General features: G+C 47.9%; 2 protein-coding genes across 2 annotated transcripts; both read left to right on the forward strand.

Annotated features, from left to right (window-relative positions):
* Positions 1-530: 530 nt before the first annotated feature.
* Positions 531-53,012, forward strand: SMS (spermine synthase). Its single transcript, XM_054166005.1, has 11 exons — positions 531-681; positions 20,013-20,133; positions 27,743-27,836; positions 29,107-29,171; positions 33,705-33,880; positions 37,268-37,422; positions 39,278-39,367; positions 41,160-41,274; positions 42,323-42,402; positions 49,785-49,900; positions 52,839-53,012. The coding sequence occupies exons 1-11, from the start codon at positions 627-629 to the stop codon at positions 52,879-52,881; spliced, it is 1,110 nt and encodes a 369-aa protein (XP_054021980.1). The 5' UTR covers positions 531-626; the 3' UTR covers positions 52,882-53,012.
* Positions 53,013-69,515: 16,503 nt separating this feature from the next.
* PHEX (phosphate regulating endopeptidase X-linked) lies at positions 69,516-174,864 on the forward strand. The gene is made up of 22 exons (XM_009900775.2): positions 69,516-70,114; positions 73,610-73,678; positions 76,981-77,142; positions 93,594-93,680; positions 95,812-96,038; positions 102,447-102,515; positions 103,455-103,571; positions 106,188-106,271; positions 107,978-108,123; positions 112,989-113,082; positions 120,020-120,148; positions 123,331-123,432; positions 141,931-142,008; positions 143,596-143,699; positions 150,372-150,430; positions 155,156-155,210; positions 160,479-160,546; positions 163,477-163,607; positions 168,902-168,967; positions 169,090-169,194; positions 171,193-171,269; positions 174,523-174,864. Exons 1-22 carry the CDS (start codon positions 70,003-70,005, stop codon positions 174,623-174,625), a joined length of 2,244 nt encoding a protein of 747 aa, XP_009899077.2. The 5' UTR covers positions 69,516-70,002; the 3' UTR covers positions 174,626-174,864.
* The last annotated feature ends 111,189 nt before the right edge of the window (positions 174,865-286,053 follow it).

Genomic DNA, 286,053 nt, shown 5'->3' on the forward strand with positions numbered 1-286,053 from the left:
CAACCCTGCGTCTGCCCAGCAGCCCCCAGGCTGAGGCCACCCTCGCTGCGGGAAGGTGCAGCGATGCAGCCTCAGCGCTGGGACAGCACAGCACGCAGAGACTTCACCGGGGTGTGTGTGTGCATGTGAACTGAATCCTAATGAACATCTCGCCTCCGCAGGATATTGTCGGACTTACAGGCCAGCCCCAGGTCCAAGGATTTGAGGCGGGAGCCGCCGGCCCGGCAGAAGCAAGCACTACTCGCCGGGCTGAAGGCGCCGTAGCCACCGGGGAGGGGCAGCCGCGCCGCAGCGGCCACGCTCCCGGCTCGGCGGCGCTCTGGCTGGCGGCGCACCGAAACGGGACGGCACCAAGCCCCTACCCCCCCAAACACCCCCCGCATAGCGCCCGTTCTTCTGGCAGACACCGGTCTCGCTCCCGTGCCGCCAGCCGCCAACCCTCCCGCTGGCCCACAAGCCCCTAACGGCCGCTGCCCTCCCGCCCTGGCCGCCATTGCCCCGCCCCTGCCGGCCGGGCCCCGCCCCGCGGCGCCGCTGCAGCCCCCGCGTACATATAGGCTCCTGGCCGCACTCCCCGCGTCGCCGCCGCCGCCTCCTCCAGGCATGGCACAGGGCTCTACCTCACTATGGCAGCAGCAGCAGCGCGGCACAGCACCCTCGACTTCCTGCTTGGCGCCACAGGTAACCGGCGGGGGAGGGAGGGAGAGAGAGAGAGGAGGGCAGAGGGTGCACCCGTTCTACCCTCATCCCCCCGCCGAGGCTTAGCGGTGTGTCGCGCTCCGCCTGCCTCCTTCTTGCCCCTGCCGTCGCCGAGGAAGTGGCGCGGCCGGCCGCCTGGCTCAGTGTGGGCGCCCCCTCCACCGGGACCTCCGTCTGTCGCCCCTGCCCGGCTGTGTGCCCCGTGTGTTTCCCCGCCGGCATCCGCCTCTGCCGGCGAGCAGATGCTCCCCGGGGCCATCGTGCCGCTGTACCCGCCCTGGGCGGGCGGCCCGCTGCGGCCTCCTGCCCTGCGCCGGCCGTGCCGTGCGGCCGCCCCTCCGCTGGGGGCAGCCCGGCCTGAGGCGCGGCAGTGGTGCCGGGCGGTAGACGGACGGGGGCGGGCAGCGGTGCGTCCAGGCTCCCCTGCCCCGGGTGGGCTTTCCCCTTTGGCGGCGGCCGGGGAGCGTTGGCGCGGGCGGTGGCGCGCCGCGGGCCTGGCTTGGGGGGGAGGGATGCCCTGGCTGTTTTCGAGCGGCCGGGCCGGGGCTCTCCGCGCAGCCCGCTTCGGTTGGTGGATCCTTTGCGCCGCCCTCCAGGCGATGGCGATGGAACGGGCTGGCGGCTCCCGCCCAGCGGGGTGCGGGTACAATGCACGAGTGTTTCTTCGCTTCGGTGTTTGCTCTAACCTCGTTGCAAAAGCGCGAAGGAAGTGATCGGTGATGAAACTGCGCTTTGGATGAGCTGCCCGCTGGTTTCGAAGCTTTACCCCCTAGTTATCTGCAGAGGGCATGTTCGAGCCAGGAAACGACGAAACCGCTGCGCTCCTCAACGGCCAAGAAGGGTGAAAAGGTTTAATCGTGGGGGACCTAGCGTGGGCTGCAAAGCTGGGTGGTGAAGTCGGTGAACGCTGAGCAAGGCAGGCAGTTAGGGCTGGCCTTCCCTTTCCCCTGGGGCCGGTGTCCCTCCAGGGATCTGACCTTCTGTGTTGTCCCTCTTTCTTTTTATTTCCTTCTCTGAAGAGAGGGAGGTATGAAAGCAATTCCACGCATTTGCAGATAAAACCTACAAACAGCTTGATTTGAGAGGGAGGTTCCTGACCCCGGCGGCTCTGCTGCGTGCTGTGCCCTTCGTAGCATTGCTGTGTTTGCACTTTGAAGAGCCAGGAGCAGGGTGGGGGGAGGGCGGGGGGAAGGTATTAGTGGAGTTTTTTCAGCGTGCTTTAGAATATTCTACTATGTTTCATGTGGAAGTATTCCTGTTATCCAGTGAGATTTTTGCAGTGCAGCTTTAGCCACTCCAGTGATGACTTAATAGTGAAGGAGGTAGTCCTACCATTGGCCATGCACCCTCTGCTTGATGAGTCTAGCATGAGCAAAACTGGGCAGCTAAACCAGTCTAAAAGCAGTTTTCACAGATACCACCCAACCCCCACAGTGAACTCTCTGCCTGTTTAGATGCCTGAACTGTTGTGGGGTCAAACATGACATCAGTAAGTGGCTTCTGCAGAAGAGCTAGGATTGTCAAGGGAAAGGCCAGGACTAGGTGTATTGAAAACAATCCATAGTTGCATCAGCTGCTATGAATTTAATAGTGTGTGATAGTGGTCTTAAGTGTTTGATCCTCTCTACAACTACCTGAAGGGAGGTTGTAGCCAGATGGGGGTTGGTCTCTTCTCCCAGGCAAGCAGTACCAGAACAAGAGGACACAGTCTCAGGCTGCGCCAGGGGAGGTTCAGGCTGGATGTTAGAAAAAAGTTCTATACAGAAAGAGTGATTGCCCATTGGAATGGGCTGCCTGGGGAGGTGGTGGAGTCGCCATCACTGGAGGTTTTTAGGAGAAGACTTGACGGGGTGCTTGGTGCCGTGGGTTAGTTGTTTGGGCGGTGTTGGATTGGTTGATGGGTTGGACGCGATGATCTTGAAGGTCTCTTCCAACCTGGTTTATTCTATGTATCCTGCTTTGGCAGGGGGGATTGGACTAGATGATACTTTGAGGTCCCTTCTAACCCTTAACTCTCTGTTATTCTGTGATCCTGCCTTCCTTTCAGGTAGGTTTTCTATTCACTTTCCCTTTGAAGGCAGTATTTGGATCCTTCTCCCATCAAGAAGGATGTCTAGATGGAGGTGTGGGGAGTGACCAGGGATGCTTTGTAGATCAAAGAAGGGAAGAAGCTTTTCTTTTAGTGTGTTCCTCACATCTCACTAAGGAAGTCTGTGCTACTGGACTTGATAGGACAGTTTCAAAGTTGGCTTGAACTTTTCAGGTGGAGTTTCTCCTCTAGTGCTTGTGGCTGAAAGTATAGAGAGTTATCTGTAGAGGAGAAAATGTTGAATGTAAAGCTGTATTTTATGTCAAAGTTACAATTTAATGCCGAATCATGGATTGTCAAATAGTTGAGTTTTGTTGTCCCATGTACCTTACAGAAAAAACAAACAAACCACTTTTAAAAGTTCTGGAATAAAATGACCTAGGCTGGGACAATCATTTCTTACTAGTACAGTACATGATGAAATTGACAGCAGCCCTGCAGAAATGGACTTGGGGGTGATGGTAGACAAGAGGCTGGATGTGATCCAACAGTGTGCACTTGCAACCCAGAAGGCTGATGGCATCCTGGGCTGTATCAGGAGAAATGTGGCCAGCAAGTCAAGAGAGGTGATTCTGCCACTTGGCTCTGCTCTAGCATGACCTCACCTGGAATACTGCATCAGGCTCTGGAGCCCTCAACACAGGAAGCACATGGACCTGATGGAGCAGGTCCAGAGGAGGGCTGCAAAAACGATCAGGGGGTTTGAGCGCTTCTGCTATGAGGACAGGCTGAGGGAGCTGGGGGTGTTCAGCCTGGAGAGCCCCAAGAGTAGCCTTCCAGTAGCTGAAGGGGGCTGCAAGAAAGCTGCAGAGGGACTGTTTGCAGAGGCCTGCAGTGATAGGACAAGGGGCAGTGGTTTGAAATGAGAGAATTAGATTGTTAGGAACAAGTACTGCAACAGGTTGTTCAGGGAGGTAGCTGAGGCCCCATCCCTAGAGCCCTTCAAGGTCAGTCTTGATAAGTCTCAGAAGAAGCTCATCTAGTGGAGGATGTCCCTGCTGACTGCAGGGGAGTTGGCCCAGATGACCTTTGGAGGCCCCTTCCAGCCCAAACCTGTTCTATGATTCTGTGTTAATGATTTGGGGGGATTCATTTGTTTCTTTGTCTCGTGTGGCTTGTCTTCATCCTTGGCCTTTAGAGTTTCTTGGAGAAAGAAGGGAGGCTGTCTTTGCACCTTAGTGAAAGGGTCTGAAGGACACTGCTGCATTTGAAGATGGGATTTTGTCATGTGTTACATACTTTGCAGCTAGCAACTGCTTGTGGTGCAGAGTAGCCTAGATGGTGGTGGGTTGTTCTCACTGGCAGGCTGAACTGGCATGTGCCAAAACCCTTCAGTATCAGCCCTGTTTTCTTCAGGCCGCCCTGTTCAGGCCAGGCTGGATGTGGCTCTGAGCAGCCTGATCTAGTTTGAGGTGTCCCTGCCCATGGTGGGGGGTTGGAATTGGCTGATCCTTGGGGTCCCTTCCAACTCTAACAATTATATGATTCTGGGATGGTAATTGTTTGAGGCATTGAGAGATGCCAGCAATGTCAGTGAAATCATGGGTGTAGGGAGTTGAAAGGAGAAAAAGCCACCTTATGTAGGTTTAAGATGGGGGTTTGGCAGGGGGAATGCAGCACTGTCTTGGGAATGGGGCTGTATGGGATGGGTGACACAGTGTAGCTCTTCCAATAGCTGTCAGCTTTCTCCAGGGTTTTCAGTATCTTTTTAATGCACTACAAAAATCTACAAATTAGTCAAAAAAAGACACTTTTATATTCATAACTCTTATGTCTATAATCAATTTTAAAAATGAGATGATATAATAATTAGATATAAGCAGAGCTGAATCTTTTGAGAGCTGGATAATACAACCTGACTTCTGTGGTGGCCTTGTCAAGAGCTGATAAAAGTAGTAACTGTAGAGTAACTGTAGAGTTCAGAGTTGCAGAGGAGTATCTTGCTTATCAGTAGCCCCTGAGATAAGCAGACAGCTTCAGCAGGCAAGCAGCTTAGTGTTCCCTGTTCTAAAACACAAAAGGAATAGGAAAATGGACATGGATCTAATTGAGGCATAGAAGGATTTAGTCATAATTTTCACTTCTAGGCTAATGACATTTCTGTCAGTCAAGTGGCAATGAGGAATTTAAGGTTCCTCAAGGTAGTTAGCTAAAGTCCTTTTTTATGAAGTATGTAGATGCCCTATACCTTCCCAGAATTCATTTGAGATTACTGTTTGATATAAATCTGATCATCCATATATGAATGTGTCATACAAGCATCGCTTTCTTGGTTAGGCAATACAGAAAGAGCAAAACCAGAGCATGGTGGGAATTGGAAGGGACCTCTGGGGGTCATCTAGTCCAATGCCACTGCTAAAGCAGGTTCACCCAGGGCAGGTTGCACAGGATCACATCCGGGCAGGTTTTGAATATCCAGAGAAGGAGACTCCACAACCTCTCTGGGCAGCCTGTTCCAGGGCTCTGGCACCTTCACAGGAAAGAATTCTTCCTCATATTCAGGTGGAACTTCTGTGTTTCAGTTTGTGCCTGTTGCCCCTTGCCCTGTTGCATGGCGCTGCTGAAAAGGGTCTGGTCTCTTTCTCTTGCCACCTGCCTTTCAGATATTTATAAGCATTGATAAGATCCACTCTGTCTTCTGCAGACTAAACAGTCCCAGCTCTCTCAGCCTTTCCTGGTAAGAGAAATGCTCCAGTGCCCTAATCCTCTTCATAACCTTCCATTGGACTCTACAGTAGTTCCTTCTCTCTCTTGAATTGGAGTCCAGAACTAGATATAGTAGTCCAGATGTTGCCTTGTTAGGGCAGAGTAGAAGGGGGAGGATAAGCTCCTTTGACTTGCTGGCCACACTCTCCTTTAATACGCCCCAAGATAATCATTGGGCCTCTTGGCCACAAGGTCAAATTGCTGTCTTAGCTTGTTATCCAGCAGGATCCCCTAGCCTGTACTGGTGGATGGGGTTATTCCTCCCTAGGTATAGAGCAGCCATACACTGAACCTTGCTGAGCTTCAGTACGTTCCTCTCTACTCAGCTTTCCAAGTGAAAGGCAACACAACCTTCTGGTGTATCAGCCACTCCTCCCAGTTCTGTATCAGCAAGCCTGCTGCGGGGGTACAGTGTGTTCCCTCATCCAGGTCACTGATGAAGATTTTTCTGTATGGTGGAGGGAGGAAATGGTATGGAGGCTTTTGAGATTTGGTTTATTTGCTTTTGAGATTTTTGGGTTATTTGGTGAAGTTGCTCTGAAAGGGTAAGCACTTGTTGGAAAATGAGGTTTTTGACTGTCTAGGAGCTTACTATTTCCAACTGGATGTGTATGCACATGACCCTTTTTATTCAGGTAGGAAGGATAAATCATAACTGAGGGAAAAACATGGTGAGAAAATCAAGCCTCTCATCAATAGGATTCCATGTAGATAAAACAATGTAGCAGCTGGCTACAGTAATTATGTTCCAGTGTTGTTGGATGTGGACAATATAGGAATCATGGAATTGTTAGGGTTGGAAGGGACCTCAAGGCTCATCCGGTTCCAACCCCCCTGCCGTGGGCAGGGACACCTCACACTACAGCAGGTTGCTGACAGCCACATCCAGCCTGGCTGCAAACACCTCCAGGGATGAGGCTTCCACCACCTCCCTGGGCAACCTGTGCCAGTGTCTCACCACCCTCATGGGGAACAACTTCTTCCTAACATCCAGTCTCAAGCTACCCATTTCTAGTTTTGCTCCATTCTCCCCAGTCCTATCACTCCCTCCCCAGCTTTCTTGTAGCCCCCTTGACATACTGGAAGGCCACAATTGGGTCTCCTTGGAACCTTCCCTTCTCCAGACTGAACAACCCCAACTCCCTCAGAGCAGCTCCAGCCCTCTGCTTATCCTCATGGTCCTTCTCTGGACACCTTCCAGCACCTCCAGATCCTTCCTGTAACAGAGGCTCCAGAACTGGACACAGTGCTCCATGTGTGGTGTCTCATCAGAGTGGAGCAGAGGGGGAGAATCACCTCCCTCGACCTGCTGGCTATGCTTCTCTTGCTGCAGCCCAGGATGTGATTGGCTTTCTGGGCTGCAAGTGCACACTGGGAAGAGAGAATCCTTCACTAATAAATTGTGGACAAATTCTATCTGGAATCATGTTTATTGGATTCAACTTGAAAGAGAGCTATTTTCTGCTTTGGCTAGTGTTTTGCATGTTACTGGAGACTGCCTTGAACTACAAGACTCACTTGTGGAGTTCTTTTGGTTTTTTTGTTGTTTGGTTTTTTTCAGGTGGAGGTACTAACTGCTTCTAAAGTTAGTTAAAAACAAGTCATGTGTCTGGTGATGTAAGGAAGTGCCTTTCTGTATCTTAGACTTTTGGCCTATTTTTAAATAGACAGGAATGCTGTCAGGTGAAGCTTTAGCATGCAGTCAGGGCTATAAAAATTTAAAGAACCCCCACATCCTTTTTTTTGGTGTGGTTTGTTTTACAGTTGTTTAGTCATACTGCATGATACAGAGTCATCATAGAATCGATAAGGTTGGAAGAGACCTCAAAGATCATTAAATCCAACCTGTCATGAAAGACCTCATGACTATTAAACCATGGCATCAAGTGCCACATCCAGTCCTCTCTTGAACACCTCCAGGGACAGTGACTCCACCACCTCCCTGGGCAGCACATTCCAATGGCCAATTACTCTTTCTGGGAAGAACTTTCTCCTCACCTCCAGCCTAAACCTCCCCTGGCACAGCTTGAGACTGTGTCCTCTTGTTCTCGTGCTGGTTGCCTGGAAGAAGAGACCAACTCCCAGCTGGCTACAGCCTCCCTTCAGGGAGTTGTAGACAGCAAATAAGGTCTCCCCTGAGCCTCCTCCAGGCTAAACACCCCTAGCTCCCTCAGCCTCTCCTTACAGGGCTATGTTCAAGGCCTCTCCCCAGCCTTGTTGCCCTTCTCTGGACACATTCAAGTGTCTCAATGTCCTTCATAAACTGAGGGGCCCAGAACTGGACACAGGACTCAAGGTGTGGCCTAACCAGTGCAGAGTACAGGGCAGAATGACTTCCCTGCTCCTCCTGGCCACACTATTCCTAATGCAGGCCAGGATGCCATTGGCCTTCTTGGCCACCTGGGCACACTGCTGGCTCATGTTTAGCCATCTGTCAATCAGTACCCCCTTATAACTGTAATAAATGGTCATACATGTGTTCTGGAAGAATCCTGATTACAAAACATAAGTTTCTCAGCTAAGTATGATTTCAGTATTGAATTTGTTACCTAGGCTATTGAATCTGTTAAATATTTGAATTGCATGCAGTTCAGCTGGCATTTTTGCCTGCAGTCCAAATACTTAGCAGTGAAGTTGGTATGTTTTTAGCTGCATGCCATTCAAATATTGAACTTAGCCTTTTAATTCTTATCTGTGTTTTGACTGGAAATCTTTAATGCTCTTCATAGAGCATGGGTGCAGTTTTATGTGCTTGTTACTTGATCTGAACCTTCTGGAGGGGAGGGAAACGTTGACAGAGCTTTTAATTCTGCATTTCTTTGGAGCTTTATGGCTTAGTTTTCTCGTTTTAAAGACCAATTGAAAACCAAAGGCCTTCCAGAGTGGGCAGTCTCCCAGGAATAGTGTTTTAAGAGAACTGGGTGAGAAGTGGTGCTTTACTGGCTCTTACTCTCTGGCATCTGGCACAGGTTGCCCAGGGAGGTGGTGGAAGCCTCATCCCTGGAGGTTTTTTGCAGCCAGGCTGGATGTGGTTGTGAGCAGCCTGCTGCAGTGTGAGGTGTCCCTGGCCATGGCAGGGGGGGTTGGAACTGGATGATCCTTGAGGTCCCTTCCAACCCTTACAATTTTATGATTCTATGATCTCTGAAACCTCTACCTGAACTTCCACCTGTGAAAAGTCTTCACGAGTTCAGCTCTTTGCATGTGTTGAGCTGTAATAAAGGCAACTTGGAATTGGTGCAGGTTCGGTTTAAGAAGTAGGTAGTCAGCAGTTCTAGCTGCTGAGTTGTGCTGTATCTTGCACTTAGTGTGGAAATCCTGGAGGAAGCAGGAAGAGGTGACTGGCATTGGAAATTCAGTATCTCCTGCAGGGTTATTTTCCCCCCAAGTAAGTTGAAATCGTGTGTATGAAGGAGAAGAGGCTTAACCTAATGCTAAGTACTCAACAGTTTCTGTGATTGTAAGTGGAGGATTCCTCAATACCCCCTGAGCACTTGGCTGTATAGGGAGTTCTTCCATTTCCTCTGTAATGGGCGCTTTTGTTGCCTAAGGTGCTGGAGATGCTGGGGCTTTGTTTTTCTGGGGAGGCAGCTTGTGCTTCTGTGACTGGAGCTGGCTGCAGTTTAGCACTAAAAGCACATTGAGGTGTATTCGACCATACGGTGAGGGGAGTGTCAGCTCTGAGCCTCGCAGCTGAATTGGACTGGTTCTGTCAAGTGCTGGATTGTCTGAAGTGCTGAAACACCTGATGACAGTGATAACATGCAGGTGATAGGCTTATCTCATTTCTTTACCATACTGATTTATGGTATGTTACCAGAATTTGCTGACTCCTTGGCTATGGCTTGGATACGAGGACCCTTTAAATAAAGATTAAACAAGACTCTAATAATTGCCTCTGAGGCTTGCAACATTCCTGGCTAAAGGTGTGTTTGCAGCTGACTTGCAGCTGCACTTCAGAAATAGGTCTGTGTTGGTTATACCCTTGTAGCAGCCTCCACCAGTACCTTACAGAAAAAAGACAAACCACTTTTAAGCATTCTGGAGTGAAATGACCTAGGGTGGGACAATCCTTACTTACCAGTACAGTCTGGGGGATGATGAAATTGACAGCAGCCCTGCAGAAAAGGACTTGGGGGTGATGGTAGACAAGAGGCTGGATGTGAGCCAACAGTGTGCACTTGCAACCCAGAAGGCTGATGGCATCCTGGGCTTTATCAGGAGAAATGTGGCCAGCAAGTCAAGAGAGGTGATTCTGCCACTTGGCTCTGCTCTAGCATGACCTCACCTGGAATACTGCATCAGGCTCTGGAGCCCTCAACACAGGAAGCACATGGACCTGATGGAGCAGGTCCAGAGGAGGGCTGCAAAAACGATCAGGGGGTTTGAGCGCTTCTGCTATGAGGACAGGCTGAGGGAGCTGGGGGTGTTCAGCCTGGAGAGCCCCAAGAGCAGCCTTCCAGTAGCTGAAGGGGGCTGCAAGAAAGCTGCAGAGGGACTGTTTGCAGAGGCCTGCAGTGATAGGACAAGGGGCAGTGGTTTGAAATGAGAGGAGAATTAGACTGTATGTTAGGAGCAAGTACTGCACAATGAGGGTGGTAGAATGCTGCAACAGGTTGTCCAGGGAGGTAGCTGAGGCCCCATCCCTAGAGCCCTTCAAGGTCAGTCTTGATAAGTCTCAGAAGAAGCTCATCTAGTGGAGGATGTCCCTGCTGGCTGCAGGGGAGTTGGCCCAGATGACCTTTGGAGGCCCCTTCCAGCCCAAATCCGTTCTATGATTCTGTTAACAGAAGTGATGTGGACTCAGCCTGTGTGCTTGGCTGAGCCCTGCAGGACTCCACAGTCTAGTTTTGACAGGCCTGGACCAAGAGCTGGCCTGCTGTGTCAGAGCGCAAGTGGAGCTTGTCAGGAGGTGTTAATACAAGAATTAATAGCTTTCCATTTTTAGCTGTGAACTCATTGCCCTGCTTCTGCTGGTTTCCACCTCTGAAGATTAAAATTCTTTATGAATGGAAGTCTGAAAAGATAATGATCTGATACTCCAGCCTGATGCCAGGTACTCAGGGGCTGCTTGCTCAGACATGAAGGAGCTGTCACCCACAAAGGTGAAGGTTAGCAGCATGGGAGGCGTTTCCATCTTGAGGCTGCAGGAGATAGACTACTTTTGACACCTCAGTATTTCCCATTTCAGGTACACTTCTGACCATTCCTTTTCAGTGGCAAAACCCTTGGAAGGAGAGAAAAGTACTCATCACTCTGCTTAGGTTTCTGGAAGATGGTCAGGTGCCAGCTGATGAAAGTGGCTTGAGAGATGTAAGTGAACAGGAGAGCTTGGTATCATCTAGGCATGCTGAAATTCTGTTACCAACTTCCCCTTGTCTAACTGGTTTTATGGATGGAAGGCCTACAGATACTTCAGCAAATGATAGCATTTAAAAGGTGAATAGTCTTTGTCAACTAATGGGCTTCAGTTTAGTGAAGGGCCACAAGGATGATCAGGGGGCTGGAGCTCTTCTCCTGTGAAGACAGGCTGAGAGAGTTGGGGTTGTTCAGTCTGGAGAAGAGAAGGCTGTGGGGAGACCTTACTGTGGCCTTCCAGTATCTGAAAGGGGCTACAAGGAAGCTGGGGAGGGACTTCTTAGGATGTTGGTTAGTGATAGGACTGGAGGAATGGAGGGGAGGGGAGATTTAGGTTAGATGTTGGGCAACCTGTTCCAGTGAAGAACTTTTTCCTAAAGAAGTGGTGGAAGCCTCCTCCCTGGATGTGTTTAAAGCCAGACTGGATATGGCTCTAGGCAACCTGCTGTAGTGTGAGGTGTCCCTGCCCATGGCAGGGGGGTTGGAACTGGATGATCCTTGAGGTGCCTTCCAACCCTGACAATTCCATGATTACTGGGAGAAAGGAAAGAAGTTAGTGGAGCTGAGGCATTGAAGCCACATTTGATGTTAAGGCTTAAGCTACACATCTCATGAAGTGAATGTTCCAAGTGCGAAAATACTCTGTGCAAAGCTGGCCTGAGGAACTTATGTATGAGATGGTGGCTTGCAAATGTCCCTTTGTCTGCTGCTCAGCTCTGATGATCTCTTGGGGGTGAATTGTTCCCAGAAATTTAATGAGATCTGTAGCAAAATTAAAATTGACCAAGCAGTAAGTCTGGAAGAGTCTGGTTTGGGACCTGGGTGTACTGGTTGACAGTAGCTGAACATGAGACAGCAGTGTGCCCAGGTGGCCAAGAAGGCCAATGGCATCCTGGCCTGCATCAGGAATAGTGTGGCCAGAGGAGCAGGGAAGTCATTCTGCCCTGTACTCAGCACTGGTTAGGCCACACCTTGAGCCCTGTGTCCAGCTCTGGGCTCCTCAATTCAAGAAAGATGTTGAGCTGCTGGAAGGTGTCCAGAGAAGGGCAACAAGGCTGGGGAGGGGTCTGGAGCACAGCCCTGTGAGGAGAGGCTGAGGGAGATGGGGTTGCTTAGCCTGCAGAAGAGGAGACTCAGGGGAGACCTTCTTGCTGTCTACCACTGCCTGAAGGGAGGTTGCAGCCAGGTGGGGGTTGGTCTCTTCTCCCAGGCACCCAGCACCAGAACAAGAGGGCACAGTCTCAAGCTGTGCCGGGGAGGTTTAGGCTAGATGTTAGGAAAAAGTTCTTCACAGAGAGTAATTGGCCATTGAAATGTGCTGCCCAGGGAGGTGGTGGAGTCACCATCCCTGGAGGTGTTTAAGAAGAGCCTGGATGAGGCACTTGGTGCCATGGTTTAGTTGATTAGATGGTGTTGGGTGACAGGTTGGACTCAATGATCTTGAAGGTGTTTTCCTACCCGCTTGATTCTGTGTTCTGTAAAGGGGAAAGGAGTCTGTTTATGGGCTGTTCAGGACAGTGTGACAAGCATTTCACAGCTGTGTGTGTGGCTGTGTAACATTATGCTGAGGTAATCAATTCTTCTAACTGCATTGTCTGTCCTGGTAGCAGAAGTTTCACTATTTAACCTTTTCAAACAAGTTTTTCTCCTGAACACTAGATGGAGTGGAATGTTGCCTTTGTAAGTGCTGCCAACAAGTGTGTTCTGCCACATCACTCTACTCAAATGTGGAGCCAAACTTGCTGTTCTCAGGTGTTGAGTTTGAAATGGTAAGATACCTTGCCAAGCTGTAGTTAGGATTGTAGCTACTGTGTGTAACACAGAGTCGATTAGTCTTACTCTGGATGTGCTTATTGGTGGTACTCTGAGATGTAACACTACCATTATTCCACAGTTTGGTAATGGATGTTTTTAGTACTGCAATATCATTTCACAGTATCACAGTAACTAAGGTTGGAAGAGACCCCAAGGATCATCAAGTCCAACCTGTTCCAACAGACCTCCACTGCTGCCCTCTTAAAGCACAAACAGTAAGGCTTAAACCTCACTCATGTTGGGGTTGCAGTTTTATTGAGGCTGAGCCATGAAGATGTTGAAGGCAGTGGAGCATCTTCCTGTTGAGGAGAGGCTGAGGGAGCTGTAGCTCTTTAGCTTGGGAAAGAGGAGACTGAGAAGTGACCTCATTCATGTTGATAAAGATGTAAAGGAAGGAGCCAGGCCCTCCTCAGGGATGTCCAATGACAGGACAAGGGGCACTGGGTGCAAGCTGGAGCAGAGGAGGTGCCACATGAACAGAAGGAAAAACTTTTTCCCTGTGAGGGTGCCAGAGCCTTGGAGCAGGCTGCCCAGAGAGGCTGTGGAGTCTCCTGCTCTGGAGACTTTCCAAACCCACCTGGATGTGTTCCTGTGTAACCTGCCCTAGGTGCTTTTGCTCTGGCAGGAGGGTTGGACTCTCAGTGATCTCTGGAGGTCCCTTCCAACCCCTGACATTCTGTGGGATTACAGAAAACTTCAGGAGCTTCATCCTGACAAACAATCATGAGGTATTCAGTACAGAAGACCACTTTGGGTTTTGTGTGTGCAGTAAATTAACTTTTTAGTTGTCCCAGACCAAGAAATTGAGTGGAGGAAGATTGAAGGAGTAACTTCTTCAGTGTGTTTGGGTTTTTTTTTCCCTTTTTGTGGAAGTGGATGGAGCTCAGAAATGTGTAGTGGTTGCTGTTGATCTAGACTTCTGCAGGGCTGTCCACACTGCTCAGGTAAAGTTCCTGCACTTGCTGTTGTGGCACAGCATGGCTTTGTTTGCCTGTATTTGCTAGGAAGCTAGAGGTCCTCACAGTAGGAGTGTGGTGGATGTTATATGGAAGCCCTTTAGGAAAGGGCAGCTTCCACTCTTGACCTTCTGTAATACAGAGCAATGAAATGGAGAAAGTACGGTGGGGAAGTTTTTGGTCTGCTTTCTCCTGGATGGGTGAACTGTTCATAGAATCATAGAATGGTTGGGGATGGAAGGGACCTCCAAAGGTCATCCAGTCCAACCTCCCCAACTAGATCAGGTTTCCTGGGCAACCTGTTCCAGTCTTCCACCACAGTAAAGACCTTGTTCCTAACATCCAGTCTAAATCTGCTCTTCTCTAGCTTAAAGCTATTGCCCTGGTCCTGTCACTGCAGGCCTTTGTAAGCAGACCCTTCCCACCCTTGTAGCCCCCTTCAGATACTGTAAGGTTGCTGTTAGGTCTACCTAAAGCCTTCTCTTCTCCAGGCTGAACACCCCCAGCTCCCTCAGCCTGTCCTCATAGCAGAGGTGCTTCAACCCCTTGATCATTTTTGTGGCCCTCCTCTGGACCTGCTCCATCAGCTCCATGTCCTTCCTATTGCCTTCTTTAAACCTAATGCTGAGTATTTATGCAGACTTCTGTGTGCATCAACATCACGAGCTTGGTTCTCACAGTTGTAAATTGATTGAAAGGAGCAATTTTAGTATAGATTTCAGATTGCTACTGAATCTGCTTCCACGGAGCTAGCAAAGACAGATTCTTCTTGAGGGGAAGAGGGTATGAAGGAGGAAGGTGTCCTGATTTCCAAAGTTAATACCTGGGAGGTGCTAAGCCAGCTGTTTTCTATTTGCATCTGCTGCCTTTGTGCTGGGGAGTAATGGAAAGAGGGGCTTTGAGGTGTGCTTGAATGGGGTCCTTGCATTCTTGTGAGGCCTGAGTTTTTGTAGTAGCAGTTGAAGGAAAAGGGCCATTTTAGGCAACCAAGCACTGATACAAGCTGGGCAGGGACTGGCTTGAGAGCAGCCCTGTAGAAAAGGACTTGGGGGTTGTAGTAGTTCATTTGCTTCTGGCTGAAAAGCTAATGCTGGGGGAAACTTCAACCCACCACAGGGTTGCTGGTGGGTGAGAAGCTCAACAGGAGCCAGCAGTGTGCACTTGCAGCCCAGAAAGCCGACCAGAGCCTGGGCTGCAGCAAGAGAAGCATTAGCCAGCAGGTCGAGGGAGGTGATTCTCCCCCTCTGCTCCACTCTGGTGAGACCCCACCTGGAGCACTGTGTCCAGTTCTGGAGCCTCTGTTACAGGAAGGATCTGGAAGTGCTGGAAGGTGCTCATCCTCATGGCCCTCCTCTGGACAGAGGGCGTTGGGGCTGCTCAGTCTGGAGTAGGAAAGGTTCCAGGGAGACCTTCTTGTGGCCTTCCAGGATCTGAAGGGGGCTCCAAGAAAGCTGGGGAGGGACTTCTGAGGGTGTCAGGGAGTGATAGGACTGGGGGGGATGGAGCAAAACTAGAAATGGGTAGCTTGAGATTGAACGTTAGGAAGAAGTTGTTCCCCATGAGGGTGGTGAGAGCCTGGCACAGGTTGCCCAGGGAGGTGGTGGAAGCCTCATCCCTGGAGGTCTTTGCAGCCAGGCTGGATGTGGCTGTGAGCAACCTGCTGTAGTGTGAGGTGTCCCTGGCCATGGCAGGGGGGTTGGAACTGGCTGATCCTTGAGGTCCCTTCCAACCCTGACCATTCTATAATAACTGTTGTCATTCTGAACTTTCATTTGAGCCTGTGGTGTTTCTGTGGACAAACACTAGTGTGCTCTCCACACATGCAGGCAGATGCTTTTAACCAGGACTAAGTCTTCTGAAGTTTTCAGCTTTTTTTTTTTAAGGAGGAAAAAACCCAAACTTCTGTGTAAGAGTTAGTGAATAAATGATAACCAGTTACCTGCAGTTTGATGTTCTGCTCTCTAGTATGCATGGGGAGGGAGGGAACTAGCAGGATGAGGCTGTTGGTTGTCTACAAATTGTAGTGCCTTTATCTTTTTGCTGCTCAGAGTGCCTGTTTTAGTGCCTAGAGGAAATGTAGCACTCCTGAAGTACAGACACACTGGAGCCTAAAGTCTCTCTCCTCAGGTCTGACTATTGAACATGCTAAACATTTTACTTGCTAGCACACCCCTAATTCTTTAGTCCTTTCATGATTAAGACTGAGATACCATATTGACATTGGAAAAATGCCTTCTGTTGGTGAGAGGAGCCCATGCACACCTATAACCCTGGTTACTGTATTACTAGTGGCTGGTGGTGAGGGGAGGTATTGAGTGGCCTGCCTTGACTCATGTGAGCTTAGTGCCAGAGCAGTCAGGTGTGCTCCTGCAGCAGGCTGAAGGCCCAGGCTCTTGCTGCTCTCACCTTGAACTGCCCCTGGGACCTCACCTGGATAGAAATTGTAGAATGGTTTAGATTGGAAAGGACCTCCAAAGGTCCAGTCCCCTTGCAGTCAGCAGAGACAGCCTCCACTGTGTCTGGTTGCACAGAGCTTTGTACAGCCTGACCTTGAATATGAATATCTTCAGTGCTGGGGCCTCAACTACCTGCCTGGGCAACCTGTTGCAGTGTTCCACCACCCTCATGGTGCAGAATTTGTTCCTAACATCCAGTCTAAATCTGCTCTTCTCTCATTTCAAACCACTGTCCCTTGTCCTATCACTCCAGGCCTTTGGAAACAGGCCCCCTGGAAGGCTGCTCTTAGTTCTTCTTGGAACCTTCTCTTCTCCACACTGAACAACCCCACTTCCCTCAACCTGTCCTTATAGCAGAGGTGCTCCTGATCATCTTCATAGCCCTCCCCTAGACCTGCTCCATCAGGTCCTCTAGAGCTGGATGCAAAATTAATCTGTCTTCCCAGGTGTGTTCCCTTCATTTCTTATGTCTGACACACTCCTACTTTGTCTTTGCACTTTTCCTGTGAGGTTCTTGGAAGATCTGGAGTGAAGAGGTAGTGTGCGCTTGTGTGAGGATTTCAGACTTGCCCAATGCATTGACTTAATATATTGAAAGGATTAATTTATGCACCTCTGAACCAAACCAATATGCCAGTCATTCAGTTTGCTAGGCTGCAGTTTGCATCTTAATAGACACTAATCCTTTAATGTACTCTTAGTCCACTTTTTATTCCCCCTCCTTGAGGGTGTAGCTACCAAGGGAACAATTCAGCAGAGATCTAGAGGCATAAGTGCTTTGTGTTGTCTTGTTTTGGTTGTGACACTCTGGCTTGCTAGAGGAAATGGTTCCAAATCAGGGTAGGAAATATTTGAAGTCAGGAAAGGGGTAAATATTTTTTGATGAGGGCTGATCTGTTCCCATAGTTTAAGAAGATCTTGTCAAGCCTCTGGTATGAGGTCTTAAACTAGAGTATTTTTAGAAGTAGTCTGTAGCTCAATAGCAAATCACTGGGCTGAGCCCAGTGAAACTAACCAGTGCTGTGCATGAGGACAGACTAAATGCTCTCAGTAGGTCTGGCTTTTGAGCTGTGCTCCTGTTCACAGATCACTGTCAAACGTTGTCTTTCAGAGATGTATTTTCAACTGCTGCAAGTCATCTGTTCAAGTGTGCTGGGATTGCCAAACTGCCTGGCTTAAAGGGGCATTAACTCTCTTGAGGAAATGTCTCAAATCCTGTCTTGCACTGGTTTTGTTTCGGAGCTTTAGAGTTGGAACTTTGGACCTTTTCATTCCTTCTAGCAAGTGATTATCAAATAGCTACAGCAGTGCTTCATGCTTGGCAACCACAGTTTTGTTTCTTTTGCTCCTGAACAGGAGAATAGATGGAGTACTTGAATTAACATTTTGGGGATTCAAACCTGTTCCTACTGTTCTAATCACCATCGTCCTTTCTGCTTATCAGGGCTTGGTTATAGCCTATCTGAGCTTGGGACACAAATGGATTTGGGTGAGAGATGGTGGGATTGCTGTCACTTCCTGATGCCCTCAGGCAACCACTGGAGCCTGAAACATTTTAAAATGAAAATCAAACTTGGGAGAACTAATTAGCCCTCCAAGGCAAGTCCTGTGTGGTACAACCGAAAGGAGACCTGGTGAAAGAGCCTGTTCCTGTTGTTTATTTCCTCAAGTTAATTGCCTAATAGGAAGAATTCAAGCTTGTGCCTGGCTTCTTAGCCAAGAAGTCTGCTACTGAATATACCAAACCCACCTTGATGCATTCCAGCGTGACCTGCTCTAGAGGCTCCTGCTCTCTGGCAGGGGGGTTTGGACTGCATGATCTTTTGAGGTTCCTTCCAACCCCCCCATTCAGTGATTCAGCAGCTTGAGGGTTTAATATGTTCATAGAGCAGAACAGAAGTCAGTGATGAGTTGTCCTGCAGCCTCTGCTAAGATGCACCTAGTACAAATCCTTGAAGCTGTCAAAAGGAGATAGAGAAAACCTCTAAAATAACTTGTGTTCACACTGCATTTAACCTGTCTTGCTACTTCAGTATCTTGGAGCTGCAGAAGTGGTCTGGGGACTAGTTGCCTTTTAGTTGAGTTTGGGTTTCATGCTGATATTGTGGCCTTCCAGTATCTGAAGGGGGCTATAAGAAAGCTGGGGAGGGACTGTTGAGGGTGTCAGGGAGTGATAGGACTGGGGGGAATGGAGCAAAACTAGAAATTGGTAGATTGAGATTGGATATTAGGAAGAAGTTGTTCCCCATGAGGGTGGTGAGACACTGGCACAGGTTGCTCAGGGAGGTGGTAGAAGCCTCCTGCCTGGAGGTTTTTGCAGCCAGGCTGGATGTGGCTGTGAGCAACCTGCTGTAGTGTGAGGTGTCCCTGCCCATGGCAGGGGAGTTGGAAGTGGCTGATCTTTGAGGTCCCTTCCAGCCCTGACAGTTGTATGCTATGTTGTGAAAGGGTATGGCATGCATTTAGTGATGCTGTGATGGTAACATAAATGTGTGAGGGAAGGAAAGGAGCAGGAGTTCTGTAAAAGCTGAGGCAGAAGGTAAAGCAGTGTGAGCCAAGGAAGCCAGTGCCAAGCCAGAGGAGGTGACCACATTACCTGAAGTGACAAAGATTGGTGTGAATGTGCAGGCTTGGGAACAGCTGCTCCTACCTTCCCCGAGCAAGTGTCGATGCATGCCCCAAAGCCGTGTGTTTAAAGCCAGCCATGCAAAGTTCCTCTCCCAGTGCAAAGCCGCAGAGGCTGGAATCTGTTCAACAACTGTGGCTCTAATTATGATCCCATCTCTTTTTGATCTTCCAAAACCATGTTGGCTTGATTTGTCAGCCCACTAACTAACCACTGTGACCAGAGTTAGCTACTAAGCAGAGATGTTTTGAGCCTCAATTACTGCCTGTGCTGTGGTGGTTGGTACCTAACTGATGCTGGATAGCAGGTAGAAAAACTTCCTGTCTTCATAATTTGAACAAATAGGGAAGGGAGAGACTACTGTGGGGTTTAGTGATGGTAGAAGAACTGATCTTTGGTATAGATTTTTTGGGGGGTTCATTTCTTTGAAGCTTGTACAAATGGCCTGGAAACCATTGCTCATTATGCCTGCAGGCTACACTTAACTGCTTTCCAAACTATATGAATTCAGGGGCAAGGAGGAGAACAAAATGCCCTTGGGAATAACTCCTTAAGAGGTCAAGGCAGGGGAAATTACCAAATACTTCAGCACTGAGGTTATAAACTGTTCATAATGTGGCTGTGCCAGGTGATTCCCCTGACAGGCTCTAAACCTTGCTTATGTTATTGACATATAAACAAAGCCACCACAGGCATTCAGTATGGGAAGCAAAACTACTTTTCAGCCTGGGGAAGAAGAGGCTCAGCTGCCTACAGCTACCTGAAGGGAGGTTGTAGCCAGGCAACCAGCACCCGAACAAGAAGACACAGTCTCAAGCTGTGCCAGGGGAGGTTTAGGCTGGATGTTAGGAAGAAATTCTTCCCAGAAAGAGTGATTGGCCTTTGGAATGTGCTGCCCAGGGAGGTGGTAGAGTCACCATCGCTGGAGGTGTTTAAGAGCCTGGATGAGGCACTTGGTGCCAAGGTATGGTTGATTAGATGGTGTTGGGTGATAGGTTGGACTTGATGATCTCAAAGGTCTTTTCCTGCATGGTTAATTCTGTGTTCTGTACTCCAGGCTGCCAGCAAAAACTGTTCAGCCTTTTGGTAAGAAAGAAACAAAACCTAAAAAAAACTCAACCAAGCAAACTCCCAAAGAAAAAAAATAATAACCAAACCTCCACCCCCCCAACCTAAAAACCCAACAGCACATGTTCCCTCTGACACCCCCCAGAACCTCCCACCCAAAGAACCTCACCCAAGCCAGAACTGATTTGAGTGGAAGATGCTTACTAATGATTTTTTTTGTCTCTCTCTGAATCTCACAGCTGATTGCAATGCCGTTCTTAAAGCTCTACAGCCCATTTTTCAGGAGCAGGGAATGACAGAAACGGTTCATAACTGGGAAGATCATGGCTATCTAGCAACCTACATTCAAAAAAATGGCAGGTGAGTGGTTTTTCCTTCTCCTCCCTGTTGGATTGTGTCCCCTCTGTCCTCCCTTACAATTATTTCTTTCTCCCCATATCAGATCTCCTTCGAAGGTGTTAATGTATTAGCCTGTGTCTGAAGTGGCTAGGTTCAGAATGCTGGTAATCTTGTCTGTACCATCTTGCATTGTGGGTGTCTGAGAGTTGCATTGCTCACTCTAGACTGTATTGATGCAGTAACACTGTGAGGTGTCTTATCAGGGCTAACCCTTCCAGATTTGACTGGGAGCATCCATGACCTCCCTGGGCAACCTGTGCCAGTGTCTCACCACCCTCATGGGGAACAACTTCTTCCTAGCATCCAATCTGAATCTACACATTTCTAATTTACTTTCCATTCCCCCCAGTCCTGTCACTCCCTGACACCCTCAAAAGTCCCTCCCCGGCTTTCTTGTAGCCCCCTTCAGATACTGGAAGGCCACAATTAGGTCTCCTCGGAGTCTTCTCTTCTCCAGACTGAACAACCCCAACTCCCTCAGTCTGTCCTCATAGGAGAGAAGCTCCAGCCCCCTAATCTTCAGTGCTCCATCTTAGAGAATGATTTAGGCTGCAAGGCACCTCAAGGATCATCCAGTACCAACCCCCCTGCCATGGGCAGGGACACCTCACACTAGATCAGGTTGCTCAAGATCCTATCCAACCTGGCCTTGAACATCTCCAGGGAAGGGGCAACCACCACCTCCCTGGGCAACCTCTTCCAGTGTCTCACCACCCTCATGGGGAAGAACTTCTTCCTGATCTCCAATCTAAATCAGCCCTTCTCAAGCTTCAATCCATTCCCTCTTGTCCTATCATGCTGTGTGAGTTGGTGCTGTTCCTGAGCAGGGGTTTTGTGAATATGAGCAAACACATTTTTAACCAGCCAAAGGTGACTGAGCCAGTACAAGACAAAGATGCACAAGAGATGTAACAAGCTGGGTACTAATCCCATGAAAAATGTTTGAGATGAGATAGTGACAGGTTGCTAAACTGTCTACACTCCAAAGTCTGCAGAGCTAATCCCAGTAGCTTGCAGTGTGCCCCATGCTACAGATTGTTTGAAATCTGAGTGCTGTTGATGATGCAAGGCCCTGCATCTTGCTTGGGGCAGTCCCAAGCACTGATACAGGCTAGCAGGGACTGGCTTAAGAGCAGCCCTGAAGAATAGGACTTGGGGTGCTGGTGGATGAGAAGCTCAACAGGAGCCAGCAGTGTGCACTTGCAGCCCTGAGAGCCAACCAGAGCCTGGGCTGCATCAAGAGAAGCATAGCCAGCAGGGCCTGGGAGGTGATTCTCCCCCTCTACTCTGCCCTGGTGAGACCACACCTGGAGTACTGTCCAGTACTGGAGCCTCTATTACAGGAAGGATCTGGAGGTGCTGGAAGGTGTCCAGAGAAGGGCCATGAGGATGAGCAGAGAGCTGGAGCTGCTCTGCTATGGAGACAGATTGAGAGAGTTGGGACTGTGGATGTTAGGAAGAAGCTCTTCCCCATGGGGGTGGTGAGACACTGGCACAGGTTGCCCAGGGAGGTGGTGGAAGCCTCATCCCAGGAGGTTTTTGCAGCCAGGCTGGATGTGGCTGTGAGCAACCTACTGCAGTGTGAGGTGTCCCTGCCCATGGCAGGGGGTTGGAACTGGCTGATCCTTGGGGTCTCTTCCAACCCTAACAGTTTTGTGATACTGTGAACAGCCCAGTGTGTGGCTGTTGAAGGAATTGGAGCTGATCTGGGGATTAAACCATGCTTTTCTGTTGTCATTACCAAAGCACCAGAGCCCTCTTCTCCTTTGTCTGAAGCTAAGCAAGCAAAAGTCACATGAGTCCACTCTACCTGGTCCATTTACTTTGTGATTCACTCTGACAAAAGACCTAATTGAGGGAAGTTCATCTGGAAACGTTTAATAATGGGGTTGTCAACACAAGACTCTAGAACTGGGTGGGAAGTAGCTCCCTTGAGCCACTCAAGTCTTGCTGTAGTGGTGGGGATGGATACACTTCTCTGCCTTTCCAGCCTCCTTACCCAAATGCTGTATGAGTCAGTAGCACATGCAGGACAAGAGCCCTTCCTCTGAATTTTGGGGCTCCAGCTGTCATTGTTTTTATGAGCTTTGTGTTTTCAGTTCTTCCCCATGAGGGTGATGAGACACTGGCACAGGTTGCCCAGGGAGGTGGTGGAAGCCTCATGCCTGGAGATGTTTGCAGCCAGGCTGGATGTGGCTGTGAGCAACCTGCTGTAGTGTGAGGTTGATCCTTGAGGTCCTTTCCAGCCCCAACCGTTCTATGATTCTATTTCAGAATGCTTTCAAGGGTCACCTGAAGCAGCATGCTTTTACTGAAGCATCAGTTGCTCTGGCTAAGACTGGACAGTTAATTTTAGGAATAGGAAGTCTTTATCTCTTTTAATGTGTATGATCCTTTGTGCAGAGTCATAGGGCCCAGTATATCTTAACAGGTTTCAAGTCAGTGAGTCGAGGGTGGGGAGAAATTTCAAGCTAACCTTTGGAAATTGAGCATCTCCTCAACTAATGCTGAATTTCAATAGCAGCACTGCTTGTGATCAAGTACTCTTCTGATCCTGCCTACAGCCACCAGGGTTTTTCTGGTTCTCTGTGCATCCCTGCTCCCCCTGTTTGTAGGGTGCTCTCTGAGAAGGCTTTAGAAACCCACAAAACCTGGAGCTTGGAGTCATTCTCTCGACAGCAGAAGACTGTCTGTTGGAAAAAGCTTTCTCCTCCCTTACACACCTCCATTTTTAGCTTGTGTCTGAAGCCTTGTTTAGAGAAGTGTAATCCTGCTGGCATTTGACTTCACTGTTCAGCACAGTGCCAGATTTCCCCAGCTGAAGTTGGTGTGTGTGTCACTGAGGTGGTGAGGAGCGCTAACAGCGCGAAGGGAGGGGTGTGTTTGCTTTGTTAGGCTTTTACCAGCCACACTATGTGCTAGTCAGCATATTTTAGAGGAGGAGGATGAGCATTCCTCAGCTCTTTTGTTGCAGGCTGAAATGCTTATTCATGTAGCTTACCTAGAAGACAAAAAAATGGGATGGAGGTTTGGAAGCAGTTGCTAAGAACCACCAACAGTTTAGAGCCCTGATAGCTTTCATTGGCTTAATTACCTTGTGGTAGAAAAGAGAACAGCAGTAATGGTGTGGTGGATAAACTGTGTCTGCTTATTACTTAAGGTCCCTTAAATACTCTAATTAAGATGAAGAGCATTTAAAAGAGAGAGTATTCTGCATTTTGGGATTTCCTACTATAAGCAGGCCTTTGTTTCCTCCCTCCTGAGTAATTGGGCAGCTGTCTTTGTTGGCAGGCTGGCTCTTAAACACTTGAATTATTTTCTGGTGACTCAGTTTGTCAGCAGATGAAAGCTTTGGTGGGTGAAGAGAGGTTTGCATGCACCTGGCTGTTTAATTGTGGGGGTGCAGCAGTGGGAAATGCCTTCTCTCATGTGTGGGGTTGCAGGGTTTCTTACTTAGCACAGGTAACTAAGGTAAGATACCCATTTTTGGTTTAGAATGTGTTGATCTCTCTGCTTCTGGTTCCCTCTAAGTAAAGAGGATGCTCATCCAGACCCTCTGTTTCAAACAGTTAACGTCTTCATTTGTGCACATGGGATTTATTTCCTGACATTTGGTCTTCCCAGTTGTTTAAGTGGCAAGATGGATGACAGGGAATGGATTGAAGCTTGAGGAGGGCAGATTTAGACTGGAGATGAGGAAGAAATTGATTCCAGTGAGGGTGGTGAGACACTGGAAGATGTTGTCCAGGGAGGTGGTGGTTGCCCCCTCCCTGAAGGTGTTTGAGGCCAGGTTGGATGAGGCCTTGAGCAAGCTGTTCTAGTGTGAGGTGTCCCTGCCCATGGCAGAGGGGTTGGAACTGGCTGATCCTTGAGGTTCCTTCCAACCCTAACAATTGTATGTGCCATTCTGAATTGGGACTAGGTATCTTCAAATTCTATTCCAGCCTAAACCATTCCATAAGATGCAGCACTCAAAACACAATTAGAGGGCTGGAGCACCTCTCCTGTGAGGACAGACTGAGGGAGTTGGAGTCTGGAGAAGAGGACACTCTGAGGAAACCTTATTGGGGCCTTCAAGAGAGCTGGGGAGGGACTTTTGAGGGTGTCAGGGAGTGATAGGACTGGGGGGAATGGAACAAAACTAGAAATAGGTAGATTGAGATTGGATGTTAGGAAGAAGTTGTTCCCCATGAGGGTGGTGAGACCCTGGCACAGGTTGCCCAGGGAGGTGGTAGAAGCCTCATGCCTGGAGGTTTTTGCAGCCAGGCTGGATGTGGCTGTGAGCAAACTGCTGTAGTGTGAGGTGTCCCTGGGCATGGCAGGGGGTTTGGAACTGGCTGATCCTTGAGGTCCCTTTCAACCCTGACAATTCTGATTCTGTGCTGCATTCTGAATTATTTCTGCAGTTGAGACTTGTTTTCATGCACCCACAAAAAGCTTTGAGCACTGCCCTGGAAGATCTGGCAGGTACACAACAGGTAAAACAACAAAGTGGAGCCTTGTTAGCAGGGAGCTGCTTTTCACATGCAGATTTTGTTTCCTAAGGAAAAGGATCCCTCACTGAGCTCTTGCTGCTTTTATCAAAGGGCATGCAAGCACACCCCCTAAAGGTGTGCCAAATGTTTCATTTTGAAAACTGGGATTAAATGTTTCAGTAAGACAAGATGCAGGAGGGGGAACTTCTTGGAGAAAACTTCATTTCCATATGTGGTGTGGGTTTTTTTGCTTCCTCCTCATTTGGATTTTGAAGTAAACTTCTGGATGCATTTTCATAGATGTAAAAACTCAGGGAGTCCCCATCCCTGGAGGTGTTCAAGGTGAGGCTGAAGGCTCTGAGCAATCTGCTCTGGTTGCGGATGCCCCTGCTGACTGCAGAGGAGGTTGGGCTGGTTGACCTTTGGAGGTCCCTTCCAACCCAGACCATTCTATGATTCTCTTCATTTTTTAACAGTCTTCTCAGTGATGTCCAGTGAAAGGACAAGGGGCAATGGGTGCAAGCTGGAGTAGAGGAGGTTCCATGTGAACATGAGGAAAAACTATCCCTGTGAGGGTGCTAGAGCCCTAGAGCAGGCTGCCCAGGGGGGTTGTGGAGTCTCCTCTGGAGACACTCAAAACCCACCTGGATGTGCTCCTGTCTGAGCTGCTGTAGGTGCTCCTGCCCAAGCAGGGGAGTTGGTCTGAGTGATCTTTCAACATCCCTTCCAACCTCTAACATTCTGTGAGAAATGAATTTCTCTGTGGTTTCTTTGTCAGTCCTTCCTTAACTCTTCACCACCACAAATCACTGCTGTCCAGAGCCAGTAGACTGTTAATACTCTGGAATAACTTCAGTGAGTTTCATTTGATCTTTTTACTGTTAAATATTTTTACAGTTTTCAGATAACACTTGCAGAATATTTGGGTTTTGCTGAGTACAGCTAAGGATTGGCCAGAGCTGTTCCCACCGTGAAGAGGCGGAGTTCCTTTTGAGGCTGATAGTTTAGGAAAGGAGCTCAGGGACAAAAAGAAAAGGTAGGAGCAGTGGGAAGATGAGAGGTCAGCTAAACTTTGTTTCAACAAGAGTTGCTTTGTGTTTTGCCTTTGAGGCTGAGTGGGATAAGAGCAGAGAAGGAAAGAAAGGGACATTCACAGAACTGTATCTCACTGGAGATTCTCAGTGTTGTAGTAAGACATCCACTCCTGTATACTCTTATCTTTGCTTGATTCTTCCGTTCCCATTCCCTCCTCTGCCCTCTACTTCGAGTATATACTTCTCCTCCCTTCTTTTATGTAATCCCCTTGTAGCTTTTCTGTTTGTTGTTTCTTCTCCCTTCCCCAGTGTGGGAAAGGTATCACCACTGCTACTCTCTTTTGATTTCATTTTGGCCTTCTTTCTAGTCTTTATCTTTTCTTTTGCTTCTTGCAAGGGCTGGAAGGTCCTTTGTTCTACCCAAGACCTAGCATGCTGAAGCCTTGCTCTTTGTTCTTGAACTGTTCCTTGCAATAAATACAGCATCCAGCTGAAGCTTTGTCTGCCTTGCATCTATGTTCATCAACAAGAATTTGCTGCTGTGATTTCTTTGCCAAAGATGTGATTTGCTCTGGGGCAGTTATTGTTTCTTTCTCCTAAATTTTTGTTCAGCTTTGAATGGGCCCTCTGTGAGTAGTTGCTATAAAGATTTATTGTGTTTTAAGATACAGAGGAAGGAGAGTGTCCAGTTCTCTTGAGGCTTGCTTTCAGTTAAAACCAAGTCAACACAGCACAACTATTCAAGCAGGCCTTCTTTAAAGAGCTGTGACCATGAGGATGAGCAGAGGGCTGGAGCACCTCTCCTGGGAGGACAGGCTGAGAGAGTTGGGGATGTTCAGTCTGGAGGGGAGAAGGCTCCAAGGAGACCACCTTATGGCCTTCTAGTATCTGAAGGGGGCTACAAGAGAGTTGGGGAGGGCCTTCTCAGCGTGTTGGGTAGTGATAGGACTTGGGGGAATGGATCCAAGCTAGAGGAGGGGAGATTTAGATTGGATGTTAGGAAGAAGTTGTTTCCCTGTGAAGGTGGTGAGACCCTGGCACAGGTTGCCCAGGGAGGTGGTGGAAGCCTCATCCCTGGAGGCTTTTGCTGCCAGGCTGGCTGTGACTGTGAGCAGCCTGCTGTAGTGTGAGGTGTCCCTGGCCATGGCAGGGGGATTGGAACTGGATGAAACTTGAGGTCCCTTCTAACCCTGACAGTCATGTGAGTCTGTGACTAGTAGGGAGTAAGTTTTCCCCTCATACCACAGTTCCTCTGGTTTAAACATCTTGTTTCACTGCCATGCTGATTTTATTAGCTATGTAGTGACTGCCATGCTCTTGCAACACTGCTGCTTGGTGACTTGCTGGGGAAGACTGGAGCTGGCACTGGTAACAGTTACAGATGGCTGGAAAAGAAGCTCGTGTTCCAAGTTTAATGTAACTTGTTTCAGACTTTGCTTTCTTCACGCTGTATTTTTTTTTTTTTTTTCCTTGAGTGTCCAGCCAATCCAGGGAGGTTCTCCTCCCCCTCTACTCTGCCCTGCTGAGACCTTATCTTGAGTACTGCATTCAGGTCTGGGCTCCCCAGTTCAAGAGGAACAGGGATGTGCTGGAGAGGGTCCAGCAAAGGGCTACAGGGATGCTGAATGGACTGGAGACTGCCTGAGGAGGAGAGGCTGTGAGAGCCCTGGGGCTCTTTAGTCTGGAAAAGAGAAGACTGAGAGGGGTTTTAATAAATGTTTATAAATATCTGAGGCCTGGAGGTCAGGAGGGAGGGCACAGGCTCTGCTCACTTGCTCCCTGTGCAATGGATGTAAGCTGCAGCACAGGAGGTTCCACCTCAACACAAGGGGAACTTCTTCACTGTAAGGGTCACAGAGCACTGGAGCAGGCTGCCCAGAGAGGTTGTGGAGTCTCCTTCTCTGGAGACTTTCCAGCCCTGTCTGGCTGTGTTCCTGTGTGACCTGTGCTGGATTCTATGGTCCTGCTCTGCCAGGGGGGTTGGACTCAATCTCTTAGAGTCCCTTCCAACCCCTGACATCCTGTGATCATAAAGTCCCTGTCTGTCTCTTCACTTTGTAGCTTTGCCAATTTGAGAATTCACCCTCATGGATTGGTGTTGGTGGACCTGCAGAGCTACAATGACCACGTGAAAGGAAGAGAAGAAGTCGATAAGGTATGGCTGGTGCTCACCACGCTGCATGAGGAGTCCCAGTTCTGCAGGCTTATCCAAGTATAGCTTGGCAAAAGATTTTTGAAGTAGTTCTAAGTATTTGAGACTCTCTTGAAGTATCAAACCTGAATTCTTGCACATGAGGAGTAGTAACACTTGTAGTAGTTACATAGCTGTAGGTGTGCACCCTCTTTTGCATACTCTGGTCCAATGTTCTCTGCTGTGAAAACATAGCTGCCTTGGTTAGTGCTTAGATATCTTCCAGGTACCCAGGGCAGTGAGAACTGGTGTTTAGCACACAACCTTGTGTATTAGTGTGTGACTGTTACTTTTTTCTCTCTTGATGTGAGAGATGGGGAGCCTCAGTACTCAAACTTCTGCCCCACAGAGAAAAATAATTTCTTCCCCTGTGTGAAGGCTACAGGAATTGTTTTCCTGCCATTTAAGGTCCCTAATGCCTAATGCAGTTGGGCAAGGCTGGTGATGGTCCCAAGGGTCCCCTCCTACAGCTGTGCCCTGGATAAAATGAAATTCTCTTGGTGCAGCAGTAACTTTACTGGGGTGCTCAGGCAGTTTCGGTTGCTCTTTAGCTTTTGGCGGTCTTAGCAGTCATCTCCAGCCCAGTGAGAGGTTGAGGAGAAGCCCATGAGCCCCTAAGGGATGAGATGTGGTTCCTGGTTCCCTTTTAGTGTGCCAAGTTGGTGACAGTAGTTTTGAACTGAAGCAGGGTGGATTTAGATTGGGCATTAGGAGAATGAAGTACTGGAACAGGGTGTCCAGGGGTGTGGTTGAGGCCTTGACCCCGGAGACATGCAAGACCAGACTCAGTGTGACCCTGACAGCCTGATCTAGTTGGAGGTGTCCCTGCTTGACTGCAGGGGGTTTGGACAAGATGACCTTTGAGGGTTCCTTCCAAGCCAGTGCAATGTGTGAACTGGATATTGCAGGGAAATAGGCCACTCTATTGGCAGGAATTAAACCTTACAGGGTTCTCATCTTCCCTCTTTGGCTGTGCCTGAAAGGTCTGGTTGTGTTACCCTGCAGGACAGCAAAAGGCAGTGATGACAGCTGCTCCAGTACACTCATTCTTGCTAGTAATGGGGGTAAGGCAAGCAGCTAATTATTCATAGGCTTCTAATGTTACACTTCAAAGCCTTTCAGTGCAGATGCTGTACTTTATTGCCTTGCAAGTAGCCTAATCTAACAGAAATTTCACATGAAGTGATCACCTATAAATTCCACCTCCTGACTGCTATTTTGTTTTTTCTTTCAGCTTCTAAACAAAGTAGAAGAAAGAATGAAAGAGTTGTTCCATGGTAACATAAAAAGAGTGAAAAGGTAAGTTTGCACATCTGGTTCTGCCTGTGGCTTGTCTGTGTGGCTGCTGGAGAGAATAAGCAAATGATGCTTTGCTCTACTGCAGGGAATAGCCCTGGAGTATGACTTTATGCATGTGAAATATCCCCTATCTTGTCAAATTGTTTTTATTGAGGATCCCAGGAGGTTTTTAACATCATAGAATCATAGAAATCCTCCAGGAGCTGTGTTTTTATGACAAATTACTCTTATTTTTGTTTTCCTTTTGGTGTCATACCATCTAGGACATTTTCACCACCTAATTGAATGTCACAGTTGTAACTCAAAATCAAGAAAAAAAGAGAGAGAAAGCTAAAGAATTGTCATTCTCTTCCCTTTTTTCCTTGAGAGATCAAAAACTGCAATAAGATAATCCTGAGTTTCATGAGATTTGGGATAAGATAGGGAAATCATCTTCTTTGAACTCTATGGTTCTTAGAAGTGTGTCATTCTACAACTGAGCATAAGTCCCTTACAACATGAAATCCAGGCTTCTGAAACTGGAGCGTCTGCCTCTCTGATATTTCCATGACATTATGTCCAAATCCTAACTCTATGGGATCTAAGTTGTTCATAGCTTTTACCACAGGGCAGTCTTAGCATGTGAGTTTCTGGAAGGGACCTCAGATCATCTACTCCAACCCCTCACCTAGATTTGGCTGCTTAAGGCCTTATCCAGCCTGGCCTTGGAACATCCCCAGAGAGGAGAGGCATCCACAGCATCCCTGGGCAGCCTATTCCAGAGTCTCACCACCCTTGCACTGAAGAACTTCTTGCTAAGATCCACTCTAAACGTACTCTCCCTCAGCTTCAAACCAATTTTCACACAATAACTTAACTTCAAAGTTTAGCTCTTTCCAGAAGAGCAGTGTTTCTAAGAAAACCCCCAGTTTGTCATGATGCTACCCAGATGGCAGGCAAAAGGTGCCCAAGCTCCTGCCCTACCCCACTCCCAGTCTGGACCCCAGTACCAATATCAGTAACTTTCATTTTTCAGTATTGTTACTTTGGGCAAGGGTTATTGCTTTAGCTTGCTGCAGTGGTGGGAGAAAATGCAACCAGGAAGCAAAGAGATACTGCCCTGGAAGGAATGGGGGTGGCAGGTGGATAGGCCAGGGCATGATTCATACCCTCTGGGCCACATCCCACAGCTTGTAGACAAGGTGAGCAGGGATGATGATGGTGGCTGGTGTCAGTATCAGCCTTATGATTGCTTGGCTGGGCTGTAGTACTGAGACAGCTCCAGGACCAAGCTGAGTGTTGGGAATCAGTGAAAGACTTGGGCAAGCATAGACTCATAGAATGGTTTGGGTGAAAGGGACCTCCAAATGTCATCTAGTCCAACCTCGCTATGGTCAGCAGGGACATCCTTCACTAGATCAGGTTGCTCAGAGCCTTGTTGAGGCTGACCTTGAAGATCTTCAGGGATCAACTATCTCCCTGGGCAACCTCTTGGAGTGTTCCAGCACCCTCATGGTAAGCATGGGCAGGGCTGCATCATAGCCTAGGATGAGGGGCAGTGGTTTGAAATTGGAGAAGAGAAGGTTTAGATTGGATGTTAGGAACAAGTTCTGCACCACAAGGCTGGTAGTGATCTAGATTAATTAGTTTAGTATAGAATCAGTAAGGTTGGAAAATACCTCAGAGGTCATCAAGTCCAACCTGTCACCCAACACCTCATGACTACTAAACCATGGCACCAAGTGCCACATCCGATCTCCTCTTGAACGCCTCCAGGGACGGTGACTCCACCACCTCCCTGGGCAGCACATTCCAACAGCCAACAACTCTTTCTGAACTCCCTAGAACAGTAGCTCTGGCATGGATCTTGTCACACACCCCTCATGCTTTTTACTTCTTGTTTTAAATCTGCTTTGCATCCTTCTGTTAGCTTCACACATGCACCTCCACTGAATGCTGCTGGCAAAGTTGTTCCTGCCTGGTTTGTTCTCGACTGCTGTGTAGCTGATCACCCTGTGCTGCCCTCCTGTGGCTCTCTGAAAGCAGAGAGTATTTTTGTCATCTTCCTGGAGAATCACTGGTGAATTTAGAAGCTGCTCTGCCTTCTGCATCACCCATAGAATAGAATTAACCAGGTTGGAAGAGACCTCTGAGATCATCAAGTCCAACCTATCACCCAACACCATCTAATCAACTAAACCATGGCACCAAGCACCCCATCCAGTCTCTTCCTAAACACCTCCAGGGATGGTGACTCCACCACCTCCCTGGGCAGCACATTCCAATGGCCAATCTCTCTGGGAAGAACTTTCTCCTCACCTCCAGCCTAAACCTCCCCTGGTGTGGCTTGAGACTGTGTCCTCTTGTTGTGGTGCTGCTTGCCTGGGAGAAGAGACCGTTATCTGATGTGGATGGGGGAAATCTGAAGTCTGTGCCTGCAAGTTTTGATCATTTACTGCCCTATCAAATACAGTTTGACTTTACAGGTGAAGCACTGATTTGAACCAAGATACTTTCACATGGAATGAAAACTAGCCAACCCCCCTCCCCCCCCCCCCCCCCCCCCAAACAAGAAGACCACCACCAAAACCAAACCACAAAGACACACAAAACCAACCAACCAAAGCCCAAACAAACCAACCCCCACCAAATGCATCCTACAGGAAAAAACCAAACAAACCAAAATCCACCAAACCAACCCCAAAGCTCTCAACCAACCAAAGAAAATCCAAACAAACCCCCAAGAAAATCCTCCAACAAGAAGGTAAGACCCCAAACAACCCAACCCCACAAAACAATCTAAGCAGACCATGCAGATGCTGGAAGCACTTCTTCAAGGCATATGAGAAGTGTCAGCTGCTACCAAGGGTTATGCTTCTCTTACTGAAGGGTGACCTGACTCAGTTTGAAACATTACCGTTGTTCACTTTTCATAGAAGCTTAGGATGGTTTGGGTTGGAAGGGACTTTCAAAAGTCATCTAGTCCAAACCCCTCCTAATGTCAGCAGGGATATCAACTAAATCAGGTTACTCAGAGCTTTGTTGAGGCTGACCTTGAAAGCCTTCAGGCATGGGGCCTCAGCTACCTCCCTGGGCAACCTGTTGCAGTGTTCCAGCACTCTCATGGTGCAGAAGTCATTCCTAGCATCCAATCTAAATCCGCTCTTCTTCAGTTTCAAATCATTGCCTCTCATCTTGTCACTGCTGCCTTTGTAAACAGTCCCTCTGCAGTCTTCTTGTAGCCCCCTTCAGGTACTGAAAGGCCACTATTGGGTTTTTGTGGAGCCTTCTCTTCTCCAGTGAGCAACCCCAGCTCCCTCAGCCTGTCCTTGTAGCACAGGTGTTCCAGCTCCCCCAGTCATCTTTGTAGTCCTCCTCTGGCTCTGCTCCATTAGGTCTATGTCTTTCCTGTCTGTATTATAAAACATCTCTCAGTACAACTTCATCAGTGTGAGATCCACTGCTCTCAAAGCCAATGGCATTCTTAGAGGAGCTGAAGGTGGTTTTCTGTTTGTTTTCTGTGTCTCTACTGTATCCGTTCCTAGTCACAAGCAGTTCTTCTGCAGGGCCTGGTATGTTACTATGATTCTGTTGTGATTCTGTGAATCTACATAGTACATTAGAGGTTGGAGGGGACCTCGAGAGATCATCCAGCCCAATCCCCGTGCCAGAGCAGGAGTACCCAGGGTAGTCTGCACAGGAATGCATCCAGGTGGGTTTGGAAAGTCTCCACAGAAAGAGACTCCACAACCTCTCTGGGCAGCCTGTTCCAGGGCTCTGGCACCCTCACTGTAAAGAAGTTTCTCCTCATGTTGAGCTGAAACCTTCTGTGTTCCAGTTTGTCTCCATTGTTCTTGGCTTATTACTGTGCCCCACCCAAAAGAGCTTGTCGCCCTCCACTTGACACCCACCCCTCAGCTATTGACAGACATTGATCAGATGCCCTCTCAGCCTTCTCTTCTCCAGACTAAACAGCCCCAGGGCTCTCAGTCTCTCTTCACAGGGGAGATGCTCAAGTCCCCTAATCATCTTCCTCGCTCTCTGTTGGACTCTCTGCAGCAGGTCTCTGTCTCTCTTGAACTGGGGAGCCCCAAACTGGACACAGCATTGTGGGTGAGGTCTCAGCAGGGCAGAGCAGAGGGGGAGGACAGCTCCCTAGCCCTGTTGGCCACACTTTTCTTGCTGCCCCCCAGGATCCCAGTGGCTCTCTTGGCCACCAGGGCACACTGCTGTCCCATGCAGAACTTGCTGTCCACTAGGACTCCAAGATCTTTCTCTATGGAGCTGCATTGCAGCAGGGCAGCCCCTAACCTGGTGCATGCTGTAGAAGTTGTCCATAAGGAAAATCCGTTGATACTTAATTTGTGCTTCAGCAAGCTAGATTGAACATGCATGGATAATGGGTTTCTTATCTTTTGAGTGTTAAGTCTTGCAAGTTGTTCTATATCACTCTTATTGGTGCTGTGTATTGATTCCAGTGAATCCCCAGGATGCCTAGGAGGGATTAAAAGAAATAAACCTGAATGCTTTTGTTATCTTTTCCTGTCTTTCTAGGCTGCCAGCCATTTTGAGAGGAGGTGTGATAGACAGGTACTGGCCCACAGCTGACGGGCGCCTCGTGGAGTACGACATAGATGAAGTTGTTTATGATGAGGATTCACCTTTCCAGAACATCAAAATCCTGCATTCAAAACAGTTTGGGAATATTCTTATCCTCAGTGGGGATGTTAGTAAGTATGATCTCGTTTTAGAGTCATAGAATCAATAAGGTTGGAAAAGACCTCAAGGATCATCAAGTCCAACCTCTCAGCCAAGACCTCATGACTACTAAACCATGGCACCAAGTGCCACGTCCAGTCCCCTCTTGAACACCTCCAGGGGTGGTGCCTCCACCACCTCCCTGGGCAGCACATCCCAATGGCTAACAACTCTCTCTGTGAAGAACTTTCTGCTCACCTCCAGCCTAAATCTCCCCTGGCACAGCTTGAGACTATGTCCTCTTGTTTCAGTTGCCTGGGAGAAGAGACCAACCCCCTCCTGGCTACAACCTCCCCTCAGGTAGTTGTAGAGAGCAATAAGGTCTCCCTTGAGCCTCCTCTTCTCCAGGCTAAACACCCTCAGCCTCCCCTCATAGGGCTGTGCTTGAGGCTTTTCCCCAGCCTTGTTGCCCTTCTCTGGACATATTCAAGTGTCTCAATGTCCTTAAATTGAGGGGCCCAGAACTGGATACAGGGCTCAAGGTGTGGTAGGAAGTGTTGGTTGGCTTTCTTTCTGTGGTAGAACCCCTATGCTGAGGGTTGTGGTTGTGATGTTGGAAGCTACATACATGTAAGCTGTTCTTGTATGTAAAGTATTTTAATCAGAAAGGGTGACCAATGGGTTATTGAAAGTAAAAGAGATTTATTAGTTTTCTAAGGTCATCTTTGCTGTGCAAGCTGACACAGGAGAATAGAAATCAAAGTGTAACTAGCAGAGCTACTCTTTCATGTGAGCATTTACATAGAATCACAGAATTGTTATGGTTGGAAGGGACCTCAAGGATCATCCAGTTCCAACCCCCCTGCCATGGCCAGGGACACCTCACACTGCATCAGGTTGCTCACAGCCACATCCAGCCTGGCCTTAAAAAGCTCCAGGGGTGAGAATTCCACCATCTCCTTGGGCTACCTGTGCCAGTGTCTCACCACCCTTCTGGGGAAGAATTTCTTCCTAACATCCAGTTTTAATCATTTCGATTTTTTTTTGACATTCCCCCTAGTCCTGTCATTGCCTGACACCCTAAAAAGTCCCTCCCCAGCTTTCTTGAAGGTTCCAGCTTCCTGAAGGTTTGTGTTTAATAATAGAACAAGCTACTCTATCACTCTTCAAAATGAAATGATGTTCTAAAAAAGAATCACAGATTGTTAGGGGTTGGAAGGATCTCTGGCGTTCAAGTCCAAGCCCTCTGCCAGAGCAGGATCACCTAGGGCAGGTCACACAGGAATGCATCCAGGCAGGTTGTGAAAGTCTCCAGAGAAGGAGACTCCACAACCTCTCTGGAGAGCCTGTTCCAGGCCTCTGGCACCCTCACAAAGGAGAAGTTTCTCCTCAAGTTGAGGTGCAGCCTCTTGTCTTCGAACTTGTCCTTGGTTTTCCTTGTCCTATCAGGAACAGAAACTGGTGTGTGGGGGATAACTCTGCTGCTGCCCCTCCTTGGATTCTCTTAAGGGCATTACCTGCTTGGTGAGATACAGGGCAGCTGTGTCTTACACTGTGTAGCTGCTTGGCTGGTGGGCATCTTCTGACTCAAACTGCTCGGCTGAACTCTGACTTAATCAGAAGAGTGACCCAACCTTTATAGGATGGTCTTTGTGTGGTACTCTGTTCCTGCTGGTCTTTTTCTTGTTGAAAGTGAACTTAGGAGAGGATGGCGTGCTGCTTTTTCAGTGGAATCCCTGGAGGTGTTCAAGAGGGGATTGGATATAGCCCTTGGTGCCATGGTTTAGTAGTCATGAGGTGTTGGGTGACAGGTTGGACTTGATGATCTTTTCAGGTCTTTTCAACCTTTATTGATTCTATGAAATGTGGGTCAAGGAATACACTTTGTAACATCTCCCAGTGCTTAAGTTCAAAAGTACTGACTGTGGTAAGTGAGGGATGTTGCTCTTTATGGCTTGAATTCCTAATCTCAGTCTAATGGCAGAGTAATTGAGGCATTTGACTGTGGCTTCCTGAAATCTCTAGAAATATCTCATAGTCCCTCTAGTTGCAGAAAGCTTCAGTGTAAGTGGCAGCTGAAAATTGTTACTGAATTTGTTAGCAAGGTACTTTCTAATTCAGTTAGGATTGTATTTGAAAATCCCCAAATGAGGTATTCTATGCTCCTAGCCAGAAATTTTCATCAGAGCTTCATCTGAAGATGAGATTTTGAGTGTTGTCACAATTAGCTTCATATAAAGGGAAGTATGCTATTACTTACTTGGCTTCTGGGGGATTTTTAAAGTACTGCTTTGTGTCATTTTGTAACTATCCACTGAAGCAGATTGCCAGGCAGGTGTTAGGAGGTCACAGAAAACATCCAGTTGGAAGAGATCACCAAGCTCATCCAGTCCAACCCTTGACCCAGCACTGAAGGGTCAACACTAAACCATGTCCCTAAGTGCCAGCTCCACACACTGCTTGAACACCCCCAGGGATGGTGACTCCAGCACTGCCCTGGGCAGAACATTACAATGTTTGACAAATCTTTCACTGAGGAAATATTTCCTAACATCCATCCTGCTGCAGCTTGAACCATTTCCTCTGGTCCTGTCACTTGTCACCGAGGAGCAGAGCTGCTCCCCCCTTCTTCCAACCTCCCTTCAGGTGGTTGCAGAGAGAAATCCCCTGAGCCTCCTCTTCTTCAGGCTAAACAACACATTCAAGTGTCTCAATGTCCTTCTTAAACTGGGGGGCCCAGAACTGGACACAGAACTCAAGGTGCAGCCTAACCAATGCAGAGTACAGGGGCACAATGACCTCCCTGCTCCCGCTGGCCACACTATTCCTAATGCAGGCCAGGATGCCATTGGCCTTCTTGGCCACCTGGGCACACTGCTGGCTCATGTTTAGGTGGCTGTCGATCAGCACCCCCAGGTCCCTCTCTGTTTGGGAGCTCTCCAGCCACTCTGACCCCAGCCTGTAGCTCTGCATGGGGTTGCTGTGGCCAAAGTGCAGCACCTGGCACTTGGACTTGTTGAATGCCATCCCATTGGACCCTGTCCAGTCAGTCGAGGTCCCTCTGCAGAACCCTTCTACCCTCTAACTGACCAACATCTGCTCCCAAGTATGGACATCCTGTCCTGGGTACTAACAGTTCTGGTGCTCTTGGCATGCAGTACTTGCTAATGCTGAGGTAACCATTGCTGGGTTTGCATTGAGAACTAAGAAACCCTTTGTGGGATTCTGAGGAGGCTCTGATCCTCATAGCTTTGGTAACTGCCCAGCTTCCTGTTAGCTAGCCTGTCTCTGAGAGCTAGGCTGTTTCTGCAGATGCTCTTGCTTGGGTCTGTATTTTATCAGCTTTTGGATTACTATCAAGTTAATACCAGTTAAGAACTGAATTGCAATGTTTCTGTCCAACTCTTCCTTCCTTTCAGATCTGGCAGAGAGTGACCTGGCATACACTCAAGCCATAATGGGCAGTGGGAAGGAAGACTACTCTGGGAAAGAAGTGCTCATCCTCGGAGGTGGTGATGGAGGTATACTGTATGAGATAGTCAAACTGAAGCCAAAGATGGTTACTATGGTAGAGATATCCTTTGACAAATGACTGACTTTTCCTTTCAGCTTTTTTTCATCTTGTGTTTTCTGCTAGTGCCTTTGCCTTGAGCACAAGGAACTGTCACATTCTCATTTGTGGGGGAATATGAGGGCTAAAATGACATTTTTATGTCAGCCAAGAGAGACCCGGTGACTATCTATTGGCACATCATCATGTAGCATACACTTTCAAGTTCCTAGTCCATACTAGAGCTCTGGAGTAGCAACAAAGGAACACTTCTGTCATAAGACTGTCTCCACTGCTAATACAAGACAGGTCCATCAAGTCTGCAGTTTAAGTTCTACTTTCTTGGGTAGTTTTCATTTTCTGAAGAAAAGCATAAAACCCAAAAGATGTAGTCTTGAAGTCAAGACTTAGTGGATTGTGTTACAGAATACAGAATTAACCAGGCTGGAAAAGATCTTTGAGATCATGGAGCCTAACCTATCACCCAACACCATCTAATCAACTAAACCATGTGCCTCATACAATCTCTTTTTAAACACTTCCAGTGATGGTGTTGGTGAGAAAATGACAGGATGTCAGGGGTTGGAAAAGACTTTTGGAGATGATCAAGTCCAACCCCCCTGCCAGAGCAGGACCATGGAATCCAGCACAGGCCACACAGAAACACATCCAGACAGGACTGGAAAGTCTCCAGAGAAGGAGACTCCACAACCTCTCTGGGCAGCCTGTTCCAGTGCTCTGTGACCTTCACAGTGAAGAAGTTCCTCCTCATGTCGAGGTGGAACCTCCTGTACTGGAGTTCCTATCCATTGTCCCTTGTCCTGTCACAGGGCACAAGAATGACCAACTCTTGTTCTGTTTTAAAAATACTGATTAACAGATCAAGTTTCTAAACTACTTGAACTACAGAATGTTGAAATGTAAAGCAGTCAGCCATCTGAAGTGCTGGTCATATGAGGGTTTAGATTCCCCTTGCTACTAGAAATAGAATCATAGAATGGCTTAGGTTGGAAGGGGCCTCAGATCATCTACTCCAACCCCACCTCCATGGGCAATAGTCTTTGACATGCAGGTTAGTGTCTTAATTTAGCTTTATGGGATTTTTTGGATACATCATGCTAGTGTTCACATTTCACAATAATGGGAGCCTCAGGTACCAGAAGCACTGACTGAAAGCAAAAATAAGCACTTTTTAATTCTCTAGCAATCCAGAAGTGAGTACATACTGCAACAGCCAACCTTCCCTATACTGAGGTACACATAGAACTGTTAGGGTTGGAAGGGACTTCAAGGATCATCCAGTTCCAACCCCCCTGCCATGGCCAGGGACACCTCACACCACAGCAGGTTGCTCACAGCCACATCCAGCCTGGCTGCAAAGACCTCCAAGGATGAGGCTTCCACCACCTCCCCGGGCAACCTGTGCCAGTGTCTCACCACCCTCCTGGGGAACAACTTCTTCCTCACATCCAATCTGAATCTACCCATTTCTAGTTTTGTTCCATTCTCCCCAGTCCTATCACTCCCTGACACCCTCAAAGGTCCCTCCCCAGCTTTCTTGTAGGTCTACTTCAGATACTGGAAGGCCACAATAAGGTCACCTCAGAGCCTTCTCTTCTCCAGCCCAAACAACCCCAACTCCCTCAGTCTGTCCTCAGAGGATCTCCAGCTCTCTGCTCATCCTTGTGGCTCTTCTGTGGACACCTTTCAACCTCTCACCGTTCCTTTGTGAACGTCACCTCGATGAGAACTTCTGAGGAAGCAGAATTGTTCTTTTTGAAGGAATAGAGGTTTTTTTTTTCCCTTTCTGAAGAAGAAACAGAAGGTGTTAGCTGGGTGTGCTTTCCTGGCCTGTAGAATGCCTTAACCAGCTTCCAACATCGACCAGATGGTGATCGACGGGTGTAAAAAATACATGCGGAAAACCTGTGGAGATGTCTTGGACAATCTGAAAGGAGAATGCTATCAGGTAAGGGATTTCTTTTCTCTTACATGAAAAGCAGCATTTGAAATGTTATACCTAGCCTGGAAGAATGCCATGGCCAAGTTTCTGGCAAGTCTTCTGATTTTTTTTTTTCTTCAGTTTGGAAAAGATGTTGGAGTTTTTTATCTTAATGAGGCTTCTGTATTTGATTAGCTGGCAGTGGGATTTGTTTTGGGAGAGTAAATTAGTGGCAAAATGCTTTTAACTATCCCTTTTCAAACCCCTTTTTATGTTCCTTAAAAGCTTTGTCTGGCTAGTTTGACTGTTTCTTAGGACAAATATTCAAAGCTCCCAAAGCTGAAGTACCAGCTATGCCTGTATTGAAGTCCAAAGCTGGACAATGAATTGTAAAAGAAGGGCACCAGCATAGAATCAGCCAGGTTGGAAAAGACCTCAGAGATCATCAAGTCCAACCTATTACCTAACACCTCTTGACAACTAAATTATGCCTTCAAGTGCCCCATCCAAGCCTTTCTTGAACACCTCCAGGGACTCCACCACCTCCCTGGGCAGAACTCTTTCTGGGAAGAACTTTCTCCTCGCCTCCAGCTTAACCCTCCCCTGGCACAGCTTGAGACTGTGTTCTCCTGTTCTGGTGCTGGTTGCCTGGGAGAAGAGACCAACCCCCACCTGGCTACAACCTCCCTTCAGGTAGTTGTAGACAGCAAGGTGGTCTCCCCTGAGCCTTCTCTTCTACAGGCTAAGCAACCCCAGCTCCCTCAGCCTCTCCTCACAGGGCTGTGCTCCAGACCTCTCACTAGCCTTGTTGCCCTTCTCTGGACACATTCAAGTGCCTTAATGTCCTTCATAAACTGAGGAGCCCAGAACTGGACACAGGGCTCAAGGTGAGAGGGGCTAATCTTGGTCCTGATAAATTACTCTGGTCATTGACTTTTCCCTGTTCCATGCAGGTCACTATAATTGTTCTTGGGGTTTTTTTACCCCTCCCTGCCATTTTTAAACTCTTAGGCTTCACTTCTTAATCAAAAAACTCCACCCAAAATAACAAACCTCCAGAAGCTTAGATGCATCACAGAATGTCAGGGGTTGGAAGGGACCCAAAGAGATTATCAGGTCCAACCCCTCTGCCAGAGCAGGACCATACAATCTAGCTCAGGTCACAGAGGAACACATCCAGACAGGTCTTGAAAGTCTCTAGAGAAGGAGACTCCACAACCTCTCTGGGCAGCCTGCTCCAGGGCTCTGGCACCCTCACAGGGAAAAAGTTTTTCCTTCTGTTCACATGGCACCTCCTCTGCTCCAGCTTGCACCCAGTGCCCCTTGTCCTGTCATTGGACATCCCTGAGGAGGGCCTGGCTCCTTCCTTTACATCTTTATCAACATGAATGAGGTCACTTCTCAGTCTCACAGTAAAGTTGTTCCCCGTTGCATTGATGTGGAACCTCCTGTGCTGCAGCTTACATCTATTGATCCTTGTCCTATCACAGGGAGCAAGTGAGCAGAGCCTGTCCCCTTCCTCCTGACCCCTAGCCCTCAGATATTTATAAACATTTATTAAATCCCTTCTAAGTCTTCTCCTTTCCAGACCAAAAAGCCTCAGGTCCCTCAGCCTCTCCTCACCAGGCAGTTTCCAGTCCCCTAAACACCCTTGTAACCATCACAGCACTCGGGCAATGACAGAAGGCCATGTGAGGTGGTAGATCAATGGTTGGACTTGGTAATCTTGGAGGGTTTTTTCTCAGCCAAAATCACTCTTATGATTCAGAGTCAGTTTTAGAGCATTTTGAGGACTAGCTCAAGAATTTCATTCTTACAGGTTCTCATTGAAGACTGTATTCCTGTACTGAAGAGGTATGCCAAAGAAGGGAGGATGTTTGATTATGTCATCAATGATCTGACAGCTGTTCCAATCTCCACGTCTCCAGAAGAAGGTTAATCTCTTACGTGTTTTTTCCTCAATAGGAGTTTATTTGGGATGATTCTGCCTCCTCTGATGCATGATAGTTAGCAGTTTGCAACAAAAGGAGATTGGACGTGGCACTCAGTGCCATGGTCTAGTCATGAGGTCTGTGGAGCCAGGTTGGACTCAATGATCCTCAAGATCTCTTCCAACCTTGGTGATACTGTGATCCAATTCCCTCTTGAACACCTCCAGGGATGGTGACTCCACCACCTCCCTGGGCAGCACATTCCAATGACGAATGACTCTCTCGGTGAAGAACTTTCTCCTCACACCTTGAGCCTAAACTTGCCCTGGCACAGCTTGAGACTGTGTCCTCTTGTTCTGGTGCTGGTTGCTTGAGAGAAGAGACCAACCCCTACCTGGCTACAACCTCCTTCAGGGAGTTGTAGAGGGCAATGAGGTCTCCCCTGAGCCTCCTGTTCTCCAGGCTAAGCAACCCCAGCTCCCTCAGCCTCTCCTCACAGGGCTGTGCTCAAGGCCTCTCCCCAGCCTTGTTGCCCTTCTCTGGACACGTTCAAGTGTCTCAATGTCCTTCTTAAACTGAGGAGCCCAGAACTGGACACAGGACTCAAGGTGTGGCCTAACCACTGCAGAGAACAGGGGCACAATGACTTCCCTGCTCCTCCTGGCCACACTATTCCTAATGCAGGCCATCCCGTTGGACTCTGCCCATCTGTCCAGTCAGTCGAGGTCCCTCTGCAGAGCCCTTCTGCCCTCTGACAGATGTAGTTGAGAAAGTATTTGGAGCTCATACTGCAGTAAAATTTTATCCACTCTAACTTCTTGGGAATTAGAGAGAGGAAAATTTTAGTGGGGGAAAGAAAACAAGAGAGATTTCTGTTATTGCCACTGGGTATGGGTTGTGTGGGGTTCTATTTTTTTTCTTGTTGGCTTTTCTTTTACCTTTAAAAGGTATAGGATAGGTCCCCTCTAAGTAGTAGGTGTGTTGAATACATACTAGGGACCGAGGCAGTCATGTGCTGTTCTGGTTTGAAATGAAAGCTTTCTCCCTGCAGATTCTACATGGGAATTTCTGCGCTTGATTCTTGACCTCTCAATGAAAGTCCTGAAGCAGGATGGAAAATACTTCACACAGGTATGGTGTTTGGCTTAAAAAATAAGAGTCAAGTGTTGTATATGTACTGCAATTAGCATTTTTCAGGTTAAAAAGAATCATAGAATCAGCCAGGCTGGAAAAGACCTCAGAGATCATCAAGTCCAACCTATTATCTGACACCTAACACCTCCTGACAACTAAACCATGGCTCCAAGTGCCACATCCAAGCCTTTCTTGAACACCTCCAGGGATGGTGACTCCACCACCTCCCTGGGCAGCACATTCCAATGGCCAATTACTCTTTCTGGGAAGAACTTTCTCCTCACCTCCAGCCTAAACTCCCCCCTGCACAGCTTGAGACTGTGTCCTCTTGTTCTGGTGCTGGTTGCCTGGGAGAAGAGACCAACCCCCACCTGGCTGCAATAAGGTCTCCTGTGAGCCTCCTTCTCCAGGCTAAACACCTCCAGCTCCCTCAGTTGCTCCTTACAAGGGTGTGCTCCAGACCCCTTCCCAGCCTTCTTGCCCTTCTCTGGACATGTTCAAGTATCTCAGTGTCCCTCTTAAACCGAGGAGCAATGAAGGAGACTAACTCTAAAGCAGCTGAGAAAAATCAACTAGCAGGCTGATTCTTTGCTTTCAACAACTGGTTAGGGTTTTCTGTGTTGCAAACTGACCTCTTTCTTGTTGTTTTAGTGCCATTCATAGTCTTTGACTTAAAAAGCATGGTTTCAAGCGTCAGCTAGACATGCTTCAGAATGTTTTTAGCTGCAAGCTGTTTTTAGCTGAACAAGCAGAACAGATGTGATGTATAAGCAGATGTGTGGTTTTTCAGAATCACAGAATGTTAGGGGTTGGAAGGGACCTTGACCAGAGCACCAGAACAAGAGCACCTATAGGAGGTCACACAGAAATGCATCCAGGTGGCTTTGGCATGTCTCCTGAGAAGGAGACTCCCCACCCTCTCTGAGCAGCCTGCTCCAGGGCTCTGGCACCCTCACAGGGAAAGGTTTTTTTTCATGATGTTCACATGGAACCTCCTCTGCTCCAGCTTGCACCCACTGAGCAGAGCCTGGCTCCATCCTCCTGACACTGCTCTTTGCATCTTTATCAACTTGAATGAGGTCACCCCTCAGGCTCCTCTGCTCCAAGCTAAAGAGGCCCAGTTCCCTCAGCCTCTCTTCAGCAGGGAGATGTTCCATGCCCTCATGTCATTGTGACTCTGTGAAGGACTCCAGCAAGCAGTTCCCTGAGGCTCTGCTTGAGGTGAGGGGCCCAGAACCGGACACAATATTCCAGGTGCAGCCTCACCAAGGCAGAGTAGAGGGGGAGGAGAACCTTTCTCAACCAGCTAATCACACCCTTTCTAATCCACCCCAGGATATCATTGCCTCATGTTCATGCTTATCACCTCTTCACTGAGCTCTGTTGGAGTTTTCAGAACATTAGGGTTAAAATGGACGTCCAGAGATCATTGAGCCCCACCCCTCCTGGAAAATGTTCCCCTCGATTCAGAAACTGTCAGCAGGCAGTCTGGAGCTGTCTAACTCAAATAATTTACCTGAGATCCTACAGAGAATTATGTTTTGACAGACTGCCTTTATCAAACCTTGACGATCGCCTCATGGTAATGCTCTGAGCAGTCTCAAAGTGCTGCTGCAGGATCTCCTTTGACCGCCAGGTGGCGCCCGCTAGCCACCATTGCCTAGCGGTTGCTTAGCCCGGAGAGAGATTCTGCTTGTCAGAGGTTTTGCAGAGTCTTTATTTATATTCCTAGGGGATGCATGAACGTAATTGGCCAATTTTAGGATGAAGGAGGGGATCTTCTGTTTGTTTCAGCTCTGGGAAGATAGAAAGGGTGGTTTATGGATCTCTCTCTCTGCTGTTTTAAGTCAGTGCTTATTGACAGGGGCATGGAATGCTTCCATACTTGCTCTGTGCAATCCCAAATGGTCATCACAGAACAGAAACTGACTTGTATGGGTAGCAGTCTTGCTTTTCATGTCCTTGGTTTTTCAGCTGCCTCTTCCATACTGAGAGGCTTTCAGCCTACAAAGGGAGCTGTGCAGGTCAAGGGCTCTATAGCTCAACTTGCAGCCCTCTCCAAGTTTAACACTTGAGACTTGTTTGAAAAGGGAGACCTCATTCCTGTCTACAACTACCTGAAAGGACCTTGTGGAGAGGCTGGTGCTGGTCTCTTCTCACAGCTAATTAGTGACAGAACAAGAGGGAATGGCCTCAAGCTGTGACTGAGTAGGTTTAGACTGGACATTAGGAAAACACTTTTCCCAGCAAGAGTGGTCAGGCATCGGCAGAGGCTGCCCAGGCAGGTAGTGGAGTACCCAAGCCTGGATGTGTTTAAAGGTGGTTTGGAAGTGGTGCTTGGGGCTCTGGTTTAGGGGTGACCCTTGCAGAGTAGGGTTAATGGTTGGACTTGGTGATCCTGAGGCTCTTTTCCAACCTGTGATTCTGTAAAAACTTACTGTTGAATATAACTCCACTACTCTGATGCTTAAGGATCGTATGGCTTCCTGTATTTGTGTTCTTCCTCTTTCTGAAGCTGCTGCTTGGAAGTGTTTAGTGATGCAATGTGGGTCTGCGTCTGAGAGGTGCTTGGAGTTGCTTTCTGCAAGGCAAACACCTACTTATTAGGTTCCTAGCTATCACAGGGAGAGATGTGAGTGTGAATGATGATAGCCATCAGGTCAAGGAGGTGATTCTCCCCCTCTACTCCTCTCTGGTGAGACCCCACATGGAGTACTGCATCCATTTCTGGAGCCCCTATTACAGGAAAGATCTGGAGGTGCTGGAAGGTGTCTAGAGAAGGGCCACGAGCATGAGCAGAGGGCTGGAGCTGCTCTGCTATGAGGACAGACTGAGGGAGTTGGGGCTGTTCGGTCTGGAGAAGGCTCCAAGGAGACCTAATTGTGGCCTTCCAGTATCTTAAGGGGCCCTACAAGAAAGCTGGGGAGGGACTTTTGAGGGTGTCAGGGACTGGGGGGAATGGAAGAGAACTAGAAATGGGTAGATTCAGCTTGGATGTTAGGAAGAAGTTGTTCCCCACAAGGGTGGTGAGACACTGGCACAGGTTGCCCAGGGATGTGGTGGAAGCTTCATCCCTGGAGCTTTTTAAGGCCAGGTTGGATGTGGCTCTGAGCAGTCTTACCCCTTCCAACCCTAAAAATTCTATGATGCTAGGATTCTATGCTGTAAGAACTTGACACATCCCACACTGTGGCTTTATCACTATTGGACTTTCCCAGTGACTAGTTCCTGAAGAGGTTAAGTGGTTTTTATGCTCTTGGACCTTCTAAAGGCCAGTATGATTTTTAGATTGCCCAAGGGATTTTTATTTTGCCCTTTTGTATCACAATTTGTTCAACTTCAGTGTACTTGCAGATACTAATGTGATGTGGGGTGGCTTTATTTTCTGACCATCACCAACTTGGACCTTCCCAACAGCATGTAAGGCTTGTCCCAACAGCTGTGAGACCATACTCTGTAAGATGTGGAGGCTACTGGTTGTGAGGTTGTCCCTTTGTGTCTGGGAATTACTTGAAGCTGAGAAAAGTGTTTGGCTTTTTGGTTGTCCATTGTTTTTGTTTTCTGTTGAGGTTGAGCAGGCTGTCACTGTCATCCTGTTTATGAAGTGGAACCTTTAAAAATACCTCTCACCAGGAATTTGCTTCTTCATAGTCTGGGTCATTTCAGCCCAGGCATGGCAGAAGCTGTCTTGGACCACTCACAGGTTTGGGTTCTGGCAAACAGCACTAACCACTGGGGCAAGAGCTCAGATGTTTCCCACAGGCACAGGCAGCCCTTCAGCAAGCTTCCACTTCCTGGCTGCTCTCTAATACAGAGGGGCCCTGCCCTCTAAATGTCCAGACCACTGGGATGTTGCTCCATAGTTACACTCCTTTTTTTGGCCACTGTGTGGGTTTTCTAATTAGCACTTCCAAAGAGGGGAGCAGGTTTCTTCCTTCAGTGTTGAAAGGAGGCTGGAAGAACGGATGCAGAACAGCCTCTGTGTGAGCCTGTGTGATTTCTTGGCAGTTTAGGAGACTTGAAAGGACAGACATTTCATTTCCTCATCTTACCAAGAGTTCAGTTTTAGTTTAATGAGTAATTTGGCCACTGGATATACTTTCAGTGAGATTGGCCTCCATTATGTCCTTAAAAGCCATCCCTATCACCCAAAAATCGTAGAATTGATAGGGCTGGAAGGGACCTCAAGGATCAGCCAGTTCCAACCCCCCTGCCATGGCCAGGGACACCTCACACTACAGCAGGTTGCTCACAGCTACATCCAGCCTGGCTGCAAAAGCCTCCAGGGATGAGGCTTCCACCACCTCCCTGGGCAACCTGTGCCAGTGTCTCACCACCCTCCTGGGGAACAACTTCTTCCTCACATCCAATCTGAATCTACCCATTTCTAGTTTTGTTCCTTTCCCCCCAGTCCTATCACTCCTTGACACTCTACAAAGTCCCTCCCTAGCTTCCTTGTAGCCCCCTTCAGATACTGGAAGGCCACCATTAGGTCTCCTCAGAGCCTTCTCTTCTCCAGACTGAACAGCCCCAACTCTCAGTCTGTCTCTGTAGCAGAGCAGCTCCAGCCCTCTGCTCATCCTCATGGCCCTTCTCTGGACGCCTTCCAGCAGCTCAACATCTTTCTTGAATCAAGGAGCCCAGAACTGGACACAGGACTCAAGGTGTGGCCTAACCAGTGCTGAGTACAGGGCAGAATGAGCAGGGAGGTTTCATCCTATGAAACTTCCTCTGTGACAGTGGTGTGCTCCAGAAATTACCTAGCAGTGTTTTCTATTTCTGTCTTAAATTGCACACAGGTTGGTTTTTAGTTTGCTTTTGCATTCCATCTGCTGTCAAAACAAAATGATATGTTTGGTAAAGGGTGGCTGCTAGTGTCCCCTGGATAATAGCAGGTTACTAAACAAGTGCTACAGTAGTCTGTTCATTGTTGGCCTTTGTGCTGTTGGGGCTCAATTTGGGTTCATCTCTTCCCTTTTTTTACAAGTCCCTCCTGTTTTATGCTGCCCCAATCCAAATGTGATTGGGACATATAAGTCTGCAGAAGAGGAGACTGAGGGGGCATTTAATCAATGTTTATAAATATCTGAGGCCTGGGGGTCAAGAGGGAGGGGACAGGCTCTGCTCAGTTGTGCCCTGTGATAGGACAATTGTTGATAAATAGCATTTATAAAATTGATGTAAACTACAGCAAAAAGGGACCTGGGGGTTCTAATGGACAAGCAGCTGAAGAGGAGCCAGCAGTGTGCCCAGGGGGCCAAGAAAGCCCATGGCATCCTGGCTGGGATCAGCAATGGTGTGAGCAGAAGGAGCAGGGAGGGGATTGTCCCCTGGTACTCAGCTCTGGTGAGGCCACACCTCGAGTGTTGTGCTCAGTTTGGGGCACCTCAATACAAGAAGGACACCGAGGGGCTGCGCAGAGTGCAGAGAAGAGCAACTAAGCTGGGGAAGGGCCTGGAGAATGAGGAGCAGCTGAGGGAACTGGGACTGCTTAGTGTGAGGAAGAGGAGGCTGAGGGGAGACCATAGCACCCTCTACAACTACCTGAAAGGACCTTGTGGGGAGGCTGATGCTGGTCTTTTCTCACAGGTACATAGTGATAGACCAGAAAGGAGTGGCCTCAAGCTGCACCAGGGGAGGTTTAGGCTGAACATTTTTCCTAACATTTTCCCAGCAAGAGTGGTCAGGCATTGGAATGCTGCCCAGGGAGGTGGTGGAGTCCCCAAGCCTGAATGTGTTTAAAGGTGGTTTGGATGTGGTGCTTGGGGCCCTGGTTTAGTGGTGATCTTGACAGAGTAGGGCTGATGGTTGGACCTGATCTCAAGGGCTTGTTGTGGTAGGAGCAAGAGGGAATGTACTGGAGCTTGAGGAGGGCAGGTTTAGACTGGAGATTAGGAAGGCATTCTTTCCAGTGAGGGTGGTGAGACACTGGAACAGGTTGCCCAGGGAGGTGCCAGATGCCCCTTTCCCTGGAGATGTTCAAGGCCAGGCTGGCTGAGGCCTTGAGCAACCTGGTGTGCTGAAAAGTTTTCCTGCCTGTGGCAGGGGTTTGAAACTAGGTGATCTTGAAGATCCCTTCCAACTTAAACCACTCTGAAAATCTGTTTTAAAAATCAGTGCTAGTATACTTAAGCAGCCCTGAAGAGAGCAGTTACTGAGTGGATGTTACAGGTAAAGAACACATAGTGGTCTGGTTTTAACTTGAAGCTCTAATGTAATGGTTGCTGCTGCTAATGAGAGGAGAGCTGATCCAACCCTTTCTGGGAAAGATACTCACATTATTGCTTCCTGTAGGCAGCATGCAGACAAGCTGTTCAGTATCTGCCCTGGAAATATTAAATACTAGGAACAGTCTCCTTCTCTGGAGACTTTCCAGCCCTGCCTGGATGTGTTCCTGTGCAACCTGTGCTGGATTCTATCGTCCTGCTCTGGCATGGGGGCTTGGAGTGGATGATCTCCAGAGGTCCCTTCCAACCCCTAACATCCTGTGAACCTGTGAACAGCATGGTTCAAGTTCTGAATTGCTGCAGGAGCCTTGCATTAATGTCAATCATAGAATGAACCAGGTTGGAAAAGACCTCAGAGAACATCAAGTCCAACCTATTACCTAATACCCAACACCTCCTGACAACTAAACCATGGCTCCAAGTGCCACAGCCAATCCTTTTATGAACATCGACAGGGACTCTACCACCTCCCTGGGCAGCACATTCCAGTGGCCAGTTATTCTTCCTGGTAAGAACTTTCTCCTCACCTTGAGTCTAAACCTCCCCTGTCACAGCTTGAGACTGTGTCCTCTTGTTCTGGTGCTGGTTGCTTGGGAGAAGAGACCAAACCCCACCTGGCTACAGCCTCCCTTCAGGTCTCCCCTGAGCTTCCTCTTCTCCAGGATAAACACCCCCAGCTCCCTCAGCCTCTCCTTACAGGGCTGTGTTCCAGACCCCTCCCCAGCTTTGTTGCCCTTCTCTGGACGCCTTCCAGCAGCTCAACATCTTTCTTGAATCGAGGAGCCCAGAACTGGACACAGGACTCAAGGTGTGGCCTAACCAGTGCTGAGTACAGGGCAGAATGAGCAGGGAGGTTTCATCCTATGAAACTTCCTCTGTGACAGTGGTGTGCTCCAGAAATTACTTCACAGTGTTACCCAGCAATGTTCAGGGCCAGGTTGGTTGAGGCCTTGAGCAGCTGAGTCTAGTAGAGAGGTGTCCCTGCCCACGACAGGGAGATTGGAGTAGATGATCTCTAAGGTCCCTCCCAACCTAAGCCATTGTGTGTTTTTATCCTAAGCCATTGTGTTTTTATAGATTTATCTGCAGTTCTGCTTGTTCCTCTGTGTGATCCTAACTGGGACTTCTCCCATTTGTTTTTGTCTCTTGCAGGGAAACTGTATCAATCTGACGGATGCCTTGACTCTGTATGAAGAACAGCTTAGCAGGCTTTATTGTCCTGTGGAGTTCTCAAAAGAAACTGTTTGTGTTCCCTCCTACATGGAATTGTATCCTTAAAGACTGAGGGGTGGGGGGAAAAAAGAGTGAAGAATGTTGTGTTAATAAATCAAGCAAGCCTAGGCTGCTTGGAGGTAATGAGCTCAAGTACAAGGAGGCAATTCTAACTTAAGCACTATTTATGGTTCTCTCTTTTTTTTTTTTTCCTCATAGTAAATGAAGTTCTGCAGTTTCATTTTGAAGGTTATTGCAGGAGTTATTATTGTTAAATGCCATAAATTCACAGCTGGTGAAAATGATCAGCACCTTACAAGACCAGGCTGTGTTTTCAATCACGTTTTTTGAGTGTTTCCATAGGCACTGTTTGTGTGATGTAGGATGGGGGTAATGCTGCCTGGGAGTTTTGGCAAGTTCTTTCTTTCAACACAGAATCATGGAGTGGCCTGGGCTGGAAGGGACCTCCAAAGGTCATTCAGTCCAACCTCCTCTGTGCTCAGCAGGGACATCCTCCACCAGATCAGGCTGCCCAGAGTCCTGTTGAGCCTCACCTTGAGTATCTCCAGGGATGGGAAACCGAAGGAGTTGTGGCTGTTCAGTCTGGAGAAGAGAAGGCTCTGAGGAGACCTTCTTGTGGCCTTCCAGTAGCTGAAGGGGGCTACAGGAAAGCTGAGGAGGGACTTTTGCGGGTGTCAGGGAGTGATAGGAATAGGGGAAAAGGAACAAAACTAGAAATGGGTAGATTCAGCTTGGGTGTTAGGAAGAAGTTGTTGCCCAAGGAGGTGGTGGAAGCCTCATCCCTGGAGGTTTCTGCAGCCAGGCTGGATGTGGCTGTGAGCAACCTGCTGTAGTGTGAGGTGTCCCTGCCCATGGCCAGGGGGGTTGGAACTGGATGATCCTTGAGGTCCCTTCCAGCCCTATCAATTCTACGATTTTTGGGTGACAGGGATGGCTTTTAAGGACATAATGGAGGCCAGTCTCACTGAAAGATATCCAGTGGCCAAATTACTCATTAAACTAAAACTGAACTCTTGGTAACATGAGGAAATGAAATGCCTGTCCTAATAGTTCTATGGGGCCCCAATGATCTCCCTGGGCAACCCATTCCAGTGTTCCATTACCATCATGGTGCAGAACTTGTTCCTAACATCCAATCGAAATCTCCTCTAGTTTGAAGCCACTGCTGTAGTTTGGAGTTTGTTAGCTTACTGGAAATGTTTCTCAAGGCAATGAAGTAAAATTTGCAACTCAATTAATTTAGAAGCCTTCTGCTCAGTTCAAAACACACAATGCAGAGAGTATTCAGTGGGCCTTCTGAAGATGCATATTTTAAAGCACATGCATATTGCATTAAGGCCTGACAGCTGTGAAGGCATAAATAACTACTGTCTCTGACACTCCAAGCTACAAGGGCAAATACCTTCATGTCTTCTCTTTTTTGTCTTGAAAATGTTAAGATTCAATCTGAGATTGAGTGGTGAGCTGACAGCAGTTAGAAGCAGGAGGTCTTTGTTAGTCAGTGAGGGGCCCAGAACGCTATCGAGATTAGAGACAGGAGGGAAGCAAAGTGAACACACAGAGCAGAGGAAAGGCTGTGGCAGCTTCCCCACACTTAACATAGCATGAACAAGAAGATCCTTTAAAGATCTCATCTGTCAAGAAAGACACAGCTACAGCAGCCATTACCCTGCAGAAACATTTCCTGGCAGATCACACAAGAGTGGTAAGCACTCAAAGCAAATACAGCCAGCACAACATCAGATTAAAATGCCCTGCCTGAGCTGCTGGCTTGAGGCTGAAACTTCCAGCTCCATGTGTAATTTGCCTGCAACCCAGAAAAGTGCAGAAATTCTGGATTTTTAGGTATGGGATGTTGCTGAGAAGTGTGTGTACCCCTCCACTTGGAATGGAAGTGACAGGAAGAGCAATTTGAGGGCTTGTAGTGGTAGTCCCAGGGGCAATGGTTTGAAACTGGACCATGGCAGATTTAGGCTGGACTTAAGGAACAAGTTCTTTACAATGAGAGTGGTGAAATACTGGAACAGGCTGCCTAGGGATGTGGTTGAAGCCCTGTCCACGGAGATGTTCAAGACCAGACTTGATGTGGCCCTGGGCAGCCTGCTCTAGTTGGTGGTCCCCTTGCTCACTGCAGGACGGGTGGACAAGATGACTTCTGAGGGTCCCTTCCAACCTGATGCAAGCTGTGAATATTTTTTCACTAACTAATAATGACCATTAGGAATCACTTTTTTACCCATTCAAAATCCAGTCTGAGCTCTCTGTTCAAGAATCTGTTAAAAGTGGCCAGCAAATAGGACAACGTGTGGTACTGGTCTCTTCTCACAGGTAATTAGTGATAGAACAAGAGGGAATGGCCTCAAGATGCACCAGGGGAGGTTAGGAAATGTTTTTTTCACTTCAAGAGTGAATGTTAGGATGTTAGGAAATGCTTTTTTCACTTCACACTGTTGTGCCCCAAGTGCAGGACCTGGCACTTGGCCTTGTTGGAGCTCATCCCATTGACCTCAGCCCATTGATGCAATCTAAGCCTCTCTGCAGAGCCTCCCTACTCTCAAACAGATCAACACTCCCCCCCTGATTTGGTGTCATCTACAGATTTACTAATGGTGCACTCTAACTCCTCATCAAGATCACAGACCGCTGCTAAACAGAAGTGGTCCTAATCCTGAGGAACACGACTGGTGACCTGCTGCCAGCTGGACTTCACTCCATTGTCTGCACTGTGCTCATGTTTAGGAGTGGAAAAGAACACTCCCAATGCTCCACTCACATTCAGCCCCTTGCTCAAACTAGATGAGCTTTAAAGCCCCTTCCAGCCTGAACCCTTGTATGAATCTCTGAGCTACTCCCAAGTCATCAGATTTGCAGTCTAGAGTGAAAAGAGCTATCTTAAAATCAGTTGTCTGTTACAAACTCTGCTTTTACTCCTTTTTCTTGTTTTCCTTAACTGCTCGTTGTTTTTCCCTCCAGATGGGTATTCTACACTATTTGGAAGAAACAAACCAACACCTGACCAGGAAGATGATTTGATAACTCTTCCTACATGTACATGCTGCATGGAGCATATATAGGCCTGCCACTTGCTGCATCTATTTGTCATCTTGAACCTTTTAAATTATATGCTGTAGATGATCCTGAACCTTAGTCATGCTATTGATTGTGAATTCTTTAAATGTTTGGTTTTGGTTTGGTTTTTTTTTTCCTCTTTTTCTATTATTAATTTAAAAGCAAATGGGGAGGGGGGAGAAAAAAAAATGTATATTTTGATGAGCTCTAGGGTGTTATTTTTTTGAAAGTCAACTTAAAAGATAAATAAGCAGCAAACCTTTATGGCTGCTGAATGCACTGAACCTTTAGAATGTGATCCTTTTTGTTCTGTTGGGGGTTTTTTTTTGTGTGTGTGTAGATCTTCTCAAAGTGATTAAAACAAACAAACAAAAAAAAAGATAAAACCAGACATCTTTAGCATTTCATCCCTGAAAGGGTGGTCCATGGAGTTTGCTGGTTTGGTTTTTGTGTTCTTGTTTGGTTTTTCCCCACCAGATTTTATCTGTGATGCTTTTGAGGAGGGTTTTGGTTTGGGTTTTTTTGAGTTTGGTTTTGTTTAATCAACACTGCAGTGCTTCCGTAGAGAAGGGCATCATAAAATTGGGGGGGTGGGAATAGGGAGGGGGGAGAAATAATAATAAACCCTTCTGAAAGGCTACCCAAAGTCCCTTCAGTGTGGAGAGGGAAGACAGCTAGTCTGGAGTTTTCTCTCTTCATTCTAATTTCCTTCATTGTTGCTGTAATCCCTTCTGCAGGAGAAGAATCTTTGTCCTTTCACCTGCTGGAATTCTATAGCTGCAGCCATATTGATTATTTGGATTTTTGGTATGGATTTCACAGCAGGGTAGAGAGGCACTTTGAACTCTCATCAGCGTGGAAATGAAAGCTGCCTTTCCACCCCACCCACTGCAAGAAATGGAGATTCCTGTGGACATACCTTATGGGCAGCACTAGTGGAGGAAACATCACTTCAGAGGGCCAAGAAATGTGGGCATGGTCTAGATTGGTGTGCACTGAGACTGAATGCTTGAGGCAGGGTAAATCCTGGTTGGATTGTTGCAGGTTGACCAGGTTGTGTGGGGCCCTTGCTGAACTGGATTTGCTTGCTGCATAAAAATCAGTGGAAAACAGGTTGTGTGGCAGTTTTGTTCTACAAGGCTTTCCTTTCTCTCCTGTGGTCTGGAAAGTGATATTTTGGTCAGGATGTCCCATGTGTTGACTAAAACTTTGCTTTCAGTGTTAAAAATCCCACTTAAAAGGAGGTAGGAAGGGTATAACCATTCTCTGTATTGCTCTGCATTTCCAGGGTAGACTAAAAAGTGCACTCTTTTGCCTAAACAGGTTCTCATCCTGAACCAAAATCATGTTTGGGGTTTTCAGCTGTTTAATTCTTAATCCTAATATCAACATTTGGGGTTTTCCCCCAGTATCAGCCTTTGGTTGGTTGTTTGGTTGTGTTGGTTTTTCTTCCCCCCAAATATCAGCATTTTCTTAGTTTTTCTCCCCGAGATTCTCTTAATGGAAACAAAGCAAACTTAAGAAGCACTTTGGAGAGCTGTGTTTCTGGAGATCTGTATTCTTAAGTCATACATAAAGGGTAATTTCCCTGTAGCCTCATGAAATTCCAGTTGCCTATGTAGAATTCCAGAGGGAGATTGGGAACACTTGCAAAAAACCAATAGTTTGGGAGTGTCATTTTTGTTCTGTGAAGTTGTGCTGTTAAGATGCTTCCAGTTTGGCCAGTCAAGAGAAGTGTTCTTCACTCTTCTTTTTCATTTACTGCACTTACTCCCTTTAATCTACATGGGGCCCAGTTCTTCTGTGGCCTATGGCTTGTGCATTCCCCCGCCCCAGATACTCCCAAAGAGCAGAACCTCCCTCGAAAAAGGAGGGGGAGAAGGCTGTCTTGCATTTTCCTGAGTGTTTTAGCTCTGTGTACATCCCAGAAGCTGCCTTGATATTGCCTAGAGCCTAGCAGCAGCCCTTCATTTATGATACAGGGCTGCAATCAGTATATTTGTGGTAGCTGCAAATGAAATCCATGTCCTCCTATAACCAGTTCTGTGTATCCTTAACTTGGCAAGCATGAATATTCCCACTGATTCTAACTATGATTCCTTACAGAGGTGAACTGAAGCACACACTGGGATGGAGCTTACAGCATAAGTGTTCCCAAGTGAGGTTGTAGATGTAGAAATCAGTCCCAAGAAGTAAGTGGGGGTGGATGGTTTGCAAGCAAAGGAACTTGTGACCTGGAAGATCCACACCTCATATGCTTGCTGGCTTGCTGTCCCAAGCCTAGCACTGCTCTTCAGCATAGCAGAGAGATCTTGGGAGTACAAGAGATGCTGTGATCAGCTCCAGGGGACCTGACTTACACATTGAGAGGTGAGAAGGAGCAGTGCTTGCAATTTCTTTTTCCTTAAGCGATGCAGTCCAAAGAGTTGGAGGAGTTATTTTTGTTTCTTTAAACCTTCTTTTTTTTTTAAGCATACTGTTTATTTTTTAAGTGATAGATGCAGTCTGAAGCAATTCAGCAAACACTGAATGTTATATATGTTTGGGGTTTTTTTTCTTGTAAGTTGCTGGGTTGATTCTGAGCAATTCTATCCAAGCTGTCAGTTGTCGTTGTTGCTGTAGTGTAGATTACTTTACTTCTTTATTTTCTGAAAGGAAACCAAACCTTTGTGTTAGAAACTTCACATGCAAAGGGCTACAGGTAATCAGTTTTTAGCCCTGTCAGTTCTCCACGTTTAAGGCCAGTAGGGAAATAGCTATGGCTGCTGCACTAAAAACAGCTCCCCAGGTATGGTTTAATGTTAGGGGTTTCTTTTTTTTCTTTAATTATTCTTTGCACTAAATGCTGCTTCCACCTAGAAATGTGACCTAAAAGTCTCTTTTAGAAACTGGAGTGATAGTAGTTTGTGCAAAGACAAGACTGCTGGCGTTGTATCGGCTGCACCAGTGCAGTGCACGTGTTACAATAAAGCTACACTCTCGCTGCTTGTGTGTTTGGAATTGTTAAGTAGAATCATAGAGCTGTTAGGGTTGGAAGGGACCTCAAGGATCATGCAGGTCCAACCCCCCTGCTGTGGCTAGGGACACCTCACACTACAGCAGGTTGCTCACAGCCACATCCAGCCTGGCTGCAAAAACCTCCAGGGATGAGGCTTCCACCACCTCCCTGGGCAACCTGTGCCAGTGTCTTGCCACCCTCCTGGTGAGACATAGAATGGTCCAGGCCAGAAAGGGACTTCCAAAGGTCATCCAGTCCAACCCCCTCTGCAGTCAGCAGGGACATTCCCAATCAGGTCAGGTTGCCCAGGGCCTTGTTGAGCCTCTTTTAATATCTCCAGGGATGGGCCTACAACCATCTCCCTGAGCAACTTGTTCCAGTGTTCCATCAACCTCATGGTAAAGAACCTGTTCCTAACATCCAATCTAAATCTGCTCTTCTCTAGTTGGAAGCTATTTCCCCTTGTGCTGTCACTGCAGGCTTTAGTAAACAGCCTCTCTCCATCCTTCCTATAGCCCCTTCAGGTCCTGGAAGGCTGCTATTAGGTCTCCCCAGAGCCTCCTCTTCTCCAGGCTGCCAAACCCCAGTTCCCTCAGCCTGTCCTTATCATAGAATCAATAAGGTTGGGAAAGACCTTAGAGGTCATGATGTCCAACCTATTGCCTAATTCTAACACCTCATGACTAACTAAACCATGGCTTCAAGTGCTCCCAACCCCCTGAATATTTTTGTGGCCCATTCCATCAGGTCCCTATCCTTCTTATATTGAGAGTTCTACTAATTACCTTGTGGGTCCAGTGTTAAAATGACACAACTGATGGGTATGATGCTTACCATTGTACCTAGGTTGTTTTTCTTTTCCTTCTCACCTACCAAAAGGTGGTACTTAATCATCCTTTTATCTTTTCTCCCAGGTAAATAAAATCAGTTATTTTCCATATAGTACCTGCTCAGATAAGATACAGCACACTGCAGTGGGAAGCATCACTTGAGACTTCAGTGATCTTTGCATAGAAAGTTAATTTTGCTGTAGTGTAGATGTGAATGTTTTTGGAGGTAAGTGTTATGTTTTGGGGTTTGTTTCTGCTGAGGGGGCAAGTTGGCTTTGGGTGATAGCATGACTCATTGCATGGCATAGAGAAAAGATAGACTTGGGGGAGGGGGGAAAGGGAGACATTGAGAATGATGCAAGCTTTGGCAGTTTAGGGAAGAGGGAGGAGGGCAAGATGAAAAGGATGGGCATGTTGGAAAAAGCTGCCTTGAGGTGTAACTGAGGAAGATGAGTAATGGCAGACAATTTGAGGTGTTCAGGAGGAGACTTGATGGGGTGCTTGGTGCCACGGTTTAGTTGTTTAGGTGGTGTTGAATTGGTTGATGGGTTGGATGCGATGATCTTGAAGGTCTCTTCCAACCTGGTTTTATCCTATTCTATTCTAATAGGAGTGTGGCCTCTAAAGAGACTGCAGGGAGATGTGCGTAAACTTTAGCTAACTAAAAAGGAGAAGTGTTCAGAATCACAGAATGGTCAGGGCTGGGAGGGATCTCTGAAGGTCATCTCTCTGCAGTCAGCAGGGACATCCTCAACTAGATCAGGTTGCCCAGAGCACTGTCAAACCTCACCTAGACTGTCTCCAGGGATGGGACCACAACCGTGTCCTTGAGCAACTTGTTTAGGTGTTTCACCATCCTCCTGGTAAAGAAGTTGTTCCTAATATCCAATCTCAATCTACCTTTCTCTAGTTTGAAGCCATTGCCCTTGTCCTGTCACTGCAGGCTTTTGTGAACAGTCTCCATCCTTCTTGCAGCCCCCTTCAGGTACTGGAAGGCTGCTCTTAGGTCACCCTGGAGCCTTGAACACCCCCAGCTGCCTCAGCCTGTCGTTGTAGCAGAGGTGCTCCAACCCCCTGATCATTTTTGTGGCCCACTTCTGCACCCTCTCCATCAGGTCAGGTCCTTGTCCTTACTATATTGAGGGCTCCAGACCTGTACACAGCACTCCAGGTGAGGTCTCCCCAGAGCAGTGTGTCAGAATCACCTCTCTGGATCTGCTGGCAGTGCTGCTTTTGATGCAGCCCAGGATGTGACTTGCATTCTGTGCTGCAAACTGACACTGCCTGCTCCTGTCCAGCTTCTCATCCATCAGCACCCCCAAGTGTAGTCATAGTAAGGGTGTTATGAAAAAGGAGGAAGGCTGAATGTTATGAGGGGTAAAAGCTTCCTGGAGGGTAGGATAAAGAGTGATTTTTAGAGTGCTTACATGCAGGATGGGGAAAGTTTCCCTTGTTTTCACCCTTCAGAATTTAAGGTGTTGACAGCTTGCTAGAGGCAAGAGGACAAGTGAGGAGTACTCAATTTCTTATTTTAATTTAAGAATAAGAGGCTGTGGATGATGTTGCCTGAGGGTAATAGGAGGACACTGACAAACTTTGCCCCAAGAGAAGACAGCAGGGGTTGGAATCATTAAAGGAGTAGCAAAGGAAATAAGTAAAGAAGTGATCACTATTAGCACTGAGCAACACAAAAGCTCCTGTCAGAAATGTTGGATGCTTTAGGAAGCAAGGAGTTACAAATGTGGGATGGGAATGGTGGAAGAATGCTAAGAAGGTCAGATAGTGGTCATAGGTTTTGGTGGACTTGAGCTTCAGAGGTAGAAATGGAGTTGGGGGTGTTCAGTCTGGAGAAGAGAAGGCTCCAAGGAGACCTAATTGTGGCCTTCCAGTAGTGTGAGGTGTCCCTGCCCATGGCAGGGGGGTTGGAACTGGCTGCTCCTTGAGGTCACTTCCAACCCTGACAATTCTATGACTCTATGAAATAGGAAGGAGAGTGTGTGAAATGCACATCATAAATGAAAGCATGGGATGTACTCCTGTGCAGTGTCAAGGGAAGAAAGGATTCAGGAGCAAGAGCAGGTGAGATGAGGCAATGAGTCAGGGGAAGGAACCAGAAACTGAACAAGCAAATAAATATGAGGAGAACATCTGGACAGACAAAACCAGTGCTGCTCAAACTGCTTTAGCTTGTTGCCTGTGGTTTTGGAGGGAGAAGGAAGAGGGTTTGGAAATGGTACAGAAGTTTGGGTTTAGGGTTGGTTTTGGGTTGGCTGTGTTTGGTTTGGGTTTTTTGGTTGTTGTTTTCCCCAAATGAGTAATGATTATAAGATAGCTCCTAAATATTGTAGGAGGACAACTTAAAATGCTAGAAATGAAATGATGGTGAAAGACAAAGCTAGGTGCTGGAGCCAGTGCAGAGGAGGGCAAGGAAGCTGGGGAAGGGCCTGGACAATAAATCTGATGGAGAGCAACTGAAGGAGCTGGGGATGGCTAGTCTGAAAAAGAGGCTGAGGGGAGACCTTATCACCCTCTACAACTACCTGAAAGGACAATGTAGAGAGGTTGGTGCTGGTCTCTTCTCCCAGGTAATTAGTGATAGAACAAGAGGGAAGGAATGGCCTCAAGCTGCCACTGGATAGGTTCAGGCAGGACAGTAGGAAAACTGTTTTCCCCGCAAGAGTGGTCAGGCACTGGCACAGGCTGCCCAGGGAGGTGGTGGAGTCCCCAAGCCTGGATGTGTTTAAAGGTGGTTTGGATGTAGTGCTTGGGGCTCTGGTTTAGAGGTGACCTTTGTAGGGTTAATGGTTGGACTTGGTGATCCTGAGGGTCTTTTCCACCTATGGCTTAGGGGGTGAACTTTGTAATAGTAATGGTTGGGCTTGGTGGTCCTGAGGGTCTTTTCCAAGCTGAATGTTTCTGTGATGAGCAAAAGGAAACTTCAGATTAAGGAGTATTTAAGGTAGGTCACCCAAGCAATGAAATACAAACTTCCTGAAGCCCAGAGGAAAGGGAAGTGTGGGATGTCCCTGTTCTGGGTTGTCACTGAGCCTGGAAGGATGGAAAGCAGTGACCTGGAATTGTGAGAACCTGATCAGAAGTGGTAACTACATGAAAAGCAAAAGGGGTTTCCATCTGACTTCAGAAGTGCTGTGACCACTTCCTTGGGTGTTCCCTGAAAGGATAATTAAGTTTCATGACCTCGGCTGTGTGCCACATCACCTGTGCAGCACTGTTGGTGTGATTGGCTTTGAAAGACTCATGAGAAATTTTGTTGCTGTGGAATGGAAGCATTTTAGTGAGAGTAGTCTTAATAAAGACAAAAGCAAGCAGCAATGGAACTTCTAAAACTGGATGAAAATAACAAAAAAAGAGAATTTACAACTATCTGCAGTGGGGGTTTTGCTTTTTTCTGGTAGCTCCTAATGTTATCTAACATTTCTTTATCAAAACTGCTGGGCTTGCTGGTTTTGAATTATTTTATTCCATCTGTTGTCCAAATTCTGCTGCTCTTGAGCTTCACACTGATACATCCTGGGAAATGGCTGGTATCTCCTGTAATGCTTAGGTGGTGTTGATGATGCTTTATAATCACTGGTTAGTTATATGAAGTGGAAGGATGAGTAGGTTGGGGACTGACCTGTTGGAAGGCAGTGAAGGGAAAAGGGACCGGGGGGTCCTAGTGGACAGAAGGTTGACCATGAGCCAGCAATGTGCTCTTGTGGCCAAGAAGGCCAAGGGCATTCTGGGGTGGATTAGAAGGGCTGTGGTTAATAGGTTGAGAGGGGTTCTCCTCCCCCTCTACTCTGCCCTGCTGAGTCCACATCTAGAATATTGTGTTCAGTTCTGGGCTGCTCAGTTCAAGAAGGATCTCGGGGAACTGCTTGAAAGAGTCCAGCACAGAGCCCCAAAAATGCTGAAGGCAGTGGAACATCTCCCTGCTGAGGGGAGACTGAGGGAGCTGAGGCTCTTTACCTTGAAGAGGAGCCTGAGGGGTGACCTCATTCATGTTGATAAGGATGTGCAGGGTCAGTGCCAAGAGGATGGAGCCAGGCTCTGCTTGGTGATGCCCAAAGCTTCACCCTGTCTCTGCTGGTGAGAGACCTTCCTCACATTCAGTCTCAGCCTCCCAAGGGAGCTGGTTCCACCTGGCCTGTAATTCTGCCTGTTCAGTTGCACTACAGAGCATCTTCATAACCAGGACCTCCAGCCTGTCATCACTGTTCCCATGATACTCGGAATCCAGTTTTAATAAGCAGATGAAGCTGAGGAGCTATCTTACGTCCCTGCTTAGAATCACAGAATGGTCTGGGTTGGAAGGGACCTCCAAAAGTCATGCAGTCTAATCGCCTCTGCAATCACCAGGGACACCCTCCACTAGATCAGGTTGCCCAGAGCCCTGTTGAGCCTCACCTTGAATATCTCCAGAGATGAGTTTTGCTTCTTCCACTCCAGCCCTGGGCTAATGCCAAGCCACTTTCCCAGCAATCAGCTTCTGCTCTTTAGCCATCCTATTGAATCTGAAATGGCATCTGAGTTCCCCCTGCCCCAACTCAGCCAGCTCTGTCCGCAGCTTTTCCTCCCCACTGCAAGCACTGCTTAGCTGGCTCTGTAGACCATCTGCAACCAGCTTGACTTGCAGACAGTTTTAAGCTTCACCTGCAAGTTCTCAAACAATTCCTGGAATATTCTGTTAGATGTGTTGTAGATCACTTTTATTCTGTGCTGCCATCAGCACTGCCCTTAAACCTGCAGAGATCACTGCTGTCAACATCTGTCAGGAAGGGGTCATTGAAATCAAATTGGAACAGGGTGGTCATTCCCAAGTGCCAGGCAAGAGAGACTCAGCAGATCAAACTGCCTTGCTCAACGCCCCCAGGAGAGCCACAAAGAAACCAACCCAAAAGCTGCCCAACAGCAGCCTTGCATGGAAGGTGGAGGAGGCTTTTCTCTTTTCCCATCTTGCTTTGCCCTGGGAAAAACCTCTGAGGCCTAGTCTCAGAATCACAGAATGTATCCTCAAAGATCATCCAGTCCAACCCTCAACACAGCACTGAAGACTTGACACTAAACCCTGTCCCAAAGCACCAGACCCATACAGCTGCTTTACTCTAGCAAGGGAACCCTACAGACTACACCAACTGGAATGTCACAGCCTGGTCTCCTGAGCCAGCCCTGGGCAGCAGGGCAGGTCCTGCTGAGATTGAAAACTTCCCTTGGAGTAAATTACAGCAAAGCAACACCTAATGGCTGATGAGCTGGGTTTGTTAGAGCCAGGGAAAACTCTGGGTAATGGACTGGAGCAGAGGGAAAATAGGAAGAAAGAGAAGATCACAGAAACATTCAGGTTGGAGAAGACCCTCAGGATCACCAAATCCAACCCAGAATCCTACTCTACAAGGGTCACCCCTAAACCAGAGCCCCAAGCACCACATCCAGACCACCTTTAAACACATCCAGGCTTGGGGACTCCACCACCTCCCTGGGCAGCCTGTGCCAATGCCTGACCACTCTTGCTGGGAAAAAATGTTTCCTGATATCCATTCTAAACCTGCCCAGTGGCAGCTTGAGGCCATTCCCTCTTGTTCTATCACTAATCACCTGTGAGAAGAGACCAGCAGCAGCCTCTCTACATTGTCCTTTCAGGTAGTTGTAGAGAGCAATGAGTTCTCCCCTCAGCCTCCTCTTCTCCAAACTAACCATCCCCAGCTCCTTCAGTTGCTCTCCATCAGATTTATTCTCCAGGCCCTTCACAGCTTCCTTGCCCTCCTCTGCACTGGCTCCAGTTGGTTCCACTTCCTCCACAGGAGGTTCCACTTCAACACCAGGAAGCGTGAGGGGGCATCTAATCAATGTCTATAAATACTTGAGGGCTGGGGGTCAAGAGGGAGGGGGACAGGCTCTGCTCAGTTGCACCCTGGGATAGGACAAGGGGCAATGGATATAAACTACAGCACAGGAGGTTCCACCTCAGCATGAGAAGGAACTTCTTCCCTGTGAGAGTCACAGAGCACTGGAACAGGCTGCCCAGAGAGGTTGTGGGTGATTACAAGGGTGATTAGAGTGCTGGAGCTGCTCTGCTGTGAGGACAGACTGAGGGAGTTGTTCAGTCTGGAGAAGTCTCTGAGGAGACCTTATTGTGGCCTTCCGGTATCTGAACGGGGCCTGCAAGGGAGCTGGGGAGGGACTTTTGAGGGTGTCAGGGAGTGACAGGACTGGGGGGAATGGAACAAAACTAGAAATGGGGAGATTCAGATGTGAGGAAGAAGTTCTCCATGAGTGTCCTCTGGAGACTTTCAAGGCCTGTCTGGATGTGTTCCTGTGTGACCTGTGCTGGAGTCTGTGGTCGGGGGGGCAGAGGTTCCTTCCAACCTCTAACATCCTCTGATCCTGTGATATCACCAGTCTTTGCACCCAGTGGTGATTTCACAGGCATAGTCCAAGTTCTTGGTGGTGGGTGTGCATTCCAGCAGGGTCTCCTGTGGTAAATGTAACCTATGCACTCCAGAAGAGGTGATCCTTTTGCACCCTTCTGTGGTGGTGGTGTGGATGATCTCTGCAAATGCCAAAGGGAGGTGTTCCCCAGGCCCCTGCACTGCAATGTCTGTCACCTGGTGCTGTCACAGATGATTTTAAAGAAGGAATTTCCACCTCTGCAGGAATTATCATCCAGCAGCTTTCCTGGAGAGCTGTCTGTTCCAGACCAGGTATGTCACACCTTGTTTGAGACAGTAGAGTTATGGGCCCGGTCTTGCCACCGTGCATTGTGGTGAGGCAAACAGAGGCCTGGGCTATCGCCCACTGCCAGGGGCCAGTTCCTCTAATGCCTCACAGCTCTATAGAACAAATACTTAACATCCAACCTGCTGGTTGGGGATGAGTGAAACTTTCAGAGCTCTGAAGCAACACAGGTTGGAAAGGAGAAGGCTCTGAGAGAAGCCAGAGAAGGGCTGCAAGGGTGATTAGAGGGCTGGAGCTGCTCTGCTATCAGGACAGACTGAGGGAGTTGGGGCTCTTCAGTCTGGAGAAGAGAAGGCTCTGAGGAGACCTAATGGTGGCCTTCCAGTATCTGAACAGGGCCTGTAAGAGAGCTGGAGAGGGACTTTTGAGGGTGTCAGGGAGTGATAGGACTGGGAGGAATAGAACAAAACTAGAAATAGGTAGATTGAGATTGGATGTTAGGAAGTTGTTCCCCATGAGGGTGGTGAGAGACTGGCACAGGTTGCCAGGGGAGGTGGTGGAGGCCTCATCCCTGGAGGTTTTTGCAGCCAGGCTGGCTGTGGCTGTGAGCAACCTGCTGTAGTGTGAGGTGTCCCTGCCCATGGCAGGGGGCTTGGAACTGGATGATCCTTGAGGTCCCTTTTAATCCTGACAATTCTGTGATTCCATGCTGGTCACCAGGATTTTTCTGGAGAACTATATGCAGGAATAGTTTTGAATACTTCAATGCCACTTGCTAGTTTCTTGGGAGAAGAGGCCAACACCAGCCTCACTCCAACCTTCTGTCAGGTACCTGCAGAGACCAGTGAGTGACAAAAGCTTGGACTTCTTCAAGCCCTCAGTTGTGAGCAAATTGAACTCAGGTGTGCCTGAGGTTCATCTGTACATGAGTCTGATTTGTAGCACACAAGTCAAAACACATTTTAATAGTTTTAAATGCTTTGGAGTGCTTCCAGATTTACACAACCATAGATGCATTTCATTCAGTGTTTTATGTAGCTTTAAATAGTGCATTAGAGTTGCTTTTATCTCCAGAAGGAAAAAAAAAAAAAGGTTGAAATAAAACTAACAAGCTAGAAATTACTTTATGAAATGAAGCTGAAAACGTGGTGGTCCTTAAGAGGATGTTTTCCAAAGGCTGCAGTGCCTTCTCTGGAGACTTTCAAAACCCACCTGGGGGGGGGGTGGTTCCTGTGGGGCCTGCCCCAGGTGATCCTGCTTTGGGGGTGGGGGGTGGGGGGTGGTGTAGGTGGGCTCTATTCAAATGCATCCCGGGCTTCAGGAAGAGAAGTGTGGCCAGCAGGCCGAGGGAGGTGATTCTTCCCCTCTGCACCACTCTGGTGAGACCCCACTGTGTCCAGTTCTGGAGTCTCTGTTACAGGAAAGTGCTGGAAGGTGTCCAGAGAAGGGCCATGAGGATGAGCAGAGGGCTGGAACTGCTCTGCTATGAGGACAGACTGAGGGAGTTGGGGTTGTTCAGTCTGGAGAAGAAAAGGCTCCAAGGAGACCTAATTGTGGCCTTCCAGTATCTGAACGGGGCCTGAAAGAGAGCTGGGGAGGGACAGAGCCCTGTTGAGCCTCAACTTGAATATCTCCAGGGACGGGGCCTCAGCTACCTCCCTGGGCAACCTGTTCCAGTGTTCCTCTACCCTCCTGGTAAAACCTTGTTCCTAATATCCAGTCAGCAGCACTGACTTTGAGACATATCTCTGAGTACTGCAAAGAGTCCAGAAGTTTTTCTTAAATCTCTGAGTTGTTTTTCAGTCAAGTTTGGTTATAAATGTGTGCAAATGTAAGGCAGTGAGACAGCTGAGTGTGTTGTGTAGCCTTGTGTCAATAGGAAAGAAACCAGCAAAGCTTTGTTTGAAATAGAGATGTTGGAAACTTCAGGGCAGGGCTGTCAGAGGCATAGCAATTTGGGTTTTAAAGATTATTGTGTTTAGTGCCTAACTTTGGTTCCTGAGGGTTTCTTTGACTTGAGGACAGCAAAATGTTGGTCTTGATGGTCCTGTCCCCTGAGGCCTCATGCTGTGGTTTCATCCTGATCTTCCTTCGGCTTCCCCTTTCCCAAGAAGTGGTGACTAAAGGCATTTAAAGGCTCCTGAGGGACTGCTGTGTGGCATTATTAGCTGTGGGCATCATCACTGAAGACTGGGATGAAAGCAGATGCAGCTGGAAATACCTCCACCGGAGGACAGGCACAAAAACTCAGGCTGTCCTGGGGCTTTTTATTTAGAACATCATATTTCATGTGGGATTCTTCTGGCTTTTAAGCTGTGTGCAGAGTTAATTGTACCCACATCTTTGAGCTGGAGGAGAATAAAAAGAATCAGAGAATTGTCAGGGTTGGAAGGGACCTCAAGGATCATCCAGTTCCAACTCCCCTGCCATGGGCAGGGACCCCTCACACTACATCAGGTTGCTCACAGCCACATCCAGCCTGGCTGTAAAAACCTCCAGAGATGAGGCTTCCACCACCTCCCTGGGCAACCTGTGACAGTGTCTCACCACCCTCACTGGAAAGAATTTCTTCCTAATCTCCAGTCTAAATCTGCCCTCCTCAAGCTGCAATGAATTGCCCCTCAATCACTACACTGCCTTGTAAGAAGTCCCTTCCTGGCTTTCTTGTAGGCCCCTTTCCAGCGCCAACATTGTTCCAAGTGTCAGAAGGATCCCATTCCTCTAGTAAGATCTTGGTCAGAGGAAATTTTGAGTGAATGGAGAGTGATTTAGAGCATGTTGCATCTAATTATTACTTCCCCCTCCTCCACCCCCCCCCCACCCCCCCCTTGTCTATTCAGTGTTTAATGAATGTTTAACAGAGTCTTTGCACAGCCTCATTAAGTGCCTTATTGGGCTGTAATAGGCAGGAGTGCTGTTAGCAGTTCCAGCAGTTAAGTGTGGCCCTGTATGATGTACCTGCCAAAGAGCTGCTGGAATTGGGATGAGCCAGGCAGCAAAATCCTAACACACACACACACACCAGAAACAAATAGTAAATGCCACAGACTTCTGCTAGAGACATGCAGGAGCAGAAGCTGCTTCACAAGTGCTCTGTGCACCTTTTCAGCTGCTGCCAGAAATAAACAGAGGTCCATTTCCATTTGGATCAGGTTGGGAATGGAACAAAACTAGAAATGGGGTGATCCAGATTGGATATTAGGAAGTTGTTCCCCGTGAGGGTGGTGAGGCACTGGCACAGGTTGCCCAGGAAGCCTCCTGCCTTGGAGGTTTTTGCAGCCAGGCTGGATGTGGCTGTGAGCAGCCTGCTGTAGTGTGAGGTGTCCCTGGCCATTGCAGGGGGGTTGGAACTAGATGGTCCTTGAGGTCCCTTCCAACCCTAACAATTCTATGATTCCATGCAGCTGCCCTCATTTCATCATTCTGTGCATGCTGCAGGAACCAAGCTCGGTCACGGACTACAAGTGAGCTCTGCAGCTAGAGAGAAGGATGCTTGTGCTATGCCACATTGTAAATAAGCTCCCAAAACCAAGCTAAGAGAAGTCACTCTGTTGCTGACTGCTGACTTGTGATTTTCTCACCTGAAGGCCCTTATGCTGCTTGAAGTCGCAGCCTCACAGGATGTTAGGGTTTGGTTGGCACCTCTGCAGATCAAGTCCAACCCCCCTGCCAGAGCAGGACCATAGAATCCAGCCCAGGCCACACAGGAACACATCCAGACAGGGCTGGGAAACTTCCAGAGAAGGAGACTCCACAACCTCTCTGGGCAGCCTGCTCCAGGGCTCTGTGATCCTCACAGTGAAGAAGTTCCTCCGCATGTTGAGGTGGAACCTCCTGTGCTTCCTTCTTTACCGTGAAGGTGCCAGAGCCCTGGAGCAGGCTGCCCAGAGAGGTTGTGGAGTCTCCTTCTCTGGAGACTTTCCAAAGCCACCTGAATGCATTCCTGTGCAGACTACCCTGGGTGCTCCTGCTTTGGCAGGGACTTGGAGTAGATGGTCTCTGGAGGTCCCTTCCAACCTCTAATATACTGTGACACTGTGATGTCCTGCTTGCTGCAGTGGGGTCGGACTAGATGACCTTTAAAAGTCCTTCCCAACCAAAACCTTTCTATGATTCCATAAAACTGTTGCTGGGAACATGAGCATGGCACTGCCTCTCCCTACAGCCGTATGTTTGGTGTGAGAATTAGACCTGCAGGAAGTGAGGGTTCCTCAGAGGACTGGACAGCAGTCAGCAAAGAGACATTTCACCTTGAAATGATTTCATTCTGGTGTAGAATCACAGAATCAACCAGGTTGGAAAAGACCTCAGAGATCATCAAGTCCAACGTATTACCTAACACCTCCTGACAGCTAAACCATGGCTCCAAGTGCCACATCCAAGCCTTTCTTGAACACCTCCAGGGTCGGGGACTCCACCACCTCCGAGGGGCCCTCGATCATGGGGCAAACCTTGCCAGCAAGAGAGAGAATTAGCAAGTCTAAGCAAGAAACTGAGGCAGCCATGGAAATAAGGCCTCACTAATTGTTGTGGTGCTTATTTCATTGTAATGAATTTGTGTTGCTATTCTTCTTAGTTTCAAAGGATTGGGTTTGTTTAGCTTTAAATTATCTTTGTTCCTTTTGTTCTCGGTTTTATTTTAACAGCCGTTTAGGTTTCATTACTTCATTGGATTGCCTTTTTTTTTTTTAGTTATTAATTTTATGTTGAATGTTGGGTTTTTATTGGACTTCTGGTTTACTTTTCAGATTGAATTTGACATTTAGGGTGGGTTTTTTGTTGTGTGGGGTGTTATTCGTGATTTTAAAAGGCCTTTTTTTAGTTACTTGGGGGCTTCAGTTGTTTCTAAAGGTGCTTTTTAGTTATTTGGGATTTTCAGTTATTTGGGGGGATTTTTAGGGTTGGGGGGGTTAGTTGAAGGTGGGTTTTTAGTTGTTTGGGGGGGCTTTAGTTATTTGGGGGGCTTTAGGTATTTTTTGGGTTTTTTTGTTATTTTGGGGGTCTTTCTTTATTTTGGGGTTTTTTTAATAGTTAATTTGGGGGGTTTAGTTGGTTTGAGGTTTTTTAAGTTATTTTTGGGGTGGGGTTTTTTGGTTAATTTGGGAGGGTTTAGTTATGGGGGTAATTTATTTTACTCTTTTGGGGAGGGTTTTTAGCTTTTATTTTGGGGAGGGTTTTTAGCTTTTATTTTGGGGGGTTTGGGGTTTTTTGGTTTGTTTTTCTTTTTTTGGGGGGTTAGTTATTTTGGGTTTTTTTGTTATTTTGATTTTTTTAAATTTGGGGTTTTTTAAAGTTATTTTTGGGGGGTAGTTTTTGGGGGTGTGGGGTTTTTTAGCTATTTTTTGGGGGGTAGTTATTTTTGGGTTTTTTTGGTGGTTTTAGTTATTTTATTTCGGGGGCTTAGTTATTTTGGGGGATTTTTTTAGTTTTTGTTGTTTTAGGGTTTTTTTGCTTTTTAGGTTTTTTAGTTATTTTGGGGGGGGCTTTTTATTTATTTTGGGGTTTTTTAGTTATTTTTAAAGTTTTGGGTTTTTTTATTGGGGGAGTTATTTTTAAAGGGAGTCTTAGTTATTTTTAGAGGTTTATTTAAGTTATTTTTAAAGGGGTTTTAAGTTATTTTTGAAAGGTTTTTCTAGTTATTTGGGGGGGAGGGGGTTAGTTGTTGTTCATTTTTTTTCAGTCATCCAATTTTGATTCATTGATTAATCCTCCTCCCCTTAAAGTGCCAAATGGATACTCCCCATGAAGCTTCTACTAGTGCTCAACTTGGAAGCGTTAGGAATCATCTCCTAAGACTCACTGTGAATCAACAAGGGCTTGAAATATCTTGCCTGGGAGGGGGATGAAAAAAAAAAAAACCCAACCCACCCCAAAACCCATAAAAAAGGCAAATCTATCTTTTTCCAGCAGCACTGTTCTGTAGGTTGTGCTGATTATTGGTTTGTGCTGTGATTTTTGGCACAGGGTGTCCCGTACCACATACCCCAAATCAAAAGCTACGTGGTACTCGAAGAGCTCTTGGGAAGCTTTAAAAAGGGATTTGTCCACTGGGTGAAGCCAAATGATGCAGCAAGAATGGTTTCAGAGCTGGGGGAAAACTTCAGTCAGCAGATAATTAGTCTTTTAAAATAAGCACAAGAAGGGAAAACCACAAAGAAAACCTTCCAGTAGTCTCCTGCTTGTGAAGGTTGCCAGCAGCCCTGCTCTGATTCTAAAGGGGTCGCAGCTATATGCCGGCATAGCTGAAACATCTGTTGTGAAATCCTTCTGTTTGGAACTCCTGATAAGAGGGACTGCTGGAGGATTGGCTGGGAGAGGCTCTACAGGCAGCCTTTCCCTCCTCCTAGTCAGAGGAGAACTTAGGAGACAGCTACTGTTTTATTCTCCAAGAGGGAGCGAGCAGGAAGTGCTGGGATATGCTTCACGCCAGAAACCTGGAGTTATAGAGAGGAGGAGGAGGAGAGCTCATGGGTGCAGTTTGTGAGCAGTTGAAACACTGATAGCAGAGCAGCAGAGGAAAACCAGACCTCTGCCAGAGCGAGTAGGTCCCCAAGCCATCCTGATGGAAGGAGAAGCAGCTCCCGAAGCCAGGAGAGGAGCCGGCAGAGCCACACGAATCGCCCTCGGTGTCTTCCTGAGTGCTACTGTTGTGCTTGGCACCACACTTTTCTTGGGTAAGTGAAGAAAGGTCAAAGGCAATCCTGAATGCAGCCCTCCTCAGCCTGCCTGCTTGCTGCCAGTGGTTGAGCTCCACGAGGTGTTTTGGTGGAAAAACCCCTTCTTTTTCCCTCCCATTTCATATTTAACCCGCCATGGAAATGAGTCGGGGAAAGGGATTTGTTGTGGGAGCACTGGAGCTGGGAAATGCAGTGTGAGCTCGTGTGGAAATGTTGGTTGATGAATTTTTCATTTGGGTGCTCAGTTGGATGGCTTCTAGCTAGATTGGGATTCGTGTTTGCAGGACAGGGAGAAACTGGTGAGACTCTGCACGTCGAATTGTGACCGCTGTGGACTAATACTCTGTTTCCTGAGAAGGGATCTGTAGTGCACACATTTTATGGATTCTTTTGGGTTTTCCTTCATTTGGTTCTCATTTAGGGCTTGACTACAATTTCTGTAGGAAGGTTTCCATAGTGCAGAAGTTTGCACATTTTTTAGATTACTTTTTTCCCCCCCACCCTCCCCCTCTGTTCTTCTAGGATGAGTTGCAAAGTTGCCTTTGCAAAAACCCTAAGGAGTGCATCCTGGGATGAAATTGAAGTGTTTCGGTCAGATTTATAAGCTGTAATTGGACACAGTAGAGAAAGAATTAGGTTTTTTACCCTCTCTTCAGTATTTGGAATTATCTGGAGACTGCTTTTGGTTAAAATATGACAACCTCATGGGGTTTAACAAGACCAAATGCAAGGGCCTGTGTCTGGCTCAGGGCAATCCCAAGCACCAGTATGGGTTGGGCAGCAAGCCCTGAAGAAAAGGACCTGGGGGTGCTGGTGGATGAGAAGCTCAACATGAGCCGGCGGTGAGCACTTGCAGCCCAGACAGCTCAGAGCCTGGAATGCATCAAGAGAAGCATAGCCAGCAGGGCAAGGGAGGTGATTCTCCCGCTCTGCTCCACTCTGGTGAGACCCCACCTGGAGCACTGTGTCCAGTTCTGGAGCCTCTACTACAGGAAGGATCTGGAGGTGCTGGAACATGTCCAGAGAAGGGCCACAAGGATGAGCAGAGGGCTGGAGCTGCTCTGCTATGGAGACAGGCTGAGAGAGTTGGGGCTGTTCAGTCTGGAGAAGAGAAGGCTCCAAGGAGACCTTCTTGTGGCCTTCCAGTAACTGAAGGGTGCTACAAGAAATCTGGGGAGAGACTTTTGAGGGTGTCAGGGAGAGATAGGGTTGGGAGGAATGGAGCAAAACTAGAAATGGGTAGATTCAGTTTGGATGTTAGGAAGAAGTTGTTCCCCATGAGGGTGGTGAGAGACTGGCACAGGTTGCCCAGGGAGGTGGTGGAAGCCTCCTGCCTGGAGGTTTTTGCCGCCAGGCTGGATGTGGCTGTGAGCAACCTGCTGTAGTGTGAGGTGTCCCTGGCCATGGCAGTGGGGTTGGAACTGGCTGATCCTTGAAGTCTCTTCCAAACCTAACAATTCTATGATTCTCTGATTTCACATTTTCCTGCCCCTTTGTGGCCATGCAGAACTACCACTACTGCTAAAGCTACTACACCTTCCTCTTTTTCTTCTGTCTGGGTTGTCTTATTTTTGTTTTTACTTTTATGTGTAATTTTTGCCATGGAGTGAGTTGATAACAGATAGATAATGAGACATTTCTTTATGTCTGCAGAGCACATCTAACTGAGCCCTATTTCATCTGTCCCTTGGGACTTTCCCATCCTCATTGCAAGTAACAATTAGCTGCATATTTGCTGCCTGACAGCAGTGTCTGAAATTTGCATTTTCTGTGCTGAAGGTTCAGTGGCAGCTGTAATAAACATTTTTTAAAGAGATGAGCAAAGCTAATTGACAATTTCATAGTTCTTGTCAGCAAGGATTTTTGGAAAGCAAATATAACACTGTTGGGACTCAGTTCAGACATGAACTCCATTGCTATCTACTTTATTCCAGACCGGAATAACAGGACCCTGAAAGGGTCCTGTTGGTGCTGGGTCATGCCTGTGGGGTCAGGCAGTGCAGTGGTGCTGCAGGAGAAGGTACAGCAGGGCAGTGTGAGCTCCTCAGCTCAGCTGGAACTGAGAGAACCCTGCAGGAGGAGGTATAGCAGGGCAGTGTGAGCCCCTCAGCTCAGCTGGAACTCAGAGAACGCTGCAGGAGAAGGTATAGCAGGGCAGTGTGAGCCCCTCAGCTCAGCTGGAACTCAGAGAACCCTGCAGGAGGAGGTATAGCAGGGCAGTGTGAGCCCCTCAGCTCAGCTGGAACTGAGAGAACCCTGCAGGAGAAGGTATAGCAGGGCAGTGTGAGCCCCTCAGCTCAGCTGGAACTCAGAGAACCCTGCAGGTGGCGGCTGGGTAGCTCCATGTCACATTGCCAGCTGCAAAAGGAGGATGATAGCAGCAATGATTAATTGTTTTTATCATGGTGGTGCTTGCTGTCAGCACACAGAACTGAAGTGGTGCTACTCCAGGCACTGTGCAAATGTACGCTGAGAGCCAGCCCTTGCTCCATGCTGCCTGTGGGCAAAGGCAGAGGAAGGAGAAGGCAGGCACAGGAAGGGAAAATGCTTTGTTATGAGCTAAAGTATTTACTGAATGTACATAGTACCTCTTCTAAATCACTGTAGTTGGAGATGCATTAGGGCCAGAGCTTGCAGTGACATTTCACTCATAGAATAATAGAATTGTCAGGATTGGAAGGGACCTTGAAGATCAGCCAGTTCCAATCCCCCTGCCATGGCCAGGGACACCTCACACTACATCAGGTTGCTCACAGCCACATCCAGTCTGGCTGCAAAAACCTCCAGGGATGAGGCTTCCACCACCTCCCTGGGTAACCTGTGCCAGTGTCTCATCACCCTCATGGGGAACAACTTCTTCCTGACTTCTAATCTAAATCTCATCTTCTCTAGCTTGGATCCACTCCCCCAGTCCTATCACTCCCTGACATCCTAAACAGTCCCTCCCCAGCTTTCTTGTAGCACCCTTCAGTTACTGGAAGGCCACAAGAAGGTCTCCTTGGAGCCTTCTCCAGAGAACCCCAACTCCCTCAGTCTGTCCTCATAGCAGAGCAGCTCCAGCCCTCTGCTCACCCTCGTGGCCCTTCTCTGGACACCTTCCAGCTCCTCCAGATCCTTCCTGTAACACAGGCTCCAGAGCTGGACACAGTGCTCCAGGTGGGATCTCACCAGAGAGGAGTAGAGGGGGGAGAATCACCTCCCAGGCCCTGCTGGCTATGCTTCTCTTGCTGCAGCCCAGGCTCTGCTTGGCTCTCTGGGCTGCAAGTGCTCACTGCTGGCTCATGTTGAGCTTCTCATCCACCAGCACCCCCAAGACCATTTTTCAGGGCTGCTTTCAAGCCAGTATTTACTGAATGTACATTCTACCTCTTCTAAATCAGTGTAGTTGGAGATGCATTGGGGCCAGAGCTTGCAGTGACATTTGATCAACTCTGGGTTGCAGTGGTCAAAACTAATTCCCAATGATCTCATCATGGTTTTCCATTTTTGCAGTGAGCCAAGGCCTGATAAAGTTTCATTCGAAGCAGCAGTACTGTTTGACCTCAGAATGCATTGAAGCTGGTAAGCAACTGTTTTATCCTCTATTACATGTTAACAGGATCTTTATTCTCTTTGAAATGTCTTTCCATGCTACATTTTACTCAGTTAATAATCAAGGGGGAAAAAACCCCAACCAAACCCCCAAGCAAGCAAAACTTTTAAAGTCACTGTTTAAGGTACTGTGGATCTGTTTATTTTCTACAATTAATATTCATGGTTTAAATTGCTTGCAGAGATAGATGTGGGTAACCCTTCTAAAACTGAGACCTCTAGTAGTCTTAAATGTGTGTGGCTCGACCTGTGTGTGTAGATTTATGTCACAATCACTGTAATGCATGAAAGGGGCAATGGTTTTGAGCTAAAAGAGGGTTGATTTAGACTAGGAGAAGAATTAGGTTTAGACTAGAAGATGGCTTTTGTTATGAGGGTGGTGAAATACTGGAACTGGTTGCCCACAAAGATGATGGATGTTTCATCCCTGAAAACATTCAAGTTCAGGTTGAGTGGGGCTCTGATCTAGTAGGTGTTGTCACAGAACCACAGAAAACATCCAGCTGGAAGTGACCTCCAAGCTCATCCAGTCCAACCCTTGACCCAGCACTGAAGGGTCAATGCTAAACCATGTCCCTAAGAGCCAGGACCCCACACTGCTTGAACACCCCCAGGGATGGTGACTCCAGCACTGCCCTGGGCAGAACATTCCAACATTTGACAACCCTTTCACTGAAGAAATATTTCCTAACACCCAGCCTGTACCTCCCCTGATGCAGCTTGTGACCATTTCCTCTGGTCCTGTCTCTTGCCACCAAGGAGCAGAGGCTGCCCCCTCCTCACTCCAACCTCCCTTCAGGTAGTTGTAGAGAGCAATAAGGTCTCCCTCAGCCTCTTCTCCACACTGAACACCCCCAGCTCTCTCAGATGCTCCTCACAGGCCATGTGCTCCAGGCCTTTCTCCAGCCTCATTGCCCTTCTCTGGACAGATTCCAGCCCCTCAATGTCCTTCCTGTAGTGTGGGGACCACAGCTGAGGTGTGGCCTCAGCAGTTCTGAGCACAGGGTGATGATCACCTCCTGTCCCTGCTGGCCACAGTGTTTCTAATCCAAGCCAGGATGCCAGTGGATGCTCACAAGCTATTAAGTCTCTTCCTTGTCAGACTGATCTCGCTCTTCCCTTTCTCACCTGCAATAGCAACTGGTGGGAATGAAGTCACAGAGTGGAGCTGGAAATGCTGCAATTATCTCTTTCAATCAATGATAGATCAGAACTTGATTTGTTTTCTAGTGTAGCTATTCAGCTAAAGGTAAACAGTGCATAATTTCTGCAATGCTAATTACAGTCTGCTTGATGTGGATTGCTGCTGAAATTCCTCAGGCATTTATTTCTGTCCTGGTGACAATGCAGAGCCTGTGTTCAGCAGTTCACATTTCTTGTAGTGCTAATTTCAGTGGTCACTGTTGTACAGCACTCAAATATTCACTGAAGGCATCCTGGCTGGGATCAGAAATGCTGTGTCCAGCAGGAGCAGGGAAGGGATTGTCCCTTGGGACTCAGCTCTGGTGAGGCCACACCTTGAGTATTGTGTCCAGTTTTGGGCGCCTCAATATGAGCGAGATGTGGAGGTGCTGGAGCCAGGGCAGAGGAGGGCAAGGAAGCTGTGAAGGGCCTGGAGAATAAATCTGAAGAGCAACTGAAGGAGCTGGGGATGGTTAGTTTGGAAAAGAGGAGGCTGAGAGGAGACCTCATTGCTGTCTACAGCTCCCTGAGAGGACCTTGTGGAGAGGCTGGTGCTGGTCTCTTCTCCCAGGTAATTAGTGATAGAACAAGAGGGAATGGCCTCAAGCTGTGACTGGTTAGGGTTAGACTGGGCAGTAGGAAAAAAAATTTCCCTGCAGGACTGGTTACAGGCTCACAGGATGTTTGGGGTTGGAAGAGACTCAAAGAGATTGTTGAGTCTACCCCCCCTGCCGGGCAGGACATAGAAGCAGCACAGGTCACACAGGAACACATCCAGACAGGCCTTGAAAGTCTCCACACACAGAAATGCATCCAGGTGGCTTTGGCATGTCTCCAGAGAAGGAGACTCCACAACCTCTCTGGGCAGCCTGCTCCAGGGCTCTGTGACCCTCACAGTAAAGTTCCCTCCCTTCCACAGGAGGTGGAACCTCCTGTGCTGCAGCTTACATCCGTTGCTCTGCTCCTTGTCCTATCACAGGGAGCAAGTGAGCAGAGCCTGCCCCATCCCTCCTGACCCTCAGCCTTTAGATATTTCTAAACATTTATTAAAGCCCCTCTCAGTCTTCTCCTCTCCAGACTAAAGAGCCCCAGGGCTCTCAGCCTCTCCTCATCAGGGAGTGCTCCAGTCCCTTCAGCATCCTTGCAGCCTTGCCTTGGACCCTCTCCAGCAGAACCCTGTCCCTCTTGAACTGGGGAGCCCAAAACCTTGTAGAGTAGGGTTAATGGTTAGACTTGGTGATCCTGAGGGTCCTTTCCAACCTGAATGTTTCTGTGATTTTTGCCCTCTTTTTTTGCTTCACTGCTGGATGCTGGAGAAGCTATGTGGCAATCTTGCTGCTCTTTAAAAGATAGCAGAGGTCAGGGCACACATCAGCCCTAGGACAGCAAGACTTAGCTTGCAGCTGGGGTCAGCATCATGTTGGAGAGACTGGTAAATGTTAATTGTCACTTCTGTACCGTGGCTTGGCCTGCATCAAAACCACTGTGGCCAGCAGGAGTAGGGCAGTGATGATGCCCCTGGACTCAGCCCTTGAGTACTTTGTTCAGTTCTGGGTGCTACAGTGTGGGAAAGACATTGAGGGGCTGGAGAGTGTCCAGAGAAGAGCAACGAGGTTGGGGAGGGGTTTGGAGAGCTTCATATGAGGAGCAACTGATGGAGCTGGGGGTGTTTAGTCTGGAGAAGAGAAGGCTGAGGGGAGAGCTTATTGCTCTCTACAGCTCCCTGAAAGGAGGCTGGAGTGAGGCTGGGGTTGGTCTCTTCTCCCAGGTAACCAGCAATAGGAGAGGGAATGTGTTGTAGCTGTTCCAGGGGTGGGTTAGGTTGGACATGAGGGAAAACTTCTTTAGTGTGAGAGTGGTGAGGGGTTGGAACATGGAGGTGGTGGAGTCACCATCCCTGGAGGTGTTCAAGCAGCTGTAGCTGTGGTGCTTCAGGTTGTGGTTTAGTGGTCATGGAAGTTGGTTATGGTTGGACTTTAAAGATCTTTTCCAGCTTTAAGGGTTCTGTGACACTAAGAATCTCTGTTGAGGAAAAAGTCACGCACAAAAACAAACCCAAAACCCAACCTGTGTGGTGTCTTCCCTTCCAGCTGCTGGCATCCTGAGCAAGGTAAACCTCTCGGTGGATCCGTGTGAGGACTTCTACCGCTTCGCCTGCGACGGCTGGGTCTCCAACCACCCCATTCCCGAGGACATGTCCAACTACGGCGTCTACCCTTGGCTGCGCCACAACGTGGACCTCAAACTGAAGGGTGAGTAGGCAGCTTATGAAAGCCTCTGCTCAGTTGGCTTCTCGCTGTTGCTTCTTACCTGGCTGGTTATGGAACCAATAGAATCATAGAATCAACAAGGTTGGAAAAGACCTCAGAGATCATCAAGTCCAACCTGTCACCCAACACCATCGAATCAACTAAACCATGGCACCAAGTGCCACCTCCCTGGGCAGCACATTCCAATGGCCAGTTACTCTTTCTGGGTAGAACTTTCTCCTCACCTCCAGCCTAAACTGCCCCTGGTGCAGCTTGAGACTATGTCCTCTTGTTCTGGTGCTGGTTGCCTGGGAGAAGAGACCAACCTCCACCTGGCTACAGCCTCCTTTCAGGTAGTTGTAGGCAGCAATAAGGTCTCCCCTGAGCCTCCTCTTCTCCAGGCTAAACACCCCCAGCTCCCTCAGCCTCTCCTCACAGGGCTGTGCTCCAGACCCCTCCCCAGCCTTGTTGCCCTTCTCTGGACACATTCAAGAGTCTCAATGTCCTTCTTAAATTGAGGGCCCCAGAACTGGACACAGGACTCAAGGTGTGGCCTAAAAAGCACTGAGTACAGGGCAGAATGACTTCCCTGCTCCTGCTGGCCACACTATTCTTGATGCCTTTGGTCTTCTTTGCCACCCAGGCACACTGCTGGCTCGTGTTCAGCTGCTATCAACCAGTACCCCCAGGTCCCTTTCTGCCTGGCTGCTTTCCAGCCACTCTGTCCCCAGCCTATAGCACTGCGTGGGGTTGTTGTGGCAAATGTGCAGCACCTGACACTTGGACTTGTTAAATTACATGTTCATAGAATTCAACCAGGGTGGAATCCAGTCCAACCTATCACCCAGCCCTATCCAATCAACCAGACCATGGCACTAAGTGCCTCATCCAGGCTTTTCTTGAAGATCTCCAGGGATGGTGACTCCACCACCTCCCTGGGCAGCACATACCAATGGCCAGTCTCTCTTTGTGAAGAACTTCTTCCTAACGTCCAGCCTGAACTCCATGTTTCCTTCTAACCACATGTGGTGGGTTGAAATTTCCCGCCTCCTGCCAACATTAACTTTGCCAGAGCAGCTCAGTTGGAAGCAAATGGAAGCTGTAATCTACTGGCAAAACTGCAATCTACAGCGGAATGCAATGAATATGTACAAAATCTACAGGATTTACAATCAACAAACAACACACCTTCCCCCTGGTCAGAGACCAGGGAAACTGTCCCTCTACCCTCCCATCCCCTGTCCAAAAGGGAGAAAGGAGCAGAGCAAAAGTAGCTGTTAGACTTAACCTGAAGGGAGGTTGTAGACAGACGGATGTTGGTCTCTTCTCCCAGGTGGCCAGTACCAGAACAAGAGGACACAGTCTCAGGCTGTGCCAGGGGAGGTTCAGGCTGGATGTTAGGAAAAAGTTCTATACAGAAAGAGTGATTGCACATTGGAATGGGCTGCCTGGGGAGGTGGTGGAGTCGCCATCACTGGAGGTTTTTAGGAGAAGACTTGACAGGGTGCTTGGTGCCGTGGGTTAGTTGTTTGGGCGGTGTTGGATTGGTTGATGGGTTGGACGCGATGACCTTGAAGGTCTCTTCCAACCTGGTTTATTCTATGTATATTCTATTCTAATGCAGCCAAGGTCAGCAGAAAGCAGATTAATCTCAGAATCACAAAATCACCAAGGTTGGAAGAGACCTCAAAGATCGAGTCCAACCTGTCACCACAGTCCTCATGACTAGACCATGGCTCCAAGTGCCACATCCAGTCCCCTCTTGAACACCTCCAGGGATGGTGACTCCACCACCTCCCTGGGCTAAGCCAGCAGAGAAGAGATCAGAAAAGATAAAATTGTTTTGGTACAGCCAGTCTTACAGCAGATATTTCTCCAATGAAATTGTTTAGAATTGTCTTTAGCTTTCCTTTTTACACCCAATAGTGATTTACTTATATTTTTCTGCTCAAAATCTGTAACAAAATTTTAAAGGCATAGCCTAAAACTACCACATCACAGAATGGCTCAGCTTGGAAGGGACCTCAGAGATCTACTCCAACCTCCCCACCAGAGGCAGGGACACCTCTCACTAAGACTCAGCTGCTCAAGGCCTCACTTAGCCTGGCCTTGAACAAACCCTGGGAGGAGGCATCCACAACCTTCCTGGGCAGCCTATTCCAGAGTCTCACCACCCTCACACTGAAGAACTTCTCCCTAAGATCCAGCCTAATGTTCCTCTCCCTCAGCTTCAAACCATTTCTCCTTGTTGTGTTGCTGGACACCCTGATGAAATGTCCCTCTGCAGCCTTCCTGTACGATCCCTTCAGGTATTGGAAGGGCAGCTCTAAGGTCGCCCTAGAAATATTCCCCCCCAGGTGCTGCAGCTGCACTGGGTGATGTCTTTCCACTTAGCTGAGAGTTGCTCTTCACTTCCAGCAGTTGCTGGAATCATTGGATAATGTTCAACAGCCTGATCTGAAATTGTCTTTTAAGTCTAGTCTTGTTGGGTTTAGTTGAAAGTAACTTTGAGGGATGGTGAATCATAACAGAAGCAGAATTTGGGACAGAAGAATACAGCTGTTGGAAACTCTGCCAGTTAAGGATGGGGGGATGAGCCTTATACCAAAGGAAAAGGTGTAGGGATTTGAACTCTTTTCCCCTTGCAGTAGAGCAGAGTGCAGGGGCACATGACTCACATTTAAGAATGTCTCAGATCCAGACAACCACCAGACTAGGACAGCACTCTGTTTCTAACAGTGGCAAATAGCAGGGAAGGGATCTAAGACAAAAGCAGAGTTATATTTTCCTGTATAGTTACCTAGATCTTGGCAGGAGGCAATTTACTGACCTCCCCAGGTGGAGGTTGTTTGGGTGTTGTGTTTCCTCAAGCTGCCATTGAAGCACCTGAGCTGTCATCAGCAAAACAGAAGGCTAGTTAAGAATGTGTCTGGAGTCAGAAATAGCCCCAGAGTGGAAATGTGTGGGAAGAGAGGTATTTTAATCTGTGTGTGACTCTACAGCAGGGACACCTGATCAGGAAGCTGTGCAGACTAGCTGGGGGGGAAGGGTGATGGTTATTGTTAGGTAGGAAAGCTCTGCCAGATTCTCATGCTCTTCACTAAAGGTGAGTCATGCAAAGTAAGGGTGTCCAAGATTTATTGTGGTTGGCATGCCTGAGCATTGCACACATTGAGCATGTTGGTGTCCTATTAGTTGGCATGAGAGCCTGCTTTGAGCTCAGAATCACAGAATATATCTGCTTGGAAGAGATCCAAGTCACCTGGTCCATCCCTTGACCCAGCACTGAAGGGTCAACACTAAACCATGTTCCCAAGTGCCAGGTCCACACAGCACTTGCACACCTCCAGGGATGGTGACTCCAGTATTGCCCTGGGCAGAACATTTCAATGTTTGACAGCCCTTTCACTGAAGAAATATTTCCTATCATCCAGCCTGAACTGCCCCTGGCACAGCTTGGAACCATTTCCTCTGGTCCTGCCACTTGTCACCAAGGAGCAGAGGCTGCCCCCTCCTCACTCCAACCTCCCTTCAGGTGGTTGTAGAGAGCAAGGAAGTCTCCCCTCAGCCTCCTCTTCTCCAGCCTGAACACCCCCAGCTCCCTCAGGTGCTCCTCACAGCCCAGGTGCTCCAGGCCCTTCTCCAGCCTCATTGCCCTTCTCTGGACATGCTTCAGCCCCTCAATGTCCTTCCTGTAGTGAGGGGCCCAGAACTGAACACAGCATTTGAGGTGTGGCCTCAGCAGTGCTGAGCACAGGGGGATGGTCACCTCCCTGTCCCTGCTGCCCACAGTGTCTCTAACCCAAGCCAGGATGGCCTTAGCTTGCTTGGCCTCCTGGGCACACTGCTGACTCATATTCAGTTGACCATCAACCAATACCCCCAGGCACCCTTTCCAAATTGGAGCTTTTCAGCCACACCTCCCCAAGTCTGTAACTTAACCAGGGGCTTGCTGTGACCCAGTTGCAGCTTGCCACAAAAGAGAGGTCAGTTTTGTGGTGGTGTGCTTCATTTAAATGCAGCATCTGTTCTATTCTGTTCTGTTCTTTATTCTCTTAGGGTTTGTACATAGGTCCATGTGTAGGCATCAAAGCCCTTCTCCACTTGCTTTCTTCAGTCATTTGTGGTCATGAGGATGAGCAGAGGGCTGGAGCTCCTCTCCTGTGAGGACAGACTGAGGGAGTTGGGGCTGTTCAGTCTGGAGAAGAGAAGGCTCCCAGGAGACCTAATTGTGGCCTTCCAGTATCTGAAGAGGGCTACAAGAAAGCTGGGGAGGGACTTTGGAGGGTGTCAGGGAGTGACAGGACTGGGGGGAATGGAACAAAACTAGAAATGGGTAGATTGAGATTGGATGTTAGGAAGAAGTTGTTCCCCATGAGGGTGGTGAGACACTGGCACAGGTTGCCCAGGGAGGTGGTGGAAGCCTCCTGCCTGGCGGTGTTTGCCGCCAGGCTGGCTGTGGCTGTGAGCAACCTGCTGTAGTGTGAGGTGTCCCTGGCCATGGCAGGGGGCTTGGAACTGGATGATCCTTGAGGTCCCTTCCAACCTTAGGAATTCTATGATTCTATATTGCTTTCAATTTTCACATTAAGTGTTTTAAAACTGCATTTGGTTTCAGAATATGAGCTTGAAACTTCTGCACTGGCTTACCTGGTTTGAGCCTGCTGGAACATGGCACAACCAAAAGGAAAAAAGTATCACCAGGGCCTGGTTTAAGTTAAGCTTTACATTCTAATTGGTCTGCAGCCAGAATCAGGCTGTATTGGATAACTACACATCCTGCATCACACACAGCCACAAAGTCCTAATTGAATATAGAGTAGCAAGCTGTGCCTCTTATCCTTAATTTCCTCTTTTGATAGAGACTAATTAAGGACATCATGCTAAGCCATGTTTTTTTTTATATGATCTTCTTACTGAAGTCTCTTTAGAAGCTAGGAAAATACAAGACAAGGAGGGGAACATCTAAGTGAGGAGTGTTTGCTTGTTGGAAACCCTGTAATAGAACAGGAGTGTGATTGTCTGGATGAGGGCACCGAGGGCACTGCCAGCAAGTTTGCTGGTGACACCAAACTGGGAGGAGTGGCTGAGATACCTAAAGACTGTGCTGCCTTTCAGCCAGACCTGGAAAGGCTGGGAGAGGAGAAATGAAATGAAATCCAGCAAGGACAAGGGTGGAGTCTGGCATCTGGGAAAGAGCAATGACATGGAGCAGGATAGGTTGGGGTCTGACCTGCTGGAGAGCAGCTCAGGAGAAAAGGACCTGGGATTATTGGTAGGCAACTGGATGCCCATGAGCCAGCAATGTGCTCTTGTGGCCAAGAAGGCCAATGGCATCCTGGACTGGATTAGAAGGCTGTGGTTAGTAGGTTGAGAGAGGTTCTCTTCTCCCTCTACTCTGCCCTGGTGAGGACACATCTGGAGTATTGTGTCCAGTTCTGGGCTCCTCAGTTCAAGAAGGACCTCAGGGAACTGCTTGAGAGATTCCAGCACTGAGCCACCAAGATGATGGAGTGGAAGTTCTCCCTGCTGAGGACAGGCTGAGAGAGCTGAGGCTCTTCACCTTGGAGCAGAGGAGCCTGAGGGGTGACCGCATTAATGTTGGTTAAGATGTGCAGGGCAGTGTCAGGAGGACAGAGCCAGGCTCTGCTCAGGGATGTCCAATGACAGGACAAGGGGTGCTGGGTGCAAGCTGGAGCAGAGGAGATTCCATGTGAACAGAAAGAAAAACTTTTTCCCTGTGAGGGTGCCAGAGCCCTGGAACAGGCTGCCCAGAGAGGTTGTGGAGTCTCCTTTGGATGTGTTACTGTGTGATCTGCTCTAGGTGCTCCTGCTCTGGCAGGGGGCTTGGCCTGCATGATCTTTTGAGGTCCCTTCCAACCCCTAACAAGGCCTTTCCTTCTCCTTTTCCTGAAGTCTACAGGACATTGACACACAGATGGGGCTTTAAAATGGTTTTGGCTGTGTTTTTGGGTTTTTTTTTTTGAAGTGACCATGCAGGAAGCAATAAATTAAGACCCACAAAACTATGCAAACATTCCTGAACCTCAGCAATGCAAAGGAGCTGATTTAAATGATGTGAATGATTTTTCAATGTGCCTTCCAGGCCTTGTAAATTTAATTTGCCTGTGGAAACCAGGTTGAAAGTCTCCACACTGAACCTGGCCCAGTGTGACACATCCTTCAGGCTACTTTAAGTGTGCTGGGCTTCCTGAGTGACTATTTTCTGAATGCCAACTCAAAATGAGGAAGTCCCAGTGTGGCAAAGAGAGTGAAATATTTGCCTTTGAGGTGTGTGGCTTTGAAAAGAATATGAGAGTCAGCAAAAAAATAAACCAAATTAGCTTGGCAATGTAGTCAACTTTTTCCTGCAATGCATTTCTTTAGAAAATATATTCTTTGAGGGTAAAATAAAATCACAGAGTCAACCATGTTGGAAAAGACCTCAGAGATCATCAAGACCAACCTATAACCTACTACCTAACACCTCCTGACAACAACCCATGGCACCAAGTGCCACAACCAAGCCTTTTTTGAACACCTCTAGGGATGGTGACTCCACCACCTCCCTGGGCAGCACATTCCAATGGCCAATTACTCTTTCTGGGAAGAAGCTTCCCCTCACCTCCAGCCTAAACCTCCCCTGGCACAGCTTGAGACTGTGTCCTCTTGTTCTGGTGCTGGTTGCCTGGGAGAAGAGACCAAAACCCCACCTGGCTACAACCACCCTTCACGTAGTTGTAGACAGCCATAAGGTCTCCCCTGAGCTGCTTTTTCTCCAGGCTAAACAACCCCAGCTCCCTCAGCCTCTCCTCACAGGGCTGTGCTCCAGACCCCTCCCCAGCTTTGTTGCCCTTCTCTGGACACCTTCCAGCAACTCAACATCTTTTCTAAACTGAGGGCCCCAGAACTGGACACAGGACTCAAGGTGTGGCCTAACCAGTGCTGAGTACAGGGCACAATGACTTCCCTGCTCCTGCTGGCCACACTGTTCCTGATGCATGCCAGGATGCCATTGGCCTTCTTGGCCACCTGGGCACACTGCTGGCTCATGTTCAGCCAGCTGTCAACTACCACACGCAGGTCCCTTTCTGCCTGGCTGCTCTCCAGCCACTCTGACCCAGTAAGGTCAAAATAGCTCAGTATGGAGATGTAGAGTATTTGACCATAAGATAGATCTTTCAGACAAGTCCCAGAAGGTGGCTGCTGGCTGGCTGCTGGTGGTGCTGGGTGGCTGCTGTCCTGCTTGGATGAGGCCCACAAAGTCTGTAATATAGCTGCTAACACTCACCCCTGGATTTCTGTATTAGCTGACTCACCTTTTGTGATTTGTTCCTTCAGAGGTAGATGGCTGAGAGCTGTCCCATGTAAGAGGGAATGGCAGCAGTAGTTCCAGTACCTGAAGGAGGCCTGCAAGAAAGCCAGGAAGGGACTTTTGACAAGGACTTGTAGTGGTAGGATGAGAGGGAATGGACTGAAGCTTGAGGAACACAGATTTAAACTGGATATTAGGAAGGAATTCTTTCCAGTGAGGGTGGTGAGACACTGGAACAGGTTGCCCAGGCAGGTTGTGGATGCCCCCTTGCTGAAGGTGTTCAAGGCCAGGTTGGATGAGACCTGAGTCAAAGGTGGAGAAGCCAGGATTATTTGTTTTTCTCAGGCTTTGTGGCTGCTCAGAATGAAAGTTTTATCTGCAATGGGTGATTTGGGGAAACCACCAGTAGGGAAAGGAGATCATTTTGGTTCCTAAATGAGGTTTTAAAGCAGCTCAGTAACTGAGCCACAGGATTCCCACAGCACCTCCCTGGTTGGGAGACATCCTTCTACAAGCCCTGCACTGCAGAAGGAGCTGGGGCTTCCAGGGTGCTGCCATTCCACAGGCAGAAAAGAGCTGTAGGTAGGCTTTTGCACCCTTCACCAAAGTTGCTTTGTGGTGTTTTCCAGGTAGGGGAGGACTTGCCCTGTTCTTCTCCTAAGACTTCCAGATTCAAAACAGCTCTGAAAGAGAAGCCAGACATGTGCAGTAGTGTGGGAGTTTGACCTGCGCTCATAAGGGCACAATCCTCCAGGTGTGGCCTCACCAGAGCTGAGTCCCAGGGGACAATCCCCTCCCTGCTCCTGCTGGACACAGCATTTCTAGCCCCAGCCAGGATGCCATTGGCTTCCTTGGCCCCCTGGGCACACTGCTGGCTCCTCCTCAGCTGCTTGTTCACAAGCACCCCCAGCTCCCTTTCCGTTGGACAACTTTCCAGCCACACTGCCCCAAGCCTGTAGCATTGCTTGGGGCTGTTGTGGCCCAGTGCTACCATTCAGTATGGAGCTCCACCTATATGGTAAGAAATCAGCATCTTGCAGTGTTTTGCTTTCAATGCACGTAAACTTTAGTACATAGTATTATAATGATGTGTGTTGTCCCCTACAGCATATGCTGGGAGGCTTCAGGGGCAGGGTTTGGGGGGGAATATTGCTCAAAAGCTTGATTGTTGGAATTTAGATTCATGAGCAGAGGCTCTCTCATCCCCATCAGGTGCCTTTTGGTTTTCTGTACAGTTCTGTTTGTTGACTTCTGGAGGAACTCACAGTGATGTGATTATCTTCACATATACAAACCCAGAGGGTTTACAAAATGCTGAACCTAGAAACAAACAGCACTGGCAGTTAGGAAATGTGCTTTGCATTAGGGCACTGAGCAGCATTAGGAAGCATTTATATAAGCAGAGCTGTTTGAATGCCATTTCTGTGATCACTTCCATATTGCCACAGTGGATGCTCAAGAAAAGGATTAGGGTATTTCTTCTCAAGAGGTCAGAGAAGAGGATATTTAGATTGGATGTTAGGAACCAGTTCTTTGCCATGAGGGTGGTGCAACACTGCAACAGGTAGCCCAGGGAGGTGGTTGAGGCCCCATCCCTTGGAGATCTTCAAGATGAGGCTCACCAAGGCAACCTGATCTAGTAGAGTATGTCCCTGCTGACTGTAGGGGGGATTGGACTGGATGACCTCTGGAGGACCCTTCCTAACCCAAACCCTTCTATGGTCTTGCAACCTGGACTGTGTGTGTTGCAGTCTATTAAATTTATCCTTCCACAGAGCAAGACAGGGAAGTTACCACTGGTTGAGAGATAACAACAGCCTTGGGTTTAATTTTAGATGTTTTTATTTTGAGGTAGAACACTGTGCCCCTCAGAGGCCTTTACCCATAAAACTTAACCACTGCCAACACTCCTTCATGCTCTGGGAAAAAAAAAGGAAAAGAAGTTGGAAACTCTGTACTCTAAATGAACATCAGCTGACCCCAAACTGTTCTGAAATAAGCACTCTTGGAACATGGAAGATCACATTACTGTAATTAAGAGTGCAGATTTGGCTGTGATTTCCATAACAGCAGTGTGGTTCTGAAGTCTCTCATCTGTGTGCCCCTTTCACATCCTGCCCAACTTGGCACTGAAAGTGACTGCTTAAATTCTTAGTAGGTCAAGAGAGGTTCTCCTCCCCGTCTGCTCTGCCCTGGTGAGGCCTCATCTGGAATTTTGTGTCCAGTTCTGAGCCCCTCAGTTCAACAGGGGCAGGGAGCTACAAGCATTGCCTTAATTTTTCACTTAAGCTTTTGAAAAGGAATGGGGTTTTTTGACTCTTTTAATCAATATTATTCCAATCAGTGCAAAAGTTTCTCCAAGCAGCCATTCCTGTTGTCTATGTGCAGGGTAGTGAATGATCTACTCTGCCCTGCTGAGGCTGCATCTGGAGTACTGTGTCCAGTTCTGGGACCCTCAGTACAAGAAGGACTCAGGGAACTGCTTGAAAGAGTCCAGCACAGAGCCACAAAAATGCTGAAGGGAGTGGAAGATCTTCCTTAGGAGGAGAGACTGAAGGAGCTGAGGACTCTTTAGCTTGGAGCAGAGGAGCCTGAGGGGTGGCTTCATTCATGTTGATAAAGATGTGCAGGGTGAATACCAAGAGGATGAAGCCAGACTCTGCTCAGTGATGCCCAATGGCAGCACAAGAGGCAGTGGGAGAAGTTGAAGCATAGGAGGTTCCATGGAAACATGAGGGAAAATTATTTCAGTGTGAGGGTGACAGAACACTGGAACAGGCTGCCCAGGGGGTTGTGGAGTCTCCCTCTTTGGAGATATTCACAACCCACCTGGATGTGTTCCTGTGTGATCTGTTCTAGGTGCTCCTGCTCTGTCAGAGGGTTGGACTGGATGATCTTTGGAGGTCTCTTCCAACCCCTAACATTCTGTGCTTCTGTGAAATTCAGTGCACTTAGAGTTGGAAGATAGGGCAGTGCCTCCATGACAGAGTTGGGCACCTTAGGACCTCTTAGTGGCCCAAGTGCAGCTGGATACTAATAATTTTCAGGGTTGGAAGGAACCTCAAGGATCAGCCAGTTCCAAGCCCTCTGCTGTGGGCAGGGACACCTCACACTACAGCAGGTTGCTCACAGCCAGCCTGGCCTGAAAAACTTCCAGGGATGAGGCTGCCACCGCCTCCCTGGGCAACCTGTGTCTCACCACCCTCATGGGGAACAACTTCTTCCTAACATCCAAGCTGAACCTCCACATTTCTAGTTTTGTTCCATTGCCTCCAGTTCTGTCACTCCCTGACACCCTCCATAGTCCCTCCACAGCTTTCTTGTAGCTCCCTTCAGATACTGGAAGGCCACAATTAGGTCTCCTGGGAACCTTCTCTTCTCCAGACTGAACAGCCCCAAACTCCCTCTGTCTGTCTTCATAGCAGAGGAGCTTCTGCCCTCTGCTCATCCTTGTGGCCCTTCTCTGGACACCTTCCAGTACTTTCTTGTAATAGGGTCTCCAGAACTGGACACAGTGCTCCAGGTGGGGTCTCACCAGAGTGGAGCAGAGAGGGAGAATCACCTCCTCTGCTTCTAGCTTTCCACTCCTTCAGGGTTACAGCTTTCCAGGAAATGGGCTGTCCCTTTGGGCTTCTTGGATAGCTTTTTATAGTTTGGTTTGGTTTGTTTGTTTCAAATCTGAGCATGTTCCCACTGGGGGATTTGTACCTGCACTTGTTTTCCTTCAAGATGCAAGGCATCCTCATGCAACCCAGCACACCAGCAGATCTCAACGCTGCAAACACTTCAGCTTTGCATTTTGCACAGACAGCAAACGCTTGGAAAAGGATAAGGGCAGAGATGAACAGGGAAAAATAGCTACTGGCTTCACTAGCACAGTGTATTCTCCATATCTAGGGATTGGAAAGGGCAAAGAAAACTTTTTTTTCTCTCTAGGATAACAAATAAGCTTAGCAAATCACATAGTGTCCCTCAGGAATGCAGCTCGACAGCAAACTGCCTGATAGCTTACAGAATAGGACTGGGAATGGGGATGGAATTCTGCCCCTGTACCACAGCACTGGAGAGGACTCACCTTGAGCACTCTCTGCAGTCCTGGGCCCCTTACTGCAAGAAAGATATTGAGGTGCTGGAATGGGTCCAGAGGAGAACAATAAGAATGGGGAAGGGACTGGAGGGCAAGTCTGATGAGGAGAGGCTGAGGGAGCTGGGAGTGTTCAGCCTGGAGAAGAGGAGGCTCAGAGGGGACCTTATCACATTCTACAAGTTAATTCTGTATTCTGTATAACTACCTGAAGGGAAGTTGTAGTAAGGTGGGGGTCAGGCTCTTCTCCCAGGCAGCTTGTGACAGGATGAGAGGGCAGGGCCTGAAGCTGCACCAGGGGAGGTTTAGGTTGGATGTTAGGAAGCACTTCCTCATGGAAAGGGGAATTAGACACTGGGATGAACTGCCCAGGGAGGTGGTGGAGTTGCCATCCCTGGAGGTGTTTTAGGAAAGATTGGATGTGGCACTTAGTGCCATGGTCTGGTCAGTGTGGTGGTGGTGGGTCACAGGCTGGACTTGATGATCTCAGAGGTCTATTCCTGCCTCAGTAATTATGTGAATATTGTACAACCTGCAGATCAAGACATTGCTAAATCAGATCAACCTTCCTAACCTGAATAAGTGGCATGCATGATTCTTTTCCATGTAAATCTGGCTGGACAAACCCTTTATCCTCCAAGTCAGGAGAAGGAAAGGTGCAGAATTTCTCAGGGCTGTTAATAAAACACAGTGGCTGGAAACCAAAGTGAAGCTGTCTAAGGCAGCAGGCTGGGAAATCAACAAGGGCTAGGAATGGAAAGCAAGATTAAAGGTAACACTTGGGCACAAGACTATCCTTAGGAGCTTCAGAATAGCATGCAGTTAAATAAACACACAGGCAGGCTAGCAGAGCTGGCTCTGTGAAGTGCCTGGCTCTCACTTTTAACAGCAGATGATTACTATTTACTGGAGGGTAGGGAACCACAGGAAGTTGGCCTTTTTTTCAGCCCTCTTGCCCTGGATAAAAGCTGTCTGAAGGCAACTCAATATAAACTTCCTTCCTTCCCTTCCCACCCCCATCTCCCTACCCGCTCTCCCCAGCTGTGGCTTATTATTTCCTTGACTGCCTAGCTGAGCAACAACAATTCAGACAACTAAGGATCATTGGCAGCTGTGGAGCCTTGGTTTTGTTTATGGTTTTGGTGGGGTTTTTTTGCTGATGCTGAGTCTTTGTGTTTTCTACAGGAGTCAGGGAGAGCAATGATGCTCTCCTGCCTGACTTGGGCTGCCAAAAGTAAAAGAAGCTCTCCACTCTCTGTCCCTCAGTAGAAGAAAATGAATGATGAAAAAAACTTGCAGCCTCAAAGTTTAGGATAACAGAGATTTCATAGAATGGTTTAGGTTGGAAGGAACCTTAATGATCATCTAGTTTGTTCCTCAAGGTCTCATCCAACCTGGCCTTGAACACCTCCAGGTAGGGGCCATCCATGACCTCCCTGGGCAACCTGTTCCAGTGTCTCACCACCCTCACTGGAAAGAATTTCTTCCTGATCTCCAGTCTAAATCTGCCCTCCTCAAGCTTCAATCCATTCCCTCTCATCCTGTGACTCCAAGCCCTTGTAAAAAGTCCCTTCCTGGCTTTCTTGTAGACCCCTTTCAGTTACTGGAAGGCTGCTTTAAGGTCTCCATGGAGCCGCCTTGTCTCCAGCTGAACAGCCCAAACTCTCTCAGCCTGTCCCTATGGAGGAGGTTCTCCATCCCTCTGATCATCTTTGTGGTCCTCCTCTGACAGCTCCAAGTCCCTCTTATGCTGGGGGCACTAGAACTGGGCTCAGTACTCCAGCTGGGGTCTCACCAGAGCAGAGCACAGGGGCAGAATTCCCTCCCTGTCCTGCTGCTCTCACTGCTTTGGATGCAGCCAAAGACATGCTTGGCCTTCTGGGCTGGCAGTGTACATCTTGAACACCTTTAGCCAGTTTCTGACTGTGCAAGTGGTAGTAGCTTAATGAGTTTTGTCATCTCAGAGCTGTGGAGCAGAATTGTCAACAGGTTTTGACATTTGCCATGGCTGAGTAGAATTATCAATAGGTTTGACATTTGCCATAGCTGAGGGAAGCATAAATCTTGCATCTGGCTATCATGGGTGTCCAGGCACATGGACAATGGGGTGCTGAGATCAGTAATGCAGGCCAAGATCCCTTTTGTTCCAAAGAGAATGAGTTTGGAATTCACTTGAAAGCAAAGGAAGTAAAAGGTGTGACTGGAAAGCTGCTTTGCCAGAACAGCCATTCAGATGTGTGCTTTGTACTTGGCCAGGGGAAAAAACGATTGCAGACTCAATAAGCAAGGTGGCTTAAGCTATGCTGGTTTGCATAGTTCAGTATCTTTCTGTTCAATATCTGTATTGATCATCCTGAAGAGGGCATTGAGTCCATCATCAGTAAGTTTGCAGATGACACCAAGCTGGGGGCAGGTATTGATCTGTTAGAGGGTAGGAGAGCTCTGCAGAGGGACCTTGCCATGCTGGACAGATGGGCAGAGTCCAAGGGCATGAGATTGAACACATCTAAGTGCTGGGTTCTACACATTGGCCACAACAACCCCATGCAGTGCTACAGGCTGGGGAGAGAGTGGCTGGAGAGCTGCTAGGCAGAAAGGGACCTGGGTGTACTGGTTGACAGTAGCTGAACATGACACAGCAGTGTGCTTGGGTGGCCAAGAAGGCCAATGGCATCCTGGCCTGGATCAGCAATAGTGTGGCCAGCAGGAGCAGAGAAGTCATTGTGCCCTGTGCTCAGCACTGGTTAGGCCACACCTTGAGTCCTGTGTCCAGTTCTGGGCTTCTCAATTCAAGAAAGATGTTGAGATGCTGGGAGGTGTCCAGAGAAGGGCAACAAGGCTGGGGAGGGGTCTGGAGCACTGCCCTGTGAGGAGAGGCTGAAGGAGCTGGTGTTGCTTAGCCTGGAGAAGAGGAGGCTCAGGGGAGACCTCCATGCTCTCTACAACTCCCTGAAGGGAGGTTGCAGCCAGGTGGGGTTTGGTCTCTTCTCCCAGGCACCCAGCACCAGAACAAGAGGACACAGTCTCAAGCAGGGGAGGTTTAGGCTGGAGGTGAGGAGAAGCTTCTTCCCAGAAAGAGTAATTGGCCATTGGAATGTGCTGCCCAGGGAGGTGGTGGAGATGTTTAAGAAGAGGCTGGGTGAGGCATTTAGTGCCATGGTCTGGTTGATTAGATAGGGTTGGGTGATTTGGATTTGGTGATCTTGGAGGTCTCTTCCAACCTGGCTGATTGGTTCTGATTCTGCTTAGCTTGCCCTGGTGATTTTTGGCTATGGTACTGAAGCTGACATTTGCAGCAGGTTAGTGTTGGAAGTCAGTAGCAGCAATAAGTTGTTATGTTGTGGGTTGTTGTTGATAACTACTCTGCTCTCTTTCTGAGGGTTGTAAATCAGCTTAGGTTGTGGGATGGTTTTGATTCCTGCAGCTAGATTGCTGTTCCATCTCCAGCACTGTAACAAATGGAGAGCAATGACAAGTGGTGTCCCTCAGGGCTTGGTACTGGGACCACTGCTGTTTGTCAGTGATCTGGGCAGTGGGATTGAAGCACCTCCAGCAAGTGTGCAGATGATACCAAGCTGTGTGGTTCAGCTCACTTGATAGAGGGAAGGGATCCATCCAGGAGGACTTGGATGGGCTTCAGAGGTGGGCCCAAGTCAACCTCATGAAATTCAACAAGGCCAAGTGTAAGGTCCTACACCTGGGTTGAGGCAAACCCAAGCACAGAGGCCGGATGAGGAGTGACTCAAGAGCAGCGTCAAGGAGGACTTGGTGGTGTCAGATGATGACAAACTCAACATGAGCCAGCAATGGTCACTGGCAGCCCAGCAGGGCTGTATGCTGGGCTGCATCCAAAGCAGGGAGAGCAGCAGCACAGGGAGGGGATTCTGCCCCTCTGCTTTGCTCTGGTAAGACCCCACCTGGAATACTGCCTCAGTACAGGAGGGGGGGGCCTGTTGCAGCCTGAGGCTATGACCAGGCTAATTACAGGACCTGACATAGTTAATTTAAAGTTAACTTGATGTGTCTACATTGATTTCAATCACACTAGTGGCTGACTTTCCATGGATACAACAACCTGCAGATAAACTCATTGATTATCTATATTTTTCATTAGCTGGCATTGCCTCTTGCTCTTCTTCTTTAAGAGGAGCTTAGATATTCAAGGGCATGTAAACTCTGCATGTATTTGTGTGCTCAAGAAGAAAGACATTTCTAAGCCTTGTATGTTGGATTTTTATATTAGCTAATGCAGAAAGCAAATGCTCCAGGTTCGAGCTGCTAAGTCATTCTAGAAGCTTGAGGCTAAGGCAGAGGAATATCTACAGCCTCAACAGGAGCCACCAGTATGCACTTGCAGCCCAGGAAGCCAGTCAGATGCTGGGCTGCATCAGGAGATGCACAGCCAGCAGGTCGAGGGAGGTGATTCTCCCCCTCTACTCTGCTCTGGTGAGACCCCACCTGGAGCACTGTGTCCAGTTCTGGAGCCTCTACTGCAAGAAAGTGCTGCAGGTGCTGGAAGGTGTTCAGAGAAGGACCACGAGGATGAGCAGAGGGCTGGAGCTGCTCTGCTATGAGGACAGACTGAGGGAGTTGGGGTTGTTCAGTCTTGAGAAGGGAAGGCTCCAAGGAGACCTCTTTGTGACCTTCCAGTATCTGAAGGGGGCTCCAAGAAAGCTGGGGAGGGACTACTTAGGGTGTCAGGGAGTGATAGGACTGGGGGGTATGGAACAAAACCAGAAGTGGGTAGATTGAGATTGGATGTTAGGAAGAAGTTGTTCCCCATGAGGGTGGTGAGACACTGGAAGTGTTTAAAAATAGACTGGCTGAGGCACTTGGTGCCATGGGTTAGTTGATGAGATGATGTTGGGTGATAGGTTGGACTCAATGAACTCGAAGGTCTTTTCCAACCTGGTTAATTCTGTATTCTGCCCTGCATGTGGAACTTCATCTTTAATTAAACAAATGCTGTGATGAAAGCAGCTGCTGAGGCAGTCAGGTAGTTCCTCCATTTGCCAGCACAATGAAAACCAAAATACCATTTCTTTTTTTTTGCAGCCTTGCTTGAGAAGCCCATCAGCAAGAGACGAGACAGTGAAGCTGTCCAGAAGGCCAAGATCCTGTATGCCTCTTGCATGAATGAGAGTAAGTAATGGCCCCTGATTTGAAAGGAACACCTTTGCTTCCTGTAGTTTTCACCACAAGTTCTCTTTCTCTCTCTTGAGCTCTGGGAAGCTTTGTGCAGAGGCACAAGCTTGGATGACTTGGATTCCATTGAGTGCAAAGTCTTTTATGTGTTTCTGAAGCTGGCTATGGAAGCTGAGATACAACAAGGCACAGAAGTTTGTTTTTTCAAGACCTCTGCTTCTCAGGGAATTGTGAAGGATCTTTATCCATCTCCCTCTCTACTCCCCTCTGGGGAGAGCCCACCTGGAGCACTGTGTCCAGTTCTGGAGCCCTGATTACAGGAAGGATCTGGAGGTGCTGGAAGGTGTCCAGGGAAGGGCCATGAGGATGAGCAGAGTGCTGGAGCTCCTCTGCTATGAGGACAGACTGAGAGAGTTGGGGTTGCTCAGTCTGGAGAAGAGAAGGCTCTGAGGAGACCTTCTTGTGGCCTTCTAGTATCTGAAGGGGGCTACAAGAAAGCTGTGGAGGGACTTTTGAGCATGTCAGGGAGTGATAGAACTGTAGGCAATGGAACAAAACTAGAAATGTGTAGGTTCAGCTTGGATGTTAGGAAGTTGTTTCCCATGAGGGTGGTGAGACACTGGCACAGGTTGCCCAGGGAGGTGGTGGCAGCCTCATCCCTGGAAGTTTTTCAGGCCAGGCTGGATGTGGCTGTGAGCAACCTGCTGTAGTGTGAGGTGTCCTTGCCCATGGCAGGGGGGTTGGACCTAGCTGATCCTTGAAGTCCCTTCCAACCCTAACAATTCTATGATTCTATAATCCATGCAAAGGGATTCCAAAACCATGCCCCAGGGATGTGTGGGGTAGTGCCTGGTGAATCAAAGGAGTCTTCCAATGAAATTCTCATCCTAATCTTTCAAGAGCCTGTGGCTCAGTACCTTCTACCTTTCTCAAAGTCCATTTAATCTAAACACCTCCACAGGGCTGTATATAGACAGCCCTGGAGTCTTTACCTTTGAGATATCTGCATGTCAAGCAAGTTTGGGCTGGGAACTCCATAGCTTTTTTCATCTTGTAAATGTAAGGTGATGTGCAGTAGGTCTTTCTGTAGCTGTATGAGTGAAAAATGAGCTGGGAGGGAATGGACTTTGCCCTTCAAAGTGTCCTCTGTCCTTCTGATTCTTTCCACCTTGATTCCCTGCATACTTTTCTTCCAGCACAGCCTGAAACTGTCTGTCTGCAAGTGAAGACATCAGGCTCTGGAGTCTTGGTGCCAAGATGCTGAGCTCTCTAGCTTTGATTAGGTACAATAACTCCCTCTTGGGAGCAGTGAAGTTGCTGTGCTGGTTCATAAGCAAGGAATGTTTATTGTTTTAATTGACTTAATTCCAGCCACTGCATTTTTTGGAAGGCATTGATTTGCCTCTCATGTTCCTGATGCAGACAAACTGAGTTGTACCCCTGTGCTTCTGTGCTCACAAGCAGAGCAGAGGCTTGGAATTTCAGCTATTGCTTTGTCTTCCCTAGAGGTCATAAGAATCATAGAATGGTTTGGGTTGGAAGGGACCTCCAAAGGTCATCTAGTCCAGATCCCCTGCAGTCAGCAGGGACATCCTCAACCAGATCAGGTTGCCCAGAACCCTGTTGAGCCTCACCTTGAATATCTGCAAGGATGGGGCCTCAACTACCTCCCTGGGCAACTTGTTGCAGTGTTCCACCACCCTCATGGTGCAGAACTTGTTCCTAAAACCAATCTGGATCTTCTCTTCTCTAATTTCTAACCACTGCCCCTCGGTCTATCACTGCTGCCTTTGGAAGCAGTTCCTCTACAGCCTCCTTGTAGCCCACTTCAGGTACTGGAAGGTTGCTCTTAGGTCTCTCTGGAGCCTCCTCTCCTCCAGGCTGAACACCCCCAGCTCCCTCAACCTGTCCTCACAGCAGAGGTGTTCCAGCCCCTGATAAATTTCATAGCCCTCCCCTGGACCTACTCCGTCAGGTCCGTGTCCTTTGTGTGTTGAGGCCAGCAGAGCTGGACACAGTAGTCCAGGTGAGGTCATCAGCCCATGCCAACAAGTGCGTGTGTTTGAAGTGGCTGCTGCTGGATTCTGGATGCCTGGGCTGTAATGGTTGTCACACTTTGATGTTTCAGATAAAATTGAGAAAGCTGATGTGAAACCCCTGCTGAGTTTACTGAGGCATTCCCCCTTCCGCTGGCCTGTGCTGGAGTCCAACATTGGAGCTGAAGGGCTGTGGTCAGAAAGGAGGTTCAGCTTAGTCCAAGCCTTGGCAACGCTTCGCGGTCAGCACAGCACCTCGGTCTTCCTCCGTCTGTACGTGGCTGCTGATGACAAAGCCTCCAGTCGCTACATCCTGAAGGTACAGCGTGGCACACCCTGTGGGCCGCTCTGCGTGGCAGGGAGCGTGCTCCTCTTTCACAAAACACTTTCACATGCCAAATGTTCACCCTTGATTGTCGTTGCTTGTGGCCAAAGAGCCAATGGGATCCTGGGGTGCAGCAAGAAAAGGTGGCCAGCAGGGCTAGGGAGGTTCTCCTGTCCCTCTGCTCTGCCCTGCTGAGACCTCACCTGCAATCCTGTGTCCAGTTTGGGGCTCCCCAGTTCAAGAGAGAGAGAGAATCCAACAGAGAGCTAGGAGGATGATTAGGGGACTTGAGCATCTCCCCTGTGAAGAGAGACTGAGAGCCCTGGGGCTGCTTAGTGTAGAGAAGAGAAGGCTGAGAGGGGATCTGATCAATGTCTATCAATCTCTGAGGGGTGGGGGTCAAGTGGAGGGCGATAAGCTCTTTTCAGTGGTGCACAGTAATAAGCCAAGGAACAGTGGATACAAACTTGAACACAGAATTTTTCAGCTCAACATGAGGAGAAACTTCTTTACAGTGAGGGTGCCAGAGCCCTGGAGCAGGCTGCCCAGAGAGGTTGTGGAGTCTCCTTCTCTGAGACTTTCCAAACCCACCTGGATGGATTCCTGTGCAGACTGCCCTGGGTGCTCCTGCTCTGGCAGGGGGTCTGGACTGGATGATCTCTGGAGGTCCCTTCCAACCTCTAATGTACTGTGGTACTGTGATGTACATAGGTGCCAATTTATGGGAATGTAGAAGCTGCTAGGAGCCCCATGCATTGAAAAATATTGCTGTACAGGATATTTTTTATCTTTCAGATGGAAAAAAAAAGAGTAAAATATGTACCAAGTAGGCCAACATTCAGGGTCTGTGTGTGTGAAAACCACAGAGGTGAATGTCTACTGCTGAGGGGTGTTCTAGGTACTCCTGGGATGCTCCATATGACTCATCAGTTGCATGAAGAGTGTTTTGTACCTGTAAGATGAAGAATGGTGCATCTGTAGTAGATATTTTGAACTTGGACTATTTTTCTTGAGATGAAAACACATTGTCTCGTGCTTATGCAACACCTTATACCACAGATCTACCCCAAACACTTCTAAACCCGAAGTACAGAATTGATCTCCTTACTGAAATGCTTTTGTTTTTCATAGAATCAATAAAGTTGAAAAGACCTAAGAGATCATCAAGTCCAACCTGTTACCCAACACCTCCTGACAACTAAACCATGGCTTCAAGTGCCACATCCAGTCCTTTTTTGAACACCTCCAGGGATGGTGACTCTACCACCTCCCTGGGCAGCACATTCTAATGGCCAATCTCTCTCTCTTTGAAGAACTTCTTTCTAAGATGAAGCTTAAACTTCCCCTGGCACAGCTTGAGATTGTGTCCTCTTGTTCTGCTGCTGGTTGCCTGGGAGAAGAGACCAACTCCCACCTGGCCTTCAGGGAGTTGTAGACAGCAAGGTGGTCTCCCCTGAGCCTCCTATTCTCCCGGCTAAGCAACACCAGCTTCCTCAATCTCTCCTCACAGGGCTGTGCTCCAGACCCCTCCCCAGCCTCGTTGCCCTTCTCTGGACACCTTCAAGTGTCTCAATGTCCTTCTTAAATTGAGAAGCCCTGAACTGGACACAGGTCTCAAGGTGTGGTCTAACCAGTGCTGAGTACAGGGCAGAATGACTTCCCTGCTCCTGCTGGCCACACTATTGCTGATCCAGGCCAAGATGCCATTAGCCTTCTTGGCCACCTGGGCACACTGCTGGCTCATGTTCAGCCAGCTATCACCCAGTACCCCCAGGTCCCTTTCTGACTGGCTGCTCTCCAGCCACTCTGACCCCAACCTGTAGCACTGCATGGGGTGGTTGTGGCCAATGTGTAAACCCTGCACTTAGGATGTGTTAAATCTCATGCCCTTGGACTCTGCCCATCTGTCCAGCCTGGCAAGGTCCCTCTGCAGAGCCCTCCTACCCTCTAACAGATCCACAGCTGCCCCCAGCTTGGTTTCATCTGCAAACTTACTGATGATGGACTCAGTCCATCAGATCATCAATAAAGATACTGAATAGGATTGGGCCCAGCACTGATCCCTGGGGGACACCAACAGTGGAATGAAGCATTACCACTTGAACAGTGCCCAGCATTGCACAACAGTTTAGGCTGTTGAAGAAAGAAAGACTCAAGAAATGTTGCCTTGTTATAGTCTGCCAAAGCTCCAGAGAGAATTGTGTTACTGTGGGATGTAAGCAGGGCAAGGCTGAGTGCCTGGGCCAAAGGCTCTGTTGTTTAAATAGCAGAGAGGAGTAGAGAGAGCAAACCAGCCCTCCACTGCTACCAGAAAAGGGTTTATGAAGGCAAGAGAGAAGGGAAAAAGAAAGTTACGGTGCTATTCATCACAGCAAAATGGAATCTAGATAGGTGCCTCTCCCTGTTGAGGAAATGCTGAGGGAACTTGGAGGAGAGGAGACTGAGGGGTGCCCTCATTCATGTTGATGTGCCAAGAGTCCAGCAGAGAGCCACAAAGATGCTGAAGACAGTTGAACTTCTCCCTGCTGAGGACAGGCTGGAGGAGCTGGGGCTCTTTAGCTTGGAGCTGAACTTCTCCCTGCTGAGGACAGGCTGGAGGAGCTGGGGCTCTTTAGCTTGGAGCAGAGGAGCCTGAGGGGTGACCTCATTAAAGTTGTGAAAGGCAGTGTCAAGAGGACAGAGTCAGGTTCTGTTCAGTGGTGTTCAATGATAGGACAAGGGGCAGTGGGTGCAGGCTGGAGCAGGGGAGGTTCCATGTGAACAGAACCCTGTGAGGGTGCCAGAGCCTTGGAACAGGCTGCCCAGAGAGGTTGTGGAGTCTCCTCTGGAGACATTCCAAACCAGGATGCATTCCTGTGTGACCTGCTCTAGGTGCTCCTGCTCTGGCAGGGGGTTGGGCTTGGATGATCTTTGGAGGTCCCTTCCAACCACCAACATTCTGTGATCTATGAACCTTACATTGCTAACATCTGGTCTAGCTGTAGGGCTGCAGCCAGGAATGCACTGTGTTTGGGGATCAAACCCCAGTTGACTGCAGGCACTGGAGTGGATGGCAGTGTAGAGTTCTTTAAAATGCCTTTTAATTGAATCATTTAACTGCTGTCAAATGGAAAGGCAACTTTTCCCCATCTCCAGGACATTTCCCTGAATAGACAACAGCAGATCAACAGTTCTCTGTATTCAAGATGTCATCCTGCTCAGATGCTGTTCAGATCCTGTCAGGATTGCTTTGGCTGGAGATTTATTTAACAGAATCGAAGCAGTAGAATCAGGAGAGAGATTTAGGTATCTCCTGTCATAAAACTTTACTCCAAGTCATCTGTCAGTGAAGGGCTGGACAAGTTGTGTCCTTATTGCTGATCTCTTGGAAAGGATTTCTTGCCTAATCTACCTGGCAGTATCTTAATTCAGTATACTTAGTGGCACCTTAGAGTTAGGTCTGTGAGTAGCTGAAGCACTGTGTGCTGTGAATACTGCATTACTCCACAGGCTATTCTGTTGTTAATTTAGTGGTTAACTTATCATAACTTATCATAATAATAAGGTTGGAAAAGACCTCAAAGATCAACCTGTCACCCAAGACCTCATGACTACTAAATCATGGCACCAAGTGCCACATCCAGTCCCCTCTTGAACATCTCCAGGGACGGTGACTCCACCACCTCCCTGGGCAGCCCATTCCAATGGCTAACAACTCTCTCTGTGAAGAACTTTCTCCTCACCTCAAGCCTAGACTTCCCCTGGCACAGCTTGAGACTGTGTCCTCTTATTCTGGTGCTGGTTGCCTGGGAGAAGAGACCAACCCCTACCTGGCTACAACCTCCCTTCAGGGAGTTGTAGAGGGCAATGAGGTCTCCCCTGAGCTTTCTCTTCTCTAGGCTAAACACCCCCAGCTCACTCAGCCTCTCCTTGTAGGGCTTGTGCTCAAGGATTCTCCCCAGCCTTGTTGCCCTTCTCTGGACACATTCAAGTGTTTCAATGTCCTTCTTAAATTGAGGGGCCCAGAACTGGACACAGTACTCAAGGTGTGGCCTAACCAGTGCTGAGTACTTGGTCTGCAGAATGCCTCAGCCTCTCTTCTGCTTTGCCTGTGGTTTAGCAAAGTCCTAGGGGGTGCAGATGTACCGTGGAGGATTTCAGTCTGCTTGTGAAAATGGCTCTGTTGCAAAAGCCTCTTTGGTCAGTGTTGCAAAATCATGAATGGCTAAGAGAAGTTAGAAACTCCAAAGAAAACTTTGGTCAGCATTCAACATGGTCTTTATTTATTCATGTATTCTCCTTAAGGGCTGAAGGATTCAGTTCACTTTTGTTTGTTTCCCATATTTTTGCGTTCTTGGTTCCAATGGGGTTGGCAAACCTAGCCAGGAAAATTTGGATGAGCATTTCAGGAATCTGTCATGTAATAGAATCATAGAATGGTCTGAGCTGGAAGGGACCTCCAAAGGTCATCTAGTCCAACCCCCTCTAGAGTAAGCAGGGACATCCTCAACTAGATCAGGTTGCTCAGAGCTTTGTCCAGCTCTCCAACTGCTTATGCAATCTCCCTGGGCAACATGTTACAGTGTTCCACCACCTTGAGGGTAAAGAACTTGTTCCTAACATCCAACCTCAATCTGCTCTTCCCTAATTTGAAACCTCTAAGCATATGCAGATTTAACCAATTAATAAAACCAGGCTTTGCCCAGGCTGTCATGGATGCAGAACTGCCATGAGCATGCACACAAGTGCTAGCTCCTGCTCAGCTGGAGCAGCTTAGAGGGACATCCAAATCCAGCAGCACTAGAGCCTGTTTCAGGGCTCTGGCAGCCTCACACTGAGAAAGTTTTAACTTGTGCTCATGTGGAACCTCCTCTGCTCCAGCTTGCAATCACAGCCCCTTGTCCTGTCACTGGACATCACTGAGAAGAGCCTGGCTCCATTCTCCTGACACTGCCCTGCACATCTTTAATGAGGTCACCCGTCAAGCTCCTCTTCTCCAAGCTCCAAACCCCAGCTCCCTCAGCCTTTGCTCACAGGTAGATGTTCCACTGCCTTCAGCATCTTTGTGGCTCTGTGCTGGACTCTCTCAAGCAGTTCTCTGAGGTCCTTATTGAACTGAGAGGCCCAGAACTGGACACAATATTCCAGATGTGGCCTCACCAGGGCAGAGTAGAGGGGGAGGAAACATAATTCATGCAGGTGATTCTTTACTGTAGTAGGTGGCTCAGGTATTGCAGGGGGTATCTGTGGCTCCCCAGATCACAGTGATTTGATTTAGGTAATGTCTGTCAGGACAGTGTTTTTCTGTTGCTTTGTCAACCCTGGGGAGCTTAGGCTGGTGTAGTGTATTATGTCTTAGACATTTACATACAGCTTCCACAACTCCCAGAAAATGTTGGACTCTTCTGAGGTAGCTTATGGGGCTACCTTTGAACTTGGATTAATTTCACACACAGATCACACAGGATGTTAGGGATTGGAAGGGACTTCTGGAGATTATTGTGTGCAACCCCCCTGCCAGAGCAGGACCATGGAATCCAGCACAGGTCACACAGGAACACATCCAGAGGGCTTGAAAGTCTCCAGAGAAGGAGACTCCATAACCTCTCTGCAGAGCCTGTTGCAGTGCTCTGTGACCCCCACAGTAAAGAAGTTCCTCCTCACATTGAGGTGGAACCTCCTGTGCTGGAGTTTATATCCAGTGTCCCTTGTCCTATCACAGGGTGTAACTGAGCAGAGCCTGTGCCCTCCCTCTGGATCTCCAGCCCTCAGATATTTATAAACATTGATTAAATTCTCTCTCAGTCTTCTCCTCTCCAGACTAACCAGCTCCAGGGCTCTCAGCCTTTCCTCATCAGGCAGTGCTCCAGTTCCTTCAGCATCCTTGTAGCCCTCTGTTGGACTCTCTCCAGCAGATCCCTGTCCCTCTTGAACTGGGGAGCCCAGTACTGGATGCAATATTCCAGGTGAGGCCTCAGCAGGGCAGAGTAGAGGGGGAGGAGAACCTCCCTGGATCTGCTGGACACACTCCTCTGAATGCACCCCAGGATCCCATTGGCCTTCTTGGCCACCAGGGCACATTGCTGTCCCATGCAGAACTTGCTGTCCACCAGCACTCCCAGGTCCTTCTCCCCAGGGCTGCTCTCCAGCAGATCACCTCCCAACCTGTACTGCTGCAGTTTATTCTTCCTTCCCAGGTGCAGGACTCTGCACTTACCCTTGTTGAACCTCATTAGGTTCCTCTGTGCCCAGCTCTCAGTCTGTCCAAGTCTCACTGAATGGCTGCACAGCCTTCAGGTGTCTCAGCCAAGCCTCACAGTTTGGTATCATCAGCAAGCTTGCTGAGCAGACACTGTCTGTCCCCTCATCAATGTCATTGATTGCTTTACTTAACTAAATACTGTTTCTTGTTATTTTTAACAGCTTGACCAAGCAAGCCTCTCTCTTGCATCTCGAGAGGATTACCTAGAAAACACCACAGAAGCCAAATCTGTAAGTACTATTAATTGGCAATCAGAGTTTTTTGGGGGAGTTATTTGGGGTCTTTGTTGTTTCTTTTGTTTTGTGAGCTCCAAAACATTGAAAGGGTTGTGGTTGGTTTGAATTTAGAATGCTCAGCATTATCCCCTCTCAGAAAACATCACTGCCACAAGCACAGCTGCCACAAACACAAAGTTTCACAAATGAAGACTGTTCTAAGATTTGGGTTCCCCCCTCCCCTGCTTTTCTTCTTCTTTGGAAAGGGCTTCTGGAGTTCATATTGTCCCATCCCTCTGTTCAAGCTGGGCTGACCTTTAGAGTACACTTCCAGTGACTGGTTTTCAAATGGACCTTGTGCTGTGTGGTGGGTTGAAATTTCCTTTCCAACATTAACTTTGCCAGACCAGGCCAGTTGGAAGCAAATAAAAGCTGTAACTACCAGGCAAAACTGTAATCTACAATGGAATGCAATGAATATGTACAAAATCTACAGGATTTACAATATCTACAAGTATTTACAATTGATAAACAGCACAAGGATCCCCCCCCTGGCCAAAGACCAGGGGAAGCTGCTCGCTTCTCCTTTTCTGCCCCACCCCCACTCCCCTGTACAAAAGAGAGAGGAAGGAGCAGAGAAAGTTGCTATTAGACTTAACCAAAACAATGCAGTCAAAGTCCAGCAGAAGCAAGTTAGTATCTCTCCAAAGTAAAGAAGTGAGAAGAGAGAATTGTTTTGGTACAAGCAGCCTTCTGGTAGCCATCTCTCCAATGGCTACCAGAATTATCTTTGTTCTCCTTTTTACAGCCAGTAGTGATTTAGTTACATTTTACTGCTTTACTGCTCAAGATCTGTGGAAAAAAATTTTGAAGGCATAGCCTAAAACTAGCACATGTGGTCTGCTGTGACAGCTGTGCTCCAGGGGTCACCTCACTGCTGTTGTTTCTTTGCAGTACCGGGATGCCTTCTTGCAGTTCATGGTCGACACAGCAGTGCTGCTGGGCGCCAACGCTTCCCGAGCCGAGGCTGACATGAAGTCTGTTCTAAAACTGGAAGTGAAAATAGCTGAGGTTGGTGATCTACTGTGGAATCGAAGTTAGGCTTTACCAAGGTGGGGAGGGGGCTAGTCAAATCATTGTTCAAAGTGGAAAGTCACTCTATCCACAGCCTTAGTATCACAGAATCATTCAGATTAGAAAAGACCCTCAGGAAACCCAAGTCCAACTATTAACCCTACTCTGTAGAGCTCACCCCTAAGCCATATCCCCAAGCACCACATCCATATGACCTTTAAACACCTCCAGGGCTGGTGACGCCACCACCTCCCTGGGCAGCGCATTCCAATGCCTGACCACTTTTGGTGGGAAATTTTTTTCCCTTGATGTCCAGTCTAAACCTCCCTCAATGCATCTTGAGGCCATTCCCCCTTGTTCTATCCCTAATTACCTGTGAGAAGAGATCAGGACCTACCTCTCCATAATGTCCTTTTGGGCAGTTGTAGAGAGCGATGAAGTCTCCCCTTAACCTCCACTTCTTTTGATGCTTGGAGAAGTAAGAGGAGGAGGGGGCAGCAAAATTGCCACCTTGCACTTCCAGAGGGCAGATTTTTGGCCTGCTTAGGAGTCTGACTGACAGTGTCCCTTGGCAGGCTGTCCTAAAGGAGGGCTGAACAGTCTTCTAGAAGTAAATCTCTAAGGAGCAGGCTGTCCCTATGTGCCAAAAGACAAGCCAACAAGGGAGCAAAGGGCTTCAAGAAGAGTTTAAAGGTTTATCAGATACATGAAATTTACAGAAAGGGAGAAGAAAGGATTTTTTGGGGCATTTTTGGTGGGGGTTTTTTGGATGGCTTGAGCAATAGTAAAACCACAGACACTTACTGGGGAATTGTGGCTGGAGAACTGCCAGCTGTCTGCTTCGCCTGGCGTCAGTCTGCCCTCTTTAAACTTCACAGAGTATAGGATGTAGCTCAGAGATGGGATGGGATTGACATTGGGAAGTCTTGTTTCTCTTGAACACTGGAGAACTTTAAGCTGTATCTTTTACATGGCTTGATTTTCTACTATGTACCTACCTGAACATGAGTAGCAATGTGCCCATGTGGCCAAGAAGGCCAATGGTATCCCGGCCTGGATCAGGAATAGTGTGGCCAGCAGGAGCAGGGAAGTCATCCTGCCCTGCACTCAGCACTGGTTAGGCCTCATCTTAAGTCCTGTGTCCAGTTCAGGGCTTCTCAATTTAAGAAGGACATTGAGACACTTGAACATGTCCAGAGAAGGGCAACAAGGCTGGGGAGGGGTCTGCAGCACAGCCCTGTGAGGAGAGGCTGAGGGAGCTGGGGTTGCTTAGCCTGGAGAATAGGAGGCTCAGGGGAGACCACCTTGCTCTCTACAGCTCCCTGAAGGGAGGTTGTAGGCAGGTGGGGGTTGGTCTCTTCTCCCAGGCACCCAGCACCAGAACAAGAGGACACAGTCTTAAGCTGTGCCAGGGGAGGTTTAGGCTGGAGGTGAGGAGAAAGTTCTTCCCAGAAAGAGCAATTGGCCATTGGAATGTGCTGCCCAGGGAGGTGGTGGAGTCCCTGTCCCTGAGGTGTTCAAAAAAGGATTGGATGTGGCACTTGAAGCCATGGTTTAGGTGTCAGGAGGTGTTAGGCATTAGGTAATAGGTTGGACTTGATGATCTCTGAGGTCTTTTCCAACCTTATTGATTCTATGATTCTATCTGAGACTGGACCTTTTTAAACCATGCAGTTTGAGGCTGGCTTCTACTTGACACACCAGAATGAATATCTACTAATGGTGCTTTTAGCTCTTATGAGTCAATGTGTGTTTCCTCAGTACAATCAGAGTTAAAATTGGTCTAATATATTCAAAGAAGGCATGCAGCTCATTAAATTCCCCAGCAGTGAGTTACAGTGACAATGAACTGTGTTCCACTTCTCGGAGTTAAATGCCATCCTCAGGGGATTTAATGGGTTGCATGCAGAGAGGTGTGGCCAGCAGGTCAAGGGAGATGATTCTCCCCCTCTACTCTCTGGTGAGACCCCACCTGAAGCACTGTGTCCAGTTCTGGAGAGATCTCTGGAGGTGCTGGAAGGTGTCCAGAGAAGGGCCACAAGGATGAGCAGAGGGCGGGAGCTGCTCTGCTGTAAGGACAGACTGAGGGAGTTGGAGCTGTTCAGTCTGGAGAAGAGAAGGCTCCAAGGAGACCTAATTGTGGTCTTCCAGTATCTGAAGGGGGCTACAAGAAAGCTGGGGAGGGACTTTTGAGGGTGTCAGGGAGTGATAGGACTGGGGGAAATGGAGCAAAACTAGCAGTGGGGAAATTCAGATTGGATGTTAGGAAGAAGTTGTTCCCCATGAGGGTGGTGAGACACTATAACAGGTTGCTCATGGAGGTGATGGAAGCCTCATCCCTGGAGGTTTTTGCAGCCAGGCTGAATGTGGCTGTAAGCAACCTGCTGTAGTGTGAGGTGTCCCTGCCTGTGACAAGGGGGGGTTGGAACTGGATGATCCTTGAGGTCCTTTTCAACCGTGATAGTTCTCTGATTGTATGAATGCCACTTGGAAAACAGTGGTGAGCTATTTCTGCCCTGGGATTGTGATGGACAGTATTGGTTATAAGAACAGGTGCCTGCAAGATAATCCCTGTTTTGATGACTTTGGTGTTTGGTTTTTCCCCTCTCCCAGATCATGATTCCATATGAGAATCGAACAAGTGAGGTGATGTACAACAAGATGAACATATCAGAGCTCAGTGCCATGATTCCACAGGTTGGTTGGTTGGGGATAATTGGGCCAGAAATATTCTTTTCATGTCTGACCTATGTAATTAAAATAGCTTTTAGTGCACAGAGCAGCACGTTAGAGGAGGATCATTAGGAATATGTGTACTCAATTATAGTATAGGGCTCTTTAAATACAGTTTTGACTTTAAATGTGGGAAGGTTTAGGGCCTAGGTGCCTTTAAGAGCCATAAAGTTACAGACCCCCAGGAGCTACAGAGTGTCCAGGAGGTGGACTGGGAAGTGTATAACATTCCCTGAAGCCCTGCATCCTGAGCTGGATTGTATGGCCCTGCTCTGGCAGGGGGGTGGGACTCGATGATCTGTTTGGGTCCCTTCCAACCCCTGACACCCTGTGATCCTGTGCATCCCCAAAAACTGGCTGCAGAGTTGGTTTTCTTCCCCTGTTCCCTTCCTCTCTCCTCCTGGGAGGATGCACAGGCTCCTATCTCTTGCAGAGGAGTGAGGCCTGGTTTTGGCCTTGGCAATGCTGCCAGGTAGGGCTGGAGCAGCCTAACTGGGGCCTGGAGCTGCCAAGCCAAATTTTACCTTTGTCACAATGGTGTGGTGTGGAGGGTAGAGAAGCCTGGGGCGGGGAGGCAATGAAGGCTTGGGTTTGTTGGCCCAGTTTAAAGGGAGGTTTGTGTGAAGCTTTGTCTTAAAGAGCTTCTGTGGTCAGCCCAGACTACGGATTTTGGTGTATTTTATGTGCTTTGTGCTGGTTTATGTGGTTATGAATAGCGTTTCCATTCCAACTTTCCAATCCTGCCTGATTCTTTGTGTGACCATTTTCCTTTTACCCCTTTGGGAAGAGGTAAAAGAGTATCTGTCTCACTCTAAACCAAGCCAGGAGATGTTTTCAAACCTCAGTAAGGACAAAGTGCACTGGGTGCTAAAGCTTTAACAAGCTTTGAAGCCATTAGTCTCCAGGATGCAACTAGGGCAGGGCCTGGCTTGAGAGCAGCCCAGGAGAAAAGGCCTTGGGGGTGCTGGTGGATGAGAAGCTCAACAGGAACCAGCAGTGAGCACTTGCAGCCCAGAGAGCCAAGCAGAGCCTGGGCTGCAGCAAGAGCAGCATAGCCAGCAGGGCCAGGGAGGTGATTCTCCCCCTCTACTCGTCTCTGGTGAGACCACACCTGGAGCACTGTGTCCAGTTCTGGAGCCTCTATTACAGGAAGGATCTGGAGGTGCTGGAACATGTCCAGAGAAGGGCCATGAGGATGAGCAGAGGGCTGGAGCTGCTCTGCTATTTGGACAGACTTAGGGAGTTGGGGTTATTCAGTCTGGAGAAGAGAAGGCTCCAAAGAGATCTTATTGTGGCCTTCCAGTATCTGAAGGGGGCTACAGGGAAGCTGGGGAGGGACTTTTGAGGGTGTCAGGGAGTGATAGGACTGGGGGGTATGGAACAAAACTAGAAGTGGGGAGATTGAGATTGGATGTTAGGAAGAAGTTGTTCCCCATGAGGGTGGCACAGGTTGCCCACGGAGGTGGTGGAAGCCTGATGCCTGGAGGTTTTTGCAGCCAGGCTGGATGTGGCTGTGAGCAACCTGCTGTAGTGTGAGGTGTCCCTGGCCATGGCAGGGGGTTGGAACTGGCTGATCCTTTGAGGTCCCTTCCAACCCTGACAATTCTATGAGTCTGTGATCATCTCTCTTCCTAATCTGCTTTAACCAGGCTTCCTCTTTCTCCTTGCAGTTTGACTGGCTGGGCTACATCAAGAAGGTGATCGACACCAAACTCTATCCGGAGCTCAAAGACATAGGTCCTGCAGAGCACGTGATTGTCCGTGTGCCTCAGTACTTCAAAGATTTATTCAGGATATTAGAAAATGAGAGGAAAAAGTAAGGATCCTCTGATGGTTTCACTTACACTTAAGAGGGAACTTCATATCCTAGGCATTTCCTGGGGTTTTTCAGCTGCTTCAGATGTTCTTGGAATCAAGCCTCCAGGCAAAAGGTCTGCTTGGTTTTGTTTGAGTGAGGATGTGAACATCAGCTTGTGCGTAGCAGGAGGGCTTGCAGTTTCAACACCTCTTTTGTTCTAGATGGAAAACAGAGGTTGCAGTAAAGTTACTCTTTCCAGATAGATTCAGCAGCTCTTACTGGTAGAGTCTTGTACCTTGTGAAATGATTTACAGCCCAGAAGGCCAATCACACCCTGGGCTGCATCCAAAGTAGTGTTGCGAGCAGGTCCAGAGAGGTGATTCTGACACTTTACTCTGGTGGGACCTCACCTGGAGTGCTGTGTGCAGGTCTGGCATCCTCAGTATAAGAAGGACATGGACCTGATGGAGCAGGTCCAGAGGAGGGCCATGAGAATGATCAGGGGGATGGAGCAACTCTGCTACAAGGACAGGCTGAGGGAGCTGGGGGTGTTCAGCCTGGAGAAGAGAAGGCTCCAGGGAGACCTAAGAGCAGCCTTCCAGTAACCGAAGGGGGCTACCGGAAGGACAGAAAGAGACTGCAGTGATAGGACAAGGGGCAATGGCTTCAGTTTAGAGAAGGGCAGATTTAGATTGGTTATCAGGAAGAAGTTCTTTACTGTGAGGATGGTGGAACACTGGAACAGGTTGCCCAGGGAGGTGGTTGAGGCTCCTTCCTGGGAGATATTCAAGGTAAGGCTCAATGAGGCCCTGGGCAACCCTAGTTGGTGATGTCCCTGCTGACTGTGGGGAAGTCAGAGTAGATGACCTTTGGAGGTCCCTTCCTGCCTGGACCATTCTATGATTCTATGAACTTAGTTGTGAAATGCAGGTGGCTCAGATTAAACACAGTGGATGTGCTTCATGCAGGGAAGCAAGAAACCATTGAGCATTGTGATGTAAAGGTTTTGTGAATATGATGTCCCATTTTGAAACATCATTCTTGATGATCTTTCATAGAATCACAGAATGGTTTGGGTTGGAAGGGACCTCCTAAGGTCTCTGCTCTCTGCAGGGAGGGGGTCTGGACTAGTTATTTCTCTGAGAATTCACTCTCTGCTGAGGTTTATCAGGCTCACGGGATGTTAGGGGTTGGAAGGGACCTCCAGAGACCTTCCAGTCCAAACCCCCTGCCAGAGCAGGACCATAGAAGCCAGCACAGGTCACACAGGAACACATCCAGACAGGCCTTGAAAGTCTCCAGAGAAGGAGGCTCCACAACCTCTCTGGGCTGCCTGTTGCAGTGCTCACAGTAAAGAAGTTCTTCCTCATGTTGAGCTGGAACCTCCTGTGCTGCAGCTTACATCCATTGCCCCTTGTCCTATCACAGGGCACAAGTGAGCAGAGCCTGTCCTCTCCCTCTTGACCCTCAGCCCTCAGACATTTATAGGCATTGATTAAATCCCCTCTCAGTCTTCTCTCCAGACTAACCAGCCCCAGGTCTCTCAGCCTCTCCTCATCAAGCAGTGCTCCAGTCCCTTCAGCATCCTTGTAGCCCTCCCTTGGACTCTCTCCAGCAGATCCCTGTCCCTCTTGAACTGAGGAGCCCAGAACTGGATGCAGTATTCCAGGTGAGGTCTCATCAGGGCAGTGTAGAGGGGAAGGAGAGCATCCCTGGATCTGCTGGACATACATAGGTTTAGACTGAATATCTTATAGCTGGTAATGGTTTAGGCATTTTCTGTTCAGTCTTACCTGTAACAGTCACTACATGGCAACAGAGATCATATTTGTCTGTTGGATGATGATGTTCATTACTTAAAATGTCATCATCTGCTCCTGAGGCAACCTTGTTATCTGGCCTGATCAGATTAGGAAATTGCCTTACTGCAACCTCCTGACAATGAGGTCTTAGCATTTCCCAGTAGGGTGAACTCTGAAAAGTTAACAAGGAGATTTTCTTTCAGCTAATCTCATTTGCCACTCTCCATGTGATCCTTTAAAGGTTAAATGCATGCAAACAATATGAATTTGGTTTCTTACAGTACATGTCTAGACCAATCAAATCCCTGCTTCCAACATTTCAAAACTGGAGATTTGTTTCAGTGATTAGAAAGTGAATTAACTTTTCATGGTTTCAGGAGATGAAGCATCAACCTACACAGAATCACTGAGTGTTAGGGGCTGGAAGGGACCTCCAAAGATCATCCAGTCCAACCCCCCTGCCAGAGCAGGAGCACCTAGAGTAGGTCACACAGGAATGCATCCAGATGGGTTTTGAATGTCTTCAGAGGAGGACACTCCACAGTCTCTCTGGGCAGCCTGTTCCAGTGTTCCACTACCTTCATAGTAAAGAACTTGCTCCTAACACCCAATCTAAACCTATTCTTCTCTAATTTCAAACCATTGCCACTCATCCTATCACTGCAGGCCTTTGGAAACAGTGTCTCTTCATCCTTCTTGTAGGCTTCCTTCAGGTACTGGAAGACTGCTATTAGGTCTCCCCAGAGCCTTCTCTTCTGCCTTCCCTGACACCTGTGTGCTGGTGCTTAGTGTGAGCCATCAAGAGGATACAGTAAATTGTGTCCTTGTTGGAGGTGTTCAAAGCTGTTGGCAGGAAGCAGCTTTTTTGTTGCCATGGATTTCAGAATGATTAACTGATTTCCTTTGCCTTACCTTACCCAATCTTTGCAGTATGAGGCAATTAATAGAGGAGTGCTCTGTAATTCTTGCAGCATAGGAGAGGCAGGGGAGCACTGGATTCGTGGATTGGGTTAGGTTGGAAGGGATCTCTCCTTTCTGCTCTTAGCCTGCCTCTAAAAAACTAGAGATGAAATTACAGTAATTTGATTTGAATTAGCAGTGGACACAGAAGGGTTTTTTGGTGCTTGTAATTTGATTCATGACTCAGTCCCTGGATGCAGTTCTCAATCCCTGGATGCAGTTTTCTTAATCCCAGAATAGAGTTTTCACTTCTTGAGTACACTTTTCAATCCCAGAATAGAGTTTTCAATCCTTGAATACAATTTCCAATCCCTGAGCACACTTTTCAATTCCTGAAGACACTTTTCCATCAGACCTCTAAAATGTGTGAGAGGGATCATTCCCTTGAGATGCCAGTTCATTTCTCCATCATCTAGCTCATATCAGATCTATCCTCTTTTTAATTACCACTTTGTCTGTCAATTAAAGCAATGCAAACTCACAGAATTTTACAAGAGCAATCTCTTCTGTTCCAAGAGAGGGCAGAGAGGTCCTCAGCAGATACTCCTAAGCACTGGTATAATTTAACTTCTGGGAGTGTGCATCACACCAAGGGGCAGGTTGCTTAAAAGCAAGCCTACATTTCTTTCTGTAGCAGTCATTTGGAAGTTAGAATAGGGGCTGTGTACTCTTCTGAAAGCTTATGACAACAGATGTCTGCTCTCATAGAGGAGCAAAGAGGATTTTGTGTATCAGCACAGGTTGGGACTGACCTGTTGGAGAGCAGTGAAAGGGAAAAGGACCTGGGGGTCCTGCTGGATGGAAGGATGACCATGAGCCAGCAAAAGGCTCTTGTGGCCAAGAAGCTAATCCACCTGAGGTAGATTAGAAGGGCTCTGGTAAGTAGGTCAAGAGAGGTTCTCCTCCCCCTCTGTTATGCCCTGGTGAGGCTGCATCTCAAATACTGTGTCCAGCTCTGGGTGTCTCAGTTCAGGAAGGACCTCAGGGAACTCTTTGAAAGAGTCCATCACAGAGCCACAAAAATACTTACGGAAGTGGAACATCTTCCTTATGAGGAGAGGCTGAGGGAGCCAACTGTACTCTGGGCTGCATCAAGAGAAGTGTGGTCAGCAGGGCTGAGGGAGGTGAATCTCCCCCTCTGCACCACTCTGGTGGGACCCCACATGGAGCACTGTGTCCAGTTCTGGAGCCTTTACTACAGGAAGGATCTGGAGGTGCTGGAAGGTGTCCAGAGAAGGGCCACAAGGATGAGCAGCAGGCTGGAGCTGCTCTGCTATGAGGACAGACTGAGGGAGTTGGGGTTGTGCAGTCTGGAGAAGAGAAGGCTCTGAGGAGACCTAATTGTGGCCTTCCAGTATCTGAAGGGGGCTACAGGAAAGCTGGGGAGGGACTTTTGTGGGTGTCAGGGAGTGATAGGACTGGGGGGGAATGGAACAAAACTAGAAATGGATAGATTCAGACTGGATGTGAGGAAGAAGTTGTTCCCCATGAGGGTGGTGAGAGACTGGCACAGGTTGCCCAGGGAGGTGGTGGAAGCCTCATGCCTGGAGGTTTTTGCAGCCAGGCTGGATGTGGCTGTGAGCAACCTGATGTAGTGTGAGGTGTCCCTGGCCATGGCAGAGGGTTGGAACTGGATGATCTTGAGGATCCAGGCCTGACAATTCTATCATTCAATCTGTTCTGTTTCATAGTTACAATTTATGGGCCCTACTAATGAGGAGAGATAACAATCACTTTGATTTACAAAAGGAAAACGAGTTCTTTCCTTATCTTTGGATAGAACTTTCATGCAGCTGTTATTAGGACACAGTCCCTGCCACTTCCACGGAAAATGAAAACTGCCTCTTGAAAAAAAAAGCATTGCCTAAAAAATGACATCCTAGGAGATGGGCTCATTACAAATGGTCTCCTAGAAGATGGTTATCAGGATGCAATCACACATTAACTGGCTGCCATCACACAGAACCTCCTCTGTAGTAGGGGACTGCACCAATAGTTAATTTTCAGGGTGAAATTTTCACTGGTTCAGTTGAAATGTTTGTAGAGAGGTTTCTGGGAGTGCTCTGTGGTCCATCATGTGCATTTAGATGCCTGATAAAAAAATCCTATCTGACCCAACAGGACTCTTGCCAACTATCTGGTGTGGAGGATGGTTTATTCAAGACTGTTTAACCTCAGCAGACGTTTCCAGTACCACTGGCTTGAATTCTCTCGGGTAAGTCACAGATTTTAGAGCCTCTGCAAAGATAAATTTGGATACATTTCTTCAAGAAACTCTTTCTTCCTGTTGAAAACTCCCTTCCAAACAATTCAGACATATTCTTGTATGTCAGGTAGTGATAGGACTAGGGGGAATAGATCCAAGCTAGAGGAGGGGAAGTTTAGATTAGGCATTAGCAAGAAGTTCTTCCCCATGAGGGTGGTGAGACACTGGCACAGGTTGCCCAGGGAGGTGGTGGAAGCCTCATCCCTGGAGGTTTTTGCAGCCAGGCTGGATGTGGCTGTGAGCAACCTGGTCTAGTGTGAGGTGTCCCTGCCCATGGCAGGGGGGTTGGAACTAGGTTATCCTTGAGATCATCTACCTCCAGGCTCACGTTCAGCCTACTGTCAACCAGTACCCCCAGGTCCCTTTCTGCCTGGCTGCTCTCCAGCCACTCTGTCCCTAGCCTGTAGCACTGCATGGGGTTGTTGTGGCCAATATGTAGAACCCAGCACTTAGGCTTGCTAAATCTCATGCCCTTGGACTCTGCTCATCTATCCAGCCTGGCAAGGTCCCTCTGCAGAGCCCTCCTACCTGCAAAGTGCTTTGTCTCATTTCCAAGCCACTTCAGTTTAGAGGGTGAACTTTCTGTTTGTTGTTGTGAAATTAGCTGCTTGGTGGCATCATGACAACAGGAGGCTGGCATGATGCTGCCAGTAGGAGGTGTGGGTGCTCTGTCCTCCCTGGTGACCAGCTGAAGCACCCAGAATGTCTTTCCTTCGGTATAGAATCACAGAATGGTCTGGGTTGGAAGGGACCTCCGAAGGTCATCTAGTCTAACCCCCTCTGCAGTCAGCAGGGACATCCTCAAGTAGATCAGGTGGAATAGGTCTTAGCTGATCACACACTTAAAAATAAACTCCAATAGCTTAATGGAAGCTGCACAGGAAAGGCAATCTCTGATCCTTCTGAGTTTATCTTCAGATCAGCTTTACAGATGCCATTTCCTTCATGCAAAAAAAAATATGTGAGAAGCTGCCTGTCAGAAGCACAGAAACAAGCTTGTAAGTGTGTCCCCTCCAGGGACATTCCTCACTGGCAGGTAAAATAGATGGATGGTGACCAGCAGCCAGTCTGTAGCATAAGATTGAGTTACATTCTGGCCAGAAAAATTCCTGAATGGAAACTTTCAGCTCTGGCTGTTTTGTATTGTAACTAGCTGCTCTCATTTCTCTGGGTGCTTTATCCAGAAGCTTAGGGAGAAGCCTAATTCAAATTAATTCAGTGAGTGCTAACAATGCCATCAAGGGTTTCATGTAAGTGGTTGGGAAAACTGAAGAGCAGCCTAGAGAGGGCAGTGAGGCACCAGCTCATTCCCATTATCTGCCCCTGAGGCCTGGAGGTTGAGAGCTAGTTAAGTGCAATAAGCAGCAGCAGCTGATAGTTAACAGCTAAAGCTAAGCACAGTGAACAGCTCAGGGAAACAGACTTTGAGAGGTCAACAGAAAGCACATGAGAAATGGAGTCCAAGGCAAAGGCTTTGTTGAGCAGATTTGTCCAGTCAGAGCCTGGAAGACTAAAGACACACAGAGAGACTGGCCATTGGAATGGGCTGCCCAGGGAGGTGGTGGGGTCACCATCCATGGAGGTGTTTAAAAAGAGACTGGATGAGGCACTTGGTGCCATGGTCTGGTTGATTAGTTAGGATTGGGTGATCAGTTGGACTTGATGATCTTGAAGATCTCTTCCAACCTGGTTGATTCTGTGATTCTGTAATGATCAAAAGAGGAGTTGCTCCATCTCCAGCTGTCAGTTTGAAGTCAGCTTTGTTTCCTTCTCACATTAAATTTACTCTGTGCCACCTCTGTGAAGAAGCAAAACCCAAGCTATCTCCAGGAAATTTGCAGGAGAGTCTCTGCTGCCAGTAGCAGAACCTTTTAAGGATGCCCTGTGAAGAATTTCAACTGAAAAGCAAAGAAAAAACCTACTCAAACCTTGGTTTGAGTTTGGCCATCAAACCAGATACACAACACTTGTGTGCAGAATGTCATTCCCTCGGGTCCCTGAGCTAGAATTGTGATTAATCCAGTCCTCATTAAGAATGTCTAACCCTTAAATCCTGGAGTTTCTTCCCTCTAAAGAGTTCCCGAAAAGCAATTGTAACCCCTAAAACAAATTGCATTTGGGCCACTAAGAATACCTAAGGTGCCCACCTGTGTCATGAAGGCATTGCTCTCTCTTCCAACTCTAAGTGCACCAAATTTCACAGAATCACAGAATGTTAGGGGCTGGAAGGGACCTCCAAAGATCATCCAGTCCAACCCCCCTGCCAGAGCAGGAGCACCTGGAGCAAGTCACACTGGAACCCATCCAGGTGTGTCTTGAATATCTCCAGAGAGGGAGACTCCACAACCCCCCTGGGTAGTCTGTTCCAGTGTTCTGTCACCCTCACACTGAAATAATTTTTCCTCCTGTTTCCATGGATCTTCCTATGCCTCAACTTCCACCCAGTGTCCTTTGGGACCTCTTGCCAGGTAAGTGAAACAAAACAAAACCAAACCACTAGAAGTGAGTAGATTCAGCTTGGATGTTAGGAAGAAGTTGTTCCGCATGAGGGTGGTGAGAGACTGGCACAGGTTGCCCAGGGAGGTGGTGGAAGCCTCATGCCTGGAGGTTTTTGCAGCCAGGCTGGATGTGGCTGTCAGCAACCTGCTGTAGTGTGAGGTGTCCCTGGCCATGGCAGGGGGGTTGGAACTGGCTGATCCTTGAGGTCCCTTCCAACCCTACCAATTCTATGATTCTATGAATGACTACTAAGGAGACATGACCCTGAGATGAATCAGTGACCCTTCAAGCAAAAGCTATCTTTTATTTATTAATTCATTCATTTAATCAGCCTTACCATCATCATAATAAGCTCAGCAATTTCCAGGTTTTCATTTTCTGTGGGTGCCAAGGTGGAAACCTTGGCATCAGGGCACTTCAACTCTTTGCAGTGAGAGGGTGCGGGAAAGACAAGGATGAAGCTTCACAAAGCATTAGGTTGAGAAATAGCCCAAACCTGCTGACTCTGGAGAAAGTGCTTTGATTACCACATCAGCAAACTATCAGCAGCTCCTCTGCAGTGGCCCTTTGGAGTCTGAGAAAATGTGCAGTGGCACCTGGGGAACAGATCAGTTAATTGTGTCGTGGAGCTCTGCATTGACTGCGAGGGCTTGAAGCCTGCTATTTATAGTCACTGTTACTCCCTGGAGTACCTGTGCATTAATACTGGGAGGACCATTTCCAGGGAGTTCTCCTTGGCTGTTTGTAACATAAATACCAATAACAGCAGCTGTGAGATGCAATCCATTCCTCTCAGCTCTGTTTTTTATTGGGCTCTCAGCCTGGTGCTGCCTTTGTGTCCTCCTCACAGCCAAGCCTCCCTCAAAATAATGATAATGATTATGTTGTAATAATAATATGTCACAAACTAAAAGCCAGCTCTGTCTCCTGACTCCTTCTCTAGGTGATGTGCATAGTCAGAGCTTTCAGGAGGAATTTCAAGCTCTAATAATTAATGCCATGACTCCCTTTCTTCCTCTGCAGCAGGAAAGAAACCACCTCCATTGTGGTTTTGCTTGCACCCTGAAGAGAAATTTTCTTCTCTCTTCCCCCTCCCACCCCATTTCCCCCCCCCCCCCCCCTCTGTTTTTGACTGCTCTCTTATATAAGGGGAGCAAAAAATTTGGGAAAGGAGTTTATTTTCCAATCTGGCTTTGTGCAGGAGGCTATCACCTTATTATGCATTGGTTTGAGAAATGTTCTTTCTATGAGTCCATCATCAGTCAGTTTGCAAATGACACCAAGTTAGGAGCAGGAGTCAATCTGTTGGAGGGTAGGAAGGCCCTGAAGAGCAACATTGACAGGCTGCACAGATGGGCAGAGGCCAAGGGCATGAGATTTAACAAGGCTAAGTGCAGGGTTCTAAACATTGGCCACAGCATCCCTATGCAGTTCTACAGGCTGGGGAGAGAGTGGCTGAAGAGCAGCCAGGCAGAAAGGGACCTGGGGGTATTGGTTGACAGCAGCTGAACAAGAGCCAGCAGTGTGCCCAGGTGGCCAAGAAGGTCAGTGGCATCCTGGCCTGGATCACGAAGAGTGTGGCCAGCAGAACAAGGGAGGTTATTCCTCCCCTGTGCTCAGCACTGGTTAGGCCACACCTTGAGTCCTGTGTCCAGTTCTGGGCTTCTCAGTTCAAGAAAGATTTTGAGCTGCTGGAAGGTGTCCAGAGAAGGGCAACAAAGCTGGGGAGGGGTCTGGAGCACAGCCCTGTGAGGAGAGGCTGAGGGAGCTGGCGGTGTTTAGCCTGGAGAAGAGGAGGCTCAGGAGGGACATCATTGCTCTTTACAACTACCTGAAGGGAGGTTGTAGCCAGGTGGGGGTTGGTCTCTTCTCCCAGGCAACCAGCACCAGAAGGAGGGGACACAGTCTCAAGCTGTGCCAGGGGAGGTTCAGGCTGGATATTAGGAAGAAATTCTTCACAGAGAGAGATATTTGCCATTGGGATGTGCTGCCCAGGGAGGTGGTGGAGTCACCATCACTGGAGATCTTCAAGAAAAGCCTGGATGAGGCAATAAGTGCCATGGTGTGGTTGATTGGATAGGGCTGGGTGATAGGTTGGCTGGATGATTTCTGAGGTCTTTTCCAACCTGGTTGATTCTATGATTCTCTCCCCCCTTTTCATTCTACCCCCCTCTGTTTTTGACTGCTCTGTTATATAAGGGAGGCACTGAATTTGGGAAAGGAGTTTATTTTCCAACCTGGCTTTGTGCAGGAGGCTATCACCTTACTATGTATTGGTTTGGCTAATGTGGTTTTTCTCACAGAAGCAGTGTTCTCTCTGTCATTGAAAAAAAAATCTATCAGTGCACCTCCAGTATTAATAGAAAGCATTTGAAAATGCAGCTCACTGATGTGTTTGAGTCATTGATTAAGCTTAATTACAGGCAATACAATGGAGGAAAAAAAAATCAATCTCTGACCCACCAAAATCTCTGATCTTCAACAGCTGAGGGTTGAGCTGCTGTGGAATTTTCCAGTGGAAGCTTTTCCTGTTGGAAAATGACAAATCTGAACCCTTCAGTATTTTTTGCTAGAAATTTTATCCTGGTCTCAAAGGAGAAGACTGGGGGAAAGAAGAGGCTCAGAAACTGCTACATCAGTGCTTCAGAGGCTTGTACAATCTGTGAGAGGACAAAATCCATATCCTGCCTGACCTGCTCTGGCATTGTATGTTCTCTGCTTTTTTACACAGCCAACAGGTGTTGCCTGCAGGGCTGGAATTTTCCTTGTGAAGCTTAAAGAAGTTTCTCAAGTGGAAGGGGAACTCTTGAAACTTGTAAAACAACAAAAGTTTCTTAAATCAGCACATTCTTAAACCATGAACCCATCTCAGATTTTCACAGCATCACAGAAACATTCAGGTTGGAAAAAAGCCTCAGGATCACCAAGTCCAACCATTAACCCTACTCCACAAGGGTCACCCCTGAACCAGAGCCCCAAGCACCACATCCAAACCACCTTTAAACACATCCAGGCTTGGGGACTCCACCAGCTCCCTGGGCAGCCTGTGCCAATGCCTGACCACTCTTGCTGGGAAAAAAATTCTTCCTACTGTCCAGTCTAAAGCTACCCAGTCACAGCTTGAGGCCATTCCCTCTTGCCTGTGAGAAGAGACCAGCACCAGCCCCTCCACAAGGTCCTTTCAGGTAGATGTGTAGAGGGCAATGAGGTCTCCCCTCAGCCTCCTCTTTTCCAAACTAACCATCCCCAGCTCCTTCAGTTGCTCTTCATCAGATTTATTCTCTTGTTATTAAAAATATTATAATGTACTTCTACACTGATGAGGAAATGTAACATTAAGAGGTAAGTGGCCACAGTAACAACAGTCTGCCCTTGAGAAACAGAAGCCAAGTCAGCAATGTGTCTGGTTTTGCTTTGTTTGTTGGTGTGTTGACTAGAGTCAGGGATGCTGGAAGTGTCTATTTCACCACCATTCCTTTAAGTGGAATCATAGAATGATTATGGTTGGAAGGGACCTCAAGGGCCATCTAGTTCCAGCCCCACTGCCATGGCCAGGGACACCTCACACTACAGCAGGTTGCTGACAGCCACATCCAGCCTGGCTGCAAAAACCTCCAGGGATGAGGCTTCCACCACCTCCCTGGGCAACCTGTTCTTCACACATCACAGAATATTAGGGGTTGGATGGGACCTCAAAAGATCATCCAGTCCAACCACCTGCCAGAGCAGGAGCACCTAGAGCAGATCACACAGAACAACAAAAAAATCAGATTTAATCTGACTTTACGTGTTTTGGGGGTGATCACGTTACCTTTTTGGCTATCATCTTAATCTGATCTCGATCATCTTAATCTGGTTTTTAAAGAATGACACTTTTTACTTCTCAGGTGTCTCCAGTGTATATCTTGGGGGGGAGATTTTCAGCTCATTTTCACAAATAAATTCACAGAGGCTCAGAGAAGTTAGGCTTCTCACATGGAGCAAAATATGACACAGAAATCACAGAATGTTAGGGGCTGGAAGGGACCTCCAAAGATCGTCCAGTACAACCCCCCTGCCAGAGCAGGGGCACCTAGAGCAGGTCACACAGGAACCCATCCAGGTGGGTTTGGAATATCTCCAGAGAGGAAGACTCCACAACGCCCCTGGGCAGCCTGCTGCAGTGTCCTGTCACCCTCACAGTGACAGAACACCTCAGCTTCCACCACTGCCCCTTGTGCTGTCATTGGGCATCACCCAGCAGAGCCTGGCTCCATCCTCTGGGCACTCACCCTGCGCATCCTTATCAACATGAATGAGATCACCCCTCAGGCTCCTCCACTCCAAGCTAAAGAGCCTCAGCTTAAACAGGATGGTGTGCTGAGCTGTTACATGCTTCTGCCAACAGGTGATCCATGGAACCACAACTTTGGTGCCTCAGTGGGATAAATGCGTGGACCTCGTTGAAAGCGCTCTGCCCTACGTCGTGGGCAAGATGTTTGTGAATGCCCACTTTCAAGAAGACAAGAAGGAGATGGTGAGTCCCTTGAGATCTCTCTAGAGACTTGGAACCCCCCCTCACAGTCTGAAGTCTCAGTTCACAGTAGCATCCTCAGTTAAGAATTGCATGTAAAAGGCACAGTGCACAAAACTCAGAGCCAGCTGCCCCAGCAGGTAAAGTTAGACACAGGTGACATTTGTTGCAAGCCATTTAGATGTCTGCTTTTCCAAACTGGTGATGTTACCATTTTCATTTCATGAGTTTTCAGTTCTCTTTCTCCTTCTTAAGCAGTAACAAAGCACTGGGGAGAAGCACTCATTTGTACACTTGGGTTTGGTTTGGGTTTGATTTGGGTGTGCTTTGGTGTGGATTTTGTATGGTGTATGGTTTTGTTTGGTGTTGCTTGGTTTGGGTTTGGTTTGCTTTGATTTGATGTGGTTTGGGTTTGGTGCTGTTTGGTTTGGTGGTGGTTATTGGTGGTTGGTGTTTGGGTTTGGTGATGTTTGGTTGGGGTTTAGTTTGCTTTGGTTTGATGTGGTTAGGGTTTGGTGCTGTTTGGTTTGGTGGTGGTTATTGGTGGTGGGTGTTTGGGTTTGGTGATGTTTGGTTTGGGTTTAGTTTGGTTTGATGTGGTTTGGGTTTGGTGCTGTTTGGTTTGGTGGTGGTTATTGGTGGTGGGTGTTTGGGTTTGGTGATGTTTGGTTTGGGTTTAGTTTGCTTTGGTTTGATGTGGTTTGGGTTTGGTGCTGTTTGGGTTTGGTTTGGTGGTGGTTGGTGTTTGGTTTGGGGTTAGTTTGCTTTGGTTTGATGTGTTTTGGGTTTGGTGCTATTGGGTTTGGCTTGGTGGTGTTAGGTTTGGGTTTGGTGCTTTGGGTGTGCTTTGTATGTGCTTTGCTTTCAATTTGGTTTGTTTGGTTTGATTTGTTAGGCTTCCTTTGCCTTTCCTTTGCCTTTCCTTTGCCTTCCTTTGGTTTTGTTGTCCCCTGGCTTGTGGCACATCTTTCTATGATAAGCAAATCCTGATTTATGGATAAGATGGACTCTTTTTTTTTACCTCCTGTTTTGTCATTAATGTCTCATACTTTAGATACGTCTCTCCATTTATCAAGGGAAAAAAAGCATTTCTAGTGTCTAAATATAGCTCTGTTCCTAACCCAAAGTGCCTGCAGTGTTTCTTACAGCTATGCCTGAGCAGTTTCAGTAATAACTTTGATAGCAGGAATAGGTTTCTCCCCCCTGCCCCCTGCAGCTACAGCTGGTGCATAAAGCCTAAGTATACACCAGGGCCCATCTGCAGAGCTTGAGGTTGAACTTGTAACCTCCAAATACAGGGAGTTCACCTCATTAGTGCACCAAGTTAATTGAGTCAGTGTTCTGTCATCAATATCTTGAAGTTAGCCTATTCCCTGGGATGCAGTTTACTGGGAGTGTTGACTGTTTAGTCATATTTAATGCCAGGCCTCTTCCAGTTGTCCCATTTTGTTTCTAAAAATAAGAAAACCTTTTTTTTTTTTTCCCTTTTTTTTGGTCTTTTGGGGAGGGGGGATGGGGAGGGTGGAATGGGTAGGGGGAAAAACAATCAAAGGAACTCTGCTGTGCTTTGTCTGGCCCCAGCACAAACTCAGGAACAGATTCAGAAGAAAATTACACATCTGACAAATAAATAACAATTGAGCTAATGTTAAGGGGTTTCAGCCCCCACTTTCAATGACATTTCAGAGGCCACTAAGTCTCTGGAATAAATTTGTATAAATCTCTGCTGCTTGGTCATTAATTTTTGCAGTGTAACCTAAGTGATAACACAGAGATCCAATAAGCCTACAGGTAATGATTAGCTGTCACGTCTTGTGCTATCTCAGCTAGGATTTGGTCTGTGCTACAGGCTGGGTCCCTCAAATTGCTTCACTCTCACAGTATCTATAGATTCAGCATTCTCAGTGGCTACCTGTCATGGGGTTCAGCTATTGCTATAAATACCTTTCTGGCCTGTGCTGCCAGGTGGATGTGTAGGCATGAAGGCATTTCTGCTCTTTAGACTGGTGGCTTTCTGTCATTTCAGGGTTTCCTTCATGTGCATATTCACTAAACTATTTCTTCTCCCTTGCCTTCTTCTTATACTATTGTTATTGTTATTTTACTTCTTTGTGGTATGCTGATGGCTTTGTGCAGGTCTGTATGTCTGAAGGAACAGCCAAGCTGAAGTGGCAGTGAGTTTTCCTAGCTTTGCATGGATGAAAGCTTTCACTAGTGGTTCAAGAGCACAGAAGCAGTTAAGGCTGCTCAGTGTTTTGAGCCACGGCCTCTATCCCAGCAGTAAATAGAGAGGGGGAGTACTTCACAAATACAGCTAAATACAGGATAAATATTTGGATCCTGCTTTGTATCTGGCTCATGGTTCTGTCAGCCCAGCTTCAGTCCCTTGACAGTATTACTAAGGTGTGTCTCAGCCTGACACAGACCAAACAGGGCTACAGATGCTCTGTCTGCAGCAAAGGCTTTATCTGTGTAAATGCCTTGCAGGAGGCTTCTTCTGCCTGTGCTAGGGATCTAGAACCAAAATGTCAGAAACCTCCCCAAATCACTGCAGCTCTCCCACTATTCTTGGTGATTTCAAGACAGACCTGGGAATGGATTAGCAACAAAAAGATGGTGTGGAAAAGAAAATCATAGAACCACAGAATTGTCAGGGTAGGAAGGGAGCTCAAGGATCATCCAGTTCCAACCCCCCTGCCATGGGCAGGGACATCTCACACTACAGCAGGTTGCTCACAGCCACATCCAGCCTGGCTGCAAACACCTCCAGGGATGAGGCTTCTACCGCCTCCCTGGGCAACCTGTGCCAGCCTCTCACCACCCTCATGGGGAACAACTTCTTCCTAACATCCAGTCTGAATCTACCCATTTCTAGTTTTTTTTTCCCCTTCCCACTAGTCCTATCACTCCCTGACACCCTCAAAAGTCCCTCCCCAGCTTTCTTGTAAGCCCCCTTCAGATACTGGAAGGGCATGGAAAATGGAAAGAGACTTCTTACAGAGGAGTTGTTCTGAGGACTGGAGGAAGAAGAAATGAATATTCAAGAAAGAAGAGCAAATGCTGTCTGAGTTGGAACCATTCATGGCCTAACCAAAATCCATTGCCCCTGTATGCATCACACCTTTTCTCTAAGGATTCTGCCATGACACATTTTACTGAGGGGGGGTTGCTAAATGTCTTTGCAGATGGAGGAGATAACTGAAGGGATTCGCTGGGCCTTCATTGACATGTTGGAAAAAGAAAACGACTGGATGGACTCTGAAACAAAAAGAAAAGCTCTTGAGAAGGTAACAAATTTGACTGTGGAATGGTAAAGTCCTGTGACAGTAAAGATTTGACTTGAGTGGTTGTAGCTCTTCTCCCAGGCAACCTGCATCAGATCAAGAGGACACAATCTCAAGCTGTACAGGGGAAGTTTAGGCTTCATCTTAGAAAGAAGTTCTTCCCAGCAAGAGAGATTGGCCATTGGAATGTGCTGCCCAGGGAGGTGGTGGAGTCACCATCCCTGGAGGTGTTTAAGAAGAGCCTGCATGAGGCACTTAGTGCCAAGGTCTGGATGATTAGATAGGGTTGGGTGATTGGTTGGACTTGATGATCTTGGAGGTCTCTTCCAACCTGGCTGATTCTGTGTGGTACAGAATGTCATGGACTGTACTTGCAGTTCATAGAAGCAACCAGGTTGGAAAAGACCTCAGAGATCATCAAGTCCAAACTATTACATAATACCTAACACCTCCTGACAACTAAACCATGGCTCCAAGTGCCACATCCAACCCTTTTTTGAACACCTCCAGGGATGGTGACTCCACCACCTCCCTGGGCAGCACATTCCAATGGTCAGTTCCAGCTACCCATCCTTCTTTTTTTGTGAGGGGATGTGTACCATGTTTGTTTTGCTGGAAGTTGAGGTCCTGTTTCTCTGCTGAAGTTGTTTTTGTTACCTTGCCACCTGGATACCTACCTCTTGATAGAATGCCAGTTATGAAGTGGTATGATAGAGGATGGCATTGCTGGTCCTGATCACTTTCAGAAGGAATGACAATAAAATACAGGAAGTAAAGGTGAGGGCAGGAGGAGGTAGTTAAAGCTCCTTTTCACAGAATCACAGAATTGTTAGGGTTGGAAGGGACCTCAAGGATCATCCAGTTCCAACCCCCCTGCCATGACCAGGGACACCTCACACTACAGCAGGTTGCTCACAGCCACATCCAGCCTGGCTGCAAAAACCTCCAGGGATGAGGCTTCCACCACCTCCCTGGGCAACCTGTGCCAGTGTCTCACCACCCTCATGGAGAACAACTTCTTCCTGACATCCAATCTCAATCTACCCATTTCTCGTTTTGTTCCATTCCCCCCAGTCCTGTCACTCCCTGACACCCTCAAAAGTCCCTCCCCAGCTCTCTTGTAGCCCCCTTCAGATACTGGAAGGCCACAATTAGGTCTTCTTGGAGCATTCTCTTCTCTGGACTGAACAGTCCCAACTCCCTCAGTCTGTCCTCATAGCAGAGCAGCTCCAGCCCTCTGCTTATCCTTGTGGCCCTTCTCTGGACGCCTGTAATAGAGGCTCCAGAACTGGACACAGTGCTCCAGGTGGGGTCTCACCAGAGCAGTGTAGAGGGGGAGAATCACCTCCCTTGCCCTGCTGGCTGTGCTTCTCTTGCTGCAGCCCAGGCTCTGGTTGGCACTCTGGGCTGCAAGTGCACACTTTGCACTCTATTCCCACATTTCTAACTTGTCATACATGCAAAGAGAGCTTGTCCAAAAGCAGAGTCCTGCCCCCAGAGCAGCAGATGAAAGAGGCATAAAGAAAGAAGAGTTGAGGGCAGTGTGCAGGACTTGTCTCCTTGTTTGCTGCAGCAATGGGATGTCAGTGAGTCACTGAACAGCTGCAGCTGAACTGATCCTGCTCCCTCTCTTGAATAAAAGTGGTGCTGTTTTGATTGAAAAACAAACATGGGCTTCAGAGGGTTCTTGCTGATTCTGATGAAAAGGCTGCCCAGACACTTGAGCAGTGGCAGGTCTGCAATTCCACCTGCAGCCCATTTACATTTTCATACAGCAGTGCTCTTCACAGGTGTGCAAATGTGCTGCAGAAATGCACCAAGAAACTCAAGGCTGATGTTGACAGGATTGGGGGGAATGGAACAAAACTAGAAATGGGTAGATTGAGATTGGATGTCAGGAAGAAGTTCTTCCCCATGAGGGTGGTGAGACTCTGGCACAGGTTGCCCAGGGAGGTGATGGAAACCTCATCCCTGGAGGTTTTTGCAGCCAGGCTGGATGTGGCTGTGAGCAACCTGCTGTAGTGTGAGGTGTCCCTGCCCATGGCAGGGGAGTTGAAACTGGCTGCTCTTTGAGGTCCCTTCCAACCCTGACAATTCTCTGATTTTTCTAGCAAACATCTACACCATTTTGTTCACAATTTGCTTTCTGCTTTTCAGCAGAGAAACAGACCAACTACTGCCACAAACTAAAAATCTCTCTCCCTCTCCCACTTGAAGCAGAGTTTGGTTCAGAAGCTTGATTAGATCTGTTGTAGGTAGAGATGGCTGTTTCCCTCTCTTGACACAACTGGAAGTCTATGGCACTTTGCTCCTAATTCAGGCATCTCATTTAAGCTTCTGAAGTTAATGGGGTGAGTCTGGGCCAAACAATGCATGACAAACTAAATTCAAGAAGGGCAATAAAAATAATACTCCAGGCTGTAGTACTATGAATAGCAACTGCTTTAAATCCATTCCCACTGACTTGCACAACAGCTTTACAGTTTGCTGACATGGGAACAAGGTCAAGCTTATCAGCAATGTGCTCTTGTGGCCAAGAAGGCCAATGGCATCCTGGGGTGGAATAGAAGAGCTGTGGTTAGTCGGTCGAGAGAGGTATTCCACCCCCTCTACTCTGCCCTGCTGAGGCCACATCTGAAATATTGTGTCCAGTTCTGGGACACTCAGTTCAAAACCTTAGGGAACTGCTTGAAAGAGTCCAGCACAGAGCCTCATGGAACATCTTCCTTATGAGAGGAGCCTGAGGGAGCTGAGGGCTCTTTAGCTTGGAGCAGAGGAGCCTGAGGGGTGACCTCATTCATGTTGATAAATCTGTAAAGGCTGAGTGCCAAGAGGATGGAGCCAGACTCTGCTCAGTGATGCCCAATGCCAGCACAAAGGACCATGGTGGAAGTTGAGGCATAGGAAGTTCCATGGAAATATGAGGTAAAAAAATAATTTCCCTTTGAGGGTGCCAGAGCCCTGGCACAGGCTGCCCAGGGGGGTTGTGGAGTCTCTTGCTCTGGAGATACTCCAAACCCACCTGGATGCATTCCTGTGTGACCTGCTCTAGGTGCTCCTGCTAGGGCAGGGGGGCTGGACTGGATGAGCTTTCAAAGTCCCTTCCAACCCCTAACATTCTGTGATGCTGTGACATCTGTGAGGACAGCACACATGCCATGGATTTCACAACAGAGGAAGGAGCTTAGTTTGTTCTGGAAGAGGAAGTTGTGTTGTTCTGGGGGTCTTCTCAGGCTTACTCTTCGATTTTGACCACTATCAAAATAGAGACCCATGCTGTAGCAGAGCACAGTAGGATGCAGACTCATAGAATCAGAAGGGCTTGGGGAAATGACTTGACAGGCTTAAAGAGAATTAACTACAAATCCTCTCTGTGATTCAGACACTCACTATTTGTGTGTTTTCTGCTGCCTTTCTGACCAGTGCCCACCCTGCCTGTGCGCTAGGCTGAGGCCGGGTGTGCACCTTGCTGTCAGGCTGATGCTTTGCAATCAAAGGGAACAATCAACCTCTGAAGGACTTACAAAAGGCCCTCTGGTAGAATCGATGCTTGAATTTTGCTTTAGGCATCCTGTCACTTCCATCTAATCACTGCAATGTTTCTCCTTTTGTGTCTGTTCTGTTGTTTTAATTCCCTCAGAGGGACAATACCAATCCGATGACCCCAAGCGGTATTAAAAGGATCAAATCAACTGGTCAGCTGGATATAGGGAGCAGCTGCCTTGCAGACAGGATTTCTGAGAGTCACCTTTTTTAGCCCTTGTGTACTTTGGAGTTGAGGTTTGACTTTCCACTCAGTGACAAAACAATATAGCGAGATAGCATCTAACAATTTCCTTCTACCCTCTCCCCATTCCTCTCTTCCTGTGACCGAGCCGTGGATTTAAAACAGCCCGTCTGAAAGCCAGTCTCGCAAAGAAAACGTTTAACGGCAGGGTTGGGTGCCTTGCTTTGTCCTCTGCAGTTCTCACCTAGCTCTCTGGATGGAGCTCATGCTGCTTCCAAAGGAGCTCCGAGCTGGAGAGAAACGTTTGGCTCTGTGCTGTGATGCTCTGGTTTTGTGCCCTATCCATCCTTCTCTGCTCTGTGCAAGCCTTCCTTTCTTGCTCTGTATTTGACTACCATCCAAAATTTGCTTAAATTATGCCTGTTAAGCTCTTGGGTGTTCAATGGAGATCTTGAATTAAGAAAGAAAACAAACAAACAAACATCAAACAACACACACACACCCTGAAGAAGAAATACCCACAGAAGGTTCCTCTTCTTACTCTTTCAGCCTCTCTCTTACGTAAGGGTCATTACAATGTGCCTTAATTTGAAGAATGGAGAAATTGTTCAAATAAGTGCAGCTCCAAGGGTGTGACTGGCAAGAGTCTTTCGTGAGTTATAGAAGCAGTGCAGCAAAAAAAACAACCCTGTTTGGCTGCCCAGGCATCAGGTGAGCTCTGGGCTACTTTGCAGCCTCTGAGATAGATAGCTGCTGAGGATGGTGGGGATAGAGGAGAGGCTTTTGTTACCCTCACAACAGAAGTGCAATCAAATGGGACAGTGATCTCCTTGAGAAGAGTCCAAGGGAGGGCTGCAAGGATGCTGAAGGGACTGGAGCACTGCCTGGTGAGGAGAGGCTGAGAGCCCTGGGGCTGTTTAGTCTGGAGGGGAGAAGGCTGAGGGGGGATCTTATCAATGTCTATCAATATCTGAGAGCTGGGGGTCAGGAAGGAAGGGACAGGCTCTGCTCAGTTGCACCCTGTGATAGGACAAGGGGCAGTGGATGGAAACCACAGCATAGGAGGTTCCACCTCAGCATGAGGAGGAACTTCTTCACTGTGAGGGGTCACAGAGCCCTGGAACAGGCTGCCCAGAGAGCTTGTGGAGTCTCCTTCTCTGGAGACTTTCAAGATAGTCTGGATGTGTTCCTGTGTGACCTGTGCTGGATTCTATGGTCCTGTTCTGGCAGGGGGGTTGGACTGGAAGATTTGCAGAGGTCCCTTCCAACCCCTAACACCCTGTGAGCTGGTATTGATAGCTGTGTTTTGTAATAGTGGGGCCACAGGGAAAAGGTAGAACCCATGACTGAAACTCCTTTGGTGTGACTTGATCAGGGCTCTCATCTCTAAAATTGTAATTTATTGCTGCTGCTCTGCAGAGGATAATTCCATGGAAGATCATCACTCAGATGCAAAGTTACTCCTTTTCTTGGCCAGGAGCTATTGGCCTATTAAACACTGTTTCTCCTTCCTGAAATGCACTTTGTGCTTGACTTTCACTAGGAGCCCCAAAGCCTGGAAGTTTGCAAATACCCTCTATTATAGGAAGCTGGGTTGGGGCTCTTGGGTTGGTTTTTTTATTGGGCTTTTGGGTTGGGCCTTTGGTTTGATTTTTGGGTTGGGCTTTTGGGTGTTTTTTTGTTGGGCTTTTGGGTTGGTTTTTGTTGGGCTTTGGGTTTGGGCTTTTGGTTTGGTTTTTTTCTGTTGGACTTTATTTTGTTTTTTGTTGAGCTTTTGGTTTGGTTTTTGGCTTGGGCTTTTGGTTTGTTTTTCTTTGTTGGGCTTTTGGGTTGGGCTTTTGGTTTGTTTTTTCTGTTGGGCTTCTGGTTTGGTTTTTGTTGGGCTTTTGGTTTGTTTCTGTTTAAGCTTTTGGTTTTGGGGGGTTTTTTTGGCTTTTGGTTTGTTTTTTTTTGTTTGGGTTTTGGGGGTTTGTTTGTTTGTTTGGCTTTTGGTTTGTTTAGGTTTTTATTTGGTTGGTTTGTTTTGCAATTCTATTTTTAAAGCGTAGCTAATGAGACAAACAAAAAAAGGCAGTTTCTCCTTTAATCAGATTTTTCTCTGATGTTATTAACCTCTTTAGGTCATGGAGCACAAATCCCAAGGTCACTGTGCAGTCATTTTTTTCCCCCCTGCTGAACTTGCATGCTGCTTGGCTTTATTTCTATCTAAGGAAGTCATGTACACAACATTTGTTTTCTTCACATCTCTCTGAGTCAGAAGACTGAGGCAAGAGGACCACAGGAAGGTGTAAGGGCAGTGCCTGGCTGTGTGTGTTTCTTTCAGGCAGTGTTAGGTAGCTTTCTTCAGCCTACAGAGTATGCTCTGCTGCTTCACAGAGCTACAGCAAATCTCCCTATAGAACTCAGGGTGATTTAGACAAATAGCCCTTAGGAAATCAAGAGCCATCTGTACAAGCCCTGATTTAACAAAGTGTAGTACTTTAAATGAGGTAGGTTTCCATGGGTTATCCCACTGAAGCCATTCACTTCTCAGCTATCACTTACTGGCTGTATCCAGTGCCTGGCATCTTTCTCAGTTCTCCATGGTCTCTCTCTCTTCACATTTGGATGATTTCACTGTGAATCACAGAAATCACAGAAGCATTGAGGTTGGAAAAGAGCCTCAGAATCACCAAGTCCAACCATTAACCCTACTCTACAAGGGTCACCCCTAAACCAGAGCCTCAAGCACCACATCCAAACCACCTTTAAACACATCCAGGCCTGGGGACTCCACCACCTCCCTGGGCAGCCTCTGCCAATGTCTGACCACTCTTTCAGGGAAAAAAATTCTTCCTACTGTCCAGTCTAAAGCTACCCAGTCACAGCTTGAGGCTGTTCCCTCTTGTTCTATCACTAATTACCTGTGAGAAGAGACCAGCAGCAGCCTCTCCTCAAGGTCCTTTCAGGTAGTTGTAGACAGCAAGGAGGTCTCCCCTCAGCCTCCTCTTCTCCAAACTATCCATCCCCAGCTCTTTCAGTCACTCTCCATCAGATTTATTCTCCAGGCCCTTCACAGCTTCCTTGCCCTCCTCTGCCCTGGCTCCAGCACCTCCACATCTCTCTTGTATTGAAGTGCCCAAAACTGGACACAACACTCAAGGTGTGGCCTCACCAGAGCCGAGTCCCAGGGGACAATCCCCTCCCTGCTCCTGCTGGACACAGCATTTGCTGATCCCAGCCAGGATGCCACTGGCTTTCTTGGCTACCTGGGCACACTGCTGGCTCCTCTTCAGTTGCTGGTCCATTAGAACCCCCAGGTCCCTTTCTGCCTGAGAACACGACAGGCACGCTGCTCAGGCCAGAGGTACATGTCTGGCTGGCTCAGGCAGTGGCCAGACAGTATCAGATGAACACAAGGACAAGGCAAGCATAAAGGGATACATTCCCACCATGCTCTCCTGGCCTCTGGCAACCTACAGCTCACTTGCTTCCTGAGCCAAAGTGATGTCCTTTGGTTTATTCATATTTTTCTACTGTGAGTTTGTCTAATGATTTATTTTTTTTTAACCCATGGCAATTTCCACCATCTGCAGCTTCCCAAGGCAAGGTGTTCCACTGCCTCACTCTGCTCTGTGTGAGAAAGCCATCTCCTTTTCCTGGTTTGGAAAATGTCCTTTTCCCATCTATATTCTTGTAGCAGGTGAAACCAGAGAGTCGTCATTGCTTGTTACAGAATTGCACAGAATCAACCAGGTTGGAAAAGACCTCCAAGATCATCAAGTCCAACTGATCACCCAGACCTATCTAATCAACCAGACCATGGCACTAAGTGCCTCATCCAGACTCTTTTTAAACACTTCCAGTGATGGTGACTCCACCACCTCCCTGGGCAGCACATTCCAATGGCCAATCTCTCTGTCTGTGAAGAATTTCTTCCTAACATCCAGCCTAAATCTCCCCTGGCACAGCTTGAGACTGTGTCCTCTTGTTCTGGTGCTGGTTGCCTGGGAGAAGAGACCAACCCCCACCTGGCTGCAACCTCCCTGCAGGTAGCTGTAGTCAGCAATAAGGTCTCCCCTGAGCCTCCTCTTCTCCAGGATAAACACCCCCATCTCCCTCAGCCTCTCCTCACAGGGCTGTGCTCCAGACCCCTCCCCAGCTTTGTTGCCCTTCTCTGGACACCTTCCAGCAGCTCAACATCTTTCTTGAATTGAGGAGCCCAGAACTGGACACAGGACTCAAGGTGTGGCCTAACCAGTGCTGAGTACAGGGGAGGAATAACCTCCCTGCTCTTGCTGGCCACACTACTGCTGATCCAGGCCAGGATGCCATTGGCCTTCTTGGCCACCTGGGCACACTGCTGGCTCATGTTCAGCCAGCTGTCAACCAGTACCCCCAGGTCTCTTTCTGCCTGGCTGCTCTCCAGCCACTGACCCCAGCCTGTAGCACTGCATGGGGTTGTTGTGGCCAATGTGCAGAACCTGGCACTTGGACTTGTTGAATGCCATCCTGTTGGACTCTGCCCATCTGTCCAGCCTGTCAAGGTCCCTCTGCAGAGCCCTCCTGCCCTCTAACAGATTGACTCCTGCTCCCAGGTTGGTGTCATGGTGTTCTTTCCTCATGCCCACTCTTGGTTCTGTACAACCCCGCCACAGGAATGCATCCAGGGAGCATGGAACCTCCTGTATTTGTTCACATAGACTGTCCAGGCTGTGCACTAGATACAGCTATGAAAAATCACTTTTCATTAAGATGTAAGACATAGCCAGACACAAGGGCCAGACACCACATCTTCAGGAGCTGAAAGTAATCTTGTTTAATACCATGGTAATTTGGCACAAAGATGAGAAATTATCCAATCTTGAGAGTGGTCACTGGGTGCTGTATGAAAAGAAATGATGCCTGTTGTTTCTTTTGAGCTCTGTGTGCCCATCCACTGTATAATACTGCTGAAACATGACAGAGGAACCAGCCCCAACTCTCTGTGCTTCCCATATATCTATGGGACCTTCTGTGGAACAAAGTCCAGCACCAGGCTGGCAGAACCACACCTGGGAAAGAGAGGGAGGTGTAGTTTCTAAACCAAAGATCCTCAAACACTTTTGAGAGGTTCTTTTAAGATGACTTTATGTCTTTGTCTCAAGGGCCTTGGAGAACATCACAAAGCCTAAGTCTACTTCAAAGCATCAACAGAAGCTGCCAGACTCACTTCATAAATCACTGACTTGTCAGGGTTGGAAGGGACCTCAAGGATCATCTAGTTCCAGCCTCCCTGCCGTGGGCAGGGACACCTCACACTAGAGCAGGTTACCCATAGCCACATCCAGCCTGGCATTGAACACCTCCAGGGAGGGGCAATCCATGACCTCAGAAGAAGTCTGGTTGATGTAGTGGTGTTAGGTCATAGGCTGGACTTCACAGTATCACTAAGGTTGGAAGAGACCCCAAGGATCATTGAGTCCAACCTGTCTCCACAGACCTCATGACTAGACCACGGCACCAAGTGCCATGTCCAATGCCCTCTTGAACACCTCCAGGGATGGTGACTCCACCACCTCCCTGGGCAGCACATTCCAATGGCGAATGACTCGCTCGGTGAAGAACTTTCTCCTCACCTTGAGTCTAAACCTCCCCTGGCACAGCTTGAGACTGTGTCCCCTTGTTCTGGTGCTGGTTGCCTAGGAGAAGAGACCAACCCCCTCCTGGCTACAACCTCCTTTCTTGTAGAGAGCAATAAGCTACTTCATTCCTGTCCAAAAGCCAACAGGGATAATTGCTGCCTTCCCAATTTACTGATTTCCTGGGAAGTTTGATTCTTCTTGAAACAACCTTGGCATTTCCAAAGTGCCCAGCGTAGTGCCAACTGAACCTTGGCCACACTTTTCCTTTGTGGAAGTGAACCCTCTGAAATTATGGGCAGCCTCTGTCTGGATGCAAAAATCACAGAATCATAGAATGGTCTGGGCTGAAAGGGACCTCCAAAGCTCATCCAGTCCAACCGCCTCTGCAGTCAGCAGGGACATCCCCAACTGGATCAGGTTGCCCAGAGCCCTGTCGAGCCTCACCTTGAATATCTCCAGGGAAGAAGCCTCAACCACCTCCCTGGGCAACCTGTTCCAGTGTTCCACCACCATCCTTTTGAAGAATTTCTTCCTGATATCCAGTCTCAATCTACTCTTCTCTAGTTTGAAGCCACTGCCCCTTGTCCTGTCACTGCAGGCCTTTGCAAACAGTCTCTCTCCATCCTTCAAGTCCTGGAAGGCTGCTCTTTGGTCTCCCTGGAGCCTTCTTTTCTCCAGGCTGAACTCCCCCAGCTCCCTCAGCCTGTCCTAGTAGCAGAGCTGTTCCAACCCCCTGATCATTTTTGTGGCCCTCCTCTGGACCCTCTCCATCAGGTCCATGTCCTTCCTATGTTGAGGGTTCCAGACCTGCATACAGCACTCCAGGTGAGCTCTCACCAAAGTGTCAGAATCACCTCTTTGGACCTGCTGGCAATGCTGGTTTTGATGCAGGCCAGGATGTGATTTGCCTTCTGTGTTGCAAGCTCACACTACTTGCTCATGTCCAGCTTCTCATCTATCAGCACCCCCAAATCCTTTTCCACAGGGCTTCTTTCCAACACCTCCTCTCCCAGCCTGTATTGATAGTGAGGATTATTCAAGCCCAATGTAAAGTCCTGCTTGTATTGCAGCAGTTGCATTGCAGGGACTAAGGAGCAAGGCTCCTGTTATAGTTAAAACAAGGATTTGAGTTCAGAAAAGGCAGAGCTACATTCCAACTCTTTAGCTACATGTCTGGAGTTCCCTTGGGCATTTAATATAGCACCAGCATCTTATCTTCATGGTGTAACTCATCTTTATCTCACTGTGTAAAGGCAAGGGGATAACTCAATAGAAAGCAGGAAGTGAAGTAGATGCTGTGTAGCTCAGAAATGTATGAAGGGGATTTGAAAAGCTTGCTCTGCTTACCTAGATTGGAATTTGGTCAGGATAATGAGGTTACCACTCCCAAAACATCCATGAGGATGTCCCGCATGGGACAGCAATGTGCCCTTGTGGCCCAGAGAGCCAATGGGATCCTGGGGTGCAGCAAGAAAAGTGTGGCCAGCAGGGCTAGGGAGGTTCTCCTGTCCCTCTGCACTGCCCTGCTGAGACCTCACCTGCAATTCTGTGTCCAGTTTGGGGCTCCCCAGTTCAAGAGAGACAGAGACCTGCTGGAGAGAGTCCAACAGAGAGCCACGAGGATGCATAGGGGACTTGAGCATCTCCCCTGTGAAGAGAGACTGAGCCCTGGGGCTGTTTACTGTGGAGAAGAGAAGGCTGAGAGGGGATCTGATCAATGTCTATCAATCTCTGAGGGGTGGGTGTCAAGTGGAGGGGAACAAGCTCTTTTCAGTGGTGCACAGTAATAAGCCAAGGAACAACAGGTTCAAGCTTGAACATAGAAGGTTTCAGCTCAACATGAGGAGAAACTTCTTTACAGTGAGGGTGCCAGAGCCCTGGAGCAGGCTGCCCAGAGAGGTTGTGGAGTCTCCTTCTCTGGAGACTTTCCAAAGCCACCTGGATGCATTCCTGTGCAGACTACCCTGGGTGCTCCTGCTCTGGCAGGGGGACTGGATGATCTCTAGAGGTCGCTTCCAACCTCTAACATACTGTGGTACTGTGTTGATACAGTTATGTGGAAAATGCCAATGTTTGGAGTAGCATTTTTCACCTGGAAGATAGAGAGAAGACAAGGTACTTACCTTCTAGCATGGAAGTGTTCCAGACTTTCCTCTGAATAAAAGTAGGTCTGCACTTCCCATCAGACTGACAACACTTTTTCCTTTGTTTTTCCCCCCCTTTCTTTTAAGTCAACTGATTGTTTCTCACCACAACTCCAAAGAATCATCTCCCTCACATCCTGAATTTAGTTTAACCTTCTGAGGAGGAACCTGGACTTCTCTGTTCAGTAACCACAGGAGATGTTCTTCTCTGTTGGCCAGAGTTGAAACTAATAGCCATGGCATGTTTGCTTATCTCTTATCTCTAGGGTTAGATTGCTGCTGTCAGCTTCTCCCTTGTTATCTGCCTGCTGCTGCTGCTTACTCAGTTGTGCAGGTCTGTCAGCTCCATTAATAACCTGAGTGCCGTGCAAACAGAGAGTGGGAAACAGGTGAAGGGAGAGGAAATTGTGTTTAACCCTGATTTTGCAGCTGTCATTTTTCAGACACCTGTGCCAGTGTCTCACCACCCTTATGAGGAACAACTTCTTCCTCACATCCAATCTCAATCTACCCATTTCTAGTTTTGTTCCATTCCCCCCAGTCCTATCACTCCCTGACACCCTCAAAAGTCCCTCCCCAGCTTTCTTGTGGCCCCCTTCAGATACTGGCAGGCCATAATAAGGTCTCATCAGAACTTTCTCTTCTCCAGACTGAATAACCCCAACACTCTCGGTTTGTCCTCATAGGAGAGGAGCTCCAGCCCTCTGCTCATCCTCTTCTCTGGACCCCTTCCAGCACTTCCAGCACTTTCTTGTAATAGGGGCTCCAGAACTGGACTCAGTGCTCCAGGTGGGGTCTCACCAGAGTGGAGTAGAGAGGGCGAATCACCTCTCCTGACCTGCTGGCCACACTTTTCTTGTTGCAGCCCAGGCTCTGGTTGGCTTTCTGGGCTGCAATTGCACACTTTTCACTCTAGAGCCACATTTCTAGTATGTCAATGCATGCAAAGAGAGCTTGTCCAAAGGCAGAGCCCTGCCCCCAGAGCAGCAGATGAAAGAGGCATGAAGAAAGAAGAGTTGAGGGCAATGTGCAGGACCTGTCTCTCTTGATCATTCTCATGGCCCTTCTCTGGACACATTCCAGCACCTCCAGATCCTTCTTGTCATAGAGGCTCCAGAAGTGGACACAGTGCTCCAGGTGGGGTCTCACCAGAGTGGTGTGGAGTTTCCTCTATATATTAGAAGGCAAGGAGAACTGACAGTGACATGCTCACTGCCACACTATGGGCTGGGTTTCCTATTCAAGCTTGAGAGAGAAACCTTGCAAGTCTGGAGCTGAGCTTTGCTTGTGTTTAGGTCCTTGGTCCCTACTTCAGGTTTTGAGTAGTGCAAGAATGGATTTCTGCCATGTCTGGTCTTGAGCTGTGCCTGGACTGGGTCTGTGCTCACTTTGTGGCTAGAAATCAAAAGAATTTTTCACATTCTGCTCATGAAAATAAAAAGAAAGTTGCTCTGCAACCTTTGCTTAAGCAAAGATAACCTTGAAAATGTTAAATAAGTGTAAACTGATGCAAGCAGAGGCTAAGGTCAGAGGTTGTCCCTCTCTGGAACAGGTTATCCAGAGTTTTGCATGAAACTGCCAAAAGAGATGCTGGGAGTAACTCCTATCTCCTACAGCTGTCATGGGAAAAGGGTTTCCTTGCCTCGCCCTTTCCCAGTCCCTGGGGCTGCCCTTGTCTCAGGGTTCAATGCCAGAGATCTCTTCAGCACACTGAGGTTTTTTGGGGGCCCCTGGGGACTTGGGTTTTGTCAGCGCAGTGTTAGCTGTGGTTAAACCCCTGCTGCTTTCCCAGAGCTAAAATAAGAGCAGCAGAAAACATTTTGCAGCCAAGTGGGTGTGTTTCTAGCCAGAGGTGGCATGACAGTGGGAGTATAGGTCATCAGCCCACGAGGAGCTCTGGCAGCAAGCAGTGAGATGAGGTCTAGGAAGAAATTTCTACTGCAAATCCTAGTTTCTGCAGCTCACTAAGGTGCCAGAGCCCAGTCAAAGGTGGCTGCTGCTTTGGTGGCACTGCAAAATTTGTTTGGGAAGGATATCTAATTGAATTTCAAAGGACAGAAAAAGAGACTTTTGAGTTGTCAATCTCTGTGTGGGTTTGGGTGTTTTTGTTTGTGTGGTTTGGGTTTTTTATTCTTCTTTTTTATCCTGTGAAAACAGATTGAGAGAGTTGGGGCTGTTCAGTCTGAAGAAGAGAAGGCTCTGAGGAGACCTAATTGTGGCCTTCCAGTATCTGAAGGGAGCTACAAGAAAGCTGGGGAGGGACTTTTGAGGGTGTCAGGGAGTGAAAGGACTGGGGGGAATGGAACAAAACTAGAAATAGGTAGATTCAGATTGGATATTAGGAAGAAGTTCTTCCCCATGAGGGTGGTGAGACACTGGCACAGGTTGCCCAGGGAGGTGGTGGAAGCCTCATCCCTGGAGGGTTTTAACGCCAGGCTGGATGTGGCTCTGGGCAACCTGCTGTAGTGTGAGGTGTCCCTGGCCATGGCAGGGGGGTTGGAACTGGATGATCCTTGAGGTCCCTTCCAAGCTCAACAGTTCTATGATTCTAATCACTTCCTTTGATCCGCTGGCCATGCTGCTATTGATGCAGCCCAGGATACCAGTAGCATTCTGGGCTGCAAGTGCACACTGTTGCCTCATGTCCAGCACCCCCAAGTTCTTTTCTGCTCTGTTAAGATCCTACTTGGAGTACTGTGTTCAGCACTGGAGCCTTCAACACAGGAAGGACATGGACATGATAGAATAGGTCCAGAGGAGGGCCATGAAGATTTTCAGGGAGTGGAACACCTCTCCTGTGAGGACAGGCTCATTTCATATTTCCTGCTCAGCATTTGTCTTCCATTACTTTTTCTTCTTCTTTTTCTCACTAGGGAGATTTGCATGACAATAGGATCTTTCTTGCTTAAGAGATCATTTGCTCCTGCTGTTAATTTCCTACCTGAAGTTGTAATCTTCTGTTTGTGACATCCTAATTATCTCAGCCACACTTAATGGTGATGTCACAATTGAAGGCTTATGACTTTGGGTTGGAAATGAGATTGAGAAATTGAAGGGCTTGGAGGAAGCAAAGAAATCTTTCTTCTTGAAAAAAAAACAACACCAAAAGAGGAGGCAAAGTAATTTTGGTTAAACAGAGGCTGTCCTCCATCAGATTCCTTCTTACAGACTTCAATAATTCTTACTGTCACAGGAGGCCCTGTTGCACAGAGACACTGTGGAGGCAGAGAGCAGGGCAAGAATTTCATTGTAGAGGAAGAGGACATGATGGCATTTAACAAGTTCACTTTGGCCACAACAACCCCATGCAGTGCTACAGGCTGGGGACAGAGTGGCTGGAGAGCAGCCAGGCAGAAAGGGACCTGGGGGTACTGGTTGACAGCTGGCTGAACATGAGCCAGCAGTGTGCCCAGGTGGCCAAGAAGGCCAATGGCATCCTGGCCTGGATCAGCAATAGTGTGGCCAGCAGGAGCAGGGAAGTCATCCTGCCCTGCACTCAGCACTGGTTAGGCCTCATCTTGAGTCCTGTGTCCAGTTCTGGGCTCCTCAGTTTAAGAAGGACATTGAGACTCTTGAACGTGTCCAGAGAAGGGCAACAAGGCTGGGGAGGGGTCTGGAGCATAGCCCTGTGAGGAGAGGCTGAGGGAGCTGGGGGTGTTTAGCCTGGAGAAGAGGAGGCTCAGGGGAGGCCTTCTTGCTCTCTACAACTACCTGAAGGGAGGTTGTAGCCAGGTGGTGGTTGGTTTCTTCTCCCAAGCAACCAGAACAAGAGGACACAGTCTCAAGCTGTGCCAGGGGAAGTTTAGGCTAGAGGTGAGGAGAAAGTTCTCCACAGAAAGAGAGATTGGCCATTGGAATGTGCTGCCCAGGGCGGTAGTGGAGTCACCATCTCTGGAGGTGTTAAAAAAAGGCTTAGATGTGGCACTTGGGGCCATGGTTTAGTTGTCAGGAGGTGTTGGGTATTAGGTAATAGGTTGGACTTGATGATCTCTGAGGTCTTTTCCAACCTGGTTGATTCTATTATTCTTGAACAGTCATCCCCTGCAGCAAGAGGGAAATAGAAATTGCAGGACCCTAGAGAGGTCCAGGCTCAGCTCACAGAGAGCAGAATGCAGGGTTGTTATGGCTGCAGTGGTATAAAGCCCAATCCATCCATCCATGCACTTCCTATCATGTAATATTAATTTGAGTTTCCACCACATAGGAGTTTGAAGAACAAATTTCCAAATTTGAGGGGTAAGAGAAATAACATTCCAGCATCCTGAAAACATAGGAAGCAAAAGCTTTGCACTAGCCTAGGCCACCATGGCTCTAATTAATTCTATGGATTTGTCAGATGTAACTCTGTGGTATGTAAGGGGAAAAGGACCTGGGGGTCCTAGTGGACAAAAAGATGCCCATGAGCCAGCAATGTGCCCTTGTGGCCCAGAAGGCCAAGGGCATCCTGGGGTGGATTAGAAGGGCTGTGGTTAGTAGGTCGAGAGAGGTTTTCCTCCCCCTTTGCTCTGCCCTGGTGAGCCCACATCTGGAATATTGTGCCCAGTTCTGGACCCCTCAGTTCAAGAAGGAACTCAGGGAACTGCTTGAGAAAGTCCAGCACAGAACCACAAAAATGATGAAGGGAGTGGAACATTTTCCTTAGAAGGAGAGACTGAGGGAGCTGAGGGCTTGGAGCAGAGGAGCCTGAGGGTGTTGATAGAGATGTGCAGGGTGAGTGCCAGGCTCTGCTGGGTGATGCCCAATGCCAGCACAAAGGGCAGTGGTGGAAGCTGAGGCATAGGAAGTTCCATGGGAACAGGAGGAAAAGCTTTGTCCCTGTGAATGTGACAGAGCCCTGAACCAGGCTGCCCAGGGGGTGTGGAGTCTCCCTCTCTGGAGACGTTCAAGACTTGCCTGGATGTATTCCTGTGTGACCTGCTCTAGGTGCTCCTGCTCTGGCAGGGGGTTGGACTGGATGAGCTTTTGAGGTCCCTTCCAACCTCTAACATTCTGTGATGCTGAGATTCTCCTTATCCTTTCATATCTTTCTGCTTTCCTTTTGTATCCTTCTGCTTTCCTTCTGCAAGCACATTGGTTTCGCAGACGTTCTGGGTGGCTGGTTGGCCTGCTGGTGGTGTGGGGTTTTTTTGAGGTCATTCTTAAGGCTGTTTGCCTTATGCCATTATTTACAAAGAGGGAGTAGTCATCTACAGCTACTACTCACTTCACACCAGAGTGCTTAAATAAATTGTGTGTGAGCACTGGGACCAATTCATGACTGAAAGAGGGGAAAATAAACTATCAAAGTTAATGACAAATGAAGTGTGCCTTACTTTAACACTTCTACAGACATTAGGAAAAGGGCAAAGACTTCAAAGTGGAGAACAAAACAAAGATTAACCCTGTGGTTTTAGGAATCAAAGAATGGCTTAGGTTGAAAGGGACCTTAGAGATCATATCCTCCAACCTCCCCACCATGTGCAGGGACACCTCTCAACTAGACTCAGCTGCTCAAGGTCTCATCCAACCTGGCTTTGAACACCCCTAGGGCTGAGGTTTCTACTATAGAATCATAGAATCAACCAGGTTGCAAAAGACCTGAGAGATCAAGTCCAACCTATTACCTAATACCTAATACCTCCTGGCAACTAAACCATGGCTCCAAGTGTCACATCCAAGCCTTTTCTGAACACCTCCAGGGTTGGTGACTCCACCACCTCCCCTGGGCAGCACATTCCAATGGCCAATTACTCTTTCTGTGAGGAACTTTCTCTTCACCTCCAGCCTAAACCTCCCCTGGCAGAGCTTGAGACTGTGTCCTCTTGTTCTGGTGCTGATTGCCTGGGAGAAGAGACCAACCCCCACCTGGCTACAGCCTCCTTCAGGGAGTTGTAGAGAGCAATAAGGTCTCCCCTGAACCTCCTCTTCTCCAGGCTAAACACCCCCAGCTCCCTCAGCCTCTCCTCACAGGGCTTGTACCACCTCCTGGGCAGCCTGTTACAGAGTCTCCCCAGCCTTGTACTGAAGTGCAGTGTCAGTCAGAAGCGTGAACTCATCCTCAGGTGTAAATGCAAGTGATCCTCAGTGGAAATCTGCCAGGCTGTACTTCCTAGGATCCAAGTTCTCCCATGGCTCTGTATTGAATCTGTGTTCACAGTTGGATGTGTAGCAGCTGCTGTGTCATAATGAAATGGGACAATTCATAGATACATAGAACAGTTTAGGTTGGAAGAGTTGTTAAAGACCATCTAGCTCCAACCCCTTGCCATGGGCAGGGACACCTTGCACTAGCCCAGGTTGCTCAAGGCCTCATCCAGCCTGGTCGTCTTGAACACCTCCAGGGAGGGGGTCATGAACGCATCCTTCCTGGGCAACCTGTTCCAGTGTCTCACCAGCCTTGCTCTAAAGAATTTCTTCCTAATCTCCAACCTAAATCTGCTCTCCTCAAGCTTCAATCCATTCCCTCTCATCCCATCACTGCAAGCCCTTGTCAAAAGTCCATTCCTGGCTTTCATGTAGTCCCCTTCAGGTACTAGAAGGCTGCTATTAGGCCTCCCCAGAGGTTTCTCCTCTCCATGCTGAACAGCCCCAACTCCCTCAGCATGTTCCCACAGGAGAGGTTCTCTAGCCCTTTGGTCATCTTTGTGGCCTCTTCTGAACCAGCTCCCAGAAGCTCCATGTCCTCTTATGCTGGATGCACCAGAACTGGATGCAGTACTCTAGGTGGGGTCTCAGGAGAACAGAGTAGAGGGGGAGAACAACCTCCCTCATCCTGCTGGTCACACTTCTTTTGCTATTTATCAGGGTTTGAAGGGACCTCAAGGATCATCCAGTTCCAAACCCCCTGCCCATGGGCAGGGACCCCTCACACTAGATCAGGTTGCTCAGAGTCACGTCCAGCCTGGCCTTGAATACCTCCAGGGATGAAGCTTCCACAACCTGTTGCAGGGGGGAGAGCAAAAATGCAGGGGGGAGAGCAAAAATCCCACATGCAGAGAAATGGTTCTATCTGCCAACACTTCTTGCTTTTTTTCCCTCTTTTTCAAAGGCAAAAGCAGTCATGGCAAAAGTGGGTTACCCTCAGTTCATCATGAATGACACATATATTAATGAAGACATCAAAACAGTAAGTGTCACACTTGCAGCTTTCTTCTTTTATTACATATTGCAGCCATTCCTTGCTCTGTTTTGCTGCAGCCTAAAGTCAAAGCCCCTCTTTTGTTTTTGGCATGCACCTGGAGTTCTGCTTGCCTGGTTATTTTTAGGCATTGGCTTAAGTGTGCTGGCTCTGATGTCAAAATTGTCAGTGCTGCTGTCTCCCAGCAAGATGACCACGAGGCCTGCTGAGAGTAAAATATGCCTGGGTGCAAAGAGCCTTCCTGCTATGAGGCATTTCAAAGGTTAAACACACAGAGACTGTCCACAATTCTGTATTTAGTTACAAAAATGAAACAACTCAAAGCCAGTTCTCCTCCACATAATGGTCTTCAGAAATGCTCATGCATTTTTCCTCAGAATACTAGAATCAATGAGGCCCCTGGATAGGCTCTCCTCATCCCTCCAGGCTATGGATTTGAGTGATGATTTTGCTGATAATGCTGAGAGGTCCTAAGCAATGTGTGAGCCCACAGTGCTGGCTGCTGCACTGTGGGGCCACTCTTTCCTGAGCCACTCTCTCTTCAGCCTAAATGAGATAGAAAGGCAGATGGTGAAGAATAATATGAAGATGAAGAAATAATATGAAGAGGATGAAGGAGAGGAGGATGAAGGACGAGAAGAAGAGGAGGAAGGAGAAGAAGAAGAGGAGGAAGGAGAAGAAGGAGAAGAGGAGGAAGGAGAAGAAGAAGAGGAGGAAGGAGAAGAGGATGAAGAGGTTGAAGAATAAGAAGAAGAGGAGGATGAAGAGGAAGAGGAGCAGTTAACCATTTTCCAAAGTGGGTAACTGTGGCATGCATGTGATGAATTATCTTACTGAAGGGTCACAGGCAAAGCACAATCACAAATTCAATCCTGACCAGTAAAATACAAGCCTGAGAGTCATCTTGCCAGAGAACAGCAACAAACACTTCAGCAGAGCATTATTAATTGAGAGCCATCCTGTAATCCTCAGGTGTAAATGCAAGTGATCCTCAGTGGAAGTGTGCCAGGCTGTACTTCCTGGGACCCAGGTTCTCCCATGGCTCTGTATGGAATCTCTGTTCGCAGTTGTATGTGCACCAGCTGCTGTGTCATGGTGAAATGGATTAATTCATAGGTTCATAGAATGGTTTAGGCTGGAAGAGACCTTAAAGATCATCTAGTTCCAACCCCCCTGCCATGGGCAGGGACACCTTCCACCAGCCCAGGTTGCTCAAGGCCTCATTCAACCTGTCATTGAACACCCTCAGGGATGGGGCATCCATGAGCAACCTGTTCCAGTGTCTCACTATCCTTCCTAATCTCCAGTCTAAATCTGCTCTCCTCATGCTTCATTCCGTTCCCTCTCATCCAATCACTACAAGCCCTGGTCGAAAGTCCCTTCTCAGCCTTCTTGTTAGACACCTTTGAGGTCCTGGAAGGCTGCTCTGAGGTCTCCCCAGAGCCTTCTTACCGAGTGTGAAAATATTGCTTGCTTTGATAACACCCTCAAAAAATCAGGTGATTATCTTGCTACATGTCATCTTTTTGTTTCTTTAGATGTGTTTTAATGGTGTCTGTGCTTTCTCTCTAACAGCTGAAGTTTACAGAAAGTGATTACTTTGGCAACGTGTTGCAAACGCGCAAGTATGCAGCCCAGTCAGATTTCTACTGGCTTAGGAAAGAAGTCCCCAAAACAGAGTGAGTAGACAAAATCATCTAACAATAATCATCTAACAATAGTTTTTGCATCTAAACAGTGTGCCCAGGTGGCCAAGAAGGCCAATGGCATCCTGGCCTGCATCAGCAAGAGTGTGGCCAGCAGGAGCAGGGAAGTCATCCTGCCCTGTACTCAGCACTGGTTAGGCCACACCTTGAGTCCTGTGTCCAGTTCTGTGCTCCTCAATTTAAGAAAGACATTGAGACTCCTGAATGTGTCCAGAGAAGGGCAACAAGGCTGGGGAGGGGTCTGGAGCACAGCCCTGTGAGGAGAGGCTGAGGGAGCTGGGGGTGGTTTAGCCTGGAGAAGAGGAGGCTCAGGGGAGACCTTCTTGCTCTCTACAACTACCTGAAGGGGGTTGGACTCTTTTCTCATGTCCAAGAGGACACAGTCTCAAGCTGCACCAGGGGAGGTTTAGGCTGGATGTTAGGAAGAAATTCTTCCCAGAAAGAGAGATTGGCCATTGGAATGGCCCTGGAAGTGTTTAAAAAGCGACTGGATGAGGCACTTAGTGCCATGGATTAGTTGATTAGATGGTGTTGGGTGTTGAGTTGGACTTGATGATCTTAAAGGTCTTTTCCAAACTGGTAAATTCTGTGTTCTGTATACTTGAGGCAGTGTGGTCTGGATGATCAGGTAGTGAGGTGGATTGTTAACTGGTTAAAGGAAAGAAGTCACAGAGTTATGGTCAATGGGATGGAGTCTAGTTGGAAGCCTGTAACTAGTGGAGTCCCTCAAGGGTCAGTACTAGGACCAGAGCTGTTGAATATATTCATTAATGATCTGGATGAGGGCACAGCAAGTTTGCTGATGACACCAAACTGGGAGGATGCCTGACACAGGAAGGCTGTGTTGCCATTCAGCCACACCTGGACAGGCTGAGAGTTGGGCAGGGAGAAATGTAATGGAGTTCAACAAGGGCGAGTGTGGAGTCTTGCACCTAGGAGAGAACAATCCCATGGAGCAGGATAGGTTGGGAACTGACCTGCTGGAGAGCAGTGAAAGGGAAAAGGACCTTGGAGTCCTAGTGGATGGAAGGTTGACCATGAGCCACAATGTGCTCTTGTGGCCAAGGCCAATGGCATCCTGGGGTGGATTAGAAGGGCTGTGGTTAGTAGGTAGAGAGAGGTTCTGCTCCCCCTTTACCCTGCTTTGGTGAGGCCACATCTGGAATATTGTGTCCAGTTCACCTCCAGGACTGGTGACTCCACCACCTCCCTGGGCAGCACATTCCAATGGCCAATTTCTCTTTCTGGGAAGAACTTTCTCCTCACCTCCAGCCTAAACCTCCCCTGGCACAGCTTGAGACTGTGTCCTCTTGTTCCGGTGCTGGTTGCCTGAGAGAAGAGACCAACCCCCACCTGGCTACAACCTCTCTTCAGGTAGTTGTAGAGAGCAAGAAGGTCTCCCCTGAGCCTCCTCTTCTCCAGGCTAAACTACCCCCAGCTCCCTCAGCCTCTCCTCACAGGACTGTGCTCCAGACCCCTCCCCAGCCTTGTTGCCCTCTCTGGACACATTCAAGAGTCTCAATGTCCTTCTTAAATTGAGGAGCACAGAACTGGACACAGGACTCAAGGTGTGGCCTAACCAGTGCTGAGCACAGGGCACAATGACTTCCCTGCTCCTGCTGGCCACACTCTTGCTGATGCAGGCCAGGATGCCATTGGCCTTCTTGGCCACCTGGGCAATTAATTTATGTTTTGACAGAATTATATACACAGCTATGTATTGGATGCAGAAAGACTAGGTTCCCCCCCTTCCCCTAGTTATTCAGAAGCTCCTGTGGATATTTTCTTTGGCAAGTTCTAGGTATCCCTCTTCTGGTGCACAGTAGTGGTGTGCTTGAAGCTGATATTTAATTGAACGAATTAAAAAGAAAGGAAGAGGAGGAAAAAAAAAAAGAGGAGTAATTGAATCTCAATTAAAAATGGATTATATCTCCTGGTCACAGTTAGAATTTGGAATGAGCCAGCAGGGCTTTACGGAATAAATTGTCTATGAATGGAAGCATTAAGTAAGAGATGCTATTTTCAGTCCTAGTAGCAATCAGCATTGTTGGTTACCTGCTGTGGTGTGGAGTAAGGCACACTACCATTCACATACATTGCTTGTTATTTGTAAACAGGAGAGGGCAGGTTGTGTCACACACTGTCACGAAACACAGGAGAGGGTATCAGTCTCTTCTCCTCCTGGTGGGTAATCAAATCCTTCAGATGCAAATCAGAAACCTAAACAGACCTTAATTAGTCTAATCATGCTACTTAAAAATAACTCCTCCTACACGGGGACTTCGACATTGCTGCTGCTTAGCTCCTGTGGTGGTGTTTCACAGGGTCACAGGATGTTAGGGGTGGGAAGACCTTCCAGTCCAACCCCCCTGCTAGAGCAGGACCATAGAATCCAGCACAGCTTGCACAGGAACACATCCAGATGGGTCTGCGAAGTCTCCAGAGAAGGAGACTCCACAGCCCCTCTGTGCCTCTACGGGACACCTTCTGGCCTGGGGGATCCCAGTGTGATTTTTGCCCCCCTTCCTTTTTCTTCATCATCCTATGGGACACCTTCTGGCCTGGGGGATCCCAGTGTGATTCTTGCTCTCTTTCCTTTTTCTTCATCATCCTACGGGACACCTTCTGGCCTGGGGGATCCCAGTGTGATTTTTGCTCTCTTTCCTTTTTCTTCATCATCCTACAGGACACCTTCTGGCCTGGGGGATCCCAGTGTGATTTTTGCCCCCCTTCCTTTTTCTTCATCATCCTACAGGACACCTTCTGGCCTGGGGGATCCCAGTGTGATTCTTGCTCTCTTTCCTTTTTCTTCATCATCCTACGGGACACCTTCTGGCCTGGGGGATCCCAGTGTGATTTTTGTCCCCCTTCCTTTGTCATCACAGCTACATGCTCTGCTTTCTCTGAGGCTGGTGGTAGCCCCCACATGAGCCCTGCTGGGGTTTATTCTGCCTTTGCACCTGCTCAATGCTATGTAAGGGCTCTGAAAGTGATGTCACACGATCTGCTTTTGCTGTGTTGGCTGAGAGGTACCGAGGCACAGAGAGTCATTATATGATAAACCAGTCACTCCCACCCAGCAGCCTGAAGCATGTTAAATCTGGCTTTCAAAATACCATCACTTGCCATGTTTTAACTATCAGATGCTGATGCTTTTGCTTCTCTTTTCCCTTTTGTCCTCCCCTTTTCCTCTTTTTCCTTTCCCCCTTTTACCCCTTTTTCTTTTTCCTTTCCCACCTTTATTCCTTTTCCCGCCTTTATTCCTTTTCCCCCTTTATTCCTTTCCCCCCTTTATTCTTTCCCCCCTTTATTCTTTCCCCACTTTATTCTTCCCCCCTTTATTCTTTTCCCCCCTTTATTCCCTTTCCCTCCCTTTATTCCCTTCCCCCCCTGTATTCCCTTTCCCCCCCTGTATTCCCTTCCCCCCCCCGTATTTCCTTTCCCCCCCGTATTCCCTTCCCCCTCCGTATTCCCTTTTCCCCCCTTTATTCCTTTCCTCCCCTTTATTCCTTTCCTCCCCTTTATTCCTTTCCTCCCCTTTATTCCTTTCCTCCCCCTTATTCCTTCCCCCCCCTTATTCCTTCCCTCCCCTTATTCCTTCCTCCCTTATTCCTTTCCCCCTTTATTCCTTTTGTCTTTCCCCTGCTTTCCCTTATTTCCTTTTTATTTTCTGCCCTTTTCCCATTCCCTTTTTCCTTTCCCTCTTTTGTCCTTCTTTCCCTTTTTTCCTTTTTCTCATCCCCCTTTCTTCTTTTTTCCCTTTTTCTTTTCCCTTTTCCCTTTTTTCTTTTTCCCCTTTTTCTTCTTATTTCCTTTTTTCTTCCCCCCCTTTTTCCCATTTTCCCCCTTCCCCCCCCTTTTTTCTTTTGTTTTTCTTTTCTCTCCCCTTTTTTCTTTCATTTTCCCTCTTTTTTTCCCCTCCCCCTTTTCCCCTGTTTTTCTCCCCTCCTCCCCCCCCCCCTTTTCCTCTTTTTTTTTCTTCTTTCAAGCTTTTCTATTTCACAGAACTCCACAGACCTTTGGTCTACACTGAAGCTTGGCTCTGTGTTAATAAAGAATTACCCTTGGGGTTTTCTTTCTGTTTGCTTCATTTCTTCTCTTCCTTAGTTCAACAGCTTCCAGGATAACATTTCTATTTAGAGGTAGATATCATAAGATGGTACAAGCTGTGAAGTGGAAAAAAAAATAAAGGTAAATAAGAAAATTAGTGGTTTGAGGAAATAAGCTTCCAGATAGTAAAGTAATAGTAGCCCTAAAGTGTAAAGCACTCTGTTCATTTAGCAGAGAGTGCAGATTTCTCAGCAACAGCATTTCAGACTGGATCCACACTCCTCAGCACAGTAACCTACATGGAACAATCAAAAGGATGGTTCCTTCCAAGCAGCAGGAAAACCCCACCAGGCAGAGGAGCTGGAGGATACAAGACAAAGCAAGGGGGAAATGTCAATATCAAAGTAGAAAGAAGTCATTCTGGAAATGCATCAGTTTTATAAGCTAAAAAGAGGAAGGAACATCCCCCAAAGCAGGAGTAATTATAAACATTCTTTGTCCTCTCTTCTGCTCCCTCCCTGGCTGTTATCTGCCTCACAGAGAAAAGGAGAGTGGAGGGAATCAGGGGAGGCATTGCTCAGGGCATGGATGGAGGGAGGGATGTACATGTCCCAGCGGGTAGCATGAGTCTGTGACAACACATTGGGGTACCAGAGCTGCCTGCTCTGTCAGTCTGGGGAGGCAGCCTCCGCCACCAGCACTGCAGCTGCAGGAAGTGCAGCTTGCTGGCCCCACTGCCTGTTTTAGATGCCAGCTGCAAGTCCTAACAGCTGGCTGGGGAGATGGCTGCTGTCTTCACAGCTGGCTCTATCAAACCAAAGAAAAACTGCTCAGGTATCAGGAGAGACCCTATGAAAGGGATTTTGTGGCATGAGCTGAGAGATATTATGCACAGAACAGCCCAGGTTGGATTGCAAGCCAGGTTGGATGGAGAGGGCTGAACAAAGCAGGGGGAGCATAAGGAGGAAGGGGACAAGGTGTGAAGACAATTATAATAACCCAGGTGAGACATGACTAGAGCAGAGGGAGGGGAAAGGCAGAGCGTGGGGAAGTGAGCGCCAGGTGGAAGGGAAAGATAAAAAGGACAATCAGAGTTTCATATTCATCCATGCAGTCACACATACAAATATACACAGTGTGTGTATATTGAAACAGACACAGTATCACAGTACCACAGTACATTAGAGGTTGGAAGGGACCTCCAGACATCACCCAGTCCAAGCCCCCTGCCAGAGCAGGAGCACCCAGGGTAGTGTGCACAGGAATGCATCCAGGTGGGTTTGGAAAGTCTCCAGAGAAGGAGACTCCACCTCTCTGGCCAGCCTGTTCCAGGGCTCTGGCACCCTCACTGCCAAGAAGTTTCTCCTCATGTTGAAGTGAAACCTTCTCTGTTCAAGTTTGTATCCATTGTTCCTTGGCTTACTACTGCACACCACTGAAAAGAGCTTGGCCCCCTCCACTTGACACCCACCCCTCAGATATCAATAGCCATTGATCAGATCCCCTCTCAGCCTTCTCTTCTCCAGACTAAACAGCCCCAGGGCTCTCAGTCTCTCTTCACAGGGGAGATGCCCAAGTCCCCTAATCATCCTCCTGGCTCTCTGCTGGACTCTCTCTCTCTGTGTCTCTTACAGAATATAGAATCAACCAGGTTGGAAAAGACCTTCAAGATCATCAAGTCCAACTTATCACCCAACACCATCTAATTACCTAAACCATGGCACTGAGTGCCTCATCCATTCACTGAACTGGGGAGCCCCAAACTGGACACAGTATTGCAGGTGTGGTCTCACCAGGGCAGAGTAGAGGGGGAGAAGAACTTCCCTAGCCCTGCTGGTCATTACAAAATGCTCTCCTCTAACTTCAAAAGGGAGTTCCTCCACACATATTTGAAAGATACCCTAAGGGACTTTTCACAGCTGCTATCAGTGCTGCAGCCTCTGTTGGGTGAGCTTCACTTTGTCAGCACAGCAGACCTCAAGCAAAATGGAGACTTGGAAATAAAACAGGTTATAGGAAGCTTTACAATCACCCTCACTTGGAAATAAAACACATTAGGTAATAGGAAGCTTGGCAATCACCCTCAGTCAGAAATAAAACATATTAGGTAATAGGAAGCTTACCAATCACTCTCACTTAGAAATAAAACACATTAGGTAATAGGAAGCTTAACAATCACTGAGAAATAAAACACATTAGGTAATAGGAAGCTTAGCAATCAGCCTCACTTGGAAATAAAACAAATTAGGTAATAATAAGCTTAACCATCACTCACACTTAGAAATAAAAGATATTAGGTAATAGGAAGTTACCAATCACTCTCACTCAGAAATAAAACACACTAGGCAATAAGAAGCTTAACAACCACTCCTGTTGATTGTGTGTGCTTAAAATAAAGCCATTAGAGAATAGGTTTCAATGTTCCAGAAAGTGTGGGTAGCATCTGTTTAAATGGAGAAATACTTAAGCTTTATATGCATCCCAGGCCTTTTGACATTTTTGCTTCCTTCCACTGAGTTCTCTTTTTATCTGTGCTCCTTCTGTTCATAAAGATGTAAGTGTACTGACAGCCAATTTCTTTTACTCTTATTACAGGTGGTTTACAAGCCCAACTACCGTCAATGCTTTTTATAGTGCATCTACCAACCAGATCAGTGAGTATCTGACTTCTCCTTATAAAGCTCCTCTTTGGAAAATGCGTGTCTTGAGCTTCACAGAATCACAGAACTGTCAGGGTTGGAAGGGACCCCAAGGATCATCCAGTCCCAACCCCCCTGCCATGGGCAGGGACATCTCACACTACAGCAGGTTGCTCACAGCCACATCCAGCCTGGCCTTCAAAACCTCCAGGGATGAGGCTTCCACCACCTCCCTGGGCAACCTGTGCCAGTGTCTCACCTCCCTCATGTGGAAGAATTTCTTCCTAATGTCTGATGTAAATCTGTCCTCCTCTAGTTTGGATCCATTCCCCCCAGTCCTATCACCAACTGACCTCTGGAGAAGTCCCTCCCCAGCTTTCTTGAGGGGCCCTTCAGATTCTGGAAGCTCACAATAAGGTCACTTCCAACCCCTACCATTCTATGACTCTGTGGAAAAAAAGAATGGAACAGAGGCTGCAAAGAGCTTCCAAAATTATATTTTGGTCTAGATGATCTCCAGAGGTCACTTCCAGTAAGGTCCCCCTGGAGTCTTCTCTTCTCTAGACTGAACAACCCCAACTCTCTCAGCCTGTCCTCATAGGAGAGGTTCTCCAGGCCTTTGAGGCAGAGAAAAGCAACACCCTGATGAGGTGTAAGGTTGAACAGATGCCTTGGATGATTATCTACTGTTGATACTATCTCTGTAAGTCCATACCCATGCTCTTAAGTCATTTGTGCTTGTATTGCACTGCTCTGGTCAAAGTCAGGAGGCCTCATTAGAGAGTGGCTTCGTTACATGCTACAGGAAGAAGATATCATCTACACCAGAAGCTGAAAATTAGATTTGAATTAGCATGTGTAGAGAAAACCAGAGCTGAGAGCTCACATTAGCCAAGAAGTATCCTCTTCACAGAGAGCAGCATGCAATCATTGATGGTGTCAGCTGGCTGCTGCTGCTGGGAGTTGCAGGGGAGAGTTCTCATCACAGTGCTGTGGCTAGCGAGCCCAAGGGGGCCATGTCTAGGGACACTTTCTCTGCCCTTAAGAACTAGGCTAATTGGAAGGTTATTGATGGAGTAGTTTCAAGTGCATGTTAAGTTTCCAGGAGGTTAATGAAAGTAACAGATTGGGGCTGAACACTTTCTGAGCCCTCTTGTTAAGGAAGTTTGAAGTGTTAAGTCAGCCCTCATTTTCAGTTTCCCCTACTTCCTACTCACCAGTATTCTCCTTGGTTCAATTTTTTCCCTCCCCTCCCCTCCCCTCCCCTCCCCTCCCCTCCCCTCCCCTCCCATGAGTGATGCTCCAATCTCTTAATCAGCAATGTGCTCTTGTGGCCAAGAAGGGCCAAGTGCATACTGGGTGGATTAGAAGGGCTGTGGTGAGTAGGTCAAGAGAGGTTCCCCTCCTTATCTACTTTGCCCTGCTGAGGCCACATCTGGAATATTGTGTCCAGTTCTGGGCCCCTCAGGGCAAGAAGGACCACAGGAAATTGCTTGAGAGTCCAGCACAGAGCCACAAAAATGATGAAGGGAGTGGAAGATCTTCCTTAGGAGGAGAGACTGAGGGAGCTGAGGGCTCTGTAGCTTGGAGCAGAGGAGCCTGAGGGGTGACTTCATTCATGTTGATAAAGATGTGCAGGGTGAGTGCCAAGAGGCTGGAGCCAGACTCTGCTCAGTGATGCCCAATGGCAGCACAAGGGGCAGTGGGAGAAGCTGAGGCATAGGAAGTTCCATGGGAACACAAGGAAACATTTTTCTCACTGTGAGTGTGACAGCCCTGGACCAGGCTGCCTGGGGGAGGGGTTGTGGAGTCTCTTGCTCTGGAGATATTCCAAACCCACCTGGATGTGTTCCTATGTGACCTGCACTAGGTGCTCCTGCTCTGGCAGGGCGATTGGATTGGATGATCTCTCAAGGTCCCTTCCAGCCCCTAACATTCTGTGATCTATGGCAGATGGGTTTGGATGGGGTCTGTAATAAGACAACACAGCTTGCTTTCTATGTGCTGATGGGTGAATAATGGCCTTGGCTGTAGAGTCAGAGCCTGAACTAGCAATAAAATGTATGGAGAGAGAGGTTTTCAGCCCATATTCCTCTTCTGGGGCTGAGTAGGGGGGGAAAGGCATGTAAAGATTTATTGTGAAGTGTTAGCTGAAAGTACCTTCCCTGTGCCTGTAGCTCCTCCTTAAGATGTGAAATTCTCTGCAGTCTGGCTGCCTCCTTCAGATCAGCTCTTTGCTTGCTTGAACTCCAGTGGCATATGAATAATGCTGTTAGCATTTGTTGTTTCTACAGCCTGCTATAAACTGGCTGAGTTTTGCCAGTATTTCTTTTAGGTGCAATATGCCAAACAAGCAAGAATCAGACTTCACAAGGGAATTGCCTAAACTGAGAGGATTCAAAACAGCACACACACACAAAGGAAAAAAACCCAAAACTGGCTGCCCAGAGAGGTTGCGGAGTCTCCTTCTCTGGAGACTTTCAAAACTAACCTGGATGTGTTCCTGGGCAGCCTGTGCTAGATGCTCCTGCTCTGGCAGGGGGGATGATCTCTGGAGGTCCCTTCCAGCCCTTAACATTATGTGATTCTGTGATCTATCTCAATTTCAAGGAGATTCTAGGTCTAGGACATTGGTTTGGGTTGGATGGACCTCCAAAGGTCATCCATTCCAACACCCCTGCAGTCAGCAGGGACATCCTCCACCAGGTCAGATTGTTCAGAGTCTAGTTACAGCCTGAGCTTGAATATCTCCAGGGATGGGGCCTCAAGTACTCCCCTGGGCAACCTGTTCCAGTGTTCCAGCACCCTCATGGTACAGAAGTTTTTCCTAACATCCAATCTCAATCTCCTGTTCTCTAATTTCAAACCATTGCCCCTCACCCTGTCACTACAGGCCTTTGGAAACTCCCTCTGCAGCCCCTTCAGCTATTAGGTCTCCCTGGAGCCTTCTCTTCTCCAAGCTGAACAACCCTAGCTCCCTTAGCCTGTCCTCATAGCAGAGGTGTTCCAGCCCCTTGATGATTTTTGTGGCCCTCCTCTGAAACCCCTCCATCAGGTCCAAGTCCTTCCTGTGTTGAGGGCTCCATAGCTGAAGGCGAGGTCTCACTGGAGCAGAGCAAAGTGGCAGAATCACCTCTCTGGATCTTCTGGCTATGCTTCCTTTGAATTCTTCTCATCTGCTGTTATGGGGAGAGGAACATTTGGGGTTAATGGGCCCTAATGAGTCCTTCATTAAACGGTCTCTTTAAAACGTTCAGGAATGAGGTTCTTGAGGTTCAGATTGGGAAGCAACCAGGCAACGGAGTTCACACTAAATTTCCAGCTCTTAACCTAGTGTGCTTGCAGGCAATTTTCATCAGGTTGCATGATTGTCCCATTGCTGTGAGATGTTTAAAAACACTATGGGAGGCAAAGAGAGGTAGATTAGGAAAGCTTTGCCCTTGACATTGATGCAATTGTGTTTTGGAGCGCTGGAAAAGCAAATGATGACACACTTGAAACAACAAAACAGCATCTGGAGAAGTAAGGGGAAACAGCCACTCACAGAAAATAAGTTTGATGAGCACATTTCTTGTAAGCTAATGGAAAAGAATCACAGAATGTCAGGGGTTGGAAGGGACCACGGGAGATCATCCAGTCCAACCCCCCTGCCAGAGCAGGAGCACCTAGAGCAGGTCACACAGGAACACATCCAGGTGGGTTTGGAATACCTCCAAAGAGGGAGACTCCACAACCCCCCTGGGCAGCCTGGTCCAGGGTTCTGTCACCCTCACAGGGAAAAATGTTTCCTTGTGTTCCCATGGAACTTCCTATGCCTCAGCTTCTACCACTGCCCCTTGTGCTGCCACTGGGCATCACCCAGCAGAGCCTGGCTCCATCCCCTTGGCACTCACCCTGCACATCTTTATCAACATGAATGAGGTCACTCCTCAGGCTCCTCCTCTCCAATCTAAAGAGCCCTCAGCTTCCTTAGGCTCTCCTCATAAGGAAGACGTTCCATGAGGCTCTGTGATGGACTCTTTAATGCAGTCCCCTGAGTTCCTTCTTGAACTGAGGGCCCCAAAACTGGACACAATATTTCAGATGTGGCCTCAGCAGGGCAGAGTAGAGGGTGGGGGAGAACCTCTCTGGAGGTTTTTAAGGCCAGGCTGGATGTGGCTCTGAGCAACCTGATCTAATGTGAGGTGTCCCTACCCACGGCAGGGGGGCTTGGAACTAGATGATCCTTGAGGTCCCTTCCAACCCTGACAATTCTTCATAGATGAGACATAAATTTTACCACTCTCCTGTCTCCTGCTGCACTGAAGCCTCTCTAAGCTAACACTTTCTGAATTCTTGTTCCCTATTTATTGGCTGTGGATCTGTTAACAGATCTAAGGGCAGCCCAATGATTTTCTGCACAGGAAACACTGGGTGTTTTTTTCACAGGGACACCTGTGGTCTGGTTGATCACGTAGGGTTGGGTGTAGGTTGGGCTTGGTGATCTTAGAGGTCTCTTCCAACCTGGCTGATTCTGTGACTGAAATGAAGTTCTTGCAATGCAGCATCTTCCTCCCTCAAGGAAGGAGGATCTCTGTTTCTTCTCCAAAATCTCTCTGCTGCTCCTTAGGAAAAAATCTCTCTAGCTAAACCTCCTGAAACTAAAGGAAAAAGTTTGTTTCAATTCCAAACCCTTGGGCTGCCTTGGATGAGAGACTTCACTATTACTGTTTTGCTCTGTTTTGTTTCTTCCTATTGCAGGATTCCCAGCAGGAGAATTGCAGAAGCCTTTCTTTTGGGGAACAGAATATCCTAGGTAAGTGCTGCACTGGGGAACCTCATACACTTGGAATGTGTCTGAGGAATAAGGGATTACTGATACAAGGAATAAGAGGGAAAAACATAGGAAATACATAGGGGCAAAGAAAAGGTGATGGAGATGAAGGCTGTGCTGCTGAAGATGGCCAAAAGGCAGTGCCCAGCAATGCTGTATTGCCCTTCTGTAAGGACAGCTTGGCCCTGGGTATTGTTTGTTCTTCCCTGCTTTTAATACAACAACCAGACTTTGAGAACTGCTCCTTTGTACACTAACTTTTCTTCCCCTTGGGAACTGCCTGTGTTGCTGCTGCCTTAATCTGATGACTGATTTCTCACAGGAATTGCTGATTAAGTGCACCTAAGTGGAAGTGTTTCCATGCTGTAGCCTGCAGATGCAGGAGTGTGCAGGTGTTACAAGCAGCTGTAAATCAGGTAGCAGAACAGAAGTGAATGCCCTCAGAAGCCATTTAGCATCAGTTTATTGTTCACTTTCTGCTAAACCCCAAGCTGAACAGTTGGCCTTAGCCTCTGCCTGTTGAGGTCATGAGAATACAACACATAAGGGACACAATGTTTTTAGCTCCAACTAATTAGTTCTAGCACTGCTGGAGGCTCAGGGAAGACCTTATTGCTCTCTACAGCTATCTGAAGGGAGGTTGTAGCCAGGTGGGGGTTGGTCTCTTCTCTTTCTGTTCTGTGACAAGAAGAGGTGTTCAAAAAGGGATTGGATGTGGCACTTGAAGCCATGGTTTAGCTAGTCATGAAGTGCTGGGTGATAGGTTGGACTTGATTCTCTGAGGTCTTTTCCAACCTTATTGATTCTATGATTGTAAGAGGACACAGTCTCAAGCTGTGCCAGGGGAGGTTTAGGCTGGATGTTAGGAAGAAATTCTTTACAGAAAGAGAGATTAGCCATTGGAATGTGCTGCCCAGGGAGGTGGTGGAGTCACCATCCCTGGAAGTGTTTAAAAAGAGACTGGCTGAGGCACTCGGTGCCATGGTTTGGTTGCTTGGATGGTGTTGGGTGATAGCTTGGACTTGATGATCTGAAAGGTCTTTTCTTACCTGGTTAATTCTGTATTCTAGAATTTAAGGGTGAGTTTTAGCAAGACAATAGAACAAACAGAAGCTAACAATAAAAGATTGGAAGTACATTTTTGAAGGGTTCTGTTCAGTTTTCCAGTTGAATAATTGAGCATGGGTTCACTGTTAAAGCTCCTAAGCATGAAATGGTGGTTTAGCAAGGCTAGAGATTCAGCCTTAAGTTCTTTTCTACACAGTTGATCTGTGCAGACAGGACTGGATGACCTTTGGAGGTCCCTTCTGGCCTTGAACATTCTATGATTCTATAATTCTTTGATTCTGTGATTCAATGATTCTATATACTGGTAAGGTGAGATTGCTGGAGCTCCTCTCCTATGACGACAGGATGAGAGAGTTGGGGCTGTTCAGTTTGCAGAAGAGAAGGCTCTGAGGAGACCTTATTGTGACCTTCCATTATCTGAATGGGGCTATAAGGAAGCTGGGGAGGGATTTTTGAGGGTGTCAGGGAGTGATAGGACTGGGGGGAATGGAGCAAAACTAGAAATGGGTAGATTCAGATTGGATGTTAGGAAGAAAGAATCCAAGCCAGAGGAGGGAGGTTTAGATTAGACATTAGGAAGAAGTTGTTCCCCGTAATGGTGGTGAGACACTGGCACAGGTTGCCCAGGGAGGTGGTGGAAGCCTCATCCCTTGAAGTTTTTGCAGCCAGGCTGGATGTGGCTGTGAGCAACCTGCTGTAGTGTGAGGTGTCCCTGGCCATGGCAGGGGGGTTGGGACTGGATGATCCTTTGGGTCCCTTGCACCGTGACAATTCTGTGAATATTTCCACATGCATAAGAGATTGCCTGGGCAGGGCCATGTGCTGCTGTAGCTGAGGAAGAATAATTATAGGTCACAGATTTAGTGTTGGGAAAACCACTGCTTCTCTGCAGTTCAATATCTTTCTATTTTTGGGCACAATAAGAGTCTGAGAAGTTTCTGGTGGCACTCTCTGGAAGTTATTTTGCAGTTCCATAAAGCCAGCCAGTGGTGAAACAGATCCTTAATAAATCTTTGTTTAAAAAAGAAGAAGAAATGCAGACTTTTCAGAATAGAATAGAACAGAATAGAATAGACCAGGTTGGAAGAGACCTTTGAGATCATCGTGTCCAACCTGTCATCCAACACCACCTAATCAACTAAACCATGGCACCAAGTGCCTCATCCAGACTCTTTTTAAACACCTCCAGTGATGGTGACTCCACCACCTCCCTGGGCAGCACATTCCAATGGCCAATTTCTCTTTCTGGGAAGAATTTCATCCTAACATCCAGCCTAAACCTATCCTGGTGCAGCTTGAGACTGTGTCCCCTCCTTCTGTCATGGTTGCCTGGGAGAAGACTCCCTTCAGGGAGTTGTAGAGAGCAATAAGGTCTCCCCTGAGCCTCCTCTTCTCCAGGATAAACACCTCTAGTTCCCTCAGCCTATCCTTACAGGGCTGTGCTCCAGACCCCTCCCCAGCCTTGTTGCCCTTCTCTGGACACCTTCCAGCAACTCAACATCTTTCTAATCTGAGGGGCCCAGAACTGGACACAGGACTCAAGGTGTGGCCTAACCAGTGCTGAGTACAGGGCACAATGACTTCCCTGCTCCTGCTGGCCACACTATTCCTGATGAAGGCCAGAATGCCATTGGCCTTCTTGGCCACCTGGGCACACTGCTGGCTCATGTTCATCCTACTATCAACCAGTACCTCCAGGTCCCTTTGTGCCTGGCTGCTCTCCAGTCACTCTGTCCCCAGCCTGTAGTGCTGCATGGGGTTGTTGTGGCCAATGTGTTTGCCATCTTCCAATCAGGATGTGTCCTTGCAAACAGGAAATTTGGCAATGTCTGTAGAGAGAGACTGGCACTCAATTTAACAACTAATGAAGCTGCATTCAGAGAGAATTGTTGGGAGCCAGGTGGCTTTCTAAGTGGTAACTGAGGATAGAAGAAAGTCCTTTCTTGTCAAAAGTGAACTTCTATTCTGATGTGGTTACTGCAGATCTGCTCCCAGCTTTTCTTTCTGAAGAGCTTCCTTTGTAGCCCAACCTTCTGCCACAGCAATAATACTGTAGCTCTCTCAAAGAGTTCTGTTTTGCTCCTTTCCCTTCTTTAAAGGTTACCCTTAGCTTAAATTGGTTTTGCTTGAGTAGGTATCAAAATGAAATTTAGTAAACAAATGGAGCTGCTTTATATCAGGCAAGAGATTGCTTTTGTCCTTGAAATATTCTGCATCTGTTTGTTTGGTTAGTTTTCTGCCTGCTTAAAAGAAACAGTACATGGCACTGGGACAGGGAAAAAATCCTCACAAAGTCATCAGCACTTGCTGGAAAACTGATTTGGCAAATATTTAACATTGGGTGGTGGTTTAGTTTCTACTCCCAGCCCAACCACCATAAAAGTGTTGCATGTGTTTGCATAAAGGGAAGTGATCACTGTATGCTGCACAGGATTTCACAGGCTCACAGGATGTTAGGGGTTGGAAGGGACCTCTGGAGATGATCAAGTCCAACCCCCCTGCCAGAGCAGGACCATAGCACAGGTCACACAGGAACACATCCAGACAGGGCTTGAAAGTCTCCAGAGAAGGAGACTCCACAACCTCTCTGGGCAGCCTGTTACAGTGCTCTCTGACCCTCACAGTGGAGAAGTTCCTCCTCATGTTGAAGTGGAACCTCCTTTGTTGGAGTTTATATCCATTACCCCTTGTTCTATAATGGGACACAACTGAGCAGAGTCTGTCCCCTCCCTCTTGACCCCCAGCCCTCAGATATTTATAGACATTTATGAGGTCCCCTCTCAGTCTTCTCCTCTCCAGACTAAACAGCCCCAGGGCTCTCAGCCTCTCCTCACCAGGCAGTGCTCCAGTCCATTCAGCATCCTTGTAGCCCTGCCTTGGACTCTCTCCAGCAGATGCCTGTCCCTCTTGAACTGGGGAGCCCAGAACTGGATGCAGTATTCCAGGTGAGGTCTCACCAGGGCAGAGGAGAGGGGGATGAGAACCTCCCTGGATCTGCTGCCTACACTCCTCTCAATGCACCCCAGGATCCTTCTTCACAGGGCTGCTCTCCAGCAGATCACCTCCCAACCTTCCCAGGGCAGGACTCTGCACTTATCTTTGTTGAACCTCATTAGGTTCCTCTCTGCCCAGCTCTCAGTTTGTCCAAGTATCACTGAATAGTTGCACAGCCTTCAGGTGTCTCAGCCAAGCCTCCCAGTTTGGTATCATCAGCTTCAGTCGATAAAATAAAGCACCATTCAAATGCCATTATTTGTAGTTAAAAGTCTCAAGTGCCAGATATATTGGAATAAAGACTTCAGAGTACTTGAGTTGGTAGCTTCCTAACAGTCTTCTGAGCCTTTCCAGTCTCCTTTAATATGGGTTTAATATCTTTATTGATGCTTTCCTTCTTTCATCCCTGCTTTCCCATGTGCTTATTTATTTGTAGGTAATGAGGTCAAGATAATTAATGATCTTTTCCTCTCCTGTTTCTCCACTGGATTAGATGGGCCTGTAGATGGTGTCCTGCTCCTGGGCAGGTACAGGGAAATTGGATAACCTCTCTTTATCAAACCAAAGGGAGATCTGTTTCATGCTCTAGAAACAAGAGTCAATCATTTGCAATTCTGTTTGTTGCATGCCAGCAAAGAGTGATTGGAATAGCACTTTGGAAGCCCACTGCAGCCTTTGATCTATTCTTTTTTTTCACAGAGTCATAGCATGGGAGGGGTTGGAAGTGAACTGTGGAGATCATCTACTCCAAAATATCATTTTGGAAGCTCTTTGCAGCCTTTGATACATTCTTTTTTTTCACAGAGTCATGGAATGGTAGGGGTTGGAAGTGACCTTCTTGTGGCCTTCTAGAGTCTGAAGGGGGCTACAAGAAAGCTGGGGAGGGACTTCTTAGTGTGTCAGGGAGTGATAGGATTGGGGGGAATGGAACAAAACTAGAAATGGGTAGTTTGAGTTTGGATGTTAGGAAGAAGTTCTTCCCCATGAGGGTGGTGAGAGACTGGCACAGGTTGTCCAGGGAGGTGATGGAAACCTCATCCCTGGAGGTTTTGAAGGCCAGGCTGGATGTGGCTGTGAGCAACCTGCTGTCCCTGGCCATGGCAGGGGGCTTGGAACTGGCTGATCCTTGAGGTCCCTTCCAACCCTGACAGTTCTGTGATTCTGTGTGGTTGCTTCTTTGTGTTGCAGGTCATTAAGCTACGGTGCCATAGGAGTCATTGTTGGCCACGAGTTCACTCACGGATTTGATAGCAATGGTGAGTGCTTGCCTACATGCTGCTCACTTCTGTGTGTGCCTTAGCTTTTGGGTGTATTTATTTTCCTTAAGTAATGCTGTGCTGTGTGAAAAGATGCTGAGGTTGTCTTTATTAATTTAATTGTTTGCAGTCTTTCTTGGCTGCACCTGATCTCCTTTTGGTATAAGTTTGATGCTTTCTGTTTATTTCAAATGGAAACTAAAATCAGCAACAGAATCAGAAGGTCCTGATGGGGAGAGTGGGAAGGGTTAAAGGGATAACTTCTGATTCTTAAAAATCATAGAATCATTTAGGCTGGAAAAGACCTTGAAGATCATGGAGTCCAGTCACTAACCTAACACTACCAAATCTGCTCCTAAACCACATCTCTAAGCACCACATATACACATCTTTTAGATACCTCCAAGGACAATGCTTCCCTGGGAAGCCTTTTCCAGGCCATGGCAAGCCTTTCAGTGAAAAAAAATCCTAATGTCCAAACTAAACTTCCCCTGGAAACATTTTTTTGTGGCCTGCCCTTGGTGGACCTGCTTTGGCAGAAGGGTTGAACTCAATGATCTACAGAGGTCCCTTCCAACCCCTACCATTCTGTGATTCTGTCTACTGGACTAGAGGAAATGATTCCAAGCTGGAAATATCTGAGGGAGCTGGGGGTGTTCAGTCTGGAGAAGAGGAGGCTGAGGGGAGACCTCATTGCTCTCTACAACTACCTGAAGGGAGGCTGGAGTGAGGAGGGGGCAGCCTCTTCTCCTTGGTGGCAAGAGACAGAACCAGAGGCAATGGTTCCAAGCTGCACCAGGGGAGGTTCAGGCTGGATATTAGGAAATATTTCTTCAGTGAAAGGGTTGTCAAATGTTGGAATGTTCTGCCCAGGGCAGTGCTGGAGTCACCATCCCTGGAGGTGTTCAAGCAGTGTGTGGAGCTGGGGCTTAGGGACATGGTTTAGCGTTGACCCTTCAGTGCTGGGTTGAAGGTTGGACTGGATGAGCTTGGAGGTCTCTTCCAACCAGATGTTTGCTGTGATTCTGTGTGCCTCTCTTTCCTGCAGTCATGAAGAAGCAAATCACAGATCAAGGCTGCACCCACATGGGCAGCTCAACTTGCTTGTTGAAAAGGTCTTAACTGTGTCTTGTGTCTGACTGGCTGAAAAATAGATACTCTCCTACAGATGAGATGGGGCAGGGACCTGAGGCTGAATCTTCCGTGAGCCATTCCTGTAACCCTAAGCCTGGGGAACAGGATGTACATATTCTTCTGCCTGCCTACCTCTCTCCCTCCCTTCCTCCCTTCCTTCCTTCTTCCCTTCCTTCCTCCCTTCCTGCCTTCCCTCCTTCCTTCCTCAGAATTCAAATGTTCTGCTTTTGGTCCAAGGCAAAAAAACCTTAGAATCTTCAGAAGTTTCCATGAATTGGAATTCTTCTTTCTATCTTTTATTTTTTCTTTCTTTTGTGTTGTTTTCTGGTCAAGTGTGCAATGAATTAATAATAAATCAGTTATCATCAGGTTTGCAGAACCAAAGACTTGTGGGCTGAGGATGAAAAATGCCCACAATTATGCTTTACAGGAGAGCTCCAGTGCCTCTTACAGTATGTAATTATCAAAGGTACTGGAGAACTCATTAGTCATCACTACTTTTCATGAAGATTGAAATGATGACAATAAATAGACTGCCAGCTTTTCACTACGGACTGGAGAGAGCTGAGGGAGCTGAGATTGTTCAGCCTCGAGAAGAGAAGACTCCAGGGGGGGACCTTAGAGCTGCCTTCCAATACCTGAAGGAATCCTACAGGAAGGCTGCAGAAGGACTTTTCCTGAGGGTGTCTAGAGACAGGACAAGGGGGAATGGTTTGAAGCTGAGGGAGAATAGGAGTAGGATGGATCTTAGGAAGAAATTCTTCAGTAGAAGAGTGGTGAGACGCTGGAATAGGCTGCCTGGGCAGATTGTGGATGCCTCTGCCCGGGGGGTGTTCAAGGCCAGGCTGGATGAGGCCTTGGGCAGCTGAGTGTAGTTGAGAGGTGTCCCTGCCCATGGTGGGGCGGTTGGAGCAGATGATCTCTAAGGACCCTTCCAACCTAAGCCATTTTAAGATCACAGGATGTTAGGGGTTGGAAGGGACCTCTGCAGATCTTCCAGTCCAACCCCCCTGCCAGAGCAGGACCATAGAATCCAGCACAGGTCACACAGGAACACATCCAGATGGACCTTGAATGTCTCCAGAGAAGGAGACTCCACAACCTCTCTGGGCAGCCTGTTACGGTGCTCTGTGACCCCTCACAGTGAAGAAATGCCTCCTCATGTTGAGGTGGAACCTCCTGTGCTGGTGTTTATATCCATTGTCCCTTGTCCTATCACAGGGAGCAAGTGAGCAGAGCCTGTCCCTTCCTTCCTGACCCCCAGCCCTCAGATATTTATAGACATTTATGAGATCCCCTCTCAGCCTTCTCCTCTCCAGACTAAACAGCCCCAGGGCTCTCAGCCTCTCCTCACCAGGCAGTGCTCCAGTCCATTCAACATCCCTCTGTTGGACTCTCTCCAGCAGATCCCTGTCCCTCTTGAACTGGGGAGCCCAGAACTGGATGCAGTATTCCAGGTGTGGGCTCAGCAGGGCAGAGTAGAGGGGGAGGAGAACCTCCCTGGATCTGCTGGACACACTCCTCTTAATGCACCCCAGGATCCCATTGGCCTTCTTGGCCCCCAGGGCACATTGCTGTCTCATGCAGAACTTGCTGCCCACCAGCACTCCCAGGTCCTTCTCCACGGGGCTGCTCTATGAAGATTCTTGCTCACTGATCTTATTCATTCTGTACCTACCTGAATACATTCACCTCTCATCTCTGTGCAGGCAATAGATGGAAAACCTGGAAGAGCTTGGGATTTTCTGTTATAAACCCACATTTGTCTAATTTCTTTCTTTCTTTCTTTCTTTAAGGTCGGAAATACGACAAAAATGGAAATCTAGACCCATGGTGGACAAGTGACTCTGAAGAGAAATTTAAAGAGAAAACCAAATGTATGATTGATCAATACAGCAATTACTACTGGAAGAGAGCTGGCTTGCATGTAGGTGACACACCAGTGCTGCACTGAGTGTCTCAAGTCTGGGGTTTATGGAGCTGTCTTTTTATTAATCCCACCCCACTGGGGCTACCAACTTCATTCTGCAGAACAGATCTGTGATAACAAAATGGTGATAAAAATTGGCTGTCAGATTTGAGGGGTGGGCTGGCTCTTTGCAGAAATCTTCTGAAGAGGGCCTGAGGGAGCTGGGACTGCAGCCTTGCCTTGCTTTGTCCTCTTGAGGTTTGTCTCTTCTATTGCTTGTGCCTTTTTACTGAAGCTGGAGCTGTGTTCTGTCTGAGATTAAGAACTTCCTTTTTACCTGACTGTGGTCTCTAAATGCCAATGAATATGGAAGCTGGGGAGGGGCCTGGAGAATAAATCTGATGAAGGAGCCGGGGATGGTTAGTTTGGAAAAGAGGAGGCTGAGGGGAGAGCTCATTGCTGTCCACAACTACCTGAAAGGACCTTGTGGAGAGACTGGTGCTGGTCACTTCTTACAGGTAAGTAGTGATAGAACAAGAGGGAATGGCCACAAGCTACAGCTGGGTAGGTTTAGGCTGGACATTAGGAAACATTTTTTCCCACCAAGAGTGGTCAGACATTGGCAGAGGCTGCCCAGGAAGGTGGTGGAGTCCCCAAGCCTGGATGTGTTCCAAGGTGGTTTGGATGTGGTGCTTGGGGTTCTGGTTTTGGGGTGGCCCTTGTAGAGTAGGGTTAATGGTTGGACTTGGTGATCCTGAGGCTCTTTTCCATCCTGAATGTTTCTGTGATTCTGTGTGATTAGCCCAGGCAAAACACCACTCCCCACACCCTGGTGGCAGGGTTAAACTACTTCTCCCCATCAAGGATAGGACTGGATGAGCTCTGGAGGTCCCTTCCAACCTCTAATGTATTGTGATACTGTGATCATCCCATCCTTCTTGGAATCAGAGGAAGAGGATGAAGCCTCTGCACAGAGCTGGTCTAATTACTGTGAGCAGACCCTATTAAATGTCTTCTGAAGTCCCTAATAAAAACTGAGGTTAATAGCTTGGTTTATAGATTCCCTTAGCAATTCTGCCTGTTATTTATTACAGCCATCAAATGGATGCATAAACCCTCCTTTATTTCACACCTAGCTCTTGCTATTTCTTCCATGTGTGCATGCAGACTCAATTTGTAGTGCAAATGAAGGGAGTATGATAGCAGCAGCTCATCCAAAAGGACTGGAGAAATAAAGTGCCAGGGAATGGATTCTGTTTATTGTCTATTGGAGCCATGGGCTTCCCTGAAAAGGTGCACTAAATACAAGTGTCCAAGATGAAGGATTAATAGGATAAACCCCAGACCTTCACAAATCACAGGCTCACAGGATGTTAGGGGTTGGAAGGGACCCCATGGATCATCCAGTTCTAAGCCCCCTGCCATGAGCAGGGACACCTCACACTACAGCAGGTTGCTCACAGCCACATCCAGCCTGGCTGCAAAAACCTCCAGGGATGAGGCTTCTACCACCTCCCTGGGCAACCTGTGCCAGTGTCTCACCACCCTCATGGGGAAGAACTTCTTCCTAACATCCAAGCTGAATCTGCCCATTCCTAGTTTTGCTCCATCCCCCCCAGTCCTATCACTCCCTGACACCCTCAAAAGTCCCTCCCCAGCTTTCTTGTAGCTCCCTTCAGATACTGGAAGGCCACAATTAGGTCTCTTTATTGTGAAGAGAGAGAAAGACAATAGCTTTGCAGCCAGATTTATAATGGTGCAGGGTTTATGGGGAGAAGTAAAATATTTCCTGTGTCCAACTCCAGGGCTGGACAGTCTAGACTGTGGCTTCATTTTTGAAAGGCTTCTTTTGGAAGACGTGAATGGCCACCCAAGGCAAGATGCCTTGAGTTTGATCTGGATGCTCACCTGTCCTCAGTCTGGGGACTGCGCACACATACCTGGGTATCGTTTATGTCACAGGGTCACAGCATTACAGTACTTTAGAGGTTGGAAGGGACCTCCAGAGATCATCCAGTCCAACTCCCCTGCTAGAGCAGGAGCACCCAGGGTAGTCTGTACAGATGGGTTTGGAAAGTCTCCAGAGCAGAGACTCCACAGCCTCTCTGGGCAGCCTGCTCCAGGGCTCCCTCACCCTCACTGTAAAGAAGTTTCTCCTCATGTTTAGCTGAAAACTTCTCTGTTCAAGTTTGTATCCATTGTTCCTTGGCTTATTACTGTGCCCCACCCAAAAGAGCTTGGCCCCCTCCACTTGACACCCACCCATCAGAGATTGGCAGACATTGATCAGATCCCCTCTCAGCCTTCTCTTCTCCACACTAAACAGCCCCAGGGCTCTCAGTCTCTCTTCACAGGGGAGATGCTCAAGTCCCCTAATCATCCTCCTGGCTCTCTGTTGGACTCTCTGCAGCAGGTCTCTGTCTCTCTTGAACTGGGGAGCCCCAAACTGGACACAGGATTGCAGGTGTGGTCTCAGCAGGGCAGAGTAGAGGGTAAGAAGAACCTCCCTAGCCCTGCTGGCCACACTTTTCTTGCTGCCCCCCAGGATCCCATTGGCTCTCTTGGCCACAAGGGCACATTGCTGTCCCATGCTGAACTTGCTGTCCTCTAGGGCTCCAAGGTCTTTCTCTATGGAGCTGCTTTCCAGCATGGCAGCCCCTAACCTATCCTGGTGCCTGCTGTTATTCCTCCCCAGATGCAGGACCCTGCACTTGTCCTTACTGAATTTCGTGAGGTTTGCCTGCAGCCAGCTCTCAGGTTGAGCATGTGGGAGATTCTCAAGTCCCCTAATCATCCTTGTGGCTCTCCATTGGAATCTCTCCAGCAGTTCTCTGTCTTTCTTGAACTTTCTTGTCCTTTTACCTCTTCTCCCTCATGCTTTCTCTCTTTTACCATCCAAAAACTGAGGTGAGTCCTGATGCCAACCCCCCTATCGTCATCCCTGCAGCATAGGAGAACCCTTCATCGGAGGACCTGAAGGCCATCACTGACCTTCAGAGCTCTGCTCAAAACCGTGCCCAACTATCTTGCTTACTCCAGGCATAGCAGAGGGGAAAAGTGCTTAATTCAAGATAAAGTTTGGTAACACTGAGCTCTCAGCAGGCTGGGTGAGCAGAGAGAATGCTGCACTTGCAGAAATGAGGGTTTCTTCATCAGTACTTTGCACTTGGTAATGGCAGGAGATTGGCTCTCTCACAAAGCTTAGGTGGCTCTGCCTCTCACAGAATATTCTTCTTGCTCTTGCTCTTGGAATCAATACTAGGAAAGAGCAATTGGAATCTTCCTTGCAGATATTTTTAGAGCACTGAATACCCTATCAATTTCAATTCTGTCTCCAAACAGTTATTTGTAATTATGCTGTTTTATCTGATGAGTTAAAAGTCATTTTAACATCCCAGTAGTATATTCACAGATAAATAGAATGGCTTGGTTTGGAAGGGACCTTAAAGAACATCTTGTTCCAAGCCCCTTCCCATGGGACACCTCCCACTCAGGCCAGGTTGCTCAAGCCCTCATTCAGCCTGGCCTTGTACACCTCCAGGGAGGGAATAGTGTGGCCAGCAGGAGAAGGGAATCACTCTGTCCTGTACTCAGCACTGGTTGGGCCACACCTTGAGTCCTGTGTCCAGTTCTGGGCTTCTCAATTCAAGAAAGATGTTGAAATGCTGGAAGGTGTCCAGAGAAGGGCAACAAGGCTGGGGAGCGGTCTGGAGCACAGCCCTGTGAGGAGAGGCTGAGGGAGCTGGGGTTGTTTAGCCTGGAGAAGAGGAGGCTCAGGGGAGACCTTATTGCTGTCTACAACTCCCTGAAGGGAGGTTGTAGCCAGGTCTCTTCTCCCAGGCAACCAGCAGCAGAACAAGAGGACACAGTCTCAAGCTGCACCAAGGGAAATTGAGGCTGGAGGTGAGGAGAAAGTTCTTCCAAGAAAGAGGCTGGATATTAGGAAGAAATTCTTTACAGAGAGATTGGCCATTGGAATGTGCTGCCCAGGGAGGTGGTGGAGTCACCATCCCTAGTGGTGTTTAAAAAGAGCCTGGATGAGGCACTTGGTGCCATGCTTTAGTTCATTAGATGGTGTTGGGTGATAGGTTGGACTTGATGATCTCAAAGGGCTTTTCCAACCTGGTTAATTTTGTATTCTGTAATATCCATATCCTCCCTGAACATCCTGTTCCAGTGTCTCACCACCCTGATGATACAGAATTTCTTCCTAATCTCCAGTCTAAATCTACCCTCCTCAAGCTTCAATTTATTCCCTCTCATCCTACCACTACAAGCCCCTGTAAAGAGTCCTTTCCTGGCTTTCTTTTAGCCCCATTCAGGTACTAGAACTCTGCTCTAAGTCTCCCCAGAGCCTTCTTTTCTCCAGGCTGAACAGCCCAACTCTGCCAGCTTGTCATCATAGGGGAGGTTCTCCAGCATTCTGATTATCTTTGTGGCCTCCTCTGGACCTGCTCCAGTAGTTCAATATCCTTCTTATGCTGGGATCACCAGAACTGGATGAGTTTTGGTACCCCCAGGATTATGTAGAAGGAAAAAACATACAACCTTTGAGATAAAAGTTTAAGAAAGGGGCTACTGGATCTCATCTGGAACCAGATAAAAGCAGTCTTCAGGGGGAAATTATTGATGCTCAGATCAAAGGTCAGGGAACTGGATTCTTGAGTGTATTTCATCTACTACATTATGTGCTGCTACAGAGACCTAGGAGCAGAGCCAGGACAACAACTGGAGCACCTCTCCTATGACGACAGCCTGAGGGAGTTGGGGCTGTTCAGTCTGGAGAAGAGAAGGCTCTGAGGAGACCTTATTGTGGCCTTCCAGTATCTGAAGGTGGCTACAAGAAAGCTGGGGAGGGACTTCATAGTGTGTCAGGGAGTGATAGGACTAGGGGGAATGGAACAAAACTAGCAATGGGTAGTTTGAGATTGGATGTTAGGAAGAAGTTCTTCCCCATTAGGGTGGTGAGACACCGAAACAGGTTTTTAAGGCCAGGCTGGATGTGGCTGTGAGCAACCTGATGCAGTGTGAGGTGTCCCTGCCCATGGCAGGGGGGTTGGAACTGGCTGATCCTTGAGGTCCCTTCCAACCCTGACAATTCTGTGATTATCTCACCACAGGAGATTGTTTACTGACAGTCTTCACATTGAAGCTCATTTTCCTTAACCAGATCTAAGATGGCTGAAATTGGCTGGGGTCATTGTCATCTTGGTTTGGTGTTGGTATTTTCCTGTCCCCCCTGTTTCCTGAAGCTGCAGAAAGAAGGCAGTTCAGAAACAGCTCAAATGAGTGATGCTCTTTCGTTCTGCCAGGTGAAAGGCAAAAGGACTTTGGCAGAAAACATTGCGGACAACGGAGGCTTGAGAGAGGCTTTCAGGGTGAGTCGATGAAATATATCTGCAACAGTGGTAAAAGAAAGGGGATAAAAGAAGGAAAGAACAGAAAGAAAATGGAAAGCTGTGTTCAGGCTCCATGGCACTTGGTATCTTTTTCTTCCCAGGCTTACAGGAGATGGATTACAGAGAAGAGGGGAGGAGAAGAAGAGCCTTTACTGCCAGGCCTTGAGTTCACACACAACCAGCTTTTCTTCCTGAGTTATGCCCATGTGAGTAGCACAAATGTGATTCAAAATCCCATCTGTTAGCCTGTGTGCAGGGCACAGATGAGACTGCTTTGTTTCAACAACCTACACCAGCCAACCCCAGACTTTTCAAGCTATAAGCAGAGACTTCTTCTCCCAGGACTATTATTTTTCTCTTTCTCTTTTTTGTCCTCATCTCTCCATGGTACCAGAACTGCTGAAATTATTCTTGCTTTTGCACAGTGTTGCCACAGCAGCTTTCTTCCCTCTTGCTGCTTCCCTCCACCATTAAAACCTTTTGTTGCATGGATTGACTCCTTAGCTTCTTTCCATCTTAGATTCCCAGATTCTGGTGCCTGTAATATGCAGCAGTTTGTGATTGCTTTCTCCACAGCAGCCTTCTTCCCTCTTGCTGCTCCCCTCCACCATTAATACCTTTTGTTGCATGGATTGACTCCTTAACTTCTTTCCATCTTAGATTCCCAGATTCTGGTGCCTGTAATATGCAGCAGTTTCTGACTGCTTCCTCCTGTTGCAAATGTGCCACCATCATTTGTTGCTGCGCACAGACTGGTTAAGAACACTAAGCAGCAGTGAAGAAGATCTTAGTTCATAGTCTCCCACCCTCGTTTGCTGTACACTAAATGTGCTGCTGCAAAGCTTTGATAGGGTTTTGTTTTTGTGGAAACAGGCAGAACATGAGAGAGAATCAGATATTATTTGGTTAAAAGAGTAGTCAGGACAAACTCTCCAAAAGATAATTGCCAGAGCAGCTCAGTTTGGGATAGAAGCAAATGAAGATCTCTTGATGAGCAAATGAAACATCTAGAAATATGAAATGCAATGAATATGCACAAAATAGAATCATAGAATCAACCAGGTTGGAAAAGTCCTCAGTGATCCTAATACCTAACACCTCCTGACAACTAAACCATGGCTCCAAGTGCCACATCCAGTCCTTTCTTGAACACCTCCAAGAATGGTGACTCCACCACCTCCCTGGGCAGCACATTCCAATGGCCAATCTCTCTTTCTGGGAAGAACTTTCTCCTCACCTCCTGCCTAAAATTCCACTGGTGCAGCCTGAGACTGTGTCCTCTTGTTCTGTTGCTGGTTGCCTGGGAGAAGAGACCAACCCCCACCTGGTTACAGCCTTCTGAGCCTCCTCTTCTCCAGAATAAACACGCCCAGCTCCCTCAGCCTCTCCTCATAGGGCTGTGCTCCAGACTGCTCACCAGAATTGTATGTATATATGCAATATATTGATATTTACAGTTTACAAACAACACAGAAACTCCTTGGATTCCCCCTGGATGGATACAGGGGACCCATTCACCTCCTCCCCCACTCTGTCCTGCCTTCCTGTTACCTCACACAGTAGTCAAAACAGAGCTGTCAAGCCCATGGGAGAGAGAGAGAAAAGTTACAAGGAGCAGCAACAGAAGCACTGGTCAGGCCACACCTTGAGTCCTGTGTCCAGTTTTGGACTCCTCAATTTAAGGACATTGAGACACTTGAATGTATCCAGAGAAGGGTAACAAGGCTGGGGAGGGGTCTGGAGCACAGCCCTGTGAGGAGAGGCTGAGGGAGCTGCCTGGAGAACTGAAGGCTCAGGGGAGACCTTGCTCTCTACAACTACCTGAAGGGAGGTTGTAGCCAGGTGGGGGTTGGTCTCTTCTCTCTAGCAACCAGCAACAGAACAAGAGGACACAGTCTCAAGCTGTGCCAGGGGAGGTTTAGACTGGGGGTGAGGAAGAAATTCTTCACAGAGAGACTGGCCATGGGAATGTGCTGCCCAGAGAGGTGGTGGAGTCACCATGATTGGAAGCGTTTCAAAAGAACCTGGATGAGGCACTCGGTGCCATGGTTTAATTGATTAGCTGGTGTTGGGTGATAGGTTGGACTTGATGATCTCAAAGGTCTTTTCCAACCTGATTAATTCTGTATCCTGTATTCTGCTTTGTTTCCAAAGTCATCCCAGATAACATGTCCATTTCTGCCTTTTTTCCCCCCTTTTATTAGGTAAGATGCAACTCCTTTAGACCAGCATCTGCAAGAGAGCAAATATATGTTGGAGCTCACAGTCCTCCTCAGTTCAGGTAGGTCAAATATTTACTCAGTGTACACAGGACATCAATCACTGCAGCTCACAAGTGCAGGAATGGAGCATGTGAAGAGGGATTTAAGAGCAAAGAGAAAATTGGATTGTGCCCTTGGCTTAGACTGAAATGGAACTGGTTTTAGTAGCTTCTCCTTTGCTACTACAAATGCTCTTCTGTGAAAATGAGAGGCTTGCACCTGCCTTCAGAAGCAGTTGGATGTTAGGAAGAAATTCTTCTTGGAGAGATTGGCCATTGGAATGTGCTGCCCAGGGAGGTGGTGGAGTCACCATCCCTGGAGGTGTTTAAAAAGAGCGTGGATGAGGCACTTGGTGCCATGCTTTAGTTCATTAGATGGTGTTGGGTGATAGGTTGGACTTGATGGTATCAACGGGCTTTTCCAACCTGGTTAATTCTGTATTCTGTAATCAGAGTACACCCTGATGCCTGTGATGACCTCTTACCATGGCCTGAGTGTCTCTAATGTCTTCTCTATCACTTTGCCTTTTTTCCTATGCAATTCTAGTTTAGAAAACAGTGACTATTAGGAGGGTCCTTGATTTAACCTGCCTGTATTCATTAAAGGCTTTAAAGTGGGTACCTTGAATTATATTGATAATGCAAAGCAGACTATGCCTTGTAAGCTCAGCTCAGGATGAAACTTCAGTTGGCCTGCAAGAGACACTTTACTTGAAGGAGCTCTGGTAGCCCATCCATGTTTGTGTCTTTGCCCAGAAGGCCTCTCAAAGGTTTCCCCAACCACACATCCCCATGAACCCAAGAAGACAATGGAAAATGGGGAACATTTGACACTACAGAAGAACTAAAAAGCCAGAGTTTATTTCTCTGCTTCTCTGCAGGACATAGACTCACAGAATGGTCTAGGTTGGAAGGGGCCTCCAAAGCTCACCCAGTCCAACCCCCTCTGCAGTCAGCAGAGACATCCTCAACTACATCAGGTTGCCCAGAGCCCTGTTGAGCCTCACCTTGAATATCTCCAGGGACAGGGCAGATCTTGTGTGACCAAGAGCTGAGCGTTTTCTTTCTGTTGGGATTCCTAATTGTTGCATTTATTTGACTCAGAATTGTGTGTTTGTCCTCAGTCAAGTGCTGTGTTATAGAATAGAATAGAATAGAATAGAATAGAATAGAATAGAATAGAATAGAATAGAATAGAATAGAATAGAATAGACCAGGTTGGAAGAGACCTTCAAGATCATTGCGTCCAACCTATCATCCAACACCACCTAATCAACTAAACCATGCAACCAAGCACTCTATCAAGTCTCCTCCTGAACACCTCCAGTGATGGTGACTCCACCACCTCCTCGGGCAGCCCATTCTCTGTGTCTATATTTGGCAGAAAATTTAGCCACACCTTGAGTTCTGGGCCCCTCACTATAGAAAGGACATTGAGGTTCTGGAGCCTGTCCAGAGAGGGGCAATGAGGCTGGTGAAGGGTGAGGAGCATCTGAGGGAGTTGGGAGTGTTCAGCCTGGAGCAGAGGAGGCTGAGGGGAGACCTCATTGCTCTCTACAACTACCTGAAGGGCAGTTGGAGTGAGGAGAGGGCAGCCTCTGCTCCTCAGTGACAAGTGACAGGACCAGAGGCAATGGTTCCAAGCTGCAGCAGGGGAGGTTCAGGCTGGCTGTTAGGAAATATTTCTGCACTGGAAGGGTTGTCAAACATTGGAATGTTCTGCCCAGGGCAGTGCTGGAGTCACCATCCCTGGAGGTATTCAAGCAGTGTGTGGAGCTGGTGCTTAGGGCCACGGTTTAGTGTTGACCCTTCAGTGCTGGGTTGAGGGTTGGACTGGATGAGCTTGGAGCTCTCTTCCAACCAGATGTATTCTGTCATTCTGTGTTTGGAATGATTTTACCCTAAAGCTGTGTATCTTATCTGAAGCCTAACCTTGTTTTGCAATTGCCCCCCTACAAAACTGACCTGTAGGCATTATTTTTTTTGCATCAGCTGACTGTGAATTTCCTTAGCTACAGAAAGTCTAATCAGTATAATCAGAAGGGTTTCTGCCATGCTGAGCTACACTGAGAAGTTGATTGTCTGCACTGGAGGAAAAAAAAAAAAGCCTTCCCCACTGCATAACAAAGAAGGTGGAAAGGCACATAATTAATATCTCAGTAGCCACTTTTCTGCTCTTAACTCAGTCTTGCTGTTTTACTTTCCTACTGCTGCAAATTCCAAGTCAGTAAATTCCAAGAGGTTTTAAAAGCCCAGGGAAAATCAGCAGACAGAGCAATCCAAATCTACCAGTGGTAAAACAGTAATTTCTGACAGCAGGAAATAATGCAGACATGAAAGTAGAAGCCAAGGACAACTGCATGCAAAGAGAGTGGCTCTTCCTCTATGCCTGAGGGTGTAAGTCTGGGATGCAGACACATTGCCCAGCTTGTGTGAGGCAGGGATGTGTTGCTTTTGCAGTGTCACACCAGTTGTGGTGGAAGGAAGAGAGTCTTGGAGCTGGTCAGGGCAGAAGCCCCAGGAAATGTATTTCAGAAATCATAGAATTATCACAGAATGATAGAATGGCTTAGGTTGGAAGGGACCTCAGAGATCACCTACTCTAACCTCCCCACCATGGGCAGGGACACCTCTCAACTAGATTCAGCTGCTCAAGGCCTCATCCAACCTGGCCTTGAACACCCTCAGGGCAGAGGCATCCACAACCTCCCTGGGTAGCCTGTTCCCAAGTCTCACCACCCTCATACTGAAGCACTTCCTAAGATCCAGTCTGAACCTACTCTCCCTCAGCTTCAAACCATTCTCCCTTGTCCTGTCTCTAGACACCCTTAAGACACCTCTCTGCAGCCTTCCTGTAGGATCCCTTCAGCTGTTTGAAGGCAGCTCTAAGGTCCCCCTGGAGGCTTATCTTCTCTAGGCTGAACACCCCCAGCTCCCTCAGCCTGTCCTCATAGCAGAGCTGCTCCAGCCCTTGAATCATTTTTGTGGCCCTTCTCTGGACTCACTCCAACAGCTAGCTCTGTGTCCTTCTTATGCTGGGGGCACCAGAACTGGACACAGTATTGGGGGTGTGGTCTCACCAGAGCAGAGCAAAGGGGCAGAATCAGCCTAACTTTGACTGGAAGTGCTTCTCCTGAATCTTTTGGGTTTTATTTGTCAGATAAATGGGATGGAAAGGCTGAAAACCCAGCCTGAGAGGAACACACTGACACACTTGGAGGCCTGTAGTGTGTAACCAAAGGCAAACTGAATGTCCATCACCTTTCTCTTGCAGAGTGATCGGCGCCATGAGCAACTTCGAGGAGTTCCGGAAAGCTTTCAGCTGCCCACCCAACACCACCATGAACCGCGGGGCAGAGTCCTGCCGCCTCTGGTAGATGGCCCTCTACCAGGTCTTCTGTCAAGAGGGGTGGAGCCACAATGTGAACTGCTGCAACCTGAGCTCAATGCTAGAGCTTCAGAATCACATTTAGTGATCAGGGGAGAAAAAAAATCCTCTTCCTTATCATAGAATGGTCTGGGTTGGAAGGGACCTCTGAAGGGCATCTCGTCCAACCCATGATGATGAGCTGCATGGACCTAATAAGTCTCTATTCAGAGCCTAGAAACTCTCACAGAATCACAGAATCAATGTGAGGGGCTGCAAGGGACCTTGAGAGAGAGAGATCATCCAGTCCACCCCCCCTGCCAGAACAGGAGCACCTAGGGCAGGTCACACAAGAACACATCCAGGTGGGTTTGGAATATCTCCAGAGAGGGAGACTCCACAACCTCTCTGGGCAGCCTGCTCCAGTGTTCCGTCACCCTCACAGTGAAATAATTCTTCCTCCTATTCAAAATAGAAGAGGCTATGAGGTGTTAAGTATTAGGTAATAGGTTGGACTTCATGATCTCTGATCTTTTCCAACCTGGTTGATTCTATGATTCTATATATATCTACAAAACTACTCTGGAGCCTCTATTACAAGAAGGATCTGGAGGTGCTAGAATGTGTCCAGAGAGGGGCCACAAGGATGATCAGAGGTCTGGAGCTGCTCTGCTACGAGGACAGACTGAGGGAGTGGGGGTTGTTCAGTCTGGAGAAGAGAAGGCAGCTCCAAGGAGACCTAATTGTGGCCTTCCAGTATCTGCAGGGGGCTACAAGAAAGCTGGGGAGGGACTTCTGAGGGTGTCAGGGAGTGATAGGACTGGGGGGAAAGGAACAAAACTAGAAATGGGTAGATTCAGCTTGGATGTTAGGAAGAAGTTGTTCCCCATGAGGGTGATGAGACACTGGCAGAGGTTGCCCAGGGAGGTGGTGGAAGCCTCCTGCCTGGAGGTTTTTGCAGCCAGGCTGGATGTGGCTGTGAGCAACCTGCTGTAGTGTGAGGTGTCCCTGGCCATGGCAGGGGGTTGGAACTGGCTGATCCTTGAGGTCCCTTCCAACCCTGACAATTCTATGATTCTCTGATTTTTCCTTTCTGCTTCACCTACACTTGTTTTTAAGCCTGACAGTTTAAATGTGGAGATTCCTTAATGTCTTGAGACTTAGAGAGGAATGTAAACAGTGTGCATGCCTGTCCTCATGTTCTGGACAGGGCAGGACAGCTTAATGAAAAGAAGAAGAATATATGACTGGGGAAAAAAAAAAACCCAAACCACAGAGCACCATCAGGATTTGCCTTGTCTGGACAAAAAGAGCATCTCAGGACATTGGAACACAAGCATGGAAGCTGAGTTCTTAATTTGATTTCTAACAATATTAATAACCTCCCCACACATTTCATTGCAGCAGAAAAACCTGACTATTACTAAGGAGGATGATGTGGAACAGCTTTTTCTTCCTCAACAGCAAGACACACATTTCACTGGTATTTATTTATACCTTGTGCATTAATTCCTTTTTACATGATGGTTTCAAATGGAAAAGGAGTTTCTTTAGGCTGATTTAATTGCTACCAATCTATCTATGTCTCTTTCTGTATATACTTTTATATATATATGCAAAAAAAAAAAAAAAGAAGAATTCTGCTATTTGCTTAAATTTTATTTTGCCAGTGTAGAAATGTTAGTAATCACAGAATGGCTTAGGCTGGAAGGGACCTTTAAAGGTCATCCAGTCCAACCCCCTCTGCAGTCAGCAGGGACATCCTCCACTGGATCAGGTTGCCCAGGGCCTTGTCCAGCCTCACCTCCCTGGGCATCCTGTTCCAGTGTTCCACTACCCTCATAATAAAGAACTTCTTCCTGATACCCAACCTAAATCTTCCCTTATCTAGTTTGAAGCCATTGCTCCTTGTCTTGTCACTGCAGGCCTTTGCAAACAGTCTCTCTCCATCCTTCCTGTAGCCCCTTCAGGTACTGGAAGGCTGCTTTTGGGTCTCCCCAGATCCTTCTCTTCTCCAGGCTGAACACCCCCAGCTCACTCAGCCTGTCCTCGTAGCAGAGGTGCAGACTTGCCCACCTGTGCCTTCACTGTTACAGCAGGACAAGAGGAAATGGTTTTGAGTTGCAAGGGGAGGTTTAGGTTGGACATTAGAAGAAAAGTCTTCACAGAAAGGCTTCTCAAAGACTGGAACAGGCTGCCCAGGGAGGTGGTTTGAACCCCCATCCCTGGAGGTGCTGAAAAGACACAGTGCCATGGTGCTGAGGAACATGGTCCAGCATCAGGCTTGGCAGAGCTCGACAACAGCTGGATTTCATGGCAAGAGAAACTTTTCTGACAAAGGCTGGACAAGTAATGTCCAAAAGTCAAGCTGGAGAAAGATTCAGCTGAAGCTGTTTTGCAAATGGGGTTGGTTTCCTGTGGTTCTTTACAAGGAAGGAGGACATCATGGAAACATAATTGATATAAAGAGACAGGACCTCAAGTTACCTTCTAGAGAGAAAGCAAGAGAGACTCAACTCAAGGGACTGTTACAACTTCTTAGAAGTGTTTTGGGACCAGAACTTTCTGTATTTTTCCTGAAGAAGTCAAAGTTTTCTTAAGAGGAAAAGCACTTTTGCTTCCTCCAAGCCAGGTCTGTTCCTGAGTCCCATGAATTGCAGTTTGTCATTTCAATTGCCACTTTTAAGTTGCTCTTCCTAGAGGCAGTTTTCATGGAAACTCTGGTGGCAGTGGTTTTAATAGACTCCTATCAAACAAGCAGCTCTGGGTCCCAAGCAAAGTGATAACATTTGCCTCCCAACAGGGAAGTTCCTGAGCAAGTTAAGTGCTGAACTGAATTCCTTCCTGTGCTCGTATGACTTGATGTGGGCTGCCTTGGATCAACAGCACAAAAGTTCAGAGGTGGTATCCTGGCCCCATTAAAGGTAGCACCAACAAGGTCATTGTCCTCAGGACATCAACTCAAACCCTTATCTAAACTTCCTGAATTAGTGGACTATGCAAATCCAGTTTCACAATAAGCAGCTTTAAGCTTCCTATTTTTCTCTCCAGATCAGAGGTGCATTTGCAAGAGGTCCTTCCTCACTCATAGCTGTTTTCCAGCTGGACACATTCTGTCATTTTGTGGTTTATGGTGTGGTTCCTCTACACTGGACAGTGACTCCTAAAATGGCTTGCAAGTACAAGGTCCTGCATCTGGCTACAACCTCCCTTCAGGTAGTTGTAGAGAGCAATAAGGTCTCCCCTGAGCCTCCTCTTCTCCAGGCTAAACACCCCCAGCTCCCTCAGCCTCTTCTCACAGGGCTGTGCTCCAGACCCCCCTCCCCAGCTTTGTTGCCCTTCTCTGCACACATTCAAGTGTCTCAATGTAATAATAATGATGATGATGATAATAATAATGGATAATTTTTACAGCTAACTTTTTAACCATTGTTTTTTCATCAAATTACAGGCTTAGAAGTATATCTCACAGCAATATTTTTCATATATATAATGTACATATATAATATATATTTTTTTAGTATACAAATGTATGTTCTATACATATAAATATATTTTATATAAATATATATTATATACATTATGTATTTTTAGATATATATAACAATATATTAAAATACATAGATGTAAAAATATATCGTATATGTGTACATAATAGAAATTAATATTTTATATCTATAAATATCTATTATCTCTATAAAATATTTTATATACATAAAATGTATTTTATATAAATATATTTACTAAAATATTTTAGATATATTTATATATGAATATATTTTATCTACAAATACATTTTTATATATAAATATATTCATATATATGAAATGTATATTCATATATATATGAAATGTATATTCATATATATGAAATGTATATTCATATATATATATATGAATATATATATATATGATATATATATATATATATATATATATATATATATATATATATATTTATATATATACACATATATATATATATACATATATATATGAATATGAATATATACCTATCTCCAAAGAAATATCAAAAACCTGACAGGTGAAGAGGCAGAATTACAGTGAGCTAAGAGATGTTTTTGTGATTAGGTCTTTTCAAGCTTGGGTTTTTAGGTTCCTCCTCAGTCTGTTTGGTGATTATTCTTCCTGCAGCCTGCATTGACTAACTCCTTTAAACACAGTTGTGTCAGCCAATAAAAGCCAAAGTGATGAAGAATTCTCCTGTGCTGGCAGTGTGGCCAGAGCTGCTTGGCATGGCACTACCTGACTCCCCAGTGCTGCTTCTAGCATCTATAGTCCACATAAAAAGCAATAAAGAGCGTAATGACCTAGCCCCTGGTTCTCAGGGCTGCTCTTACTGCTTGACGGGCTCTGAAGGGCTCCCTCTCTGAGTGTGCTGTCCTGCCATCTTTAGACAGAGTTTATTAAGCTCTCTTTGCCCCCCACTAATTTGCTGGAGGTGATTAAAATGATTGTGGGATGAGTTGCTGCAGGAGCTGCAGAAGGGCAGGCAGCAGAGCTGGCCCAGCTGGAAGCCATCAGAGCATAATAAAGGGTGAGGAGATCATAGAGTCATGGAATTGTCAGGGTTGGAAGGGACCTCAAGGATCATCCAGTTTCAACCCCCCTCACACCTCACACCACCTCAGGTTGCTCACAGCCACATCGAGCCTGGCCTTCAAAACCTCCATGCACGAAGCTTCCACCAGCTCCCTGGGCAACCTGTGCCAGTGTCTCACCACCCTCATGGGGAACAACTTCTTCCTGACATCCAAGCTGAATCTACCCATTTCTAGTTTTGTTCCATTCCCCCCCAGTCCTATCACTCCCTGACATCCTGCAAAGTCCCTCCGCAGCTTTCCTGTAGCCCCCTTCAGATACCGGAAGGCCGCCATTAGGTCTCCTCAGAGCCTTCCCTCCTCCAGACTGAACAGCCCCAACTCCCTCAGTCTGTCCTCACAGGATCCCCCTGCCTGACAGCCTCCCTCTTCTCCTCTTGCCCCATTTTGCCCCTTGCCCTGTCCCACCCTTTAGCTTTGCTTGGTTTTCAACTGCTTTTCACTTTATTTTTGTGGGGTTTTTTGTTTGTGTGTTTGGTGTTTTGGTTTTGTTGTTTGTTTTGTTGCTCCCCGGCAGTGTTTGTCACAGGATAGCCCCGGGGCCGCGCCCCAGTTTGAGCTGCAGCTCTCTGCCAGTTCTGCTCTCCCAGCCTAAGAAGGACACAGAGCTGTTGGAGTGAGTCCAGAGGAGAGCCACAAGGAGGATCCAAGGGCTGGAGCACCTCTGCTGTGAGGGTAGGCTGAGGGAACTGGGGGTGTTCAGCCTGGAGAAGAGAAGGCTCTGGGGGTACCTTAGAGCTGCCTTCCAATTCCTGAAGGGATCCTGCGGGAAGGCCTTCTCATGAGGCTGTCTAGAGACAGGACTAAGGAAAATGGTTTGAAGCTGAGGGAGAGCAGGTTCAGAGTGGATCTTAGGAAGAAGTTCTTCAGTATGGGGGTGGTCAGACTGTGGCACAGGCTGCCCAGGGAGGCTGTGGATGTCCCCTGCCTGGGGGTGTTTCAGGCCAGGTTGGGTGAGGCCGTGGGCGACAAGGCCTCCTGTTGTGAGGCACCCCTGCTCGTGGCAGGGGCGTTGGAGCAGATGATCTCTTGGGTCCCTTCCAACCTGAGCCATTGTATGGGTCTGTGATTACCAGCCAGCACAAAGCAGTTTTGCTGTGCTGCCAGGCTGTGGAGTGAGTGCAAGCAGCTCAGCTTCTTGCTTTTCCTCACCATGTCCTTCCTGAGCCTGATCAACACTTGTTCAAGGGCTGTTTCGTTACAGGGCCTGTTCCAAGGCCTCAGACGTTATCAGCTGGCTCTTCTGTCATAAGTGCCTCATTTTGGGGGCTCTGACAGTTTCCTGGCACTGCTTGGGTGCCTGTAAGTAGTGATGCTGACCCACTTGAAGGCAGCATGAAGCCCATGGGCATCAAGGAACAGCTGTCGCTGGTGGGGACAACAGCTGTAGCTGGTGGGGACAACACCTGCAGCTGGCCGTGTCTCACCTCTTGAATAGTGGTGATGCAGCTTCTGGAGAGCAGTGAAGGAGAAAAGGACCTGGGAGTCCTAGTGGATGGAGGGTTGACCATGAGCCAGCAATGTGTGGCCATGAAGGCCAACACTATCCAGGGGTAGATTAGAAGGGCTGTGGTTAGCAGTTCAAGAGAGCTTCTCTTCCCCCTCTACTCTGGCCCTGGTGAGATCACACCTGGAATATTGTGTCCAGTTCTGGGCCCCTCAAGGCAAGATGGACCACAGGAAATTGCTTGAGAGTCCAGCACAGAGCCACAAAAATGATGAAGGGAGTGGAAGATCTTCCTTAGGAGGAGAGACTGAGGGAGCTGAGGGCTCTGTAGCTTGCAGTAGAGGAGCCTGAGGGGTGACTTCATTCATGTTGATAAAGATGTGCAGGGTGAGTGCCCAGAGGATGGAGCCAGGCTCTGCTGGGAGATGCCCAATGCTAGCATAAGGGGCAGGGGTGGAAGCTGAGGCATAGGAAGTTCTATGGAAACAGGAAGAAAAAATTTTCACTGTTCACTGGAACAGGCTGCACAACCCTGGGGTTGTGGAGTCTCCTTCTCTGGAGATGTTCAAGAGCCACCTGGATGTGTTCCTGTGTGACCTGCTCTAGGTGCTCCTGCTCTGGCAGTGGGATTGGATTGGATGATCTCTCAAGGTCCCTTCCAGCCCCTAACATTCTGTGATTATGGTGATACAGCTTCTCCATGCCCATAGGTTTGTGCAGGCAGCCTGGAGAAGGGGAGGCTCAGGGGAGGCCTTCTTGCTCTCTACAACTACCTGAAGGGAGGTTGTAGCCAGGAGAGGGTTGGTCTCTTCTCCCAGGCAACCAGCAGCATAACAAGAGGACTCAGTCTCAAGCTGTGCCAGGGGAGGTTTAGGCTAGAGGTGAGGAAGAAATTCTTTACAGAAAGAGAGATTGGCCATTGGAATGTGCTGCCCAGGGAGGTGGTGGAGTCACCATCATTGGAAGTGTTTAAAAAGAGCCTGGATGAGGCACTTGGTGCCATGGGTTAGTTGATTAGCTGGTGTTGGGTGATAGGTTGGACTCGATGATCTCAGAGGTCTTTTCCAACCTGGTTAATTCTGTATTCTGTATAACTCCCTACAGAGCTCTTGGGTTTGGGGTGTCAGATTTTTGTCTTTGAAAGCCATCATCAGTTCTGTCAGTTACTTTACAGCACAGCCTTACCCACTTTTCTATGGGCAAAAGCAAAGGTTTGCTTGGAGGAAGGGGAATAAACAAAGCAAAAAGTGGGGTTGGAGCATTTCCCTCAGCACAAGGGAAATCTTTTGCCTTAGTGTCATAGAGTGTGCTGAGCTTGCCCCACTCTGGGAGAGATGCTTGAACAGTGGCTATGGATAGCCCTGAGGAATTTGGGCTTTATCTGCTCCAGCAGGATCCTGCTTCACTAATCAGACAATTTAATCCCATTTAAAATGTGATATATATTAAATAAATTTTTTTTAAAAAGAGAAAGAAAAGAATTAAAGATTCCTAAGGGATTCTCCACCAGAGCATTATGTTTTATTAAATAGAAGATCAAAGCTGGAAGTGACTGAGAACCAAGATAATGTGTTACACTCATTTGGGATCAAAGGAAGAAATCCAATGATATCATTTTAAACATCCCTAACCACCAGAGCAGAAACAGCTTTACACATGAGGGTAGATGCAAGCACAGAGGCACCTGGGTGTGAACTTAGGTGCAGAGGTTTCTAGAATCATGGAATGGCTCAGGTTGGAAGAGATCATCTCATCCAACCTCTCTGACATGGGCAGGGACAAGTCTCAACTAGACTCAGCTGCTCGAGGCTCTCTCTGCTCTGCCCTACCTGGAGCACCGCATCCAGTTCTGGTGCCCCCAGTGTAAGAGGGACGTGGAGCTGCTGGAGTGGCTCCAGACAAGGCCACCAAGATGATCAGACAGGGCTGGAGAACCTCCCCTATAGAGACAAGCTGAGTGAGCTGGGGCTGGAGAAAAGAAGGCTCTGGGGAGACCTTAGGGCAGCCTTGCAGTACCTGAAGGGGCTTTACAGGAAAACCAGGAAGGGACTTTCTGACAAAGGCTTGTAGGGATAGGATGAGAGGGAATGGATTGAAGCTTGAGGAGGGCAGATTTAGACTGGAGATTAGGAAGACATTCTTTCCAGTGAGGATAGTAGGACACTGGAACAGGTTGTCCAGGGAGGTCATTGATGCCTCCTCCCTGGAGGTGTTCAAGGCCAGGTTGGATGAGGCCTTGAGCAGCCTGGGCTGGTGAAAGGTGGCCATGGCCATGGCAAGGTGTTGGAACTAGATAATCTTCAAGGTCCCTTACAATCTAAACCATTCATGAAGCTTTATAGGAACATTTCTTTTCCTCATCTCAGTTGAAGTATAATGGTCTGACTGTGGCTGGACAATTATTATTTTCAGCCTGTGACAGAAGGGCAAAATCTGGAGCCTTCCTTTAGTGTACACTCTCATTATTGAGTCCATCATCAGTAAGTTTGCAGATGACACCAAGCTGGGGGCAGGTATTGATCTGTTACAGGATAGGAGGGCTCTGCAGAGGGACCTTGACAGGCTGGACAGATGGGCAGAGTCCAACAGGATGGCATTCAACAAGTCCCAAGTGCCAGGTTCTGCACATTGGCCACAACAACCCCATGCAGTGCTACAGGCTGGGGACAGAGGGGCTGGAGAGCAGCCAGGCAGAAAGGGACCTGGGGGAACTGCTTGACAGTAGGCTGAACATGAGCCAGCAGTGTGCCCAGGTAGCCAAGAAGGCCAATGGCATCCTGGCCTGGACCAGTAGTAGTGTGGCCAGCAGGAGCAGGGAAGTCATTCTGCCCTGTACTCAGCACTGGTTAGGCCACACCTTGAGTCCTGTGTCCAGTTCTGGGCTTCTCAATTCAAGAAAGATGTTGAGCTGCTGGAAGGCGTCCAGAGAAGGGCAACAAAGCTGGGGAGGGGTCTGGAGCACAGCCCTGTGAGGAGAGGCTGAGGGAGCTGGGGGTGTTTACCCTGGGGAAGAGGAGGCTCAGGGGAGACCTTAATGCTCTCTACAACTCCCTGAAGGGAGGTTGTAGCCAGGTGGGGGTTGGTCTCTTCTCCCAGGCAACCAGCAGCAGAACAAGAGGACACAGTCTCAAGCTGTGCCAGGGGAGGTTTAGGCTGGATGTTAGGAAGAAATTCTTCCCAGAAAGAGAGATTGGCCATTGGAATGGCTCTGGAAGTGTTTAAAAAGAGACTGGATGAGGCTGGAGGTGAGGAGAAAGTTCTTCCCAGAAAGAGTAATTGGCCATTGGGATGTGCTGCCCAGGGAGGTGGTGGAGTCATCATCCCTGGAGGAGTTCAAAAAGGGCTTGGATGTGGCACTTGGAGCCATGGTTTAGTTGTCAGGAGGTGTTGGGTATTAGGTAATAGGTTGGACTTGATGATCTCTGAGGTTTTTTCCAACCTGGTTGTTTCTATGATTCTTTGATTCTATTTCAGCTGGGCTTTTTCTTTCTTCTGCAGTCGGTTCAGCACCAGCCAGCAGCTCAGGGCTGCTGGCTCAGTACTCCTTGCAAGAAAAAAACACAACAAAACCAACCAAAAAGCATGTGTTGAAGCAATCACTGTGTCTGTGCTCAGTATGCTTAGTTGGGGTTTAATAAATCCAGTACCAGGCTTTCAGAGGCAATGAAGGGAGAAGAATTCTTTGAAAACAAAGCTGTTGTTGAATAGAATACAGCACAGAGGCAGCAGAGAGGAGTTGGGGGGGGTGTTGTTTTTTCTTTTTGGAGGTCTGTGCAGCTGCTTTGTTTCTTTAGAGGATTTTAATCAACCTGATTACACAGAGAAGCAAAGGGACTTTTGAGGCAGCGTGGTGACAATCAGCCAAAAGAGGAAACAAAAGAGGGGGGCTGTGGGGGGGTGTTTGCCTTCTCTCATAGCCCTCAGTTTGATTTTCTCCCTTTCATGTGATTTTTACAAGTGAAAAAGGAAAAAACCCAAACCCACATTAACTCATTTTAATTAAAAACCCTGTCTGTGCAGGGCTGTTTTTTGGTTGGTTTGTTTTCTTTTCTTTTGGTGTTTTTTTTTTACTAGAGAAGCAGTGCCAGGCTTCCCCCACTATATAATTTAATCAAAGATATCCTCAATGCTTTCAAGATTGCCCTAGCAGCATCCAATCTGATTGCCATCAGTGCAGTGGCTTTCCCAGTGGCTTGGGGAAAAGAAAGCCTCCCTCACTGGATAGGAGCCCATCCTTTCAAGTGGGGTTAGCAGCTCTGCTGCAGTCTTCCCCCTAAATTTGGGAGCCTGATGTTCTTGCCTTGCTCCTTTTGTTCCCAAGTGCCCCCGCTGCAAATCAACCCTGCAGTGCCATCTTTTGAAGAAGAGGCAGAGAATCATAGAATTGTCAGAGTTGGAAGGGACCTCAAGGATCAGCCAGTTCCAACCCCCCTGCCATGGGCAGGGACACCTCACACTACAGCAGGTTGCTCACAGCCACATCCAGCCTGGCCTTCAAAACCTCCGGGGATGAGGCTTCCACCACCTCCCTGGGCAACCTGTTCCCTGGGCAACCTGGCATGGAGAGGCACTGCTGGAAAAGGCCACCTCTCCCCATCAGCGGGAGCAACTCCTTACCCTACACCACTCCTTAAAGAGTGTGAATGTGTTTGTGTGGGGGGAATTTGCCACTTCTAAAGTCTTTTCACAGCACCACAGCATGTTAGGGGTTGGAAGTACCTCTGGAGATCTTCAGTGTTTTGAAATCCAGGTCCACAGTTTTATGCCAACTGTGGCAAACAGGCTGCTTTCAGGGATTCCAGGACACATTTCTGTCTTCTCCTTGTCCTTCACATCCTTTGCTAATTTAAACTCCAGCTGCTTTTCTGGTATCTCTATATGCTTCCTTATCACAGGATCACACAGGCTCACAGGATGTTAGGGGTTGGAAGGGACCTCTGCAGATCTTCCAGTCCACCCCCCTGCCAGAGCAGGACCATAGAATCCAGCACAGGTCATACAGGAACACATCCAGACAGGGCTGGAAAGTCTCCTGACGCAGGCCAGGATGCCATTGGCCTTCTTGGCTGCCTGGGCACACTGCAGGCTCATGTTCAGCCTACCATTGACCAGCACCCCCAGGTCCCTCTCTGCCTGGCCACATAAAAGATGTATTTACTTTCACTCCAGGCCTTTGTAAACAGTCCCTCTTCAGTCTTCTTGTAGCCCCCTTCAGGTACTGACAGGCCACTATTAGGTCTCCCTGGAGCCTTCTCTTCTCCATGCTGAACAAGCCCAGCTCCCGGCTGACATCAATTCTTCTCTTAGCTTTACAGCAACAGCCCCAGGCTGGAAAGCCACTTGAAAAAGGCAGGAGTGCAGGCAGCACCTCCTTTAATAGCCTCTGTTTTCTCTCCCTGCCATTTTCACACCTGATGTATTTAATGAGGAAATGTCACAGCTTTCTGGTAGCAAAGCCAGGGAACGTGTCGAAACCTCCATGAGCTACAGCACACTTCACCCAGAATATGAAGATTAATGCCTGGCAGCAAACTGGAATCTTTAAAGGCAAGAGCAAGACCACATTTCATCTTCTCCTGTGGTTTTATTTTATATTTACATGTTGGGAGCACTGTCACCTTTCATCGTGAAGACAAATGGGAACACAAACCCCTCATTGCCTTCCAACGCTTTATTTGCACCAAAGTTCTCCTAGGAAGGCCTCAGAGAGCAAGGCTTTGAAGGGCACAGTGCTTTGTCCCCTGAGTGTGTGCTCATGCGTGGATTCTTCTAATTTCTCAATTTTTTCTCTCTTCCCAGTGCTGTCTTTCATCTTTCCAAACACTGATGTCTCATGCTTGATGGAAGTGGTGGCACTCCCAATTGCCTGAATCCAATCAGTGTCTATAAATGTCTGAGGGCTGGGGGTCAGGAAGGAGGGGACAGGCTCTGCTCACTTATGCCCTGGGATAGGACAAGGGGCAATGGATACAAACTACAGCACTACCTGTCTACAACTCCCTGAAGGGAGGTTGTAGCCAGATGGGGGTTGGTCTCTTCTCCCAGGCAACCAGCACCAGAACAAGAGGACACAGTCTCAAGCTGTGCAGGGGGAAGTTTAGGCTTCATCTTAGAAAGAAGTTCTTCACAGAAAAAGAGATTGGCCTTTGGAATGTGCTGCCCAGGGAGGTGGTAGAGTCACCATCCCTGGAGGTGTTTAAGAAGAGCTTGGATGAGGCACTTGGTGCCATGGGTTAGTTGATTAGATGGTGTTGGGTGATAGGTTGGACTTGATGGTCTCAGAGGTCTTTTCCAACCTGGTTACTTCTGTATTCTGTATTCTGCTTTGTTTCCAAACGCATCCCAGATAACATACAACTGTAACCCTGGAGGTGTTTAAAAAGAGACTGGATGAGGCACTCAGTGCCATGGTCTGGTTGCTTGGAGAGGGCTGGGTGATCAGTTGGACTTGATGTTCATGGAGATTTCTTCCAAGCTGGTTGATTCTGTAAAAGCAGGCATGAAAGTTTGGACAAATCAGTGCAGGCTGTGGTACAAAATGATGCTGTATTTCATTGCAAGGAGCAATGAGGTCTTCCACACCTGAACAAAGATCAGTAGTCCTGAGCTATAAGGGGACTTCCCCGGAGCACTTAGATAGGGTTAGGTGATCGGTTGGACTTGGTGATCTTGGGGGTCTCTTCCAGCCTTGTTGATTCTGTGAGATTCTGTGGTCCTGCTAGGAGGGGGGTTGGACTCAAAGACCTTCAGAGGTCCCTTCCAAACCCTAACATCCTGAGAGCCTCTGATAAAGAAGTATATAGAGATACCAGAAAAGCATCTGGAGTTTAACTCAGCAAGAGCTGTGAAGGAGAAGGATAAGACAGAGCTGTCTGCCTTGCTGTGTACATTCCATTTCAGAGCAGTAAGTTAATTTTCTTCAGATATGAACAGTCCCTTGAGCAGTACAACACAAGCACATTTGGAGATGTTTCAGTCCTAAATAATCCTACAATTAGTATCTGTTTCATTACAAAGGAAGTTTCTCAAGAGCTTTCCTATTCCTTTTCCCAAGGAGCAGGCAATCAAATCCAGCTATTGTGGGGCTGGAAGATGAGAAGTGCTGTGTGACGAGCCATGTGCTGTGCTTGTGGTGGAATGGGAGCATCCTAGCTCCAGAGAAAGCCACAGATAATTATGTAGGAGAGGTCCCCAAGGGCAACAAAGCTGGGGAGAGGTTTGGAGCACAAGCCCTATGAGGAGAGGCTGAGGGAGCTGGGGTTGTTTAGCCTGGAGAGGAGGAGGCTCAGGAGAGACCTTATTGCTTTCTACAACTACCTGAAGGGAGGTTGTAGCCAGGTGGGGGTTGGTCTCTTCTCCCAGGCAACCAACACCAGAACAAGAGGACACAGTCTCAAGCTGCACCAGGGGAGGTTTAGGCTGGATGTTAGGAAGAAATTCTTCCTCACAGAAAGAGAGATTGGCCACTGGAATGGTCTGGTTGATTAGATGGTGTTGGGTGATAGGTTGGACTCAATGATCTTAAAGGTCTTTTCCAACCTGGTTAATTCTGTATTCTGTAAATGATACACTTTACAGATTATTGGGTTTGGGTTTTTTTTTTCTATTTAAAAGCCTGAGCATTTGGAAAGGATTAAAGCTTTCCTTTTAAATTTTGCCCAGAGCCACATCCAGCCTGGCCTTAAAAACCTCCAGGGATGAGGCTTCTACCACCTTCATGGGCAATAACTCCACTTTGCTTTATTCACTTGCTCTTGACCAAGGTGTTTTTTTGGGTGTATTTCAGCTGAAAAAAACCCCAACATTAGTAACAGGATTGGGAGTCCATTGGTATCAGTGCAAAGAGCTGTGGGGAAGAGGAGGGAAGAAGAGCAAGGGATGATTGCCTTGCTATAATTAGAATATCTTCTGCACATCACTGCTCCTGCACAGATGTCTGTCAGTGACAGAGATGTTGCCTCAGCAATTACTTAAACAGCTGCATTCCATGCAGAGAGGAGACAAGCAACAAACAAATGGATTTGGGTTGCAGAAACATTTCATCTGGTGACAGCTGTTTGGATACAATCCTGCATTTTACTGATGGGATAAATGCTCTTAATCTGATTATCTTTTGTTTGTCAAAGCATAGCAGTAATAATTTTCCAGGTGGAAGTGTTGAGATGACAATTTGAGAGTCAGTGATGTATTGTTTCAGTAGGTGAAAGCAGCTGCGTGGTGTGCTGGAGTCACTTGAGGGCAGGGATCCATCCAGAAGGATCTTGACAGGCTTGAGAAATGGGCCTGGGACAACTGCAAGAGGTTCAACAAGTCAAAGTGCAAGGTTGGGCCAACCCCAGACACAAATTCAGGCTGGGTGCAGAGTGGGTTGAAAGCAGCTCTGAAGAAAGAGACTTGAGGGTATTGATTGATGAGAAGCTCACCATGAGCCAGCAGTGCCCTCACAGCCCAGAAGGCAAATTGTGTCCTAGGCTGCATCAAGGAGTGTGGCCAGCAGGGCAAGAGAGGGGATTCTGCCCCTTTGCTTTGGTGAGACCTACCTCAAATACTGTGTCCAGTTCTGGTATCTCCATCATTAGAAGCTGTTGGAGAGAGCCCAGAGAAAGGCCACAGAGATGACCCAAGGGCTGGAGCAGCTCTGCTGTGAGGGTAGGCTGAAGGAGCTGGGGGTGTTCAGCCTAGAGAAGAGAAGGCTCTGGGGGAACCTTATAGCTGCCTTCCAGTAGCTGAAAGAAACCTACAGGAAGGCTGCAGAGGGACTTTTCATCAGGGTGTCTAGCAATGGAACAAGGGGGAATGGTTTGAAGCTGAGAGAGAGCAGGGTTGGACTGGAGGTTAGAAAGACAAGGGTAGTGAGACTTCTCTTCAAACTGAACAGCCCCAATGCTCAGTCTGTCCTCATAGCAGAGCAGCTCTGGCCCTCTGCTCATCCTCATGGCCCTCCTCTGGACACCTTCCAGCACCTCTAGATCCTTCCTGGAACAGGGGCTCCAGAACTGGACACAGTGCTCCAGGTGTGGTCTCACCAGAGAGGAGTAGAGGGGGAGAATCACCTCCCTCGACCTGCTGGCTATGCTTCTCTTGCTGCAGCCCAGGCTCTGCTTGGCTCTCTGGGCTGCAAATGCTCACTGCTGGCTCCTGTTGAACTTCTCATCCACCAGCACCCCCAGGTCCTTGTCTTCAGGGCTTCTTTCCAGCCAGTCCCTGCCCAGCCTGTATCAGCATGGGCAACTGGGAAGGTGTTACAGGGAGTGTGGAGGGTTTTGCAAGGCCAATTAGGAGGAACCTAGCTGGTGTGATTTGAGGCATGTGCTGTTAGCATGGAGCAAAATACATGCAGGGAGATAATGGAGCTGGTGTAGTCTCTCAGAGGAGTTCATTTAAGTGTGCTGGATATTTTAACTACTTTTAAAATTTTTTTCAAAGCCTGGAATAATTTGGCTCTAATTTCTGAGCAGGGACTTGCAGCCCACACAGCAGTAAGTCTTGATCATTATTAATTATGTAGGTTTTTTTTTTCCTTCTGTTCTCTCTGACCTTGTTGGTAAAAGCTCTGTGGTAAAGCTAGGATATTAAGCATGTTTTTATGGGCCTTGCCATACCACCTAACTGGAGAAGAGGAAAAGGATTTAAAGACAAATGGGTAATCCAAAGTATGACCTCGAGTTAACCCTTTCAGGAGGTGCTGAAATCCAGAGCAACTGAAGGAGCTGGGGATGGTTAGTTTGGAAAAGAGGAGGCTGAGAGGAGACCTCATTGCTGTCTACAGCTCCCTGAAAGGACCTTGTGGAGAGGTTGGTGCTGGTCTCTTCTCCCAGGTAATTAGTGATAGAACAAGAGGGAATGGCCTCAAGCTGCAAGAGGATAGGTTTAGTGACCTTTGGAGGTCCCTTCCAACCCAAACCATTCTGTGATTCTATGAGTGCCTTTTGGATTAATATACATCACATACTAAATAATTCCAATACAGCAATGAGCTGTGACAGCACTTTGCTTGTGAAGGGTAGAATGTTCAGGCTGCTTGCCTAGTTAGTGCTTTAGCACATGGTCTCTGCTTCATTAATTATGGCTGTGCAAAGCATGAAGGCTGTTGGCTTTCCTTTGCCAAAAATAAGGAGAGAGAGAGAGAGAGAAATTCTGTTTCTAAGCACAGAAATAAAAATGTAATGGTCAAGCTATTGCTTTGAATTGCATGGAATCACTTGGTCTGTAGTGATAGGATGAGGGGCAATGGCTTCAAACTGGAGAAAAGCAGATTTAGATTAGATGGTAGGAACAAGTTCTGCACCATGAGGTTGCTCAGCGAGGTAGTTGAGGCCTCTTCTCTGGAGATATTCAAGGTGAGGCAACCTGATCTAGTTGAGGATGTCCCTGGTGACTGCAGAGGGGGTTGGACTGGATGTCCTTTGGAGGTCCCTTTCAACCCAAACCATTCTATGATTCTGTGATTCTATGATGCTATGATTCTATGACTCTATGACTCTGATTCTATGACTCTCTGTGATTCTATGATTCTATGACTCTGATCCTATGACTCTGTGATTCTATGATCCTATGACTCTGTGATTCTATGATTCTATGACTCTGATTCTATGACTCTGACTCTGTGATTCTATGATTCTATGACTCTGTGATTCTATGACTCTGATTCTGTGACTCTGACTCTGTGATTCTATTACTGTGATACTATGAGTCTATGACTCTGATTCTATGATTCCATGACTCTCTGGTTCTATGATTCTGTGATTCCATGCTTCTATAATTCTATATTTAGCACCAGCTGCCACCCCACTGTAATGGGAGGTGATTTCCCTACTCTGGTGGGTTTCAAGGGGACATGCTGGGTGAAGGGCAGCTGGTTTGCAAGCCAAACAAGAGGGCAGGCAGAAACCAGAAATGAATAGAAGTGTCAAGTGAGGGGAATTAAAAGCCAGCAGCAGTGCAGACTGTTGGACTGTAAGGAGGAGGTAACAGCAGGCAGTAAGTGGTGAAAGGCACCAGCAGAAAGATGCAGGGAGGTGCCATGGCTGCAAGCAGCACGCTGCCATCACCAGAGCATGAGGAACTATGCAGGACAGAGAGCATGAAAACACTCTGACCTGCTTACTCTGCTGTTTGTTTTCCCTGACTGCTTTGCTTCCCTACTCCACTGCCCAATCAGATCTCTGTCAGGGATTTGTGCCACAGGAGAGGGTAGTCTGATTGTGTTGTCTGTCAGCTCATGGCTTGAGAGGTCATGAGCACAAGCCCTGTGAGGAAAGGCTGAGGGAGATGGGGTTGTGTGGAGCCAGCAGTGTGCCCAGGTGGCCAAGAAGGCAAATGGCATCCTGGCCTGCATCAGGAAGAGTGTGGCCAGCAGGAGCAGGGAAGTCATTCTGCCCTGTACTCAGCATTGGTTAGGCCACACCTTGAGTGTGGTGGTGGAGTCCCCATCCCTGGAGGTCAAAAAAAGGCTTGGATGTGGCACTTGGAGCCATGGTTTAGTTGTCAGGAGGTGTTAGGTATTAGGTAATAGGTTGGACTTGATGATCTCTGAGGTCTTTTCCAACACCTCCATGCTCTGGGGTTCTCTAGGTCAGGCAGGCCAGAACCAGTGTCTCTGAAACAGTGGAGGGGCACAGGAGAGGCTCTGACATCTGGAGTGGTCCTGCAGACACAGATTGGGACACAGACAGGGCCACTTTTGGTTCTCTCAGCAGCACACTCCCCAGGTTTTATTAAGCCAGAAATTATTTATAGCTCTGTGGATCATTTTACTTTGGCCTGGCTGTTTGTATTTTAAGTAGGAAGATGCCAAACACTCCAGTCCATGCTTACAAGGTTTTATGCTGTCCTGCACCTTTTCACCTGCAGCTAATGAAGGAGGAGCTTTCTGTCTCACAAGCATATTCCTTCTAGGTAGCATATTGCTGCTTGTCCTTTCCTCCTGTGGGTGGTTTATAAAAGATGAGATGCCTTTGCAGCATGCCACAGGGAGGGACATTTTCTTTCACAGTACAAAGTACGTTAGAGGTTGGAAGGGACCTCCAGAGATCATTGAGTCTGACCCCCCTGCCAAAAGCAGGATCAGCTAGGGTCACCCAGGAATGCATCCAGGTGGGTTTGGAAAGCCTTCAGAAGAGACTCCACAACCTCTCTGGGCAGCCTGCTCCAGGGCTCTGTGACCCTCACAGTGAAGAAGTTCCTCCTCATGTTGAGCTGGAACCTCCTGTGGTGCAGTTTTACATCCATTGCCCCTTGTCCTATCACAGGGCACAAGTGAGCAGAGCCTGTCCCCTCCCTCTTGACCCCTAGCCCTCAGATATTTATAAACATTGATTAGATCCCCTCTCAGTCTTCTCCTCTCCAGACTGAAACCTTCTGTGGTCCAGTTTGTATCCATTGTTCCTTGTCTTATTAGTGCACACCACCAAAAAGAGCTTGGCCCCTCCACTTGACCCCCACCCCTCAGATATCAATAGCCATTGATCAGATCCCCTCTCAGCCTTCTCTTCTCCAGGCTAAACAGCCCCAGGGCTCTCAGTCTCTCTTCACAGGGCAGATGCTCAAGTCCCCTAAGCATCCTCCTGGCTCTCTGTTGGACTCTCTGCAGCAGGTCTCTGTCTCTTCTGAACTGGGGAGCCCCAAACTGGACACAGGATTGCAGGTGTGGTCTCAGCAGGGCAGAGCAGAGGGGGAGAAGAACCTCCCTAGCCCTGCTGGCCACACTTTTCCTGCTGCACCCCAGGATCCCACTGGTTCTCTTGGCCACAAGGGCACATTGCTGTCCCATGCTGAACTTGCTGTTCACCAGCACTCCAAGTTCTTTCTGTGTGGATGCAGTTTTAACCTGCATGATGCCAGCAGCAATTGCCATGCTTTGCACAGGTCATGGTGAAGTGGCTGTAATGAATGATCAATTCCAAGGATTGAACCATTGCTCCCATTTGAAAACTGTCAATAAAAGGCCTGGGGTTTCATGATTTGTTACTCCTTCCAACATGATTAATCAAAGAAGAGGCTGAAAATTGGGCACAGCAGCCTCACAGAGAAGATCCTGAAGGTTTTTAAGGCCAGCTGGATGTGGCTGTGAGCAACCTGATCTAGTGTGAGGTGTCCCTGCCTATGGTAGGGGGGTTGGAACTGGCTGCTCCTTGAGGTCCATTCCAACCCTGACAACTCTATGATTCTATTAAAGAGCAAAGCAGAGCATCCATGCTCTCCTGATGCTTGTGTGGTGCCATCAGGCTACTTTTCACATGTGCTTTCAGACCTAATTAGCCTTCCATGCTGTGTGAGGTCAGAGAGAGACAATCAGAGAATCAACCAGGTTGGAAAAGACCTCAGAGATCATCAAGGCCAACCTATTACCTAATACCTCCTGACAACTAAACCATGGCTCCAAGTGCCACATCCAAGCCTTTTTTGAACACCTCCAGTGATGGGGATTCAACCAACTCCATCCAATATGTGTGTGTGTGTCCAGTTTGTCTCAGAACCTTCCTGCAAGGTCTGCATTCTCTTGAAGAAGCAGCCTGGCCTTCCCTGGCAGGTCCACAGAACACCTACAACATCCTCCTCTGCCTCTTCCTCCTTGGAATGTAAGCAGCAGTGTGCCACAGCACTCCACCACAAACCCAGAAGTATCCACTCATTTTTATGGCTGCTTTAGAAATGCTGCACACATTCACACTTACAGGAGGCTCTGGTGAGAGGCCTGGCTGTCCATCAGGGCTAGCATCTTTTCAGGCCCATTGAAGCCAGCTAGAAGCACCTAGGGACGCAGCAAATCTTTGTGCATGTGAATTCTCATCAGAGTGGTAGCTTTCCTCTTTGGGTCTGGCTCTTCTTCACCATACAGCAGGTGTTGGGTTCGTGATAGTTCTTAGGCTTGGAAGCTCCCAAGAGCTGCATTTTGGAGTCTTGAGGCATCAGCTGTGTGCCCAGGTGGCCAAGAAAGCCAATGGCACCGTGGCTTGGATTAGAGACACTGTGGCCAGCAGGGACAGGGAGGTGACCATCCCCCTGTGCTCAGCACTGCTTAGGCCACACCTTGAATGTGATGTTCAGTTCTGGTCCCATCACTACAGGAGGGACATTGAGTGGCTGGAGCCTGTCCAGAGAAGGGCAATGAGGCTGGAGAAGGGCCTGGAGGAGCATCTGAGAGAGCTGGGGGTTTTCAGACTGGAGAAGAGGAGGGAGACCTGGGAGACCTCATTGCTCTCTACAGCTCCCTGAAGGGAGGTTGGAGCGAGGAGGGGGCAGCCTCTGCTCCTTGGTGACAAGAGACAGGACCAGAGGCAATGGTTCCAAGCTGCAGCAGGGGAGGTTTAGGCTGGATGCTAGGAAATATTTCTTCAGTGAAATGGCTGTCAAACATTGGAATGTTCTGCCCAGGGCAGTGCTGGAGTCTCCATCCCTGGGAGTGTTCAAGCAGTGTGTGGAGCTGGGGCTTAGGGCCACGGTTTAGTGTTGACCCTTCAGTGCTGGGTTGAAGGTTGGACTGGATGAGCTTGGAGCTCTCTTCCAAGTGGTTGCTTTCTGTGGGAAGTGCCTGCTGTCTCATGGGGTCTGAGGTAGCAGTGGGATGGCTGCTGCCACAGTGTTGCACATCCTTATCTCCTTGTGGGTCCTTGGAAACAGTAGGGACCACAGGGACTGCATAGCAGAGCTGAGGCCTTTGGTGCAGAAGTCTTCCTGATGGATAAAGCTTGTCCCTTCTGTGCCACTTCCCTTCAGCACCTCTTCGGCCCTTCCCTGGGGTTTAAAGCTTTTAAGTTTATTCACATGGCCAAGCTCAAGCTGATAGTACCAAGTCTCTGCTGAGTATCTCTGTGCAGTCCTGACTCCTCCAGCTGGGTAGGTTATCCCTCCAGGTCTCATCTGTCACAAAAGATTTGTGTTTGAAAACAAAAAAAGGAAGGGTTTGGGGTTTATTTATTTGTTTTATATTTTATTACCCTAAATCTGTCAAAGAGAAGCAGCTGGAGCAGAACCTCCCTAGCCCTGCTGGCCACACTTTTCTTGCTGCACCCCAGGATCCCATTGGCTCTCTTGGCCACAAGGGCACATTGCTGTCCCATGCAGAACTTGTTGTCCAGCAGCACTCAAAGGTCTTTCTTTATAGCTTTACTGTGTTTTCAGTCATGGGAAATCCAGAGGTGCTGCAGTGATTGGAGTGCTGGATGGGAAAGGGAATTTATCCTGAAATTATGAGTCACCTGTTCTTGACCCTTCCCTGGCAGGAAATCCTTTCCAGCAGGGCAGCTCCTAACCTGTCCTGGTGCCTGCTGTTATTCTTCCCCAGGTGCAGGACCCTGCACTTGTCCTTCCTGAACTTCATGAGGTTTGCCTGCAGCCAGCTCTCAGCCTGTCCAGCTCTCCTTGGATGACAGCACAGCCTGAGTGAATGTGACCCACTTTGAACTCCCACTCCATGCATGCCAGCCAGGTTAGACTTAGGAAATATAAGATCATTATAATCCCCCAAAGGAGTTTTCTACAGTTACTCAAAGGCAATAACCACTTTTATTTTTTTGATGAACAGAACACAAGGCATTAAATAATTCTTTGAAGCCATTGTGACTAGAGAAACATGATGTGGGATGAAAAAAATTCATATATATCTATAATATTCATATGTGTATGTGTATACATCTAAGAATATATCAGTATATATAACTTAGATATTTAATTATATCTACATACTGTAATGCCCTGCATTATGAAATTGCATAGAGTTAAGTTTCTTCTTCATGGCTTTCAAACCTAAAGCTAATAATAAGGCTCACCTGGAGTCCTGTGTCCAGCTCTGGAGCTCTCAACACAGGGAGGACAAGGAGCAGGTCCAGAGGAGAGTCATGAAGATGATCTGCGGGGTGGGACATCTCTGCTATGAGGACAGGCTGAGGGAGCTGGGGTTGTTCAGCCTGGAGAGGAGAAGGCTCTGGGAAGACCTAAGAGCATTCTTCCAGAACAGAATACAGAATACAGAATTAACCACTTTGGAAAAGACCTCAGAGATCATCAAGTCCAACCTATCACCCAACACCATCTAATCAACTAAAGCATGGCACCAAGTGCCTCATCCAGGCTCTTTTTAAACACCTCCAGGGATGGTGACTCCACCACCTCCCTGGGCAGCACATTCCAATGGCCAATCACTCTGAGAAGAATTTCTTCCTCACCTCCAGCTAAAACCTCCCCTGGCACAGCTTGAGACTGTGTCCTCTTGTTCTGCTGCTGGGTGCCTGGGAGAAGAGACCAACCCCCACCTGGCTGCCACCTCCCTTCAGGTAGTTGTAGAGAGCATTAAGGTCTCCCCTGAGCCTCCTCTTCTCCAGGCTAAGCAACCCCAGCTCCCTCAGCCTCTCCTCACAGGGCTGTGCTCTGGACCCCTCCCCAGCTTTGTTGCCCTTCTCTGGACACCTTCCAGCATCTCAACATCTTTCTTGAATTGAGGGGCCCAGAACTGGACACAGGACTCAAGGTGTGGCCTAATCAGTGCTGAGTACAGGACAGAATGACTTCCCTGCTCCTGCTGGCCACACTATTCCTGATGCAGGCCAGGATGCCATTGGCCTTCTTGGCCACCTGGGCAACTGCAGGCTCATGTTCATCCTACTCTCAACCAGTGCCCCCAGGTCCCTATCTGCCTGGCTGTTCTCCAGCTACTCTGACCCCAGCCTGTAGCACTGCATGGGGTTGTTGTGGCCAGTGTGTAGAACCCAGCACTTAGATGTGTTCAATCTCACGCCCTTGGACTCTGCCCAGCTGTCCAGCCTGGCAAGGTCCTTCTGCAGAGCTCTCCTACCTGAAGGGAGCCTGCAAGAGGCCTGCAGTGGGACTGTTTGCAAAGGCCTGCAGTGATAGGACAGGAGGCAAAGGTTTGAAATGAGAGGAGATTTAGATTGGATGTTAGGAACAAGTTCTTTACTATGAGGGTGGTGGAACACTGGAACAGGTTGCCCAGGGAGGTAGTTGAGGCCCCACCCCTGGAGCTATTCAAGGTGTCAGTGTTGAGCCAAAGTGAAGGAAAGGAGAAAATAATGTCCTACAGTTGGGCTGTGTCTCCTGCAGCTCACCCAAACAACTCCCTGTGCTGAGCTCATGAACATTTACTGTCTGTTTTGTGGGCTTTGGGTAACTCTTCTCAGTATAAGGATTTTACTTTTTTTCCCCAGCACATATGGGCTTCCAAATATAGTGAAGCCAATTGTTTTGAGAAGCAGGATGTCTGCTAAAGGGCAGCTTTATTTTCCTTTAGGTAGCACACATCTTTTAGGCACAGTAGGACCCCGAAACACAAATCCCACTAACTGGGGGGCAGGGAGACCCAGCATGCTAAAACCAGTTAATAGTCTACAACTCCCTGAAGGGAGGTTGTAGCCAGGTGGGGGTTGGTCTCTTCTCCCAGGCAACCAGCAACAGAACAAGAGGACACAATCTCAGGCTGCACCAGTGGAATTTTAGGCAGGAGGTGAGGAGAAAGTTCTTCCCAGAAAGAGAGATTGGCCATTGGAATGTGCTGCCCAGGGAGGTGGTGGAGTCACCATCCCTGGAGGTGTTTAGGAAGAGCCTGGATGAGGCACTTGGTGCCATGGTTTAGTTGATTAGATGGTGTTGGGTGGTAGGTTGGACTTGGTGATCTCAGTGGTCTTTTCCAACCTGCTTTATTCTATTCCATTCCATTCCATTCCATTCCAAAAACCTTAGTCATATAGTTTAAAAGCTCAGGAGATCCTGAACTCAAACTTTTTAATCACAGAATCATGGATTCATAGAATCATAGAACCACAGAAACATAGAACCATAGAATCATACAGAATACAGAATTAACCAGGTTGGAAAAGACCTCAGAGATCATCAAGTCCAACCTATCACCCAACACCATCTAATCAACTAACCCATGGCACCAAGTGCCTCATCCAGGCTCTTCTTAAACACCTCCAGGGATGGTGACTCCACCACCTCCCTGGGCAGCACATTCCAGTGGCCAATCTCTCTTGCTGGGAAGAATTTCTTCCTAACATAGAATCACAGAATCACGGAATTATAAAAATCTTATAATCACAGAATGGTCTGGGTTGAAAGGGACCTCCAAAGCTCATCTAGTCCAGCCCCCATGCAGTCAGCAGGGGCATCTTCCTCTACATCAGGTTGCTCAGAGCCTTGTCCAGCCTGATCTTGATGGTCTCCAGGGATGGGGCCTCAATACCCTCCCCTGAGCAGCCTGCTGCAGTGTTCCACCACACTCAGTGCAGGACTTGTTCCTAACATCCAATCTAAATCTGCTCTTCTCTAATTTCAAACCTTTGCCTCTCATCCTAACCATCTCCAGGGATGGGGCTTGAACTACCTCCTGGGCAACCTTTTGCAGTGTTCCACCACTCTCATGGTCATGAACTTGTTCCTAGCATCCAATCTAAATCTCCTCGTCTCTCATTTCAAACCCTTGCCGCTTGTCCTATCACTCCAAGCCTTTGTTGACAGTCCCTCTGCAGCCTTCCTTGTTAATGCAGCCATTCCCAACTCTTCAAGCTCCTGCCAGCATTTAAGCAAGAGTGAGCAATCACTATTTTACTGGCTGTGTGTCTGTTCAACAACAACCAAAAGATGTTTAGCCATTCAAGGGATCATTTGTAGACACTTCACTGAGAACACATTTGACAGTGATTAAAGAAAAGCAGCTCTGCCAAGAGATCTGCTTGGTGAAACAGAATCATAGAATTGTCAGTGTTGGAAGGGACCTCAAGGATCAGCCAGTTCCAACCCCCCTGCCATGGCCAGGGACACCTCACACTACAGCAGGTTGCTCACAGCCACATCCAGCCTGGCTGCAAAAACCTCCAGGCAGGAGGCTTCCACCACCTCCATGGGCAACCTGTGCCAGTCTCTCACCATCCTCATGGGGAAGTACTTCTTCCTAACATCCAATCTGAATCTACCCATTTCTAGTTTTGTTCCATTCCCCCCAGTCCTATCACTCCCTGACACCCTCAAAAGTCCCTCCCCAGCTTTCATGTAGCTCCCTTCAGATACTGGAAGGCCACAATTAGGTCTCCTCAGAGCCTTTTCCTCTCCAGACTGAACAGCCCCAACTCCCTCAGTCTCTCCTCATAGCAGAGCAGCTCCAGCCCTCTGCTCATCCTCATCCTTCTCTGGACACATTCCAGCACCTCCAAATCCTTCCTGTAACAGAGGCTCCAGAACTGGACACAGTGCTCCAGGTGGGGTCTCACCAGAGCAGAGTAGAGGGGGGAGAATCACCTCCCTCGACCTGCTGGCTGTGCTTCTCTTGATGCAGCCCAGGATGTGATTGGCTTTCTGGGCTGTAAGTGCACACTGCTGGCTCCTGTTGAGCTTCTCATCCACCAGCATGCAGGATCACAGACAGCTAGGGGTTGGAAGGGACCTCTGGAGATCATCTAATCCAACCAACCTTCCAAAGCAGGTTTACCTAGGGCAGGTCACAGATACCTGCTGTGATGAATACATCCCAATGTGTAAACAGAGCCTGTGGAGTAATTCTGCATTGAAATAATATCCTGCAGGGATATTTAATTATGTGAATTATTATACTCTGAGATCTGGAAAAGCTTCTTCTCCAGACAATGCATCAGTTGGGGCCTCAAATATACCCTTTCTCACTCCATCAAGCTCTGACAACATGGCATCCACCCCATCCAATTTCTGGAGCCCTCGTTACAAGAAGGATCTGGAGGTTCTGGAACATGTCCAGAGAAGGGCCATGAGGATGATCAGAGAGTTGGAGCTCCTCTCTTTTGAGGACAGGCTGAGAGTGTAGGGATTGTTTAGCTTTGAGAAGAGAAAGCTCCAAGGAGACCTTATTGTGGGCTTCCAGTATCTGAAGGGGGCTACAAGAAAGCTGAGGAGGGTGTAGGGTAGTGATGGGACTGGGGGAGATGGAGCAAAAATACAAATGGGTAGATTCAGCTTGGATGTTAGGAAGAAGTTGTTCCCCATGAGGGTGGTGAGACACTGGCACAGGTTGCCCAGGGAGGTGGTGGAAGCCTCCTCCCTGGAGGTTTTTAAGGCCAGGCTGGATGTGGCTCTGGGCAACCTGATGTAGTATGAGGTATCCCTGCCCATGGCAGGAGGGTAGGAACTGGCTGATCCTTGAGGTCCCTTCCAATCCTGACAATTCTGAGATTCTGTGACTCCACTGTTAGGGTTTGTGCCACCTCCAGCCGGGATGGGTCTGCCTCAGCTGCTTCCAGCATATTCAAAAAGCTGTTAAATTTCAGCAACAGCTCTTGTCTCCCACAGCATCCTGACCTGTCCACAGCATGGCAGAAATGGGATTTTATTACTGTTCAATAGCTGCCACAATAAATCAACCTCTGTGTATTAACAGGGGGCTCAGAGTAAGTTAAATACTCATGGATTAATAAACTATGATGGGTAATGATTTCCAGCTAACATAGGCACTTGCAATTTCAGGGCATGTTTATTAAACAGCTCTCAAATTGATTTGGGAGGCTGGTGTGTGTTTCTCAACACAGGCTTCTTGCCTCCCCTTCCCTGCCCTGCTTCCAGGAACATTATCTGCTGCTGTTGTGTGGTGGGGAGCTCCTCTGCATATGGGGAGCTCCTCTGCATATGGAAGCAAGAGCTCCCTGCTTATCACAGGCTGACACACAGTAGCTTCACCCATGTGGAGATAAGGTCAGGCTGGGAAGGTGGCAGGCAGCATCTTGTCCACCCTCCCCTGTGGTAAGGAATGATAAGCATCTCCTGCTGTCAAAAAAGCTTCTCCTGCCTTCTGCATGCTAAACTCACATCCCATTTGTGGCAGCTGAGAAGGAGAGATATGCCCTGGGTTTAAACATGCTTTGTGCTTAATCCCCTCCAAAGGGTATTCCAAAAGCCAGCTGCAGTAGCTCAGTGTATTAAGGGATTTGGTCAGTGACCATATTTGAATGGAAGGTAAATGAAAATATAGTTAGTGAGGCACATTTTAGGGTGTTGGGTAGTGATAGGACTAGGGGGAATGGAACAAAACTGGAAGTGGGTAGATTCAGCTTGGATGTCAGGAAGAAGTTCTTCCCCATGAGGGTGGTGAGACACTGGCACAGGTTGCCCAGAGAGGTGGTGGAAGCCTCATCCCTGGAAGGTTTTAAGGGCAGGATGGATGTGGCTGTGAGCAACCTGATCTAGAATCATGGAACCCTACAATTGTCAGCGTGGGACCTCAAGGATCATCCAGTTCCAACCCCCCTGCAAGACTCGGCTGAAGCTCACAAAGTTCCTGTCAGCCTATTTCTCCAGCCTGTGGAGATCCCTCTGGATGATAGCACGACCCTCTGGTGCAAAGCCTTATGCCCTGCCACAACCAGAGCACTACTGTGGGATGAGACTGTGCTGCAGTGTGAGCTAGGTGCATTGCTTCAGCAGTTCCAGGCAGGGCTGAGCCTGTTGTCTGGGGTAGTGTGGGCACTGAGAGGCCTATTTCCTAGATTTACTCAACTTACATATCACAGAATAGTCTGAGCTGGAAGAGACCTCCAAAGGTCATCCAGTCCACCCCCCTCTGCAGTCAGCAGAGGCATCCTCAACTAGATCAGGTTGATCAGTGTCCTGTTGAGCCTCACCTTGAATATCTCCAGGGATGGGCCCCCAACCACCTCCCTGGGCAACCTGTTCCAGTGTTCCACCACCCTCATGGTGCAGAACTTGTTTCTAACATCCAATCTAAATCTGCTCTTCTCTAGTTTGAAGCCATTGCCCCTTGTCCTGTCACTGTAGGCCTTTGGAAACAGTCTCTCTCCATCCTTCTTGTAGCCCCCTTCAGGTTCTGGGAGGCTGCTATTAGGTCTCCCCAGAGCCTTCTCTTCTCCAGGCTGAACACCGAAAGCACAGGCACCTAAAGCCTCAGGCACAAAAGCAAGGAGTCTCTGCCTGGAGCTTTTTTAAGTAGCTCAACTTAACACTGCTAATATCTGTCTTGCAACAGAACCACAGAAACATTCAGGTTGGAAAAGACCCTCAGGATCACCCAGTCCAACCATTACAAGGTTCTACTCTACAAGGGTCACCCCTAAACCAGAGCCCCAAGCACCACATCCAAACCACCTTTAAACACATCCAGGCTTGGGGACTCCACCACCTCCCTGGGCAGCCTGTGCCAATCCCTGACCACTCTTGAGGAAAGTATTGTTTCCTACTGTCCAGTCTAAACCTACCCAGTCACAGCTTGAGGCCATTCCCTCTTGTTCCATCATTACTTACCTGTGAGAAGAGACCAGCACCAGCCTCTCTGGAATATCCTTTCAGGTAGTTGTAGACAGCAATGAGCTCTCCCCTCAGCCTCCTCTTCTTCAAACTAAACTTTTCAACTCCTTGCCTGAAACTGAAGCCGGAGAAATTGTTGTGCAGGACCTAACCAACACTTTGTTGTGAGGTGTGCTAGTTACAGCAGAAGCAACATTTCTACCTCCAACACAAATGCTCACCTCCCACATCCTTATGTTCACTCAGGCCCAACAATAAGTCATCTGCTTTGCACTGCTTTTTCTACTGGTAGCCACCAAAAATCAGGATGAAGGAAAGAAAAGGGGATAAAGTGGAAAAACCCCAGAATCTGAGATTTTTGGGGACAGTGCTACATGATACACAGGTGTGGCTTTAAGGCAGCTACATCTGGGGAGGTTCATGCAGCTAAAAAGGAATGTTAATGAAAATGGAGTTATTGAGGGACTTTTTAGGTGTCAAGGAGTGATAGGACTGGGGGAATGGAACAAAACTAGAAACGGGTAGATTCAGATTGGATGTTAGGAAGAAGTTGTTCCCCATGAGGGTGGTGAGACACTGGCACAGGTTGCCCAGGGAGGTGGTGGAAGCCTCATCCCTGGAAGGTTTTAATGGCAGGCTGGATGTGGCTCTGAGCAACCTGATCTAGAATCAAAGAACCCTACAATTGTCAGGGTGGGAAGAGACCTCAAGAATCATCTAGTTCCAACCCTTCTGCCATGGGCAGGGACACCTCACATTAGATCAGGTGCAAGGCTTGGCTGAGACACCTGAAGGCTGTGCAGTCATTCAGTGAGACTTGGACAGAGAGGAACCCAATGAGGTTCAACACTGCACCTGGGAAGGAAGAATAACCTGCAGCAGTACAGGATGGGAGGTGGTCTGCTGGAAAGCAGCCCTGGGGAGGAGGACCTGGGAGTGCTGGTGGGCAGCAAGTTCTGCATGGGACAGCAATGTGCCCTGGTGGCCAAGAAGGCCAATGGGATCCTGGGGTGCATTGAGAGGAGTGTGTCCATCAGATCCAGGGAGGTTCTCATCCCCCTCTCCTCTGCCCTGCTGAGACCTCACCTGGAATACTGCATCCAGCTCTGGGCTCCCCAGTTCAAGAGGGACAGGGATCTGCAGGGCAGTGCCCAAGGGAGGGCTATACAAGGATGCTGAAGGGACTGAAGACTGTCTGGTGAGGAGAGGCTGAGAGACCTGGGGCTGTCTGGAGAGGAGAAGACTTAGAGGGGCTTTAATCAATGTTTATAAATATCTGAGGGCTGGGGGTCAAGAGGGAGGGGACAGCCTCTGCTCACTTGTGCCCTGTGATAGGACAAGGGGCAATGGATATAAACTCCAGCACAGGAGGTTCCACCTCAGCGTGAGGAGAAACTACTGTGAGGGTCACAGAGCTCTGGAGCAGGCTGCCCAGAGAGGTTGTGGAGTCTCCTTCTCTGGAGACTTTCAAGGCCCATCTGGATGTGTTCCTGTGTCACCTGCACTATATTCCATGATCCTGCTCTGGCAGGGGGGTTGGACTCAATCTCTGGAGGTCCCTTCCAACCTCTAACCTCCCATGAGCCTGTGAACACCAGGTAAATAAAATCACAAATGCCTCTGGGGGGGAATGAATGGTGGGGAAGCTGCCAGATGTCTGATGACATCATTGTCAGCTTGGCTGCTCACAGCTCAGCTGGCAGGATGGTGCTCTCCAGGTATCATGGTGATCTATAAATAGCTGCATCGTTACCTAAGCCAGTGGCAGTCTCATTCCATTTCTAAATATAGCCTGTGCAGCAAAGGGCAGTCTGGCGACATGCTGCTGCTGCTGCTGCTGCTGCTGAATAGCATGACTCACACTGCCTGGCTTGTTGTGAGGAAGTGTGGGCCTTGGAGTTTAGCTCTGGGCTCCCCAATTCAAGAAGGATGCTGAGATGCTGGAACATGTCCACAGAAGGGCAACAAAGCTGAGAAGGGGTCTGGAGCACAACCCTGTGAGGAGAGGCTGAGGGAGCTGGGGGTGTTTAGCCTGGAGAAGAGAAGGCTCAGGGGAGACCTTATTACTGCCTACAACTCCCTGAAGGGAGGTTGTAGCCAGGTGGGGGTTGATCTCTTCTCCCAGGCAACCAGCACCAGAACAAGAGGACACAGTCTCAAGCTGTGCCAGGGGGAAGTTTAGGCCTGATCTTAGAAGGGATTTCTTCCTGGAAGGAGAGATTGGCCATTGGGATGTGCTGCCCAGGGAGATGGTGGGGTCAACATCTCTGGAAGTGTTTAAGAAGAGACTGGATGAGGCACTTAGTGCCATGGTCTGGTTGATTAGATAGGGTTGGGTGATTGGTTGGACTTGATGATCTTGGAGGTTGATTCTGGTTGATTCTGTGATTCTGATTCTGTGATTCTGGAGGTGGTGGACTGCATAGGGTATAGGTTTAGAAGGAAAAAAAACCACAAACAAATCCACAGGCTAGAAGAAGGAAATCATAGAATGGTTTGGGCTTATCTAGCCCAACCCTGCTGCAGTCAGCAGGGACATCCTCCACTAGAACAGCTTGCTCAGACCCTTATTCAGCCAAGCCTTTATCACAGAATACAGAATTAACCAGTTTGGAAAAGACCTCAGAGATCATCGAGTCCAACCTGTCACCCAACACCATCTAATCAACTAACCCATGGCACCAAGTGCCTCATCCAGGCTCTTCTTAAACACCTCCAGGGATGGTGACTCCACCACCTCCCTGGGCAGCACATTCCAACGGCCAATCTCTCTTTCTGGGAAGACCTTCTTCCTCACCTCCAGCCTAAACCTCCCCTGGCACAGCTTGAGACTGTGTCCTCTTGTTCTGGTGCTGGTTGCCTGGGAGACCAACCCCCACCTGGCTACAACCTACCTCGGGGTAGTTGTAGAGAGCAGTAAGATCTCCCCTGAGCCTTATGCAAAGCCAGTGCCCCCTAATGGCAGACACAACACATGTGGCTATATCCCTCCTGGGGTTATTTACAAAACTGATACAGTGCACATTAAGGAAATCCTGAGGTTTCTCTCAGCTTTTCAGTTAATTGGTTCCAAAGGATCCTTCTATAGTGCAGAGCTGATCTGGAAGCAGCATTTCACAGTTTGACAGTACATTAGAGGTTGAAAGGGACCTCCAGAGATCATCCAGTCCAACTCCCCTGCCAAATCAGGAGCACCCAGGGTAGTCTACACAGGAATGCATCCAGGTGGGTTCAGAATGTGTCCAGAGAACGAGGCTCCACAACCTTTCTGGGCAGCCTGCTCCAGGGCTCTGGCACCCTCACTGTAAAGAAGTTTCTCTTCATGTTGAGCTGAAACCTTCTGTGTTCAAGCTTGAACCTGTTGTTCCTTATTACTGCACACCACCAAAAGGAGCTTGGCCCCCTCCACTTGACCCCCACCCCTCAGCTATTGATAGACATTGATCAGATCCCCTCTCAGCCTTCTCTTCTCCAGACTAAACAGCCCCAGGGCTCTCAGTCTCTCTTCACAGGGGACATGCTCAAGTCCCCTAATCATCCTTGGGCTCGCCATTGGACTCTCTCCAGCAGGTCTCTGTCTCTCTGTCCTTGTCAGGCATTCAGTTTGGGGCAGTTCTTGGGTGCTTCACAGTTTTCTTCAACTCTAGAAGACCAAAATGAATCCAGGGCAACCCTGGGGCTACTGAGCTTCAGACAGCTACCAGAAAGCTGGACCCTGGTATCACTGATGGACTCTTGGATCCTACAAGCATTTCCCAGAGCTGTAGCTATGTGGGTGTCTGTGCTTTATCTCTTGGGGATTAAGAGACAGGCAAAGGCTGAGATGCCATGGGAGTAGGAGGGCTTCCTGAGGGCCCTGCCTTATTGTGTATCACAGTCTGGGAAGAAACTGCCCTCCTCTTCCCAGATACAGGGCTTTGCATTTGGGAGACAGAAAAATGAGAGAGGGGCTGACTTCTCAAAGGAGGTTTCTTAAAGCTAAAATCTTTACAAGGCACAACAGAACTGCTCCTTAATAGAGGCAAGAAGCTAGCTTGTGAGCCACAAACTGTAAGGGATTCTCCCCCTCTACTCTGCTCTGGTGAGACCCCACCTGGAGCCCTATGTCCAGTTATGGAGCCTCTGTTACAGGAAGGATCTGGAGGTGCTGGAAGGTGTCCAGAGGAGGGCCACAAGGATGAGCAGAGGGCTGGAGCTGCTCTGCTATGGAGACAGACTGAGGGAGTTGGGGTTGTTCAGTCTGGAGAAGAGAAGGCTCCAAGAAGAGCTTCTTGTGGCCTTCCAGTATCTGAAGGGGGCTACAAGAAAGCTGGGGAGGGACTTCTGAGGTTGTCAGGAAGTGACAGGACTGGGGGGAATGCAGCAAAACTAGAAATGGGTAGCTTCAGATTGGATGTTAGGAAGAAGTTGTTCCCCATGAGGGTGGTGAGAGACTGGCACAGGTTGCCCAGGGAGGTGGTGGAAGCCTCATCCCTGGAGGTTTCTAAGGCCATGCTGGATGTGGCTCTGATCTAGTGTGAGGTGTCCCTGTCCATGGCAGGAGGGTTGGATCTAGTTGATCCTTGAGGTCCCTTGCAGCCCTAACAATTCCATGATTCTATGACAACATCCCACCCTCGGCCCACATTTTCTCCTGCCTCCAGAAGCATTTTTGCTCTTCCCTACACTGCTCCTTGACTGAGATAGTGAGACACAACACCTTCCTCCCCAGCTTCTTGGGTAATCTCGTGCTGATAACCACTCTGGACAGGTTTCCCACACAAAACTCAGCTACTTGGCCCCTGCCATTGCTTGTCCCTATACCTCTGAGTTGCCTGAGATCTCCTCCTTTGCAGTCCAAACAGGGCTTCCTTACCAGCAAGCTTACAGCTGAAGCTGCTTTGCTTTCCTTTCTCCCTTCATCTGTAGCTGGTTAAGGACAACTATGGGTGAGCTGACAGCTCTGAGGAGCTCCTGGGAGCAGGAAAGCTGAACCAGCTGCAGGGAAGCAGCAATATTTTGTCTTTGCAGGATTGCAGGAGGCAGAGTAAATAAGAACACTGCTGTAAGCAGGGGAAGTGGAACCTGGGATAGCTGGGGAGGTTTAGCTGTCACAACCATCTGCCTTGAGTCTCTCCTGGAAGCTGCCTCCTCAGCTGAATGATTCATGAACCACATCAATTTACAGCCTGGCAAAGTCAGAGGATTTAAAATTAATGTGTGCTGGCTTTGATACATTAAGCTCTAAGTACAGCATTGCAGGGACAGATACAGGTCCCAGTCAGGGTGTGCCTGATACAAACAGGGATAGCAGACTCTGGAAGGGGAGGAAGATGGGTCCTGAGAGTAAGAAACACATAATCCTTTCCTTCCCAGCACCACTTGAGCCATAAACTTACCCAACTCAGGTTAGTTATGCCAATAAATGTATCAAACTCCAGTTATGTTTCCTGTGCCACAGTGTGAGACAAACCATTCTGTGACCAGTCCAGTCCACCTTAACCTTAGCAAGGCTTTTGACACTGCCTCCCCTAACATCCTTGGGAGCAAGCTCAGGAAGTGTGGGCTAGAAGAACAGAGAGTGAGATGGATGAGGAACTGGTTACAAAACAGAGTCCAAAGAGTGGTGGTCAGTGGTGCCAAGTCCAGCTGGAGAGCTGTGACCAGTGGAGTCCCCCAGGGATCAGTGCTGGGACCAGTCCTGTTGAACATCTTCATCAATTACATTGATGTGGGGTCAGACAGACAGACAGAGTCTGCTCAGCAAGTCTGATGATACCAAACTGGGAGGCTTGGCTGAGACACCTGAAGGCTGTGAGGCCATACAGTGAGACTTGGACAGACTGAGAGCTGGGCACAGAGGAACCTAATGAGGTTCAACAAGGACAAAAGCTGAGTGCTGCACCTGGGAAGGAAGAATAAACTGCAGCAGTACAGGTTGGGAGGGGATCTGCTGGAGAGCAGCCCTGGGAAGAAGGACCTTGGAGTGCTGGTGGGCAGCAAGTTCTGCATGGGACAGCAATGTGCCCTGGTGGCCAAGAAGGCCAATGGGGTCCTGGGGTGCATTGAGAGGAGTGTGGCCAGCAGATCCAGGGAGGTTCTCCTCCCCCCCTGCTCTGCTGTGCTGAGACCTCACCTGGAATATTGCATCCAGTTCTGGGCTCCCCAGTTCAGGAGGGACAGGGATCTGCTGGAGAGAGTCCAATGGAGGGCTACAAGGGAGAGGTAGAGGGAGAGGGAGAGGCTTTAAGAGAAACAAGGCAGCCCGGGGTGGGGAGGACTGCAAACTCCACTCTTTCAGAGGATAAAAGAGCTGTAATTAAAAGCTTACAGAAAACAAAGCCCAGCAGTTTGGCAGCATGCTGAAGTCGAGGTGATACAGTCAATGAGAAGGAGATAAGCCACCTTTTGTTCCTTCACAAAAGCTGCCAGGAAGCTACCTAGTGAATCAGCAAATCATTTTCATTATAGGAAGACCTGGGGAAAAATCCCAAAACTCTTTTTTTCTTTTCTCCTTACAAAAAGCCAGGGAGAACTGAAGGATTTCCATCCCAGCTGAAAATAACTAGATGTCAAAGCAAGCTAAAAAAATCTAGTGGTATGTGTCCTGCTAGGTATGATATTGCTTTCCTGCAAGGAAGGGGTCAAGAACAGATGACTGATAAATTCAGGATAAATTCCCTTTCCCATCCAGCACTCCAGTCACTGCAGCACCTCTGGATTTCCCATGACTGCAAACACAGTAAAGCTATAAAGAAAGACCTTGGAGTGCTGGTGGACAGCAAGTTCTGCACGGGACAGCAATGTGCCCTTGTGGCCAAGAGAGCCAATGGGATCCTGGGGTGTATGAAGAAAGGTGTGGCCAGCAGGGCTAGGGAGGTTCTTCTCCCCCTCTGCTCTGCCCTGCTGAGACCACACTGCAATACTGTGTCCAGTTCTGGGCTCCCCAGTTCAAGAGAGATAGAGACCTGCTGAAGAGAGTCCAATGGAGAGCCCAAGGGGGCACTTGAGCATCTGCCCTGTGAAGAGAGACTGAGAGCCCTGGGGCTGTTTAGTCTGGAGAAGAGAAGGCTGAGAGGGCATCTGATCAATGTCTATCAATAGCTGAGGGGTGGGGGGCCCAAGCCCTTTTTGGTGGTGTGCACTAATAAGTGCACCTCAAACGGTCACACCAGTGATAAGCCAAGGAACAACAGGTTCAAGCTTGAACACAGAAGGTTTCAGCTCAACACGAAGACAAACTTCTTTTCAGTGAGGGTGCCAGAGCCCTGGAACAGGCTGCCCAGAGAGGTTGTGGAGTCTCCTTCTCTGGAGACTTTCCAAAGCCACCTGGATGCATTCCTGTGCAGACTACCCTGGGTGCTCCTGCTCTGGCAGGGGGGTTGGACTGGATGATCTCTGGAGGTCCCTTCCAAGCTCTATTGTACTGTGGTACTGTGCTGAGACAGTTATGTGGAAAATGCCAATGTTTGGAGTAGTTTAAATTCTCTATCTTGATCATATAGCCAAAAAGAAGCATCAAGTCTCGCTTCAGCCTTCTCTGTTTGGAAAAAAACAAAGCAACACAAAATAAAACCAAAGCCCAAGCATCTCATGTACAGCATCCACATCCTGTGCTCAATAAATTCTTCCAGGAGAGCTCACAGGATTACTGAGCCATGATGGCTATTGCCCACACTAGCTTCAGACAAGACTTAGTGCTGAACAGAATAAGGAAATTAGTCACTCAACTAGATGGGTTTGTTTCTCATCTCCTGAGTATGATTCTGTCTTTTTCCTGCAGGAGGGCACAGTCCTATCTTCTTCCTTCCCAGGTGCAGGACTCTGCACTTACCCTTGTTGAACCTCATTAGGTTCCTCTCTGCTCAGCTCTCAGCCTGTCCAAGTCTCACTGAATGGCTGCACAGAGCACTGGAACAAGCTCCCCAGAGAGGTTGTGGACTCTTCTTATCTGGAGACTTTCCAGCCCTGTCTGGATGTGTTCCTGTGTGATCTGTGCTGGATTCTATGGTCCTGCTCTGGCAGGGGGGTTGGACTTGATGAACTTCAAAGGTCCCTTCCAACACCTAACATCCTATGATCCTATGTTCTGGCCCAAGGTGCACTCTGTTTTGGTACCAAAGCCAAACCCAGCCAGAGTTTTCTGTGCACTGGGGCTAAGGTCCTGTTCCAAGGCTGGCAATGCTCCCATCAAACCATGTCACTTGCCTTGAATACAAATGCAAGTCCCAGTATGATCTTGTGAACTTGTCCTATAATTGCTCCTACTGCTCCAACAATCTTGACCTCCTGGACCTCAGAGAAACGCTTGGGTTTGTTTCTTAACCTATTTGTGTCATCATTATAATCTCACACTGTGCTCAGAGGTTAAGCAGCCGCTGAGGATCTTCAGGCCATGAGGTGACTTAGCAATCAGTGTGTAGATGTGCTAAGAAGGGGAAGTCTCTAGAGGAGATTCTTCAAGGGATTCTGCCTTCCTGCTTGCACAAGTCACATCTGAGTCCACTGGGGGAAACAGAGATCCACCTTTACTGATTAAGGTTAAAATAAAGATGAACACTTGTGCTGGGTTGAAAATTCCCCCCCAACACTGAATTTGCCAGACCAGCTCAGTTGGAAGCAAATGGAAGCTGTATTTACAGGCACAACTACAAACCACACTGGAATGCAATGAATATGTACCAAATATACACTATTCACAATATTTACAGGTCCATTGTATAAAGAGAGAAAATAAGTTTCTATGGCAAACTGTACCGACTGAAAGTTATAACTGCTCTTCTCTGACAACAAAGGGGAGCCATGCATCCATCCATCAGTTTGTTCAGTGGGGCTGCCATCAACTATATATCAGATCTGACTTTAGGATGTGGTTAAGATGCTGGCTTCAGTGGAGCTCTGCAAGGGATATTAAATGTCAGACAACCAGAAGCAGTCATAAATGCTCAGATGAGAGTGAATGATCCAAGCTGCTTCTCTGCAGGAGCAATCCTGGCTGGCTCACTTGTGAAACCCCTAGGACTTTGTGACCTGAGGGCACTGAGGTCTATAACAAATGGAAGTGATTGGGCAGTGTATTATCTGAATCTGTCTGAATGTGAGGAGAAGTCTCAATCCAGGGTGAAATTTATTCTTTCACAAGAATGTGTTTGGAATTCACTTCCTTTTAACAGGCAAGAGAGGAGGGTATTGCCCTGTTGCTCCTTGATGTCTCATAACTCCAGGACACTCAACCATTTCTTCATTAACAAGAACACATTGAAGAAAATACTAAAAAAAAACCAAACAAAAAAGGCTTTTAAGATGTATTCCCCAAAGCTCCAAATACACAGAATCACAGAACTGTCAGGGTTGGAAGGGACCTCGAGGATCAGCCAGTTCCAACCCCCCTGCCATGGCCAGGGACACCTCACACTACAGCAGGTTGCTCACAGCCACATCCAGCCTGGCCTTAATATCCTCCAGGGATGAGGCTTCCACCACCTCCCTGGGCAACCTGTGCCAGTGTCTCAATACAGTCATAATGTTCTTCATAATCCAATCCTAATGTTCATAAGCATTCATTTCACCTTCATTTGAAACAGGCACACTAGGGCAGTAAAGCATTTTAACTTCTTCCACAGCAATATCCTTCTGCAAAACTATCTCTTTAGCTTGTGTGTTTGCCATTTCCTGCCTTAATGGTGACAAATGACACTTTGTTCAGGCCAAAATTAACAGCATCATGCTGAAGAAACCACTATCTTAACTTGGAACTTGACTGACTTCTTCTCCATGAAGATCAAACTTATTTCTAGCTGAGATGCTGGATCGCATCCTCAAGAAAAGTCACAGACTCACAGGGTGTTAGGAGTTGGAAGGGACCTCCAGAGATCTTCCAGTTCAACCCCCTGCAATTAAATTCTAGTCCCTCTGCCTACAAGATGGCACAAAGCACTCAACAGCTTCCCTTGAGAAGCACCTCATGGCCAGAATTTTCTGTGCCACGTGGTGGTGACCTTGTTCCGCAGTGCCCTGGTGTGGCACACCAAAACAGTCAATGACTGCAATCATCACAGTCACCCAAGGCTATTTATATTGATTTACATTTTGCAGTATTATATTCTGTCCTTTCACATTTTAAAAGGGTTATGGAAGGATGCAGAAGGTTTGAGAAGTCAAAGAGTTGTTGCCAAAAATAAGATTCACAGAAGGATAAAGCAGCTGAAGATTTTCAGACAAGCAGATCGCTGCATGCTTTAGTGACAACTGTCTGCAGTGACATCATTAAGACTGGCAATTAAATTGTCACTTTTAGAGTTCAGGATTAGTAGCTGATGGAGATGAATGAGGGAAGTCACACCTTTCAGGTCTTTTACTCCAAGCTTTTCTAGATGTCATTCATCACAGCTAAAGTTAGCATCTCCTTCCATGAGCGGCAGCAGCAATATGGCCTGGGCTCCACAGCTTTGCTCCTGCAGTTAAATGATCCAATATTTAAGATAGACTAGAATCAACCAGGTTGCAAGAGACCTCGAAGATCATCAAGTCCAACCAATTTCCCAACCCTATCTAATCAACCAGACCATGGCACTGAGTGCCTCATCCAGGCTCTTCTTAAACACCTCCAGAGACGTTGACCCCCCCCCCCCCCCCCCCCCCCTGGGCAGCACATTCCCATGGCTAATCTCTCTTTCTGGGAACAACTTCTTCCTAGCATCCAGCCTAAACCTCCCCTGGCACAGCTTGAGACTGTGTCCTCTTGTTCTGGTGCTGGGTGCCTGGGAGAAGAGACCAACCCCCACCTGGCTACAACCTCCCTTCAGGGAGTTGTAGAGAGCATTAAGGTCTCCCCTGAGCCTCCTCTTCTCCAGGCTAAACACCCCCAGCTCCCTCAGCCTCTCCTCACAGGGCTGTGCTTCAGACCCCTCCCCAGCTTTGTTGCCCTTCTCTGGACACCTTCCAGCAGCTCAACATCTTTCTTGAATTGGGGAGCCCAGAACTGGACACAGGACTCAAGGTGTGGCCTAACCAGTGCTGAGTACAGGGCAGAATGACTTCCCTGCTCCTGCTGGCCACTCTATTCCTGATCCAGGCCAGGATGCCATTGGCCTTCTTGGCCCCCTGGGCACACTGCTGGGTCCTGTTGAGCTACTGTCAACCAGTTCCCCCCAGGTCTCTTTCTGCCTGGCTATTCTCTAGCCACTCTGGCCCCATCCTCTAGCACTGCATGGGGTTGTTGTGGCCAATGTGTAGAACCTGGCACTTAGATGTGTTCAATCTGATGCCCTTGGGCTCTGCCCATCTGTCCAGCCTGGCAAGGTGCCTCTCCAGAGCTCTCCTACCCTCGAATAGGTCAACACCTGCCCCCAGCTTGGTGTCATATCCAGACTTACTGATGATGACTTAATCCCCTTGTCCAGATCATCAATAAAGATATTGAACAGGATGCTTGCAGTGTTTGGAGGCCACTGGAGCCCTCCAAGCATGCCTTTCTAGTTTGGTTCCTTTGCTACATGGTCAAGTGGGTTGTGCATTGTGCAGCCTTTTCATCCATGGGGCCATTTAGAGCATCTCTCTCTGAGCCAGTCACTGATTTGCAGGAAGTCAGTGGACAAACATCATTTTTTAATCATAGAATGTAAGGGGTTGGAAGGGTCCTCCAGAGATCATGGAGTTCAGCCCCCCCCTGCCAGAGCAGGAGCACCCAGGGCAGGCCACACAAATGCAACATACAGTGTGAGCCTGACTGAGGTTTAAATCCATCCCTGACTCTTTCTTTTTGGTGTTGTGCAGTAACAAGACAAGGAACATCAGGCACAAACTTGAATATAGAAGTTTTCAGCTCAACATGAGGAGAAACTTCTTTACAATCAGGGTGCCAGAGCCCTGGAGCAGGCTGCCCAGAGAGGTTGTGGAGTCTCCTTCTCTGGAGACTTTCCAAACCCACCTGGATGCATTCCTGTGCAGACTACCCTGGGTGCTCCTGGGTGCAGGGGGGTTGGACTGCATGATGATCTCAGGAGGTCCCTTCCATCATTTAACATTCTATGATTCTATGAAATGGGAGGCTGAATATTTGCATCCTCTTCCTTATAGCTCTTTTCTCTTAAACTACGTTCTTACCCTGAAAGGTTGGACTAGGTTCTATCACTCTCTAATTCTGTGATGATCCTTAAAGTCCCTTCCAACCTGGCATTCTATGAATTCTATGAATATTTCTTCACTGAAAGGTTTATCCAACATTGGAATGGTCTGCCCAGGGCAGTGGTGGAGTCACCTTCTCTGGTGGTGGTCAGGCAGTCTGTGGACCTGGTGCTAAGGGACAGGGTTTAGTGTTGACCTTTCAGAGGTGGGTCAAGGGTTGGACTGGATGATCTTGGAGGTCTCTTCCAACTGGATGGATTCTGTGATTCTGTGACCAAGATGGTGGCAGCCCCTTTCTAGCAGTGGCTGGAGACCACTTTGAACAGAATTGGGCTGCCTGGCATCCTGCCCTGCTGCTGGCTAAATGTGCCTCCTGGGTGGGAGAAGGGGAGGTGGGAAAGGGAGAGAAAAAGACTCTACTGATGTTAATTTAATGTCTGCTTGCCATTAATGCCTAGTCAGAGCAGAGAGGGCTTTCTCCTCCCACAGGGAGATTTTGTGGCTATGGAGGAGGTGTCAGCTTATGACAGGGACCAGCTCAGTGTTTTGAGGACTTCACTAGCTGTGCATCTGAACTCATGCTGGAGAAACTTAGGATTAGCTGAGAATTTTGTTCAAACGTTAAAATATGCAAAAATATTAAATATGGGAACTTAAAAGATTCCCAAAAGCTCATTTAGAGCAGCCTGATGCACTCTGTGGTTGTTAAATACACTGACTATGGTCTGTCTTTTACTGCCAACTAACTGTCACTCCAGGTGAACCAGAATCACATCAGAATGCCCTCTTCCTATGTTTTGAGATGGGTTTAGATGACAGATGGATGGTTACATTACTCTTAATAGCTTGAATGAAATACAAAAGCAAGAAACCTTTATCTTCACACATGAGATGCTACTAAATTAGGTCAGACAGGATCTATTGTCTAATGAGATGATTGGGAGTTGGGATATAGCTTCTGTTTAGAGGTTTAGGCACTTCACTTCACTGTATTAAATACAGATGATAGCTGTGATGACACAGGCCCCCTAATCTGATCAGTTTCCAGCAGAGCACACCATTAGCACTGCCCCATAAAAGCAGAGTGAGATGGAAAGACTGTGACTGAATGCAACCTCAGTCAGCCCTAATTAATAAACAGGGACTTGCATAAGGGGAACACAAGTGACAGAAGTTTGCAGCATACCTCCCTTCCTACATTCTAAATCACAGAAACATTCAGGCTGGAAGAGAGCCTCAGGATCACCAAGTCCAACCATTAACCCTACTCTATAAGGATCACCCTTAAACCAGAGCCCCAAGCACCACATACAAACCACCTTTAAACACATCCAGGCTTGGTGACTCCACCACCTCCCTGAGCAGCACATTCCTAGTGGCCACTCTAAACCTACCCAATGGCAGCTTGAGGCTGGTCCCTCTTGTTCTGCTTCTAATTACTTGGGAGAAGAGACCAGCCTCTCCACAACCTCCTTTCAGGTAGTTGTAGACAGCCATGAGGTCTCCCCTCAGCCTCCTCTGTTTCACACTAACCATCCCCAGCTCAGTCTCTCTTCATCAGATTTATTCTCCAAGCTTGTAGACCCCAGCACACAGAGTACTGCATCCAGTTCTGGGGCCTCCAGCACAAGAGGGATATTAAACTGCTGGGGCAGGTCCAGAGGAAGGCCATGAAAATGATCAGAGAGTTATAGAATCTCCTCTGTGGAGACAGGTTCTATGGGGCTGTTCAGTCTGGAGAAGAGAAGTTTCCAAGGAGACCTTAGAGCCGCCTTCCAGTACCCAAAGGGGGCCTACAAGAAAGCTGGGGAGGGACTATTTACAAGGGCTTGTAGTGGCAGGATGAGAAGGGATGGCTTTAAGCTTGAGAAGGGCAGACAGACTCAGCATTAGGAAGAAATTCTTTGCAGTGAGGGTGGTGAGACACTGGAACAGGTTACCATGGGAGGTTGTGGATGCCCCCTCCCTGCAGGTGTTGAGTGAGGTCTTGAGTGACCTGTTCCAGTGGAAAGTGTCCCTGCCCATGGCAGAAGGGTTGGAACTAGATGATCTTTAAGGTCCCTTCCAGCAGAAAGCATTCTATGAATCTATGACTCTACTAAGCAATAACTCATTATGGACCTGATCCAAAGCCCATTTAAAGTCAGTGAAGGCAATGCCATGTAATTCAGAGCCTACCATTCACTGCAAAGGGCTTTGGATCAGTCCCAGTAGCTATATAAAGTCTGTGCTGGAAAAGCTCATCTCCAGGCTGTGTAGCAGTTCTGTATCAGCATGACCAGCAAATTGACACTGGAAATTCGTTTCTTACCTCTCAGCAAGGCCCTGGGCAGCCTGATCTAGTTGGGGATCTCCCTGCAGACTGAGGGGAGGTTGGACTGGATGACTTTTGGAGGTCCCTTCCAGCCCAGACCATTTTATGATCCTCTGTCATTCCAAGGGCATCAGAGTCACCATATCTGACAGTCTTCTACGTGGCAAAAGGAGTCCAGTGCTCCTTTATTCCTTTCAGGCTGGCACAGCTATAGAATGTGTGTTATGTTTTTCCCCATTAAATAAACCACAAACAGTGTCAGAGACCATTAAAATGGTACTGCTGTGGATGTTTACATGATAAAGATGATGTAGGACTCCTTAAGGTCCTCCATAGGAATTTCAGGCAAACAAACACACACACAAAAAAAAGTGAATATTATCTATGTTTCAGTTCAGTGTGCATTCAGATGCTTCACAATAAGAACTAAATCTGCAGAGGCTTCCCTACCATTTCTACTTCAAGACACAAAGCTCTTCCACTCTGAGCTGCATGGCTAGGGTGGATTGTAAATGCACAAATCCAGCTGTGCTCTGTTCTTATAAGGCACCTGCATAAATTAACAACACAGAGTCACAGAATGTTAGGGTTGGAAAGGACCTCAAAAGATCATCCAGTCCAACCCCCCCTGCCAGAGCAGGAGCACCCAGAGCAGGAACACATCCAGGTGGGTTTGGAATGCCTCCAGAGAAGGAGACTCCACAGCCTCTCTGGGCAGCCTGTTCCAGGGCTCTGGCACCCTCACAGTGGGAAAGTTTTCCCTTCTGTTCACATGGCACCTCCTCTGCTCCAGCTTGCACCCAGTGCCCCTTGTCCTGTCATTGGATATCCCTGAGCAGAGCCTGGCTCTGTCCTCCTGCCACTGCCCTGCACATCTTTATCAACATGAATGAGGTCACCCCTCAGGCTCCTTTAAAGAATCCCAGCTCCCTCATCCTGTCCTCAGCAGGGAGATCTTCTACTCCATCACCTTTGTGGCTCTGTGCTGAACTCTCTCCACCAGTTCCCTGAGGTCCTTCTTGACCTGAAGGGCCCAGAACTGGACACAGTATTGCTGATGCAGCCTCACCAGGGCAGAGAGGAGGGGGAGGAGGAGAACCTCTCTTGACCTAATAACCATTAATGAAACCATTAGCACTGAAATATATTAAATGGTAAGAGGAATGCAGTTTACCTTCATTTGCCTTTAATTTTCACATCTTTCCAGGTGCTGTGTCTGTGCCAGAGATTAAATAGCAAAAGGGGGAAAAGGTTATTGTGAAAGATGTGACCTGGAGCGTTGCTAACCTGCATCCTATGACCCATGCCTTAGTGTCTGGGTTTATTTCCTTACAATAATGGAGCAGAAGTAGGAGTGCATGTAAGAGAGGTGGCCAATTTTCTCACAGCCTCTTATTTTTCCTTACCTTGACAATTACTTTGTAAGCAAGGAGTTTAAATAACCATGTTAATTGCATGGGTTAGTGCTTCCCTCAGCATTTTCCACTAATGATTGGATCTGTCCTAGGCTATCTCATCAGCACTTTACAGACAGGGTTTTTTCACAGGAATCATAGAATGGCTTGAGTTGGAAGGGACCTTAAACATCATCCAGTACCAAACCCTCTGCCATGGGCAGGGACATCTTCCACTAGATCGGTTTGCTCAATGCCATATCCAACCTGGTCTTAGACATTTCCAGGGGTGAGGCATTCACAATTTTCCTGGGTGACCCACTGAAGGTGTTTCACAGCACTGAAATGCTGCTTCTCACAACAGAGCTCTGTGTCCAGTTTGGGGCTCCCCAGTTGAAGAGAGCTGCTGGAAAGAGTCCAACAGAGAGCTATGAGGATGATTGCAGGACTTGAACACCTCTCCTATGAAGAGAGACTGAGAGCCCTGGGGCTGTTTAGCTTGGAGAAGGCTGAGAGGGGATCTTGTCAATGTCTACAAATATCTCAGGGGTGGGTGTCAAGATGAAGGTGCCAGGCTCCTTTTGGTGGTGCCCAGGGACAAGGAACAACAGGTACACGCTAGAACACAGGAGATCCCACCTGAACACAAGGAGACATTTCTATATGGTGAGGGTGACCACACCTGGAGTGCTGCGTCCAGTTTGGGGCTCCCCAGTTCAAGAGAGACAGAGACCTGCTGGAGAAAATCCAACAGAGCCAGGAGGACGCTTAGGGGACTTGAGCATCTCCCCTGTGAAGAGAGACTGAGGGCCCTGGGGCTGTTTAGTGTGGAGAAGAGAAGGCTGAGAGGGGATCTGATCAATGCCTATCAATAGCTGAGGGGTGGGTGTCAAGTGAAGGGTCCAAGCTCTTTTTGGTGGTGCACGGTGATAAGACAAGGAACTGCAGGCCTTTGAAAACAATCTCTTTGCAGCCTTCCTGGAGCCCCTTCAGGTAGGCTGCTTTTAGGTCTCCCTGGAGCCTTCTCTTCTCCAGGCTGAACAACCCCAGCTCCCTCAGCCTGTCCTAGTATCAGAGCTGCTCCAACCCCCTGATCATTTTCATGGCCCTCCTCTGGACCCTCTCCACCAGGTCCATGTCCTTCCTATCTTGAGGGCTCCAGACCTGCACACAGCACTCCAGGTGAGGTCTCACCAGAGCAGAGCAAAGTGTCAGAATCCCCTCTCTGGATCTGCTGGCACTGCTGCTTTTGATGCAGCCCAGGATGTGATTTGCCTTCTGGGCTGCAGGCTCACAGTGCCTGCTCGTGTCCAGCTTCTCTTGATGTGGGAAGCCAGAAGCCAAGCTGCCCTGTTTCTGAAGGCTGTAGTTTATTTATTAATTTATACATTTTTTCCCTCCCCAGCTAAGTGTCTCCAGCTAATGAAAATATATTGGCACAAGGCTTGCAGGTTATTGTTCCACGTGGCTGGGAATTTGTAAGCAGGTCATGACTGAAAGCCATACGAATGCACTCTCAGCTATTCAAATAATTCAGAACAGATCAAGGCTGTTATTTATTGGAAACAAAGCCTGACAGGATTATGTGTACACTAGGAGCTGATAATGAAACATTGCAGTGCATTGGCACCAGCAGTGTCAGCCACCAAGAAATTACAAACCTTAAATATTTATATAGGAAAATGAAATGCAGCTATTAATGCTTCCAAGAAGCATGCACTGCAGCGCTGTAGAGATAGATAGACATGAAGAATTGAGTTTGGGGAAGATCTCCAGCAGGCCAATTCATCATTTTTACAGAGTAGCTCCACGTCTGTGGCAACACAGGCTTAAGGAAATGAGGAAAAGAGTTGCAGAGAGGCAAAAAAAAAATAAACCCAGTAATAACAATAATAATAATAAAACCTTCCTGAGGGCTTAAACACACAGTGGAAAAAATGAATGTCCCAAGTAATCCATTTTTCCAGATTGCTGATTTATTTCTGTTAATTTAAACACAGTTAAGTACACACATTTCTTTTACAAGGCTTTGCCAGCCAGCAGCATTTATGGTCCTTCAAAGGATCAGACACTTTGTTTCTTTCCACTGGTTTAATTCTTAGGAAAGGCACCCCCTCAGTCTTCATTATTTCTGGCATGAGAAAAACTAAGCAATAATCAGAGCAGACCTGGAAAAGGTAATGGTGCTTAATCCCACTTACCTTTTCCTTGTCGTTGCTGGAAGAAATCCTCATGTGCAGAGCATGAAAAAGGAACCCTGGCAGGGTTTAGGATCCGAGCCCATTATTGCCATTTCCCTCAAAGCCTCCTGGTACAACTCCCAGCTTTCTCCACTGCCACAGTCCCAAGGACTCCAGGAGGAATGGGGTCTCACCCTTCACCACCCATTCCCTTTATTCCATTTATTTTGTTGTGATTGTCCTACTGCAAACTCCCTTGAACCACCCAGTAAGGGGAACTGGGGAGAGTTCTTTTCCCTCCTAAGTGAAGCTGTGAGTGATGACCACAGCTGAATGTGAATTAGATCATTAGCCAGCTGGGGCTGTCTTCCTCATCTCTTGGCTGATACCAGGAGAGCATCCAGCTGGAACCTAACCTAACCCAACACCCCAAAGAAAAAGGCAAGAGATCCCTGAACACCTCAGCACCCAACTGGGTGAAGGTGAATTTCAGTCTCAGCTCAGACAAGGAGGAAACTGAGTTCCACTGAATACTCTTGGGCTACATCAGCTTGAATTGCTGGGGAAGGACAAACTTGGTGCTCACACAGCTGTAACAGACCTTTCAATGATTGCTGCCTCCTTCAGTCAGCTTCAGCAGAAGCTTCTGTGTGATGGCCAGGATGAATATCAGATACTGATCCTTTGGTATGAAGAGTGTATGCAGAATATTAGTTGCTTTCCCCATTACTCTACCTCTTTACTCTTAAAAACCTCTTAAAAACCTCTGACCAAAGAGAAGGACATCTTGTGCAAGTTTTTTCCCCCTCACTTATTTCCCATTTCATACATTTGATTAAATGCAGCTTTTCCATTGCATTTCATCACGAGATGAGATCCTTTCTGAAGGCGGTGGAAGAATGAATCTAGGATGCTGCAAACAGACAGTGCCCACACTTGTGCTATCTGGTCCTGATGCTCACAGGCTCACAGGATGCTACCATCCTGTTAGAACAGATCTCCAAAGATATTCCAGTCCAACCCCCCTGCCAGAGCAGGACCATGGAATCCAGCACAGGTCACACAGGAACACATCCAGACAGGGCTGGAAAGTCTCCAGAGAAGGAGACTCCACAACCTCTCTGGGCAGCCTGCTCCAGTGCTCTGTTCACCCATTCAGTGAGACTTGGACAGACTAAGAGCTGGGCAGAGAGGAACCTAATGTATGCTGTCTACAACTACCTGAAGGGAGGTTGTAGACAGGCAGAGGTTGGTCTCTTCTCCCAGGCAACCAACAGCAGAACAAGAGGACACAGTCTCAAGCTGTGCCAGGAGAGGTTTAGGCTGGATGTTAGGAAGACGTTCTTCATAGAAAGAGTAATTGCCCATTGGAATGTGCTGCCCAGGGAGGTGGTGGAGTCACCATCACTGGATGTATGTTTAGGAAGAGACTGGATGAGGTGCTTGGTGCCATGGTTTAGTTGATTAGATGGTGTTGGATGATAGGTTGGACTCAATGATCTCAAAAGTCTCTTCCAACCTGGTCTGGTCTATTCTACTCCTATTCTATTCTATTCTATTCTATTCTATTCTATTCTATTCTATTCTATTCTATTCTATTCTATTCTATTCTAATTTCAATTTCTCTTCTATTCTATTATAATGAAGTTCAACAAGGATAAGTGCAGAGTCCTGCACCTGGGAAGGAAGAAAAACTCCAGCAGTACAGGCTGGGAGGAGATCTGCTGGAGAGCAGCTCTGGGGAGAAGGACCTGGGAGTGCTGGTGGGCAGCAAGTTCTGCATGGGACAGCAATGTGCCCTGGTGGCCAAGAAGGCCAATAGGATCCTGGGGTGCATTGAGAGGAGTGTAGGCAGCAGATCCAGGGAGGTTCTCCTTCCCCTCTACTCTGCCCTGCTGAGGCCTCACCTGGAATATTGCATCCAGTTCTGGGCTCCCCAGTTCAAGAGGTACAGGGATCTGCTGGAGAGAGTCCAAGGGAGGGCTACAAGGATGCTGAAGGGACTGGAGCACTGCCTGGTGAGGAGAGGCTGAGAACCCTGGGGCTGTTTAGTCTGGAGAGGAGAAGACTGAGAGGGGATTTAATCAATGTTTATAAATATCTGAGGGCTGGGGGTCAAGAGGGAGGGGACAGCCTCTGCTCAGTTGCACTCTGTGATAGGACAAGGGGCAATGGATGCAAACTACAGCACAGAGGTTCCACCTCAACATGAGGAAGAATTTCTTCACTGTGAGGGTCACAGAGCAGTGGAACAGGCTACCCAGAGAGGCTGTGGAATCTCCTCTGGAGACTTTCCAGCTGGACTGGATGATCTCCAGAGGCCCCTTCCAACCTTTAACATCCTGTAACCCTATGAGCATTCATTCATATTTTAACAGTTGCCATCACTCTGTGGAGAATTCAGAGTTTATTACAGTTCACTGCAAGACAAACTGTGGTGTTTTATATCAAATGTTCTCTTTCTCCAGTTTTCTGTCTGTGTTTTGGGTTTGGTGGTTTGCCTGCTGCTTTGTTTGTGTTTGGTTTGGGTTTGTTTGTTGTTTGGTTTTGAGTTAGGCTGTTTGTTTGGGGTTTTTTGGGGGGAGGCTAAGGGGATGCAAACAAACCTTTGCTCAAATTAGATTAGGACATTTTCAAAAGGGGGGGTGGGGAGGAAACAGGGTAAGAAACCTTAGGCAATATTTATTCTGACAGCATATTTCCAAACAGCACTGCCTAGATGTGTGCACAACAGCAAATGGTATTTGCTTATCCTTCACACTGAGGATGAAAATGAATAGATTACTAACAAGTTGTTCATCACTCAGAGGGGAAAAAATACAGCAATCAATATAAAGAGATAAGGAGAGTTTCATAGGGCAATTTATTATGCAGTGTCATAACTCTGACAGGCAGAATGAATGTGGGTTTACTTTATTGCCCAATGCCATGGCTGAACACAGCAAATAGCAACACAAAACAAAAAAAGGGCAAAGAATATAAAGTGTGGGATGAGTTTTTGTTACCTTCCTGATGCACTGTGGATATATCTCATGACACACTTCTCACGGTTCTCCTTCCTGTTAAAGAGCTGAGCTCTCTCTAGTTTTATAAGGCTTAAAAGTAGCCTCACTACCAGGTGTTGCTAGTTTTATTGTGGCATTAGAATATTTACAGCCTTGCTATTCAAGGTACACATTGCCTCATTATTTTTCCTTCTAGCACCAGGATGTTCCAAAGGAAACTGATTAATTCTATGCTGCTTCCTAGAAATCCATTCCTCACCCACCCTGGATTTTCAGCTATTTACTTTCCCCTCTTGTGTCCAGCATGAGAACACCACTGCTGGTGTATAAATGCAAGCACCTTTCATTCTTGGTTGTTTTGCAAAGGCACAGGGCAGAGACAGAGTGTGTTCTGAATGACCCTTACATCTCAAATATCTGCACCAGATCAGTCACCTGCCTTGTACACCTCAGACACACAAAAGAACACAAGAGAGAGGATCTAAGTCTCTCAGTGTAGCTTGTTGGCGTGTTTCTATTTATTGGTTTATAATCCTCAGCCCCCTGAAACTCACTGCAGTGCAATAAGGGCCACTGCTTTCTTCTTGATCATGTTATACTTCTTTCTGCCAATAGTGTCCTGTGAAAAGAGAGCTCTAAATGCAAAATTCATCTGAAAAGAAAGATCAATAAAACCTTGTGGTGTTCCCTCCTTTTATTCTGCTCCTGTTAAAATGGCTGAGGTAATTCTCATTCATTTTCTCTCCCTGATACCTCAGAACAGCTTTCACTGGGGCTTCATCTAATTCAGAAATTGGTTATGACCTTTTTTGATGAGCCTGGGGGGAATGGAAAAAAACCAGAAGTGGGTAGATTCAGATTGGATGTTAGGAACAAGCTCTTCCCCATGAGGGTGGTGAGACACTGGAACAGGCTGCCCAGGGAGGTGGTAGAATTGTAGGGTTGGAAGGGACCTCAAGGATCACCCAGTTCCTATCCCCCTGCCATGGGCAGGGACACCTCACACTACAGCAGGCTGCTCACAGCCACATCCAGCCTGGCTGCAAAAACCTCCAGGGATGAGGCTTCCACCACCTCCCTGGGCAACCTGTACTCAGCACTGCTTAGGCCACACCTTCAGTCCTGTGTCCAGTTCTGGGCCCCTCAGTTTGGGAAAGATGCTGAGTTGCTGGAAGGTGTCCAGAGAAGGGCAACAAAGCTGGGGAGGGGTCTGGAGCACAGCCCTGTGAGAAGAGGCTGAGGGAGCTGGGGTTGCTTAGCCTGGAGAAGAGGAGGCTCAGGGGAGACCTTATTGCTCTCTACAACTCCCTGAAGGGAGGTTGTAGCCAGGTGGGGGTCGGTCTCTTCTCCCAGGCACCCAGCACCAGAACAAGGGGACACAGTCTCAAGCTGTGCCAGGGGAAGTTTAAGATGGAGGCGAGGAGAAAGTTCTTCCCAGCAAGAGTAATTTGCCATTGGAATGTGCTGCCCAGGGAGGTGGTGGACTCACCGTCCCTGAAGGTGTTCAACAAAGGCTTGGATGTGGCCTTGGAGCCATGGTTTAGTTGTCAGGAGGTGTTAGGTATTAGGTGACAGGTTGGACTTGATGATCTCTGAGGTCTTTCCCAACCTGGTTGACTCTGATTTGAATATCTTTTCCATTTAAACTTTCCATGACTATCCAATCCATTTGGGTGAACATTCTTCCTTTGGTCCTTTTGGAGCAAGAGAGCAATCTCTACAAAACAGCTACAAAACAGCCACCTGTAAGAAACTTTTGCAGCCTGAAACCTGCAGGTAGCCAAAGGCTTCTTCTATCAGATCAAACTTGCGTCTGTGGAGTTCCCATTTTCATGGCAGTTATTACTCACTGACTCATTTGGAAACCAGAGCTCCTTTTTGCTTGAATCAATACCATTGCTGTAAATATCCACCTAATAATTCAGGAAGTAATTTTCAGGGGCTGCATTGCTCCTGACTGATTTGCTTTGTATGCCAAGGCTACTGCATCCACGTTAAATGCCGTGGCTTCCTTTCCGGGAGCTAAAGATCGAAGTGTTTTGAGCACAACAGTAAACAATAATGAACTGCAGGTATCAGACCTGGATCAATACCTGCAATTTGCTCAATTAGACAACTGAGACATATTTACTAGTCCATAATAGTGACACAAATACTTGTGATTACCTGTGCTGGATTCTGTGGTCCTGCTCTGGCAGGGGGGTTGGACTCAATGGCCTAATTGTGGCCTTCCTGTATCTGAAGGGGGCCTACAGGGAGGCTGGGGAGGGACTTCTCAGGATATCAGGTAGTGATAGGACTAGGGGGAATGGAATGAAGCTGGAGGTGGGGAGATTCAGGCTGGACATGAGGAGGAAGTTCTTCCCCATGAGAGTGGTGAAGCCCTGGGATGGGTTGTCCAGGGAGGTGGTTGAGGCCCCGTCCCTGGAGGTGTTTAAGACCAGGCTGGATGAGGCTTTGGCCAGCCTGATCTAGTGTGGGGTGTCCCTGCTCATGGCAGGGGGATTGTAACTAGATGATCCTTGTGGTCCCTTCCAACCCTGACTGATACTATGATACTATGATCTCAGAGGTCCCTTCCAACACCTAACATCTTGTGTGATCCTGTAACAAATACCTTAAGACTTTTTTAGTCAAAGAGAACTGGGTTCTTAATCCTGAGGATATGTGCACATGAATTCTTTTGTACTTAACCTTATCTGAGAGTTTTAAACTGTAAAGTTAGGGTAAAGGAACAAACTAGGATTTTTTTTTGAGGACTCATTCAGTGGATTAAACCAGACTGCTCACAGGCATCTGTACAGCATTTCCATAGATTCATAGAATGGTTTAGGTTGGAAGGGACCTTAAAGATAAGCTGGTTCCAAACCCCCCTGCCATGGGCAGGGACACCTTCCACTAGAAGAAGTTGTTCATCCGACCTGGCCTTCAACACCTCCAGGGAGGGGGCATCCAGGACCTCCCTGGGTAACCTGTTCCAGTGTCTCACCACCCTCACTGGAAAGAATTTATTCCTAATCTCCAGTCTAAATTTGCCCTCCTCAAGCTTCAATCCATTCCCTCTCATCCTATAATTACAAGCCCTTGTAAAAAATCCCTTTCTGGCTTTCTTGTAGCCCCCTTCAGGTACTGGAAGGCTGCTCCCCAGAGCCTTCTTTCCTCCAGGCTGAACAGCCCCAACTCTCTCAGCCTGTTCCCATAGGGGAGGTTCTCCAGCCCTCTGATCATCTTTGTGACCTACTCTGAACCTGCTCCAGTAGCTCCATGTCCCTCTTAGGCTGGGGGCACCAGAACCTGAAGCAGGGTGCAGGTAGGGTCTCAGCAGAGCAAAGGGGCAGAATCCCCTCCCTGTGCTGCTGCTCTCCCTGCTTTGGATACAGCCCAGCACACAGCTGCCTGCTGGGCTGCCAGTGACCATTGCTGGCTCATGCTGAGTTCTTCCCCAAGACTGCTCTTGAGCCACTCCTCCTCCAGTCTATATTTCTGCTTGGGATCCCAACCCAGCTGCAGGACCTTGCACTTAGCCTTGTTGAACTTCTTGAGGTTGGCTTGGGCCCAATTCTCCAGCCTCTCCAAGCCCCTCTGGATGGATCCCTTCTCTCCAGACTGTCAGCTGGACCACAGCTTGGTGTCACCCACAAACTAGCTGAGGATGCCTCAACCCCACTGCCCATTTTGTTTTCCCTATATTGTTCAGTTTATTTACTCCACCTTATTTAGGGCACACAACACAGTCTCTCTTTCAGGACAGATTTACAGGTGTCCTCACAGCTTCTCTATGACTTTGACATCTCATTTTACAGAACACAGAGTCAACCAGGTTGGAGAAGACCTTCAAGGTCATCGAGTCCAACTTATCACCCAACACCATCAACTCATCCACTTTCTTCTTAAACACCTCCAGGGATGGTGACTCCACCACCTCCCTGGGCAGCACATTCCAATGGCCAATCTCTCTTTCTGGGAAGAATTTCTTCCTAACATCCAGCCTAATCCTCCCCTGGTGCAGCTTGAGATTTGTTCTGCTGCTGGTTGCCTGGGAGAGGAGACCAACCCCTGCCTGGCTACAACCTCCCTTCAGGTAGTTGTAGACAGCAATAAGGTCTCCTTTGGGCCTCCTCTTCTCCAGGCTAAACACCCCCAGCTCCCTCAGCCTCTCCTCACAGGGCTGTGCTCCAGACCCCTCCCCAGCCTTGTTGCCCTTCTCTGGACATCTTTCTTGAATTGAGGAGCCCAGAACTGGACACAGGACTCAAGGTGTGGCCTAACCAGTGCTGAGCACAGGGCAGAATGACTTCCCTGCTCCTGCTGGCCACACTATTCCTGATACAGGCCAGGATGCCATTGGCCTTCTTTTTGCCCCCTGGGCACACTGCTGGCTCATGTTCAGCTACTGTCAACCAGTACCCCCAGGTCCCTTTCTGCCTGGCTGCTCTCCAGCCACTCTGTCCCCAGCCTGTAGCACTGCATAGGGTTGTTGTGGCCACTGTGTGGCCCTCATTTTGTGGCTCCACAGATGTTTCCACAGGCACTCAACTCTTTCTTTGGGGAGGATTTCCATCTTTGTGGCCCCTGACTAGGAAGCTACAAATCACCTTGTAGAATTGGCTGCTGCATGTGATCATTTCTCAATCCATTCATGTTTGTGCCACCTGAAAACAGTACCTGCAATGACTTAGATTTGCTTCCTTGCCACAGACCAGAACACTGAACAGCAATGAGGCAAAACCAGATTTCAACTGATTTAAAACAAAAATCCTTTCAGATGGTGAATTTTAAAGTTAATCCTGTAATTAGAGCTGTATCACCCAGTCAATTTACCATCCATTTACAAGGAGTTGCACTGCATTTCATATCATGCTATTAATTTTAGCATAATAATAGGTCAACTGCTTTCAGAAATCTCCTATCTATTCTCTATACCAATTAAGGACTCCATCTGACAAGGAGCTTGTGGGAAAGTGTTGCCTTTGAAAACCAAATTATTATCTACGCTTGGCACTGAGATTCTGGCCCAAATGATGACAGAAGTATGGTTGAAAACCAGCCCAAACCAAATTGAAAGTCTACAAGGCATGACAATGAAGCTTAAAAGCCACTGAAACATTTACTTTTATTTCTTTCCACCCTCCTCCTCCCCCCAGAAAAATTACTTTCTGCAGCTGTTTTCCCAGGTAAAAACCCCAGACATTTGGTGCCATGGCTTAGTTGATTAGATGGTGTTGGGTGATAGGTTGGACTTGATGATCTCTGAGGTTAATTCTATTCTATTCTATTTTCTGTTCTCTCTGCAAGCAGACAAAGAGGAGGATTTATGATCACCTTGGAGCATCCCTGACAAAATAGGAAGTTCTGCCACAGGAGGTCAAACAAAACAAGATAATTGATCTGCTAAATGGTATGTTAACAAACCTGCTCAACAAAGTTCATCCCAAGGGTCATGTGAGTATTGTTGGTTGCTGGGGGGGGCACCTAGTTAATCAAGAACTGTCTCATAAAAGAAGAGGGTTTGTGTTTCCTAAGGTATTCTGAGCTCACAGGATGTTAGGGGTTGGAAGGGACCTCTGGAGATCTTCCACTTCAACCCCATTGCCAGAGCAGGACTATAGAATCCAGCACAGGTCACACAGGAACACATCCAGACAGAGATGGAAAGTCTCCAGAGAAGGAGACTCCACAACCTCTCTGGGCAGCCTGTTCCAGTGCTCTGTGACCCTTACAGTTCTCCCTCATGTTGAGGTGGAACCTCCTGTGCTGCAGTTTCCATCCATTGCCCCTTGTTCTGTCCCAGGGCACAAATGAGCAGAGGCTGTCCCTTCCTTCCTGACCCCCCAGACATTTATTAATTCCCCTCTCAGTCTTCTCTTCTCCAGACTAAACAGCCCCAGGACTCTCAGCCTTTCCTCATCAGGCAGTGCTCCAGTCCCTCATCATCCTTGTAGCCCTGCATTGGACTCCCTCCAGCAGATCCCTGTCCCTCTTGAGCTGGGGAGCCCAGAACTGGATGCAATATTCCAGATCTGACCAGGGCAGAGTAGTTTGCTTTGTTGTTTACTTTTTCTCACTTGAATATGCAGAGTATGCCTTGAGTGATTTCTGTTTAGAACTATCAAGGTCAGTGTTGCTTGAATCTCAACTCTAGGTTGCCTAAAATCAGGAGATTGTGGCACTTCATCTCAGCCTTGAGAAGAAGTAGGAAGTCTTCATTACATTAAAAGGAAGTCTACATTACATTAAATTACATGGTGTCTGCATGCCTGCTCTTACCTTTTATCTTTGGGTAATGGTTTGAAACTGGAGCAGGGGAGAGTTAGGTTGGACATCAGGAAGAAGTTCTTCACAATGAGAGTGGTGAATACTGGGACGGGCTGCCCAGGGATATGGTTGAGGTCCAGTCCCTGGAGATGTTCCAGATGAGACTCAGTGTGGCCCTGGACAATGTGATCTAGTTGAAGGTGTCCCTGATCACTGCAGGGGGTTGGACAAGATGACCTTTAAGAGTCCTCTTAAGGACTCTTTAAGACTTTAAGAGTCCTCTTTAAGAATCCTCTTCTGTCTCATGCCAAGACAAACCCTCCCATTCCTCCACCTCAAATAGTGGTCTGTAAAGTCACAGAGAGAAAGAGAAGTAGCAGCAGACTGCTGGTTTGTGGCACCTTCACTTGGAGACTAGGAAACCTTCTCTGCAGTGCTTTATATGCCTGCTGCATCCTCCTGGTGCTTTTGATAGTTCAGTGGCATCACCAAGTGGAATGGAAACACAGCAATGATGATAACACCCCCTTCAATCTGACTGGTGTGGGCTAAATCAAAATCTCATTAATTGGAAGGTTTTACCTAAGGGTTTGGGTTGTTTTTTTCCCCTGCTATCCAGAGACTCAAGGAGCAGAAAATGGCTTACCCTTAATTATGAATGTCTGTGAGAAACAGAAATCCAATGACAGACTGTGCTGGAAACCACTCCCCCACCTTGCTGCCTGGTACACACAGGTCATGCTTATTTTGTTCCCACAGAGAGATTTGTCTGTCACACTGCTGTCAGCTTCTTTTATGATCACTTCTGGCTTTCTATTATTTTCGATTAGCTCATGTTTTAGATCATTAGCTCAACAAATAACCTCCAGTCCAGTGATAGATAATCTATGCTGAGCCAGCATCAGTCACCCAAGTCCTGCTCATTCTCCCTGATTTAGTTTCTAATGCTCATTTAAAACACTCCAATGAAGCTAAGGGAATATGAAAACAGTTTTCAGCTTCATATTTTGGATATGCATCAGCCATTAGACACCCACTCTGAGCTCCATCATTCCAATCAATCATCCTGGGCAAGTTATTTGTATTACATAAGGAGGTAAAGATGCTTTCGTTCTTTCAAGAGTTACTGTGTCTGGTCTCCTTCCTTGTATGCTGCACAGCCAAATGACCACAAGAAGAGGTTAATACCAATTTCTCTTTTAAAATGTCACTGTGAATGCCATTAATGTATTGATTCTTAAGGTTCCATACAGTTTAACTTTGCACAAATGGATTTTGAGTCATCCACTGACCTATCCTTCTCTTCTGAACTCTCCAAAATTTGGGGAAGGAATTGGATTTGGGGCACTTGAGTCTCAATGGAATGATATTATTCAACACCAAGCTGTGTGGTGCAGCAGACATGCTAGAGGGATGGGATCCATTGAGAAGGACCTTGAGAGGCTGAAGAGGTGAGTCCATGACAACCTGGGCTGCATCAAGAGAAGCACAGCCAGCAGGTTAAGGGAGGTGATTCTCCCCCTTTACACTGCTCTGGTGAGGCCCCACCTGGAGCACTGTGCCCAGTTCTGGAGCCTCTATTACAGGAAGGATCTGGAGGTGCTGGAAGGTGTCCAGAGAAGGGCCACGAGGATGAGCAGAGGGCTGGAGCTGCTCTGCTATGAGGACAGACTGAGGGGGTTGGGGTTGTTCAGCCTGGAGAAGAGAAGGCTCCAAGAAGACCTAATTGTGGCCTTCCAGTATCTGAAGGGGGCTACAAGAACACTGGGGAGGGACTTTTGAGGGTGTCAGAGAGTGATAGGACTAGGAACAATGGAAAACAAAACTAGAAATGGGTAGCTTGAGATTGGATATTAGGAAGAAGTTGTTCCCCATGAGGGTGGTGAGACAGTGGAACAGGTTGCCCAGGGAGGTGGTGGAAGCCTCGTGCCTGGAGGTTTTTGCAGCCAGGCTGGATGTGGCTGTGAGCAACCTGCTGTAGTGTGAGGTGTCCCTGGCCATGGCAGGGGGGCTGGAACTGGCTGATCCTTGAGGTCCCATCCAACCCTGACAATTCTGTGATTCTATGATATATAATATGGCTATTGCTTACAAGTGCTGATGCCAGGAGCAAATTGCTCCATCATCTGGTGGCCTGTGGAGGAAAATCAGCTCATGATTGCACTGGATAATTGGTTATCTTACTATGGAAGTTAAAAAATATATATAATTATTAATAAGTATGCACAGACTATTGTAATCTTATGGTCTCCAGTTTAATATCAAACCCATGGTGAGGAGAAAGTTCTTCCCAGAAAGAGTAATTTGCCATTGGAATGTGCTGCCCAGGGAGGTGGTGGGGTCACCCTCCATCCCTGGAGGTGCTCAAAAAGGGCTTGGATGTGGCACTTGGAGCCACGGTTTAGTTGTCAGGAGGTGTTAGGTCTTAGGTGATAGGCTGGACTTGATGATCTCTGAGGTCTTTTCCAACCTGGCTGATTCTGTAATTCTAAGAGGTAAAACCAGGATGAATACTGACATGGGGAAAGATATTCAAAGGCTGCTTTCAATTAAGGTCCCTGTCCTGGTTGTAAAATCAGAATCATTTAGGTTGGAAAAGGCATCAAAGAACATTAAGCCAAATTATAAACCCAGCTCTGCAACATCCACCACTCCACCATGTTCCAAAGTACAACAGCTTTTAAATAACTCCAGGGATGGTGACTCAGCCACTTCCCTGGGCAGCTTGTTCCAGTGCTTGACAACCCTTTTAGTGAAGACATTTTTCCTAGTATCCAAATTAAACCTCCCCTGGCATATCTGGAGGCCATTTCCTCTATTCTGATCCCTTGCTGCTTGGGAGCCTCACCACAACCTTTCAGATAGTTGTAGGGAGTGCTAAGGTCTTCCCCTGAACCTCCTTTTCTCCAGGCTAAACAACCACAGTTCCTTCAGCTGCTCCTCATAAGGTGCTCTAGACCATTCACCAGCTTTGAAGCTCTCCTTGGGATGAGCTGAAGCATCTCATTGTCCTTCTCATAGTGAGTGGCCCAAAACTGAGCACAGTATTCAAGGTGTGGCCTCACCAGCGCTGAGCACAGGGGCACAATCACTTCCCTACTCTTGCTGGCCACGCTGTTCCTGAGACAGGGTAAAATCACCTCAGGCACAGCTGCGCAGTCGCAGCACTGTGTAGAATATCTTCTCCCTCTCTGGAGATACTAAAGACCTGTCTGGATGTGTTCCTGTGTGACCTGCTCTAGGTGCTGCTGCTCTGGCAGGGGGGCTGGACTGGATGAGCTTTCAAGGTCCCTTCCAGCCCCTAACCTGCTGTGATTCTGTGATTTATTTTTGTGTCAGCGTGCAAAGGTCTGGTTTCAGACAACAAAGAACAATGATTGTTTACCAATGTAGGGCACTAAAAGATGACCATAAACAGTCTAAAGGGATGGATGGGCTGGCAAGTAATTCAATTGGAAGTCTGCCATGATCATAGAATCATAGAATCAACCAGGTTGGAAAAGACCTCAGAGATCATCAAATCCAAACTATTACCTAACACCAAACACCTCCTGACAACTAAACCATGGCTCCAAGTGCCACATCCAAGCCTTCTTTGAACACCTCAAGGGACAGTGACTCCACCACCTCCCTGGGCAGCACATCCCAATGGCCAATTACTCTTTCTGAGAAGAACTTTCTCCTCACCTTCCGCCTAAACTTCCCCTGGTGCAGCTTGAGACTGTGTCCTCTTGTTCTGGTGCTGGTTGCCTGGGAGAAGAGACCAACCCCCACCTGGCTACAACCTCCCTTCAGGGAGTTGTAGAGAGCAATAAGGTCTCCCCTGAGCCTCCTCTTCTCCAGGCTAATGATCTACTTAGTACATTAAAATAGGATGAATTAGGACCACGGAATGTTCCAATGTCATTATTATCCTGTTTGTACTCTTGGGAAAATGAGAAAATCTCTCAGAAGCAACCTAAAACCTTCCAAAAGAGAACAAGGAAGTGTTGGTGTCATTATAGGCATTGTCTTCAGGCAATTTTATTTAGTTTTCCTGCATATTTTCCTAGTAGTGCTTGTTCATGCAAGTTAACGTGGTAATTTCGAGAGAGTGGAGATTGTGGAAGATTTAAAAAGTTGAGTCTTAAGAGGAGCATTCACTGAAGTTTGTTTAATTTGACAGCTTGACTTCTTATAGCAATTATTTCACAGAATCACAGAATTGTCAGGGTTGGAAGGGACCTCAAGGATCAGCCAGCTCCAACCCCCCTGGCCATGGGCAGGGACACCTCACACTACAGCAGGTTGCTCACAGCCACATCCAGCCTGGCCTTCAAAACCTCCAGGCATGAGGCTTCCACCACCTCCCTGGGCAACCTGTTCCACTGTCTCACCACCCTCATGGGGAACAACTTCTTCCTAACATCCAATTTGAATCTACCCATTCCTAGTTTTGTTCCATCCCCTCCAGTCCTATCACTCCCTGACACCCTCAAAAGTCCCTTACCAGCTTTCTTGTAGCCCTCTTCAGATACTGGAAGGCCACAATTAGGTTTCCTTAGAGCCTTCTCTTCTCCAGGCTGAACAACCCCAACTCCCTCAGTCTGTCCTCAAAGGAGAGGATCTCCAGCACTCTCTGCTACCTTTTTGCTCTGATTTCATTTTGTATGTATAGATTTTTATGCCTGGATCATTCCTATGTGACCTGCTCTAGGTGCTCCTGCTCTGGCAGGGGGGTTGGACGATCTTTCGAGGTCCCTTCCAGCCCCTAAATTCTGTGAAGTCTTGAATCAAAAGTATGAATTCTGTACAATCAGCAGATTGATAAAGTTGAATATTCTTCAGTGTCCTAAACCTGTCCAGCCAATTCATTGGCTTTTCAGAGCTAAAACCCCACAAACCTCTCTTAGTTCCCAGCTTCTTTTCATTGTTTTTCACTATCACTGACAGGGGAAAACAAACATTGAGAGATCCCTGTGAGGCATGTTTAGTTTAAGATGGATTTCTCTTCCAAGAAGGATGACACAGACAAACCCCCCCAAACATCTGAGAGAAATCTGAAGAAGGAAACAAACAATCCTGTTGTAAATTACCAAAGCTCAGTGAGAGAAATGATGCCTACATGCAAAAATTTTACTGAAGGGTCAACACTAAACCACGTCCCTAAGGACCAGGTCCACACACAGCTTATGCACCCCCAGGGATGGTGACTCCAGCACTGCCCTGGGCAGAACATTCCAGTGTTTGACAAACCTTTCACTGAAGAAAGATTTCCTAGCATCCAGCCTGAACTTCTCCTGGTGCAGCTTGAAACCATTTCCTCTGGTCCTGTCTCTTGCCACCGAGGAGCAGAGGCTGCCCCCTCCTCACTCCAGCTTCCCTTCAGGTAGTTGTAGAGAGCAATGAGGTCTCCCTTCAGTCTCCTCTTCTCCAGCCAGAACATCCCCAGCTCTCTCAGATGCTCCTCACAGCCCAGGGGCTCCAGGCCCTTCTCCAGCCTCGTTGCCCTTCTCTGGACAGGCTCCAGCCCCTCAATGTCCTTCCTGTAGTGAGGGACCCAGAGCTGAGCACAACACTCGAGGTGTGGCCTCAGCAGTGCTGAGCACAGGGGGATGGTCACCTCCCTGACCCTGCTGGCCACAGTGTTTCTATTCCAAGCCAGGATGCCAGTGGCCTTCTTGGCCACCTGGGCACTGCCGACTCATATTTAACTGACTGTCCAGAACCCCCAGGTCCCTCTCCAAGTTGCAGCTTTCCAGTCACACATCCCCAAGTCTGTAGCTCACCATGGGGTTTTTGTGACCCAGGTGGAGGACCTGGCACTTGGCCTTGTTAAACTTCACACAACTAAACTTCAAACACTTAAATCATGTGTAGGTTTAAAAACTATTCGGTACTCTTTCATGTGGTACCAAGCAGCACGCAGCAAGGGAACTCAAAGTCACCATCTTCAAACTGATTCTGATCTCATGCTGACTTCATAGCAGTGGAGCACCACAGGGATCAATCATTTCACCTCCCTGCTTTAGACTGATACCAATTCAATCAGGAAGCCTCACACTAAGTAGATTGTGAATGACTGAATGTCATGTGCTCTCCCTTTTGCTTTTGGCCAGAGGTACTAAATGAATTTTCTAAAGTGCCATCTATGCATTATAACTGTGGGGGTTTGTCTCCATTAGCTCCAATTATTCTTCCTTCCCTGAGTGCCATTTTTCAGGCATGCCTCACAAACATTATTGCAGTGGCAAAATCACCACTGCTCTTTCCTGACCACAAAATCAGAGTAAACATTCCAGCGTGGTTGTACAGTGGTACTGTGATAGAATCTGAAGGTTCACACAGGCAGGGAGGGACTGCACAAGGCAGATAATTGCAGGCTCAAGCTGAAGGTCAAGCATAACACCTGGGGAAGTGATCCCTCTGGCCTGGAGCCATCAAAACTGAAAGCTGCTGGAAGGCTGACTGGATTCACAGAATCAGAGTTATCAGGGTTGGAAGGGAGCTCAAGGATCATCCAGTTCCAACCACCCTGCCATGGGCAGGGACACCTCACACTACAGCAGGTTGCTCACAGCCACATCCAGCCTGACCTTAAAAACCTCCAGGGATGAGGCTTCCACCACCTCCCTGGGCAACCTGTGCCAGTGTCTCACCACCCTCATGGGGAAGAACTTCTTCCTAACATCCAATCTGAATCTACCCATTTCTAGTTTTGTTCCATTCCCCCCAGTCCTATCACCACCTGACATCCTGAAAAGTCCCTCCCCAGCTTTCTTGTAGGCCCCATGGACAAGACTCATGGACAAGAGATAGAGGAATAAAGAATTATCTGCCCTTCTCATATTTGACTGAAAAGAAGTTGCAGGAAGTAGGCCAAGAGTGGAGAATAAGAGTCTTTGGATAGAACTATTGAAGAGACACATTCACTGGCCATCAGTCCTTACTGGTATCAGTTTATTGACTCATTCACAGAATCACATGTTAGGGGTTGGAAGGGACCTCAAAACATCATCCAGTCCAACCCCCCCTGCCAGAGCAGGAGCATCAAAAGCAGGTCACAAAGGAACACATCCAGCTGGTTTTTGAGTATCTGCAAAGAAGGAGAATCCACACACGCACCCCTGGGCAGCTCCTAAGTCAGCACAAGAGACCACAGGATGGTAGGGGTTGGAAGGGACCTCCAAGAGATACCACTTAGCAGTGCATAATTGTAAGAGGGGAAAAAAACCACTTTAGACTTTTCACCTTGAAGCAGGCAAGAGGTCCCATGCTCACATTTAAGAGCTGACCTTGAACTTGGTGCACTCCCTCACAAACAGAACAAAAACCCCATCCACCGAAACCCCAAACTAACGCCCCACCCCCAAAACAACCCCCCAACCAACACCACACCCCAAAGCCCCCAACCAACAAATCAAACCCCACTCATTTCAGTTCCCCATCTGGGCTGCAGGAAAAAAATCACTTCTCCCTCTTTTCCTCAGTTTCACATGCCAGCCAAACAGCTTACACAAGAGAAGAACTACCTGAACATTCAAGCCCACAAAAGAGAATAGATTAATCATCACAGAGGCAGCCCCAGCTTCATATGGCTTAAGCAGCAAAATCCTCAGATGAGGCCCCTGTGAGTCTGCTGCCAGGTTCTTGCTGATGTTAAATAGCTGCAGAGGGATTTCCAGGCTCAGCCTCAGTCTGATTACCTGGCACACATGTGCCTGCTGGATGCCATTCAGCCTGCCAGGCCCAAATGTGTGCATCTCGCCACTGCCAAGGGAGACAAGCACAAAACAAATGAAAGATTCATGCAGGAAACCTGAACAGCTGCAGGGTTCCCCTCCTTGCTGGAAATTCTGGTGCTCATTTCTGATGTAAAGGATACAGCATCCACTCAGAGTCTCTTTTGACAGGGAGGTGCAGCATCTCTATATTTTCCTTGAGGCAATCACTTTATCATCACACAGCAAATGAGTTTTATTGTGTCAAAGGCTTTTCTAAAGTCTAGGTAGACAATATCCACAGCCTTGCCCTCATCCAACAGTCAGGTCATCCTGTCATAGAAGGAGATCAGGTTGGTCAGGCAGGACCTGCCCTTCATAAAGCCATGCTGACTGGGCCTGATCCCCTGGTTGTCCTCAGTATGTTGAGTAATGGTGCTCGAGATTATCTGTTCCATGACCTTCCCTGGTACTGAGGTCACACTGACAGGTCTACAGCTTCCTGGACCCTCCTTTCTTCCTCAGCCTTTCCTCAGCAGGGAGATGTTCCATTCCCTTCAGCATCTTTGTGGCTCTGTGCTGGACTCTTTCAAGCAGTTCCCTGAGGTCCTTCTTGAACTGAGGGGCCCAAAACTGGACACCATATTCCAGATATGGCCTCACCAGGGCACAGCAGAGGGGGAGGAAAACCTCTTTGGTCCTACTAACCACAGCCCTTCTAATCCACCCCAGGATGCCACTGGCCTTCTTGGCCAGAGGGGCACATTGCTAATACTTCCACAGACCATCATTACCTAGAAAAGGAAATGCTCTTCTATTTTGTTTCATGCTTCTCTAACTTCTTCAGGCAAAAGAGGACCCAGGGCTTTTCTGGCAGCACTGACTAAATAAGCAGGCTGCTGGAAAATTACACAGCATCCTACGTTTTAATCCAGTGGCACAAAGCTCTGAGTCCTGTGGTGCTCCCCAGCATGGCTCTGCTGTTTTGTAAGAGCAGCAAGTGGCAGGGCTGGTCTGCCAGAGGCACTATCTGTGATAATTGCACACAGGTTAAGTGCTTTGCAAATTAGCAGTGCTTCATCATCCACTTGCCTTTTTTTCCCCCCCTGCCCGTTCAGGCTGGCACAGGGAGCGTGCTGAAGGTGACTTGCCTCATCTGCAGCAGCTGGAGCATCCTGCCACCCCCACACCAATTCCCTTCCTCTGATTTCCAAATGAAACTCCAAGGAGAAGGCTCTTGTTCTGTCACAAGTGACACATGGCACCACGGATTCTGTCAAGGAGCAATTGCATTTCTCCTGATGTGTTTCTGATGTAATAAGACCCCAAGGAAGTCAAGCTTCCTGCCTGTCTGTAGTCAGGGCAGAACAAGGAGAGGAAAAGAGAGTGTAAGATGCAAGGAATCACAGAAATGTTCAGGTTGGAAAAGAGCCTCAGGATCACCAAGTCCAACCATTAACCCTACTCTACAAGGGCCACCCCTAAACCAGAGCCCCAAGCAACACATCCAAACCACCTTTAAACACATCCAGGCTTGGGGACTCCACCACCTCCCTGGGCAGCCTGTGCCAATGTCTGACCACTCCTGCTGGGAAAAAATGTTTCCTACTGTTCAGTCTAAACCTACCCAGTCACAGCTTGAGGCCATTCCCTCTTGTTCTATCACTACTTACCTGGGAGAAGAGACCAGCACCAGCCTCTCCACAAAGTCCTCTCAGGTACTTGTAGAGAGCAAGGAGGTCTTCCCTCAGCCTCCTCTTTTTACCACAGTATATTAGAGGTTTGAAGGGACCTCCAGCATAGCATAAAAAGATATCAGAATAGTCAGGCAGGATCTCCCCTTGGTGAATCAGAGCCCTGGAACAGGCTGCCCAGAGAGGTTGTGGAATCTCCCTCTCTGGAGACACGCTATAAATGCCAGAGCTGCAACCAAAGCATAGCTGAGATATTTGAGCATCTATCTCAGTCCTAGTGACCTTCACAGGTGAGCAAAGTCTTATTTCTCTCACTATTATAGAGTGCCATGGGCAGGGACACCTCACACTACAGCAGGTTGCTCACAGCCACATCCAGCCTGGCTGCAAAAACCTCCAGGGATGAGGCTTCTACCACCTCCCTGGGCTACCTGTTCCCACCTAGAATTTCTTCCTAACATCCAACCTCAATCTATCCATTTCTAGTTTTGTTCCATTCCCCCCAGTCCTGTCACTCCCTGACACCCTCAAAGGTCCCTCCCCAGCTTTCTTGTAGCCCCCTGCAGATACTGGAAGGCCACAATTAGGTCTCCTTGGAGCCTTCTCTTCTCCAGACTGAACAGCCCCAACTCCCTCAGTCTGTCCTCATAGCAGAGCATCTACAGCCCTCTGCTCATCCTCGTGACCCTTCTCTGGACACCTTCCAGCACCTCCAGATCCTTCTTTGAGTTTTGATTTGAATCACTTGCTAATTGAGCATCTGGGCTGAGGAGGCAAAGATGGGACAAACAGGATGGAAACTTGAGGTGTTTCTCTCCTGACTTTTGAAATCCTCCTCCATTGTTCCCCAGCTCTCCTCACCACACCAGTGCTGAGAATTATACCCACTGGTAGGAAAACCAGATGGTGGCTCTTTCAGCTGACAATTTCCTGGACCCTTCAGAGCATCCTTCAGTGAGCTAATGCAAGATACATGCTCGCTGTAGGTGTCCAAGGTAACAGAAAGAGATTATGTTAAGTGCTTAGCAAGAGGCATTTTTCCATTTGCAACACTCAACCTCATTTAGCTGTAACACAGGGAGAGACCAAAAAAAATTGACCCATATGGGTCTTAATCTCACCATTTAATTGTGCCCCTGAAGTGTCAGTGTGCTGAGCATCAGAGATTTTGGCACTGTTGACATTTCTTTTAAGGGGATGACAGTTTGAAAGGATGGAAGCTATCCCTTTTATCACATAAATATGCTCCTGAGTGATGGCAACAGCTTTACAAACTGGCAAGTGACAGAGAAGAAAGAGGTGGGGGGAAAGGCATAGAAGGCAAGATAAGACAAAATAAACAAAGAAGCAGAACACCTACGAATATCACACAAGCAATCAGGTTGGAAGAGACCTCCAAGATCATCAAGTCCAACTGATCACCTAACTAATCAACCAAACCATGGCACTGAGTGCCTCATCCAGTCTCTTCTTAAACATCTCCAGGGATGTCAACCCCACCACCTCCCTGGGAAGCACATTCCAATGGCCAATCTCTCTCTCTTTGAAGAGCTTCATTCTAAGATCAAGCCTAAACTTCCCCTGGCACAGCTTGAGACTGTGTCCTCTTGCTCTGGTGCTGGTTGCCTGGGAGAAGAGACCAACCCCCACCTGGCTACAACCTCCTTTCAGGTAGTTGTAGAGAGCATTAAGGTCTCCCCTGAGCCTCCTCTTCTCCAGGCTAAACACCCTCAGCTCCCTCAGCCTCTCCTCACAGGGCTGTGCTGCAAACCCCTCCCCAGCTTTGTTGCCCTTCTCTGGACACCTTCCAGCAACTCAGCATCTTTCTTGAATTGAGGAGCCCAGAGCGAAAACCTAAAACCTCTCTCTCTGGTGCAGCTGACCAATAACCATCAGTGAGGAAATTGCGAGACTCTTACGGCTTTACCAGAAATATCTTTAAAATAGGGAATCTTGGACAGGTAGAGGGCTGAAGCTGAAGGGAAACAAGGACCTGTGATTCATGGATTCATTAAATGGTTTGAGTGGGAAGGTACCTCAAGCATCATCTCGTTCTAACTGCCATGGGTACGCACACCTTCCATCAGGCCAGGCTGCTCATCCAACCTGGCTTTGAACACCTTCAAGCAGGGGGCATCAATGACCTCCCTCTACAACCTGTTCCAGTGTCTCACCACCCTCACTGCCATGAATTTCTGACTTAACTGCTGACAGGCAAGGAAGCAGCAGGATAAAGCTTGAGATGGGTGACTCTAACAGCACAGTCTCTGATGTTCCGAATCATGTCTTCTCCCACACCATTTATTGTAGTAAAGTGTTTTGTTTGCTGAGAGACTAAGCCCTTTTGGCAACCCAGTAGAGTGCTTTCTGGGGTAGCAAGACCTAAGAAGATTTTGAAAACAAATGTTTTTGCATGGCCAGAAGCAGTATTTTCCAAAAGTGGGCTGTGGCAGAAGATAATAGGAATGGGAAAGAGAAAGTTCTGGATGAGGGTCACCAGGACTGTAGAAAACAGGAAACTTGAGATTTTAAGGGGCTTGGGTTGTGGTGGGGAATTGCCAAATGAACATTCTGCTGGATCCACAGAAACATTCAGGTTGGAAAAGACCTTCAGGATCACCCAGTCCAACTGAGAACCATATTCTACAAGGGTCACCCCAAAACCATATCCCCAAGCACCACATCCAAACCACCTTTCAACACATTCAGGCTTGGTGATTCAACCACCTCCCTGGGCAGCCTGTGCCAATGCCTGACCACTCTTGCAAGGGAAAACTAGAATAGAATAGAATAGAATAGAATAGAATAGAATAGAATAGAATAGAATAGACCAGACCAGGTTGGAAGAGACCTCCGAGATCATCACATCCAACCTATCACCCAACCCACTAATGTCCAGCCTAAACCTCCCCTGGTGCAGCTTGAGGCTGTTTCCCTCTTGTTCTGTCACTAATCACCTGTGAGAAGAGACCAGCACCAGCCTCTCCACAAGGTCCTTTTGGGGAGTTGTAGAAATCCCTAAAGACTTTCAGCAACACATTGTGGCCCTGCCAATATCTTTTCTCCTGCCCTCAAATCATCTGAACAGCTAACACCTTGAGAAACTCAGCTGAGACTGCAAAGCATCAAAGGCACAGCACCTGACACCAAGGCAGCTGAATTTCTCTATTTATCAGCATAGACAAGCCAGGAAGATTTCAGCAGTGAGAATTCATGGTAGTGTTTCATAGCTTAGGTCCTGTTATTCCTGATTGCCTCCTTACTGTGTTCTTTCAGGGTGTGAAAGAAAAACCCAACAGAGTTCAAATGCAGATGATGCTAATTCAATCACCTGCAGGCACCTGTCTAGCAGGTATGGATGTTAGCTTATCACTGGCTATCAAGTAGCCGTTAGGAAACTTGGCAGAGTGAGAAAATCCATTCCCAATGCAGCAACAGGACTTCCAAAAAGCATCAAAAGGAGGGGCTCTAGAAACAGCTCTTGTGAAAAACACTGCCTGCATCTGAGGGAGCTTTAGGGCTCTGTAGGAAATTGGTTTGAGGAAGGGATAAATCCAAGGGTACACTTACTGCAGAGACAAAAATCATTACCCAGCTCAATTTGTGAACATTTTGTTCTTACATCACACCACACTTCCTCCCTCCCCACTGACCTAATACATCCTTTGGAGAGAAATGGGAATACAAACAACATTGATCTGTCAAGCACGTAATGGGAGGGGAGCTCTCTTCTCTCTTGCCACAAGGAATGAATCAGAGGAGCTTTAGGGAACCTAATTATGTCACTGAGGAAACACTGAGATGATGATATGAATGTTTTCTTCAAGCTGTAACATGGTTTTTGGTGAGAGCATTCTGATATTTAAAAAGTTCTGCAGAACTCAACCCTGGCCTAATTCTTCAAATGATGGATTGAGGAGAGAAACTGTAATTAAATAGTGTGCTGCCTGCTTTGCCACAAAGACACAAAAGGCCAAATGTCAATTTGAAATGAAACTCCTCTAGAAGCTGAGCAAACAATAAAGGGATGTATCACTAAGGAAATTAGAGCAGTTTGAGATGTTCCTCCTCCTCAGCAAGTTCCTGATGATACAAAACTGGGGAGGAGGTGGCTGACACCTGCCAGGCTGCGCTGCCATCCAAGGAGAGCTGGACAGGCTGAGAGCTGGCTGCAGGCAAACCTCATGAAGTTCAGGAAGGACAAATGCAGGGTCCTGCATCTGGGGAGGAATAACAGCAGGCACCAGGACAGGACAGGATCTGCCCTGCTGGAAAGCAGCTCCATGGTGAAAGACCTTGGAATGCTGGTGGGCAGCAAGTTCTGCATGGGCCAGCAATGTGCCCTTGTGGCCAAGAGAGACAATGGGATCCTGGGGTGCATTGAGAGGAGTGTGTCTAGCAGATCCAGCCTGGACAACCTGTTCCAGTGTCTCACCACCCTCACTGCCATGAATTTCTGACTTGACTGCTGACTTGCAAGGAAGCAGCAGGATAAAGCTTGAGATGGGTGACTCCAACAGCACAGTCTCTGATGTTCCAAACCATGTCTTTTCCCACACCATTTACTGTAGTAAAGAGTTTTGTTTGGTGGCCATTGGTGGAGCAGAGAACTGGCCCAACCTCTTTCACGGGTTTAGGGGTGACCCTTGTAGAGTAGGGTTAATGGCTGGACTTGGTGATCCTGAAGCTCTTTTCCAACCTGAATGTTTCTGTGATTCTGTTGCAGCACCTTCCCACCATTTGCAGGCCCTCAGTTCCTCCTTATCTCCTTTCCAGCTTCCCTCTTCTTCCAGGGATTCTATTTTAACACCTCTCTCCCTAGTACTTCCTTGTCTAGTTGAATCCTTACTTACTATTTCATCTGGTATCATTTTTAACAAATTCTGCCAAAAAGAACAACTTCAGGCACTGTGTCCCTGGGTGTCCTACCCTCATCTGTGCTGAACACCTTCCCAACACACCTTCCTAGCTTCCAAAGACCTTTCAAGCTTGAATAAATCCTTCCCTCTATCTGGGTTTGCACTGCCCACTTCCCTTACACTGCACCTCAAGAAGCTTTTCTTTTCAGTCTTGGTTAGTGCTGAGGGATTCAATCTTTAGAAAGGAAGAAGAGATCTGAAAGGAAACATCAGTGATCTAAATATGTTTTTAAGTGTGGATCAGAGCATCTAATGAAGGCAGAAATCCCAGAATCACAGAAACATTCCAGTTGGAAAAGAGCCTCAGGATCACCAAGTCCAACCATTAACCCTACTCTGCAAGGGTCACCCCTAAACCAGAGCCCCAAGCACCACATCCAAACCACCTTCAAACACATCCAGGCTTGGGGACTCCACCACCTCCCTGGGCAGCCTGTGCCAATGCCTGACCACTCTTGCTGGGAAAAAATTCTTCCTAATATCCAGTCTAAACCTACCCAGTCACAAACTGAAAAGTTTTAGTCCTTCCTCCAAGTAATAAGTTCAGTGCAATCAGGAAGTGCAATATGCTTCACATCCTTTGAAAAATAAACATTTGTGCTTTAGATACAATCTAAATGAGCTTGGAAATGAAAATACTTCTTCTTTGGCTTCAACTTAGATGGATTGGGCATGTCTGAACATTACTGCTGCTTCATTTAAGCCAACCTATCAGCTTGGCATTGTCATCTTTCATGTGGGAAGCTGCATTTATAAAGAGCACCTTTCATCTCAGGGACAGCAGCAGAGGTCTGTTTCAATGGTGTCTTGCACACTGCTCAGGCTGGGCACCCCGAGAACATGCAAATTCATCTTGCTTATGATAAATGGAGCCATGGATAGTGAAACTTCCATTTTTCCCCTGCTCCTGCAGCTCTTCATGCCAGGATATATAATGAAGTATTTAATACAAAGTGTTTCTTGGATCCTTTGATAACACTGAGGAAAGTGTGCAGGTCATTGACATCTTTCAAAATATGTCTGGCCTGACATTTCCTTCTCCTTGCAAAGAGGCTGCATCCAGGATTATTTCTCCCTAAGTAAGAAGGGCACCTCCCAGTTTTCTTCTGTGCTGTCATTCGTCCCCTGCACAAAAGCACCACAAAAGCTGCAGCCTCACTGCAAAGTAACTGCAAAGTTACTGAGGATTTCAGACAGCCTCTTTCAGCACTCTCTCTAAGAGGAGCACACAGAGCTCAGCTAAAGCTGAACTGCCATAAACCAGAACATAAAGACTTCTCTTTCTCTAATGCACAGGGAGTAGCAACGAGATACTACAGTCCAAGGGACTCTATATCAAGTTAGAGCTGTGCTGAGGAATGAAATTGCTGCTGTCAGTTATCTGCAGTTAAAGCCAAAGTACAGCAGGGAGAAATATCAAATGCTTTTACAGTGCCCTAATGACCACAATTCAAGAGAATTATTTATGTTTGGGAAAAAAACCCAACCAAACAACAAAAAAACCCCACAAACAAACAAAAAACAAAGCCCACAGTGTGAACCTATAGCCAGGAAGAGCAGAGCTGCTGCCACCAGTCAGCACGGGTCACGGGATCACAGGGTGTTAGGGGTTGGAAGGGACCTCCAAAGATCATTGAGTCCACCCCCCCCTGCCAGAGCAGGACTACAGAATCCAGCACAGGTCACACAGGAACACATCCAGACAGGGCTGGAAAGTCTCCAGAGAAGGAGACTCCACAACCTCCCTGGGCAGCCTGTTCCAGTGCTCTGTGACCCTCACAGTAAAGAGGTTCTTCCTTGTGTTGAGGTGGAACTTCCTGTGCTGGAGTTTCTATCCATTGCCCCTTGTCCTATCACAGGACACAAGTGAGCAGAGGCTGTGCCCTCCCTATTGACCCCCAGCCGTCAGATATTTATAAACATTGATTAGATCCCCTCTCAGTCTTCTTTTCTCCAGAGTAAACAGCCTCTCCTCACCAGGCAGTGCTCCACTCCCTTCAGCATCCTTGTAGCCCACCCTTGGACTCTCTGCAGCAGATCCCTGTCCCTCTTGAACTGGGGAGCCCAGAACTGGATGCAATATTCCAGGTGAGCTCTCACTAGGGCAGAGTTGTTTTGGGACAACTACTTTTAGTCCCTTATCTCTTCCAATGGGATTGTTTGGAATGATCATTGTTTTCCTTTTTAAACCCAATAGTGATTTATTTACATTTTACTACTTTCTGTTCAAGATTTGTGAAAACGTTTTGAAGGAATAACCTAAAACTACCACACCATGGCAGTGGGGCTGGAACTAGATGATCCTCGAGGTCCCTTTCAACCCTGACAGTTCCGTGATTCTATGATACTTGCCTGCTCAAGAGAATGGTTCCTTTGCAGACACTCCTGTCTGCACACCTAACACTTGGAGAAGGCATGGAAACCTCTACTAATGCTTCTAAGATCAATACTCCTAGAGTTTCATGCATTGCAAGACTATATTATTCACTACAGAACACAGAATTAACCAGGTTGGAAAAGACCTCAGAGATCATCAAGTCCAACCTATCACCCAACACCATCTAATCAACTAACCCATGGCACTGAGTGCCTCATCCAGGCTCCTTTTAAACACCTCCAGGGATAGTGACTCCACCACCTCCCTGGGCAGCACATCCCAATGGCCAATCTCTCTTTCTGGGAAGAACTTTCTCCTCACCTCCCTTTCAAGAAGTGATTGGTGCCAATGGGCACCTCCAGATCCTTCTTGTAATAGAGGCTCCAGAACTGCACACAGTAGTCCAGGTGGGGTCTCACCAGAGTGGAGCAGAGGCAGAGAGTCACCCCTCTCAACGTTACTAGAAAGGACCAAAGAAGTAGCCTGAAGCCTGCAAACACTGCCACATTGGTCCCAAGAGATGCAGGTATAAGTTCTTACTTCAGCTACCCAGAAGTGGGGCACATGGGCTAAACAAGGCAGCTCTGCTCCCAGTCTAGCCAGGGTGTGCACATCTGGGATGCATGAAGAAAAGTGTGGTCAGCAGGTCTAGGGAAGTTCTTCTACCTCTCTGCCCTGCTGAGACCAGACCTGGAATAATGTGTCTAGTTTGGGGCTCCCCAGTTCAGGAGAGACAGAGACCTGCTGGAGAGAGTCCAACAGAGAGCCAGGATGATGATGAGGGGACTTGAACATCTGCCCTGTGAAGAGAGACCGAGAGCCCTGGGGCTGTTTAGTCTGGAGAAGAGAAAGCTGAGAGGGGATCTGATCAATGCCTATCAATATCTGAGGGGTGGGTGGAGGGGGCCAAGCTCTTTTCAGTGGTGCACAGTGATAAGCCAAGAAACAATGAATACAAACTTGAACATAGAAGGTTTCAGCCCAACATGAGGAGAAACTTCTTGGCAGTGAGGGTGCCAGAGCCCTGGAGCAGGCTGCCCAGAGAGGTTGTGGAGTCTCCTTCTCTGGAGACTTTCCAAACCCACCTGGATGCATTCCTGTGCAGACTACCCTGGGTGCTCCTGCTCTGGCAGGGGGGTTGGACGGGATGATCTCTGGAGGTCCCTTCCAACCTCTAATGTACTATGATCCTTTGATCCATAAGGCAGTACCTAGTTTCAGGGGTTAGCTGAAGACAAATTAATCACCTTCTCTTCTCCTCTCCTCACAGCTACAAAGAAAGTCCAGGTCCCTAGACAGAGTTCACAGATGGTTGTTGTTTTTTTTTTTTTCAGGACTACATTTATGTAAGGCAAATCTGACTGAGACATAAAGAGTGGTCAATTATTGTACTGTTAATTAACTGTAACTACAATTTGCTCAGCTCCATAAAAGTGAGGATCTACTGAGTCTCTCACTGAGTATAATAATTAAACTCGACATTATGGATATAACATTAGCAGAAAGGCAATTTGCAGTATCAAGCCTGAGGGGATTTTCATCCCCTGTCCATGTCTGGTGGATTCTACATAATTTACATAATTTTTCCACATTTTAGAATACTGGGGGGGGGGGGGGGGGGGGGGGAAGGGGAGGACAAGAAAATGGTTGTGTACTTTCTGTCTGTACACTGTGGATGCAAGCCAGAAATAAAATGACTGAAGACATTAAAGGAGTTCTATCTACACAGAACTCTTTTATTAGCATTCAAGTTAGCATGATGTATAGACAGAAAAAATTACAGTTGAGAAGGTCAAAAAATAATCTTCATCCATTTTAGAAAGGAAGAAAATCCAAACAGGATTATGGAGTTTTTCAATGTGTGGGAAAAAGAAAGGCTTCATCCCTGGAGGTATTCAAGGCAGGTGTTGATCTGTTAGAGGGTAGGAGGGCTCTGCAGAGGGACCTTGGCAGGCTGGGCAGGTGGGCAGAGGCCAAGGGCATGAGACTGAACTCATCTAGGTGTATGGTTCTACACATTAGCCACAACAACCCCATGCAGTGCTACAGGCTGGGGTCAGAGTGGCTGGAGAGCAGCCAGGCAGAAAGGGACCTGGGGGTACTGGTTGATAGTAGGCTGAACATGAGCCAGCAGTGTGCTTGGGTGGCCAAGAAGGCCAATGGCATCCTGGCTTGGTTCAGGAATAGTGTGGCCAGCAGGAGCAGGGAAGTCATCCTGCCCCTGTACTCAGCACTGGTTAGGTCACACCTTGAGTCCAGTGTCAAGTTCTGGGCTCCTCAATTCAAGAAAGATAATGAGATGCTGGAAGGTGTCCAGAGAAGGGCAACAAAGCTGGGGAGGAGTCTGAAGCACAGCCCTGTGAGGAGAGGCTGAGGGAGCTGGGGGTGTTTAGCCTGGAGAAGAGGAGGCTCAGGGGAGACTTTATTGCCATCTACGTGTTCATTGCTGATTTTTCCTTCCATGACACTTAGGACATCTTCTTTTCTCAGCAATAAAAAAACCCCAAACATCAATAAATCAGGCAATATTTTCCACTTCAACCAACCACCTACTACCTCCAGTTGCAGCCTTATCATTCAGTTCCTACATCCTGTTCTCCAGCAGAACGGTTTTGCCTTATCTTTTAACTACAGCTCTATTCAGGGGATATAGCCTGGAAAAAACAAAATGATGCTTTAGTTATGAAAGCATTGTTATAATCTAATCAATTAAGATCTTAATGTGTAGGCTCTTTAGCTAGTCTTGACATTTAGACTTCATATTGTGTGCTGTGTGGGGTTTTTTTTTTTGGTAGCTGTGGCATGAAGTGTGAAATTAAAATCAGGGCTTTTCCTTTTTTTAATACTTCAGGTGGGGTTTGGGGTTTTCTGTGGGGTTTTTTGGTTGGGTTTGGTTTTGGTTTGGTTTGGTTTTTAAATGAATGAATGAAATTGGCAGTCCTAAAAAAGCCAAAGCCTGCAATCAGAACTTGTAAAATATCCCATTCTGTTCTGTGACATCTCCACTGTAATCAAACAAACAGAGCCAGCAGAGACTAGGGGGAACTTGATTGACTGTTTAAAGGAAAAGCTGTCAGCTTGATTGCAGGCAAGGGAATGGGCACGTTGCTAAATGTAAACTGCATTTAATTTCATGATGCAAGCAGCTTTAATCACAAGCCACAAAGAAGTTCTGTGAGCTCAACAGGAGCCAGCAGTGTGCACTTGCAGCCCAGAAAGTCAACCAGAGCCTGGGCTGCAGCAAGAGAAGCATAGCCAGCAGGTCGAGGGAGGTGATTCTCCCCCTCTGCTCCACTCTGGTGAGACCCCACCTGGAGCACTGTGTCCAGTTCTGGAGCCCCTGTAATAGGAAGGCTCTGGAGGTGCTGGAAGGTGTCCAGAGAAGGGCCATGAGGATGAGCAGAGGGCTGGAGCTGCTCTGCTCTGAGGACAGACTGAGGGAGTTGGGGCTGTGCAGTCTGGAGAAGAGAAGGCTTGGTTGCATGGGTTAGTTTTTTAGGTGGGTTGGATTGGTTGATGGGTTGGACGCAATGATCATGAAGGTCTCTTCCAACCTGGTTTATTCTATGTATGTATTCTATGTAAGGAGACCTAATTGTGGCCTTCCAGTATCTGAAGGGGGCTACTAGAAAGCTGGGGAGGGACTTTTGAGGGTCTGGACTATCAGGGACTGATAGGACTGAGGGGAATGGAAAAAAAAACTAGAAAGGGGTAGATTCAGCTTGGATGTTAGGAAGAAGTTGCTCCCCATAAGGGTGGTGAGACACTGGCACAGGTAAGACCAAAACTGCACTTTGCAGCAGCGGCAGTAAGGTTGTGTTCTTGCACGGTGAAGTAGCATCATAGATTTACAGAATGGGTTGGGTTGGAAAGGACCATCTAGGTCCAACCCCCTTCCATGGGCAGGGACACCTTTCACTAAACCAGGTCACTTAAGGCCTCAACCAACCTGGCCTTGAACACCTCCAGGGAGGGGACCTCCACGACCTCCCTGGGTAACCTGTTCCAGTGTTTCACCAGCCTCACTGGAAAGAATTTCTTCCTAATTGCATCTAAATCTGCCCTCCTCAAGCTTCAAGCCATTCCCTCTCATCCTGTCACTACAAGCCCTTGTTAAAAGTCCCTTCCTGGCTTTCTTTTAGGTCCCCTTCAGGTACTGGAAGGCTGCTCTAAGGTCTCCCTGGAGCCTTCTTTTCTCCAGCCTGAACAGAGTGCACATCAGACTTGAGGTCATTTTTCCCATATACTGTGGGACCTCGATCTGCTGAGCTGGAAAGTCCATTTCTTGCTGCCCTATTTCCTCCTCCTGATGCAGACCGATAGGCCTGGAACTGCTCCAGCACAGCACAACTGAAAGGACCTCAGAATTACAGTGTCTGGACTCAGGAGGGGAAAATGAGATGGAGGAGATAGACAGAGGAGGCTTGTTGAGGATTGAGTTGGACCATTCTGGGGCTGCTAAAGGAAACTGCATAAACAGGGAGGGAGAGCAGCATGGTTGTCTAAGCACTTGTTTCCAATGCAGAGGACGAGGAAGAAAAAATGTTGGAGGGATTATAGGTTTCATTCAGACAGCTTGTGGTAAAACACCAGAGTGCTGAAGCAGTGGATGGTAAATTCTCACAGCAGTGACAATGTGTCCAACATAAAGCACTTCTGTTGCAGGCTTTGTTTTGCTGGCTTGGGGGGAAAACAAAAGAAGAAAAAAAAAACACAACCAAAAATAAATGAATTGCTGGAGGGGAAGCTGGCAAAGCCTGGAGAGCAGTGATCACAACCTGATTACATTCAGGGTGGAAAAGAAAAAAAAGAGAGAATAAGGGTTAGTTTGCTGAAGGTGAGGGAAACTGTGAGAAGAGGTGATTATTTTCTGCCTGTCAGTCTCATTTTCCTGGTTTCTCAGAGGACTCTTTAGGAACTTCTATCAGATGATTGAAAAGCCATGGATGTACAGCTGAAGGGATGCCATGTTTGGCTAAAAGCTGCTTTTAGTTCAGCGTCAAAATGAAGACAAAGAGGGAGAAGATGAGTTAAGCAACAAATGTTGCAAAGAGGAAAAGGAGGAACAGAGAGCAGTCAGGGTAAACCCAGGGGAAACTTTTGGAGCACAGAAAAATGAGAATGGAAGTCAAAAGGGAAGAACTTGGAACTCTTCTTCCCCTTTAGACTGCCCTGGCGAGACCACACCTGCAATACTGTGTCCAGTTTTGGGCTCCCCAGTTCAAGAGAGACAGAGACCTGCTGGAGAGAGTCCAACAGAGAGCCAGGAGGATGATTAGGGGACTTGAGCATCTGCCCTGTGAAGAGAGACTGAGAGCCCTGGGGCTGTTTAGTCTGGAGAAGAGAAGGCTGGGAGGGGATCTGATCAATGTCTATCAATATCTGAGGGCTGGGTGTCAAGTAGAGGGGGCCAAGCTCTTTTTGATGGTGCACAGTGATAAGCCAAGGAACAATGAATACAAACTTGAACATAGAAGGTTTCAGCTCAACATGGGGAGAAACTTTTTTACAGTAAGGTTGCCAGAGCCCTGGAGCAGGCTGCCCAGAAAGATAGAATAGAATAGAATAGAATAGAATAGAATAGAATAGAATAGAATAGAATAGAATAGAATAGAATAGAATAGAATAGAATAGAATAGAATAGAACAGAACAGAACAGAACAGGACTAGACCAGGTTGGAAAAGACCTTCAGGATACGCCAAGTCCAACCTATCATCCAACACTATCTAATCAACTAAACCATGGCACCAAGTGCCCCATCCAGTCTCTTCCTAAACACCTCCAGTGATGGTGACTCCACCACCTCCCTAGGCAGCACATTCCAACGGCCAATTTCTCTTTCTGGGAAGACCTTGTTCCTAACCTCCAGCCTAAACCTCCCCTGGCACAGCTTGAGACTGTGTCCTCTTGTTCTGGTGCTGGTTGCCTGGGAGCAGAGACCAACCCCCACCTGGCTACAACCTCCCTTCAGGGAGTTGTAATTTTATTTTCTTTTTTAAATTTTTATTTTATTTTTACAAAAGACCAAACCCACCCAACCAAACACCCCACCCCAAACAGCCCTTAGAGCCCATCCTTACGCCGCAGTTACGGGCGCGGCTCGCCGAGACCTGCTGCGGATGCGGGCAGGGCCCGGCGCGAGACTTCCCCCACCTGCCCCCCGGCTCTCCACGCGCCCGCGGGCGCCCGCCGGAGGCCGCCGGCCCGCGAGGCTTTGCCAGGCGCGGGCCCCGCTCTCGCGGCCAAGCCGTTGCAGGGCGCCCGGCCCTTCACGGAGACGAGAGACCGCTCCCCGGGGCTCCCGCCGGCTTCCCCGCCACCGGCTGCGTCACCGCACGGGCGCCTCGCCGCGCCCGTCTCCCGCTCCCTTTCGATCGGCTGAGGGCAGCGGAGGCCATCGCCCGCCCTTTCCCAACGGCGCTCGCCCATCGCTTAGGACCGACTGACCCCTGTTCAACCGCTGTGCACACGGCACCCTGCGCCACTTCGGCCTTCCAAGCTCTCGTCTGAGTGTTTGCGCCCGCCACCAAGCTCCGCACCTGCGGCGGCTGCAGGCGGGCCCGCGGCCCAGGCTTCGAGGCGCAGCGCAGCGGCCCCCACACAGCCAGCCGCGGCCGGCTACGGCCCCACGCCCCAGCGCCAGCCATTTGCCGGGTAGCTGATTCGGCAGGTGAGTTGTAACACGCTCTTTAGCGGATTCCCATTCCCATGGCCACCATCCTGTTGTGGAGTCTCCTTCTCTGGAGACTTTCCAAAGCCACCTGGATGCATTCCTGTGCAGACTGCCCTGGGTGACCCTGCTCTGGTGGGGGGTTGGACTGGATGATCTCTGGATCAGCGATCCAGAGGGCTTAACAAACCCCATAGGGCTTAACAAAATCCCAGTGCTAAATGTTCAGCCCTGACCAGCAGCATGCTGCAAGCAGCTGTAGCCAGCAGCTACTCCGATTTCAACCCCAGGCAGAGACATGAGTTAATACCAATCAGGCCAATGAAAGTCACTTCACATAATTTGACTAAACTAAGACGCGTCACAACAAAGCTGATTTAATTCTTCGGCCAGGCTCCTTGTTTGCTGATTGATGTACTGTATATACATAATAGAAGTACTTTGGGGATTGGTTATCATCACACAAATACTCCCCCCCCCTTCCCCTCTACAAACACACACACGTGCACACAGCTGAGAAATTAGACACTATATAATATCAATAACTTTACAATAAACTGTTTTAAGATCACAGAATCATAGAATCAGTCAGGGTTGGAAGGGACCACAAGGATCATCCTGTTCCAAACCCCTGCCATGGGCAGGGACACCCCACACTAGATCAGGCTGGCCAGAGCCTCATCCAGCCTGGTCTTAAACACCTCCAGGGATGGGCCCTCAACCACCTCCCTGAACAACCCATTCCAGGGCTTCACCACTCTCACAGTGAAGAACTTCCTCCTCACATCCAGCCTAAATCTCCCCACCCCCAGCTTCATTCCATTCCCCCTAGTCCTATCACTACCTGACATCCTGAGAAGTCCCTCCCCAGCCTTCTTGTAGGCCCCCTTCAGATACTGGAAGGCTACAATTAAGTCACCTCGGAGCCTTCTCTTCTCCAGACTGAACAGCCCCAACTCCTTCAGTCTGTCCTCATAGATCTCAAAGGGCAATCCATGAGGGCATCTCTTCAGTGGTTTGCACCAAAATTCCTGCTAAGTGACACTGTCCATAATCTCTACCTGTTCTAGAGGCAAATATAAAATTCCTAACACAATTTGGCTGCTGCAGCCTACAGACAGGTGTTGCAGAAGAAAATGTTTGACAGAGTTGGATTTTAGTAGCACTTAATGATGAAGCAATTTAAAGATTAACAAATGATTCACTCAAATGTCCTGTAGTAAAGCAGTGGCTTAATTTCAGATCCACACTAGCTTGCTACAGGGCATCCTAAATCACAGGCTCACAGCATGTTAGGAGTTGGAAGGGACCTCTGGGAGATCTTCCAGTCCAACCCCCCCTGCCAGAGCAGGACCATAGAATCCAGCACAGGTCACACAGGAACACATCCAGACAGGGCTGGAAAGTCTCCAGAGAAGGAGACTCCACAACCTCTCTGGGCAGCCTGTTCCAGTGCTCTGTGACCCTCACAGTAAAGAGGTTCTTCCTTGTGTTGAGGTGGAACTTCCTGTGCTGTAGTTTCTATCCATTGCCCCTTGTCCTATCACAGGACACAAGTGAGCAGAGGCTGTCCCTTCCTTCCTGACCCCCAGCCCTCAGATATTTATAGACATTTATTAGATCCCCCAGCAGATCCCTGTGAAAGTTCTTCACAGAGAGAGTTGTTAGCCGTTGGAATGTGCTGCCCAGGGAGGTGGTGGAGTCACCATCCCTGGAGGTGTTCAAGAGGGGATTGGATGTGGCACTTGGTGCCATGGTTTAGTAGTCATGAGGTCTTGGGTGACAGGTTGGACTTGATGATCTTTGAGGTCTCTTCCAACCTTATTGATTCTATTATTCTTGAACTGGGGAGCCCAGAACTGGATGCAATGTTCCAGGTGAGGTCTCAGCAGGGGAGAGCAGAAGGGGAGGAGAACCTCCCTGGATCTGCTGGACACGCTCCTCTCAATGCACCCCAGGATCCTATTGGCCTTCTTGGCCACCAGGGCACATTGCTGTCCCATGCAGAACTTGCTGCCCACCAGCACTCCCAGGTCTTTCTCCACAGGGCTGCTCTCCAGCAGATCACCTCCCAACCTATACTGCTGCAGTTTATTCTTCCTTCCCAGGTGCAGGACTCTGCACTTACCCTTATTGAACCTCATTAGGTTCCTCTGTGCCCAGCTCTCAGTCTGTCCAAGTCTCAGTGAATGGCCCCACGGCCTTCAGGTGTCTCAGCCAAGTCTCCCATTTTGGTACTGGCAGCAAACTTGCTGAGCAGACACTGTTCAAGAAGCTGTAGCTGTGGTGCTTCAGGATCTAGTTTAGTAAATACAGCTTTCATTTGCTTCCAGCTGAGCTGGTCTGGCAAAGTTAATGTCTGGGGGAAATTTCAACCCACCACATCATGGTGGTTGGGTGATGGTTGGACTCAGTGATCTTAAAGGTCTTTTCCAGCCTTAGTGATTCTATGATCTACACCTGCAGCACCACATCCTGGCCGTGCTGCCAGCTCCTCCCTGCCCATGCTGACACGTGGGGCTGGGTTGTGCGGGAGAGGCTGGGTGATGCTCCAGCCCCTCCCCTGCAGGGGGCAGGGCAGATTTCGGCAATGGGTTGTGAAATGGCAGTCTGCAAATCAGACTCGGGAAAGTCTGCACCTGCTCCGGCTGTTTGCAAAGTTAATATGTGTCTAAAGTTTCAGTTGGCCTCTGAGACTGCCTCAGCCTCCTCAGGAATCTGGCAGAACAGACAAAGAAAGCACATTACTTTTATTCTTAATTAAGAAATTCCAAGGAAGTATTTAACCTGGGACCTTCCAAAATGAGATGTGAAAGTAGTTAATGAAAATGAGTATCCAGTTTGAACCTGTAGAGGAATGAGCAAAGCTTTTCTGTAAAATGAGCTACACTGGAATGTAGCTTTATGGTGCTGAAATCTTTGAGGGACACTCTAAAGGCAATGAAAGCTGGGCTATTAAGCTACCTATAAATGCAATGTCTTTGTTTCAGTGCTCCTCACAAGGTCTTTTCCTAGTTTGCTGAAAAAGCTTTCTGCACAATCCCTTGCTTTCTTTCACAGATGTGGTAGTTTCAGGCTATGCCTAGAAAAATTTCCCACAGATCTTGAACAGAAAGTGGTAGAAGGTAAACCACCATTGGGGGTAAAAAGGAAAATAATGATGAGTTCTAAGCAATCCCATTGGACAGGTTACAAACAAAGTGGGTACACTGTATAGTCTAACTTCCTCCATTTTCTCTTCCTCCACTCTGGCTGCTGCTCCTGGCTTTGCTGACCTTGGCTGTGTTCTTTGTTGTGGCTAAGTGCTAACAAACAACTCCGCTCTTTCTCTTGTCCCTTGTGTGCAGGGGAGTAGAGGGAAGGGGGCAGGGAGTGGAGAAGCTATTATTAGCCCCCTGGTTTTGCATTGGATGTGGTCTGCTCTGGTGAGACCTCGCCTGGAGTACTGTGTACAGCTCTGGGGCCCTCAATATAGGAAGGACGTGGACCTGATGGAGGGGGTCCAGAGGACGGCCACGAGAATGATCAGGGGGTTGGAGCAGCTCTACTATGGGAACAGGCTGAGGGAGCTGGGGTTGTTCAGCCTTGAGAAGAGAAGGCTCTGGGGAGACCTAAGAGCAGCCTTCTAGTACCTTAAGGAAGGATAGAGAGAGACTATTTGCAAAGGCCTGCAGTGACAGGACAAGAGGCAATGGCTTCAAACTAGAGAAGAGCAGATTTAGATTGGATGTTAGGAAGAAGTTCTTCACCATGAGGGTGGTGGAACACTGGAACAGGTTGCCCAAGGAGGTGGTTCGGGCTCCTTCCCTGGCGATATTCAAGGTGAGGCTGGACAGGGCTCTGGGCAACCTGATCTAGTTGGGGATGCCCCTGCTGACTGCAGAGGGGGTTGGACTGGATGACCTTTGGAGGTCCAACCCAGACCATTCTTTGATTCTATGGTTCTGTGATTCTGTGATTGTCTGTCATTCCAAGGGTGTCACTAGACCATATTTCTTCTTCATTCAGATTTATTTATCAACTTAACCAAATCAAAGGAGTGATGAAAAAAATAAATAAACAAAACAAACCAAGAAATGTGATGTGATAATGAATAAGAAGGTTATTTGCTGGAACTGAAAAGAGACTTGGAGACAATTAGAGCATTGATTCAGATTGGGTGTTAGGAAGAAGTTCTTCCCCATGAAGGTGGTGAGAGACTGGCACAGGTTGCCCAGGGAGGTGGTGGAAGCCTCCTGCCTGGAGGTTTTTGCAGCCAGGCTGGATGTGGCTGTCAGCAACCTGCTGTAGTGTGAGGTGTCCCTGCCCAAGGCAGGGGGATTGGAACTGGCTGATCCTTGAGGTCCCTTCTAACCCTGACAATTCTGTGATTCTATGATCCTGGAGAAAGTGTTTCCATTTTTTTTCACAAGTTTGCTACACTTCCACTTTCCTATGGATTCTACTGCTTCTTCATAACATTGCTTAGGGTTTTTTTATTAGCAGGTTTTGGAAAATAATGGGCATGATTTCTACAATAAGAGCATCTATTAAGTGGCTGCAGGATGTAAAATAGAGTTACATTACCTTGAGATGATTACATAGCTCTCTTTTGATGCGTTTGTCAGCTTCAATTTTTCTTTGCTTTTCAGATTTCTGCCATTTAATTACCAAGGATTCTGTCACAGGCTGAAAAAAAAAAGGTTTATGATAACCATTGGATTTATTTTGCACATAAGAACTAAAAGTCAGGGCTGTTTAGATGGTAAGGAATCCCAGTAAGCAGGAGACAAGGAATGTCTTCTAGCTCTGTGATGGTGCATTAAATCTTGTCACACCTGGGAGAACACATCAGCATGTCTTGTAGACATGTAGTGTAGAGGGCAGCTTTTCTTAGTTGCCTCTACAGGCTCTTTTCACAGAATCACAGAAACATCCAGGTTGGAAAAGAGCCTCAGGATCACCAAGTCCAACCATTAACCCTACTCTACAAGGGTCACCCCTAAACCAGAGCCCCAAGCACCACTTCCAAACCACCTTTAAACGCATCCAGGGATGGTAACACCACCACCTGCCTGGGCCAATGCCTGACCACTCTTGCAGTGGGACAAGGGTAAGAACTCCTTTCATTTTCCTCAGCTGCAATAGCTTTAATTGCTTGAATGTTATCACAGCTGTGAATCTCAGCTAGCTGTCAAATCGTTAGCGGGAGAACTGACTGCTGTGAGGAGGAGCTTAAAGCAGTGTCTTGTGGATGCAAATCTGGCATGCCTGAGAATGACAAACAAGTCCTGTGGTATTTCTGCTCTCTGCTGTTGCAGGATCCTTTTCAGTGATTAACACACTTGGTTAATTGTTCCTAAGTACTGAAGTTAACACTCCCTACTTCCATGGAACTGGAAATTGCCAACACAGAGGAAGTGATTTCTTTTCTTCCTTAAAAATCACCTACAGCACGTCAGGAGATCAAGATCTCCAAAGTGATGTTGTATTTTAGATAGTTTCTTTTCTGTTGGAAACTGAAGACCATAAATAAGACCACAGAATCAATTATGGAATGGTCTGGGTTGGAAGGGACCTCCAAAGGTCATCTAGTTGACACCCCTGCAGTCAGCAGGGACATCCTCCACTACATCAGGTTGGTCAGAGCCTTGTCCAGCCTGACCCTCCAGGGATGGGGCCTCAACTACAAGTAAAATAAACCAACTGGTTAAAAAAAGTGGTACTTCAGTCATTAGAGTTTTGATGGTCCAAGAAAGGAAGAGAGGAAAACATACATGGAGCTGTACACACATTATCATAGCTGCTGGAAAGAGCAGTGTCATTTCTCACCCCAGAGGAAAGTTCTCCTTGGGTGGAGGGCTCTTTTTCACTGATGAGATGAGGGCCACAAAGAGTAAGTGCAGCAGCACCTCATCACAGAATCACAGAATTACAGAAACATTCAGGTTGGAAAAGAGCCTCAGGATCACCAAGTCCAACCATTAACCCTACTCCACAAGGGTCACCCCTAAACCAGAGCCCCAAGCACCACATCCCAACCACCTTTAAACACATCCAGGCTTGGGGACTCCACCACCTCCCTGGGCAGCCTGTGCCAATGTCTGACCACTCTTGCAGGGAAAATATTCTTCCTAATATCCAGAAGTGTCCCGCACCAGCCTCTCCACAGTGTCCTTTCAGGTAGCTGTAGACAGCAAGGAGGTCTCTCCTCAGCCTCCTCTTCTCCAAACCAACCATCCCCAGCTCCTTCAGTTGCTCTTCATCAGATTTGTTCTCCAGGCCCTTCACAGCTTCCTTGCCCTCCTCTGCCCTGGCTCCAGCACCTCCACATCTCTCTTGTATTGAGGTGCCCAAAGCTGGACACAACACTCAAGGTGTGGCCTCACCAGAGCTGAGTCCCAGGGGACAATCCCCTCCCTGCTCCTGCTGGACACAGCATTTGCTGATCCCAGTCAGGATGCTATTGACTTTCTTGTTTCCCTGGGCACACTGCTGGCTCCTCTTCAGCTGCTTGTCCATTAGCACCCCAGGTCCCTTTCTGCCAGCAGCTTTCCAGCCACACTGCCCCAAGCCTGTAGCATTGCTTGGGGTTGTTGTGCCCCAAGTGCAGGACCTGGCACTTGGCCTTGTTGGAGCTCCTCCTGGTAATGTTGGCCATAGATCCAATCCATCCAAGCCCCTCTGTAGAGCCTCCCTACCCTGGTGCAGATCAACAGTGACTCCTAACTTGGTGCCTTCTGCAAACTCACTGCTGGCTCACTCTGTGTCTTCATCAAGGGCATCAATAAAGATGTTAAACAGAAGTGGTCCCAACATTGAGCCCTGAGGAACACCACCTAAGGGTCTGCCTTTGCACAATTTAGTTGTTTGGTGACTTGTGGTTGATGGCTGATTTGTGGAGGCAACTGTGTCAGCTTTGAGCTGATAACTGCTTGCTAATCGCTAGGTTCTCACTGCTTGTTTTCAATGCAATGTCTAGAAGGCTGGTGCTGGTGGAAGAAGAGTGGTGATTAATGGTTTTATGTTGAAGCCAATGAGTACAAACAGACTTTCAGTCCTGATGATCAAGAGGTCACCCATATGCTCCAGGAATCCAGCAGTTACTAATTAATTGAACAACATAATTAAGATGAACTTGGAACAAATGTTCTCCACCCTACTTAGGTGAATGATTCCTGCTTCTGTTTTGGGCTGAAAAATCACTTGTGCTAGAAAGCCTGACTAATGTCACTTTTTACCTGCTTTACAGCTAGGTTAAAATAATTCTTACTGTTATGTTTGTGAACTTGGCTTCTTTTCTAGTACCTACATTTCTTCCTAACAATTTCAGCATTCACAGAATTCCATACTCCAAAACACAGAGAAAATAAACACAATGAAGAGTTTGTTTAAACTATCATAGAAACAGAATGGCTTGGGTTGGAAGGAACCTTAGAGATTATCTACTTCAATGTCCCTACCATGGGCAAGGACACCTCTCAACCAGACTTAGCTGTTCAAGGCCTCATCCTGACTGGTCTTGAACATCATCCACAACAGAATCACACAGAATCACAGAAACATTCAGGTTGGAAAAGAGCCTCAGGATCACCAAGTCCAACCATTAACCCTACTCTACAAGGGTCACCCCTAAACCAGATCCCCAGGCACCACTTCCAAGCCACCTTTAAAGACATCCAGGCTTGGGGACTCCACCACCTGCCTGGGCAGCCTGTGCCTGACCACTCTTGCAGGGAAATATTTTTTTCCTAATGTCCAGTCTAAACCTACCAAGTTGTAGCTTGAGGCCTCTTGTTCTATCACTGATGACCTATGAGAAGAGACCTCCCTGGGCAGCCTATTCCAGAGTCTCACGCCCTCACACTGAAGAACGTCATAAGATCCAGTCTGAACCTGCTCTCCCTCAGCTTCAAACCATTCCCCCTTTTCCCATTGCTGGACACCCTGATGAAAAGTCCCTCTGCAGCCTTCCTGTAGGATCCCTTCAGTTACTGGAAGGCTGCTTTTAGGTCTCCCTGGAGCCTTCCCTTCTCTAGGCTTGAACAATCCCAGCTCCCTCAGAAGTGCTCCAGCCCTTGGATCATCTTCGTGGCCTCCTCTGGACCTGCTCCAGCAGCTCTGTGTCCTTCTGATGGAGACACCAGAACTGGACACAGTAGGAGATGGGGTCTCACCAGAACAGAGTCAAGGGTCAGAATCCCCTCTCTTGCCCTGCTGGCCACACTGCCTTGATGTGGTCTGGACACAGTTTGCCTTCTGGGCTGTGTGAGGCACTGCTGGCTCATGGTGAGCTACTCAGCAATCAACACCCCTGAGTCTCTCTTCAGAGCTACACTCAACCCACTATGCACCCAGACTGGATTTGTGCCTGGGGTTGGCCCAGCCTTGCACCTTGACTTGTTGAACCTCATGCAATTGTCACTGGCCCATTTCTCAAGCCTGTCAAGGTTCTTCTGGATGGCATCCCTGCCCTCAAGTAAGTCCAGAAGTATGTAGCTAAGTTCTCTTCAGGCAAGACACTCACACAGTCAGTTCAGCAAGTACAAAACAGTAACTTCTCAGGATCCAAGGCTTCTCCTGAAGCATGTGCTGGGATATAAAAACCTATGGCTGAGAAAAAAAATCACTTTTAAAAGCAGAGGATTCATGGCATGTACACTTCTAAATGAATGATGCCTCTTCTCTTTAGCTGCTTATAGAACCTTCATCCCTAGAAGGGTTAATGTCATTAAAGTTAACCTGTGACCAAAAGCTGAAAAAGGACTTTTGGTTGGGGAGATGAAACAATCATCTGGAATGTACAATATATCGAACTGGATTGCAGCACTTGCTTCAAAGCTCAAGGACACTTCACCATCTATAATTAGAAGGGCTCTCAAAGGGCACAGACAGATTCTTTAGATTGAGATAACTGGCACTTCTTTTAAAACAGCCCCAAATATGCAAGCCTGAATTCTTTTTAACCCTTCAAAGGAAAGTAAGGGAAAGACAGGTAAAAGCCAGCTCTGCTCTTGACTTCACTACTTCACAGCAGTCATATATCAGACAAATACAGGCTTCCAGTATCTGAAGGGGGCTACAAGAAAGCTGGGGAGAGACTTTGTAGGGTGTCAGGGAGTGATAGGACTGGGGAAAATGGAACAAAACAAGAAGTGGGTAGATTCAGCTTGGATGTCAGGAAGAAGTTCTTCCCCATGAGGGTGGTGAGACACTGGCACAGGTTGCCCGGGGAGGTGGTGGAAGCCTCCTGCCTGGAGGTTTTTGCAGCCAGGCTGGATGTGGCTGTGAGCAACCTGCTGTAGTGTGAGGTGTCCCTGCCCATGGCAGGGGGGTTGGATCTAGTTGATTCTTGAGGTCCCTTCCAACCCTGACAATTCTGTGATTCTAAATAGTGCAACCAATTGCTCTGTCTGGATTTTAAGCTGTAATTTTGAAGTCCAGTGCTGACTGAATGAGATTTCCAACCTTAATTGAGATGTCTGAGCTTTTACAGTCTTTATGGAAATATTTCCTCTTTGGTTTTGAGAATGCAAATAAAGATTTCTCTTTTTTTTTCCTTTTCCCAAATTGAAATACAGCCTCCCCATACCACAAAACTGATGGGCTACAACAGAAGCTAATCCTGACCTTGGAGGAGGAAGCTTACAGGTGGGAAGACATTTAGAGGAGGGCTGAAGAGACGCTGTGTCTTCCTTCTCAACACTAAATGGTGAGTGGTAGACACCAAGGTTTGAATCCTGTGAATAACAAACTAATAGTATTGGAACAGCAATGTGCCCTTGTGGCCAGGAGGGCCAATGGGATCCTGGGGTGCATTAAAAGGAGTGTGTCCAGCAGATCCAGGGATGTTCTCCTCCCCCTTTACTCTGCCCTGCTGAGCCTCAGCTGGAATATTGCATCCAGTTCTGGGCTCCTCAGTTCAAGAGGGACAGGGATCTGCTGGAGAGAGTCCAACAGAGATACCAGGATGCTGAAGGGAGTGGAGACTGCCTGGTGAGGAAAGGCTGAGAGCCCTGGGGCTGGTTAGTCTGGAGAGGAGAAGACAGAGAGGGGATCTAATAAATCTTTATAAATATCTGAGGGCTGGGGGTCAGGAAGGAAGGGACAGCCTCTGCTCACTTGTGTCCTGTGATAGGACAAGGAACAATGGATAGAAACTACAGCACAGGAGGTTCCAGCTCAACATGAGGAGGAACTTCTTCACTGTGAGGGTCACAGAGCACTGGAACAGGCTGCCCAGAGAGGTTGTGGAGTCTCCTTCTCTGGAGACTTTCCAGCCCTGCCTGGATGTGTTCCTGTGTGACCTGTGCTGGATTCTGTGGTCCTGCTCTGGCAGGGGGGTTGGACTGGAAGATCTCCAGAGGTCCTTTCCAACTCCTAACATGCTGTGAGCCTGTGATTTAGGATGCCCTGTAGCAAGCTAGTGTGGATCTGAAATTAAGCCACTGCTTTACTACAGGACATGAGTGAATCTTTAAATTGGTTCATCATTAAGCACTACTAAAATCCAACCTTTTGATTTGCCTCCTACTATTAACCAGTTTTGGTCCTGCTCTGGCAGGGGGGTTGGACTTGATGATCTCCTGAGGTCCTTTCCATCCCCTAACATCCTGTGATCCTGTGTGATCCTGTGAATATCACATGTTTTTCTCCTTGTCCCTTCCTGCATCTGGTTAATTAAGACTCCCAAGGCAATACCCCCCCTGTATGATTCAGATACTGGCAGTGTTTGTGAGCTTGCAGTGGGAGCTACACCTTCATGAAATAAAGGAAAATAGCATGGCTTTAAAAAGCTCAGGATTTTGATCACTGAAGCATTATCTCAGCATTATCTGCAGTGCAGCCTCTATGGTGCAAGAAATAAATTCATCATCTCTAAAGGCCATCTTCTGCTGGCAGATCGACCTGAATCAAGCTCCTGCAAAACCACAGTGAAATCCTACCTCACTTTCTGAAGGCAGGCTGATTTCAAAGTATAAAATAGATAGAGATGGTTTAATATTAAACTGTTGCTGTGCTTTTAGTGATTAGAGAGATGTTATGAACTTAACATAATACAATAATCTGACTTGACTCTATATGCTAGGCTAATTTGAAGCTTGTCCATTATGCTGCAGCACACTGATGGGGCATGGGCAGCTTTGGCCAGCATCCAGCAGACTGCAACCTTCAAATATGTATTTCTTAGTAAAAATCAATCTGAAGTAGAATCATAGAATTGTCAGGGTTGGAAGGGACCTCAAGGATCATCCAGTTCCGACATCCATGCCATGGACAGGGACACCTCACACTACATCAGGTTGCTCAGAGCCACATGAAGCCTGGCTGCAAAAACCTCCAGGGATGAGGCTTCTACCACCTCCCTGGGCAACCTGTGCCAGTGTCTCACCACCCTCATGGGGAACAACTTCTTCCTAAAATCCAAGCTGAATCTACCCATTTCTTGTTTTGTTCCATTCCCCTTGTCCTGTCACTCCCTGATACCCTAAAAAGACCCTCCAAAACTTTGTTGTAGCCCCCTTCAGATACTGGAAGGCCACAGGAAGGTCTCCTGGGAGCCTTCTCTTCCCCAGACTGAACAGCCCCAACTCTCTCAGCCTGTCTCCATAGTAGAGGAGCTATGATCGTCCTCACATCCCTTCTCTGGACACATTCCAGCAGATTCTGCCCAGAATGGTAGAGACTCAAGCATGGCAGTGTTGTAGTTCCAATGGTCTGAGAGTGTAAATGAAGCCAGGCTTCTGGGGAAGAATCAAAAGCAGTTCTTGGGAAAAGCTTTTGCCACAACAGTCTTTCCTTTGGGAACACCAGGTCTGAAATAGAAGCAACAACCCAGCTACTATACAGAGCTTGGGAGCAATTGCTCTTAGTTTAGAATACAGAATACAGAATTCAGAATTAATCAGGTTGGAAAAGACCTCCAAGATCAAGTCCAACCTATCACCCAACACCCTCTAATCAACTAAACCATGGCACCGAGTGCCTCATCCAGTCTCAAACACTTCCAGGGATGGTGACTCCACCACCTCCCTGGGCAGCACATTCCAATGGCCAATCTCTCTTGCTGGGAGAACTTCCTCCTAACATCCAGCCTAAACCTCCCCTGGTGCAGCTTGAGACTGTGTCCTCTTGTTCTGCTGCTGGTTGCCTGGGAGAAGAGACCAACCCCCACCTGGCTACAACCTCCCTTCAGGTAGTTGCAGACAACAGTAAGGTCTCTCCTGAGCCTCCTCTTCCCCAGGCCAAGCAACCCCAGCTCCCTCAGCCTCTCCTCACAGGGCTGTGCTCCAGACCCCTCCCCAGCCTTGTTGCCCTCCTCTGGACACCTTCCAGCATCTCAACATCATTCTTAAACTGAAGGGCTCAGAATTTAGTTTAATTCCATCAATCAATTAGACAAATCTGAGGGGAAGCACAATTGGGAGCTGGGGAACAGAGCAGGATTTTAGCAAGGGAAGAAGTGCTCAGGTCATTGTCACCTGAGGAACATGCAGATGCAGACTGAAATAAATTCTAGCAATTGTCAGAGCATGCTGACAGTCAGCTGTGCTGAACAATAGAAATAATTGGGATTGGCATATGAGTAGAAAACAAACTATTCTATGTGTGTAATGTGAGAAACTGGAGGGGAAAAAAATCCTGTCAGGGACATAAGAAATGCTGAAGGTATTACTAAAGGAACTGGGAAGTGAACTGATCTCTTATTTGGTTGATTTGTTTTTGTGGTTGTTTTTTTTCCCTATAAAGATGTAGAAATTCTGCATGTAGGATATGACATGGGGATGCCCAAACTCTAGGGCATTCTTTTCAGGACAGGTGGAAATAGCCTTCAGTATCCAAAGTAATAAAATAGATCCTTTTGTCTACACCCATGCTATGAGAATCATAGAATAGTTCAGGTTGGAAAGGATCTCCAAAGGTCAGCCAGTCCAACCCCCCTGCAGTCAGGCAGAATCATAGAATCATAGAATTGTTAGGGTTGGAAGGGGCCTGAAGGATCATCCAGTTGCAACCCCCTGCCATGGGCAGGGACACCTCACACTACAGCAGGTTGCTCACAGCCACATCCAGCCTGGCTGCAAAAACCTCCAGGCATGAGGCTTCCACCACCTCCCTGGGCAACCTGTGCCAGTGTCTCATCACCCTAATAGGGAAGAACTTCTTCCTAACATCCAATCTCAATCTACCCATTCCTAGTTTTGTTCCTTTCCCCCCAGTCCTATCACTCCCTGACACCCTCAAAAGTCACTCCCCAGCTTTCTTGACATCTTCCACTACATCAGGTTGCTCAGAGCCTTGTTCAGCCTTACCTTGAATATCTCCAAGGATGGGGCCTCAACTACATCCCTGAGCAACCTGTTCCAGTGTTCCACCACCTACATGGTACAGAACTTGTTCCTAACATCCAATTTAAATCTCCCCTTCTCTAATTTCATAGAATCATAAAATCATAGAATCAACTATGTTGGAAAAGACCTCAGTGATCATCAAGTCCAACCTATTACCTAATACCTAACACCTCCTGACAACTAAAATACGGCTCCAAGTGCCACATCCAATCCTTTTTTGAACACCTCCAGTGATGGTGACTCCACCACCTCCCTGGGCAGCACATTCCAATGGCCAATTACTCTTTCTGGGAAGAACTTTCTCCTCACCTCCAGCCTAAACTTCCCCTGGCACAACTTGAGACTGTGTCCTCTTGTTCTGTTGCTGGTTGCCTGGGAGCAGAGATCAACCCCCACCTAGCTACAACCTCAAACTACTGCCCCTCATCCCATCACTCCAGGCATTTGCAAACAGTCCCTCAGAACAAGACTTAATTATTTCCATCAGCCAGAAACCCAACTGGATTTCAACCACATCAGTTCCTATGTCTGCCCAGGTGTTACGGTGATCCAAGAGGTGCTGGCTGGGGTTTGCCTGGTACCAAAGTCAGGCTGAGAGGCCTGGAGTTTCCTGGATCCTTCTTTCAGCCCTTTTTGTAGATGGGTGTCAGGTTGGCAAGCCTCCAGGAACCTTTCCTGCTAACCAGGACTGCTGATAGATGATGGAGAGTGGCATGGGTCGGTAACACACTAATGAGACAGCTGGAGAAAAGATTTGCCAGTGCTTCAGTTTACACATACTTAAGATACTTCCTGAGCCTCATACTGAAGAACTTCAGAATAGAATAGAATAGACCAGACCAGGTTGGAAGAGACCTTCGAGATCATCACATCCAACCCATCACCCAACACCACCTAATGAACTAAACCATGGCACCAAGGATCCCATCAAGTCTCCTCCTAAACACCTCCAGTGATGGTGACTCCACCACCTCCCTGGGCAGCACATTCCAATGAGCAATCACTCTCTCTATGAAGAACTTCTTCCTAACATCCAGTCTGAACCTCCCCTGGCACAGCTTGAGACTGTGTACTCTTGTTAAGATCCAGTCTGAACCTGCTCTCCCTCAGCTTCAAACCATTGCCCCTTTTCCTATTGCTGGATGCCCTTAAACAGCTGGAGAAAAAACTGCCAGAGCTTCAGTTTACACATACTTAAGACTCTTCCTGAGCCTTGACTTCCTGCATTAAGTTGAGATTCACAACCACAACAACAAAGAAGGCTGGAGGGCTTTACAAAGAGGTGTGTGGAGAGGGGAAAAAGGTAAAAAAACATTAAATGAGAGGTTTTGTTCCAAAGAAGCAAAAGGTAACAATGAGACCACAGTTCGGTTTTGCATGCAGATCTTCTTTTCACTCACAGCCAGGAAAATTCTTTAGAGAAGGAAATAAGATTAATAAAATGAAAGCCACATTAAGGCCACCTTTTCAAGTCAGCTTTAATTGCAGAAATATCATCTTTAATTGGAGGAATAGCCTGAGCACTGAGGAGAGGTAATATGATCAATCTTTTTGCTCAAAGTAATTAGGTAAATTAAAGAGGTGATTAAAGGCACACTGTGAATTAGACATTAAACTCTCTAAGCAGAATCCTTTTCTGTGCTGCAAAGGAACAAAGCATTTTCATGGAAATGAAATAACACCAAACCTTCAGATGCCATGTGAAGAAGAACTTTAATTAGCAGTTAGGATGACTCCTAACATCCTTGGATGTTAGGAACAGGTTCTGCATGATGAGGGTAGTGGAACACTGGAACAGGTTGCCCAGGGAGGTGGTTGGGGCTCCATCCCTGGAGATATTCAAGGTGAGGCTCGACAGGGCTCTGGGCAACCTGATCTAGGGGAGGATGTGTCTGGTGACTGCAGAGGGGGTTGGACTGGATGAAGTTTGGAGGTCCCTTCCAACCCAAACCATTCTATGATTCCATGATTCTATGATTTTGTGATTCTATGACCTCATGATTCTATGATTCTGTGATTCTATTATTTTATGATTCTGTGAATCTATGACTTTATGATTCCATGATTCTATGATTCTATGACTATCATTCTATGACTATGATTCTATGATTCTGTGACTCTGTGATTCTATGATTCTGTGACTCTATGATTCTATGATTCTATGACTCTATGATTCTAATCCAACAAGACAAATTGGTCATGGCCATCACAGGTGGTGCAGACAAACTACTAGACAGCAGAAACAGCCCATGCCTTGCCAGTGGTTCACACAGCTATTTGCTAACAGACTCTGAATTCAAGAGGGTTTTTTTCCTGCTTGCTGGAAAGGTTATCAACAACTCCAATGCAAACACAGCCCTGGCAAATTTATTCTGAAAGACAAAGGGATTAACAGGGTAACAGTAGCAGAAGGTCATATTCCTAACCACATCAGAGTTGACTGTCTGCAGCCTCTCCCATTATCTGCCTGTCCAAAAAGTAGGAGGCCTCAGCTACCTGAGAGACAGAAAGCTGCTAATTTCACTAGCAGTAGGAACAGGCAGTGGAAGGACTTCTACTGGACCACTGATGAGTGTGCCAGGTGGCCAAGAAGGCCAGTGGCCTCCTGGCCTGGATCAGGAAGAGTGTGACCAGCAGGAGCAGGGAATTCATTCTGCCCTGTGCTCAGCACTGGTTAGGCCACACCTTGGGTCCTGTGTCCAGTTCTGGGCTCTTCAATTTAAGAAGGACATTGAGATAACTTGAACCTGTCCAGAGAAGGGCAACAAGGCTGGGGAGGGGTCTGGAGCACAGCCCTGTGAGGAGAGGCTGAGGGAGCTGGAGGTGTTTAGCCTGGAGAAGAGGAGGCTCAGGGGAGACCTCATTGCTCTCCACAACTATCTGAAGGGAGGTTGTAGTCAGGTGGGGGTCAGTCTCTTCTCCCAGGCAACCAGCAACAGAACAAGAGGACACAGTCTCAAGCTGTGCCAGGGGAAGTTTAGGCTGGAGATAAGGAGAAAGTTCTTCCCAGAAAGAGTAATTGGCCATTGGAATGTGCTGCCCAGGGAGGTGGTGGAGTCACCATCACTGGAGGTGTTCAAAAAAGGCTTGGATGTGGCACTTGGAGCCATGGTTTAGTTGTCAGGAGGTGTTAGGTAATAGGTTGGACTTAATGATCTCTGAGGTCACTTCCAACCTGGTTGATTCTGTGATTCTATAAAACTGGACCTGAGCAAGTTTTTTCAGAGACTGACTGTTTAAGCCAGATCTGGGCCTGCCACTGTTAAATGATCAGAGAAGAGGGACTGATGCCTCCACCATCACGATCCTGGCACCTTGTTCAAGCACAAGCAGAAGCCAGGGGGCTCTGACCTCAAACCTCTGTGTCACCCAGGCAGGCTGTGTGCCCAAGAGCAGGCAGAGGTCAAAAACACTCGAGCTGCTGAGGGCAGCTGTGCCAGGAATAATAGATAAGTATCTAGCAGCAGCTTTCCAGAAGGGTACTAATGAATGGGTCTGAATACCAATGATTTCCAGGCCTGGTGACTCACTCCAAGTGAAGTGCATCCTGGCATGAAGACCTGAGGCAGCAAGCCTGAGAGGCCAGTGACTGCCTGTGGGACTGAGCACTGCTTTGTATTTATGGTGGAATCATGATGCTGAGGCTAACCATGCCATTTGTTTCAGCTGATTTGTTAAGCCAATCTTCTGTTACTAACGCTGCTCCTGAGCAGCTGGAAGAACCCAGGGCCACCACATGTAGCCTGACAACTCCTCTGGGTATGTGCCAGATGGACAGAGATCATAGAACCATACAATTGTTAGGGTTGGAAGGGCTCTCAAGGATCAGCCAGTTCCAACCCTCCTGCCATGGGCAGGGACACCTCACACTACAGCAGGTTGTTCACAGCCACATCCAGCCTGGCTGCAAAAACCTCCAGGGGTGAGGCTTCCACCACCTCCCTGGGCAACCTGTGCCAGTGTCTCACCACCCTCATGGGGAAGAATTTCTTGCTAAAATCCAAGCTGAATCTACTCATTTCTAGGTTTGTTCCATTCCCCCCAGTCCTATCACTCCCTGACACCCTCAAAAGTCCCTCCCCAGCTTCCTTGTAGCCCCCTTCAGGTACTGGAAGGCCACAATAAGGTTTCCTCACTACCTTCTCTTCTCCAGACTGAACAGCCCCACCTCCCTCAGTCTGTCTCCACAGCAGAGCAGCTCCAGCCCTCTGCTCATCCTTGTTGCCCTTCTCTGGACATACTCCAGCACCTCCAGGTCCTTCTTGTCATAGAGGCTCCAGAACTGGACCCAGTACTCCAGGTGGGGTCTCACCAGAACAGTGTAAAGGGGGAGAATCACCTCCCTCGACCTGCTGGCTGTGCTTCTCTTGATGCAGCCCAGGATGTGATTGGCTCTCTGGGCTGCAAGTGCTCACTGCTGGCTCCTGTGGAGCTTCTCATGCACCCCCAAGTCCTTTTCATTAGGGCTGTCCTCAAGCCAGTCACTGCCCAGCCTATATCAGTGCAGGGATTGCCCCAGCCCAGATGCAGGACCCTGCTCTTGGTCTTGTTGAACTTGTACAGCAGAATCAGGGAGAACCAGATGTGAGCTGAAGGTCCCTGCTGCTCTGCCACTGTACATAGGGGAGGAAGAGACCTTGACCTCATCTACCCAACTGAATCTGAATTCCCAGTGGCAGCTTGGTCCACACCCTGTGTCTCTTTGCTCCTGCCATGCTGTATCCTTATCACCACTAGTCCCTACAGCTCCTGAGGTGGCCTCCAGAGAGACACATGAGTTACAGTGCACTCTCCTGGCAGAGGGCAACGAGTGGCATTTCCCTAGAGGCGGCACAGCTCCAGCATCAGTCCTTTGCTAGCCTTCAGCTGGCTGCTCAGAAACCAAAACCACTTCAAGCTTTTTTGGTTCTTCTCCCTAAATTCATCCTGGGAAACAGCTGAGGAATGATTACTGAAATACTTCACAGAACCCCCTTTACCTAAGGCAGAGGCAAGCGTGGCAAACTTCAGCTTGAGCAGCTCTGCAGAGTGATAAACCAAGGCAAATAAAGCTGATGGCAAATATTAAGTAACCTTAGCCACAGGCAGTTTTACTTGCTCCAGCAGTAATATCTGCTATTCCCCCCCCTTAAATACTGCATTTGAAGGGCTGTATCTCTCACTTTGCCTTTCAGCTAGCAGCAAAACCCAAAGCAAACTTTTAGGAAAGCACAACCCTAATTGAAAGCAAAGCAAATTCAATTAATCCTAAGCAGTGCCAGTAATAGCCTCTGGTTGTTTTGCAGTGGAAAAAAAACACCCAACCACCAATATTTTATCAGTTTTTAATAACTCTGCTTTCCTGCTGTTTGTAATTGCAAGAATCTTCTTCCAGTAACAGCACAGTGCTTCCTGTGTAATTATTCAGCAGGCCCCAAATGAGCAATACCTAAAAGAAATGCTAAACAAAATTACTGAAAGATAATTGTACTGCAGAGAAGCCAGTATAAGGATCTTTTAGTTTGTTGGCTTGGGGGGTTGTTTGGGTTTTTCCTATGAAGATGTAGAAATTCTGCATGTAGGATATGACATGGGGATGCCCAGACTCTAGGGGGGGTGTGCTAAATCTCTCCATTCTTTTCAGGACAGGTGGTATTAGCCTTCAGTATCTGAAGTATTAAAATAGATCTTTTTGTCTGCACCCATGCTATAAGAATCATAGACTCACAGAATAGTTCAGGTTGGAAGGGATTTCCAAAGGTCAGCCAGTGCAAACCCCCTGCAGTCAGCAGGGACATCCTCCACTAGACCAGCTTGCTCAGAGCCTTGTCCAGCCTGACCTTGAAGATCTCCAGGGAAGGGGCCTCAGCTTCCTCCCTGAGCAACCTGTTTCAGTCTTCCACCACCCTCATGGTGGAGAACGTGTTCCTAACAACCAATCTAAATCTACTCTTTAGTTTGAGGCCATTGCCCTTTGCAAACAGTCTCCCTCCATCCCTCTTGTAGACCCCCTTCCAGAACTGGGAGGCTGCTTGTAGGTCTCCCCAGGGCCTTCCTCACATCCAATCTAAATCTCCTCTTCTCCAATTTCAAACCACTGCCCCTCATCCTATCACTACAAATGGTACATGCAACTTCATCTGACTTTACTTTTTAGGAGATTCATCAACTAAAAAACACTCACAAGAGTATGTCATGGTTTCCCTATGCAGCTACCCAGGGGAAAAAAAGCCCAGAATCACAGAATTGTTAGGCTTGGAAGGGACCTCAAGGATCAGTCAGTTCCAACCCCCCTGCCACGGGCAGGGACACCTCACACTACAGCAGGTTGCTCACAGCCACATCCAGCCTGGCTGCAAAAACCTCCAGGCATGAGGCCTCCACCACCTCCCTGGGCAACCTGTGCCAGTGTCTCACCACCCTCATGGAGAACAACTTCTTCCTAACATCCAATCTTAATCTACCCATTTGTATTTTTGCTCCACCCCCCCAGTCCTGTCACTCCCTGATACCCTAAAATGTCCCTCCCCAGCTTTCCTGTAGATACTGGAAGGCCACAATTAGGTTTTCTCAGAGCCTTCTCTTCTCCAGACTGAACAACCCCAACTGTCTCAGTCTGTCTCTGTAGGAGAGGTGCTTCAGCCCGCTGATCATCCTCATAAAGGATCATCTCATTCCAGCCCATCTGCCATGGGCAGGGACACCTTCCACTAGCCCAGGTTTCATTTACAGAAAAAGCAAAGAAATCTTTGCTATGGCTGAGCATGAACTGCTGTGGTCCCAGCTGGGGTCACCAAGTTGGTCACTCAGAGCTCTCCCTTCCCAGAAAAGAAAACAAGAAAGGCTCATAGCACCAGAGATGCCTTCAGTGTGTAGCCTGATTAAGGAAGGGATCTTGAGAGTTTTTAATATCAGAATTACCATCCTAGGAGGTATTCAAATCTGTCTTTAACACTGTAGTGAAAAGAGGTTCTTTGGTTGCCACTGAGGAGGAATACCAAGGGGAAAAAAAACACAGAGTATTGAAAAGTTTTGTGGTCATCACTGTCTACAACTACCTGAAAGGATGTTGTGGAAAGGCTGCTGCTGGTCTCTTCTCACAGGCAATTATTGATAGAACAAAAGGGCATAGCCTCAAGTTGCAACTGGGTAGGTTTAGGCTGGACATTAGGAAGAATTTTTTCCCAGCAAGAGTGGTCAGGCATTGGAATGTGCTGCCCAGGGTGGTGGTGGAGTCCCCAAGCCTGGATGTGTTTAAAGGTGGTTTGGATGTGGTGCTTGGGGCTCTGGTTTAGGGGTGACCCTTGTAGAGTAGGGTTAATGGTTGGACTTGGTGATCCTAAGGCTCTTTTCCAACCTGAATATTTCTGTGATTCTGTGTGGACACAGGGTTCCCCAAATTGAAAATGTAATGAAATGAAATGAAATTAAATTGAATGAAAACAAAGTAACATGGAGAAAAAATAAAATTAAATTAAAAATAGAATAGAACAGAACAGAACAGAATAGAATAGAATAGAATAGAATAGAATAGAATAGAATAGAATAGAATAGAATACAATAATAAAATAGAATTAAATTGATATAAAGTAACATGAAATTCATCCTGGTATGTTGAATGTTCCTCAAACATTAGTTAAAAAGTAATTCAGGCCCAAACTCTCTTTCTCCTTCATGGTACCCTGCTCCATTCAGAAGCCAAATGATCTTGCAGCCTCTCCTGGTGAGCCCAGAGCACATGAGAGAATGGAGCCTTCTGCAACTCCCATGTGGTAACATGGTGATGGAAAAAACAGCTTTTTATACCAAAATCCTTCCTACAGAGCTTGCCCATCCAATTCTAATGAGGAGTAGGAAAATTTTAATGAAACAAAGCCATGAATATTTTAAAGACAATATAGCCTGCTGGTAAAGTATTTCAATTCAACTCTTCTGCTTCTCATTCCTTGACAAGCCTCCAGGCTTTGCCAGGGCCTCTCTGAGGGGACTCAGAGATGCACCAATTGTAGTCATCCCTCCAAGCATTGGCTGTGAGTTGTGTTTGAAGGACTCGATGGGGAGAAAAGCTCCTTCTTGCAAAACAGTGTTTGTGAGGTCATGCCCAGAAGAGCTAGACTTAGCCCTCACCCCTCCATAGTCCCTGGCATGGATTTCTAGTGAGTTATCACTGCCAAAGTAATCCTAAATGGTAGCTTGCATCTACAGTTACACAAAGTATTTTCCCTTCAGTGCCAGTGCCGTAGCTTTGCCCCTCATTTTATCAGTCACTCCCATGATAAACACCACGGAGCTCTAGCCATAGAGCTTGTGGATGTGATCAAGGGATATGAACATTTTCAGTACCAATATTTCATTATCAATAGAGGCTGAGGGATGAGGTGATAGAAAGCAACCCTAAAGAAAGTGACTTGGGAATTCTGGAGAATGAGAAGCTGGACAGCAGTCAACAGTGTGAGCTTGCAGCCCACAGGGCCAGTGGCAGCCTGGGCTGCATCAAAAGCAGCATGGCCAGAAGATCCAGAGAGGTGATTCTGCCACTTTACTGAAGAAGGACATGGACCTGATGGAGCAGGTCCAGAGGAGGGCTACTAAGATGATCAGAGGGCTGGAACACTTCTGCCACAAGGACAGGCTGAGGGAACTGGGGTTGTTCAGCCTGGAGAAGAGAAGGCTCCAGGGGCCAGACTTTGGGGAGACCTAATAGCAGCCTTCCAGTAGCTGAAGGGGGCTACAAGAAGGCTGAAGAGGGACGGTTTGCAAAGGCCTGCAGTGATAGGACAAGGGGCAATGGTTTGAAATGAGAGATTATTATGATTCTGTGATTTAAGGCTGAAACTGTAAGTATTTGGGCATGTTATCAATGTTATTAATATCCACTAGAGAGATTCATTAACTTTGCTTACTATCATAGGTGCCCAATTACACAAGCTAGGTACTTATCCTGCTCAGCTGTTTTGGCAGACACTCCTCAATGTGTACAAACATTGGCAGATCTCTAGACACCTTTAAAACTGCTCTATGAAAGCATAAATCTTCTTACAATTGCTTGAACTTGGTTTGTGCTAGGACTACCTCCTGAAGGATACATAGATATCTCTCTGCTCCTTCACCCCTTGAATGCCATGTGGAATTGCAGACTTTACAGAATCATGGAATGGTCTGGGCCAGAAGGGACCTCCAAAGCTCATCCAGTCCAACCCCCTCTGCAGCCAGCAGGGGCATCCTCAACTAGATCAGGCTACCCAGGGCCCTGTCAAGCCTCACCTGGAATATCTCCAGGGATTGGACCTCAACGATCTCTGTGGGGAACCTGTTCCAGTGTTCCACTATCCTCATGGTGCAGAACTTGTTCCTAACATCCAATCTAAATTTCCTCTTCTCTAATTTCAAACCACTGCCCCTCATCCTATCACTGCAGGCCTTTGCAAACAGTCCCTCTGCAGCCTTCTTGTAGCCCACTTCACGTACTGGAAGGCTGCTATTAGGTCTCCCCAAAGTCTTCTCTTCTCCAGGCTGAACAATCCCAATCCCTCAGCCTGTCCTCCTAGCAGAGGTACTCCAAACCCTTCCCCTAGACCCTCTCTCCATCAGGTCACAGAATCACAGAATTATTGAGGCTGGAATAGACCTCTGAGATCATCAAGTCCAGCCTATGACCTGACAGCACCACACTGACCAGACCATGGCACTACGTGCCACATCCAATCCTCCCTTGAACACCTGCAGGGATGGTGACTCCACCATCTCCCTGGGCAGTCCATCCTAGTGTCTAATTCTCCTTTCCCTGAGAAAGTCCTTCCTAACATCCAACCTAAACCTCTCCTGGCACAACTTCAGGCCATGCCCTCTCATCCCGTCACAAGCTGCCTGGGAGAAGAGCCTGACCCCCACCTTACTACAACTTCCCTTCAGGTAGATGTAGAGTGTGATAAGGTGTCCCCCCCAAGTCTCCTCTTCTCCAGGCTAACAACCTCAGCTTCCTCAGCCTCTCCTCATCAGGTCCATGTCCTTCCTGTGCTGAGGGCTCCAGAGCTGGATGCAGTATTCCAGGTGAGGTCTCATCAGAGGAAAGTGGCAGAATCACCTAGGAACACAGAATCAACCAGGTTGGAAAAGACCTCAGAGATCATCAAGTCCAACCTATGACCTAATACCTAACACCTCCTGACAACTAAACCATGGCTCCAAGTGCCACATCCAATCCTTTCTAGAACACCTCCAGGGATGGAGGTGGAGAGAACAAGAGGACACAGTCTCAAGCTGTGCCAAGGGAGGTTTAGGCTGGATGTTAGGAAGAAATTCTTCCCAGAAAGAGAGATTGGCCATTGGAATGTGCTGCCCAGGGAGGTGGTGGAGTCACCATCACTGGAGGTGTTTAAAAAGAGCCTGGATGAGGCACTTGGTGCCATGGTCTGGTTGATTAGATGGTGTTGGGTGATAGGTTGGACTTGATGATCTCAAAGGTCTTTTCCAACCTGGTTAATGCTGTGTGCTGTGTCCACCTCTCTGGATCTGCTGCCCACACTTCTTTTCATGCAGGCCTTCAGAGTCTGGGCTCTTGCACATGAATCAGACGAGAATTGGAGCCTCTTTATTAGACTACATCTGGATTTTTCTTTTCAGCTTAAGAAGGCAGACTACAAAACTGACTCTGCTACTCTGACATGCTAGCAGAAAATGAGCTGGAATGTGCAGAGATATATAGTTATAAATAAAAGTCACCCAAGAAAGAAGATTCTATTAAAAACCAAAGGATTCATGAGCAGTAATAGTTCCCTTGCTTTAGGCTCTTTTAACCACATTTTCCTATTTAAGTTTCCATCCATTAATTTAAAACAAGTGTGCATTTTCTTCACTTCAGGGCTGGGGTTTTTTAAGCTGTAATGGTTGCCATGGATATCACAAGGGCAATTGAAATGGAAGGAATGCACTGAATTGATTTTTTTTAGTGGTTTATTTCAGAGTATACTTAAAACTCTTGAAGCCTGTGGACAACAGATCTGGTTAATGACAGCTCTCTGCTCAGTCACATTTCATGGGGTTGCTCACATGGGTGGTTAAGAGTCTAATACAGAATACAGAAATGAACCAGGTTGGAAAAGATATTTGAGATCATCAAGTCCAACCTATCACCCAACACCATCTAATCTAAACCATGGCAGGGAGTGTTTAGGGCATTTTCCTGACAGATGGAAACCTGCATCTGACCCTTAAACTGGCTCTGTGTTTTACACCAAGGAATCACTGTGGGTTGCAACTCAACAAACAAAAAGAGGAAATACAATCCTGCAAACAGCTATGAGAGCCTGGGACTCTCTCCTCAATCAGCACTTCAGAATACAGAATTAACCAGGTTGGAAAAGACCTCAGAGATCATCAAGTCCAACCTATCACCCAACACCAACTAATCAACTTAACCATGGCACCAAGTGCCTCATCCAGGCTCTTCTTAAACACCTCCAGTGGTGATGACTCCACCACCTCCCTGGGCAGCACATTCCAATGGCCAATCTCTCTTGCTGGGAAGAATTTCTTCCTAACGTCCAGCCTAAACCTCCCCTGGCACAGCTTGAGACTGTGTCCTCTTGTTCTGGTGCTGGTTGCCTGGGAGAAGAGACCAACCCCCGCCTGGCTACAACCTCCCTTCAGGTAGTTGCAGACAACAGTAAGGTCTCTCCTGAGCCTCCTCTTCTCCAGGCTGAACACCCCCAGCTCCCTCAGCCTCTCCTCACAGAGCTGTGCTGCAGACCCCTCCCCAGCTTTGTTGCCCTTCTCTGGACACCTTCCAGCATCTCAACACCTTTCTTGAATTGAGAGGCCCAGAACTGGTCACAGGGCTCAAGGTGTGGCCTAACCAGTGCTGAGTACAGGGCACAATGACTTCCCTGCTCCTGCTGGCTACACTCTTCCTGACCCAGGATGCCATTGCTGGCTCATGTTCAGCCTACTCTCAACCAGCACCCCCAGGTCCCTCTCTGTTTGGGAGCTCTCCAGCCACTCTGACCCCAGCCTGTAGCACTGCATGGGGTTGTTGTGGCCAGTGTGTAGAACCCAGCACTTAGATGTGTTCAATCTCATGCCCTTGGCCTCTGCCCAGCTGTCCAGCCTGGCAAGGTCCTTCTGCAGAGCTCTCCTACCCTCTACCAGATCAACTCCTGCCCCCAGCTTGGTGTCATCTGCAAATCTGCCTTCCTTACAGAGGGGAGAATGTATTACTTGTGCCTCCAGCTGTGCCTATTTACCATTCAGTGGAGCTTAAAGTCTGAATAGGAGACCTCATGTTTATAAAGATGCAAAGGGTGAGTGGAGGATGGAGCCAGACTCTGCTGGGTGATGCCCAGCAACAGGACAAGGGGCAATGGGTGGAAGCTGAGGCACAGGAAGTTCAATGGAAACAGGAAAGAAAGTCTTTTCACTGTGATGGTGACAGAGCCCTGGAACAGGCTGCCCAGGGTGGGTGTGGAGATATTCCAAACCCTCCTGGATGTGTTCCTGTGTGACCTGCTCTAGGTGCTCCTGCTCTGGCAGGGGGGCTGGACTGGATGATCTTTGGAGGTCCCTTCTAACCCCTAACATTCTGTGACTGTGTGATTCTCTGGGAGTGTCAGGGGTTGAGGCTAGGAGGGAACCAGGCACTTAGGTGCCTAAAATACCAGCAGCCACATTTCCCCTCTGCTGGCCTTCTAAAAGTGTCCAGCCAGCTGTCCCTCTGCTTGAACCTGAGAATCTGAATGCTTGCTTTGGGGGGGACACTCCTTCCACAAGACACCCCAAATTTAGATGCAAGCTTTACTTAACATATATTTTAATATCTGTCCTTAAGTGGTGGTCCTGGCTGCTCATGTGCTGCCCCTGCTAGAGGTCCTTTTCTCTCCTCCTTCTCACCTGCTGACCTCCAGCTCTACCTCACAGCCCTTTGTGCCTGCGCTCAGGGGCAGCACAGGCAGCAGCAGGACTTCCAGAGGTTCTCTGTTGCCATGGGGAACAATCCAACTCCAATCATTTACTTCGTGGGTAGCTCCCCTGTTACATTCCTTGCAGCTTCAACTTCATCTCTGATTGCTGTCTTTTGCTTTTATCTTTTTTTTGTTAACAAAACCCATTAAGCTGGAAATGCTGAAATCCCCACTGAGCCTATGGCTTTTCCACAGCTGCCACAGACAACCTGGCACAGCTGTAATGAGAGTTTCAGAAACAACAAAAATCAAGGCAATGGAGCAAATTCCCATTGGAAATGATCACTGGCATCTATAAAGCTTAATGTTATCCTCTGTCCAATCTGAAATCTCTTGGCAGAAATAGTACAAACTTGTCCTCACTAAATGAATTAGCTAATAAATAGACTGCAAGTAGTCCACAGCCTGTCTGCATCTGAAAAGATCAAAGGCAATGGAAAACTAAAGGAAGAAAAAGGGCAAAGGAAAGGGAAGAGAGGGGAAAAAAGGTGTTTTTCTGTTCTATTCAGGATTTTTTTTCCTCTCAAGCCTAAAGTAGAAACTGAACAACTACAAAGCCATTTTCCATGCAGCTTGCTGGAGGAGACATCAGATGAATTCACAGTACCACAGCACCACAGTACATTAGAGGTTGGAAGGGACCCCCAGAGATCATCCAGTCCAGCCCCCCTGCGAGAGCAGGAGCACCTAAAGCAGGTCACACAGGAATGCATCCAGGTGGGTTTGGAAAGTCTCCAGAGAAGGAGACTCCACAACCTCTCTGGGCAGCCTGCTCCAGGGCTCTGGCACTCTCACACCAAAGAAGTTTCTCCTTGTGCCAAGCTGAAACCTTATCTGTTCAAGTTTGTATCCATTGCTCCTTGGCTTATTACTGTGCCCCACTGAAAAGAGCTTGGCCCCCTCCACTTGACACCCACCTCTCAGATATTGGTAGGCATTGATCAGATCCCCTCTCAGCCTTCTCCACACTAAACAGCCCCAGGGCTCTCAGTCTCTCTTCACAGGGGATATTCTCAAGTCCCCTAATCATCCTCCTGGCTCTCTGTTGGACTCTCTCCAGCAGGTCTCTGTCTCTCTTGAACTGGGGAGCCCAAAACTGGACACAGTATTGCAGGTGTGCACCCTTCCAGCCCAACCCATTGTATAATTCTATTCTCTGAGGAAAATATTTTGTAAGATGTAATGCCCAGAACACTGCAGTGGTAGACCACCCCTCAACTGTGCCAAGGGAAGTTTAGGATGGAGGTGAAGAGAAAGTTCTTCCCAGAAAGAGTAATTGGCCATTGGAATGTGCTGCCCAGGGAGGTGGTGGAGTCCCCATCCCTGGTGGTGTTCAAAAAAGGCTTGGATGTGGCACTTGGAGCCATGGTTTAGTTGTCAGGAGGTGTTGGGTATTAGGTAATAGACTGGACTTGATGATCTCTGAGGTCTTTTCCAACCTGGCTGATTGTATGATTCTAAGACCTTCAAGACTGGGGGGCTCAGTGGTCACCCTATTGGCTTTCAGCTGATTTCAGCCACGTTCCCTTAACTGTGTGTCAGCATTGCTTGTTCTCTGGCAGTACTAACTAAAGCAGACTGGGTTTTGGAACCAGGCTTATGCATAATTTGAAGATTGCTTAATAATTATTGTTTTGCTTGTTATTTTGCTTTAAGGGAAGGTAGAGGTAAGGGAGGATTGTCCACCAGGGAAAAAATCCAACATACAGACTCTGAACCAAGCTGACATTAACCAGTCTTTGCCTTCAGTATCTTTGTGGCTCTGTGCTGGACTCTTTCAAGCAGTTCCCCGAGTTCCTTCTTGAACTGAAGGGCCCAGAACTGGACACAATATTCCAGATGTGGCCTCACCAGGGCAGAGTGGAGGGGGAGAACCTCTCTTGACCGACTAACCACAGCCCTTCTAATCTACCCCAGGATGCCATTGACCTTCTTGGCCACAAAGGCATATAGCAAAATAGAAGAAATAAAAGAAAAGGGGAAGGGGAAGGGGAAGGGGAAGGGGAAGGGGAAGGGGAAGGGGAAGGGGAAGGGGAAGGGGAAGGGGAAGGGGAAGGGGAAGGGGAAGGGGAAGGGGAAGGGGAAGGGGAAGGGGAAGGGGAAGGGGAAGGGGAAGGGGAAGGGGAAGGGAAATTCCCCAAGTACTGAGCCAGTCTCAAAGGGGTGAAGGAGACACATTAATCTTAACAAAAACCCAGGTGCATGGAACAAGCTTTGGCTGCCTTGATTGAAACCCAGAACCATTCTAATTGTGACAAAGTGCTGATAGCAAACCCACATTTTACTAAATTCCAAGCATCTGATTTCCTCTCTTGCATTTCAACAGCATGCAGTGCCTGGAAACAAAGCAGTAACAGAAATGTGAGACTCTATTTACCAAAAATAACAAAGGATTTGTTGTGACAATTAAGAGTATCTTCAAAATGGTATTTTAAAATATTATCCATCAACTAAGCAGAGAGAAAGCAGATAATCTGGCACTAATTTGCCTCTAGATTGACAGAGAGGGCGAATTTCAGCAGTGTCTTGAGTAAGCTTTACTGAGGGAATTTAAAGGAGCTTCTCATATGACTAAGGGGATGGAAATATCTGGCACTTTGGAAATCCCAGGGATGCAGTATTCCTATATTTCTAATCAGAGCAAACTCATTAGTACCTTTCTGAAAGAACTGTAACTGATTAACTGATAATTAACCAGTGGAATTGGTTTGGATTTCAGACTATCAGCCCACACACTGTGAAGGTCATTTGACCTGGGGACAGCTAACTTGGCTGCAATTTGGAGAAGCAGAACTGTGGAACAGAGTAACATCTTTTGCCTGGAATGACTCTGCAAGATTCAGGTTAGTCATCTATGTATGATGCAAGCTTCATGAACTGGAAACAGAATCACAGAACAGATCTGGTTGGAAGAGACCTCCAAGCTCATCCAGTCCAACCCTTAACCCAGCACTGAAGGCTCAACACTAAACCATGTCCCTAAGCACCAGGTCCAGGGACTGCTTAATCACCTCCAGGGATGGTGACTCCAGCACTGCCCTGGGCAGAACATTCCAATGTTTGACAGCCCTTTCACTGAAGAAATATTTCCTGACAGCCAGCCTGAACCTCCCCTGCTGCAGCTTGTGACCATTTCCTCTGGTCCTGTCCCTTGCCACCAAGGAGCAGAGGCTGCCCCCTCCTCACTCCAGCCTCCCTTCAGGTAGTTGTAGAAAGCAATAAGGTCTCCCCCTCAGCCTCCTTTTCTCCACACTGAACACCCCCATCTGTCTCAGCTGCTTCTCATAGGTCCTGTGCTCCAGGCCCTTCATCAGCCTTTTGGATTTCATTTTATTCTTCTGACTGCTTAATTGCAGTATCTTTGGTCTCCCTGCTAAAACACTGGACTGGCCCTTAAGCTAAACTTAATACCCAGCCTGCCTACAAATTATGCTCACTAAAGGACAACCTAATTTCTTACCTCTCTTCCCTACTAAAAAGATGTGGTAGTAACCCTCCTCCATACACCCTGGGAGCTGTTCAGCTGGGTTAATGACACATCCCCCACCATCACCATTTCATGAAGTGCTCAACTAACAAGACTCTTCAGCAAGTTCAGTACAGGTGTGGGTTGGTATTCATTGTTTGCTAACCACTCTTCCATCTCCTGCTTTGCCTACCAGCACAATGCAATCAGCCACTCAAGCTTCTTGATGTTCCTCTAGCTTCATTGCTGTCTCCTGTTGGGAGGTGTCACCAGGAGATACCACAGTACATTAGAGGTTGGAAGGGACCCCCAGAGATCATCCAGTCCAGCCCCCCTGCCAGAGCAGGAGCACCTAGAGCAGGTCATACAGGAATGCATCCAGGTGGCTTTGGAAAGTCTCCAGAGGAGACTCCACAGCCTCTCTGGGCAGCCTGCTCCAGGGCTCTGGCACCCTCACACCAAAGAAGTTTCTCCTTGTGCTGAAACCTTCTCTGTTCAAGTTTGTATCCATTGCTCCTTGGGTTATTACTGTGCCCCACTGAAAAGAGCTTGGCCCCCTCTACTTGACACCTACCCCTCAGATATTGATAGCCATTGATCAGATCCCCTCTCAGCCTTCTCTTCTCCACACTAAACAGCCCCAGGGCTCTCAGTCTCTCTTCACAGGGGATATTCTCAAGTCCCCTAATCATCCTCCTGGCTCTCTGCTGGACTCTCTCCAGCAGGTCTCTGTCTCTCTTGAACTGGGGCACCCAGTACTTTTGTAGAGCCTTAGCTTCCCCAGGCAACAAACACTTGGAAACTTCCAGCTCTCACTACAGGGTTCTCACAAAGATCCCCACACTGTTTCTCTTGGGAAAGCCACAGAACATAGGGGGTTGGAAGGTACCTCGAAAGCTCATCCTGCCCAACCCCTCTGCCAGGGTAGGAGCACCTAGAGCAGTACTAAGCTAGTACTACATGATGATTCTTTGCACAGCTTTTGAAAGTATCTGACTTTTGATTGCCTTCTTTTTTTTCCCCCCTTCTGTCTTTATTAACTTCACCTTCTAATTAGGTCCCATGAAGATGCATCTCCTCACTTTCCTTAAAAGGTTCATTGACCCTCTGGCATACTGCTATAACCCAGTAACCTGTGAGTAGAGTAATTAGGGCCATTATGAAGCTCTGAGTTGATCTGAACAAGTTCCCCACTCAGAGGAAGAGACGTGTTCTGTGTTGCAAAGAGAAGTGGCTGAAGCAAGGCAAGCCCAGAGTGAAGCCCAACTTAATGCCTTTTAAAAGCAAGTATGGATTATTCAGGGGAAGAAGACTCATTGGAGCAACAAAGTTCAAGGAGAAATTATAAGGAGAGCACTGAATTGACCATGAGCCAGCAATGTGCTCTTGTGGCCAAGAAGGCCAATGCCATCCTGGGGTGGATTAGAAGGACTGTCGTTAGTAGGTAGAGAGAGGTTCTCCTCCCCCTCCACTCTGCCCTGATGAGGACACATCTGCAATATTGTGTCCAGTTCTGGGCCCCTCAGTTCAAGTGGGACAGGGAAGTGCTTGAAAGAGTTCAGTTCAGAGCCACAAAAATGCTGAAGGGAGTGGAACATCTTCCTTATGAGGAGGACTGAGGGAGCTGGGTCTCTCTAGCTTGGAGAAGAAGAGACTAAGGGGTGACCTCATTAATGTTGATAAAGATGTGCAGGGTGAGTGCCAAGAGGATGGAGCCAGGTTCTGCTGGGAGATGCCCAATGCCAGCACAAGGGGCAATGGGAGGAAGCTGAGGCATAGGAAGTTCCATGAGGAAATTTTTTTCACTGTGAGACTGACAGGACAGTAGAACAGGCTGCCCAGGGGGTTGTGGAGTCTCCCTCTCTGGAGATATTCAAAACCCTCCTGGATGCATTCCTGTGTGATCTGGTAATGGTGATCCTACTTTGGCAGGGGGGGTGGACTAGATGATCTCTTGAGGTCCCATCCAGCCCTTAACATTCTGTGATTCTATGCTTCTGTGAATTTGCTTCAAGAAACCTCCTGGAGCGGTCCTTTCTTGGCTTTCTTGAACCCTTTTCAGGTACTGGAAGGCTGCTTTAAGGTCTCCTCAGAGCTTTCTTTTCTCCAGGCTGAACAACCCCAAATCCCTCAGCCTGTCCCCACAGGAGAGGTTCACCAGCCCTCTGATCATCTTCTCAGCCCTCTTCTGGACCCACTCCAGCAGCTCCATGTCCCCCTTATGCTTGGGGCACCAGAACTCGATGCAGTACTCCAGGTGTGCTCTCACAAGAGCAGAGCAGAGGGGCAGAATCATAGAATTGTCAGGGTTGGAAGGGACCTCAAAGATCATTCAGTTCCAATCCACATGTCACTAGATCAGGTTGCACACAGCCACATCCAGCCTGGCCTTAAAAATCTCCAGGGATGAGGCTTCCACCACCTCCCTGGGCAACCTGTGCCAGTGTCTCACCACCCTCATGGGGAACAACTTCTTCCTAATATCCAATCTGAATCTGCCCATTTCTAGTTTTGCTCCATTCCCTCCAGTCCTATCACTCCCTGACACCCTCAAAAGTCTCTTCCCAAGTTTCTCGTAGTCCCCTTCAGATACTGGAAGGCCACAATTAGGTCTCCTCAGAGCCTTCTCTTCTCCAGACTGAACAGCCCCAACTCCTTCAGTCTGTCCTCACAGCAGAGCAGCTCCAGCTGTCTGCTCATCCTTGTGGCCCTTCTCTGGACACCTTCCAGCACCTCCAGATCCTTCCTGTTACAGGGGCTCCAGAACTGGACACAGTGCTCCAGGTGGGGT

This window comes from Dryobates pubescens, chromosome 12, assembly GCF_014839835.1.
Source record: "Dryobates pubescens isolate bDryPub1 chromosome 12, bDryPub1.pri, whole genome shotgun sequence".
NCBI lineage: Eukaryota > Metazoa > Chordata > Aves > Piciformes > Picidae > Dryobates > Dryobates pubescens.

Excerpts from the sequence above, each read along its gene's own strand:
- PHEX (XM_009900775.2), top strand. The coding sequence starts at position 70,003 with ATGGAAGGAGAAGCAGCTCCCGAAGCCAGGAGAGGAGCCGGCAGAGCC. Across the intron at positions 70,115-73,609 it reads TGGCACCACACTTTTCTTGG|TGAGCCAAGGCCTGATAAAG; the intron begins GTAAGTGAAGAA and ends CCATTTTTGCAG. Across the intron at positions 77,143-93,593 it reads CGTGGACCTCAAACTGAAGG|CCTTGCTTGAGAAGCCCATC; the intron begins GTGAGTAGGCAG and ends TTTTTTTTGCAG.
- SMS (XM_054166005.1), top strand. The coding sequence starts at position 627 with ATGGCAGCAGCAGCAGCGCGGCACAGCACCCTCGACTTCCTGCTTGGC. Across the intron at positions 39,368-41,159 it reads TGAAAGGAGAATGCTATCAG|GTTCTCATTGAAGACTGTAT; the intron begins GTAAGGGATTTC and ends TCATTCTTACAG. Across the intron at positions 49,901-52,838 it reads GTTCCCTCCTACATGGAATT|ATGGGTATTCTACACTATTT; the intron begins GTATCCTTAAAG and ends TTTTCCCTCCAG.